The sequence below is a fragment of the Cyrtonyx montezumae genome, unplaced genomic scaffold (assembly GCF_038088225.1).
Source record: "Cyrtonyx montezumae isolate F1298 unplaced genomic scaffold, pur_monq_1.0 scaffold_16, whole genome shotgun sequence".
NCBI lineage: Eukaryota > Metazoa > Chordata > Aves > Galliformes > Odontophoridae > Cyrtonyx > Cyrtonyx montezumae.
This window is the reverse complement of record NW_027071892.1, coordinates 15146702-15398947: the sequence shown is the minus strand read 5'-3', so window position 1 is coordinate 15398947 and position 252246 is coordinate 15146702. Positions and strand designations below refer to the sequence as shown.

The 252246-nt window shown below is 38.5% G+C and overlaps 8 protein-coding genes across 16 annotated transcripts; 2 read left to right on the top strand and 6 right to left on the bottom strand.

The window, feature by feature from the left end:
• Positions 1-27230: 27230 nt before the first annotated feature.
• On the top strand, positions 27231-53588 carry PDXDC1 (pyridoxal dependent decarboxylase domain containing 1). 5 transcript variants are annotated; one of them, XM_065732986.1, is made up of 23 exons: positions 27231-27380; positions 31258-31331; positions 31913-31978; positions 32713-32796; positions 33700-33846; positions 34932-35121; positions 38145-38213; positions 38676-38754; positions 39483-39567; positions 41353-41401; positions 41508-41609; positions 41735-41860; positions 43390-43440; positions 44644-44707; positions 45693-45781; positions 46513-46618; positions 48173-48344; positions 48972-49090; positions 49937-50058; positions 50969-51061; positions 51146-51242; positions 51997-52101; positions 53001-53588. In XM_065732986.1, the coding sequence occupies exons 1-23, from the start codon at positions 27360-27362 to the stop codon at positions 53261-53263; spliced, it is 2373 nt and encodes a 790-aa protein (XP_065589058.1). In that variant the 5' UTR covers positions 27231-27359; the 3' UTR covers positions 53264-53588. The 5 variants fall into 5 exon arrangements, 4 of the variants coding, with proteins under 4 accessions (XP_065589058.1, XP_065589057.1, XP_065589059.1 ...); XM_065732985.1 differs by having other exon boundaries at positions 33679-33846; XM_065732987.1 differs by lacking the exon at positions 43390-43440 and having other exon boundaries at positions 33679-33846.
• On the bottom strand, positions 52992-62340 carry NTAN1 (N-terminal asparagine amidase). 4 transcript variants are annotated; one of them, XM_065732990.1, is made up of 10 exons: positions 62205-62335; positions 60777-60879; positions 60628-60693; positions 59903-60011; positions 58710-58783; positions 57358-57411; positions 56571-56624; positions 56202-56299; positions 55555-55668; positions 52992-53077 (listed from the first exon to the last, which is right to left on the bottom strand). In XM_065732990.1, exons 1-10 carry the CDS (start codon positions 62283-62285, stop codon positions 53057-53059), a joined length of 774 nt encoding a protein of 257 aa, XP_065589062.1. In that variant the 5' UTR covers positions 62286-62335; the 3' UTR covers positions 52992-53056. The 4 variants fall into 4 exon arrangements, with proteins under 4 accessions (XP_065589062.1, XP_065589064.1, XP_065589061.1 ...); XM_065732992.1 differs by lacking the exon at positions 52992-53077 and adding an exon at positions 55122-55431 and having other exon boundaries at positions 62205-62340; XM_065732989.1 differs by lacking the exons at positions 52992-53077; positions 55555-55668 and adding an exon at positions 55122-55431.
• A 1165-nt stretch (positions 62341-63505) lies between these two features.
• RRN3 (RRN3 homolog, RNA polymerase I transcription factor) lies at positions 63506-76919 on the bottom strand. 2 transcript variants are annotated; one of them, XM_065732982.1, is made up of 17 exons: positions 76774-76919; positions 76316-76372; positions 75181-75270; positions 74966-75095; positions 74430-74489; positions 73050-73113; positions 72539-72608; positions 70987-71085; positions 70498-70593; positions 69955-70090; positions 68870-69000; positions 67726-67856; positions 67062-67246; positions 66408-66516; positions 65808-65960; positions 65285-65372; positions 63506-64678 (listed from the first exon to the last, which is right to left on the bottom strand). In XM_065732982.1, exons 1-17 carry the CDS (start codon positions 76864-76866, stop codon positions 64520-64522), a joined length of 1851 nt encoding a protein of 616 aa, XP_065589054.1. In that variant the 5' UTR covers positions 76867-76919; the 3' UTR covers positions 63506-64519. The 2 variants fall into 2 exon arrangements, with proteins under 2 accessions (XP_065589054.1, XP_065589056.1); XM_065732984.1 differs by lacking the exons at positions 63506-64678; positions 65285-65372 and adding an exon at positions 66067-66150 and having other exon boundaries at positions 65877-65960.
• A 1614-nt stretch (positions 76920-78533) lies between these two features.
• On the bottom strand, positions 78534-84124 carry LOC136046486 (transmembrane protein 238-like). The gene is made up of 2 exons (XM_065733076.1): positions 83633-84124; positions 78534-80331 (listed from the first exon to the last, which is right to left on the bottom strand). Exons 1-2 carry the CDS (start codon positions 84022-84024, stop codon positions 80322-80324), a joined length of 402 nt encoding a protein of 133 aa, XP_065589148.1. The 5' UTR covers positions 84025-84124; the 3' UTR covers positions 78534-80321.
• Positions 84125-86761: 2637 nt separating this feature from the next.
• RSL1D1 (ribosomal L1 domain containing 1) lies at positions 86762-91629 on the bottom strand. Its single transcript, XM_065732981.1, has 9 exons — positions 91558-91629; positions 91346-91485; positions 90991-91129; positions 90300-90448; positions 90052-90153; positions 89371-89464; positions 89154-89282; positions 88349-88555; positions 86762-87199 (listed from the first exon to the last, which is right to left on the bottom strand). Exons 1-9 carry the CDS (start codon positions 91591-91593, stop codon positions 86855-86857), a joined length of 1341 nt encoding a protein of 446 aa, XP_065589053.1. The 5' UTR covers positions 91594-91629; the 3' UTR covers positions 86762-86854.
• A 5916-nt stretch (positions 91630-97545) lies between these two features.
• On the bottom strand, positions 97546-119754 carry GSPT1 (G1 to S phase transition 1). Its single transcript, XM_065732980.1, has 15 exons — positions 119319-119754; positions 110527-110574; positions 110117-110158; positions 109203-109430; positions 108153-108186; positions 106677-106754; positions 104394-104574; positions 103887-104041; positions 102522-102662; positions 101671-101764; positions 101274-101354; positions 99551-99724; positions 99023-99112; positions 98657-98825; positions 97546-98029 (listed from the first exon to the last, which is right to left on the bottom strand). The coding sequence occupies exons 1-15, from the start codon at positions 119611-119613 to the stop codon at positions 97977-97979; spliced, it is 1863 nt and encodes a 620-aa protein (XP_065589052.1). The 5' UTR covers positions 119614-119754; the 3' UTR covers positions 97546-97976.
• Positions 119755-125792: 6038 nt separating this feature from the next.
• On the top strand, positions 125793-179312 carry SNX29 (sorting nexin 29). Its single transcript, XM_065732979.1, has 21 exons — positions 125793-125866; positions 129547-129611; positions 130374-130426; positions 131582-131706; positions 134569-134749; positions 136510-136580; positions 137429-137677; positions 139027-139390; positions 140478-140596; positions 143173-143254; positions 143664-143746; positions 145064-145127; positions 146356-146484; positions 149501-149583; positions 150717-150823; positions 152813-152929; positions 154030-154085; positions 155450-155531; positions 156901-157041; positions 168981-169120; positions 178586-179312. The coding sequence occupies exons 1-21, from the start codon at positions 125860-125862 to the stop codon at positions 178713-178715; spliced, it is 2448 nt and encodes an 815-aa protein (XP_065589051.1). The 5' UTR covers positions 125793-125859; the 3' UTR covers positions 178716-179312.
• A 32361-nt stretch (positions 179313-211673) lies between these two features.
• Positions 211674-248881, bottom strand: CPPED1 (calcineurin like phosphoesterase domain containing 1). Its single transcript, XM_065732966.1, has 4 exons — positions 248794-248881; positions 241565-241783; positions 225603-226025; positions 211674-212296 (listed from the first exon to the last, which is right to left on the bottom strand). Exons 1-4 carry the CDS (start codon positions 248864-248866, stop codon positions 212064-212066), a joined length of 948 nt encoding a protein of 315 aa, XP_065589038.1. The 5' UTR covers positions 248867-248881; the 3' UTR covers positions 211674-212063.
• Between the last annotated feature and the right edge of the window lie 3365 nt (positions 248882-252246).

The window sequence follows — 252246 nt, the reverse complement described above, 5'->3', positions numbered from 1 at the left end:
AACCCTAACCCTAACCCTAACCCTAACCCTAACCCTAACCCTAACCCTAACCCTAACCCTAACCCTAACCCTAACCCTAACCCTAACCCTAACCCTAACCCTAACCCTAACCCTAACCCTAACCCTAACCCTAACCCTAACCCTAACCCTAACCCTAACCCTAACCCTAACCCTAACCCTAACCCTAACCCTAACCCTAACCCTAACCCTAACCCTAACCCTAACCCTAACCCTAACCCTAACCCTAACCCTAACCCTAACCCTAACCCTAACCCTAACCCTAACCCTAACCCTAACCCTAACCCTAACCCTAACCCTAACCCTAACCCTAACCCTAACCCTAACCCTAACCCTAACCCTAACCCTAACCCTAACCCTAACCCTAACCCTAACCCTAACCCTAACCCTAACCCTAACCCTAACCCTAACCCTAACCCTAACCCTAACCCTAACCCTAACCCTAACCCTAACCCTAACCCTAACCCTAACCCTAACCCTAACCCTAACCCTAACCCTAACCCTAACCCTAACCCTAACCCTAACCCTAACCCTAACCCTAACCCTAACCCTAACCCTAACCCTAACCCTAACCCTAACCCTAACCCTAACCCTAACCCTAACCCTAACCCTAACCCTAACCCTAACCCTAACCCTAACCCTAACCCTAACCCTAACCCTAACCCTAACCCTAACCCTAACCCTAACCCTAACCCTAACCCTAACCCTAACCCTAACCCTAACCCTAACCCTAACCCTAACCCTAACCCTAACCCTAACCCTAACCCTAACCCTAACCCTAACCCTAACCCTAACCCTAACCCTAACCCTAACCCTAACCCTAACCCTAACCCTAACCCTAACCCTAACCCTAACCCTAACCCTAACCCTAACCCTAACCCTAACCCTAACCCTAACCCTAACCCTAACCCTAACCCTAACCCTAACCCTAACCCTAACCCTAACCCTAACCCTAACCCTAACCCTAACCCTAACCCTAACCCTAACCCTAACCCTAACCCTAACCCTAACCCTAACCCTAACCCTAACCCTAACCCTAACCCTAACCCTAACCCTAACCCTAACCCTAACCCTAACCCTAACCCTAACCCTAACCCTAACCCTAACCCTAACCCTAACCCTAACCCTAACCCTAACCCTAACCCTAACCCTAACCCTAACCCTAACCCTAACCCTAACCCTAACCCTAACCCTAACCCTAACCCTAACCCTAACCCTAACCCTAACCCTAACCCTAACCCATAACCCTAACCCTAACCCTAACCCTAACCCTAACCCTAACCCTAACCCTAACCCTAACCCTAACCCTAACCCTAACCCTAACCCTAACCCTAACCCTAACCCTAACCCTAACCCTAACCCTAACCCTAACCCTAACCCTAACCCTAACCCTAACCCTAACCCTAACCCTAACCCTAACCCTAACCCTAACCCTAACCCTAACCCTAACCCTAACCCTAACCCTAACCCTAACCCTAACCCTAACCCTAACCCTAACCCTAACCCTAACCCTAACCCTAACCCTAACCCTAACCCTAACCCTAACCCTAACCCTAACCCTAACCCTAACCCTAACCCTAACCCTAACCCTAACCCTAACCCTAACCCTAACCCTAACCCTAACCCTAACCCTAACCCTAACCCTAACCCTAACCCTAACCCTAACCCTAACCCTAACCCTAACCCTAACCCTAACCCTAACCCTAACCCTAACCCTAACCCTAACCCTAACCCTAACCCTAACCCTAACCCTAACCCTAACCCTAACCCTAACCCTAACCCTAACCCTAACCCTAACCCTAACCCTAACCCTAACCCTAACCCTAACCCTAACCCTAACCCTAACCCTAACCCTAACCCTAACCCTAACCCTAACCCTAACCCTAACCCTAACCCTAACCCTAACCCTAACCCTAACCCTAACCCTAACCCTAACCCTAACCCTAACCCTAACCCTAACCCTAACCCTAACCCTAACCCTAACCCTAACCCTAACCCTAACCCTAACCCTAACCCTAACCCTAACCCTAACCCTAACCCTAACCCTAACCCTAACCCTAACCCTAACCCTAACCCTAACCCTAACCCTAACCCTAACCCTAACCCTAACCCTAACCCTAACCCTAACCCTAACCCTAACCCTAACCCTAACCCTAACCCTAACCCTAACCCTAACCCTAACCCTAACCCTAACCCTAACCCTAACCCTAACCCTAACCCTAACCCTAACCCTAACCCTAACCCTAACCCTAACCCTAACCCTAACCCTAACCCTAACCCTAACCCTAACCCTAACCCTAACCCTAACCCTAACCCTAACCCTAACCCTAACCCTAACCCTAACCCTAACCCTAACCCTAACCCTAACCCTAACCCTAACCCTAACCCTAACCCTAACCCTAACCCTAACCCTAACCCTAACCCTAACCCTAACCCTAACCCTAACCCTAACCCTAACCCTAACCCTAACCCTAACCCTAACCCTAACCCTAACCCTAACCCTAACCCTAACCCTAACCCTAACCCTAACCCTAACCCTAACCCTAACCCTAACCCTAACCCTAACCCTAACCCTAACCCTAACCCTAACCCTAACCCTAACCCTAACCCTAACCCTAACCCTAACCCTAACCCTAACCCTAACCCTAACCCTAACCCTAACCCTAACCCTAACCCTAACCCTAACCCTAACCCTAACCCTAACCCTAACCCTAACCCTAACCCTAACCCTAACCCTAACCCTAACCCTAACCCTAACCCTAACCCTAACCCTAACCCTAACCCTAACCCTAACCCTAACCCTAACCCTAACCCTAACCCTAACCCTAACCCTAACCCTAACCCTAACCCTAACCCTAACCCTAACCCTAACCCTAACCCTAACCCTAACCCTAACCCTAACCCTAACCCTAACCCTAACCCTAACCCTAACCCTAACCCTAACCCTAACCCTAACCCTAACCCTAACCCTAACCCTAACCCTAACCCTAACCCTAACCCTAACCCTAACCCTAACCCTAACCCTAACCCTAACCCTAACCCTAACCCTAACCCTAACCCTAACCCTAACCCTAACCCTAACCCTAACCCTAACCCTAACCCTAACCCTAACCCTAACCCTAACCCTAACCCTAACCCTAACCCTAACCCTAACCCTAACCCTAACCCTAACCCTAACCCTAACCCTAACCCTAACCCTAACCCTAACCCTAACCCTAACCCTAACCCTAACCCTAACCCTAACCCTAACCCTAACCCTAACCCTAACCCTAACCCTAACCCTAACCCTAACCCTAACCCTAACCCTAACCCTAACCCTAACCCTAACCCTAACCCTAACCCTAACCCTAACCCTAACCCTAACCCTAACCCTAACCCTAACCCTAACCCTAACCCTAACCCTAACCCTAACCCTAACCCTAACCCTAACCCTAACCCTAACCCTAACCCTAACCCTAACCCTAACCCTAACCCTAACCCTAACCCTAACCCTAACCCTAACCCTAACCCTAACCCTAACCCTAACCCTAACCCTAACCCTAACCCTAACCCTAACCCTAACCCTAACCCTAACCCTAACCCTAACCCTAACCCTAACCCTAACCCTAACCCTAACCCTAACCCTAACCCTAACCCTAACCCTAACCCTACTAACCCTAACCCTAACCCTAACCCTAACCCTAACCCTAACCCTAACCCTAACCCTAACCCTAACCCTAACCCTAACCCTAACCCTAACCCTAACCCTAACCCTAACCCTAACCCTAACCCTAACCCTAACCCTAACCCTAACCCTAACCCTAACCCTAACCCTAACCCTAACCCTAACCCTAACCCTAACCCTAACCCTAACCCTAACCCTAACCCTAACCCTAACCCTAACCCTAACCCTAACCCTAACCCTAACCCTAACCCTAACCCTAACCCTAACCCTAACCCTAACCCTAACCCTAACCCTAACCCTAACCCTAACCCTAACCCTAACCCTAACCCTAACCCTAACCCTAACCCTAACCCTAACCCTAACCCTAACCCTAACCCTAACCCTAACCCTAACCCTAACCCTAACCCTAACCCTAACCCTAACCCTAACCCTAACCCTAACCCTAACCCTAACCCTAACCCTAACCCTAACCCTAACCCTAACCCTAACCCTAACCCTAACCCTAACCCTAACCCTAACCCTAACCCTAACCCTAACCCTAACCCTAACCCTAACCCTAACCCTAACCCTAACCCTAACCCTAACCCTAACCCTAACCCTAACCCTAACCCTAACCCTAACCCTAACCCTAACCCTAACCCTAACCCTAACCCTAACCCTAACCCTAACCCTAACCCTAACCCTAACCCTAACCCTAACCCTAACCCTAACCCTAACCCTAACCCTAACCCTAACCCTAACCCTAACCCTAACCCTAACCCTAACCCTAACCCTAACCCTAACCCTAACCCTAACCCTAACCCTAACCCTAACCCTAACCCTAACCCTAACCCTAACCCTAACCCTAACCCTAACCCTAACCCTAACCCTAACCCTAACCCTAACCCTAACCCTAACCCTAACCCTAACCCTAACCCTAACCCTAACCCTAACCCTAACCCTAACCCTAACCCTAACCCTAACCCTAACCCTAACCCTAACCCTAACCCTAACCCTAACCCTAACCCTAACCCTAACCCTAACCCTAACCCTAACCCTAACCCTAACCCTAACCCTAACCCTAACCCTAACCCTAACCCTAACCCTAACCCTAACCCTAACCCTAACCCTAACCCTAACCCTAACCCTAACCCTAACCCTAACCCTAACCCTAACCCTAACCCTAACCCTAACCCTAACCCTAACCCTAACCCTAACCCTAACCCTAACCCTAACCCTAACCCTAACCCTAACCCTAACCCTAACCCTAACCCTAACCCTAACCCTAACCCTAACCCTAACCCTAACCCTAACCCTAACCCTAACCCTAACCCTAACCCTAACCCTAACCCTAACCCTAACCCTAACCCTAACCCTAACCCTAACCCTAACCCTAACCCTAACCCTAACCCTAACCCTAACCCTAACCCTAACCCTAACCCTAACCCTAACCCTAACCCTAACCCTAACCCTAACCCTAACCCTAACCCTAACCCTAACCCTAACCCTAACCCTAACCCTAACCCTAACCCTAACCCTAACCCTAACCCTAACCCTAACCCTAACCCTAACCCTAACCCTAACCCTAACCCTAACCCTAACCCTAACCCTAACCCTAACCCTAACCCTAACCCTAACCCTAACCCTAACCCTAACCCTAACCCTAACCCTAACCCTAACCCTAACCCTAACCCTAACCCTAACCCTAACCCTAACCCTAACCCTAACCCTAACCCTAACCACCTGCAACCACCTGCAACCACCGCTAAGTCCTACCGCAACCACCGCTAAGTCCTACCGCAACCACCTGCAACCACCGCAACCACCGCTAAGTCCTACCGCAACCACCGCTAAGTCCTACCGCAACCACCTGCAACCACCGCAACCACCGCTAAGTCCTACCGCAACCACCGCTAAGTCCTACCGCAACCACCTGCAACCACCGCAACCACCGCTAAGTCCTACCGCAACCACCGCTAAGTCCTACCGCAACCACCTGCAACCACCGCAACCACCGCTAAGTCCTACCGCAACCACCGCTAAGTCCTACCGCAACCACCTGCAACCACCGCAACCACCGCTAAGTCCTACCGCAACCACCGCTAAGTCCTACCGCAACCACCTGCAACCACCGCAACCACCGCTAAGTCCTACCGCAACCACCGCTAAGTCCTACCGCAACCACCTGCAACCACCGCAACCACCGCTAAGTCCTACCGCAACCACCGCTAAGTCCTACCGCAACCACCTGCAACCACCGCAACCACCGCTAAGTCCTACCACAACCACCGCTAAGTCCTACCACAACCACCGCTAAGTCCTACCACAACCACCGCAACCACCGCTAAGTCCTACCGCAACCACCTGCAACCACCGCAACCACCGCTAAGTCCTACCGCAACCACCGCTAAGTCCTACCGCAACCACCGCTAAGTCCTACCGCAACCACCGCTAAGTCCTACCGCAACCACCGCTAAGTCCTACCACAACCACCACTAAGTCCTACCGCAACCACCTGCAACCACCGCTAAGTCCTACCGCAACCACCGCTAAGTCCTACCGCAACCACCGCTAAGTCCTACCGCAACCACCGCTAAGTCCTACCGCAACCACCGCTAAGTCCTACCGCTAAGTCCTACCGCAACCACCGCTAAGTCCTACCACAACCACCGCTAAGTCCTACCGCAACCACCTGCAACCACCGCTAAGTCCTACCGCAACCACCGCTAAGTCCTACCGCAACCACCGCTAAGTCCTACCGCAACCACCGCAACCACCGCTAAGTCCTACCGCAACCACCGCAACCACCGCTAAGTCCTACCGCAACCACCGCTAAGTCCTACCACAACCACCGCTAAGTCCTACCGCAACCACCTGCAACCACCGCAACCACCGCAACCACCGCTAAGTCCTACCACAACCACCGCTAAGTCCTACCGCAACCACCTGCAACCACCGCAACCACCGCTAAGTCCTACCGCAACCACCGCTAAGTCCTACCGCAACCACCTGCAACCACCGCAACCACCGCTAAGTCCTACCGCAACCACCGCTAAGTCCTACCGCAACCACCGCTAAGTCCTACCGCAACCACCGCTAAGTCCTACCACAACCACCGCTAAGTCCTACCGCAACCACCTGCAACCACCGCAACCACCGCTAAGTCCTACCACAACCACCGCTAAGTCCTACCGCAACCACCTGCAACCACCGCAACCACCGCTAAGTCCTACCGCAACCACCGCTAAGTCCTACCGCAACCACCTGCAACCACCGCAACCACCGCTAAGTCCTACCGCAACCACCGCTAAGTCCTACCGCAACCACCGCTAAGTCCTACCGCAACCACCGCTAAGTCCTACCGCAACCACCGCTAAGTCCTACCGCAACCACCGCTAAGTCCTACCGCAACCACCGCAACCACCGCTAAGTCCTACCGCAACCACCGCAACCACCGCTAAGTCCTACCGCAACCACCGCAACCACCGCTAAGTCCTACCACAACCACCGCTAAGTCCTACCGCAACCACCGCTAAGTCCTACCGCAACCACCGCAACCACCGCTAAGTCCTACCGCAACCACCGCTAAGTCCTACCGCAACCAGCAACAACCACCGCTAAGTCCTACCGCAACCACAGCTAAGTCCTACCCCAACTAACTAGGCACAAAGTCCAACTAGAGCCTAAATCTAACCACACTAGCCCCACACTTACCTGTCACACCTACCTTGTATGGTGAGATGGTCCTGGTGCAGAAAATGCAACACAACACTCAGTTCTGTGTGACAAATATTGCTTTATTGCATAGTGAGCAATGTTTAGTGCATGCTGTGATATCACAGAGCAGTACAAACAATGCACATCAACACACAGAGCACACACATGGGCACAATACAAGGCGCAGTTTACAGGTACAGCATACACATCATCTGCATCAGTACAAGTTACAACCACAGCAAATACAAATACAGAGTGGGTTCCAGACATCATTTTGTCATACAAAGACTCAGAGCGGGTCTGAGAAACAGTTACAGCCACAGCATACACAGCATCAGGGCGGGGCCAAAAATTGTACAGAGCATCAGAGCGGGTCCCAGACATCATGGTACACAGCATCAGAGCGGGGCCCAGACAGCATCGTCATGGTACACAGCATCAGAGCGGGGCCCAGACATCATGGTACACAGCATCAGAGCGGGTCCCAGACATGTTTTACAGCCATAGTGTACACAGACAGTCCAAAACTCACTTTATATACATAATCCATATCAGACCGACTAGACAAGGGTCACGAGGCCTCAGTATCATTTGGGTACACAAACACCGCGTTCTGCACGCAATCCACATACCCGATATACAAAAAACTAAATGCTTTCCTTAATTGGGCACATGGAATCAAAGGACCGGGGCCACATCAAAACCAACACGGACCTCAGGGCGTCCGGGACAGAACTCGAGTCTCAGAGTGGCCGCAAACCGGCACGAGTCTCAAAGTGGCCGGGAAGGAGCAAAAGGTCTCCGACCAACGGCCGTGCGTTGGTTACGAGGTTGGGTTAGCCTACTCTACAAGGAAAAACTGAGCAAAGCTAACCCAACCCCGTAAGCAAGGCCTAACTCAATTCAATTTGGGAGAGGCAAAAGCCCCTGCTGCACTGAAATCAGCGCTCATCTTGGACTGGCCGCAAACCGGCACGAGTCTCAATCCAATCGGAAAGGAGTGCAAAAGGACTCTGTGAGATGGGGGTGTTGGTTATGGGATTGGGTTAGCCTGCTGGACAAGCAAACTCAGAGCAAAGTTAAACCGACCCCATAAGCAATGGCTAAAGTCAATTTGGAAGTGGCAAAAATCAGCATCCGTCTCAGTGTGGCCGCAAACCGGCACGAGTCTCAAAGTGGCCGGGAAGGAGCAAAAGGTCTCCGACCAACGGCCGTGCGTTGGTTACGAGGTTGGGTTAGCCTACTCTACAAGGAAAAACTGAGCAAAGCTAACCCAACCCCGTAAGCAAGGCCTAACTCAATTTGAAATTTAATTTGTCAATTTAGTTCAAGCCAATTACTCAAATTAAACTCAATTTGGAACAGGCAAAAATCACGGCCGGCGCTGAAATCAGCGCTCATCATGGACTGGCCGCAAACCGGCACGAGTCTCAGAGTGGCCGGGAAGGAGCAAAAGGTCTCCGACCAACGGCCGTGCGTTGGTTACGAGGTTGGGTTAGCCTACTCTACAAGGAAAAACTGAGCAAAGCTAACCCAACCCCGTAAGCAAGGCCTAACTCAATTCAATTTGGGAGAGGCAAAAGCCCCTGCTGCACTGAAATCAGCGCTCATCTTGGACTGGCCGCAAACCGGCACGAGTCTCAATCCAATCGGAAAGGAGTGCAAAAGGACTCTGTGAGATGGGGGTGTTGGTTATGGGATTGGGTTAGCCTGCTGGACAAGCAAACTCAGAGCAAAGTTAAACCGACCCCATAAGCAATGGCTAAAGTCAATTTGGAAGTGGCAAAAATCAGCATCCGTCTCAGTGTGGCCGCAAACCGGCACGAGTCTCAAAGTGGCCGGGAAGGAGCAAAAGGTCTCCGACCAACGGCCGTGCGTTGGTTACGAGGTTGGGTTAGCCTACTCTACAAGGAAAAACTGAGTAAAGCTAACCCAACCCCGTAAGCAAGGCCTAACTCAATTCAATTTGGGAGAGGCAAAAGCCTCTGCTGCGCTGAAATCAGCGCCCATCTCGAATTGGCCGCAAACCGGCACGAGTCTCAATCCAATGGGAAAAGAGTGCAAAAGGACTCCTTGCAAACTCTGGGTGTTGGTTACGGGTTTGGGTCGGCCTGCTGGACAAGCAAACTCAGAGCAAAGCTAACCCGACCCCATAAGCGAGGCAAAGTACTGGACACGATGAGCCATGGGACTCTCCAGGAGATAAGTACAGGGGGGTGCTGGGACGGGGACACTATTGGCTGTGTAAAGAACAAGTGCCATGGCCACGCCCATAGGGTGGGACTATAACCAGTGTCATGTCCCAAGTGGAATTGGGGCATGTCCAAAATCTTTATTGATGAACTGGGTGAGGGACACAGTGCACCTGCGCAAGTCTGGAGACGGCGTCGCGGTGGAAGGAAGCGTCGATCAGCCGCCGTAGAGTAGATGTGGACAGACGGACGTGGATGCGTTGGATCACCGGGCTGAGGACTATGAAACGAAGTACAATCGATGCAAGTGCTGCATCCCACACGGTGTGCTTACAACTGCAGGTGACGCTATGGGCTGGAATTGAGCAGTGCTGAAGAGGCCTCCACCTGTAACAACAAGAGACATCATTTAGAAAGAGACATTGGAAACTCTACAAACGCAGAGACGCAAGTAGAGCTCGCCGTCAGCCCGGCCCTGTAAACGGTGCAAGAGTCAGGTTAGCGTTATTACAGAGAACTTTTAGAGCTGTTTGAGATATGACTTTGAAGGTCAGAGATGGTCACAGTGCACAACTGAGGTGTAGAGCTCTGTCACTATGCCTGTACTGCTGTACGGTTCTTAGGTTACAACTACACATGCACACACACACACACACTCTACTTCTACACTACGGTGACCCAGATTGAAATCCAGGGCACAAAGTGATGCAGTACAACACAACGGAATAACCATCTTCTAGAAACACAGTAATTTATTCATAAATAACAATGGTGCGCACACGTTGTCCTTACCTCTTAAGGCAGCTGGGCAGCAAAGTGCCATTCCAGGAGTCGCATCTTACCGTTTCTCACCGAGTCTGTGAAGAACAATGGATCCCTCCGTGTGGTTTTTGCGGCGCAGTTCTCCGCTCCCACCTGTGGAACGCAACAAAGAGTGAGTGCGCTGTTCAGAAACACGGGGGCTGCACTGTGAGCGCTGCTAAAGACACCTGTGGCCAAGAGACATGGTGACACAAAGGAGTTCGGTGATCAGAGGCAATTGGGAGTGCGGGAATGTCTCCAATCAGAGACATTGGGAACTCCAATCAGAGTTATTGGAGGGTTGGGCATTACCATCACCGTTGGGTTGGATGGTTTTTCATGGGGTTAATACAGTAATCAATAGGAAATGGAGAGTTAGGGTTAGTGTTACAGCTACAGTATGCTGTAATACAATTATCTTTAGAGCTCCCATTAAACTTGGGGTTCAAATCAGCATTAAAACCAAAGCTGCCACCCAACCGAACCCAGTGAAGCGAAGGCAAGCAAGAACCCAGGGCAGGCAAAAGCAAGGTGAAATCCCAAGAAAAAAAAACAAAGAAAAGGAAAGGAGAAGAGGCAGGGCATGCAAAGTCAAGAACATCTCAGGAAAAGACAATGGGATAAAGGCAAAGGTGAGGAGAACTGTGCAGGGAATGCCGAGGGGAAAACAGGAGGAAACAGAACAGCACGAGGAGAAGGGCCACAGCAGCACCACAAGAACAGTGCCAGGAGAAGGGCGTGGACAGCATCGCAGGAAAAGCCAAGACAAAACAAAGGGCAAAGGCAGCAAAAACAACACAGAGCCAGAGCAACACGAAGAGAAAACGAGGGAGCGGTGCAAAAAGCAAGAAAGGGAAAAGGAGGGAGGGAACGGCGCAAAAACCCAAGAAGGAGAAAGGGAGGGAGGGAACGGCGCAAAAATCCGACGAGGAGAAAGGGAGGGAGGGAACGGCGCAAAAAAAGAAAGCGCTATGGGGGTCAAGAGTATGGTGCCAAAAGAAGGCCCCGAGCTGGACCAAGAGAACGGCACAAAGACAAGGCCCCAGCAAAACTAACGGCAAACACAAGAAGAACACTGCAGGGAAAGCCATGGCAAGGAAGGGGAATGATGCAGGAAATTCATCGAAGGGGCCAAGAGAACGATGCCAAGAGAAAGCCTGGAAATGGGCCAAGAAAACGGCGCATAAAGGCCCAGGCAGAGGCAAAAGCAAAGGGTGAGCAAGGGGAACGGCGCAGGGAAAGCAATGGGGGGCAGAGAACGATGCCAAGAGGAGGTCAGGGCAGAACTTAGGGCCAACACAAGGAGAACACTGCAGGGAAAGGCAAAGGGCAAGGAGAAGAAACAGGGAAAAGTGGGGTGAAAAGCAAAGGGGAAACGCAAAGAAAACACCACAGGGAAAGCTAAGGGGTAAAGACAAAGAAAACAGCCAGAAGGAAACAGGCAGGCAGCTCTAGATACCCTACAGCACTGGAACAAGCTCTGGGAGCGCTGCACGGCACGATGGGCAATCGCCCGTGGGCGTGCGCAGCCCTTACCTGGTTGGGGAAACAGTTACCAGTCAGCACAGTCCGGTTCCATAACATTCCAGGAAATGCAGCTTCCCATTCCTCGCTGCTTCCGCGTTCCGTCCCCAGAAGTGCTGCAGCTCACCATGGCCTCCTGCTGGACACAGAACAACAATGAAGGCACTGTCCCACACATACAGGACAACGTCTCTTACACAAACACGCACGGCAGTGCTCCTTTCCCAGAGCAACGTGGTTGAACCCTGTGCGCAATGCTGCTCACCAGGAGCAGTGCTGCAGCTGTAACAGAGCACAAGGAGAAGTTTCAGTGCTCAGTTTTATTGCTTCTGTCCCCTCTGATGACTGCTCATTGCACAGCCCTCAGATGCTTTGGTTTGGGATATGGGGACTGGAGAAGCGATGCCGCCCACCCCCCACAGCGAGCCGAGATCGGGTACCGAACCGCCTGGGGAACCGGAGCATCCCAAAGTCTATGGGTCCCGATGAGACGCATCCTGGAGTCCTGAGGAATGAGCCGATGGAGTCGCAGAGCTGCTCTCAATGGTGTTTGAAGTCAGAGCAATTAGGTGAAGTCCCTGGTGAGAAGAATAAAGGCAACATTACACCTCTTTGGAAAACGTAGACAAAGGATGACCCCAGGAACCACCGACCCCTCGATCTCACCTCTGTACTGGGAAAGATGGTGCAGCGGATCCTCAGAGAAGCGCCGCTGAGACACGTGGAAGGTCAGGATGCGATATGGGAGAACCGACAAGTCTGCCTGCGGACGGCTCCCAGGAAACTCACCGAGTGCTCCCGTTGGTGCTATCGCCGGGCTCTGCTGCACCTAAGCTGGAACAGCTCTGTCACAGGGTGCAGGGCTCTGAGGAATTACCTTCTGTGGGCCACCTAGTCCTGCAGCTGCACAGTTCCCTTCAAAATAGGGCCTGGGAGATGGGAGGGAGAGGGGTGGGGGCAGCAGGGATACAGAGGCTCAGTAGAGTCAGGAAGTGCAGGGTCTTGACGCTGACTGCTGTAGGCTGAGGTCCGGCTGCTGGACTCTGGCTGCAGTGCTCCAGGCAATCGGTGTTATTGGAGGATCTAGATATTGTTAAATAGGGTTAACAGAGATAAGTAGGAAAAAGACAACTAGCATTAAGTTTAGGGTTACGCTGCACATGATTACGATTACCTTTAGAGCTCCCATTAAGATTACAGTTCAGGTGATAATTAAAATCAAAGCTGCCTCCAACGCATCCCAGGGAGGCAAAGGTAAGCAGAACACCCAGGCAAGGAAAAGCCAAAGTGAAATCCCAGAGAGAGATGAAGCAAAAGAAAGGCAAGGAGAATGGTACAGGGAAAGGCAAGGGGAAGAACGAAGGAGAACAGCACAGGGAACGCCCTGGGGATGGAAAGGGAACGGCGCAAGGACTGTGCTACGGGGCCAAGAGAGCAGTGTAAAGAAAAGGGCCAAAGCTGGGCCAAGGGAAGGAGAAGAACCAGGGAAAGACACAGCAAAGACAAGGGCAAGGAGAACGGCACAACGAATGCACCAAAGCCCAGGGAACGGAATGGGAACACTGCAAGGAATGTACTACAGGAACAACAGAGCGACGCCAAATGAGGGCCCAGAGCTGGGACAAGAGAACGGCGCTAAAATGCCCAGAGAAAGGGCAAAGAACAAGGAGGAAAAACAGGGAAAGCCCGGGACATGGAAGAGGAACAGTGCAAGGAATGAACTACAGGAACTAAAGAGCGACGCCAAAAGGAACAGGAGAACGGCGCTAAAATGCCCAGGGAAAGGGCAAAGGACAAAGAGGAGAAATGGGGAAAGCACAGGGAATGGAAGGGGAACAGCGCAGGGAACGCGCTACGGGGCCAAGAGAAATACGCAAGGAGAAATACCAAGCAAAAGTAAGGAAACAGCACAAAGGGAAGAAGAATAAGACAAAGAAAGACCAGGGGAAGGGCAAGGACAACACCCAGGAGGAAAATGAAAAGGACAGGCAGCTTTTGGATACCCTAAAGCACAAGGAAAAGCTCTGGAAGAACGACATTGTGCCATGCTAGGTGATAGAAAAGCAGCAGTGATTGGGTGCTGTCCTTACCTGTGTGGGTGACCAGTTACCAGTCAGAAAAGTCCAGTTCTGCACCATTCCAGGAGATGCAGCTTTGTTTTCCTCACTGCTTTCATGGAGCACCCCTCAGTGCAGCTGCTGTATCCCCAGGAGTGCTGCAGCTCCCCATAGCCACCTGTTGGACACAGAACAGCAATGAAGGCACTGCCCCACACATACAGAGCAGCACCCCTCTTACACAAATGCGCTCCTCTGAGAAAGGAGCACTTGTAACCCCATTTCATCTCTTACCACTGCCACCAGAAAGCCTGCCTGCATACAAGTGATGCACCAACGAGGGGCTCACGGTGTTCCATTTCCTGCTCTGCAGATCCCACAATACTTACACCATCAATTAGAGGAGTCCCAGCAAGCCTTAAACACCACTGAGCTGTAAAAAGATCAGAACAAAGAAACAAAACATAATTCATTACATTATAATGAGTCACAAAATGCCTTTAAACAATACTCCGCCTGAGCTGATGTAGAGCACCATTTACTACAGTTGTAAAACAGGCTGGGATGATGCAGGAGCAAAGTTCAGGACCCCAAGGTAGAGATGAGATGAATACTGTAAAAGAAGAAACAAAGGCTTAACCATAAAAAAAAAAAGCTTTAAAAAGAAGCACAAAAAAGACTGTGAGAGTATGAGAATATTGAACCTCTTTATAGAAAAGGGCATAAGCTCCAGACATTCCCAGAGCTGCAGTGCTCTATCAGCTGAGCAGCATTACCCTGGGGCTGATTTAAGCATTCCAGAAATGAGACAGTAGTGAAAGAACGGAATAAACAGCAACTCCTCCATCACCAGTTCAGAGAAAAAGAAATAACCCCAGCACCTCCCTTACAGAAAAAAGGATAGACATAGAAAAAAGAGACAAAGAGAGCAAACACAGATCCTTTAAATGAGAATCAGATCCCCAAAATGACAAAAAGCATAAACCAGAAGCAAAACAGAAATCACTGACCTTACTCCAAGAAGCAGCACTCACCCCCACACAATACATGGAAAGCAACTCCAGGCTGAGATGCTGCCCCTGCGGCTGCCGGCCCTTAAATGAGGGCAAGGGGGGGTGGAGCCAGGAATCCCCTCCAATCCCCTCCCACGGCTCAACTGCTCCCACCTGTGCTCCCAGGGTTGGCCACGCCCCCTCACCAGGTGCTCCATCACAGCTCAGGCTGTGACTGACAGTTCCCATACAGGTGTAAGTAATGGCTGACGGTTCCCATACAGGTGTGAATAAACTAAAATAAACCAGGTCTGCCTGTCCAGCGGGGGGGGATGATCAACGGATGAGCTCCCCCATTACTGCCCCAATGTCCCCACATCCCCCACTGCTCCACGATGTCTCCCCAACATCCACAGTGTCTCCCCCAGCATCCACAGTGTCCCCGCATCCCCCTGGATCCCCACAGTGTCCCTCTCCATGTCCCCATGCCCCAGTGTCGCCACACCATCAGCTTACCCACAATGTCCCCTCAATATCTCCCCACTGTCCTCAATGTCAGTGTGTCCCCAGTGTCACCTCCAGTGTCCCCAGTGTCCCCACATCCCCCAGAGGCACATCCCCAGTGCCCATCAATTGTGGGGAGGTGGTGGTGACAGTGTTGGTGACAGCAGGGACAGAGGTGGGGACACCGCTGTGCCATGTCGGCCACCCCGTGCTGTGCACCATCGCCACAGTGAGGTCATGGTGGTACACGAGGGCACAGAGGGGACACGGAGACATGGGGGGACATGGGGGGCACGTGGTGACATAGGAGACAGGGGACACAGCGCTGGACTGTCCCCGCAGATGCTGATAAAGGTGACACCAAAGGTGACATAGAACCGCTCGTGGGGCACTGCACTGCAGTTGGGGGCCAGAGCCAGCAGGTGGGACCAGAGGGACATGGCGGAATGGGGGGGATACAGCAGGGATGGGGGGCTGGGGAGGGATGGAGGGACAGTGGGGAGACTGGGGGACGGGGGGACAGTGTTGAGTGACCCTGTTGGGGTGATGTTGGGGTGACCCTGTTGGGGTGGCACTGTAGAGGTAATGCAGTGGTGATGCTGTAGTGATGATGCTGGGGTGACGCTGTTGGGGTGATGTTGGGGTGACACTGTATTGCTGATGGTGGGCTGACGCTGGGGGTGGAGTGGAAATGCTGAGTGAGGACTTGCAGCAGTGATGGCGCAAGTAGTGGGGAGGCGGGGCCAAGCCAGGGGAGCTCAGGTGTGTGCAATGCTGCTGATTGCAGGAAGGGGAGGGACTGGGACCACCCCTTCCCTGCCCTCATTTAAGGGCAGGAAGTGGAGGTGAGCAGTTCTTCCTGGAGCTCTCTATGTACCTGAGATCTTCCAAGGTAGGGTAGTTTTTCTCTTTGGTGCTTGTGTCCACATTTGTTGTATTTGGGCACTGTTCTTATTTGATGGGAGTTGGTTGTAATGTTGCTATGCTGTGCTGTCCATCCCGTTATGGGGGGATGCTGTTATGGGAAGATGCACTGGGGCAATGCTGGGCTGACACCAGGAAAGGATGTTGGGGAAGGATGCTGGGGGCTGAGTGTTGGGGTTCCTGCAGGACAGTGATGCTTTAGGTTGATGTTGTTGGGTTGATGTGGGGCACGGATGGTGGGGGGTGAATTTAGGGCCTCACCAGGGGGGAAGACATCAGAGAGTAATGCTGGAGTAACACTTTAGGAATGAACCTGGGGGGCTGTGTTGGGCACGCAAACCAAGACTTGTTGTGCAAGCAGGAGTTCCACTTGGCCTCCGTGTCATGCGCTGGCCACGCAGATGCGGTGCAGCAATGGAACAAACCCTGCAGACCCTGGGGAGAAGCACAGCTGGAGAGAGGCAGCGGTGGGGGAGAGGCACAGTGCCCTTTGGTGCAGGGGACGCCCTGCTGGCACTGCCTGTCCCACCCACTGCTGCCGTGTTCTACTCTCTGCTTTCCAGTGCTTTGCCACCTCCTGGGGGTCATAAAGTAATGGTGCACTGTGGGACTTCTATGGGTCACATTAAGGAGAGATGCTAGAGGAGATGTGGGGTGACATACAGTAGTGACATAAGGGGTTATGTCAGAATATCTGTGGGGGCTGAAGTCAAGGAGTGACTTTGGGGTGATGCTGGAAGATGACATTGTTTGGGGGGCACATTGTTTGCTATCACTGGGGTGATGTTGAAATATCACTGGGGGTGACATCAGGGAGTCACACTGAGAGAAGATGTGGAGGTGGGGGTGACGATGGGGGTGGGAATCCAAGGGGCTGGTGTGGCGATGCTGTTGCTGGTGTTGTTGGGAGGGGCGATGCTGTTGCTGGTGTTGTTGGGTGGGAGGGGCGATGCTGTTGCTGGTGTTGTTGGGTGGGAGGGGCGATGCTGTTGCTGGTGTTGTTGGGTGGGAGGGGCGATGCTGTTGCTGGTGTTGTTGGGTGGGAGGGGCGATGCTGTTGCTGGTGTTGTTGGGTGGGAGGGGCGATGCTGTTGCTGGTGTTGTTGGGTGGGAGGGGCGATGCTGTTGCTGGTGTTGTTGGGTGGGAGGGGCGATGCTGTTGCTGGTGTTGTTGGGTGGGAGGGGCGATGCTGTTGCTGGTGTTGTTGGGTGGGAGGGGCGATGCTGTTGCTGGTGTTGTTGGGTGGGAGGGGCGATGCTGTTGCTGGTGTTGTTGGGTGGGAGGGGCGATGCTGTTGCTGGTGTTGTTGGGTGGGAGGGGCGATGCTGTTGCTGGTGTTGTTGGGTGGGAGGGGCGATGCTGTTGCTGGTGTTGTTGGGTGGGAGGGGCGATGCTGTTGCTGGTGTTGTTGGGTGGGAGGGGCGATGCTGTTGCTGGTGTTGTTGGGTGGGAGGGGCGATGCTGTTGCTGGTGTTGTTGGGTGGGAGGGGCGATGCTGTTGCTGGTGTTGTTGGGTGGGAGGGGCGAAAAAAAGCGGTGGAATCCTAAATGGGGAGGTGGGAAATATTGTTTAGATGACGGTTCAAAAACGGGATGCTCGCCGGCACCTCTAGGGAAGAGGAACGTGTGCGCATGCGCAGTATCGCTGTTTCCGCGCGGTTTTTTTTCTGCGCAGCGACTGCAGTACCGAATTCTCCCCACGGGGCGGCAGCACTGAGCACTGCTGTATTGCACGTGCGCGTGGACGGGGCAGGCTCCTGTACGTCACGTGCAGAGCTGAGCCAATCGGGCACCGGCGGCGTGCATAGGGGTGTAACCGAACGAAAATGGCTGCTTCCCGGATAGGAATCGCGATCGGCACATAAACGGCGAAAAAAGGCAGCGGATCCTAAATGGGGAGGCAGAAAGTATTGTTGTGCTGACTGACCGAAAACGGGCTTCTTGCTGGCAGCTTTGAGGTTCGCAGTAGCGAGATTTTTTATAAGGAATTTGTGCAATTGAACCGTGCGCATGAGCGGTGCTCTTTTTTTTTCCTGAGCACTGTCTGCAGTATCGAGTCCTCCCCACACGGCGGCAGCACTGAGCATGACCCTCGAGGGCGGGCTCCTCGCTGTCACATGCGGAGCCAAGCCAATCGGGTGCCGGCGGCATGCATAGGGGTTGGTGGTTGTTTTGAAGGGGTTGTTCCCGGGAAGGTTTCGGGAGCGGAAGTGCATAAAAGAAATCCTGTATATTAAAATGTTGTACGTTCCTGAACCGCCGATTGAAGAGTTTGGTGCTCTTCTTTGCTCTTTGTTTCTTCAAATTTTTGTTTCTCATAACGTCATTTGCACATGTGCATTGTTATAAATAGATTCAACGGACTAGGAATCAAAAATTCAATTATTGAATTTTATTAATCAAATTGAGCAAAGAGCAAAGAGGCAATGCAGCGCTGGGCGACAGGGGACTCTGCGTTCCACCAACTGTCGCAACAATTGAACCAATACCCGATCCTTTTATACAGTCCGTCTTCCGTATATGTGTCCTTGATCCAGTTGTTGTTAGAGGGTCTTCTTCTGCCTCCCGGTGGTCGTATGGGTTGAAGTAAGTATTCTTCCTCCATATCTTCCTCTTGACCTTGTCTGGTGGTTTTTCCTTCTCTGGTATGTTATTCATATGAACAAATCTCATTGGTTAATTGCATAATCACTAGTCCTTGAGCACTTGAGCGTGTTTAGGCTAGCTCCCGGTTTTTGTGCAAGTTTTGTGTTTTCACAAGCTAGGCTTCTTTATAGTAGTGTCTATCCTTTGTGGCAAGTGTTTTCACAAGCTAAGCTTCTTTATACGTTACATGCTAAATCACAAACTACAGTTACTTATTTACAGGTTCCTTCCCTCTTACCACGAACAAAAACATTACTTTCTCACAATTCCCTCCTTTTTCTTTTATTACTATTTTTTTGTTCGTGGTATCTCAGTACCCCTCTTTCATTAAGCTCCAGATAATCCTCTGTCCCTGTTTCGTAAAGGGACTCATATTTGGCCCTCATGAGCATCAAATGGACAGCCTCCAATCTCCCTTTCACTATAGAGATTAGTTTACTGAAAATACAGGGCCCAAAGGTTAACACTAAGATCAGTAGTATCGCAGGGGTTGCATCTAAACGAGGGACTTCCTGAGGTTATCACTGTATGAAGGACCTGATGATCTTTCCATCTTATTAATGACCATTTGAAAGGTTCATGGCTTTTCTCATGATTCTCTGCTGTTACAATAGGGGGTCCTATAAGTCCTTTAATCATACATAATGTGAGAGCTAGGAGAAGTCCACTGCTGGATTTATTTAACCTTTCGCCATTTTTTTTTTTTTTTTAATTCCCAATACTGTTCCCCATCCGGCCTTGGGTTTCCAAAGATCCCGGAGCCACCTTAGTATTTATGTTCCATGGGAGTTCCCTGTCCCCACCTTTTATCCCTCTGCCTCGCCCGCCAACCAGGTTGCTGCTGGCTGCGGGGTAGCCCATCTTCACGGCAGCAAGGATTTCAGGGGCGGGTGTCACTCCTCTCTCCCACCTTCTGGCGGTGAGGTATTACACCGGGGCTCCTTCGTTCACTCTTGGTACTTATGTTGGATGGACCTGGAGGCTCGTCGGGGTGATGATGGTAAAATTCAGAATTTATTTCTTTGAAATATATCTATCACTAAATCGGGGATCCCACTTTTAGCTTTCGAGCTGCCGCCTTCCGGTTCAGGACCGGAGCAGTCAGCTCGCGCTGCCCCTCCCAACAGGGCTGACACATACGCCTAGGAGCCCTCCCTTTTCCAGCAGTGAACTTACCACAACTCTTTACAAATTTCACAACAGGAGCAAGCAATAAGTGACAATTGCAATTTAGTCATTTACAGATCACCCCTATATCATTATGTCTTGTGTTATTTTAGTTTTCCCTATAGGGTTAACATGCAAACCCTTCTAGATATTTACTCAGTCAATCCCTACAGCTGTGCATCAGTTATATTCAGGGCAAATTTGGTAGACTGATCTCACTTAAAGTTCCATCAAACATTTGTCCTTCAAGTTTTAGGAAATGACTTTCATTCTTCTCTATACATAAACACAAATTCCTTTCCCACACTTAACGACTTTCCATAAGTAATACACAATTAATGACAAAATTAATGCTATCACAAACCCTATTAAACACTGTACAGCGAAGGGTAGGTGTTCAACCCATGCCCCAATCATTTTGCTTCTTCAGGTAGATTGAGATTTCTTCATCAAAGAGATTATATTGGTCTTCTTCGATTGTTCACAGAGGTCCCTGTGATGAAACAAATTCCCCAGATTAAGTTTTGTTTATTTCGATTTTCTGGACAACTTTATCTTCAGATCCCCTGCTGGGCTAGTGACTTCCCATTCATTGTTTTCTACTGGACCTTTAACACGACTGGCGTGTGTCCATCCTTTTTCTGCAGTTCGAACTGCCGTATTAGTGGTTAAGAGTACTAAATAGGATCCCTCCCAACGGGGTTGTAAAGTGGCTTCTTTCCATGATTTTATAAGAACCCAATCTCCTGGTTTAATCTGATGTAGTTTAATATCAAGAGGAGGTCTTTGGGTTATTTGACCTCTTTCCCACAACTCTTGTCTATATTTCATTAATTCACTGATATAGGTATTAATGGTCTTATCCAAGATATTTGGATGATCATTAGGAACTCCTGCATCATAAGGCATTCCATATAACATTTCGAAAGGAGATATTCCAATATCGGCCCTAGGTTGTGCCCTAATATTTAACAATGCTAAAGGGATACATTTTATCCATGAGAGTTTAGTTTCTAGTGTCAGTTTTGCCAATTGCTCTTTCAACTCTCCATTCATCCGTTCCACACGCCCCGAGCTTTGGGGATGCCAAGGAGTGTGTTCTTCCCACTTTATTCCCAGGGCTTCCGTCAAGTTCTTTATAATTTTAGATGTAAAGTGGGGACCTTGATCAGAGTCAATGACCTCAGTGACTCCGTATCTAGGGATTATTTGTTCTAAAAGGATCTTCGCAACAGTCTGTGCAGTCGCTCTAGAGGTAGGGAAAGCCTCAATGAAATGAGTGAGGTGGTCTATAATAACTAAAATATATTTGTAGTGTCCTACTTTGGGGAGTTCTGTAAAGTCAATTTGGACTCGAGAAAATGGTCTTACCGCTAGGGGTCTTCCACCCATAGGTACCCGTCTTTGTACAGCTCTATTGATCTTTAGGCATGTAGGGCTTCCTTGGGTAATTTTCTTTGCTAAGTCGTGGAGACCTATAGCCATATACTCGGTGGCGAAGTGGTCTACCAGACCCTGGCTTCCCCAGTGAGTTTGTTTATGTAAGTTAGTTAGGATATTAAAAGCTATCGATTTTGGTAGAACTTCTCTTCCATCTGATAGATACCATTTCCCTTCCTCGCTCTTAGTTACTTCCATTTGAGTAAGTTTCTGTTCTTCCTTAGGAGTGAACACGAAAGGTGCTATCTTTGATTCTGTATATTGTGGTTTATCTTTTGTTAGCACTAATACACGCAATGCAGCTTGTTTAGCCTCTTGGTCTGCCATGTTGTTTCCCCACGTTTTATAGTTAATTCCTTTTTGATGCCCCCTTACATGTACTACAGCTATTTTAAGCGGTCCCCTTAATGCCTGCAAAACTTCCCTTATTAGCTCCTGATGTACTAAGTCTTTTCCCTGGGAGTTAATTAATCCTCTTTCTTCCCAGATTTTTCCAAAAGTATGTACTACTCCATAGCTATATTTAGAATCGGTATATATTGTTCCTGATTTTCCCTCCAATCTTCTTAAGGCTTGCAGAACCGCATATAGCTCACAGACCTGTGCCGACCAGGAGGGGCTCAATGGTCCAGATTCCAGTACCTTTAAGGTTCTCCCGTTTATTAGTGCATATCCTGATTTCCTTTTTCCATCTATCACCCTGGAGGACCCGTCTACAAAGATCCTTTCTCCCTCATCTAATTCTTCCTCCTCTATGTCCGGTCTAATCTTCGTCTGATTCTCAATAGTTTGAAGGCAATTATGTAATAATTGTGATTCCTCGGGTCTGCCATATAAAAATTGTGCAGGATTTTGTAAATTAGTAGTTTATAGGGTTAAATTTGGTGCTTCTAGCAAAATACCCTCATATTTCAGTAAACGAGAATCTGAGATCCACTTTTCAGCTTTCTGTTGTAAAACATTCCGGATATTATGGGGGGACAACACCCTTATGTCGCTGTTAAAGGTAATTTTTCTGGCCTCTTCTACCAATAAAGCACATCCTACTATTGCCTGCAGGCAAGTGGGACATCCCCTACTCACTGGATCTAATAATTTTGAAAAGTACCCTATGGGCTTTTTCTTTCCAGCCCATTCCTGAGTCAGGACTCCATATACTGTATCATCGTCTATATTGACAAACAAATAGAAAGGTCTCTTAAGATCAGGGAAACTTAAAACCGGGGCATTGACTAGATCTTCTCGCAATGCCTGCCACTTTCCCTCGTCATCTTCACCCCAAGTTATCCTTCCCTCGAGGGTTAACTTTTGATATAAAAATTTTACTTTCTTACTATAGTTCTCAATCCGTTGCCTACAATATCCCACTAATCCTAAAATCTGCCTTATTTGTCTTTTACTCTAGGGGGGGTGGCAGGGACGATATTCCTCTTATTCTTTCTGGATCTATCTTCTTTTCCCCCTTAGCAATATAGTGACCTAAATATCTGACTTCTTCTTCTACAAACTGTAATTTTGTCTTTGAGACTTTGAGGCCTTTTGACCCTAGAAAATTAAGGAGTTTAACACTTTCTCCCCTAACCTGTTCCTCCTCTTTTCCCGCAACCAACAGATCATCAACATACTGGATAAGAGTAATTTCTGGAGCTGGTTGATATTCTTGCAAAATTTGTTCTAGGGCCTGCCCGAACAGATTTGGGGACTCGGTAAAGCCCTGTGGTAGTACTGTCCACCTCAGCTGCTGTTTTCTCCCTGTGTCCGGGTCTTCCCATTCAAATGCGAAATAATCCCGGCAAGACTCATCTAGAGGGCAAGTCCAAAATGCATCTTTCAAATCAATTACACTATACCATAGGTTTTCAGGGCTTAATTTACTCAATAAGGTATAAGGATTAGCAACTACAGAAAAGCGAGATATTGTCCTCTTATTTATTTCCCGTAAATCATGTACCAAACGATAGGTACCATTAGGTTTCTTTACTGGCAATATGGGAGTGTTGAATGGGGACATGCAAGGTTCCAATAACCCCTGCTTTATAAGTCTCTCTATTTCTGGTTTTAGGCCTCTCCTTCCCTTCAATGAAATGGGGTACTGTTTTACTTTTATAGGAATTTCAGGGTCTCTAAGTTTAACTGAAAAAGGAGGTATTTCCAAACGCCCCACACTTTCGATTGTATACCATACTTCAGGGTTAATCCTCTCTTCATCCTCCACCCTTAAAGGGCAAAGTTTAATCTTGGGGAATGGCTTCAGGAGCACGGAGGTCCTGGCAATATGTATGAGCATAGCTTGCATGGTAGCACAGACTACATATTCATGGAAAAGTACTAGATGTTGATAGGAGGTCACGATGCCCCTGGGCCAAGTGATAAACAGCTCAGGGCGGACAAGAACTGCTGCAGCTGAGCAACCCAAGCTGCCAAGACATCTATGGGAAACTTATGTGATTATGTTATTCACCCTGCTTTCAGTGAAGAAGGCTTCACAGGGTTGCTGATAATTGTAACTATAGGTATTTTTAGAATAAGCTGTCCTTGGTAGTCTAGTCTGTTTAGCTTTCCTTTGGGCACTGTGTTATGCGCTGGCCACGCTGATACGGCACTCAGGGGAAAGTACACTGTGTGAACCTAGAGAAAAGCAGAAGCAGGAGATGGTCTGTGGCGAGTGGGAGAGGAAAAGTGCACTTTGAACAGGGGACGCCCTGCCAGTACTGCCTTTCACACCCTCTGCCGATGCATTCCTGTTTGGATTTCTTAGGATTAGGATGATATCAAGAGTTACCTCCCTCAGGATGGTTTCTCACTGCTGTTAATTGTTGGGAACTGCTTAAAGTTGTTTTTTTTCTCTGAGGCTCTCAGCCAATGATTGTGTGCCATTCTCTGTACGCCCCTGTCTTAAACACTATAAGAATAAGGCTGTCCGGGTAATAAATGAAAGCTTGATCACTCATATTGAGTTTTTGTCATGCTTCCCCGCTAGAGAGCAATCAATCCGGACCCGGAATTCCGCGACATTAATCCTTATTTCCCTGTTCTTTACTTCCAAGCTTATCCCCAGTTCTATAATTAGATCTCGTCCCAACAAATTGAATTCAGCTTCTGGTACAATTAGAAAATCTCCCAATCCTATCTTAGATTCTGTTTCTATTTTTACATTTTTAACAACCCCTACCTTAAAGGGTTCTCCCTTAGCTCCTACTACTAGGGCTGTTTCTCTGGACAATTTACATCCAGAGGGTAGTTGTTGTATGGTGGATTTCTCAGCCCCCGAGTCCACTAAAAATTCTATTTCTTCTTGTTGGGGACCTATCTTTAATTTTATCAAGGGCTCATGGTGTTTCTGGGTCCCCAAAAGGTAAAGCCCCTGACCTCCCTAGTCTTCTACACAATAATAAATCATCTTGGCTTTACTCTTATTTCCTGTCCCAGGATAATACCTCCACATTTCTAACCTGAATGCTAGAGGAGAATCCTTCGGGACTGGAGGACGTTTCATGGCTACAGGAACCTTGCTTTTTCCCTGTCCCATCTTCCGGAGTGCCTTCACTCAGCCGTGTGTGCGTTCCACTCGCTTCCCCTCGTTCGTGGCTCACGCCTTCGCAGGCAATGAGAACCGCACTACTAGAGGGTCCACACTCGCTTGGGTTAGTCCGAGCTACCGGCCCCCTCTCACACACACACACCACTCGTCACACTCCGGGAAACCCGACCCCGACCGAACGGAAAACCCCTGCCAAAACGGCAGTTACTTACGCGTCCCGCGTCTTCATCCGGACTTCTGTGCACAAAATTTATGGGGTCGACCGGTCCTGTCTTGCCTTTTTGCTCATAAATTTCGGATCGTCGGTAGGAGTGAGGCAGGGAATCAAGAGTGGGGCCGCCAATTCCGGCGGGGCGCCTCCCCAACCCTCAGAACCCGGCCATTATTCCTATCCGAGTCACGGCACCAATTGTTATAAATAGATTCAACGGACTAGGAATCAAAAATTCAATTATTGAATTTTATTAATCAAATTGAGCAAAGAGCAAAGAGGCAATGCAGCGCTGGGTGACAGGGGACTCTGCGTTCCACCAACTGTCGCAACAATTGAACCAATACCCGATCCTTTTATACAGTCCGTCTTCCGTATATGTGTCCTTGATCCAGTTGTTGTTAGAGGGTCTTCTTCTGCCTCCCGGTGGTCGTATGGGTTGAAGTAAGTATTCTTCCTCCATATCTTCCTCTTGACCTTGTCTGGTGGTTTTTCCTTCTCTGGTATGTTATTCATATGAACAAATCTCATTGGTTAATTGCATAATCACTAGTCCTTGAGCACTTGAGCGTGTTTAGGCTAGCTCCCGGTTTTTGTGCAAGTTTTGTGTTTTCACAAGCTAGGCTTCTTTATAGTAGTGTCTATCCTTTGTGGCAAGTGTTTTCACAAGCTAAGCTTCTTTATACGTTACATGCTAAATCACAAACTACAGTTACTTATTTACAGGTTCCTTCCCTCTTACCACGAACAAAAACATTACTTTCTCACATGCATTACTTCCTGGAGGTGTAATAGCAATAAAGATGGGCGGAATCGCTCTACAGAGCGGTCATAATTCGGAGATGTCACTTCCGCATTGCTGCGCGCATGCGTTGTGGTCCCTGTTGCACAAAATATGGACAGCGGTAGTTCTTTGTATTGGCCACGCGGTGGCAGCAGAGACCGTAGAAAGAACTCCGATGAATCTGAAGCGGTCCGGCAGCACAGCTCCTCGCGTTCCGTTCTCTTTCTTTTGGTAACGGGAGGACGCAGTCAGAAGAAGGGTGAGAAAATGAAATAAGATGAAGAAAACCAAGGAACATTCCTCCAAACCCGGGAATCCTGCGCTAAGTGCTTATGAACATCTGTAAAAGCGGTCTAATTCATGTTGTCATGCTTTTTTTTTTCCTTAACCCCAGCGTTTACTACATTGTTTTCAAACCTTCAAGCACCAAATTCTATCTACCAAGCAAATTTAATAATAATGAAATGAGAGCATTGTTGCTACGCCAGGGGAAGCGGCGTAACACGCGCCATAGCAGCGTCCCGGCCATCGTTCGTTATCCGCCGCTGAGCGGGGTATGTGACCAGGGCCGATGCGTACGGGAGAAGGCACGGGCAGAGAGCGCGTTGCCTTCAGCCCGCGGGGGCCCTCGGCTCGTGAAAAGAAGGGTTGCTGGTAAAAGGGTGCATCGCGCAGAAGGGTTACTAGCAGGAAGCGGAGCTTTGCCGCCTGTATCTGTGACTACATCGTGACAACGCTCGGTGCTGGCGAGAAACGGCTGCGAAGCACTCGGAGAACTGCTAAACCCGCGCCGTCCTGGCAGCCAACAGACTCAGCGCTGAGCGCGGGGCTGCGATGAAACCCCCCGCGAGCTCTCCAACGCAACGCAATTCCCATCTCAGGACGCGCTCATTGCGCACGCGCCGGAACCCGTCCTCTGCCCGGACCCGCCCCGGCACTGTTCCACCAGCCGGAGAGGGGGAGAAGCGGAGGAGGACTCTGTGCTTTCCGCAGCGCGGCGCGCTCCCCGCCTCAGCTGCTCCCCACCCTGCTGCGGCAGTGGTCTGTGCCGCGCGCGGGCGGCCGGCTGCGGGGCGTGCCGGCGCCGTTCCCCAGGTGTGTGCCGCGGCCTCGTCAGCGCTGCCAGCGTGGAGCCGGCCTGGGCCGAGGCGGAAGTTTCCGGCGGGGAGGCGGCGTGCAGTTGCGACCCCGCCGGCTATGGATGCAACTCTCGAGAAGGTTTGTGGGGACGGCTGCCGAGGCGGGGCCGGGCCGGGACAACTGCGAGCGGTTGCAGGGCGGACGGCCCAAAGGGGAGAGCGGGCCGCGGCGGTCGCGTCGTGTGATGGGGCGGGAGCCGAGCGGAGGGAGCCGGTGGCTGGTGAGAGCTCGGGATTCGTTGGCGCCTGGGCAGCGGCCGTGGCCGCGCTCCGTCGGCACTTTACGCCCGGTTTGTGCTGAGCGAGTCAGAGGAACTCTAGCGGGGTCCTCCGGCGCTGCCGCTGCACGGCCGTGCTCGGCGAAACGCTTTGGGAACGCTTCTTCTTTAAAAGATGATTTTCAGGGAATGTCAGGCTACGGCGGGAGGATATTTGACTTCTCTCTTTCTTTCTTTCTTTTTTTTTTAATTGTCATTTTATCCTGGAGGTGTTTGCAGCTCCGAGTTTGCTCTCCTGTATCCAGTACTGTATGAAACAAATATTGATTCTGTTATAGCGTTACTGAAAACATTTGTTTTGTTGTAGACACTGTGAATCACTGGGAGTCAAGTGTTTACCAAGGACCTGCTGCACTTGTGCTGGCTTTTACTGCACCCACTTTGCTTCCTGTGGTTGCTCATACCTGGCTCTGTGCCAGTTACTATCTTTGAGACAGTGTCTATTTGAAATAATTTATTTTTTATGCACTTGCACTTTTTATGCGCTTGAGATGTTAGTGTATCCTTCCCCTTTATGTATTTCGCTGTACTCAGTGTGTTCAGTTCTATGCAATATTTGGAATCAGCTAGACAGGTGTGAATGGGATGCGCCATTGTAAAATGAGTAAAAAGAGAATTTGGAAAGGCTCTTCCTAATGTAGTTAGTGAGTTGGTAGAAGAATGTTCAGCTGTATTAAATGCAAATGAAAAATACAATACTTGAGACTTGGCTTTCACAGGCTTTGAAAATTTTAGACCTCTTTACTGGTGCTAGCAAAAATCACAGTGGCTGCTGCTTTTTTCAGATGGCTTAGTGAAATAACACCTGACTGAGCATAGCAGTTTGGAGTATGGTCTTCGTTGTGCTTAAGCCCAGTTAACGTTAAAGAAAAAATGTTGATACTCTGCTGCCAGAATTCTTGTAAGCTTCCTTGGGCTAGGTCATTGTAAGCAAAGAAAATGCAATGCAAGAATTAAATGCTTAAATTTCTTAATTAAGTCTATCTTTGATTACTTGAATTGTTGATGTAAGCTGTAGTTTGTAAACAATGGCAATTCAGTACTAACGTGCTTGATGGTGGTGTTGACGCACTGGAACAGGCTTCCCAGAAAGGTTGTGGGTGCCCCATCCTTGGAGGCATTTAAGGCCAGGCTGGATATGGCTCTGGGCAGCCTGGGCTAGTGGTTGGCGATTCTCCCTGTGGCAGGGGGGTTGAAACGAGATGATTTTTCAGGTCCTTTTCAACCTGGACCTTTCTGTGATTCTAGAATTCTATGATACGATTATCATATTCAGTATATGCAAGTAAATAACTATCTGTAAACAGTTGCCATTTGTTTCACTTTTTTTTTTTTATCATGGTTTTGTCCTTGGATGATAAAAACTGTGGTCCTCTATGTAATAGCACAGTCAGTTATTGTCTTTTTTACTGTCTCTTAGTACCCATTTGTGGTAGCTCTTGATCACTGTAAATCGATAGTCTGCATTTTATTTGATCTCGTGCATGTGTGTAAAAAGTGTTCTTCCTAAATCAATTCGTAATTCATCCAAGTTGGGATATGTTTATTCCCAGAGAACTTGCATCTACTTATCTTTTGCCCGTTTGAACAGTATTGAAATACATCTGGGTACCTTTTATTTGAGCCATGAATTCTTTCCTTTTTATATACTTAAAGATATAGCTTACTAGAATATCAGTGATAAGTACTTTTATGCCTTGTGTTAAAATTCATCAATAAAGAAGGCATTTTTGTAGGATCACGTAACTAGCGGGAAGGCAGGGTGACATCAAGTGACCACATGTATTAGTTTCATGCAGATTAAGTGATATAAGTAGAATATATGTTTATTGAGAATTGAAAACATTTTGTGATGGGGTTGTGAGGAAAACTTGTAGATTGACACACAGGTATGCACGCCAGTGTCTTGTAGCTTTAATTTTGCAGATGAACTCTTTAATCAGCAGACATAGGTTGGTTTTTTGTTATATTTTTTTTTCCTAGTGTGTGAACACTGTTGGCGTGAGTTTTATTTTCTTATTGAAATTCAGAAATCTTCTGAATGATGATACCTTTAACATTCTTTGGAAGCTTCTAGATGCCCTGTGATCCTTAAATGAATACTCCTGGCTATCTCTCTTGAATCAGTATGACCAGATGTCTTGGGTTAATGTTCTTAAAGGACAGTTTTTCAGAGCAAAAGCAGTTCTTCAGAAAGTAAAACTTGTTTTTGAACTTGATACCCGGTTCATGAGAAATAGGTTCAACAGTTGTGGAAGTTCTTCTGTCCCCGACAGGTGCCTTAACAAGTATCTGTTGTTACCTCTCTTCCGCATGGAGTTCATTATTTTTTTTGACCTGTTATGTGCGGCTAGAGGGCTGCAGTTGCTGGAAGAGAAGCCTTTTCTGTGGCTTTGTATTTACTTAGATAATAGCAGGTCAGTTTTAACGTGTAGTCTCTCTCTGATAAGATTAATAATTGATTTGAAGTTACTAGAAGTAGGAAAAGAAATAAGTTTACAAGACCATTTGGTTTAGCTGGTTTCCCATCTGCTTTGAAAACTACCATTCTGAAAGTTAAACAGGGAAAACCCAAATGAAGAAATGACAGGGAATGCTGGAACACTGCCATCTTATTTCTAACTTTGCTGGTGCAGTCTTAAGTTATATCTTCTTGCTTTTCATTGGTATGAGAAAAGCTGACTTTTTTGTCTTTTTTTGGTGTGGAGACCTGAGTTCTCAGGTGACGGTAAAGAATTTATAAATGAGATTTGCCACTGAAAGACTTGTATTTAAGATGCTATTACATTTTCTGTTCTCTATAGAAGAATTATGGTGTCCCTTAGCATATTTTTTTTCAGTAGGATGACGTGTGAGTTTTGTATTTAAGAGAATAATTGATGTTTTATTTGTAGGGAAGAATGGTTAAGAAAAAAATCATTCAGTTGGGCTGAAATGGCACCTATTTAGTTTTTGTTGTTGTTAAAACGTTATAGCAAGGGCTTGCTTGAACACCTTGTGTTTCTACTTTTTTTTCCCTCTGATGCTTGTTCTTTCATTCTTCATCAGAATTTAAAAGAGATATGTAGAGATTTCAGAGGATTTTGAAACAGTTCTGACTTTTTGTGGTGTTACTGTAAAGCAGTTGATCAGGAAACTCTCTCAGAAAGACTCAAACTGAATTGTTAGAAAGTAGACATTCTTTAATAACAGCCCTGGGTACCTGGGGGATACTCTATTCCTGTCATGCATAGTTTGCACAAAAAGGTCTTCAGTTTATATACATTCAGAGGTGTTCTCAGAGGTACATAAGTATTCCATACAAAGAGTCCTGGAACCTCCCTTATCTATTCCAATACAAAGTCTGGCAGAACCTCCCTTATCTGTTCAATAGGAAGACACAGACCCTTCCTGTTATCTTAACAAACTACAGGGTTGTCCATTAAGGGATTTAACAAGCTGTAAATTTTATCAGTGGAGACAAAATTTGGATCTGTTGATTATAAAATCCATATCACGACCGATTTTTGGTTTGGGCTAGTTATTTTAGGTTAGTTGTATGCTTTAATTTTGTATATTTTGAATTTAGGATATATAACATATCATTACTTCTAAGCAAATACATACTATGTGAGTTTGTAATGAGGATGTTGTGGGAACAGCAGTAAGATAAACAGTGTCCTGTCTTTTCCCTAGCAGATGGTTGACCCTACTCTAGCAGAAATGGGGAAGAATCTGAATGAAGCAATGAAGATGCTAGAAGACAGCCAAAGGTATATACAGAGAATAACAACCACAAAACAGTAGTATTTGTGCTCAGAGAATGCTAATGCTATTGTTATTAAGCAAAATGGTATTTATTTTCCTAGTATTTTAAGGTCATGCAGCAATTCTGAAGCTTACACTATATTTCTTACATAATAGGATTTTTTAAAAACCTATATGTATTTTCTGCTTGCTCTGTAATATTTAAAGCAAATCCAGACTCTGTTTTTCATGTATGGGAGATACTTTCCTGTTATTGTGCAAGTAACTTTTAATGTGTTCATGTAAGAGACTTTAACATTTTCTGTTAAAGAACTCAACAAAATTTAGTACGTCTCTAACTCAGTCTTGGCTAAACTTTGCAGTGTGGAGTCTCCTCTGGAGATATTCAAGACTCACCTCAACACTCCTGTGCAGTCCTGCTGTAGGGAACCTGCTTTAGCAGGGGCTTGATTGGATTGATGATCCACAGAGGTCCCTTCCGCTCCCTACACTTCTTTGAGTCTGTGATTCTTTTTTGGTCTCATCTGATTTATTAAACTGTTTTCAGTGAAATAAGTTGCAAACATAGGAGTGTATTTTCTCTTAGAAAAGTGGAGGAGGAAAATGAAAAGAAATATGCACGGAAGGATATTCCTGGACCCCTGCAAGGCAGGTAGGCAACAAGTTTATATACTTATTTTATTGTTTTTTATTATATTTAATTATTATATTTAATAATATACTAATGTTATTTTATGATATATCTAGAACTGTTATAATACTTATGATACATATAACACCTCTGAAGGTTTACCAGTTCAGGTTTTGGAAGAACTTTTGTGACTTTTTCCGTAGTCATAAAGGTAGAAAGATTACTTGTCCTAGGTTACTGAAATCTTGAACTTATGTAAAAAAAAAAAAAAAAAAAAAAAGGAACATTGGTGCCTATAGCTGTGATTAAGACTAAATGTATGCGTACCTGTATATAGGATAAAGACTCACTAGAACAGACAGATAGTGCATTAATAACTGAAAGTGATAAGGTAGAAAGCTTTAAAAACAAATAAAAAGATTCCATCTGGCACATCCATTTTAAAAATCATATGCAGCTTTTCTGCATATGGCGGAAAAAATAAGGGCATCTGAAAACCAAGATTTAAACTTGTACTCTTTATTCTGGAAGAGAAAATGTTTACTTCAGAAAACAATGCAAAATTGATATAAGTCTTTAATGTACATAAAGTAAATTTCTTTTGTATTGGAGTTAATGAAATAGTTTTTTCAAAGAATGAAAAGCAATTTGAAATGTCAGTATGTCTTAAATGGCTTCCTTGCTAGACAGTGGTGCTTACTTTGTTGTTGTTTTTAATGTTTGGTGTTTTTTGTTTTCCCTCACTGGCACACCAGCGGCCAGGATATGGTGAGCATACTTCAGTTAGTTCAGAACCTAATGCATGGTGAGGAGGAAGAGGAGTCTTCACAGGCCTACCGGTAAAATCAATATGAATATTTGTATGAGAAAGATACCTGGTTCTGTTTTACTCCGTGAGTATTACAAAACTCACACTTTAAAATGCTTCAGTGTGTAAAAATAGCATGCAACCGTGTGCCTTTTCTTATGGCTATTTACTTACATTCACTAGTGAAGTAGAATAATGCACTAGTCTTGGCTTTCTTAAAATTATAAAGCCTTAAATGAGTTAGGGCTCTTGTTAAACTGAATTGTGGAAAGGAATTGTTTCTGATTTGACAGCTCTTTTTGCTTTTTCCCTTCTGAAAGTTGTATCAAGTCTGAAAGTCTTTCGTATCTTTGAATATCAGCAAGCTCCACATGGAGAAGGTAGTAAAATTTTTTAAAAGAAGGTGTTCATTTTCCTGTAAAATGGAAATTATGCTAATTTATCTGTAGACGATTATTGAAAGTTAACAATTGAAATACAGTCTGGAGAAGAAAAAACAAACACAAAAAACAGAGCTAATGAAAGCTGTGCCTCTAACTCTCTTTATACTAAGTTTCCTGCATTTTCTTAGCTTAAGGACAGAAAAGTATTTGTTTAATGAACATTCAAGTCACAATGCAGATAAGGTGCTTAGTTCCAGCTGATTTTAATAAACCTTCAGTTAGTATAAGGTTTTAATTGGAATGGTTAAAAAAGAAGCTGAAGTGTTAAATGTGGCTAAGCCAAGTAAGGCACAAATGTTCTTTATACTAGCATCTTAGTGTGTTAATATGCAACAGTGGGAGGATGACTGGTATACTGTATTTCTCTCTGATAAATATTTAAAATTCCATGTCAGCAAATTCTACCACTACAGCAAAAACATACAAACATATAATTACTGTAATATTCACGATTAATATTTAATTGTCAGTTTCTCTGTTGTGGCTTGCAGACTTCAAAATGTTGGTGAGCAGGGTCACATGGCACTACTGGGACATAGTTTGGCTGCCTATATATCGGTGCTGGACAGGGAAAGACTGAGAAAGCTCACAACAAGGATCCTTTCTGATACTACTCTCTGGCTCTGCCGGCTTTTCAGGTGAGTTTCTGTGAAGAACTTACATAAGACTACACAGTAGTAATTGTTTAAAAATGTGTGATTTCAGCAAAAGAAGCCCCTGTCACACTTTCGCAAGTATTCTTTGAAAGGTCTTAAACACATCTCTTTTTTTAAAAGATGCTTAACAGCAGGTACTAGTTAGTAATATGGTTGCCATAAAAATCCTGTTATGATGGCTATATGGAAGAGTTAAGGACCAAAGTACAGTTGCAGACATGTGAGTGGTTGGTCATTTAGTTGAATTCTTGTTGCTTGAGGCGTATGTTTGCAAGGTCTGAAGTACTTCAGCCCTTTGAAATATGTATTCAGTAAACTTCTCCTTTACTCTTCTTGAGTCTAGTTCATTTTTCTTGGTGTGGCAGGTAATACTAAAGGTAAAGCTTAGAATACAGAGACACCTTTCATAAATGGTTGATTCATCATATGGCGTAAATATAACGTTCCACAAGAGAAGATTAATGGAAATAGTCTGTGTTTGGGAGGTTGTTAAAAGTAGGAAGGGACTCACTGATTAGAAGTTCCTTTTCTCTTCATGAAGCAAAATAAATCAATAAAAATCCCATTTTATCACTCAAAGAAATCTTTCAAAAAGTCTTGCTAGTATGCTGAGAAGTGTGTTACTGTTGTGTGTGTAGTGTATGCAAGATGAAATGCTTAAGAAAAAAAAGCTCATGTAAATCTGTGGACAAATGCTGCTCTTAAATTTTGTAAGACTACACATTTACTTGTTGCACCAAAAAAAGCGAAAGGAAAAATCTCATATGCGAGTTGTTTGTTAGATTTACGTATCTACTGTTTCCACTGTTGCTGTTTGCTGTTGTTCATGACGGTTGAGGGATTGTCTTCAACTGCTTGTGCCTTATCTCCTATTTTTTGCTTGTTTCTTATTAATCTCAGCCTTTCACAACAAAATTTCAGGTTCCTTCTACTGTACTTTATCGTGTTCAGTTGGTAGTTGTATTTTTTGTCCTCACGAGCTCCTTCACTGGTCAGCGCTACTTTAGTTACTAAACTGGCTGTTGTCTGGAGTTTTTTTTGTCATACTTACTCAGCTTTTCTTTCAGGTATGAAAACGGGTCAGCTTATTATCATGAAGATGATCGTGAAGGTCTGCTAAAAATCTGTCGACTTGTTATTCACACACGCTATGAAGACTACACAGTAGAAGGATTTAATGTGCTATGTACTAAGCAGCCTGTTATATACATAAGTTCTGCAGCTAGAACAGGCTTGGGCCAAGCTCTCTGCAATCAGGTAAAAGAAGTCAGCTGGGGCTTTAATGAAACTTAGCTGTCTTCACATTACCTGTTTGAAATCTAGATTTTAAAAAATATATCCAGGCTTCCTGCACGAAACTGGTGCTTTTTACTGTCAGCAGTCTTTCTGGGACCTGTGAAAGTTTCCTCTAAATCTGTGTGTCCATCTGACACATAAGAGCTTCTTCCACATTTTTCCCAATGCCACTCTGTTGAGTTGAATGTATGTTTTCCCAGGCAAGCTCAGCAGTCTCTCTGCAGTTCTCCTGTTTCTTCCATGCATTTGATAGCCATTGTCAGATCAGTATTCCTCACAAGAAGATTGCTCTTATTCTCTTCTCTGCTTTGTCTTTCTGTGAACATAATAGATTTTTGTACCTTTATGAAATTATGTTTCTGGGACTTACTGTCACAGTTTGAAGAATTAATCATGTGACACCTCTCTCTCCCTTTGGGAAAAGGAGAGGGAAAGAAGAGGAAGAAACTTGACTGAGATAGGAGGAACTAATTTATTAAAAGGAATGTGGGATAATACAGAATAATTAATAATAAAAAATAAACCAAAGGGCAGAGAGAGAGTCAGGCTGAGTCTTCATCAGCAAGCCCTCTATGGCTAGCCTTCCAGGAAAGATGAGAGAATTTCACCCTGGCCTGGAATTGGAAGATTACATCTCCCAGAGCTCTAACTTGTGTGAAATAGCTGAGTTTGCTAGAAAGCACAGCACGCAGGAAGTGTACCCAGCACCGTGCTTAAGCATGAGACAGCCTGCCATGTGCTGCCATGATGTGGAATACTGTTAAAACCAGGACACAATGATTTCTCTGCCTGTTAAAAAAAGAGAGTATGAAAGGCAACATTTTGAACAGTAAAGTCTGGGTGTCAGCGTTCAATTTTCACTTTAGGAAAAGCATAACTTAAATGATTTTATGAATTTATTTAACTTTTCCCCATGGTAAAAACAATAGCAATGTGGGAGAGAGGAGAAAGGAGTTTCAGGTAAAACTGTACTTTGATGCCAATAGAATATCTGTAAGCTAGTAATATGAGAGTATGCAGTGTTAGCATTGCTTTAGTAATTCTGCTTTTCAAAATTAGAAAACACAGGTGAAGGTCAACTTCAGTAGATGTAGCAAACTATATGTTTAATTTAAGAATATTTGTCCAAAAGAATAAACTTTCTGGCTGCGTATTCAATCTGTTAGCAGCAACAGTAGTATGAGGGAGATAATTTTTATTTTTTTTATATTTCCAGTGAAAGGATCCCTCACTGAAAAAGTGAAAAAGACTCAGGTTTTCTGAATTTTTGTGTAGTGAGTTACTGCAAAAATTGTACTGAATGTTGCCTCGTAATTTCAACAAAAACCGTTTTTTGAATGCTTTTCAGCGAGGCATGACTTGTGCGGGAAGTATCATTTGGAATATCAAGATTATCCCCCAAAAAGTACTGCTTTAAATAAATCCTTTTTTAAATTATTTTCAAAGTGGTTTTGCCAAGCATTTTCTTGCTAGAGTATTTGTAGTTTTACATAAACGGAGACTGTATGCAAATTTTCTTACTGCGTATCTACCATTCATTGCACAAGTGGTATTTCTGAACTTAACATGTACCAACACAAAAGGTTGAGTTCTTGGTAATACAGTTTTCTCAAGTATTTGGAGGAGAGTAGAGGTGCAACAAAGAAATTATTAAAAATGTTGGTTGCAGAGAAATGAAGTTGGTACCAAAGAAGGAAGTAGGCTAAAATAACTTGAGAATTAAGTGGTAAAAGTAACTGTCTTTTCAGGCAAAATGTTGCATGTAGTTCTTGATTGAAATTGATGCAAAAAATGCTGTTAAAAACTGGTATTTTGGGAGCCTTTTGCTTCTGCGTAAAGATCAGAAATTGCTAATAACACTAGTGCCTTATCTCTTGTTTGTATAGTACTGTGTCCTTATCAGGTGATCAGTGAACAAAAATGATGCTGTTTTAGCTTAGGCTTTAAGAAATAGTATATGTTGTAATGCGATGGAGAGTGCAGCAGTGACAGTAGAGCAGCAAGGTCCTAGGCTGCAGCAAATGGGGATTTGTTCAAAGGCAACAGCTGTAGGCAAAGAAATAAAGGAAAGAAGCTGTTGACCTTCAGAAGGCTTCAGGTGTGCAGGGATCTCCAGCAAGATAAACAGACCTCCCCTGCTAACCCTTAGGTGAGGTCTGGTCTTCGTGCACCTGAGCTCCCCTGGGTTGGTCCTGCCTTCCTACCAGATGCTCTATCACTGCTTCAAGCTGTGACTTAGCATTTCTGCTACAGTTGTAGAGTACACAATTGGAACTTTTATTACAATTAATTAATCAGACATTAATTCAGTTTCTGTTAAGGGAAAGTGTAAGTACAAATTTGTCTACAACTGTCATCACCTTAATTCCCTAAATCTTCTGTACAGGGTGATGAGTATGATCAACTAGATTCCTTCATTCTTTGTCTGCTTTGTTAATTACGCAAAAGTTGTCTGAAATTTACCTCCATAGCAAAGGAATAACTTAAAACTTAGTAATGTGAATTAAGCAGGGTGCTCAAAGTAAGCAGCTTGCTGTCTGCTTGGAGGTGAAGCACCAGTGAAATTCCAGTGGAACTTGGTCCATACAAAGTGCATACTTGCTTGTAGAATGTTATTAATTGCAAGGCTGGACAAGAAAGAGAGGTTTGAGGTTAGGCTGTTTTACTAAAGCATATATATCTAATTACAAATGCTGTATGCATTTCAAGTACTAAACAGAGACTGACTGTTACAGGGTTGTTTGTTTCCAATTTCCCCTATGTTTTCTTTTCTCTGTTCATAATTTAAATATAGATTTTTGATAGGAAACTTTTTCCAGAATGTAATATCCAGCTTTATATTTTTCATGTTTATTATTTTTTGTGTCACTTCATATGTATATTTCTGCAAACATTTGAAATGATTATCCTGATTATTTTGAGGTCTTGAAATGATTATCCTGAAGCATGTCTGAATTCCTTAATTTCAGTCATTTTTATTGCAGCTGGGGTTACCTCTCTCTTGCATGTGCCGTGTGCCTTGTAACACTATGTTTGGATCTCAACATCAAATGGTAAGTTTGTCTTGCCTAAAATTTTTTTTCATTAATGCACTTTTTCCAAACAACTTCATTGACATTCGCTCGATTTTTTCAGCCTCTAAGTCTGCCATAAACAAAATTTTGTAAAATGCCAGCAGCTTGTGTGTTGACCTTGTAATTTGCTGAGGGTTTTTTTTTATGATACATAGTAATACACATTTTAGTCCAGGATTTCTAAAGTATGCATAGTAGAAAATATGCTTTCAAAGTCCACTATGTATTTGTGTTTTTCACAAAGGCTTTTTTTGACCTTCTGTGTTTTTTTTAACCTTTTGAGAAGAAACTGTAAGCGTCAGAGGAAGACATTGAGACCACCTTTTGTAACTTTAGTATGCTGTCCCTTTTCAGTCATAACACACTTCCAGTTCAATAAAAACAAATTTCTGTTGTTTGATACACACACATATTTATATTTCTTCTTCTTATTGGTAACAGGATGTTGCTTTGTTGGACAGATTGATTAAAGATGACATTGAATCCGGAAAACTGCCTTTGTTGCTTGTGGCTAATGCTGGTAAGTGCTATGGCCAGGCAACAACAAAAAATAGCATACTATTTAATGAATATATGTAAAATCCAAAATAAATATACGTTGTCTTAAATAGCTTAGTGGCTGCACATCAAGAAATACCAGAAAGTATCTTAATGATGCCACGCTTATCCATCCAGAGGGAGTTTTATTTACCTAATTCAAAATTGGATTGTACTGCTACAGTTCTGTTTACATCAGATGGTTCATTAACATAACTAAAGCTCACTTTGATGAGTGCAGGTCTTATTGAAAGTTAGTTTCATGTTAATGCTTCAGAATTTTTGATGGATGCGCCATCAACTTTACTTGAAAAATCTGCCTTTTTCTCTGGTAAATTAAACAAAACTGCTCATAAGGAAGTGGCTTACTTGCTTTGGTCTTAAAAAATAAATATACATATTTAAGACATTAATCTCAGTTTCCGTTCTTCTGGTTGAAGTCATACCTTGAAAACATTAAAAAGAACTTTTCATATGGGTGACTTGGTTTTTGGATAGTTTAGTTTTTGGAGTATTTTTAACATGTGTTGGCAAACAAAGCTAGCATCTTTAATTTTATCCAGAATAGCATTTGTATCATATGTTATGATGGCACAAATATTGTGTAGTTGGCTCTTATTAAATATCTTCCTTCCTACTCTTGTCCTCTTATGTAGAATCCTAATTTGACTGCTTACCCTTTGTTGTTGCATTTTTTCCTTTTCAATAAAGGGACACCAGGTGCTGGGCACACAGATAAACTTGGGCGGCTGAAGGAACTTTGTGAACAGTATAATATGTGGCTCCATGTAGAAGGGTATGAAACTTGAGATGTATATTTATAAACTATATTCATGTAAAAGTCTGACTAATGAACAACCCATCTTGTTTAATATCTGTATTGATGACCTAGACGAGGGGATTGAGTGTACCCTCAGTAAGTTTGCAGATGACACCGAGTTGGGAGGATGTGTCAATCTGCCTGAGGGTAGGGAGGCCCTTCAGAGGGATCTCGATAGGCTGAACTGCAGGGCTGAGCTCAGTGGGATGAGGTTCAATAAAGCCAAGTGCCAGGTCCTGCACTTTGGCCACAATAACCCCATGCAATGCTATAGGCTTGGGGCAGAATGGCTTGAAGAATGTAGAGAGGAAAAGGACCTGGGGGTGTTGGTTGATGCTCGGCTTAACGTGAGCCGGCAGTGTGCCCAGGTGGCCAAGAAGGCCAACGGCATCCTGGCCTGTATTAGAAATAGTGCAGCCAGCAGGAGCAGGGAGGTGATTATCCCCCTGTACTCAGCTCTGGTACGGCCGCACCTCGAGTACTGTGTTCAGTTTTGGGCCCCTCACTACAAGAAGGACATTGAGGCCCTGGAGTGTGTTCAGAGAAGGGCAACAAAACTGGTGAGGGGTCTGGAGCACAAGTCTTATGAGGAGCGGCTGAGGGAGCTGGGATTGTTTAGTCTGGAGAAGAGGAGGCTCAGAGGAGACCTTATTGCACTCTACCACTTCCTGAAGGGGGGTTGTAGTGAGGAAGGGGTGGGCCTCTTCTCCCTGACAAATAATGACAGGACGAGAGGGAATGGCCACAAGTTGCGCCGGGGAAGATTTAGATTAGACCTGAGGAAACATTTTTTCTCGGAAAGGGTGGTCAGGCACTGGAATGGCCTGCCTAGGGAGGTGGTTGAGGCACCGTCCCTAGCGCTGTTCAAGAAGTGTTTAGATGAGGTGCTGAGGGATTTGATTTAGTAGTTTAGTGGGTAGGGATGGCAATAGGAGGATGGTTGGACTAGATGATCTTGTAGGTCCTTTCCAACCTTATGAACCTATGAACAACACATAGCTTTATGGCTAACCAGCTAATAGATGATCAGAAGACTATCTTTATTTTTTGCCATATTAAGAATTTGATGTGGTTGTAATTTTGTCATTATATGAGATTGTTATACGAGAATAATTAATTGAAGTAATTACTTCAGCATAGGCCACTGGTTACTTTTACTCAGAAGGCAGTCTTGTCTGCCCTTGCTTTGAAGAGCTTGGAATACAAACAGAGAACTTCATAAGATAGTTCAGAGGAGACATTTTACAGTGGTAATTGAGAATGAGAAAGGAGGTAGAAGCGTCATTACTTAAATGAATGTTGTCAAGAAGAGTGCTACAAGCGCAATATGCAACATAAGTGGGAGAAAGTTTAAACCGGAAGAAAAGAAATTGAAAGAACTTGGACAATGTTATTGAGCACTCCAGTGTTCTTATATTCTTTGAGCATGGAGTACAGACTCAGTTTCTCTTGGTATTTTGTGATATAGTGTCATATTTGTATGCCTCCAGTTCCAAATTGCTGCCGAATTACAGGTAGAATTTCAGATGGATGATTTCCCTAAAGGTTGGTCACATTTTTTAGGATGAAACAGATACCTGCTTTTGGGTTTACAACCCTGGAATTCCAAATAGCAACATCTACTGCACAGTCCATTAAAATTTTATTTGTGTATGAACAAAAATGACCTCCCTTTTCACATTAATGTGACATTTGAACTGAGGATTAAAACATTCCCTTAGTACACACCTAATACATACTAATACTGGTTTATTTTTCTAGTGTGAATTTGGCGACTTTGGCTTTGGGTTATGTCTCCTCTTCTGTACTGGTATGTTCTACCGTATCTAGAAAAGTTATAATGTGCTGTAGACTTTAAGGTCATGATCTAATCAAAATGTATATGGTTTATATCCTACTTATTGTATAAAATTCAGGCAGCTACAAAATGTGACAGCATGACTCTTACTCTGGGTTCCTGGCTGGGTCTGCCAGCTGTTCCTGCAGTGACACTCTACAGACATGAGGATCCCTCTTTGGTACGTTCAGCTTTTCAGTCACCATTCTCAAGACATTGAAACTTTAGTTGCAATCATAATTAATCTAGCAAAAAATGAATAATTGAAAAAATCTTAATCACAGTTTTGTTTGTTTTGCTTTTTAGTCCTTAGCAGCTGGGTTGACATCAAGTCAGCCTGTAGAAAAACTTCGTGCCCTGCCGCTGTGGCTATCCTTGCAGTACTTGGGCCATGATGGGATTGTGGAGAGGATAAAGCATGCTTCACAACTAGTAAGCAACAGCTTGTTAATATATTAATTACTGGCCATTTGGCTTATGGCCTGGAGAATGTTCTTGAGTATTTTCATGATCTGATTCATCAGTCTGAGCCTCCAAGCAGAAACAAAGTTCAGTAAGCAGTAACAGTACAAGTAATGCCCAAACTGCTATCACAGAACATTACACATTGCACTCAGGGATGTTTTAATAATATAAAATATTAATACATCCTTTTTATCATTACATTATTTTATAGAGGAATCAGATAGAAATACTGTAGTTGTTGACAGCATAGCATATGTTACTACATATCATGTTATGAATAAGTAATGACAGCAGAATAGCAGTGTTTAAGGGAGGGATATATGTTAGTTTGTGTATTTTAATTAGTTTTTTTGTGTAAAATTATTAATCTTTGTTCTTACTAAATTGTAAAACTGCATCATCATAATCATCTGTCACTGTTCTGCATTAAGCATTTTGCTTGAAAACTTCCCGGAGAAAGACTTAATTTTCTTTCTTTACTTGGCATTATACTAATTCTTTCCAGTACTTGAAGGGAGCATATAAACAGGAGGGGGAACGACTGTTCACATGGGATGATAGTGATAGGACAAGGGGGAGTGTTTTTAAACTAAGACAAGGGAGACTTAGGTGAGATACTAGGAGGAAGCTTTTCACTCAGAGGGTGGTGATGCACTGGAACAGGTTGCCCAGAGAGGTTGAATGCCTCCAGGGATGAGGCATCCACAAGGCAAGGCTGGATGTGGCTCTGAGCAGCCTGGGCTAGTGGTTGGCAACCTTGCCCATGGCAGAGTGTTGAGACTAGATGATCTTTGAGGTCCTTTTCAACCCAGGCCATTCTATATAGATATAGTCCAATGCAATATATGTCAGGAAATGCCTTGTTTATATATAAAACATTTTTGGCTTAAAAGTCTAGCACTTCTTGAACATTGAGAGAAGGGCAGAAAGGCTTTGGGAAGTGGAAAGTTGTTGTAAAGGTTGGTGAAGAAACTGTTGGTGTGAAAAACCAGTGACAAAATAATCATTAATCAATAAGCTGGTTGTTGGTTGTTTATTTGGTTTATTTTTTGGGGGGGATGGGGGGCATCTAAGAGTGATTTTAGCTTTTGTAATAGCCTATTCATAGTCTAAAACCACACTGTAAGAATGTCTTTTTCTGGTAATGAAAATAATTTAGAAGGCTATTATAAACAGTTGCTGTGGTAGCAGAACTGTTAATTTTCTCACAGCAGCACACTATGCTTCAGTTAGTTAATGGAGCTGTAATATCTCTAGAATTTGTCAACAAATATATTAAGACAACGACAGGCATTTTGTGTTAATTGTTTTACTAGAAATAGAAGATGTCTTCCTGGTACAACTTATGTTTATGAAGAAGAACTGAATGGATCTCCCACATTTAATTGACTTTTGTTCACAAGTAGAAATTATGCTGGTGACTGTCAGAATAATTTTCATATTCTAAAACTGCATTTTTGTCCTTATTTTGTTTCCCTTCTGCTGTGCTCTTGTAGAGTCAAAGGTTGCTGGAAAATGTGAAAAACCTGGATTTCATTAGAACTTCGGTACAGTCTGCATTTAAACTTTGTCTTTACCTATTAGAAGATGCAAGTAACTTTGATTAAAAAGAAACTACCTAAAAATAGTATTTAGAATGTAGTAATTACTTTGAAGATGCTTGGAATCTTTTATTATTAAGTATTCAGTGAGATTACCTAACTTGGTTATGTATGACATCTAGATAGTACTTGTTCCTTCACTGTGAACTCTTGCACTCAGTGGAGTTGATGCTCTTGGTCTAATGCTCTTGGTCTAGTGGTTAGGAGCCAGGCTGGGTTCAATTCCCAGTCAGGTATACCCTAGAGCTATCGATGATCCATGCAGGTAGAGCATTAACTCTTTAACTCCCAATACACCACATAATGTTATGATGTGGAATATCAATAATACAACAAAAATCATAAAACCATAACATATGTTTATGAAACCATTTTCCATAAACATCATAGATTCTGACTACATCTTACCCATTAGTTAATGCTGTGAAACCTGAGAAATTTCATGCAGAAGTTATCCTAGCTAACGGTCATACAACAGAATTTGGTTTGGAAATTACATCTAATGTATTAATTCCAAATTCAATTTTTGTGAGATGCTACTTTTAACACAATTGGGGTTTTTTTAGGATCACTCTGACAGTGATCCTGTTTTTTTGCAAGGGTGTTTTTTCCAAGAGTATTAGTTGCTTTGAGAGTTGGAGTTTCTGTGATGTTTGCCTATGCTGCCTGAGTAAACCTTGCATTTGTAGGATTCTCAGGTCTTAAGTTGCTTACAGAGGTTGCCTCGCGCATTTCTCCAACCCAAAAATGAGAATCAATTATTTTATTGTTATTCCTGCTGGAACTTGATGTCCCACAATGATTCTGGGGTGATTTTGAAGAAAATTTTCATTAAGCATTAATATCTGAGAATACATAAAGCTAAATAACTTTCTTTAGTAAAATATATTTGTTAGTGAATGTGCATGGTACTCTTGCTTTATGGTGATCAGTGTTTATTTGATGCCGTAAATCATGACTTATTTTCCATTGTTTACTTACATGCTTACTCGCATTCCTGAAGAGTTAACTTCTGTTTCTGAGATAGTGTGAATGTTGTTACTACAGAAAAAACAAATGATCTTCTTTGCTCAGTAGTCTAAAAAATTCTACAGTGTTAAATCTTTAAAAAATCTGTGAAAATATATTTATTATTTTATTTTTGTTAAGGTCGAAGATGAACTGAGTTCACCAGTGGTGGTTTTCAAGTTCTTCCAGAAGTATTTAAATAGAGGTATGTACTCTGTTGTAGGATTTCTTTTGTTGGTGATGATGGTGCATTTTTATTTATTTTTGTTTGTTTGTTTTTATAGATAAATCATTAGGTAAGTTATTACTTGGTAATTATATATAGTGCATTTCTCTTGTCTAACATAGCCTTAAAAAGGTATAATTTTATCTAGTGATAAAACCACACAACTTTTTTTTAGGTAGACTGCAGTGTTCTGTATTTTCATTGTGAGTCATTTCTACTATCTTGACTGAAACTTGTGTATGTTTTTGATTATGACAGCATGTTATTAATCATCTCCCATAAACCACAAGCTGTGTTTGAAGGTACTGATGAGGGAAGATCTTCAGTTGTTTTTTGTTCAGGCTTCCCTGTTTCTTTTTAAATGTTTAGTGGCTAGTTGCAAGAACCACATTTCTTCTGTTTTACTGCTGTTTTCTGGTGCAGCAGTTTTAAAAATAGCAGACTGTTCTTTGGAACAGGTCTCCAAATACTGTCATGGGTACAGTAGCCGCACCAAACATGGCTCAGGGCAGAGAACATCCTTGGATGTGTTCTCCCAGAAGAGGATTTTTGTCTTCTCTGTTACAGCAGAGGATGTTGTGCTGTTTATATATGCACACACAGAGGCTGGGAAGATACCTGTGTGAGGCAACTGACTACTAGAAAACTTTATAGTATTGCTATGCGTGTTGGTTTTTAATACAATTTTTTTTGTGTGTGTTTGATGTGGGGAAAGGTTCTTGTTTTTAATTTAATTAATGGTATTACTTATAAAAGAAACATACTCATTTTGGACCAGTAAAATGTCATGATGGATTGACTGCTTTTTACACTGATGGATTTGTTTGAACAGCTTTACCTAGGCAGAAATCAGCCGCCTGAAATATAAGGATGTAATTGTCTTTTCTCTAAACTTCAGGTTTTCTTTTTGTTTCATTAAGTAAATATAAATCTCTTTCAACGATTCTTGTATTTTTGGATTCAGATCAAACACTACATGTTGCACAGACCTCAGCTATTCAGCACCCCATAACAAGTAATGAAGGACACATTTATGACGCTTTCAATCAGTGGGTAAGAGTGGATTTTTTTTTCTCTTTCAGAAAAAAAAGTGAGAATTTAATGCTTCCCAGGGTATTCAATAGTAATAATAAAACTCTTGGTAGATGAGCTTAGTAATTATTCCTGATCTGATAACATTTGCAAAATCTGCTGGACATTTTGGGCTATAAAGAAATATTTGCTCTGAAACAGTTGCTTTCATGCTTGTGGTTTTGGTTTTTTTAATATGTTTTTCTTACTAACATTATTACTGCATCTTAAACATTCGGTAGTGTTTTCCTTGGGCTTTTGGAAAAGTGTGAAAACTTTAGAATTCTTTTCAGTTGGCAGGGTACTTCATTGGCAGTGTTTGTTCAGTTGTGAGTAGACAGACTTTTTTTCCCAGCTTTTAGTATAATTAATTCTGGAAACCTGTGCTTATTTTGCTGAGCACAGAGCTGTTCGAGAATGTTGAGTATGCCATGATTACTAAGACAACAATTTTGCAGTAAATTCAGGCTTACAGTTTATTCTGAATTTTCATGATTTTAAGTACATATCCACTTACAACTTGTTACCAGCAAGTTGAAGTTTTGTTTTGCTTTGTTGTTTTTTTTTTACCAGAGGTGATATTAACAAATACAGAAAACTGTTTAGCAAGTGCTTCTCCTTAGATGTACAAAGAATCTAACTGGAGTCGGTGACTGTGAGGCCACATCTGTAAAACATCTGTAAATTGTTTCACCTGTGCCTTATCTCTTCAGTTAGGAGAGCAGCTGGCACAGCTGGTTCCTGCCTGTGGGGTTGATGTGGTAGAATTGGAAGATGAAGGCACATGTGTGCGTTTCAGCCCATTAATGACTTCTGCAGGTAACATTCTCATTACTCAGCCACTTGTAAAGACTGGAATTTGCTATAAAATTGTACTTCAGTCTCTTGGTAGAAAAGCTGATACACTTGAGAAACTACTACTTTTATTTTTAACCAATTATACTGGTTTTATCATTTCTGTTGTGTACTGGTAGTAGGTATGTTAGAGATGGCTCAGATATTCTATGTGACCTTACTACATCTGCAAAGACAGATTGGTAGCACTGAAAATGTAGTTTGTTTAGACTTAGCAGGTGTGTGGAGCAACTTAGAGAGAGGATCAGGATCAGATGATGAATGGCAACTCCTTCTAGCTTGTGTGGGGTGCTTTAGGCTATCAAAATGCATGGTGCTGATGGGAGAGGATCACAGAATCAACCCAGGCCATTCTACGAAAAGGACCGTAATGATCATCTAGTTTCAACCCCCCTGCCATGTGCAGAGCCACCAACCAGAAGACCAGGCTGCCCAGCACCACATCCAGCCTGGCCTTGAATGCCTCCAGAGATGGGGGATCCACAACCTCCCTGGGCAACCTGTTCCAGTGCACCACCACCCTCTGTGTGAAAAACTTCTTCTCTAACCTAAACCTCCCCTGTCTCAGTTTAAAACCATTCCCCCTCATCCTATCACTATCTGCCCTCGTAAACAGACGTTCCTCCTCCTGTTTATACGCTCCCTTCAAGTACTGGAAGACCGCAGTGAGGTCTCCCTGGAGCCTTCTCTAAGCTGAACAAGCCCAGTTCCCTCAACCTTTCCTCGTAGGAGAGGTGCCCTCTGATCATCTTAGTGGCCCTCCTCTGGGCCCCAAGAGTTCCACGTCCTTCCTGTACTGGGGCCCCCAGGCCTGGACTGCAGATGGGGCCTCACAAGAGCTGAGTAGAGGGGGACAATCCCCTCCCTCTCCCTTCTGGCAATCATTTTTTAATGCAGCCCAGAACACAGTTGGCCTTCTGGTTTGCAAGCGCGCACTGCTGGCTCATGTCCAGCTTCTCATCCACCAGGACCCCCAAGTTTTTCTCCAGGCTGCTGTCAGGGAGATCTTCCCCCAGTTTGGATAAATACCTGGGGTTGCCCCGACCCAAGTGCAGCACCCTGCATTTGTCCTTATTAAACCTCATTAGGATCCTGAGTGTACACGGGGAAACTAGATCTTTAGAACAAAACTTCTTGATAAAAAAACTTCTTGATAATGCTGTGATGTTTACCTTTTTAAAAGGAAAACACAGAAATTAGTTATCTTTTTAGCTATGTTAAACAGAAATTTTCTGTTGGAGGCTACTGATGTAATGGAAAAAGGTACTGTCCTTATTATTTTGTAACATCTGTAAATCTTTTCAGATTTTATTTTTGTGAAAGCCTTAGCTCTGATTGTTTCATCAGTGCACAGATAAATAAAGACAAGACTTTGGTACATATAGATCAAGGTATTTCAGGGCCGTCTATAAAGTATGCTTAACTTATGAAGTGGTTTATTTACAGATCATTTTTTTAATTTAGACATCTGTGCATATCCATTAACTTCCACTGCATGCTAATGCATAAGCTCTTTAGTTTTAGGAACCGAAATACAAGATGTTGATCAGTTAGTAAACTGCTTAAAAATGAAGTTACCGGTATTGACAAGTACACTGCAACTGAGAGAGGAGTTTGAGCAAGAAGTGAGAAGAACAGTAGGCCTGCTGTATGTTGAAGATCTCAGCTGGCCAGGATTAGGTGTTGTAAGGTATATCTTTCTTTCTTCCTTATGTGTGGATTGACAGTGCATTACTGGAATGGAATACAGGGTCTCTTTGGTAGCCGTTTGGATGTATTACTTCCTGATTATTATCTGGCCTTGCCCCCACTTGAAATTTTTGAGTGTTCTGTTTTAAATTAGACAAGTTTTTAGTTGTTTTTTTTTTAATATCGTTTACTTTAAGAAGAGGTGAATTGCTGTTTAAGCAAATGGCAGCAATATTTCTAATATGGGAGGCAGGATATTGATCTCTTAAGCAGGAATGTAGTTTGCATTGTTGCTTAATTATACTAAAGATGATACACGCTTATATCCCTCTCTTACATAGTGAATAAAGCCCTTTTAAGTGTCTATTCCGATCATCTGATAGAGTCTGCTGGGAAGGATTCTGTAAAATCAAAACAGTGGAAGTAATCAGTGTATTACCTAGAAATCTGTTGTGTTAAGTTTGCATTGGCCAATGTCCCCCTTGCTCTCAACTCCCAAGTCTGATAATCTAAAGTTGCTTTCAGCTTTTGGTTTGTAAAATATAGAATTCTGTAGAAACATGCTAGATCTGTGGGGTTTATTTATGTACTCTAAAGCGAAATTACTATCTTCTGGCTTAATTTGAAGATACAACTATCACAGTGATGGGAAGAATGATGACAATCAAGAAAAAGAATTAGAAAAAATTAACGCAGAACTTCTGAAAAAATTAAATGAACTGGAGTCGGATCTCACTTTTTCTTTGGGTAACTGCACTTTAAAAAAAATACAACTTCCATTGAAGCTGATAGTTATCTTACTGGCTGCATTACAGTCTTTGAGCAGGTTACACACACATAGTTTGTTATAATGCAAAATTACACTGCTGTATCTGAAGTTAATTTATTATCAACATCTATAACTGTTCTCCTCACTCCCTATTTCAGTTGGTCAGTGTTGAGCAGAGCTTAAGCAAGTTGCACTGTTTTCAGCAGTATATATGAAAACTGACCTATGAGCAACTAGACCTAAAAGGGTTTCTTGCCAGAAAGAACAAAAGCTGCAGGTGCTCCTCTCTGTGAACTGAACCTAGTCTAGGAGTTCTGTATCTAGTGAAACCTAGATCTTATTGGAAACAGGTCACTGTTTTCTCTAGCTACATTTGTTTCAGGTGACTTTTGTGATAATTAGCAGTATTTTCAAACACACGTAGTGCTACATAGCTGTAATAATACTAATTTGGTTGTAGTCAGCCTTTAAAAATTAAGGATCCTAGAATTTTGGAACCAAGCAATTGGTAGAGGACAGCAAGTAACCAAGTTTCAAGCGTATTCAGCACTGATATGCAATTCCCTGGCTGTATGAAATACTGCTCTTCTTGATTTTTTTTTTTTGTTGTTTTGTTGGGTGTTTGTTTGTTTTTGAGGACCCACAAATTTGAGTTTTCATTATCTGCATAATTTATACCTGTGCAGATATTGCACTTAATTACTGAAGTGGGTATGTTTGTGTGCATATATTAGGATTTCTTGATTCCTAAGCATGGGCATAGAATGCACTGTGATAACACTTCTCAGTATATTACTAACACTTGATTCTCCTAATGCTCACAGGCCCAGAATTTGGAGGACAGAAGAACTGCATTTACATTGGCATGGTAACTGAGGATCTGGATGTGTCAGAGCTAGTGGAAACTATTGCAGGAACAGGCAGAGAAATTGAAGAAAATTCAAGAGTATGTGTAAATAAATCAAAGAGCATTTCAGCATCTTTTATTTTTATTTATTACCCTCAGGGCAGTTAGGGGTTGTTGTTTTTTTTTGTTGTTTTTTTTTTTTTTGCAAACTCCCTTCTGTAACCAATACATTCCCCTCGTACACTGGGTTATTTAGCTTGCTGTGATGACTAATTCATTTTGCCTCACTGAGAAAAGAAGATTGTTTGTTTTGTTTTTATTAACATGCAGTCATGTAAACTGTTGACATATTGGAGGAAGTGCCTGTCACCAAGGGCTCTCATAATGTTATAGCTCATATTAAGTTATTCAAATTGGCATTTCTTGCTCATAACAAAACTTTGGCTTTACTTTTCCATCTTTTGGTTCCCCAGTAAACAGACCTTTGCAGTATAAAATGTGACCTGATACTGGTGTATAGGATGCCATAGGACTTGAACTGGAAGTTACAAATTTTAAAAACCCTCTGGAACCTGTGGCTGGACTAAAAAATACATATACTTGTTTAGATTAACTGTTAAGTTTGACTTAGTTCTGGGTGCTTCTAGAGACCAAAATGTACTTCCTAAGCATAAAAATTCTTTTCAGTCAGATTGAGCTTTTGAGGAGCGCTTGCATGCTGAGCAGGCATCTGAAGAATTTGGGTCACAGGTTCATCTCTATAAGTACTGTTCCTGCTTAAAATTATGTTCTGCCCTGAAGGTGTACACATACACTTTTAAAAATTCTATTGTCAGTCAGTATGTCTTTTAATTTACAGTAGTAATGAAAGAGTCCCCATAAAATGCAGATCTAAATTGGATAAAGTCTGACTATTCCATTTACATCCTCAAAGCCTGATTTAAAAATACATTTCAAGTTCAAATACATATAATGCATGTAATGATGATGTAACTTCTGTTGTTGTTAGTTGTTGGAGAACATGACTGAAGTTGTCAGAAAAGGGATAAAGGAAGCACAACTTCAGCTTCAGAAAGCAAATGAAGAACGACTTCTTGAAGAGGTAAGGCTATAAAAATCAGTTATGTGATTAACTTGTCACAGCACAGTTACCTTGCTCACCAGACAGTGTTTGTGTACTTTGCAGGGGCTGCTGCGACAAATACCTGTAGTAGGTTCTGTGCTGAACTGGTTTTCTCCATTCCAAGCATCACCAAAAGGAAGAACATTCAATTTAACAGCAGGTAGGACTCAGTGCATCTGCAGCCATGTCATGCCATGTTCTAAGTTTCAAATTTTATACTAAAATTGCAACACTTTCTTATGCTGATCTGACTGTGAGTGATGTAATGCACCTTGGACTGTAAGGGAACATGTTCTTCACTATTTCCGTAACACTTGGTAAGAAAATCTCATCCCTTGTATAGATTACATCTTCTTCTTGCATACTGAATTGCACTAAAAAAAGCTTCATTAGATACTGGCAGTAGAGAAACAATTGCTGGCTGGACGTGCTGTGGAAGTGTGCATCCTTGAAACTAATGCTGCATGTATAAGTATGTAAGCTAGTGGGGAAGACATTCTGCTGCATTTGGTATCTTAGTGCACTGTCTGGAAGGTCCTTAGTGCAGAGAATAGTGAGGCTTCTGTGGGAACGCTGATACTGTTTGTAACTAGATATCTTTTCAAAGGGCAGTGATTGATGCATTGCTGCTCAGGATGCATCAGGCCGGGAAGAAAAGGGAAAATGAAATTATGGGTATCTAGTACTGTTGTGAAGTGAGTGTGAGGGGATTGTTGATTCATCTTTGTAAGAGTCAGCACCTTGTCCCTAGGTACTCAGAAACCTCTTACAGTCAAGTGGCAACTTTATGTTAACTGAGGACATGCAGTTTCAGAAATGTGAATTAAAAACAAGATTGTTGCATGTATAGCTATAAATCCTGATGAAAAGAAAAATTGTCTGCGATCAACTTACTACTTCCTTTTAACCCGCAGGTTCTCTAGAATCCACAGAATCTACGTATGTATCAAAAGCCCAAGGTACAGGTACTACTCCACCACCAACTCCTACTTCCAGCCTCACAAAGCAGAGACATCCTGGTAAGTTTCTACTCCGTGATTTTTAAAGCTTGCTGCAACATCCTGGCCTCAGCACACATCCAACTTGTGTGACACTGGAAGACCTGCATGATTTTCCCTTCTTAGTAATATCTGGAATGAGATCTTAAGTTCTCCCTAAATAACTTAGCTTAAACGTAGCACAGAATACCACCACAGTCAGTTTTCTGAGATTTTTTTTCCTGGGAATACAAGATTTTTTTTATCCACCTGAGCATGTGTGATGTCTGGGATCTTCCTCTGGAATAGCTGGTGGCAGCCCTGCCTATTGCAGGAGGTTGGAACTAGATATCTTTAAGGTCCCTTTCAACCCAAGCTATTCTATGAATACTGAGGGTCAGTTTAAAAAACACAATTTAGGTAAACAAGCCAATAGTTGTGTTTGAAATTAAAGCATATGTAATATATAATGGTGTATCTCGGCCACTGTCTGTTACTACCTCATACTGTGTTGACAGTCGTTTTGGGGTGAAGAGCTATTAAATCAGTGGCATTTTCTGTTCAGCTATATCTTAATAATTAACGTAGATTTGACTGCTGGGGAAGCCATAGTTCTACACCCCATTTTACTTCTGGCTGGCTTCTAGCCTGTGATTTTCAGTGAAACCCTCTACCTTAGACTGACTTTGGAAAGCATGTATGCAGCCTGTTTCTCAGCTGAATTTGAACATTTTTTGTATACACAGGATAAAATTAACTGGCGCTGTTGCCTTGCAGACATATGTGTAAATGGAAGCAAGTTTTTATACAGTTCGGGTACAGGTTAGCACCAGAGTAAGATCTATTTATAATTCAGATGCTTTCTTTGAAACTTACCTTCTGTATTTTACATTTTTCATCTGATGCCATCATTAGTACTGTACTCTACAAACACTTCACAGGTCAAAAAATTTTTAAAAAGTCTCTGAGAAATTCTGATGCATTTAGCGAGACCAGTTCAGTCAGCCACTGTGATGACCTGGAAAAGATGGATCAGAGACCCCCAACTCTGTCCCCTGGCCAAGAGCAAAGACCACTGGAGACAGAAAACAAAGAGCTGCCCAAGGAGGTGCCACAGGCAACAAATAAAGATACTGAGGACGCTCAGAGCAGTGCATCACCGAATTACTGCACAAATGGAGAGGAACAAGGAAGTCAAAGATAAAAATTAAGACTCTGGATTTAAGACTGTGCAGATAATTCATGTGCCCAAGAAGGCAAGGTATTTTAATGATGCATTTAAAATGTCAACAGTGCCACACACTGGTAAATAATAACTACTGTAACTTATGTACTGAGATTTTGCACATATATAAGTTTTCCCCACACAAGATTCGTCTTATTGTATACTTATTAGTTACTTTAATCCTGTACACGTTGGTGTCACCAAAGTTGTGAAGATTTATTAACTGCTTGTAAACATTTGTCAAAATATAGGCAGTTACAGTAAGACCTTAATCTTGGCAGTAGTTGCTAACTCAGCAGCCATGTACAAGTTAAGAATTCGGTTGCACTCAGTAATTGTAAACTGGTCTTATTTTATGTGTATATTTTTAAGAAACTGATCATTTTTCATCCTTTAATATTAAAATACTCAGATTAACCTCTCCAGTAAAACAGCTTAGACACGAGTTGTATTTGCTTTGTTTTTTTTCCTTTTAACAACACTTATAAAGAGCATTGCCAAGCAGCTGTGGTGCAGTGAGTGTTAGAAATGGATGCCTGTGTGTATATATTGGAGTCACAGAATCATACTTTGTCATTATTTTTTTTTCCTGCTGTTGTACAACTTGACTTGTTCAGCTGAGGCACTGAGTACAGGAGGACTAAGTTAGTGAGATTTAAGCAGTTTAGAAAGAAATAGTGCCTCTGCATGCCTACATGGCTTCTTGCTTCTACCACGGAAAAGAATCACCAACACTTTTTCCTTTGCATGACATTTATAACACATTTATGTAGTATTAACTGGACCTTTCTTGTTGTGTATTTTTAGATAGTTACAGTAAAGCTTGAAAAAACCCACTATATTTGTGCTGATTTCAACACTTACTTATTTTTGAATAACTTCAACTTCCCTAGGGTAGGAATTGTACAGATTCAATGAAGACATATAGTTTATTTATGCTACAGCATAAGTTCATAGTGTCCAGGACTACTTAAGGCACGAGTTAAGTGAAACTTTGGATACATCAAAAGCTACAGTGTGCAGATCTTCCCTCCTGCCTTCAACTGAATTATAGTGCAGCTGCTTTGCTGCAAGCTTTCAAAGCCTTTTGTGGAAACAAGATCTTTTGGAAAGCTTGCTACCTGCAAAGCATCTGATTTCAGAGAAAAATCTTTCAATTCCTCCAGAGCTAGATGGGAGTACTATAGTTTGGTTTGTTCCTTTTTTCCAAAGGGTATCAATTTAATGGCTATAATAATGGCGGGATTAACTCTGATCTGAAAAATTAAGGGTTTTTTGAATTGTAATGTCACCTCATTTGACTTTCAGCATCTCTATCCTGAGGATAAATTTCGCTGTTGGGGTAACTTATGTAAGAGTGCAATTTTTCTAAAGTGCAAAAACAACTGAGTTGACTAGTCTTCCTAAGCAATTTCTCTGGTGCAATGGTTATGTTAATAAGAGTAATCTGTGGGGAAAAAAGTGATCACCACAATGATTGATTTTTAATGTTTTTATATTTGGAATTGTTAAACCAGTAGTTTCGGTAAATGAGCTTCAGTCTTCAGATACTATCTGACTGTTTCAATAAAGATTCTTCAAATTATTAGTCTTAAGATATATTTTTGAATTAAATTCCTGTAGAAGTTGCAGTTGACTTTAAGCACAAGCAACTTTCTTTCACTCTGCACATTAGTTGGTTTTCTCAAGTCCATATTTCTATGACTTTTACCCTCCTCTGCATCACATCACTCCCGTCTCTCTATTATAGCAATTGATCAGCACCAATAAAGCATTAAAACAAAAATAATTACTTCAAAGTAATATTTGAAGAAGGTAGTTCCTTCTTCAGTAATACAGAAGAAACATTTTACTTCTGTTGAAATACTTTATTTTGAAAAGCGTAGGAACAGTACTATCCATGACCAGCAGCATGCTTTTTCACAACTTGCTGTTCTTCTGGCACTGCTATACTTCCCTTAAAGCAGCTGGATCTTGTCAGAACAAACCAGTACCCACAACCCTTCTTCATTTTTTTTGTATATTCGAGGTTTTCTATCAGGAAACAGGGAATGAGATGGAAATGGATGTTCTTTTAAAAATGTTAATGTAGATCGAATGTGGGAAACAAAGTGGGGTGGCTCAGCCAAGGGTGATGTGGAAAGATTCTGAAAAACAAGATGACAGCAAGAGCTGCTTGATATTCAGAATAAATCTGTAGGCATAGGAGAGCTGTAGGCATAGGAGAGCTCTGACAGACCATACCCATCTGTTTGCAGCTAGAAGAGTACCTGTAAAATCTGTTGATCATCTTGCTCCAACCAGAAATCCACATGAGGGAAAGGCCTCCAGAAATAAGGTCCAATGTGTAGTTGTTCATTCTTTGCATCATAAATGTTAGTTAGCTGCAGTAACACATAAGTATTTACAGAAAGCCTTACAAATTAGACAGCACTTAAGCCATTTTTATGTTTGTTTCATATGTTTAAGCTGGAAAGCATTTGTAATACTATAATGTGATGGAAAGTATAGCAATAATAGCAGAGTGGCACAATCCTAGGCTGCAGCAAATGAGAACAAGCCCAAACGCAGTGGCCATGGATCCAGAAACAAAGGAACAAAAATGGTTACTGCTGCTTACCGCTTACCTGCAAGTAGGCAGGTATCTCCAGCAAGACAGTCTTGCCTCCACTGCCAGCCCTTACATGAGGTCTGGGAAGGGATGGATCCTGGCTCCAGCCCTTCTGGTTACTCAGGTACACTGCATGCACCTGAACTCCTCTGGGTTGGCCCTGCCTTCCCACCTTCAAGCAATAACTTAGCATTTCCACTACAGCTACCAGTCAGTTCTTTTCCCTCTACATTATTTATAACTCATTGGCCCTTCCAGCAAAAATACCTGACTTAGACATTTTACTGCCCACTTATTTTTACTCACTTTTGCTCCTGTTAAAACATGGGCTGAACGCAACTCCGCATCTGGCCCTTTTTCTGGAAAAGTTGCAGGGAAAATCTCTGCTGTTTTAACATTCACAGCTGGTGAGAAACAGAGTTTAAATTCAGAAACGATTATTCTTACAAAAACATTGCTTAAAACAACCATCTCCCTAACACTACTATTGCGGTAGGAATTTTAGAACCTGCTGAATACTATTTTTAATTCTCATTGCTCCAGACCTCATTTTCTTAAAACTTCTGTTTTCTGCTACACCTCCAACAGGCCTTATGTAGACATGAAAGGCAGCACATTTACTACCAGAATCTGAAAAAAAAAAAAAAAAAAAAAGTGAATTCTATTTTAACTCACCTATTCCATAAACAATTGGAAAATGAATGTCCTTCTCTTCTCTGTCATTTAGTTCTGTAAGAAAAAAGGTCAAATGTGTAGGGCATGAGATTTTTTTCCTCGTCAGAATTCATTTAGTTGTGACTTACCAGAGAAGAATAGGGCTAATCTGCATAAAAAGACTGGAGGAAAAACAAATGAACAAAAACAACACAGGAAGAATATGGACATGGTGATGAGGTCAAGATTAACATGTTGAGGCTGGAGGAGAACTCCCCTATCAGTAGGGCCAGCTCCAGCCACTCAGTTTTCTGTGCAAGCCATTTACCGAAAAAAAGCAAACCTACTGTGATGTTACATTTCAAAGGTGCAAGTCACCAGTAACATTTAAATGCAAATATGATATATGACTTGAATACAATACAAAGAAGATGAAATAATTCTTTATGTGACATCACGCATTATGAATTAACTGAATGAGTATATGAACAGTCTTAACAACATCAAAGGTCATTAAATTCCTTTCTCCATTGCCTCTCAAGATATTCAAAGCTATACAGAGGTGGGAAATGGCCTGATAACAATCACAGGTCTTCCTAATCTCAACTGAAAGGATCTTTGCTGAGCAGGCTGATTAACATTAACACACACTATGAATAATAAATTTAAACATACAATTCAAGTGAGAGGACTTGTACTGTTACTTAGAACAGAAAAAAAAAACATGGATGAAAAGAACTGCACTTTGATTTCAGTAGCTAAAAATTATTCAAAAATCAAACAAAACCACAAGGAGACATCCTCTTACCTGTTACACAGAAAGTCACTAAATGAACATCATCTGGTTGGAGATCAAATGCTCCTACAGCAAGAACAATAGCAGCAATACATAAGACTGGTGGCAAAGCAGGTGCTATGTATAGATGAGGGGAGATTATCAGTGCTGCGCACTGCAGAACAGATGGGTAGAAAGTACTTAATACACTGTTCTTCAGTAATGCTACAGAGCAGAGTATTTTTCAACCAACTTTTATAAAATTAAAGCCACAGCTACTAAACATACCAGTAACTTACAGAGTAGCCATTTAAGATGACAAAAACGTTAAAATTGTGCCACTTGCTCCTTTTACTGACACTGGTTTCTAGTATCTCTGGCATCACATCAACTCTGCTTCAGTTAACTGTACATTTAATAGCACATATTTAAGTGTACTTTCCTAAAATGCTATATATATAGTGAGCAAACCCAGTCTTTCATTATATGTACTTTAATTCTCCTTTTCACCATCCCACACTTCAGGAAAAAAAAAAAGTTCACTTTTTTTTTCCCTGAAGTTCTAATAGAAAAATAATGCTACTGTTTTAAATCGTAACTTGATGCATGAAAACCATAAGGTTGAAAAAAATAAACCAAAATATTCTGTGCTGAGCTCTCATCCAATACGTAACGTACATAACAAGAATTGCATCCTAACATCTGAGAGGGCAAAAGAGGCACCATCCTACAGGACCTTTACCAGACCAAATTCCTCATCCCACAGCCACCTCCCTCAATAGATGCCTCTGTCTTCTCCCAGCTCCAGCGAGGTCAAGGCCTCTCTACATTTGCAAAGTGCTTAGCACAAGCCAGGGCACTTGAAATGTTTAAGTTGGTACTTTATATTCCCAATTTGTTTGTAAAGCACCACAACCACTTCTCTATATAAATTTCATGAACAGAAATAGCATCTTTCATCAGATAATTGCAAACAAATTAAGATTCACTTCATCACATTAAGGTGAAAGAGGAATAATAACTGATCAACACACCCCCCATATACAGATTCGGACAGGTAAAGATACCTGGCCAAGATCACACATCAGCTTGCCAGCAGCAGAGCTAGGAATTACATCCTGCTGAACTGTACCTCCCATTCTACCCGCTGCAGTGCATTCCAGGAACAAATGAGACGTTCCTGTTCCTGCTCCACACCCGGACATAGATAAGCCTCAAGTCCAACCCCTCCTCCACAGTGAGTTTGCAAGTAGGAAAACACCCTCAAAAATGAATCCCCATTTCCTTCTATTAAATGGCAATGCTCAGATTACAAGCAGATTTTATCCAAATCCAGTCAGAACTATTTTTTTTTCTACACGAGAGTGGAAAAAATGTGAACTTACTAAGAAGCTGATTAGTAAGTTTTTGTGATAACTGCCTATCATCATTGAAACCTCCAACTAGGTGCACTTCCAGCCTAACAGAGATGGAATAACAGGAAACAGCAGTTAAAAAGACATCCCAAAGTAAATACCTTTACAAAATAATCTCCAGCTCAAACTACAATGCAATCATTAGAGGAGCCTTACTTGTTAATGGCTGTATGTGTAGCAAACTGTGATTGGCAATTTGATCCCTTGGCAATTTGTTCAAAATAATCCAGGAAACAGTGCAATAAAACAAACAAACAAACAAACAAACAACAAAAACACCCAGCAAGCATTACACACATGCAATTCTATCTAACCCTAAGAATCTGTGATGGTCAGCTCCACAGGTTTGGACATATCTCAGTAACCACCTATCAGTTCCTATAAAACTGAGCTAAATGTGAAGGAGTTTACTCCCACGACCTCCTGAACTATTTCCAGGCATACAGCAGTGTTCTTCTCTGAGAGGTATCTATATAAAGACAGGCCTTGATTGTGAGCCTTTTGAACAAACAAAAAGTAACAAAAACAAAACAAAAAAAAACCAACTAAGGACAAAACTGGTTTTGGGTGCAAGGTCTCAGAAGCAATGAAAAAGTGAGAGGAAGCATCAATCACCTAATATAGCCAAGATTCATCTTTCAAAACTGGGCAAGGCAGATCATGAGCTTTTAGAGACCACATCTTCCAAGTTCATGGAGTTATTTCTTATCGAACTACAGAAGCAAAAAATCTACATTCTGGAAAAAACTTGCTAGTCAAAATCTGTTTCAGAACTTTTTTTTCCCAATATGGGACCTTGAAAAATACCAGTCAGATTCTCAGATCCGAAAGGAATTCACAAGACCAACATTTCCGGTGGAAAAAGAGAACATCAACTAAAGACAGTTATTTGGAAAGTTTAGAACACCTGAAATCAAAGTTATTAGGAAACAGTAAACACCAAACCCCTCAATGGCATTTTTACAGAGCCTCTATTCAGAACAGAACCATGCTTTAAATCACTGATGGATAATACCCAAAAAAAGTTATATGTCCCCTGACAGAGGTATTTCCTGCATGGTTCCTTGTCTGAACCCATAAAATCAAATAGAAGTTCCACAATTTACAAACTGCAGATACCTTTGTGAAAAACAGTACATAACAATTAACAAAGCAAAGCTGACCTTCCAGAACCTGTGGCATTAGAGAAAGATTTTACTGAACTCATGATGAGCGGCACCTCCTCTTCTGTGTCTGATCCATCACAATGTGTCAAGCAGGTGGCTCCGCTGCCTGAGGAAAATGTGAGAAGACAATGACACTGGTGGATGTTGTTCACTACCATAATTCAGATCAACACCAGTCTGCGCTACTGCAGCAGTGAAACAACTAGTTCCCACCTACTCACTTCTGTTACTTCAGCAGCCTCCAATAGAAGCCATGGTCTGAGTGACAAGCACCTCTTACGTGCGCTCCATTATAAAAATCAGGTAAACCAATGACTTTTGCAAACAGCTTCCTACCAAGGACCAAGCAACATCCATGATATCAGAAATCCAGATGCAGAGAAGCTCTTTCCACAAATTCTACATGTGTTCTTACCAAACTGTGCTTACTCCGCTGGCTGAACTCTCTGGCATTTGCACATAGTTTGAGATGCTGCAGCCAAGGCAGCCACTAGAGCAGACCAAGTTTAGGATCTGCTCATTTAGTAACATGAACGTGGAACTGGTACTGAACAAACCAACTCTGAATTCATCACTGAGGTAACGCATCTTGTGACTTTCCAAGATGTCAGTTTCAATGAATAGAGTTGCAGTTTATTTCACTAATGCAGCATAAACCAGTGATGATCCCAGCTGCGCTACTTCAGAGGTATGGGCTCTGTGCAGAACAGCCATTAGGATACCTGTGTGTCGGAGCACAATTAAGTGGCAAGTAGTTGCGTCATCCGATCCAAGAATAGACACAGAACCTATTTTAAAGGAGAGAGACTTTGTATGAACTTTGCTGTTATAACAATTACTTCAGCAGAAGTGCTTATACATTCTTACATACCATCTTTAGGGGTGGTCACTGCATATTCTCTCTGCTGGACATACAGAAGCCCTCTGGGTTCCACAATTCGGGTAGGCTGACTTCTTAGAAGCTTTGCCTTTTCCTAAAGATAAATAATAATAAAGACTACAGAGGCTGAATTCTCAGGTGCATCCATCACTTGATAGAAACATCACCTTCAAAAAGCCAAGGGACCCAGTTAAGAGGCAAACAGTATATTCTGTATTGTGAATGACTCTGAATTTCTACTTTTTCACTTTCCTGCCACTGATCAGTTAGCTGTTAAATTCCATCATTCCACACACAGAGAATGCTCTTCCCCTGCTTTATGGAAGGTAACCGGAGGTACAAAATAAAGCAACAGGACAGGGCCAGACTGACATCAGAAAACGCCAAGCAGATCTTGGAATTTTACATAGCACAAAATCATATGCTCACTAAGGTTGGAAAAGACCAACCATCCATCTACCACCACTAATGCCCACTAAACCATGTCCCTGAGCACAACATCTACACAATTCTTGAACACCTCCAAGGATGGTACCCCCACATCTGGCCGAGCTGCCTGTCACAGTGCCCAGCTATTCTTGTGGAGAGGTCTGTCTTAATCCTCAAAAAATACCTCTCTGGTGCAACCTGAGGCCATTCCTTCTCATCCTATCACTGTTACCTCACAGAAGCCTTCCTCCTTCTCTGAAGCTTCTGAAATGCAACAATCTGATATATTTATTTAGTACTAACAAAACGTAGCTATTAATCATCACAGTTAATGGAAGATCAATCTCCTGGGCTCTGACCATATCGCAGGCTGGGCACCATGTGAACTTCTACACTAGGACTTAAAAAAAAAATTTACTAGGTTTTTATCAACGTTTTCTTTTTTTTTTTTTCCCTCTGCAAAAACTCCGTAAGCACAAATCTGCATATTCTTACGAAAAACAATTTCCCAGCCAGCTCTGTTCAGCAGTTAATAGCCGACAGGCTGCCTTCGGATCGAAACGTTTACAGACTTAAAACGAAGTTAATTACCTCTCAGTCGCCGCAATCCGATGTCCACTCGCCGGTTCGCCCCAGGGTTCTTCGAACCGAGGGCAGCAACCGCCCCCGCCCCGCGCGCCACGCTCTCGCCTCAGGGCAGTCACCGCCCCCGCCCCTACTCCGCCGTCAGCCCGCGCGTCCTGCATGGGGACGTGACGGCGCGGAGCCGCCGCTTCCCTGCGCCAGACCGGGTCCCTACGTGGGCGCCGCGCAGCCCGAAGCTCCACAGCGTTCACATCCGTCCGAACAACAAGCTGCTCTCAGGCCTCCCCCGCCCGAAGGCGGCACTCAGCGAGGGACGCGACGCCGCGCCCCGAGGTCAAGAGCGGGCAGGCCCCGCGGCGCCCGGCAGCGACCAGGCCTGTGGGGACGGCGCTGCCGCCAGCTCACCTCGAGGTGCGGGTGGGCACGGATCACGCCACCCGTGAGTCGACTCAGATCAATCCGCTCCCCGTTAATCAACAGCGGCATCGCAGGGAACGCCCGGGGCGGGAGCCGCCGCCGCCTCCTCGCTTCCTCCTCAAGGCTGCGCTGGGCCAAGTCGGGCGCCGCCGCGCGGGGAGGTGGGAAACCGCGGCGGGAGCCGCTGGGGGCGGAGCGGCGGGAAAGCGGGCGCTGTGCACACACTGCGAGCGCTCGCAATTGTACGCCTCGTAAAGCTCCCTAACCTCCTCCTTCCCCTGCGTAATTATTTGAAACTGTAACAAACATGTTTTGGAAATGCTCACTATCAAGTCCCCAGTTTACAAATAAACCACCCCCCAAACTCTATCAAGCCTTCACCCAAAACAGATCCCAAGCAGGAGAGGGCAGCCCAAGCAAAGGAGGTTAATACTCAAAGGAGACTCAGGAGAATAAACAACATGCTCTACCTTTCCACTCCCATTTTCACAAAGTTACAGAAGATACTTCCTCCAGAGATGCTTTATATTTCACAGGGGACCTCACCAGGTGAAGCAAAACTTCCACCTCTGAAGCAGCACTACTCTCAGTACCAGCAGTACTTACAGAACAGTCCATGCAGCAAAATGCAAGCACCTCCTAGCACTGCTGGTTACAGCTATACTAAGCCTAACAGATCTATAATAGAAGAGTCATAGAAACACTGAGGAGCTCCTGCCTGATTTTATCTTTTTAAACAATTCCCTTTAGCGTACTAAACTTGACTCGACCCCTCAGTACAGAGTTTAATGTCTGTACATTTTTAATGTTACCATTTGTGTCACCTATCTTCTCCACTTCCTTCCCCTCCCCACCCCATCCCCCAGTTTCAATGTGACATCAGAGTGCCTGCATCACATACCTGATATCACACTTCAATTAAGTTTTACAGAGCCTCATTTAGTAAATAACTGATTGTGCTGCTGAAGACATAAAAGTGACACAGCAGAAACAGGCAGCTTCCAGAGAGCATTTTCCTTGCCATGGTTGTGAGAAGGGTACTTCTGTGCCAGGAGAGAGACAACTATTTCAGGTGAGCATTACTGTTCAGTACATAGGAATGACAGTAAAGACAACTAAAATTAAAAAACAAAAGCTAAGTTTTAATTTATATAGTGATTAACAGATCCCACTAACAAATTTTGCAGCATCATTGCTAAAACTATTTTTCAATCTGTCAGAACTAACATCCCTGCTTTGGAGAAACTAGACTAGAGAGATCCTTAGTTAAACAAAAGCGTAGAATTGGCACTATTTGCATCAATCTTTATTGGGTCTGAATAAATGCATTGTCTTGAAAGCCTACAAGTTCAGACTTTTAAAAAGAGCAGATGAATTGAGTCCCGCATGCATTAAATTTTCAACTAAACATTACACAAATAACATTTTTTCCACTGTTTAGAGTCAAAAAAGAGAATATAACCATAAAAAAAAAGCAAAAACCTACACAGAGAAACTCTTCTCTGACACAGAGACAATACAGTAATAGCAGAGACATCATCAATTCCTTTTTACAAGGGATGTGGGGTTGGTCTGTTTTTTATATTTTCAGCATTCACATATAAACTTCAAATCCTGAAAATAAATACCTTTTCAGAGTACTTCTCAAGCACATCAAATTATCTACAAATTGTACTTTCAGCTACTCATTTTCAACACTTCCAACAATCACCACTTCAAATATCTGAACTTTCACAGCTGTAAAAGATGTGTGTCATCCACATATTTAAGCAGCAGTAACATTTACCATCAGAATATGCTCACCGCTATCTAAGGCCTTTATTAAGCGCTGTTCTCCAGACAGGAAAAGCTTAGAGATGTGTGCAGCAGAATCACTGTCAGAGTAGCTTCCCTATCGTGAGATCACATCATTATTTGAAACCAATTAAAAAAAAATCAGCAGATAACAGTTCAAATACTGGCAATGGATTTCTGGTCTCACAGAAATCACTAGGAAGAAAGATAAGAATTTCATACAAAATATAAAACCTCACAGAGAAACATCAGTAAACAGAAGTTTTTAAAAGTCAAGAAAAACTATTAAAAAAACCCTCATAAGCCATGAAAAACATTTCAATGTGAAATCTGTAAAATATCGCCCTATTTACTCTCTAGATTTTTCTATCAACATATGAATTTAGCATAATATAGCTATAGAAATCTGATGATGAAGCATTTGCCAGTTCAGAAAGTTGAGCTAAGGTCTCTTTATGAGCAAAAAATAGCACTCAATTCTGAACCTCTTCCACTTCTACTTTTTCAGGTCAGTGTGGATATTGCATGTGACAGCCTGAAGGAGAGCCAGTACTACTCACTGGGCTCCGGGTATTTGACTCATAAGAATTTGGAGCAATTTCAACCACATCCTCATTTTGAGGGGTTTCTCCTTTCAGAAAGTCATCATCTTCCTCTTCAGAAGTACCCTGCATGAGTTAAAAAGGATCAGTGAGAACAGTAATATATTCCAGGTCTCCGTTAAGATCTGACAGAACTAACAACTGCTAAGACCAAAAAGGGTATTTCTAAAATAAATTTTGAAATGTTGTAATCATCAAATATCCTATTTCTATTTTATTAGAGTAAAATCAATAAACTTACCCATTAACAAAAGGCACCTACTAATCAAAAGACACTAAAGTATTATCCCATGTTCAATACACAATTGACCAAAAAGCTGAAAAAGGGTAGACATTCTGCAAGGAAAACAGACTATATAGAAGCAGTGGAACAACTTCAGATCTACTACAATTGTCAAGACTAGTTGGGATGGTAAGAGAATTAGATGTACATTCGTGAAATAACCATCTAAAATGTGGATGGATCCCAGTGACAAGACTGTATCTATACAACGTGGATGCTCCTAATGATTGTTCTGCATGTCCACACAAATTCCTCCGTTGGGTCAATCCCTAAGGTTTCCTAACTTCAGTCACTGTTTCTCATGTTTGCTACTCTTACAGTCACTAACTAACTAAGCAAATAAAAGCAGGTGACAGAGCTGCTACTGAATTAGATTTTTAACAGATTACCCTTTTAATTGGCTTCTTCAGATTCTCTAGATCTTCAACACTCAGTTCTTCCCAAAACTGATAAAATGGATCAATGGTCTTCTTCGATCTGAAAGCGAAATTAAAAGACAGCATGAGTTATTTCATTCAGTAAAAATGGTATGAGTTTGATTTTAGCAATACAGTATAAACTGCTTGGAATTCTGATGGCCATTTTCATGATTTCACAAACAACTCTGTCCCTAAACAATCCCAAATTACTCCCACCAAAAATTATTCTGCTTCACTGATAAACATAAATTAAAATTGTTTGCTTACGGAGTTCTGATAGGATTAGGTCATCTAATCCCTAGTTAGATGTTTCTAACAGCTACACTATTTTCTCAGATTTTCTTCTATATTTTTGAAAGATAATCACAAGTTAAGATATGCAACATCAGAAGTACTAAAGCTCAGGGAAAAGATCAATTGAGTTTCTTACAAATTTCAGTTCATTATTTGCTAGAAGACAAAAAAAAATGAGCTGTTTGTTTTTAAACTATACCTTTTGAGCACGTAGGGATCAAAGGGGAAGAAACTGTCAAGCGGGTTAGTGCACATCTGCACCAGGTCACCCCCAGCGCCACTCCGAACAACTGGTATAAGCTGCCGATTGTTTCTCTCAATAATTGTGTAGCAGAACACCAGCTGATATTTCCTTAAAAAGATAATGAAGGAAAGATAAGCATTTCTAGGACAAAGACTGCAAATGTTTCAGAAGGCATTCAAATACAAAAGTTATTTTTAACTAACGTCATTTCTACCTTACATTTTGGAACTGATATTAGGTGTTTCCAAGATAGTCACCAGGGGATGTACTTTGGAGTCTACTCTCTTCCTCTGCACTCCTGCAAGTTTTATTCCAATTAGAACCATACTGGCACCAATACTTAAGCAGTGAAACAGTTTTATGGTACTGTAAGATTTAACTGAAAATGAAACAGAAACAAACTTATCCCACCTAGAACACGGGCAAAATTCTATGTGTTCTCTTGGATAGCTATCCATGCTTTGTGTTATATATCTCAAGTTCTAAATAACTGTGCTGTTATTATATGCACACATCCATAAACTGTTCTCTAGATGAAAGTGAACAAAAAGGTACCTTGTAATGGCAGCAAACAAGTTAACAACAGAGGGTATACATATCTTCAGAGGGTTTAGTTGACACATGACAATGCGCTCGAAATTTAAACTCTGCAGATATGACAGACCTTCAAAATAAGAACAATTAACAAATAATCTTACTATATAAAGGCTATACATCATATAAGCTTAACTGAATTTTTAAGAATTTCCAGACTTAACACCATGCACAAGAACACAGAAGCAAATCCTAGGTCTCTCTCTTACAGTACAGATCCAGCCCACAGCTTGTTGAGTAGAAAAGCTATTCCAATTTATGGCAGATTGCCACAGTTGAGAGACCCTTCCAAAGACACTACTTATGTGGGAACTGACAAGAACACGTAGACACTATGGACTGTTACCAACTGAAACCCACACTAGTTTGACACATAGGAGTTCAAACATGTTCAGCAACAGGGGACAGAAACCTAAGTTAGAGTTATCTGCACTGCTTTCAACACTGAAGAAAAGAAGATTATTTAGGTTGATGACTCAGGTGAGTAAGCTATCTTACTTCATTTAGAGTACAATGTAAGTCAGTCAAATACTTGACTGAATTAACCATTACAAAACAAACCAGCAGTAAATCTTGCAAATGAACCCCAACACCTTTTAAATCTATTACACTCACCTTTCCTTAAGTTTCCATCCAAGAGCTGCTTATGACGGAAAATAAGTGTATAGAATGCTGCCTGACATGCAGAATAAAATGGCCCATGGAGAGCAACATCACAATAGGCATTAGCCCCTGTATCCTGATTATCAATGTATTTATGCATCCAATTAACCAGCAGATCAAGGCATGCTTTCACTGTGCTATAATAGAGAAAAATAATGTGTAAAAATAGATTCTAATATGGCACAGAAAAGATATTAAGCGAGCATTCAGAGATCTCAGTTACAAAACAGTAATTAAGGAAATAATCACTAGAAAAAGTAGATTCTGTTAAAAGCTTTCTCCTTTTTATCAGCAGGAAACAAATCAATCTATCAGTACCAAAAATCCCAGTGAAAGTAGAAGATGCCAGAAGAAATTAATCCAAGAATGCACATTGCATGGGCACGTGCAACAAACACTATAAATTCTGGGCTATGAGCAACGTCCAACAAGTAATTCCAGTATCAAAAGTTCATCATCAAAGTCACGGAGCCCACACCTTTAACTGCATAAAAATACAGAATGTATAAATACAAAATATAAAGTCTTTCATCCATTTGCTGAAATATTTTCAACATGTTCAACTCAGCCCACAGTCAACATAACCTACCCATGCTCTTATATCAAAACAACTTACACAACTGGAATAAATTTAGCTCTTGCCAAGAAGCTGCCAATGTAACTCCCAGCAGTTTGCCTGATCACTGAAGGATTATTTGGATCTTGCAGTTTTTTCCAAAGATGATCTAAAAATGCCTCAGCCAACCCCTTAAAGAAAGAGAAACAGAAATCTGAGTTGTTATAGTAATGGCAGTAATAAGATTCTTAATATTCACTACAAACAACTTCCACAGCCAAATCATAGATATCTTCAAAAAAAATTAAGGTTAACAGGTAGCAACTGTTAACCATCCTTGGAGCAGAAGAGATAGGCATTATCCAATGAAAATATCAGGAAGCTGAACTTGGGGAAATACAAGAAATGGTTCTACATCATAAACAGTTATATTCTGGAACTTGCTGGCACAGGAAGTTCGTAACACCAAAAATCTATAACACTAAAAAAAAATTAAAAAAGCAATCAGATATCTTCCCCTTGAATTTGTCCATCATGGACTGTTCCCACAAAGGATTGTCACTTTCATTCAGGAAGTTACTGAACTATTGTTAGAGGCTAAGAGGCTATTCTGGCAAATCACAATAGTATCCTTGCTATATTCAAATATTCTTTCCAATACATCTGCTATCCACTGTCAGAGGTCAAGGACAAGGTTAACTGTATCGTTAGCTAATTGTATGCAAAAAGTATGGATGTTTTTATTTCAAAACAGTAAAGAGAAAGAACTGCATTTTGCCTAAGAGATGGGAAAATGCAGGGTTTGAACAGGAAATAGAAATTCCAAATTGAAGAGCTAACATAGTCAGAATCTTCAAGATAGTTTTCAGATGCTGAACAAATTTGCTAAAGCTCTATCCCTCAGGTTTAGAAGTCCAACTGACTTCTGTAAAAGACTTCTAGTACTAAGTTCCATCACAATGGGCTGGTTTTGAGCTGTTGCCATTTATTAACAGGATGGGGAATGCTGAAAATATAATAGGAGGCTTGAAAAAAGGAATAACAGAAAGGAGAGCAAAGATTCTAATAAATCCTGATGTATGACCTCCAGAAAAAAAAACGTACAGTAATAGTAGAACCACAGGAAAAAAAACAACTAATCTCTGTAGAAAAGCCGGAGTAAGGACTCAGAAGACACTTCATTTTAAGAACAGTTCCTACTCACCAATTTTAAGCTACAGATGTGAAATATGAAATACTGTACGTGACAAGAAGCATGGGTCGGTAAAATGAGCTTGTCAAAAACAGAAACGAGATCCCGATACAAATCCTTTGTCTTGTTGATATCAAGCTTGCCTACACAACAAAACAAAAATAAGTCATATCAGGTTTTTACTGCCCTCATGTTGCGAAACTGGCATTTCTATTTTTCTGAATCAGCAAGAAATATGTTAAAAAATAAAAAATAAAACCAAAGAAAGAAACACCACCACTGTCAAGCTAACTTGTAAGCTTACCTGGTAACAAAAATAAAATGTCTGTAGTGAGACCTTCTAGAACGTCAATTCTATTTCTTTTTACATTGGTTTATATGGATAATATCTGTGAATGTAAGCATGCACAATACCAACAGATGTGCAAAATTTGCAATAATGTGCTACTTCAAAAGAGGCAAAAGAAAAAAATAAGAAATAAAACTGCCTCACTAGTGTGATAAAGCAGTTTTCTAAATATTCTGTTTTAAGTAATTCTAACATTCAGCCATTAATAAATGCCAACATATGATTTGTATTTCTCATATATTAAAAAAAAAATTACAAAAATTCAGGTTTTTCCTTTAATACAAGTCCTTTACCAATTCCAACAAAGCAAAGAGGCTGGTTCTTCTAACCTACTTCTTGAGTTTATTATGTTAAAATAATCCATAATTCTAATACTTAAAACAGTACAGCAGAGCAAACAATACAATACTATGGTTAATTAGAAAGTATTTCTAATCCCTTAAGAAGTTTAGTAGCACAATGTAAAAAGAAATCTCTTCTTTACTCTCACATCCTGATAGGTTACATTTCAGGTACAGTGCCACATTTATACAATCAAAATGTCTCCAACTGAAGATCAGGCTGTTGATGTCATAAACGAACTTTTGCACCTTCAGTCAATAAACAGTGGTCAAAGCCAGGAATGTGTTAACAGCAGAACTCTTTAAAACTAAATGATGAAGGCTCTATACTGCAGCAGCAGAAAGCAAGAATTCCTTTGCTTTTCTTGTTTGCTAGCAAAACAATTATATTGTTCCTGTGTTCTTACCATCCACATGGCAAACATCTTTAATATAAGCAAACAGGATGGTCATCAAAATATCCAGTCGCTCTGCAAGTGGATGGGCCATTCTCTCACTACTGGTAGAGACAACTTTGTTTTTCTTTCTTTCTTCATCTTCCTCCTGGTAGATAAGTTAACAGTTACACACCCTTCAAATACACTATGTCATAAATGATAATTTAATGACAATTACATTGATAAAAACAGAACTGAACCTCTGTGTTCACACTGGTATCTAATTATACAACTCTGTCTAAGAAATTTTTGTAAACTAAGTCAATTACCATGAATTCTTTAATAAGCTTTATATATGGCTGCTTGTGTTTTTTCGTAAGGAAACTAATCTACTATTCTGGATAAACTCGGCACTTGGAGAATACATTAATCATTTGTCAACTACTCAGGCTTGAAGATCTGTTTCATTTTTCCTATTTACAGAGCAGCAACATATAACATATTATTACACTTAAGTTTCTGAGCACCTCAAAGGTGAAAATTCTACTAAACTCAGTGAACAAAACAACTAACCATGTCAAAAAGTCCCTCCTCTGTAGATTTTTCCTCGCTGTCAGAGTTATTAGCAGCTTCTTCAGCATCTTCAATATCTTGCTGGGGAGTACTAACCTACAAACAAGAAATTAAGTTTTATAAGGCCATGACAGCAATAGGAAACATTCCTGTTTAGAATCATAGAATGGTCTGGGTTGGAAAGGACCTCTAAGAACATCCAGTTCCAAGCCCCTTGCTATAGGCAGGGACACTTCCCACTAGACCAGGTTGTTTGAAGTCCCGAAGAGTTGTTTGTTTTTTTTTCCCCCTGATTCTCTCCTCCATCCCAAAAGGAGGTCACGGGGTGTGAGCAAACTGCTGTGCAGTGCTTAGCTGTCTGCCAAGTTAAATCATAATAGCCCTATACTGATGATCATGAGTACTACTGAACATGATTTCCATTAAGGTTAATGCTGAAGAGTATTTTAACATCATTCTTCCTTGAGAGATGATACAGGACAAACTTACATCCAACTTTAATAGCTTTTCAACAATGAGTTCCAGAATCTGAAGCCTTAGTGTTGGAAGGTACACCGTGACTCGTAGTAAGTTATGAACATAACATTCCTGTAACAAAAAGTTAAGAGATATCTATAAGAATGTTAACCAAAAGTCTCATTCTGTCAATAATTTTTACAAAATACATTTCCTGACTTCCCAATTAAAGAGACAGATACAGGTTAAAACTAGTTTTTCCAATTATCTTCAGATAGAACAAGTATAAATATTTTCAAATTTATCATATTCCATTACGATTTTTTTGTCTAAACTTTACCAAGAAAATGAAAAAAACAACAAGAATATTACTCAATACTTGTAGAATCAGGTCAATAAGCACTGTTAGAAGGAAGACTAACAGATCTTTATTTTTGGTTACTATAATAAACAGACAATTCTAAGTTCCACAGGTCTTTAGAGTTACAGATTAACAGACAAGTTCTGTAAGTGAACCTGCACCTCCACACGTACACATATGACAAAAATGCAATTTTATAGCGTGAAACTGTCAAGCTAATGCATACATGCAGGTGAAGAGCCACATTTAAGTCTACCACAGCCTCTTTGTGAGTATGTATAGCATACAATCAACAGTACTAGCTTACTTAATGAAAATCTATAAACTTAGAATACTCAACAATGCTTTGGCCGTATATCAATTATGCTCCATTTTAATCCTGCCCTGAAAAGGCAGTTAATTTATTCACATTATGCTTCTCACTGAACTTCTTAAAAAAATAAATAAAGCTCCTTAACATCCTTTGAGTGATATTCACCTCAATTCCAAAGCTATTTGGATTTAAGAAAAAAAAAAAAAGAAAAAGCTCTAAAAAGGTATTCAAACTTTGGTTACAAAGGTGGGAGGAGAAGAGGGGGAACTGGGAAGAAGTAGTTCTTGTTAGGCTCAAAACAGCTCAAATTGACCTTAGCAGGTAGAGCAAGCAAATGACAACGAAACAGTTGGAAAGACAGAATATAAAGACCATACAAGAGCAGTAACCTGTTGAATTTCATTTCCAACCTGCCTTCCACCACAAAAGAGCATTATACCAGAGATGTAATAAAGCAACTCAATACCCTACCATACTAGATTTCATCTATATCTCCCCATGCCTTCTGACTGCTTATCAAATTCCCTGTTCTTCTGAAGAATACTTTCCAATTTTTACAATAAATGAGACAGGTATCCTACAGTCTTCTTACTATACAACTCTCAGATTCATCATCAAAGAAGTCCATCATGTGCATTGACTAAGAAAACAATCATGAGGAAAAAGACATGCAGTTATCTCATTAAAGAGTGGCATAATGCATATGCACAAGGAACTTATGTATGTTTGAACCTTTTATTAAACAGGCACACATGGACATATGTGTTTCCATAGGTAAAGAATTACAAGACTTTTAAACAACACATTCAAAAATGCACATAAAATACCACCAAATCAGTTGTCATGCCATAGAGTGTTCTCCTATATTAAAAAGTGAATGAACAAATAAACGTAATATTCACAATTCTTACCAGAGTTCTTTCTGATTTATTAATAAAAGGAAATTTTTCCACAAGTATTGGCATAAGAAACTGTAGTGTTCTGCATTAAGGAGGGGGGAAAGAGTACAGGTTATTATCATGAGAGCAAGCCAGCACTGTAAAAACAAACTGGAATCAGTTTACTCTTATTTCACAGCTATCTTATTTTAAGGTAATTAATTATATAAAGTCTTTTTATTTACAGCACAGATAATGAGCAGTAAACTTTTACTGTATTTGATAAAAGCTACTTCAACCATGCTGCTGTAAGCATGACTCTCCTTGCTTCTTATTATCAGCTGCTGAGAATCCTGCTGACTATTGACATTTCACAATTGGATAAAACATCCTACAAGTTACTGAACGCTAGGAAAAGTCATACAAATTAAATACTGTATTTCCAATAAGGAGGAAAAAAAGAATAGACCTGTTTATGGGCCTTATATCCAAGTTTTACATCTGCAAGAAAAGGGCATATGAAATCAAGGAATTAAATACTTACGAAGGAACGTATTTTGCAACAGTCTGCAATGCTCTATGACATGTATCAAAATTTTCAGAAAGGTCTAGAGAAAGAAAAAGGTATTAGTTTTCTCCTACCAAATGGATAATAACTCAGGAATCAATTGAAACAGTTAATGTCTTATTAAACATTTTAAAGATCCCCAAGGAGACTGCATTTCCTGTGGGATTTTTTTATGCTGTTTTTGTTTTTAAGTTGAACTGCCCTACTACTAAAGTAATTGTTAAAATTAATTCCAAGTAAAATTCAAGTTATCCCAACAAAACCTGTTTGCCACCACTGCCAAAGCCAGTTATTGTTGCCACACTATTTACACCAAACACCTATCTTGAAAACCCAAAATTTATCTCAAAATACAGAAAATTAGAAAATATGTTAAAATAAAGTAAGAAACTAGGTAAAATTACATATACATATATATATATATGCCTTATTTTTTGCAAGGGTAAAAAAAAAAGACAACAAACAATTAGGCTTCTCTAACAATAATGCGGTGAGTTGCCTTTGGGAAATGGGAAGGGGTTTTAAACTGGAAGACGTAGATTTAGACTAGATATCAGGAAGAAATTCTTTACCAAGAGGGTTCTGAGACACTGGAACAGGTTGAGCAGCAAGGCTGTAGATGACCCCTCCCTGGAAGCATTAAATGCCAGGCTGGGTAGGACTTTGAGCAACCTGGTCTGGAGGGAGGTGTCCCTGCCTATAGTAGGGGGGTTGGAATTGACTGATCTTAAAGGTCCCTGGCAACCTAAACCATTATATGATTCTGTGATTTTTTTTTCCTTTAAACCCTAACAGCATCACAAGCTAACACTAGAAGAGCAGATGGGTCATCAAAAGCTGAAGTGAAATTTATTACAGCATTCAAGAAACAAAGTCACTGAATTCTTAAAAGACATTTAGTTATCTATTAGTCTAATCAATAAACACATCATTTTCATTATCTATATCAATTGTATTTGAGTTTACCACAAGCAGACAACAACAGAAAACCTCAAGAATTTTCCAAACTAGCTAGTTTTTCTGAGGTAAATAAAATGAAAACAGACAACTCTCACTTCCTTTTGCCTCTGAAATAATCTAGGACTAAGAATGTTTCCCTGAACATTCAGCCTTATTCTTAAAAATACTGCACCAGTAAATACCAGTATTTCACAAGTAACATGGACTGGATCACAGCACCATTGATTCAAGCATAAGAAAATTCCATACTTGGTAATTTAAGGATGCACTACTTCCTAAAGTTTCATATTAACTCCAGAAAAGTAATTTTGCAAAAACAGAGCAACATGGATTGCAAACTTCTTTACTCAATGTATTACAAAAACATACATAAGCCATGTTTACTTCTATACTCACTTTCTTCATCATCATCAGAATCTGAAATGTCCACATCATCTTCTCTGATGGTTATTCGAGCTACCAAAAATGATATCATTACTGAAATGCTGTACAAATTTAAGAGGTAACCAATTCCAATGCTAAATCAAAGCATGCCAGACAAGTCTTCAGTGTGACTAAAACATCAAAATTATCCACAAGACTTTCTGAAATAACAGTCAAAAATTCTGTTTCACTCAGATAACCAGATTGTTCTTAAGAACATCCAACATGATCATCATTAGAGCTTCTGGTTTTTGATAGTAACATCGCACAGTTCTTTCCCTTCCTAAACTTCTTCAATAAACAGGCTCCACTAGAGTCTAATCACCCATTAGAACAGATCTCCTGAAGTCTAGGTACAGAAAATGGTCTGTATTGCAATTCAGTCATTCAAATTAAAGTAGCCAATAGAAAACAAACAAAGAATTAGATTGTGATGCATTACACAGAATTTATCTAGAAAAGAGTCATCTTGATAAACAAGCAAGAATATTAAGAGAAAAGTAACTTACGAGGAACAAACTGGGATACAATCATGCTCAGGCATGGCCTAAGATGAACAGTTTGTGCTGACACCAGATTGCCAAGAAAACCTAGATATTCTTCCACTACCTCTTGGCTTCTTCTCAGCCAAGGCAGCTTCTGAAATTAAGTAAAGACCAAGGTGTCAAACAGATGTTTTGAGTGCTAAACTCTTAACCTCCTCATAAAATAAATAGGTATTTACCAGCAAAATGCTGACCAGTTGCTCAAAGTCCTTGGTCAGATATGTGACAGCAGATCGAAATTCATGCAGCCAGTTAATGATCTGAGCATCCTTAATATAAGCAGGAAAAAAAAACCAAAACAACTATTTTAATAAATAATATGACCAAACCCATGTTTTTTTTAGAAGAGAAAGCTCATGAAATCACAAGTCAAAGACTAAGACTGTAAAATTGAAATTATTTTCATGTAAACATAAAAGGAATTTCTTGGAAAGCTTGCACCCTCACCAATGAAAATTCTTGAAAACGAGAATGCACACTTGACAACCAAAAGCCTCCATGGGAAGTTTGAGCAACAAACTGAGCAAGATATGTAAACCTCATTCACATAGTATATATCTGTGGTACTTAGAATCCTACTTTCCTTCTATTTTTGTTCTTAGTTTAAGCAAAGGGACATTCAAGTATTGAATTAGGAAACATATGGAAGCAGTACCAATTCCACAGAGAAATTTTTACCCTGATTCTGCTCGTACTCCCCAAAAGACCTGCTAAAAAAGATGTATTTTACAGAACACTCTATTTAGAAAGAAAAGGATGATGCTGTAGCACTCTCCTCACAACTGTGTGGTTTAATTAAAAGACAAAAAAAAAAGGGGGAAAAAAGCAAAAAAAAAAAAAAAGTACAAAAACACAGTAGGCACCTACAGCTGTAAGGAACAGCCTTGAAACTACTCTTCTAACTGCTAAACACATATGAATCTTAATTCTTAATTAAATAAGTTCTTAGTGAGTGCTGAAGGAGGCAGTAACTCACAACATAAAGGCTCTGACAGTCAGCAGCTGTGGTTTTACCTACAATAAGGAATCTGTAAAGACAGGTGATATCTGGAAGGAACAATTTACCAGTCTCATTCTAAAGCAAAGTCAGTATGCATGAGACACCATTTATCAGGATTCTGCATACAAGATACGTATCTGTTCACAGACAGTTGCTACTTTCCATTAATTCTGACAGTTTCTATGAAGCAAAAAGTGATTAGATGTTATCCAATGTTTAAAGCAAAGAATTTGCTTTTAAGCACCAGAACGACTTGCATGGTGACACTCCAGCAGATGAGTGTTAAACTATCAGCCCCCATGTTAGCAACTTACCCTTATGTCAGGATCTGACAGCTGATGCTTTAACAGCTCAAAGTCAGTAGTTTCACCCTGGTACAAGGAAGAAAAATAAATGCTTGTTATTCTTCTAGAAAAAAAAAACAAAAATCCACACATATACAAACAAACGACAACAAAACATTAATGAAGCGTGGTGGATATATCTCAACAACCTAAGAGCATTTAACCACAACGCAAAGAATGCGAGTAGCAAAGTCCGAGAGGCAGCGGCAGCAGAACCCATTCCCGAGGTAGAGCCGCCCCCTCCGCAGACACTCGCCACCCAGCCGCTCCACACGAGCCCGGGCTGACTCACGGGGAAGTTTCCACTCGCACAGCAGAACCACCCGTACCAGCCCAGAGCCCTCGGCGCAGCAGAGGTCGGTCAGAACGAGCTCTCACTGAGACACATCGCTCATCCGCAGGGCCTCAGCCCTGTTGCGAGCACTCACCCGCTCGTACTTCAGCAGGATGTCCGTCAGCGTACCACCGAATCGCACTGTCTTCTTGGGCGGGGAGCTAATGAATTCGTCCCCTGCCAGCATGACCACGGCCCCGCGCGTGACGAAAACCGAAGCCACCTCAGCCCCTCCAGCCCTCGCGCCGCGCCGCGCCGCGCCTCGTCTCGCGGGCGGTGGCGGCACGCTCCGCTAGCGGCCCAAGCGTCCCTCCGCGCCACGCCGCCACATGCCGCACCCGGCAGAAAAGGGCCCGCGCCCCGCCGGAAGCGGCGACCGCTCCTCCCCTCGCACCATAGAGAGGAGAGGCGCGGGAGGACCGAGTCGGGCGCAGCGCTCCTTACTGAGGCACGGTCGCTGTTACAGTGTAGAGCTTCCTCAGAAAGCGAAGTTCCAGATTTGACCACAACGTCGCACTGGAGCAGTCAGTTTGCCGAGAGGGAGAAAACGAACACAAAAAAAACCCCAAAACAAACACAAAAAAAACCCCGCAACTGAACCTTGTGGTCCTAAAACTGGAGTCACACTGAAGTAAGGCTGAATGCCGTCTGAAAAAAACAGAATTTGACCCTGGGAAACAAGTGGGCACCTGCCAGAAAAGAGAGACAGTTAGAGCTTTCGGAATCTTCTCATCTTCTCCATCGTTCTCCAAACGCGCTCAACAAAACACCCCATCGACATTCCTGTTTCAGTGCAATGAGCACTGCATGCGTGGATGCAGCAGTCCCGTTCCTCGATGCACTCCAACCTAATATATTTATGGATATAACACGTAATTCAGAAGGAACTAAAAACATGAACGTTCAAAAACTTTCACAGAGCAACTTGGAAAAGTACAAATTGAAACATACTTTCCTGTGTAGTCAGCGTGCTCACAACTTTAATCAATTCAGCTGACAGTTCCCAAGCTCACTCAGACCAGCTGCAACATGGAAATGACTTGTCTCAGTCCTTCTCCAGTTGTAGCACCCGCTGATCCTCTGTAACAAGCAGCTCCTCCTCAACAACTTTCCTCCCGAGAAAACCCAGAAGTCCCGTCAGAGATTGTTAAAAAATTTATAAGTAATTTTTGTTTAGTTTCTCCCTGGATAAGATGTTCCTATTTGAAGGAAAGCAAGCCACGTATACAGCTCACATCCGAAGAGCCTAACAGCAAGCATTTAACCCTGCTATATGGTTATAAATTAGAGTTACATGATCCTTTAGCAGTCACAAAAGGAAATATGCTTTTGAGCTAGCATTGAGGCTTACGCAGATACAAAAGACTCATGTATAAGCAACACAAAGCCAAAACCTGACTACAGTAGACTTTGGCTGTATTTGAAGAGGACAGAGACTGTCCTTTAGGTCTGAAAGAATCTAGCTACAGATGTAAAGCTATGTTCACACAACTACATGCACTCCTACACATGTACAAGTTCTTTGTAATCAACAACATAAATGCTCCCTGCACGGACTTTGTACTGCACTGAGCTACAACTGACAAGGCCACCAGGAAACTAAGATAACACTAAATATTTGTTAATGTTTAACTGCTAACAAATGAGTTGCCAGCTGCTATTTAATATTAGTCTTTGTTATGTAGAATGCAAACAATAGACTCCATGACATAGTAACTACTTTATATTAAAAATATAAAAACAAAAAAAAACCCACATCATAGCTTATAACAGCACTGCTCAACAGCAAGTACTTTTTACCTCATTGTTTAGATATGTCATTAATAACATTATGGTACTTATAATAACATATAATCTTTATTTTTTGATGCGCCAGCTCCTATATTTAAAATTAAATTGTACATACTATTCATAATTGTAAATATTTGAATCCCATATAATTTGAGTGACATGTCAGCAGCCACATGACATTCTAATAACTAAACATCACAATCACTAAGTATCTGATACTGGATAGAAGATTCATTACATTGCAATCTACTGTAAATTTAAAGCCCTACTCAATTTACTTTGACAATTATGATTGCACCACTAAATTAGAGAAAACTGTCATCAGAGCTAGTATGCGAACAACTGCACACAAGTTTTGGCTTAATTTATAGCTGCTACTCTACTCACTAGACATTATACACCTCAAAACTCAGTTAACAATTGAAGCTACTGGGAAGTCAGGAAAAGTAACTTTTCAGAACAGATAAATGAAAAATCATCTCAAAAATGACTTGAAACCATGGTATATAGGTCTTAGAGAGGAAGATTTTGTTTGTTTTTTAATCAGACCATTGTAATAAAAACAGCGATGTCACATTGCAGTTCCTCTAAAAGAAGGATACGGCTCTAATTCCTAACATCTGCATTTAGTAAATAAATTATAGATTTCCACATCCAGTGTCTACGTGAGCTTATTGAAATACTGACAACGTTTGGAAAATATTTAAATAGAATACACATAGAAGTTAGTCCAGTAATTTTCAAGAGAATGTTGAAAGCTATTTAATGGGTTCACAAAGAAATAAGGACAGTATTCTGAGTAAACTCTCTCATTAAATCCACTAAATACAGTATTCAGTACAATAAGGTGCAGCACAAAAATAAATGGATTAAAAGTGCAAAGTCTACTGTATTTGCCAATGGTGGTTTCAAACTCTGTGGTAGTGCAGAAACAGAGGAACAAAAATTTTTGGTATGTTCATGCGTTTAGGAACACATGAATTTTAGACATCATTAACTCTAATATAAATCTTTTATACATATTTCTTATAATTCCAATTGCATCAATATGTAAGTTTGGTTGAATTTTGTAAATCAACAGAGTGCTTGTTATTCTACAGTTTTGGTTTCTTTTTAATGCTTCAGCATTAGAAAAATAGTTATTGTATCATAACTGGATTAAAAAGCCTCCCCTTAGAGAACGCATATTACATTATATGCAACTATGGAGAAAGAATTGGAATGCCAACATCACTATTTTTACTTCTGTACTTATAAAACCTGAAATTTCAAGTTATTCCTAAATAATGATTAAACTTCACAGGAGTCACTCAAAATTGTGTATTTACACTATAAACAACTTCTGTATTCATAACTTTGCATCAGTTGTTTTACACAGATATTTTAAAAGCACCCTTACAAATAAAAGTATTGCACTGGCATCATAAAAATTTAGTAAGTTTAGCTTCCAGACCCTAGGAAAACAGTGCAAAAGCTTTCCACTGTGTAAGAACTTTTTATCCAAACATTCCTGGGTTATTATGAAAGATACTTATGTATAACATGCTGCAGTTATTTTTCTGCAAATTGGATTGGTTTCCTTTTTAGTTCTCACTTCTTGGAAGATCAAATTTAAGTTTTGAAATGGTAAAACAAACAAACAAAGAAGAACAGACGTGATCCAGTTCAACACTGAAATAGGTGCATTTGGCAGAGATATAGGTCTATACATCCATTTTATATACAGCCCTCTGTGGTTGCAGAAATTATTCCATAATAAGAGAATCCTACTGCATGGAGTACGAATATTTCCTTCCATAATTAGTAGCCGTTTCACCTCTTTTAGAGGCAACAACTTCAACAGGCTTGTCTTCAGCAGATCCTGAAGATAATACATTAAGAAAAGGTTACTCCAAAGTAGTTTTAAAACAGCCATATAAAACTCTAAACCATTACTTGAAATCAGTCTTAGAAGTACTTTTCTGCATACTAAACAGCCAGTAGGAGCCCACACGTGAAAAAATAAAACAAAACAAAAAACACCACCACATCAACAGCTAATCTCCAGCAGTGACCAAGTGTGCATGTTAAAAGCATGTTAAAAGATCATAGCACGCAAGCATTATCTCTTCAAGATATTATTTCAACTTCCACTTACTACCCAAGGTATTCTCCAGATGAACATAATATCTTCATGTCATTTCTGTATTTTCTTCTAGCTTTTTGAGTCTGTAAATTATTATCTGTCACATGCAACAACTCTTTGATACCTGTTTTGTTATTGGAGAAGTAATAAATAATTGTTCCATATGCATTTTGATGGTACTTATGACTGCATATATGGACTTGAATATTTTACACTTTGCTTCTCTTTTCAGACTCAAGAACCCTACTTGTTATTCCTTCAATATAATTCACTTTATACCTTTCTGAATTCTCACCCTTCTCATTCATTTCTACTATATATTTTTCAAGAAACAAAATCAAAACTGCATACAGTATTTCACCTACCTTGAACAAGACAGAACAATAAAACTAGTAATCACAAGAACCAAGTGACAAAAAAATGCTTGAATCAAGTTCTACAAAGAACAAGCTTCCTTATTAAGGCAACAACAGTTCATTGCACTTCCCTTCAACATCCAGACTTCTTATGAGAGAAATTTCAAGTTAATTGATCAGGAAGCTCTTCTAATGGCCAGTATAGTAAGTTTAGCAAGTTTGACTTTTATTCCACTCCCTATTTTTAAGTTATTACACGTGCTTGTCTTCCTAAATAAATGCACTATGTGTATGAGCAGACCGGGAATGTTTTGAAAGCACTGACGATTCTTCAATGATGTTTGAAGCTGGATTCTGACATTGCCTTTGCAGACTCAATAGTAGCACATATCTTCAGATGATTAGGGTTCACAGTGACAAGTAGCTCAGCTATGAATTCTTTATGAGTTTTGAACTATCTGTTGTAATTCTGCCTCCAAATTACGCACCAGCTGGCATTTCACTGTTGTTTTTTTTTCTGTTGGCAGAGCAGGAGCTTCCTTCCTCACAGGCATTCTAGCAGGTAGTGCTTGATGGCTATTTGTTACCTCAAATTTCAAGTTGCTGTCAGCAGTTCAGCAGCAGACAGGAGCAGCTCAGGACTGCAGTCTTGGTATTCTACCAAGACAGATCTTGCAGGTTGATATGCCAAATTCTTCACACTTGTACATATTTGATTTTGTAGAATTGTAGAGTTCTTAGAGTTGGAAAGGGACCTTTAAATGTAATGTAGTCCAACTCTCCTGCAATGAACAGGGACATCCATAGATAGATCAAATTGCCCAGGGCCTGATCCACCCTCATCTTGAAAGTCAGAAGCATCAGTCCCATCTCTGCACAACCTGTTCCAGTGTCTCAGCATCCTCCCTGTAAAAGACTATCTTCTTGTAGCCAACATAAATTTACCCTCTTTAAGCTTCAAGCCATTTCCCCTTGTTCTATCACCACAAACCCTGCTAAAGAGTCTGTCCCCTTGTTTCCGTTATGTATTGAAAGGCCACTAACAGGTCACCTTGCAGCATTCTCTTCTCCAAACTGCACAGCCCCAGCTCTTTCAGTCTGTCCTCATAGGAGAAGTGTTCCATCCCTTTGATCATATTTGTGTCCCTTCTCTATATATGCTTCTACAGGTCTATGTTTCTCTGGTACTGAGGACCACCTTTGGTCACAATACTCCAGGTTGGGCCTCATCTGCACAGAGTAAAGGGACAGGATCACCTCCCTCAACCTGCTGGTCACACTTATTATCAAGCAGCTCAGGATAAGGTTGGCTTTCCAGGATGTGAGGACACACTGCTGGCTCATGTCCAACTTCCCATCCACTAGTACATCCAGGACTTTTTCAGCAGGGCTATGCCCAATCCTTTCATCTTCCAGCTTGTACTAGTAGTGAGGGTTCCCTTGACCCAGGTGCAAGATCTTGCATTTGGATTTGTTGAACCTTATGAGGTTCACCTGGGCCCACTGCTCATGCCTGTCTAGGCCCCTCTGAACAGTATCTTGTTGTCCCTCTGGTATGTAGACTGCACTTCACAGCTTGGTGTCATCAGCAAACTTGCTGAGGGTGCACTCAATCCCACTGTCAGTATAACTGGTGCAGATATTAGAGTATCAGTCCCAGCACTGACCCCTACAGGACACCACTCATCACTGATCTCCATTCAGACATTGAGCCATTGACCACCACTCTCTGGACTCAATCCTCAGCCAGTTCTTCATCCATTGAGTAATCCACCCATAAAATCTATACCTTGCCAATTTGTAGAGAAGGATGTTGTGGGGGACCATGTCAAAGGCCTTACTGAAGTCCAGTTAGATGACATCAGTAGTTTTTCCCTTATCCATTGATGCAGTGACACCATCGTAAAAGACCACTAGGTTTGTCTAACAGGATTTGCCCTTGGTGAAGCCATGCTGGTTCTCCTGTATCACCTCTCCGCCTTCCATGTGCCTTAGCACAGATTCCATGAGGATCTGCTCTGTGTGATCTTTCTTAGCACAGAGGAGAGACTAATAGGTTGGTAGTTCCCAGGGGCATCCTTACTACCCTACTTAAAAATGGGTGTAATGTTGCCTTTTTTCCAGTCACCAGGGACTTCACCTGATTGTCAAAACTTTTCAAATATCACAGACAGTGACTTGGCAACTACATCAGCTTATTCCCTCTGGACTTTGTGATGCATCTCGTAGGGACCCATAGATTTGTGGATGTTATTTTCACTGGTCTGTTTGATTTTGAGACATCTTAGCCTGCTGTAGGGAGATGGTTTCGCAGTGAGGGTTGGATTCAATGATCTCTAGAGGTCCCTTCCAACCACTACAATTCTGTGTAATCAATTTCAGGACACTTCGATTTCCATTATTGTTAGAAATATTTTTGCTGTTTTTGTTTTGTTTTTTGTTTTCCTAAACATACAAATGGGGAAATAACATAACAAGTTTTTGTTATTGTTGCTTTTTCTATTACTTTTTATGTTTTAAGTTGAACGTGAGATAAGAGGGTCTCCTGCGTTCCCAGACACAAATGAGTGACTTTCTCCCCACCTCAGTTTCCGCGCGCGGCTCTCCGTCCGGCCGCGGCCACACCCAGCAGAGCACGCCCCGGCGCGGCCTCCCGGCGGCCGCAGCCCCCCTCAACTCACCTGCTACCGCCGGCGGGATGGCGAGGCGGGCCGCGGTGCAGCTCCAGGTCGGCGGCGCGGCGGGAACGGGACGCGGTACCGAGAACCGAAGAGAGGCGGAGGCTGAAGCCGTGTACTAGACCCCGCAGCACGCTGTCCCCGCGGCCCTTGGGCGGTGCCAGTCCCACATCGTCGCGCAGCTCTTCCGGCGACACCTCCAGGTTGCCCGCGTACCAGAACACCCACCAGATGAGGCTGAGGAAGATGCCGATGCCGCCCGCGTAGATTAGTAGGTCAGCGAAGAACACGTCAGCGAACACCCCGGCCAGCAGCACCGCCAAACCCAGCGCGTCGAAGGCCAGTGCCAGCCAGAAGGCAACCACGCAGCGGCCCAGCCCGCCGGGGGCCGCCATGGCGGGGGAACGACAGCACCGCCGCCGCCTCGGGCCGCCCGCACCTGAGGGGGAGGCCGCGGCCGCGCCCCCTCCGGCCGCACCTGTGCTCTCTGGGCCACGCCCCCCGCTGATCTACCCGCTCCGCGCCCCGCCGCCGCCCTCAGGAGCCGAGCCCTTCTCCCCGGGTATGGAGCAGCTCAGCGCGGCGCTACCCCGCGTTTGCCGGGATAGGGCTTCCGTCCTCTGCCCCTCACCCCAAGGCCCTTCCGTTGCTAGGTCCCTCGAGCATCGCTTCACCTATTGACAGAATAGCTGGGGCAGGCGTTGGAGAACATAGCCCGTGGCAGCTGCCGCATCTTGGAGTTGAGGCATCCCTTGCTGATTTCTGCCGTTTTGTGGGACAGGTGAGTATGAGTCACTGCTGTGGGTACTCCTAGCTGGGCAGCACCTAGTGTGACCTGACATCATTTTTTGCCTTGGTTATCCAAACGTGTGGACACCTCTCCCCAGAAGGGAGGCACTTTGAAGGAGGACAGTGGGAGGTGGATGTGCCCTTCCAGAGAGCCCTGCATGCACGATTAGGCAGCCTGCAGGAAATAGGATATTCACAAGACAAGTATAAAACGTGCGTCTCACAGTCACAGAGTACACAACTGGCTTTGAAGGAGCTGTCAGAACACAGCTTCAGGCTAACAAGAAGGCAGCAAGTAGGAAGTGCAAGTATAGGGATGAAACTGGTTTGTAAAGGTGCAATATGTGGTGTAATTCACCTGGTGAGAGCAAAGAACTTGGTACACATCTTTCCACCTTCTAACACTCAAGCACAAGAACTACAAGCATAGGCTTTCCTGCACGTGCTCTCAGGAGGCTTTTCTAACATTTGCTTAATAGTATGCAGCCACCAGTAAGCACCAATACCAAACCCGAGGAAAGATGAACACGCTTAGGAACATGCTCAGCTTCTATATCTTTACTGCAGTGATGCCACTGAGGATAACAGTGACCGTGAGTGCAATTGGGTTACTGTAATAAGACCACAGACTCTCAATTTCAATCATAGCACCTAGTTCACTCATCACTGCTCATCGGAGCCTGCCTGTGTTACTAACAGTGTTCCACAAAAGGTGTCTGGTGAAAGAGAAGCTGAAACGAAAAGGGAATAGAAAAAGATTAAACCAGTTATTTTGCATTCTAAGACTCAGTAATAGATTAGTGTTATTTCTTGTGACATCATACAAAATACAGAGTATTCAAGTAAAATCCAAAGTAAATAAGTAAAACACAAAACATGTAATTGCAATAGTTACTGAAATTCTAGAAAAATATATACATTTATAGTGAATGAGTTCTAAAACACATACCTCTTTGTTTAGGTGAAAGCACTTACCTGTTAACAAGTACAATATATTGCTACCAATATACCACCTTTAATTCCTTTTAGAAAGTGAAAAATGTATACAAAATTTGTACTACAAAGAACAAACTGAATGGACTCTCTCTGCCCTTGGAATTTAATGTATTTTTAAGTGTAATTGATTATTAAAGTCTGGCACTTTCAATGGATATTTATATTTTGTCATTCTCCCTGGGAAAAATAACATTTTCTTAAGAATGGTTGACTAAGGAAGAAACTAGAAAAGATAATATATATGGTAAAGAACCCTATGTTGTGTCCCAGCCTACAAACACTGGTCTGATACAGAATGCATGGTATTTCCCTAAACAGGGGTTCAATTTCAGTCTAACATTCTACAAGCTAACTTACTGATCCATTTAATGGCTAGGAAATAGATACTGTATAGGAAATAGATACTGTATAAACTGAAAAGGCTAGGAACTGAAGTTAACATATATAGACACAATTATGGAAACATTAAATGCAAATACCCTTGCAATATGCTTTATAGATACATATTCCAATAATGTACAAAACATATTTAAAATGGAAAAGAATGAAACAGTTTTCTTTCACCACAGTGGCATCTAGAAACTTATCACTGACCACAGCTCTGTTCCCCTTCACATGCAAATACACTAGTAATAATCTCAGTGATTTTAAGTTTTGTAAAGTGAATCTACGCAACACAAAGAAATACAGTACAGACAGAAATGATTATCTTTCAAGTAACGTCAGGCTTATCTTTGTTGTATGGGGTTTAAGGAAAATAAAGTTTTGTCTTCTTAAATGTAAAAAATAGCACAGAAGAAACCCAAGTTGAACAGAACACTACAGTATACAGGAATTACTAAGAAAGATTGTAAATTGTTAGGAAAGTAAAAGGACACGTCAGAGGGTTTAAAGATGTAGTAATTTAAGAAATTCATGTTTGTAGTTTAACAGGTAGGACTGTAGTAATGAAAAAAAACCTACTAGAAGTGTTGCTATCTACTACACAAACCGAAAGTTCAGTGAACTAGGAAATCCCTGTGCTCTAAAAAGTCTAAAAAAGGTACTGAGAATGTGGAAATCAGGCAGGAGGAAAAAAGCTAATGTCAACTGTGGCTGTGCAACAAGAATATAATTTTGAGCCGTTTTGCAGCCGAACTTAAGCATAGAGCTACACACCCTTCAAAAATAATATTGCCCAAATGCAACAAGCTTTAGAAATCAGAATAATTAAATTAAAAGCTACAGCTGCATCTTTTTTAAAGATTGAACAGATTTAACAAATACAGATAACTAAAAATACTGTGTTTATTTGTTCTTCCATTAGAATAATCAATTTGTGTTTCCTTAAGTCAGCGAAAAAAAGCTTCTAGGGTCAGCTTTTCTTAAAAAGGTATGTTTACTTATATTCATGAAAAGACTGCATTGAATAACTACGTAAGATGTTACGGTAGACAAGATTCATGATGACTGTGGCCTGCACACTTTCTTGGATGTTTGCTTTGATGTTTTGGAAGATGTCTTGGATGACTGTACCAGTTTGCCAGCTTTGTGTGTAGCAAAAGACTTTGCTTCAGGCTTTTTAGGAGTCTTTTCCAGCTCTTTTATTGCTTCTTTTGCCATGCTGAGCTGCATGATTTTTTTCCGTTTTGGTGACATCTGCAAGTCTGCCTGCTCTTCTATAAACTTCTGTTTTGTTTTTGACGTTTCTGGAGCAAGAAATTGTTTCTTCCTCTTACCAAGGGCTGCTTTTCTTTTACTGCCCAGATTGTCATCTTTTTCTAGACTTTGACTTTGTTCCACTTTCTGTAATAAAGACATGGAAAAAAAAGCCTTACCCTTTCAAATAACAAACCATTTTTACAGTTTTTGAAGAGGAGAAATTAAAACAAACCTACATTATAAATGACAAATGCTTTCTATCGATTCCTTAGGGATGTTCACCCTCTTGGTTAACCAAGTCACTGAACTACTTTGCTGGCAAAACTGAAATCACAATACGGTTGGTATGTACCTGAGCACATTAGATTTGACAGACACAGCTCTTATTCCAAATCCAGCTATACACACACAGACTCGCCGTATTTTGTGTGCACTAGGCATAGTATTCCCAAACGACTCTCATGAAAGAGCTGCTATCAGAACAATTCATCCAACTCAACTCTAGCTGTAACCATCCCAGTGCTCTGGCAATCGTATCACATGAACTGACATAGGCCAGCTGCATGACAGCAGCTTGAAGCAAACTGTAAAATTTTTTGTTGGGCTGTACATAATCATAGTAGTACATACATTCATTCATCATCCCTGAATCTATTAAGGCTATGCTCCAATCATAAATGTAATTTAACTGAATTGAATTTAGAAGCCTTGCAGTTTTATTCATCCATTTTCTTTCCAATAGGTATTTCTTACTCACAAGCACTGTGAGTTTGGTTGTTCTGCAGGCATGTTAGTGATACATTCCTTCTTACCTCCAATATTCACAACAGTAAATACGTACACTATTTCACTGCAAGATGCCCCCAGTGTATACTATATGATTGTTAATGTTGCACTTCACAATTCTAGAGAAGGTGTTATTTGTTTTTCAAGTTCTTCACTACAGGTTGATAATACAATAAAAGAAATTAAGCAAGATATTTTGAATTACTTAAGTAAATTAATGATTTAAGTTCTTAAAGGATCAAGCTCATCTTCAATCATTTTTAACCTTTCTTCTGACTTCAGACCTGCTAGATAAGCTAAACAAAATACCTGCTATTCAGGAAGAGATAGAAAAAGACAAACACTAGCTTTCTTTGTAAGAAGAAATAAAAGCAAACATTTTTTAAGAAAATACATTTCATTTGAAGTGTGTTAGAACATACCGTTCCTTTGTGCCATAATTTACACAGTTTAAGATATTTCTTTTTTAACTGAAGCATTTAATAATATCGAGAAACTCACTATTACCTTTAGCTCAGCTAGGCTGGTTATTTGCATAGGCACCAGTTGTGGAATTTCTTCATCATCAGCATGTTCCTCTAGCTCTTGGACTACTTTTTCCTTTATCAGAAGCTCTTGGGTAACAGCAGCAGCAACCTTATTTTGAGTTGTGACAGTATTTTCACTTGAATTTGCCTTTTTAGCTGCCTTCTTTGGTTTCTTTTTCTTTTCCTTCTAGAATTAATTTGGAATACAACTCAGACCGATCCCCATAACATTTCTAAACATATAACTATTGTTTAAATTTGTTTAAAAGTAAGACAGTCTAACTAGAAATTGAAATGTTCAATAGACATAGTCTGGTCAACCGTAAGTAAAATATGAAAACAGTGTGTTACTTTCAGCAGAGGGGAAGGCTCGTAATGTAATAGGCAGAACTCAGTACAAAGGAATAACTTTTTTTTTCCTCCCCTAAATGTACATGAAGCCCTCCCTACCCACCCTCTGGAAAATATGATAAAATACCTAAGAGTGGGAATTATTCACATGCCACAACGGTCACGCAGTCTAAATCCATATTTATGTTAACGAATGTAGTTTCAGTAGGCAAATATACATATGAACAAACAAATATGAATTCACCAAGAGTTCTGAAAAACAATCTCAGTTAAGTTTACAGTTCAAGACTAGAAACCATTTGTAGCCATACTTGCCTCTAATCCACTCTTCAGATTTGTAAACCCAACACATTAGATCTATACTGCATGAAAAGAAACCAAAGAACTAGCGGCTCCAATGTAGTTTTATGGAAAGTTGGACTTTTAATTGTTACCTCTCCTTCCTTTTTATTGACACTTGGCTCTTTGTCAAGCTCATTTAAGTTGGAGATACGTGCAGTAAAAATTGGAAGTGCAACTGATTTAAGGGTCTTGAGGTGAAGAACTTTCACATTTTTCCAATTCTGCAAAAATAAAACAACGTCTATTATGTAATAACTATCGTGGCTTCAGCTACATTGTTCATAATTCGATGCAATGAATCACCAGTACCTTTGGTAACTTCTTAGCGATCACCTCAGCTGCTGCAATGATATTATCTAGTATCTCATCAGCTTTCATTCCAGTGTGGCCTATACGTGTAGTACTGGAAGTAGAAAAGTGTAACATTTATAGATGAGCAAGTAAAAACGCTAAATTAGTTGTTCTCAGGTATACCCAAAAATGAAAAAAGCACACTTACCTGCAACTATCTTAGTCTTTACACAAGATGGTTGACTGCTACACAAGTCTTTTGTAGCAACAGTCACAACAGTTACACGTATTACGTCTTTTACATTATGAAATGCAATTCCTGCCTTATATTGCTGAAGTAGATTTAGGGTTAGATCATTTTAGATGTACGATAAATGAAAAAAATCTTGTACAATGTTTTGGGAGTTTTCAGCTAATCATATAGTAATTATTATTTTTTAAGATTGTGCATGCTATTTGTCAGTGATAGTGGCCTAGAAACTCCTTAGCTGTACAAAAAAAAACCAAACCAGCTTTACAGTACAGCTTCTTAGTAAGCAGAATTACTATTCTCTTTATACAATTTAAGGTTCAAAATGTCCCATAACTAGAACACTAACGCTTCACATATTAATCAAGTTAATGGAATAAACAACTCTGAATTCCTATCGTTAAGACATAATAGTTCTGCATGCACAGCATTAAGCTGCTCATACTTACTAACAGCACCCTTTGTTGGTAACTGGTAGTATAGTACCCTGAATATGCTTTTGTAGCTCCTTAGCAAGATTTTTGGCTTTCAAGTTTACAGATAAAGGCGCCCTACAAAGAAAAAGTGGAGAGAAAAAAAAAATTAAAAAGAAACAACAACAGAAAAAAAATCAAGCAAACTAGCAAACTTTCAGTAGAATAATCAAAACTTTAAAATATAATAATTAAAAATGGATGTACAGAATTTTAGGACTAACTTTTTCTTTTCATAGAAGTGTTTTCCTAGATGAGAGGGCAAGAGCCTTCTGATTCGGTCATCAGACAGAAAGAGATCAAATCTGTTCAGGAGGCGACGCTTTGCTTCGTAGGGCTTATACTCTTTTTTGAGAGTTTTGTAGGAGATGACCTGCAACAAAAATAACAGCTTAGTCCCCACTGCTGAAAACAAAGTATTGAATACTTCTTATAACTGCACACAATTAACTTGCATAGCTGTGATGTCTTATATGATGTGATGTCTTAGAGTGTTGAAGACAATCAACAGAAAATGGACACTGACTTTCATTTTTTAAGAATCAGACAACACAGATCCCTTGCACAGTATCATCAAACAGAACACAGCAACATTTAAATTAAGATAAACACAGTGACAGAAAATATTTCCCTGCTTCATTGCGAGTTGCATAAGTGATCCAATCCAGCAGCAAAGGGGTTGAATATTCTTGAGCATTGTAAGTAAAACTGAGAAAGTTCAAATCAAACATTGAGCATTTATCTAATAATTACACCTGCGTGCTACAGATATGAGTTATTCTAAATAAACTCTGTAGTTTGGAAAATGAACAGTTTGAATAGTCAGAAAAATATTCTGTGAGATTGTTAACTTGGGACCACTGAGACTAGAATATTAAATAGCAGAAAAAAAGCAATATCTTTTTCTCCTCATACCTGGCTAACACTCGTGATCCCATTCTGGGTTAGAAGTTTCCTGTAAAGACTCTCTGTCTGTTCAGCAGACAGATCTGGTTCGTCCTTTGTGAACAGGCACACTTCAGCTGTTTCTGCTCGAATGCCGTGGGGCAGCGGTCTACAATAAGAACACGAGACGTAAAGGAGGCAGAAGCGCTTTGCAGAACTAGGTCCGCACTGCCGCGTGCAGGCAGCGCTTGGACCCGGCCCGGAAAGCGTCGGGATGAGGCCGCGGCGCTCAGATCCGCCAAGCCCACCGTCTGCGCAGCGCCCCTTCCCGAGTCAAAGGATACGAGCACTGCCGCAACCTTCGGGACAAAGGCCGGCTCCTTACATTTTGATTACTTGTGCCACGCGCGGGATCTTCCAGACCGTCACCAGGAGGTGCACGCTCTCGTTCTCGTTGAGGAGCAGCGCGTCTCCCTTAGCTTTGCTTCTCGCGAAAGCCAGAAGGGCCTCCACCGCCTTCCTCACCTGCAACGACAGCAACAGCCGCAGTAAAGCAGAGCGGAGCCGAACCCAGCCCGGCCCGTCACCCCTCAGCACCTGCTCACGCGCCAATTTCGGCGACCCCTTCGCCATGGCTCCCCCGGCACATGTGCGACCGCCGCGCCTGCGCACTGCCGCCTTCCGGGCACGACGGCGGCCTGCCCGCCCCTTCCGCAGGCAGCGGCCTTCCGTCGCGCGGGGGCGGGATGGGCGCGGGCGTGGTTTGGTTCGCTGCTGTTTGTTAGCGGCCTTCAGACGGAGTACGACTCGGTAGCTCTACTTCAGACCCCGTTGCTATGTTACTCCCAGACTGCCTTCTTGGGGTCTCTTTGAAGGTGGGTGGAACACTCGCTGCTCTCCAGTCCTTGCAACCTTCCCGTTTCCTTTTGCAGCGTTAGAAGCTGCTGACCTTGATGGCACTGATAGCTTCAACTCTAGGTGAGCTTTTCTCCCGTGGCAGTGCCTACGTGCCTGAGTAACGTTTCTAGGTTCCTTCTTTGCAGCCTGTCCTAGGTTTTACCTCCTGTGTTACTGACGTTTTGCACTGGAGTGCTGCCATAAGTTCCCTGCTTAGCCAACCCAATATCTTGATAGATTTGCTTGTTTTCCAGTGTCAGCAGGTGCCTCCATTATAATTTGAAGATGCTGTTTTCATAGATCAGCAACCTTTCAGAGCTGCCTCCAATGGGACCCCACCTCCTGGTTCCCTCCTGAAGTCCAGGGATGGTTCTCTGCTATTCGCGTTCCCTGCACCTCTCAGCATCTCAAGTTCCACTATTTCCTGGTCGCTGCAGTTGAAGTCGACATTGATTATCACACACAAAACCACTTATTCCTTATTTGTGAACAGTGCATCTCTGTTCCAGTTCAGAAATGTGTGGACTGACTACATGGAAACAGCTTAGCTGTGGAATGCTTATGCTACCTAGTTCCACCCTTCATTAAACACATGGCATTTACATCAAATCTACCTTGGAGCTGTTTTCACCTTCTCAGGGTGCTGTGTGTGCCCTGGCAGCTTTGGCTTCTGAATTCATTGCACAAGTAAGCAGCCTCTATCTGGTTAATGTGTAACAACTGTTTAAACATAAATGAAATAAGGAGCCTTAGTCAGTGTCAGTCACTGCTCTCTAGATTTTTGCTTGCTATTTGCCTTTCTAGTTTTGACTTTATTCCTTCATGTATCTTCCAAAATAATTTTCTACATGTTCAGTGTGCTGAACCACAAAGACGAGCTCCTTTATGTAATGTTTTCACTCTGCTGGTAGCATTCACGGAGAAATACTGGAACAGTCAGTGCCTTCAAGGCTCCTCCAACCTTGGGGATGACCTTTGGTAGCAGCTTCAGCATTGCTTAGTTGCATCTTCGTGGTTTATAATGTCACAGGCACACAGAGAGTAGAAGATGGCACACTATTTGACTTAATGTAAGTTGCTATAGATAAGTCATATACTGATTGATATCAGTGGGAAAAAAGTCTGGGAAATTGAAGTTTTAACTTTCTACTGTGTGATTTTTAGATAAGTAACACAAATGGTCAGGAAAAACAAAATCCCACCTTTGTTGCTTTGTAGTTGTTGTAAGAAGTACTGATTAGAGAAGTTACTGAAAGGCCTGGACCACGCAGAGTACATAATCAGGGAGATGCATTAAAATCTTCGCAGCATTGCTAGGGTTTATGTATGTTATGATGCTAGCAGTGGTGTTTTATAATCTGATATTACCCTTCCTCCTATTTCTGCACAGGCCTTGCAAGTTTTATAGCTGATGTTAAAACATCAACATATTTTTGTGTGATGTCAAAATAAAACAGAAAAGATGACTTGGAAATCTTTTTGAAAATAAGCTAGACTAGTGTTCTCTAAGAGGTGAATGAAGTGTGTTTGAAGCCTGACTGCGCTGGGCCAACATAGCATTACTAAGAAAAACTAAAGGGACTATTATTAGTCACTGTTATTTTGAGTTACGGTTATTAATGACTCAAATTAAAATTAGTCACATACCAGTCTCATCCAAACACATTTTTCCACAACTTTTTAAGTCTGATATGACTAAATTTCAGAAGATAGGGTGTGTAACCAACTCAGTAGGATCATTTTCTCTTGAAAGGTGTTTAATATAGTTAAAAGAGCTGTCACAGAAAAAATAAATTAATCCCTGGATAAGAATAATTTCAGCTTAGCACATGAGTTGTACGCAATGGGTATAAACTATAAAGGGTATGCTTTTAGTTTGATAAGTCCACAAATAGTTACTTATTTTCTAAAGATAATGAAGTATTACTTTTGTATATGTTATAATCCTTTGCATATGAGTTCTACAAGCTTAAAAAATGACAAGAACTCAATAGATTCTTTTCACCCAACAGTCTATCATCTTTTCTCTTATTCATAAATATGTAGCCGTTTTTAGGCATCTGTGTCGTTAACTGAAGTGAGGTGTAGAAATATCCAACCTACATTGGAAGTTGAGACTTTCTGGGACAGAAAGCTGATGAAAGCCTATGTGTTGTTAGAAGTTAAATACATGCACAGCAGATTTCATCTTTGTTAGCCTAAATTTCCATTTTATATTAAGACTTGACTCCTTTCTAGAATTTCTTCAGAGAAAAAGATACTTGGTTACAGTTATAGAGCATTAAAAAAATGTAAGGAAATAAACAGGTCCACAATATAAAATCTTCAGTAGTAACTCCAGTTTTGTTGGTATATTTTTCTTTAGCAAATCCTCTGTAGAGTATACAAAAACAGCAGAATAAGTAAGAGCCTTTAAGCATCAGTTCAGGAAGAAGACAGTCTTTTCTGGAGTACATTTCATCTGCTTTAACATCATCATTTAAACACTCTGCATTAAGAACAAAAAGGCCAGAGTAATACAGAATCAAATACTTGGGACAATGGAAACAATCCTTTTTTCTTAAGTAATATTCATTAATAAACACTTATAAAAAAAGCACATTTCTATGGACTGGTACCATAATTATTCTGAAACGGAAGTTCTTCATGGAGCAATCTTTGCTGGGCATTTATGCCATGAAAAACCTTTGTGTAGGGGCGTAAAATTTATGATCAGCAAATATCCCCGTGAATAAACCTCTTTAGAGCAGCCATTTTTCTTACAGCATTACTATATCATCATCAATAGCTTATTGTTTAAGAGTACAGTTTACTACCAGAACAAGTGTCTCAGGAATCCAGTACCATCATATGTTTGTATATTATTTCCCAGTCGTCTGCAAAGATGACTAAGGTAATGATGACCATTGATTTCAGGTAGATAAGTGATGGTTATGCTAGTCAACTGATTGCTGTGCTCATCGCTCCATTCAGCATCCTTCACTTCTCACAAGTTGTAGAAACAAGTAATTTTCTTGTTGCAAATTAATTAGTACTGCTGCACATTATGACATTTAATAATTATTATATATATCAAGGCTTTCATTTAAATGACATACATGGTCTTAAATTTAAATTGTTACTGTTTTTCTCTTACATCATGGCTGTACACTGAAGCCTTATCTGCACTATAAACTTTGCCAACCATCAGGGAAAATTAGCCGCAATCCCAATTAGAACTGCACCGCATACAAAGGTGCTACTGTAAATGCAGTTATACTAGGGGAAAAATCCAAATCCATCCTTACTGCAGATACAGCTTCACAGTTTTGCTGGTATAAGTTACAGCCCAGGACCCAGGAATACTCCACTGATATCATAGATAATAGCACAGCTACAGTGGTGGTAGTCCTAGTGTTCCTGTAGCTTCAATCCAACTTCCTTTGTTTGCTTATTTTTAGTATTGTGCACGCAGTTCTTATTTTTTTCCTCCATCTTCAAAGCAGCATACAGCACACTGCTTTTTGATAAAAGGAAGTGTTCAAAATGGTAATTAAAAAAACACCCACATCAGGAAATCAGCAGCTAGCATTTCTTTCTAACAGATCTGCACTTCATTTCCTTCCCTTTCCTAGATCAGGCTGAACTCAATAATTGTAAAAATGAATCTATAAAATGTAGAACGAAGATGTAATGAGAAAATCCGAATCTGTAATTATTCAAATATAATGCACTTTTAGATCCTCTGTTTAAAATGCAGCCAATTTTCATAGATTCATACATTTTCATAACAGTATGTTATAGAATGTAAGTATTTTATACTCAAATATAAACCTAACACAGCTTAGTAATACCTAATTGCAAACTGTAGATTCTGTTGATGAACTTAAAATAATTTGATTTCCCTTTCCAGGTGTGGTGATCTTAACTCCATTTATGGAAGTGGTAATAAATGCACTGGAGTTATGGAAATGCTATCTACTGGCATTTCAACCCACCAGATAATATTTATTATTGAAATGAAAAATTAAGTCCAGCCTCAAAATAGTGAAGCTTTAAAAATCCTCATTAAGTTTACAGTAAAGAGAAAAATTCCGGTGGAGCATTGTGCACTCTTAAAATGCATTTCAGTTCTTGAACAAGAACAATAAATTTAAAGAGTTCCAGCAATTTTAGGAATCTACATGTTCTCCAGCAGTGGTAACAAATTTTAAATTCACAAGCTTGCTTCAAGAAAGGAATACAAGACTTCTATAAATCTTAAATTAATCCAGAATATAAACAAAACATTCATTTTTCTTGGCTTTTAATTTCTTCATTAATATAAGAGATAGGGAATTATGGTTTTTGTTAACTTCGTAGGGGAAGAAAAAAAAGTACTTTAAAATTCAGATCTACAAAAAAAAAAAAAAGCCCAGAGATTTGCAGACATAATAAAATTTATTTCAATTCCATGCATTACTGTAGCTACAAGTGTACTCATATGAAACTGAAGGACAATAACTTCTGTCCATACAGTGTAGCTGTAAGTGAAATGAATGGGAGTTCCACAGTTACAAAGAAACAAACAAAAGAAAAAAACCTCAAAAAAAAAATCTCAAGGGAAAAAAAACAACAACAGAAAACAAACAAACAAAACTCCAACCCAAAAAGGCTAAATCTGTTTCAGTTTTGAGTTCTGTAAATTCATATACAGTCACTTGACTGTGAAGTTTTGGGAGAAGAGGTGGGCTCGCCACAATTATACAACTGAGTGTTCAAGGCATTCTGAAGAAGCTCTGAATGCACCTTTCACTACTTTCTACTAATACTCTGGATAATTAAAAAAAACCCCATAATAATCAGCCTTCATCCTGATCATCAGAATCAGGATGGCAGCTGTAGACAGTCCACTTCAAAAGTGCAGCTAAATAGGGTTTAATTCTGCAGCTCCTTCAAGTTGTACTGAGAGTAAGGTTTATGTTGAACCAGTTTCACTTTTAATTTCTCAAGAAAAAAAGTCACTCATCTTCATAAGCTCACATTGCTTTTTGATATGCAAAAATTTACAGACTATGCCTGATTCTGACCCTCCCATATTTCAGTATGTGCAAACTCTTGGGGATTTAAAAAGTCTTTCTCCCTCAGACAGAACTTGAAACAGCAAGGATTATCCAGCCCTGTAAATTAAAGACAGGACAAACTGAGTAACTTACATAACTGGTACATTTGAATTGACCCAATTCTCCCACAAAATGCAGCTCTTAAGTATTAGTAGGCACTTTTGCCACCAATTCTTATTTTTGAAATTTCACTGATTAACTGGCTGTTGGAATCTTCTGCAGTTAAGAATTTTAAAATGCTGAATTTTTATCAAGATGATACATAGTTCTAGTCTACAAAATTGACTCTGTCCTGTAGTGCTGTTAAGTCAACCTAAGTTTGCTGACAATATCAATAAATGTAAAACTAATGAAGGTGCCACATTAGCACAAATGTTTTTAATTTTAAGGATGCACTCAGCAAAGGAAAGGGGCAAATCGAATTCTTTAGTTACAAACTCGGTTGAGTGCCTAATTGCCTCATTTAAAACTGTGCACGTGGGGATGCTGAGAAGTTTAGAAAAATCCAAGTAACCACATATCTAGGTTACTGGACAGTTAAAAAGCTAATGCAACTGTGCTACATCTGGATAAAAAACATTATTCAAAAGCAATTCAAATACCGAAAAAGATTTCAAATTGAATAGTTTTTATTAACATGGTAGTCATCTTTGTAACATGTGCACACACACTCGCACACTCTGAATTATCTGCCTGGAAAAAAAAAGTCTTTATATGTCAGGGGAAATTAAACATTAAAAATCTGTTAGAATTTTGTAATTATAGGCAATTATGTCCACATGACTACAAAGCTATTGCCAAATCTTTCCAAGGAAGCAGAATTTGGGGGAAAAAAAATTTGGGGGGAAAATTCAGTGGCATAGCAGAGCTCTCAATATGAGAAAGCTGACATAATGTGGACCTTTGCTGTGAAATTTGTCTTTGCAAAATATGGGGAGAAGTTTTATCAATGGGCAGAAAATAAGAAGGCGGTGTGAAGTAGGCTTTTGCAGAGTTGATTTTCCTCACAGTATTATGCGGGGTCATTGAGAAAAATGCTTAGTCCTTCTCCGGAACGAGTTTCAGAACTTTTCCAATTGCAATGGTCTTACCTAAACCAAGGAGACAAACACCACAGTTATATACGGTGTAGAAAAACATCCACAGTCTCTTAAGAACACAAACGCTTTCCCCAGAAATACAGGCTGTCCAGTGTACTAGAAATAATACAGGTAATTGCTGTACTGTATGATGAAAGCACCAGCATATTTTAAAAGCACAATAAAAATCTCAAATGGCAAAACTGCTATTTTCACATTAGAAAACAGATTACAGATTGTGGAAAGTGTGCTCTGTATTCAGTTAAGCAGAACACAAAGCTGAATCCTTTTGCCAGATATGTTTATTGCTTTTAAAGATAACACTTGTATCTTTTCTATCTCTCAGTAGAGATACTGTTATTTGTACATTGTATAGACATTCCAGAATGGATCAGGAAAACAGTGCTCATAATTTTTCAAACTCAGCCTTTTGTCTCATAGTGCACCTTTCTGTATGTTATTCCCCTAGTGTGAAACATACTACTTGATTCTAGCAAGAACTTCAACCATCAACAATAATTTTTAGTTTCCTTTCTGCCATTACACAGATACAGTAATTTCAGCTAGATGTCAGCACTGTAATGCTTCATTAGCATGCACAATCTATTTCAAATAACTGTATTTTTGCAGCACTCTTACCCTCATCTCTTAAGGTAAAGCGACCCATCTGAGGGAAATCTTTGAATGTCTCAAGGCAGATAGTTCCTGCTGTCCTTAAACGGGCAATGCATACTTGATCTTGTTTCACAAAGCGGGGCCGTGTCTTACTTTTTTCTCCTGTTTTTTTGTCCACCAAGCAGATTAAGGCCTGTAAAACAAGACATATTTATTAATAGCCTTGTTATTTCTTTTAAGACTTAGTGCATCAAATAATCATTACTGACCACACTTTTCAGAAGATCTATGCTAACAGCAACAGCCATTTTTGGAACACTGATTTATTAGCTGCTCTACAGAACTCTTCACCCCAGCAAGTACTTTGACTACATTCATATCACAACTTACTGTTATCTCAACTTCTTCAATACAGGTGTGGATGTGCAGCACAGCATTGTAACCCGGGCAGATAATGGATTTGTGCTCAATTATAACTATCTGTAAGGAAAAAAAAAGTTAATTTCTGCTCTCTTATGAGTTGAAGAAAAGGAGAGAACAACTAAATAAAGAACTATATTAAAACATTATTCAAAATGCAAGCATAACGTCTTTGTTAGATAAATATATAGAGATGACAAAGCTCTTTCTAATATGAAAGTGTAAAACTGAAAAATTGTTTTGACAAGATCTTGCTTTCTAGACTACAGGTGTATAAAACTTAACTAAGACGTTACATTCAAAAGAAATGACATTTTTTAAACTCAAGACTGATGATGTCAGAATAGGAATTATGATATTGTCAGTTTAGAGATATGATAAGAAATCAGAAGTCTCAACTGAAACTTAAAACTGCTAAAAATTAGGTTTGGTGAAACAGACAAAAATATTTTGATGCTGTTTACCCACTTAATGGCAATCAAATGTAAATTATTCTACCTGGGCATCAAATGTGCGTCCAGAATGACAAAGGTTGTTGGAATCACAGAGAATAAATCCTGGCAGGATCTCTTCCTCTTCAATTCCTTTCAGTCTGATCTTTAGATTTTCACCTGGGGCTACTGAATCAGTTTCTACATCATCAGAAAGGATTCCAAGAACTTCCACGTTGTGCTTTAGGCAAAAATGCAGTTTTCTATTATGAATATTCTAGTCTCATACAAAATCACTTTAATACAACAGAACTTCAATACATAAATTCATTATTGTTTAAATCCATTATATTCAGTTCTTTAAGCTTCAGAAAACAGAATATGAGTGATGAGTTACTAGAATTCAAAGCAGAGTATTTATTCAAAAAGATCATATAGAATTATATGAATTAAGGTACGCTCAATAGAAAGAATGTGATTTTCCAAAATTAAAAAATACCCACTATGTTTCAAAGTGAAATTAGTTTAAAATTTTCTAAGAGATGAGAGGGACCACAGATGCATACTACCAACTAATGAGAATGCAATCTACATTGTTTGTACAGAGTCATTACATTCCAAATGAAATAGTTTGAATACTAATGTGATCCATGAAATCCTTCAATCTCAGAATTCTCCAAGATTTTTTTTGCAGAAGATGGTAAAGAAAATAGATGAATGAACAATCTAAGAAGAAATCAAAATATTTTCTTGATCTTTCTATACACTGTAATGTCTCTTCTGAGTATCTTTACATTTTATGTTAGCTAGTAATACATAGGTGTTTTCTTTTTTCAGAAAAAGTTCCAGAACCCTTGGTTAAATCCTCATAAACTGCCAAAGGAATTAATAAAAAAATGTTATTAAAAACACTGGATATTTGGTGAATAAAAATTCTGTAATAGTTTGGTTGAATGCATTTATAGTTTCTTATTTTCTCCTACTCAACCCCAAAATAACAAGCAGCAGTTTTATAAAAAGCTGTTGTTTGTTATGTGACCTTAAAACCTGAAAAACAATCTCAAGCATCTAGAATTAGTTTTAACTTCAGGCAGCTTTTCAAAGAAATGATACGGAAGCTGACATATTTTGATTAAGAAATACCAGCTTTCACTTAGATATAAACGTATCGTACATTTTTTGCATTAAGACATTTACTAGCAGACTACCTCAGTGTACAGCACTAGAAGTGTCAGGTTAAACCAAGATGACAAATAGTTAAGAGCAAAATTTCCAATTTTTTTTTTGGTTGGTTTTGTAAGAAGCCAAGGGAAAGAAGCACATTAGCTACCACGCTATACTTGCCTTCTTTATGTCCCAAAAATATTTTCAAATTCTTCATTTTTACATACTCTTCAGGGCAACACAATAATTCTAAATAGCGATTATACATTAAGTAACGCAGCCTACCTGCACAACCAACATACTCTTAACTAGACCCATCTGTAGGTCTGCTGTGGGCTGTCTAACAAATGCAAAATAAAACAGTTCAAATAAACTATGTTCGTTTGTAGTGCAGTGATTTACTTTGCAAAGAAGATATCAAGTTGAGTTCTTAGTGCTAGGGAAAAACATTACAAGCAGATACACACACGTATACATACACGTAGGAACACAGGTTGTTACTTAAGCGCTTCGTTCTTCTCAACTGAATAGAGAATGTTCTCATTTAAAGTAATAAGTAAGTGTTGTTAAGAATCAAGCTGTTTTCAGAGTAGAAGCATTTTCTAAATATCTAAATGCTACCATACCTTGTTTGGCATCATCACAAGCTGTTGTCCTTTGCAAATTGAGCCTGATTCCAGCTTTCCAAGGACCACAGTGCCCATATCCTTCATGAAAATAAATTACATAAAAATTAAAAACACTTTTTCCTCAAGAGTCTGCTTTACCATACTTAGAAAAGTATGAATACTTAACTGTATGACGTTTTAAAGAACGATACTTGATGTTTTGGAAACTGTTCTCATGAAACCTTATGGATTAAGAGTCTTAATGTCAGTGATTTACTTCTCCTCTATCATTATTTCACAGTTGGAAACCAAAATGTACCAAAGACAAAACAATACCCTCTAGACAAAATAGTCAATTTACTGCTTTCTGTAAATAAGTCACTTATCTTTTCCATACTATCATTTTAATTTGTACCTTATATTTATCCACGATTGGCAGCCTGATTGGTCCATCAGCTGAACGGTTGAAGTTTGGTAAATTATCCAGATATGGAATAAATGGTAATCCGCTAAAAGCAGAAGGCATTTGTTTTAATTATACAAGCACCCATCTATTTAAAAAATACTCAGACTGAATAAATGCAGTTTCACAAAGGAAAATATTTTCATTGTTATCATTAATCACTGGGACCTCTAATAGAGAACTGTAGCCATCATAACATCCCATTATTAGTGTTCACATTACCCAAGCTAACACATTAGCACCTTGGAAGTGCTTGCTGTTATGTCCTAGAAATATTTTACACTTAATCATCGTCCCCCTGACAATCTTGCTAGATCCACTTAGAATGTTTTGAATATTCAAAACCATCAGCTACTTCCAAATATGATTTTTGTTAATATGTTTTAATTGCTATGAACAATACTGGAAAATATGACATCCAGTACGGAACGTGGACTGTTACTAATTATGATACAGTTTCAAGCAGAATGTTCACGTCAAAACAATTACCAATCTTAACAGTGCAATCAATGCAGCATCACTGATAAACTGGAATGGTAGTAAGGCACTTAATTCCACAAAGCCAAAATTTAATAAATACTAACACTTCTACAGAATCTGTTAACTTAAACCTTCTATGGCTTTTACATTCACTTAATTACATAGGCTCTGTGTTCTTGCTACCATGATCCCATTTCCTCCAGTACTTCAGTCAATAATTCTTGACTACAGCTGTAGGATGCCAGGCTACACTTTCAACTGTCATTGTAGCAACTGTATTGAAATGTAACTAATATGCAAGCCATTGAATTTAAGATACATACATATACCAAGGACAGAATTCAGACTGTTCTTTAAGGTTTGCTCCAGTCAGTCCTGAGCAGGGCATGAAATGAATATCTTTTTTGGGATTAAAGCCAACTTTCTTCAAAAAGGGAACCAGTTTCTCTTTACATTCCTCGTATCTATTGAAATGATAAGCAGATCAAGACAAACTTGAATTTTTCCCAACGTGACATGATACCATGCTTAAAAACAACAACAAAGTCAGCCTTATTCTCAGCAGATACTTAGCAAGTAGCAAAACTAATAAAGCTAACTGGCCTAATTGTATTTTCTCCCCAATCTTGCAGTACAAACTAGTGTTACTTCCCTCATTTCTCTGTTCCATAAAACATAATTAGCTTTCTGTCACTGACCAATTATTGGACTGGATAAACAAAATATATCCTAGATAGGCTGTTAAGCAAGAGGTACAGGCCAAGATACCAGGGCAGACAAAGCAGACAGCTACTGAGGTCATTCTGCAGGCTTTCACCCTACTCATGGCTTCATTACTTCCCATATTCTGTATCACTTTGCAAGACCGTGCTATTTCTCTCTATTACACTTGTTCCCTTTGGTTTCTGATGAATTCACTAATATAAAAAAAATCAGGGAGGGTTTGGGCATGACCAAGACATAATAACTGGCCATGCCTTATTCATTTAGTACACCAAGCTAATGTTGTAAGGTTGCATAATACCTCCTAGCTTTCCTCAAAAGCTTTCATGACTCTTGAGAACTTGATCAAGTTCTCTGACAGCTCTTCTTATTGCAGGAAGTACTGTAACCCATCACTACACAAGTATCTCTAGGAAAGAACTACATTTTGCATTTTAGCAACCAGCTTAAAGAAACAAGAGAGAAGCCTTAAAAAGACCTAAGTTTTGACACTCAGGAAAACCAAAGCTCTTTAGCAACATTTGAGCATTAAGACAGAACAGAACTCAATCCTTATTACCACAGTAATTTAAGTATCAACTATCTTGTTATGTTTACCCAGTCTGTATCATTGCAAGACTCTCTCCCTCCTTTTCAGACTCCAGTCATGAATCACTTAACACATTATTTGCTTATTCAGATTAGCTTATAAAACAGGAAGTCCAGAGACTACAGGGTAGATCAATAGAAGGTGAACAAGATAATGCTGTTCTTGCCAAACCTAGACTAGAAGCTCAACAGACACATGGCCAAGCAATCAAGCACTTTCAAATTAAACCACAGAAAGGTAAATAACTTCCTTTCAGATTCAGCATAAAGTTTCAAAGTTTCCAGAAAGAGCAGGACATAAAATTACTTAAGTTATAAATTAGTTTACTTCAATTCTTTTAATGAAATTTTAATTTTTGCTTTAATATTAAACTTACCTTTCATTACTCCAGTTTACAGTTGGATCATCCATTTTATTAATGAGAACTATTAAATGTTTTACACCTGCTGTTTTTGCTAACATGGCATGTTCTCTTGTTTGTCCACCTTTTTCAAATCCAGTTTCAAACTCTCCTTTTCTTGCAGAAATAACCTAATTAAGAGTACATATTTTAATAAGTTCTACAATTCTCTCAGTAGAACAGACAATGGTTGATATTACTTTAATCCAAAATAACTTTGGGTAGTCAAAATCGATAAAAGCTTGGAAAATATACTGGTATAACCTTAATACTATCCACCAGTTTCTGCACTAATTTATATATATATATTTAAAAAAATCACACAGCAATTGTGAACTATTTTAGAAAGCTCTTCACTTACTCCGAAAGATACTTAAGATTTTTAAGTTTTGCCTACTTTAGCCAACCAAATGAGTAAACAAAGTCCATCAAAAGCTTAATTCCACAATACATCCAAAATAGAAGAATCTAATTTGCCCTTACCAGTACTGCAAGATCAGCTTGAGAAGCCCCGCCAATCATATTTGGAACAAAGCTCTTATGCCCAGGAGCATCTAGAATAGTGAAGTGTTTCTTCTCAGTTTCAAAATAGGCACGACCTACTTCTACTGTTTTACCTTTGTCGCGTTCTTCTTGGTTTGTATCTAAGGCCCATGAGAGGTACCTAAAAAATAAACAGATTTTATACTCATTTTTTTACTAAATTTAAGTATCATCATTTGGTTATCATAAAATTTCTTTTTTTTCTCCTTAGCAATTTTTAATCATATAAACACTACCAAACTAAAGCATTTTCAACACCAGTAAGTTTTGTTGAATGTTGAGTTTTACTGCCCAGTGCTGGCTGTCTTGCACATAAACCTGTGCAATTCTGAACAACAGTTTTCAATTTAAGTTCTCCAGATATGATCTAACTTCAAAAACTACAGCACTGAACGTTGCTTAGGTTTGAAAAACACTTCTGGATCAATCGCAACACAATTCCCCTTTTTGAACATAATTAACTGTTCTGATTTGCAGGGTTTTTTTTTCCTCAAACTTCAACACAAGTTGGCTGAAATAAATGTTGGATTTAAGGTCAGACAAATGAACTGAAGAATAAACTTTCAAAAAGCAATTTATTTATTTCAGGTTTGGTGAAAATTGAGAAGAAAAGAGAGAATCAAAGTAATACTCAATAAGCAGTAATAACTGAACTGGCTTATAAACACCACATTTCTGAGCGTTAACTGCAGCTTACAAAGATCTGTAGTTTGACTTTTTTTTTACTGTGTGGATAATTTCTGAAGAGACAGTGCTAACTCAGTCGAGCAGTCATCAAGGGAAGGAACATCAGGGTCTATAACTCAAAGACATCATATCCAGCTCAAAAAACTCTGAAGTCAGAGGATGCACTAAAATATTGGGAATTACAGTTATACAATCACTCTCTTCCTCAGGTAGATGATGCTTGTTACTCACTGTAGTCTAGATAGTGAGCTAGACAGCTTTAGGCGTGTATTATGCATTGTAATCATACTGTTGTAAGCCACGGCCTGTGTTTCTGGAAGATTTCAGCCAAGCTACAGGTGAAGTTTTTCCTCAGCTTACAGAAGTCAAACAGGCAACAAATGCAAGGTAGCTGGATGAAGAAGCTTCTTTTGCACTTTTGTTTTTAAGAAAGGAAATCATGTCTCTGAAATTTGAACTGCATTAAAGTATATTTATTTTTAAATCAAAGTAAAATTGTTCAAATTTCAAGACTCTCTACATAAAAAATAAGATCTTTGATAACAACAGATATACAATATTTTCTGTTGACTATCAGGATGTGTTTTAAAGAATAAAAATAGTGTTCAAGGAGGCACTTCTTGCTACTCTCTCAAAAACTGGGAAAAATCTGTGTCTAAGTTGTCTATCATTTTTTAGGAATGTTCCAAAATTCATTAGCCAACTTCCAACAGAGGAAATTATGCTCATCTGATAAGAATAACACGTCACCTCTTCTACCCCCTACCTCTCACATATACAGTTAGTTCAGATCAATGCTCACTCCTGGTGTGTTTCATTGCTGCTCTCTTGCTAAGTGTTCCAACTCTCTATTTCCCCTATGGCAGCCAAAAATGAAAAGCTTTCAGAAGGAAAAAAATCAACTTTCCAGGAGCTGTTAGACAGAGAACACAGGCTGCCATGTGTGCTGTGTGGGTGTACAATAAACAAGTGAAGAAAAACACACCACAAACAAGATCCCAAAATCTATACATGACAGCATCTTCTTGCCTGGTGGAAACTTAAGAACTTTAGACCTCATGTGCTCTCAGTTTTCATACAAGCAAATGTTAATGCCAAAACTATCCACTTGCTCTCTTCTCATGTCTCCTACACTGACAGCTTTGATCTCTGTCTTTTAGATGTCTCTCTGCTGTTTATAGGTGAAAGACACATAGATTGAATAATCCCAAAAGCTGCTTGAGAAAAGTGTCTGCTTTGTATTCCTTTTACCAGACATCTAGGCACTGTTCTAAGATTAAAAGAACAAATGAAAAAAGGTAAAAAGCAGCAAAACCTGTTTCAATGTGAACTGCACTGTTCAATATAGCCCTAGATAAAGTAGTACCAGTGGAAAACAAGCGGTTTTCCTCCCCTCCCAATCCAAACCTATCCCAGCAAAAAGCAAGTCTCATAGGGACAGAGATTAAAAAAATAAAAAAAACAAAACCATTATTTCTCTTTTTCATCACAGTGCAAGGAAGAAAAGCATGCTAATATCTTCAGTAAGTTTCATACCATGTTTCTCTGTTTTTTTCTTTTGCTTCTCTTTCATATTTTTCAAGTGTTCTTTTATCAACCATTCCTGTCAAATACCTAAGAAGGGGGGAAAATAAAGTAATTTTACACAAATAGGAATGTAGCTCCAAATAAGTATAGTTTTTCTATATTTAAGTATATATATAAAGCGTTCCTACAGATTGTTCCAATTCTTCAAAACTGGATGTGAATAGCGGTAGATTTTTTTTCTCCACAGGAGGCCACACAATTCTAGGAAGTACACCATCACTGCTTTATGGCAGGTAAATATCTTCTGTAATCCTACTTGTAAAATGTACTGCAGTGACAAGTTTTGAAAAGGAGCTACACCTGTTATTTACATACTGGAGAAGTGAGAAAAACATCTCTAAAACTTAAAGAAAATCTTTTTTTGCCTCATTCTTTCTATGCATAGCAAGTAATCTAGTATTTTAACAGAAATCTTTCAGTTACCAAAACAGATCATGAGCAGTGTACATTCTTAAAACATCACAACATTCTGTTTTTTCACTTGTATATTTCCAACTTCTAATAACAGTAATCTGCTTAGTTTACATGCAAAAAAATCAACAACAATATAGCGTTAATGATGATGTTGGTACGGGCCCTCTTCCTTCCCAGCCCCCTACAGCAAAGTGATATTTTGCAAAAATGAAAGACTGCAGTAAAATTCCTACAAGAAAAAAGAAATCCAACCAACTCTTCAGGAACCTAATGCTTTGGTAGGAGCATTAAGAACAGAAATTACCTCGTACAAAGAGAACATGACAGTTTCAACATTCCAACTTTGTCAAAACAAAACAAGATGAAAATGGCAAGACAAAGACCTCACACTTTTGCGAAGGATGTTATTTTAAAATCCTAAGAAAAATGTTATCCTGCTGATGCAAAGTAATTTCTTCACATACCACGCTCCACTTCTTGTTCTTGACCAACCGTAAGATCAAGGTCCGCTTATTTACTTATCTCTAAGAGTTCTGCATTTTCTAGGTACTATTTCTATAGAAGACTTTTTAAATTACCATTTTAATTTAACATTTTAAATCCAGTTAAATCTGATTTAAATCAAATTAAATAAAATTAAGCCTGCCAATATTAACACCAGGGAATAAGCACTTTTTTTTCTTCAATTCTCACGAAAGGAACAAAGTTTAACAAGCACAAATAATTTAAAAAGCATAATGAAAAACAGTCATGTACTACAAAAAAAAAAATCAACTGAAGGTCTTTTTCCCCATTTAATAAAGCATTAGTTTCAGTTCATTGAAACAACTACAATATAAGATTAGAGCTGCTGAAATTAAAAAACCTTCAAAGATGATAAACGGCATGACATTTTATCATAAAAATATCAGTCTGATGATTAAATTCAAAAAGAATTACTTATGTAGCTTAATGCATTTTAATTCACAAAACAGAACAGTAAATCTAAAAATTTCATTTGCGTTTTCTTACATTATTTGTCCTCCAATAGTAGACTTGCCAGCATCTTAAACAAAAGAAACAAACACAAAAATGTTAAGTCACTCACAATTTAAAATAAAATATTAGGAAAAAATAAAAGGATTTATGAACAGTCATCTAATTTGCTTGCAGAGACAATTCCTAGATCTAATCCAGCTGATTTCAGTTTCCCTTTTTTCCCATGTGTTAACTGCCAACTCATTCTCATTAAATTAAAAAAAAAAAAAGCTTTAATACACATCAACATAACATCATCTGTAACCAAAATAAACCTAACAAGTTGGGATCCAATGAAAGTGTGGGTTAAACTTGTGCATGAAGCTCTTGCAAAACCACTTTCCTTGGTATCTTTCTCCATTTTACTAACTTCTAGAGACTCTCTTTAATATAGTGATGTACCTCTGACCACGACCTCTATTTTGTGCAACTGTTCTTAATTTACCCAAGGACTAAATTACAACACTCACCACTTTTAAAGTGGTAAGAGATTCTACATGTACAAATATATAACCCATGATTCAACAGGCCTTGTGTACTTCCAGATTTTTCTGGAGCTTCTTCAAACTATTTAATTGGCAAGTTAATACAAGCCTAAAACCTGTTGCATAAGTTAATCTATTGTTTATAGTTAGAAATTTTTAATCTTCTGAACAATAATATAGAAACTATTAACAATTATTAACTGTAAGAACCTACTGAAAATATTTATAAGGAAAAGAAAATAAGCAGTGTTTTCTGATTCTGTCCTTTAGATCACTATCATGGATTCATAACTTCAGCACTCAGAAGAGGAAGTACTTGAAATATTGTTAACACAGATGCTACTGTGCCCAAGAGAACACAGTCCATCCTTGTCATTTTGCCCCTGAAAGGCTTGCTTTAAGTTACTATTTTCTAAAACTTCTTCATTGGGATGAATGTTCCTGTCAACCTCAAGGAAAAATGAATACATGCATCCCAAGAAAAAGCAGGATTCATTTCTAATCTTTCCAGGTAATACACAATACAAAGACCTCATTACTTCCTATTCTTACAACTTACCGACATGCCCAATGAATACTACATTTACATGCTCTTTTTTAGGAGCACCTGGTGGTGCTACCACAGATTTCGGTTTTGGTATTTCCTCCTCCTCTTCCATCATTTCCTGAGTGCCTTCTTCTGAAGGTCCTGCATCCGCTACTGGACCACTTCCTAGTTCTGCTTCACTTGTTTCTTCTTTGTGTTCCCATGACTCTTCTGGGGACATTTCTGTCTCTCCGTTTTCCACTAAAAATTAACCAAATAGATACACTCAAGAAACTAAAAGGAATAACTACAGCCCCTATCCTCAAGATGCAATCAAAAGATACCGATTATTGAGTCTGTTAATGTCTTTATGTTGAAAAGGCAGATGCTTGTTTCTGAAATTGTTCAAAAGCTCCTAGTAATAACTATCTTGTATGCTGACATCAGAGAACTGTTCCACGGGGATTAAGAGATTTCAGTTTTAACAAAGCAAAAATGTTATGGGAGAAAAAGTTATCATGAAATCAACATGGATATTCAAGCTGGTCTGAATCCATAGATAGATACGTTTATCCCTCCTTTTTTCTTTCTAGTGCTTCAAGCTTTCGCAAATGCCATACAAATAAAAGGAGAAAGATTCACGTTCTGATTATTCATGTTACTAATATTTTTCATTAATTGCCATTCCATGTTAGTATTGCTATTTTGTAACACAAAATGACTTCTGAAAAAAAATGTTGCTGCTTTTTCAGTGTAATCCAACTGCATCTGTCAATGCATTCCAGTGGTCAGTTATCTCTCTGCTATTCTGAGCATAAAGACTTGACGAAAATGAGTAAGGACCACGACACAAAGGCTCAATAACACCCTCTTCAACATATCAGCAAAAAAACAACTGTGGATTTTTGTAAGCCTATTACAGTGAAATGGAACATGTTTCATCTTACCAACAGGTTCCGAAATTTCCATGTGAACAGAAGCATTTGAACCTGGGGGAAAAAAGGAATCATTAAGTATATATAGTTATCTCAACAATATCAAGAACTTAGAATAATAAAGTAAACTAATAAATGTGTAGTTCAGATGCTTGGGCACTTCCCTATACTATATAACAGATTCCTATTCAGTTTTAAAAATTCTGCTTCATGCAACCTTTATGGCCTTTAACAAATCAGTTGGTCATTACATGTGTTATACAACCTGCTCCAACACAGTAAATCATCACTGATAACAGTGAGATGATGACAAAGAATTGAATTTTTAGGAAAAGATTATACATCTTCTCAAAAATTTGATTCCTTACGTTAAGTTGCATTTAATGGAGCTACACTATGTGTTGTCAAAACATGAAGATTACCTTCATAAGAGGCTGTATGCTCTGCTGGAGAAGTCTCTACAGGTAAACCTGCATAGAAAAAAAAGCTTATTAAAGTACACTGTTGTAACCAATTTCCACACTTACATATAAAAGACCATTTTTTCAAGAAGTATATTTAAAGACCACTTCCCCCATGCTACACAGCAGCACTAAACATAGTCTCCAGTCACACATACTTCCAAAGACTGCTCCTTCTAAGTAGTAAAAATACACCAGTTCAGGAAATAATTCCTGATCCCTCAAAGATATACTGAATTCAAATTTTATTTTAAAGGAAGCAATTTCTGTATTCACAGTATTACACCCCATCCATCTTTTTTCAGCACACTTGCTGTTTTAACTGTTTGTACCTAACTGATGTTTAGAAACATGAAAACCAGTTTGACTGTAACCACCAAAATGACACGTTAGCAGTGCCACAGCGTAGAGAAAGGTTCTGTCAGCTTCACCTTATAGACATACCTACAATACTGTCTTGCCTAAATCTCACAGAAGCACTGAGTACAAGACTGAAACAACCTAAGGAGAATAAATTATTAACATCTTCTGTAGAGTCATTAGATTATACATTCATATGCCTGCTAAGTTTGCCAGTCTTCTTAAACACTCCAATATATCACATTACCTGGAGGGACTTCTCAGCAGTTGTATGTATCAAAGCCATAGGTATGTTTTCTGGATAGACCATTCAACCTTTTCATGCACTCAACCATGTCACTAAACCATATGCTGAGGTACAGCTAACTACTAAACCTACTAAGAGCAATATCCTCCTGCTAACAATGTTACCACCTGATGTTTTGAGACATCATTCCACACCATCATGAAGTATTGTATAACTATCTCTAAATCCTTAATTATTTAATTTTCTTCTGGTACAAATTCAAAATTCTCTGAAGGAAAAAAATTATCTATTTTTTACTTCAGCCATATGCCAAATACCAAATTCATACCCACTATTTACCTGTACCCATCAGCTTTCTTTCAGTTCCCCTATAAAAGTACAGCTCTCATGGCATTACTCATCTATATGCATAATGGGACCTAAAAAGAAAAAAAATCCCCTTAAAAGAAAAAAAACATGCAGAAAAGGACCTGATTCTAAGCCTCTTTGCTTTAGCACTGCTTGTGCATTTGCTGCAGACTTCTATAAACTGGAGAAATGCTGAAAAAGCTGGAAGAGATCCAGATGACAAAGCTTACAGGGAGGGTGAATGTGGGTCAGAGCATAAGACTCAGTGATCATCAGCAGCAGAAAGGGCACAGCAACACAGAAGAAACCGTTAAGAGCAAGTTTACCTACACTCCTGGGTCATATCATATATGATTTGCATGCCAGAGTCCCAGTGCCACAGGATCAAAGCTTTAAAGGAATGACTTTGCACAGTAAGTAAAAGCAGAAGTGTAAACTATCTTGAGATTCCTTACAAGAATTATTCCCATTTGAGAACTGATAAAGATCCAAATTGTCCCACTTGAGCATGGTAAGCAGGTGGCACAGAATTTAAGTACGAATGGAAGGCCTATGTTTTGCAACACTTTAAAAGATCATTGGCCAATTTCACACATGCAGAACTACTTTCATTACTAGGTCATTTCAGCAAGCTCCTGATCTTACTTCCTAAGTTTCTCCACAGTAGAAAACTTGTTACATGACAGTACTTGCACACTTGTTCTCAAAGAAAAGTTCTACAAGTAGTTAGTTTCATTCTTTTGGAGTATAGCATCAGTCAGAAGCATTCATAAAAACTTCAGTTCTTACTTTCTGTTTTGTAATCCATCAGGCATTCAGACTAGAGGAGGAACATTTGTTCTTAAGTAACAGAGAGAAAATAAGAAATAGTTAACCTAAAAAAGGATGGAAGCTGTGTTTACTCTTGAGGACTAGCACTCCTGAAAGCATGTCCATCTGTTATATTTAATAATCAAAGCAAGCTAAAAAAAAGTTGTTTGTGTACAGATCCCATACAGTACTAACACCACACACAATCTAGGGACAAAACCCGTTCTTTATTGCCATAGCCACCGATTAAACTCTGGTTGGTCTGATACACAAAGCAGCAGACGTTTTACAAGAGGACTCAGACTTGCATAAAACATACACTGCTCCTTCAAAGTAAGAAAGGAACAGACTGCTCTCAAAGAGTACACTGTAAAGAAACCAAGTAAAATAGGACTAATCAATTTCAAAAAGATCAGGCATTAAGTGATGAAAAGAAACACACTTCAGTATTTTCTTTCTTCTGCTAAACAATTTCAGGGGAAGGCAGGTTATTCTAGGCACTGATACAAAACAAACAAGTTTAAAAAAGAAAAATCTGAGTTAAAAGTGCCAGATTTGTCACTTACTCCCTATGGAAATGACCAAATGCCCTGAAGTATGCTTTAAGACAAATCACCCTCTAAAGAAGGATGCAGATCTACTACTTCTTAAACAACTGAGTTGCCACACTGCACTCTTTATCTTTGCATCAGCCCTACTGCACATGTAACTGATAAGGCAAATAAAAAGCTGGTCTGACCAAAAAACCTGTACTAGCCCAGACCCACTAGCTATGGGTACTCTATCTAAGCCAGGAAGTTAACATCATTGAGAATTTCTGCTTCCTATTAGCCAGAACACAAAGATTAATTAATTGATCTGGAAGAATATGTGACACTAAAGGACATGGTTTAGAGATGGGATGTGGTAGGTCCAGTTGATGAAGGGGCTTATGTTAAAGATCTTTTCCAACAGAGACAATCCTATGATTCTAACTGCAGTTCCAACAGTCTTATAGGTAAATTTATGTGCTAAGCAGTAATGACAGATCCATCTTTATCTGAACTGGAGCATTTACCGAAGCACAGAATAAGCAAATAACTATATGCACATCAGCAGATACTGTTCAGTGGTAACTGGTAACTCCTCAGAAGCAGTTACCCAAGCCACAGTGCTAACACCTTCATAGAATCTGCTATCATGGATTGAAGAGAAGCTGTAATTTGCATTTATGCATATCAGAACTTAGCTCTCAAAGTTCTCTGTTGCCGGAGAGTTAAGAATCCAGGCTGGTACCTCCAGTACAGTTAATTGCTACTACAATAGAACATAGGGGAAAAAAACAAAACAAATTCAATTTGAAAGAAGCCTTATCTACAAGCCTGAGACTAAATACCAATTTTGTTGTTGCTCCAATGTAGGCAGTAAGATCCTTCCCAGGAACTCCTGGAAGGCAAGAGAGAAGAAATGCACCTGTCTTATAAATCCCATCACCTTTTGTACTTGTGATTTGAATACCTGAGTTCAGTATGTATTTACAAAACAGTCATATCATCAGAATAACTTTCATGAACCACATTACAGATGTCTGTTCCCCAATTAAAAAAAAAGGAAAGGATATTACATCACAGTAAAAGTTAAAGGTCCAAATCAAACCTACAAAATAGAAGAATCAGAATGAAAGAAATTTTCAGGTTATTAAAAAAACCCAAAAGATATTCAAAGCTCAAGTTTTAAAGCTAAGTGAAAATATTTAATATGAAATACTTAAGACATAATGAAAAAAGATTTTTCAGGAGTTTACTGTAAGTAACTCATGCAGTTGTTTTCTAAGCTTATTTACACCCAAAACTATTTCTTATTTTCTCTGACTTGCCTTCATACAGTAAAACCCAGTTTGAGCATGAGACAGAAGAGTTTTGTCTAGCATTTAAAACAAGCAATATCAGAGCAGTTTTAATAGTTTTAACAAGATTTAGTAACATTCATTTAAAAATACCACTTGCTTTGTATTCATAGGATTTTATTATGTACTAGCTTAGTGAAAGGCCCTCTTCTTTTCCTTCCACAGTGAGGATGTACACCTTATGATTATCTAACACAAAACTAACATGCTTCTTCACAACTGAGTCAAAGAAGGGCGATAGTGACTTTCAAGAAATACAGTGAAAAAAAGTCTCCTTACAGGCAAATATATGTGCTGATCTGACATACTGATTTCTCAGACAGATAGTCAGAAAAAATCAAGCTCTTAAACTACTTAACATTCCTATCCCATGGATTTTTAGCAAATTGAACTCAGGTCTTAAGATTGATGCATACAAGTTGAACATTTCAGTACTGAGTCACCTTCCTAAGCTAACTTTTGTACTGAAGTTACATCACCTTCACTTTCATACAAGCTTCTTTGTAACATCATACATTGTCAGTTTTACTCCTTCATAACAAAAATCACCTTTCTGTCTTAGCTTCAGATAACTACCTGCATCTCTTGCTTATATATGTTGCATCAAAGCTGGAGTAAAACCACAAGATCTAGTAAAAACTGAACTTCTACTAGAATGCAAACACTATTCCAAATTATTTCTGTGTGCACTTTGATAAAACAGCCAAGTTTTATGATAACATGATGCTTTTCAATGTTAAATCAGTAAGCTAGCTCAGGGTGCCACAGGCATGGTCAGCAGACCACATGAAGCCTCCACAACAGTTCATCTAATCCACAGACTGGCTCCTAGCAGCTTGCCTTTTACTGGAGTCATGCAAAGGCCACAAACCTGATGAGTTATTCTGACGGGAACAATGCAGTGCTGGCTACCTGCCTGAGAACAACACCAGCGTGGCACCCTGACTGCACTGCATATGTACACTGTACCTGGTAATCTCACAAGTGCCAAGGCATACAGCCTTTCTCTGTGCTGGCCACTGTGGAAGAGGCTATGCAGGTCAGCCATCAAGAGAAGCTGATAAAGAATACCACTGCTCTAAATAGTCAAGTGGTGATGTAACAATACTTTTTTTTTTTTTAATAATAGAATTTATACCATGTATTGGTATTCACATGATAGCAGAAAATTTAATTCATATAACAGAAACAGAAGATACTGCAAGTCCTTTGTTTCTGGTATAAAAAAAAGAAAATAATATGCATATGTATAATACATATGCATATTAACTAAGAAAAAAATAAAAAATAAGAAAGAAAAAGTATGAGTCTAGCTACAAAGTAAAGAAAAATGGAAGCAGAGAAAACCAAAAAGATAAATGCTACCACATATACACAGGCTGAGGACACCCATCTGCTTGAACATAATGCTACCAAAAGGCTCAATGTTATCTTCCCCTACACCAGCTACTACATTAAATACCTTTTTGATTCCCTTACTGTTTTATTACTGACACTTTTTCCTTACTATAAGCACAGCATACTTAAAAGTGTTGAACAACTTAGGTTGGAAGGGACCCTGGGAGATCCTCTAATTCAGCCTTCTGGTTCAAGCAAAGTCATTAGCAAAGAAAAGAAAAATGACATAAAAACTAACGCAGTAAATAGCTTCCTTGCATGGGCTCTACAATTGACTTTACGAAAAATCCCATTTACATTCAAGCGCTATGGTAAAAATGTAACCACAGTACTGAATGCTGATGCTGTTATTTCCAGAGATTTTTCATTTGGATAAATTTTGTTTGGATTTCAGGTAGGAGAAAATGAAAGTGTTAATAATTTGAGTGAGGAAAAAAAAGAAAGTGTTCAAACTGTTCCCCTGTGCCTTAATACAGAAACAAAACAAATCTTGCATTGAATCACAACGTTAATAAATTACACTAAAAATAAGCCACAGAACAGCGAAGCTGCAAGGTGCAACTGTGATAAGGAATGTTTAGAGGCACTAGCATAATCTGTCATTTTGTTAACTATCACACCTTGGCTTAATTTAGTTGAGTTTGCACGTCCAGCAAAAGCTATCCTAACATAAGCTTTCCTAGAAGCATATTTTGCCCAAGATGTTCCTGATATGACTCACTGGAAGGCACTCTGTACTTTGATGCCAAAAAAATCTGGAAGCCTTTATTTCACAATTCTGGTGGAACCCCAAGATGATTTTAACTAAATGAGTTTTAACACAATTTGTTAAAAGCAGGTTTTCACAAATACAATATTTGGAACATATTCTTTAAAGATGCTTAAATTTCTGAATGTAAGGAATAATATACTTTTTCTTATAATCAAACAATAATTTACTTCTAAACTGATTCTGAAACCATCTGCAAGCAGAAGCTACATTAGCAGTAAGAACTGGTCAGATTTTCTCCTTACCACACAATTCACTACCAAAAGAAAGCACACCCAAGACATTTCCTGAATGGTTTCTCTGAACATTATTTCAACACTCTAAACGTAAGTATTTTCAGATAATTACTAAAAATATGAAGTTACAGTGTGTAAGAGGAAACACTTTGACATATGACAACCAGATAAGTGAGATCATTCTGTGGAATTTTTCCATATCCAATGCTATTACTGCACATTTATCTTGACATACAACATCCTTTGAACCACAAAAGAATCACAACTCAAAAATCTCAGCAAGAGAAAGTTCTAAGGAGAAAAATGTTACTAAAGATTAGGTTCAGGCCACCTAAGCTGACAGTTTTTTAGATTCTTAAGAGTTCAGATACAGGTTTGTCTTAATTAAAAGAAGTATTTCTACAGTCCTCAGTGCAAGTAATAAATATTTATTTCCCCAGAAGGTAACACAGAATGTATGTCATGGAATATCCAATTGCCTACAGAAGCAAAACCAAACAGGACTGCTGAAAAGTGTCTGATTCAGCAACACTGTCTAATCATATGTTGTTCTGACTTACTCCCAGAGCCAGCTCCACCTAGTTATAGCCAGGAAAGTAATTGTCACTTTGTACAAACACCTGTCCAGGCAAGACTATCAACTACTTTAACTGAGTACATCAAACCTGAAAAATATACATAGCAAATACAGTATTCCAGTTAAGAAAACCGGAAAAACTCTTATTAATGAGTATGGAAGAACAGCAGATTTTTGTCTCCTTAGCTTCCGGGGCACTTAAGTCTAATTATAGAAAATAATCATTCTAAACCTCAAAGAAGATACAGAAGCAAGTTGAATTCAAATCAGGTAGATTACAACACTATATAGGAAACGTATTCTTCAATAAGATGAAAAGCAAATCTATCTTGATCACTCCAGATGACCAACAAGCTTTCAGTAAAGTCATCCTTAGTCTCTGGAAAGACAGAAACTTGCCATAAGCCTTTTAAGTAGCAAAAGAGTGGAGAAAATGTATGAAGAAATAAATACAATGAATAGGTGAGGAAAAGTAGATCAAATCCTATGAAAATGCTGGAAGTCTTAGAGAAAAAAAAAAAGCTTTACGGAGTGGCTGAAGGAAAAAAAGATATCCTGACATTCAAAACTCCAAAAAATGTTTCCAGTCAAAGCACTGATTACAAAGTTAAAACGTCTTAGGTGCAAGACTGGCTAAAAAACACACTAGAACATTACTTAAAGCTGCATCATGCATTTAGAACAGCCTCAAACTTCCTGTTCTACCTTTACAGTGAACCTTACACACCAGTGAAACTTAACACACACATTTATTCTCAACAGGATCCAAAAGACTGTCCGTGGCTTCTTCAAAGCATATTTTAATGCACTTGCATATTGTCTACCCACATAGAACATAATTCACATTTCCCAATAAACATCAGTAATGCTTAACAGCTGCAAAAAAAAGTCTAATCTCTTCTCTAAAGAGAAAAGAGGTTAACATAAATTTTAAAGGATCATACGTGAAAGATGCAGATTTCAGCTAGAAATATCAGCTGAGTGTAGATCCCAGTAAGAGCCAGACTAACTCACGTACTAAATCAGCATGCAATAAATGACAGGCCATGATTAACACAAAATCATAACAAATATAGTGCAACAAGTAGTAGTTTCAGCAAGATTAAACTACTGCAATCAATATCTGAAATATGAGCTTATTTCACACAGCATCAGGTAGGATACGGAAATATTCTAGAAAAAGTTAAACTGACATATTCAACCAGGTCACAAACTCCTTAGCTGCAAGTGTGACACTGAAATATTGCCACAAGGCCAACCAGCATGCCTGATTCTGGAAGGACCTTCAGCTTGGAGCTGGAAACTGAAAAGAAGCTCTCCTTAAGTTTCTCATATGCAAAATAAACCTAGTATTAATGCTAACTGTGTATTCCTTCAAAATTAAAAGCTGGGCAAATTACAAGTCCTTCTACTGGCAGAGGCCAGCTGGACAAACCTTCATTCCTTCCTAGTCATTTATCAGCTTCACATCTCAGTAAACTACTTGATGTAATCTTCAGAAAGACATTTAAAATATGCCTGGAACACTGGTGGCATAAGCAGTGCCATTCTCCCAGGGACACTACATATATTACCACCAAAATCATCAATCACTTTTCCAGATGTTGAGAACGAGCTCACAAGTGAAGGCAGGCATGACAAGCCCCAGGGACCCGCGTACAGAGCACAGCACCTGCGCCAGGGCTCGGCCTCCCGCAAGGTCTCCTCTACTGTACCGCCGCGCCCTGCGGAGCCCTCCTCCAGGCCACACAGACTCTGGGGACGGGCGAGAGGCCGCCACCAGCCCCTTTACAGGGCACTGTCGCCCCTCCGACCAGACCCAGCCGCGTGACGTCCCTCGCCAAGCCCCTCTTCGGCTCCAGGCTCTCTCACGGATAAGACTTTCCCATCCTTAGGGCACCCCAGGCCCAGCGCTGCCTTCTGACCCCCGCCGGGCTTGCAAGCCGCCTCCCAGGCCAGCCCAGCCTCGCGCAGCCCGGCTCCCTCGCACTCCGGAGGCCCCGAGCCACACTCCGGTCCCTCCCCTCCTTCCCCCGCACCGGGCACGGCAGCCGTCGCCCCACGCTCTTCCAACGTGGCCCCCAACATCGCTCCGCTCTCGACGCCCACCCTGTCCCGCTCACCGTGGGGCGGCGGCAGGCCGGGCGGGGGCGAGGGTGGTGGCAGGCCGGGCGCCGGCGCCCCTCTCAGGAAGGACGGCACGAACTCGGCGGCGTGGACGTTGGGCACGAAGGGCTTAGCGTTGACGTTCAGCTGCCGGCTGAAGGCCGCCCCGAGCAGCTCCTGCTGGGCCTCGGCCTCCGCAGCCGGCGGGGCGGAACCTGGGCTGACGCCGCTGCCCGGCTCGATGTCTGCCTGATCCCAGCAGTCAGGAGCCGAGTCGCTGCTGCTCCCGCTGCCGCTCCCGTTCGCCTCCATTTTGTGGCTGCCCCACAAGCCTCTGCGGCCCTGAAGCGTCTCCCAGCGTCCGGGGTAAGAGGGAAGCCGGCGGCGGCGGCGGCACCGACTCAGCACTCGCTCCGCCGATTCCGCGTGTACTCCACCGCCCCGACGCGCAGCTTAGTATGGCCTCCCGGCGTTTCCGTACCCCCTTCTTCCGCCCTCCCCTGCCGCCATTTTAGTAGTTTTTAGCTGCCTGTGGCTTCGTCCCACAGCATGGCCCAGGAGGTCTGCGGGAACTACAACGTCCGTCGTGCATTGCGCCAGCCCCACCTTCTCGGTATTTCTGGGAAGTGTAGTTACCTGCGCCTTCTACGTACTCAGAAACCATGCTGCCCGTCAGCCCTTGCGGTCGCCTTTCGTTTCTGCAGTCTCCACCTCCAGTTCTGGGGAGATGGGATGTGTAGTTGCCGTGAAGGCCGCAGCGTGACAGGAGCTGCGTACGTGCCCCAGCAGCCCTGGCGCCAGAGTTCTCCCAGAAGGTGCTTGTGGCTGCTCTGTGGAACTCTGGGAAAGGCAGTTCGGAAACGGTGTGGGTTGCAGCGTGCTGCTCTGCCTCCGCTTGTGCCGTGGGACGGGCGGTGAGAAACGGTGCTGGCAAAAGTCGCGCAGGGCGCTGCGTTGTAGAGAAGAACGCGTACTGGGCACCCGCCAGGACTTCTGGGGCAGATGAATGCACACGCAGCGACAGGGTGCATAAAAAGTTGTGAATCTGACACTGCTACGAGAGACTGACTCGGTTATCTGTCATAAGAAAACTTCAGTTAAGCTGGATTACCTGGGACACGCCAGGTACTGAGACCTGTGACTGATAAGGGCGAGAACTGCTCTTACGCAGATCAAGGAGAAAATCCAAACAACAAAAAAAGACACCCTAGAAGGAAGTGTTTTTGACAGCAAAGGAAAGTTACAGGGGCAAGCTACAGGCTTCAAGAACGCTGAGGCTTAAAACTGAAAAGTGGGGATTTCAGCTCAGTGTAAAATCCATTCCAGTTTTGGTTGCAGAATGGCACAAATGCTCTTGAGCGTCGTTTACATAACTCAATCCTGACCAGTGTGCTGATTTCTGGCTGTACGGCAGCAGCATGCATACCCAAGAGAAGAAAGCATTCTGACCCACAGATAATGTAGCTATTAACTCATAGCCATACTTCTGAAGAGACTTACCCAGGAACTATGCTGTGTGTAGGGCAGCACTTTGAAAAGCTAAAAAGTCCCCAATCAGTAGTGCAGATAATTCACTTTAAAATAAATAAACAAATAACCTCATTCACAATTAGAAACCTTTGCTCAGTAGAAGTCTTCAAGAACCACCAGCATACCATAACCAGGACTAAAAACCCTGTGGAAAGGTAGCCTGATTATTCCCTAGTGCAGACTTCACTTGCAGTTTCAGGTACACATTGCTGGGCTCTAGTGTAATTAGGAAGATTCTAAATAGTACTGCAGTAACACAGGTGAGAGATTCAATAAAACTACAAGCAAGTTTCTCAGATATCATTTTGGAAGGGTTCAGATCAGGGAAGAGTCATGACAGTATCTGGTAAAGGATTTTTTTAAGACTTTTCCAGACTCAATGACAATACCTCAATAATTAAAAAATTTTAATTCATTGGAAGGTATATGAATTGAGTTTATGTTTGTTTGATTTCTTTCTTTCTTTTTAGAGAACAACATGCAGCACTACCAAGGGCAGGATGAGAAGCAGGAATGGTATCATTTTCTCAGGAGACTGGAAGAAGCAGTTAATAGGAAAACTAGAGGAGTAAGAAATAACATTCTACAATTTTATTTTATTTCTTTCCTGGCTGCAAGGTTTTTATTAACTTTTGAAAGCACTGTCCAGCTTTAGTAAATTTCATAGGAGATGAAAATTAACAATGTTACTTCAGTTTTTGTGGAAAGAAACAGCTGGACAAAGGAACAAGGTTTACATTTATAATTTCATTGAAGCTGAAATAGAAATAAAATCCTTTTCCGTAGCAGTAATGTTTGTAGCAAAACAAAACAAACAAACAAACAAACAAAGAAGCTTATTGGTTACCTCCGCTGAATAAGAGAGAAAAATCCAGTGGAAACCAAGCTGCATGACTTCTGCTGACGCAGTGGCTTCTTACTGTATACTTTTCCTATTGTTGTATTTAATATGTCAAATTTGTAGCGACTACAGTGCTGCACTGCAAGCTTGAGTTTTCTATTTGAGCCTTGATAAAGCCTTCAAGTCAAGCAAAGCTTAACTGGAGGCAGGTACTACATTTTCAGAGTAATTAAGATTACTTGCACATGGAATGTGTAGGCAGCAATTCTTATGAACACTTTGGCATTTGTTAAGAAGACTTTCTGACTGACAGCTCCCAAAGTATCAAGTGCTACTCCTTCTCCTCTTCCCTTAGTATCTTTAGTGGGCTTTAGTCATTTTAGTCAGAGGCATGGATGTATGTATTACCACTGGTTTCGGGGGAAAATAATTACTTGTGGTATCCAACATGCATTCCTTGTCAGATGCTTATTCCCTAGGTACTTGCTCGGATATGAGCAGTTTGTGTACAGAGTTTCAGAAGACATCAAACGTCCTTTAGAGTGTACAAACCTGTTTTGCAGGCTGTGTCACTCATAGGGACTGTGTAAACTCAAACACTACATTTTTAACAGAGCTAGTAGTTTGTTTTTCCACTTAGGAAATATGTGCATTAGTTATGCATGTAAATGTGCAGCCTGCTACCTAGAATTGCTTTGAAGTCATCTTGAATCTTTAAAAATAAAGCCAAAAGAACAAGTTACTTACTCAAGAGGAAGAAAAGACAAAATTTGCAAGCTAAATTACTAATATTAAAAGAAGAACATAAGACACAGTGTTTGGCTATGAATTTTTTCTTGATTTTGCACCATGTTTGAACAAAGTTAAACTGTATTGTGCCTAAAAATAGCATTGTTCTTTGCTGAATGTAAAAATTAATTCTTATTAACAGGGTTAATTTTTATTAACAGGGTAAATTTCTATTAACAGTATGTACCCAATTCCTAAACAGTTTATTTGCTTTCAGCCATAGAGTTAAAGCATGCAATTAACAGAATGAGGATTTCTACAAATAACTGTTTCAGATAATTTTAATGCTTTTTTAGAAGATAATTGCTGTAAGACTGCTGTTCTTCGAAGTTCAGTAATTTTTGTGAAGAAAAACTGGTGTTTTGTTTTGTTTTTTAATTCATTTCACAGATCTTCAGGACTGTTGTACTGATTGTTGTACTGAGGCCATTTACAAAGGACATTTTTCTTTGGACCTTTTCAGCAAATAGCTGAATTTTATTTCATATTCCTCTCTATAATGATGTGAGCTTCATTATACCAGCTTATTTTGTCTGAGTTTTACTGTTCTTTGAGGATATCTTGGGGAGTTTTTGAACTTGTTACATTAATGTATCTGTAGGAGTACTTCCTTGGCAGTGCTCTGTGAATTTACAGGTAAATGACTGACTATTATAAAGTGTAGGTTATTCGTTATGGTTTTTGTTGTTTTTTGTAGTAGTTGGGTTTTTTTTTATTTGGTTGGTTTTGTTTTAAAAAGGTAGTGGGAAATGCAGGTAATATTTTAGATAACTTACAGAATGTTCCTATAGCTCTTCATTCATTATTAGAAGAACGTGGTCTTATTAAATTAATCATATAAGCATGGTTACAAGATGAAAAAATCCCTATCAAACAAACAAACAAACCAAGAAGAAGCACCTAGCCAGCTAAAAACCTAAAAGTGAAACAATCAAAAACAAAAACAAAAACAAAAGACAATCCATCCCAAACCTAATGGGCTAGATAAATGAGAGTAAAATTTGGAATTTAGGAGCAATATGCCTGAAACTGAATATCCTGATATCTGTCCATTCTAGATGAAGGTCTTATATGTGTTTAGTACAACGCAGTAACAAAATTGAACTTGTACTTTAAAGTATCTCATTTAAAATCATAAAAAAAAAAAAGTTACAAAAAGTAATTCCCTCATCATCTATGTATTATAAATATCATTGTTTATACGGGGAAGCAGATACAAAGGAAGTTGTCTAAAGTTGCAGAATGACTCGGTGAAAGGCTTATAAGCTGAATTTGTCATATCTTGTTACTGCTGTGCTTTCTGACTCTATTTTTTCATCCAGTTCCCCTTGTTTTGATACAGAAGAACAAAAAGTAAATGTCTAATAGTTTGCAAATTACAGAAAAACATAATTACAGCAGCTTATCACCTTGGAAGAAAAACATAATATTATTTAGAATATCAAATTATTAGTTTGAAGTTCTGTTTGGAGATCATCTTGCTTTTCAACAGTTTGTAATGTTTAGCACCTGCTCAAAAAATGTCTTCTATAATTGTGCATTTTCTGTTTCAGACAGAAGTTACATTGAAAATTATGCATCTGTTCAGCTTTTCTACAATCACGAATTGCCAAAAAATGAACAGTAATTCCTTGTGGGCTGCAGAGTTAAATCCTTTTTATTTAACATGATACTATGTAGTAGAACTAGGATCAGTGTCAGTTGTTTGTAGCTGCTCATAGAATCAAAGAATCACAGTGTCAGGGATTGGAAGGGACCTTGAAAGATCATCTCATCTCCTCCCCCTGCCGGAGCAGGAACACCCACAATAGCTCACACAGGAACGTGTCCAGATGGGTTTTCAATGTCTCCAGAGAAGGAGATCCCACAACCTCCCTGGGCAGCCCGTTCCAGTATTCCATTACCCTCACCATGAAGAAGTTTTTTCTAATATTTATGTGGATCCTCCTATGTCCCAGCTTGCACCTGTTGCCCTTTGTCCTATAATTGGATGTCACTGAGAAGAGCCTGGCTCCATCCTCCTGATGCTCACTTTTACATATTTATAAACATTAATGAGGTCATCCCTCTGAACTGATTAAGACTTAGAATTGAAAAGTGTTTTCTGGGTGGTCCTCACTCTTTTACCATTTCTGTGAGTTTTCTGTTCCGCAATTACTGACCCTGACACTACTGACACTACACCCAGAATGAATATTTTACTAGATTGCTGCTCTCTTGTGAGCATCGTCACCTCTGATGTTCTGGTATACCACTGCCTTTCTGTGAAAACGACCATGATAAGAGTAAGTAGTATTTCTGCAATACTTTGTGGATATGGTGGGGATTTTTCATGCTGTATTTTACATAGATTCATAAACAGAAAAAAAAGGAGCTACTGTTCTAGTTACTGCAAAATCTTAGGATTACTGGAATTATATTCTGGGTGCTAGGTGTCTATGAGAGTAGTACATTTTTACTGCATAAGTCAGTTATTCCAATATAGCTATTCATATTAATACTTAAAAGTCAGCGAGGAAGGCTGGTACATCCTCCTGTTATACTCTTGCCTTGAACTTTAATTACAGTATTATATATAATAATTCTAGTGTGTGACACTAATTCTAGTGTGTCTTCGGTCAAGCATTTCTATTTTATTCAGAAATACTAATCCATTTTTGGAATTTTTAATTTCTGGAACTCTCTGTGTAGAATGGCTCTGCCAGCATCTTGAGATTCTATCTACTTATGCGAGATATATAAATAAATCTGAAATTACATGTTTCATGAAAAAAATCTGGTATTATGCTGAAAATGACTTGAGGCAGGCATGAAGATCTGCACAGTGTCCCTAGTCTTGTAAAAGTGCAGTTTCAAATAAACCTGTGATGCCTGAAATAAGAATGCTCTGATGGTGTATGCCTTTGCACACACAGCCAACAGCTCTAAAATAGGCCTGCAGTACTATTACAGTTTTTATTATTATTGTACCTAGGAGCTCTTGACAAAAAGGCTACGATCTGCGACGTGGTAAATGCACAGCATTGTGTTAGCAAGCTAGTGCCCAGAAATGAACGCACAAAATTTACAAAAAAATGAGTGAATTACTTCGATAGTTCCTTTGTGCGCAGGCTGTGTCATTCCTGTACAGTTCTTCAAACACGAGCCTCTCAGCGGGGACCGCACGCCGCAACACTCGCACTCAGCGCACTCCTCGCTCCCGCGCCTTCCAACTCCAAAGGCTGCGCCGCCACAGAGGAGGGCGTGAACAGAGCGGCCTTCCGGAGGCGGAGCTTGCAGGCGTGGAGCGGTATTTACCTTCCGGGGCGGCTTTCCGGGGCGGTGCGCGGGCAGGGTTGGGGCTTCGCGGGCTGCGGGAGCGCGTCGGGCGGAGGGACGCTGTGAGCCCGGCGGCCGCCATGAGTGGTGAGTGGGGGGCTCCCTGCAGCCGCCGGGTCTGCGGCGCGCTGTGCGAGCTGGTGTGGTTGCCAGGACCCGGCGAGGCGTGGACCTGAAACGAGGGCCGTGGCGCCTTTCCCTACCGTGCCTCCGTGCGCTAGGGCTGGGGGCTGCCAGGCCGCGCAGAGCGAGGTGCGGTTCCCCCAGAGGTGGTGGTGTGCCGCACTGTAACCCGCCCGGCCCGCCCGCGGCAAGCTCACAGCGCAAGTGATGCTGGTCTCATAGGTGTCCATTGCCTTGGCTATGCAAGGCCACAGGAAATAAATACTGAGAGCAAGTAAATGGACAAGAATAAATTAAACAAACGAATGAAAAACTTATTCGTGTGCAATTAATGAGACAGGTGAGAAACGTGACAGGCAGAAAAATTGGTTCCTTACTGTATTTAAGGTGTATCTGCATCTTGAGTATGGTGTTTAGTCTGGGCTCCTCACTACGAGAAAGACATGAAGGCCCTGGAGTGTGTCCAGAGAAGGGCAGTGGGGCTGTGAAGGGCCACGAACACAAGTCTGATGGAGAGTGGCTGAGGTAGCTGGGATTGCTCAGTCTGGAGAAGAGGAGACTCAGGAGACCTTATAGCTCTGTGCAACTCCCTGAAAGGAGGTTTTAGTCAGGTGGGGGTCAACCTCTTCTCCCGGATAGAAGTGAGTGGACAACAGGCAATGGACTTCATTAAGTTACACTGTGAAGGTTCAGGTTGGATATTAGGTAAAGTTTCTTCTCAGAAGGAGTAGTAATGCACTGGACCAGACAGAAGATGGGAAGATGGTAGAATCACTGCCCCTGGAGGTGTTCCCAGAAAGGGAAGGTGTGGCACTGAGTGATGTGGTTTAGTGGTCATGGTGGTGATGGGTAGATGGTTCGACTAGATGATCTTAGTGTTTTTTTCCAACCATATTGATTCTGTTATGTCTGTTTGCCAAACTCAGCTGTGACAAGGAGGCCTTGGTTGTGGGGGTGTTCACGTATAGCCCAGTGGCTGCATCTACTTGTAGCATGTATTTTTTAGCTGTAGGATTTTTCTAGTGGATGTGAAAGCAAATTCCTGTTGATTTTAACATTACTTAATATTGCTAATACTTCCTGCTAATTACTTACCACTTTTTTTAGTGGAGACTATTGAAAAAGCTATACTTCAAATGGAAATAACACGAGGATGCTAGATTTATGTACTTGTCAAAAATTAGGGGTTTTCTTTGTCAGTTTTCTGACAGTTTCAAAAGATGCGAAAATAAGGCTTATTCAAGATGAGGCAGCAGAATCTTAGTAGTGTAGTACTACAAGGTCTTGTGCAAATCGGGTCTGAGTTGTATCCTCTGAACCTGTACTAGAGCAAGCAAAAGCCATTACAGGCTGAGGTTTTATGTACAGGACTTCAAGAGGTGTGTAAGAGCATGCTGAGTTTTTGATTATTAATCTGTAATCTTTAAATGATGAAGAAAACAATACTTGCAAATAATTTGCTGGAAATCCTACTTTCATTACTTGCATAATGATCTTCGGCCATATTACAGAATGGAGAGAAGTTTATTTTGAAACCAAGAAAATGTGACTGAAGAACAAAAAATAGCATAAATCACAGAGGCAGATGCAGTACCTGAGGCTATTTTGAACTTTTTTACTGATAATAGTTGGAAATGGGAGGAGACATTTTGTTTTTGTTACTTTATACTTACGTTTTCACTTTTTTTTCTGGAGTTATATAAGAACTTTTTTCTGCAGTAGTCTAAATGTCTTTCCAAGTAATGTTTTTTTTTTTTTTTCCTTATGTTTTGTATTTGTATGTGTTTTACTGGAGTTCTTTTTTTGTTCTTCTTTAATTTATAGAAGGGTATTTTGGTCAATTTGTAATAACTTATTATTTAAACAATATAGAACTGATCACATTTGTTTATTCTGAATATATACATGGTTGTTCAAAGACTTTAGTTTAGAAAACTGATAAGATTGGAAGAGAGCAGTCTTTAACGGTGTTGGTAGAGACTTGTTTTTACCTTCCGCGTACATTGAGACAAAAACTATTTCTAAAAATTTCAAGAAATTGTTGGAGTACTACATTTTCTAGGCTTATTACAGAGAATAAGATTCTATGCTTTCCTTGGGAAAAAAAGACAATTTCTTAATTTCTAAAAAAAAATTAGACTGAGTATTATTGTTGTCTCCTAATGAACTTGGTATGTTAAAGACAGCAATAATTGAGTTGCATAGACTTACACTGAGCAGAAACCTCAGCTGCCCTCAGAATGGATGTTAATAGTAAAGGTGACCTGAACTGGCTAATGGAAATTATTGGTCATAATAATGAGCTGTCATAATTGTTAGTACAAATTTAAGTACAGTAAAGGTAAAAATGGGCATTACACTGCTCTGAATCTGTGTAAACATAAGGCTTTTTAATTCTTTTGGAACATTAATTAACATTCTGTAGGTTTTCTTTATTCTATGCTCAGATTCTGGCATCTAGTTGCAAACTGTTTTTCTGTTATCAAATAGACACAAAAGGTGTCAGAAGAAACATAAATTTAAAAACCAGTGTGGATTGCAGTTGGAAGACAAACTTAACCCACATATTTAGTATTTTGTTCAAAAAGTCTTTTGTAGAAATTGTAGAAAATTCTGGGCTTGGCACCTTGCAGTGCTGGACAGCGAGAGGAAGAGTCCAATGTCTTTGATACTCTTTCTTACTGGAGGGCTTAGCATGTTGTGATTGGAGAAGTTCACTCATGCAGAATTTTAATAATTAGCTTTCAGTCTATGCATGCATTAATTGAATGCTCTTTGGGAGAAAAAGGAAAAAAGAAACCACAACAGACAGGTCAGAGGTGGTTTGCAAGGTTTTTTGTGCCAAAGCTCAAAATGAAGAAATATTAAAGGTGATGTACGTTAATTAAACCACAAATTTTGCATATATTTATGTGAGTTTATAAAGCATGTTTAGACAAGCAAAATAGTATGCTATTTGATGTTGAAATGGTGAAGAAGTTGAAGGTTGTATTGTTTCTTGTTTAGTTGCAAACTGAGTTTTATAGGTATTAATCAGGGAGAAGCCTACACTGGCAACTGAATGCATTTTTGTAACAACTGCTCTCCTTTCATTTAACTCTTTCTATAGTGAGGCTATTTGACAGTAACAAGATAGTTCTGCTGTCATTTCCTGTTTTACCTTCTTTTCTGGTGCTCTAATGATATACTATACTGGTTGTTGTCCCCATATGAGAATTTATGGGATTACAGTGTGAACTGCATTATATCCCTAATAAAATGACAACTGCAAAATCTTATTTCATCGCTTGCACTATGGCCCCACAATTAGCTGTGCTCAGACTCCAGGAGCTAGATGTGCTGCGTGTATGCTGTTACGTTGTACTTGGTAGTGTTACAGTATGCCCTGTATCATGCAACCACTCTTATTAAAATAAGGATTTAGATTATTTTTCAAACAGTACTCATTTGTATTAGAGAGATTATCTGAAACATCAAAATATAGGCTTATTCTACATCATTTTACTTAGAAAAAAATTAGTCTATAAATGTAATGGAATAACTGGCACATTAAGAACGTTTTTCAGGGCACTAGTGTTGACCACGATATACTTACCTTAAAATTTCATTTATTTTTAAATAATATAATTTTGTTGAATTTTCAGGTTCACAAAACAATGACACAAAAAGACAGTTTCTTCTAGAACGGTTATTGGATGCAGTTAAGCAGGTGAGAAATGCAGTCAGTATTTCTAAAATATTCTGTGTTGTCAGTACTACTGGGTTCTGTCATTGCCTTTATTTTTTTTTTACCTAACAAAAAAGAAACCTTGTCCTTTGTACAGTACTGCTGAATTTTTGTCTGCTAGCAAACAGGTGTTATTAAGAGCTTCTTTAAATTTCTTGGGTAGATAGGTTATATTTGTAGTACATATAATGTGTCTGGGGTAAATTGTGTACTGTAAAGGCTAAATCAGATAGCATTATAAAGAAACTATTTCTTCACACTAGGGTTTTAGAGAAGGGTAGAAATTGGACTGATTGATTAATTTTTTTAACATAAAGTTCAGCATATAGAATATAATAGATCTGATTCATCTTTATTGAGCATGGAAGGTAAAAGAATGCCTTGAAAGTAAGCTAACCATGTATTTTATGGAGAATAGTTTTTCTATAATTGTAGCACTGAACCAAATAGGAACATTTTTTTAGTTTCTATTGTTATATATTAAAAATTCAAATGTAATAATTTTTACTTAACTTTTTTCTTCAAGTAATGAAGGAGATGTGGTGTTGTGGCTACAAGAATGGTCTGTTAGTGAAATATGGTGCTAAAAAGCAATTTTTGGTTGCAGGATGTATTTTCTAATACTCCATCTTCCACTACTTTTGTTTGTTTGTTTTTCATGAGTTTTTGTTTCTTAAAGGGAAATATTTCAGCATATTGTATGTCTTAGTGTAACTGAACATTCTTAAAATCTCTGTATTGCAGTGTCAAATACGATTTGGAGGAAGAAAAGAAATTGCTTCAGATTCTGATAGCAGGTGAAGTAGTCAAAAATTCTTAATATATTAAATAATGCATCATAATGACCTAAAATATAAAGTCCAAAATACTTGACACATTCAAGCTCCACTCCCCAAAACAAACAACAAAAAAAGTCAAACCAAAACAACAATATAAATAACTACTGAAAAAAAGCCAAACCAACTGACAAATAAACACCTACCCTCTACCAGAATGGAGTACAGGTATGCTGTTTCACATTAAGAAGGAAGTGGAAGTGTCATTAGTAGATACGTGTATCTGTAATGTTACAATGTTTGGATTATGACTGAGATATCTTGTTGTTTGTGAGATAACTTTGAAAATGAAGGTAGTACGAGAATTTAGATAAAAATCCAGTAAAATACACAGTTTTTAACATTTTCTTATAACCTTTTGCCTTCTGAAGTTTTAATTTGTTTGAGTTCTTTGCCTGGAAGTGGAGAGTTCTCCGTGTTTTTCTGTATCTATTTCACACACCCATATCCCACTATTTAGTAAATACTCTAGATGTATGTGCCTGTGAACGTGTATATTGGGCTTTGCAGAATACGTGATTTTTTTTTTTTATTTCATTCTACTAGTGGCTAAATTCTGTTAAAATGCTGCATGGTTTTCTTGCTTTTGTTCTCAGTGCATGTAGACTTTTAAATTTGAAAGAATTTAAAAGAAATGCTCTTTCACAGGATCTCATTTCTGCTCTGCTTTTTCAGAATTGAAAAGTAAAGCAAGTTGTTTTTTTTTGTCACATCTGCTGGAATTTCCAATTTCTACAGTGCTAGTTATGTTTAGCAAAAATCAATCAAAACTACTCAAAAATCTTCTTGAGGATTGTTTAAATCTTGTTCTACTTTATTAGTATTGCAATGTCAAGTTTTCTTAACATAGATGTACTGTAAAGCAATGCAAGTAACTTTTCATATTGCTAATTCTCCCAAATTTGTGCTCCAGCTTTGAATAGCCATGATGAGACTGTGGGCATGGCTATGTTGTACTGTTTGCGAATAAAGATCCTTTGCATGCATTATTCTTATTCACTTATGTAAAATGAAGCTTCTCCTTTACATTCTCTGCTTAGAGATTTGGAGTAAACATACTCTAGAGAAATGTAGTTGATCTTTTCACATGATTTGTGAAAAAATTTTTTTTTGCAGAGTCACTTGTTTGTGTGCTCAGTTTGAAGCCGTGTTACAGCATGGTCTGAGGAGGAGCAGAGGACTAGCGTTAACAGCAGCAGCAATCAAACAGGCAGCAGGTTTCTCTAGTAAAACTGAAACAGGTAATTCATTAATCATAACTATTCTATTTAAAAAAAATAGTCGGTGCAAGGAAGCAGTGTGATTTGAAATAGAATTTTTGAGCAGTGAACCAAGCTGCAGACTGTAGAATAATTGAAATCTCATTAAAGGGTGAAAGTGGTTATTGCTTTCTTAATCTAGTGTTTAACTTTCATACTAAGTTTCTGTATGAGTTTTGGAATCTGAAAATGTGCTCTCATCTTTTTCAGCAAGTGTGTCATGGGAAGACTTAGGGTACATAATGCCTCTACTTAATTTCCACTGAATAGATTTTGATTAAAAACTGATTGTTAAAGTTCTACATGTTTGTAAATAAACAGAATGCAAGGAAACACTGAGTTTTACTCTTTGTGCAAGAGGTAACCTGCTTATTTTCTCTGTTCCTGTGATAATTTTACTTCCTTTTACATTGTTTTGACTTTTAGCAAGACAGAAAAACAAACTCTATTGTTTATATGGGGAAAAAAAACAAAATTATTAAATCAATATTCACTTGAAACAAATCCAACTTTTTATGTTCTACTTTATTTTTTGTGTATACATGTATTTGATTTTTGAAATGCAGATCAAATAAGTTGTAGTTAAAGGGATAGGACATAGTGTTTTAAATGCTCTAATATCTCCGTAGTCCACAGAATACATTCAAGACCCACCTGGTCTAGGGAGCTGCTTTGGCAGGGGGCTTGGACTTAGATGATCGCTAGAGGTCCCTTCCAACCCCTACAGTTCTGTGACTTCCTCATTGTTTTTACATGTTAATCTGTCTGTAAGGTTCTAGTTGAGCCAAGTATACCCACAGTTCGAGTCTCGCATGATCCTGGGCAACCTTCTTTAGGTGACACTGCTTAAGCAGGGTTTTGGGCCAGCTGACATCCAGAAGCCTCTTCCAAACTCAGTGTTTTGTGATTGGTGGTTCCATGTTTCCTGAATTTCACATTGTTCATGTTATCTCATTTAGAACAGTTCTGGATTATTCTTGCATAGATGTCAAATCTTATTATCAAAATTTCTATTAAATGAGTCTAACCTGTTTGTTGAGATTTCTAAAATTATGGCATAAACTTTACTAATCCAGTGGGCTTTAGTAGAGGTTAAATGAAATTGTACCCCCAAATGAGCATATTTTACTGGAACCTGTAGTAAAAATCTCTTTAAAACCTGGCTGCATGTTCCTTATTTAGTAAAAGGGAAACATAATGGATAACCTTTTCATGAAACTGCAGTTACATTAAAATGATTTAGAAATGTGATTAGGAGTGACAGAATCTGTCCATTTTTTCTCTTGCTGAAAAATAATTCATATGTGTGACTGAGGAAATTTTTCACCTTTGCTTAAATGTCAGCTTTATGCTGTCTACAGTGAGATTGTGATCAGAAGTCAGCATATTTGAGATGATAGTGTGCAATTCACTCCTACATTAGAATTTTTCCTTTTCTTTTAAGTTAACAGAAAAGAAGTTGAGCAGAGGCATTAGTTAAACTGTCAAAAGGAACACATGCTTATCTTCCTCGACAGATCGATGTTTTGAACTTTGTAAGGAATTCCTGGCTTTCTCAGATTTTTTTTTTTCTTAAAGGCCTGTCTACCCTAAATTGAGTTTCTTATATGTTACTGACAGTATAAATTATCAACTGCCAAGTACTTCAACTTATGCAACTGCAAGTTTTATCAGTGTTTGGGCCAGCGCAATGAAAGTATTTTTGTGGGAAGGGGTATTGTTTCCTTTTACATTTAACACTTGACATTGTCCTTTGCATGTCTGCAAATTATGGATCTACCCATTCCTTTCTGTATTTTATCATTTCACAGAGAACAATAAAATAGAGTTCTGGAAGCATTTTTTTCTTTGTGTAGTATATTCCCAGATGTGAACCTGTTTCTTGAGTGAAATACTATTTTAGGTACACTTTGCAACTTGAATATAATCACTTTAAAATGTTGAATGGAATCCTTCAGTGTGTTTGGAATCTTCATTGAAGTGAGAAGTTCTAAGTGCTTAATTAGCCTAAGTTTTGTAGAAATAGATAACATACTTAACTGGAGAGTTTTAGGTCGTTGGTAAATGGTTCACCTTATTTCAAGTTATAAAACAATCACAAAACAGTATATAGAATTGCATGACAAATTTATTCTTCCGTTGGGAATATTGGAGAAAATGTATCATGTGAATCAGTCTTGGTTTTGAAATAATGTATAACGAAACTTGCAAAATTAGCTTTCATAGAAGAAAGTAAAATATGTGGGTTGCTCATATAGTAATGCTTCCTTTGATTTGATATTTGCTTAAGGCATTAGATACGGATGTTGGTGGGATGGAATTAGAGGCTGAACCTGCCAACATTCTACTACGTTTTGTTGCTGTGTGATAGATGACAGCAGAGGGCCAGTCTGACAAAATGGCATCCCTCATGGAGGTGTGTATAGAGGAGGGGTGTGTAATTGAATACCTCCACGAGGGGACAAAGTTGCACCCACTGATACTCATGGGTGCTTGTGCATATTTATGTAAACCATACAGTGGGTGTGAACACAGTGAAGCAGTGGGTGATGTGTTTCAGCAGCAGAGATGGTGACAGGAAAGAAAAGCAATGTTCCAGACAGCCATATACAGCTGCCACATCATGAAATGAAAAGCAACTTTATTTGCTTATCTGTGTGAATCAGCTAATGGTGACTATGTTGGAAAATAGTGATTTGGGGATTTTCTCTATCATACAGTGTTACTGTGCTCTTTGTATCTACTTTAGTTTCCATTGAAATAAATAGGAGGCATTACTTTTGGAGTGAGCTTTGTAGATAAAACAAAAGCTTAGTGTTGTGCTTTTGTTTTGTTTTTCTGCAGAACCAGTGTTTTGGTACTATGTGAAAGAAGTTCTGAGTAAACACGAACTGCAGCGCTTTTATTCCCTGAAGACAATTACTACAGATACTGGCAGAGGCCGTGCTTGGTTGCGCTGTGCATTGAATGAACATTCCCTAGAAAGATATGTTCATATGCTACTTGCAGACAAGAATCGGCTTAGGTACTGTTTTTGATGTCATTGTAATGCAGAAAATGTGTATGTACTGACAAATGAAATCTTGAGATTAAAATGTCAACAAAATTCCAATGGGGAAGCCCCACAAGAAATACAACTGTAATAATAAATTGTACTAATTTTTATTCCAGTGATTCCACTTAATCTCACGTTTTTATTTTACTCATTTTTGAAATTGAGTCACTGAGATAGTGGTGTGTTCCCGAATCAGTGTGTGACCTGAAACAGGCTTCATTCTTACGTGTGAGAATATACATTTCTATCCTCATATTCATTTTCATCTACTTTCCTGACTCGCTTCCTTAATTTTTCAACAGTTGTCCTCTCTGATACCTTAATACACTAATGAAAGAGACTTTGAGTGCCTCTCTCACACTGATAAAATCACATAGTATTTCAGCCTTGATTTTATTCAGTAGTAGTTGCCTGTAGCCTGTTTGGGGATCTTTACACTGTAGTTTAAAAGCTCTGCCAGTCAAGCAATAGGTAGCTACTTCTACAGATTTCTTGGAAATGTTTTATAACTGTTACAGAATCACTACATGAATAATTTATCTTGTATTGTGAAAACCTAAGATGCTTTGGATGTGCAAAATACACCTACATTCCTTCTTGCCTGAGTCTTACCTTTTTTGTTACACATAGTATGGTTCTTTTCTTTTTGGAAATCTGTTATTTATTATTCTAATTTTTGAGCTAGAGCTGGTCAGTGTATTCAGCAGAAAGGCTCTATTTCCATTTGCATCAACTAATGGGTATACTTTCAGAACTGATCTCTTCAGTACCTTTCAGTCTGCTCCAGCCTTCTATAGCTTTCTTGCAAGTCAGATTTTGAAATGAAGTCAAATAGAGACAAAACAAGATCAGCAGCAAAAAACTGAATACTGTTGTAAGAGAATTTTGTGATTTGGATTACTAGGTCACGTAGTCCTGTCATGCTTGTACCAGTATATGTGCTGTAACAAGGTTGTCCGCACTGAGCATTGTATGTGAACCCTTGTTTCCAAAAAGGCTTATTGTGGAATATTTAAGATGTTATCTGAATTCAAGTGGAATTTATAGAATCAGTTTATATCCTGAACTCTTACCTGTTTTGAAAACTTAAATGAATCTGTTGTGTTTAATGTAGATTGAGGTCTTTCTTACTGTTTTTATGGGTTTTTTTTTAATCTGAATGCTGACAGCTAAAATACAGCATCCTGCTACTAAAAAGAACTGGATTTAGAATAACTAACTTTTTGTTCACTATGAAGTTTATTTTCCTTGTATCCAAATTCCTATTTGACCCTAACTATTAAAAATAACCGATGTGGTTTTGGATGTTGAAACAGCTTGTCAAATTGATTAGATATTTAGGTTGTGTTCATGCATCCTAATGCTTTGTGAAGGCCTGATGACTGTAAAATCAGCTGTAATAAAAACTTATATATGTGGAATAGTAGCAATAGGCATTGACAGACAATTGTGACTACTATTTTAGCATGAACCTCCTTGCCCAAAGTGGGTTTTTTTTTGTTCCCAATAAAAAAGATGTATTTTACCTGTGGTTAAATAAATAAATAAATGCATGTTTATTTACTGTTTTAGGGTGTCTCACGTGATTGTTTAGACAGTCTAAATATTCTACAACTTCAGGGAGTTACTGTGATGTTTGATTTGTTGGTAAACTCATTATAGATTTTTAAAAGTGGAATGTATGCGAGTATTCAACAGAATAGTATTTGCTTTTTCTTTTCAAATCATAGTGTCTTCTATGAAGACTCATCTTTTATGATGGATGAAGAACGTTCTAGTATGATCCCTACAATGGCAGCTGGTAACATCTTCTTTTATATGCATCTATTCTGGGAGAACTATTTCATTTTGAGGTGTTATTTCTGTTTCAATTGTGAAGTTTTTCTCTTAACTTTTGGCTTCTGCAGAGAATGTGCCTCAGATGCACATTCAGAGTAAGCAGTAAAAGTATTATGCCAGTTTGTTATGAATTGTCAGAATACTGGATCTAGCTTTTCTACAGTTCTAAAAGTGTTTCAGATTTTTTCTGTCCCTTTGTTAGTAAGGATAGCTATTTTTCTTCCCCTAAGACTATCTTGATTTGAAGAAAAAATGGGTTGCTCTTGACCTGAAGAGAATAATAGTGGTAGGCTTTTTTTAGTCTGACCTGGAATGCAGATAAATACACTGGAAGAAAGAATAAGACCTGGCAACATATAGCTTGATTTTTCTGAGTTAGGTCACAGAATTGTTGTATTGCTACTGTGTACGTCCTTTTTCTGGGATACATTATGACATGACTCCCGATGCAACGTAGAATTCACAGGTTTTTATTTGTGGAGTATAGGATCCAACAAATATTAAAGCTGCAGTGAAAAAGATTTAAAGGACTATAAATAAACTAGTTCAGCTGCATATTATGTATTCAAAAAGTACTGTAAACTGTACTAAGTAAAGAGAAATTCAGAACTGATTGACAAGGCTTGATTAGTATCTTAGAGTGAATTTTATGTGGAAGAGAGAGAATTCATGTGCAGAGAACTGCAGGAAAATTTTGGGGAAAAATGTTTTATCTGTCAGCTTTGTTATATACCTAGGTTCTATTTCTGTCACTTTTGTGTGAGGTGGGGGGTTTTGATCTTATATTTTTTTCCCTTCTCTTATCTGAAGGTCTGAACTCCATTCTCTTTGCAATCAACATTGATAATAGAGATTTAAATGGACAAAGCAAATGCACACCCACAGTGTCTGATCTGTTAAAGGAATCAACGCAAAATGTAACCTCATTATTGAAAGAATCCACTCAGGGAGTTAGCAGTCTTCTTAGAGAGATAACTGCATCCTCTGCTGTCTCCATTCTAGTAAAACCTGATCAAGACACTGACCCACTTCCAGTTCTCTCAAAGAATGTAAATGCTGGTAAGCATTTCTGCAATTTTGATGTCATTCAAAAAATTAATGTGTATTTAAATGACTTCTTTTCCAACTCAGTTTAATATACTGTTAAGAAAAAAAGATCTAGAAAACGTATGCTGTGCATACAAAACAGTTCAATGTGAACTGCCAAGTATGGTTGGCTTTTTTTTTTCTTTTTTGAAATTACTGATGTGGGTAATGGGAAGTTAAAAGGAAGCTAAAATAAACATTATCAGTGCAAGAGGCAAGCTACACTATCTTGTTGCTTTAACTGTGACTTGAGTTTCAACTTATTCATAAGATTATGCCCTGGAATGTCTGATGTAATGATTTTTCATTTTTAAGATGGTTACTTTTGACACTTCATTAGCCATCTAAACTGTTATATACCATATGAAGAATACAAGCTAAATTTTTTAAGGAGCACCTGAGTTTATAGTCTAAGCTCCTTTATGAAACAGGTAATTACTGGAAATAGAAAATTACTCATACCACATCTTGGCCTTTGAATGTGTTACTGTTGTAACCACTTTGTGGGGTATCATCACTGACAAGGACCCATTATTTTAATCCCTTGTGATTTAAAATTAATCAATTAAAATGTTATATTTATTATACATTAGACTCTTCAGCAGGGTCTTTGGTGATAGAACAATGGAAAATGGCTTGGAGCTTAAAGAGAGGATATTTAGATTGGATGTAAGGAAACTTTTACAGGGAGGCTGGTGAAGCACTGGAATAAGGTGCCCAGAGATGTGGTTGTTGCCTTGTCCCTGGAGACTTGTAAGGTGAGGCTGGATCAAATCCTGGGCAGCCTGATTTAGCTGTGCGTATCCCTGTTCACTGTGGGGGAGTTGGTCTTGATGACCTCTAAAGGTCCCCTCCAAATCTAAGGAGACTATGATTCTATGATTTGTCAGTTCGAAAAGTAACTAAGGAATATTTTACTGTCTTTATCATCATTATTTCCCAGAAATATTTCTTGTTTTTTTTTCCTTGTTGTGTAGACATACTCTGACATATGCACTTAGCCTAATCCATAGGAGATGGTGCTTGAAAGGGTTTTTGTCTTAAATTGCATTTTGTTGTTTGCTGAACTTTTTTTTTCCACTTCCAAATGAATACTATATACTATATAAATGCACCTCAAAAATAGTTTTTGAAATTTGAGTTACTTAAAGTATCTAAAGCTGAATTGATAAATTTAAAAACTAATGTGTATGGTAAGGTAATGAAATGCCTCATTAAATTGATTATTTTTTCTTTATTAAACTCATTTAGTACATGAGCTCTGTTAATACATCCTTTTCTTCTTCTTTTTTGAAATATGAAAACTTTAATGTTGCTACTAGAATTGAAATATAAGAAAGATCGAAAAAAGAAGAAGAGGGTGACAAATATAATCTCATTTGATGAAGAAAATGAAAATGTGGGGGATACCACAACGACCCCTATTATGGCTCAGAGTTCAGAGGAGAATTCAGATAGATCTTCAGTTTTTATATTACCCTTATCTGAAACTACTCATGGGAAAAATTTGAATGGTAATGAAAGTAACCACTTGTGGAAAGATAATTCCGTGTTCACGAACGGAGAGTATGAATACCAGAAACTAGATGTAAAGAGTATTGATGATGAAGATGCATATGAAGATGAACTATGTGGAAAAACATTAGGAAATAAAGGCACAGAAGATAAAACTAAGTCTTCTGAAAAGTAAGTAATTTTAGTGAAGAAACTAGTGGCAAATTTTTCTCCTTTCATGTGCACTGGCAAATTTGTGTAACTGACAAAAATCCTGGTAGACTTTTTTTTATTATTTGTTCTTTGTTTAAACTTTGGAATAGTTTGGAAATATTTTGCATCTGTGTTGCACCTAAAATCAGAATCTTGAGATGTTGGACTTGTTCTCCATGAGGTTCTCAGTTGCCAAAATTTCTTCAAAGCTGTAATTCTGACTTCTTTAACATTTACTTATTCTTAGTGTGATACCAGCTTTAGCTTGACTTCACAGAAATCCCATATATTTTAAGCAGAGCATGGTAGTATCAGAGTAATTTTAACCAAGACAAAATCATAAAACTGATAGTTTGGAATGGTCTGATCTTCAAATCATAAAATTAGAGTAGTTTGGGTTGGAAGGGACCTTAAAGATCATGGAGCTACACCCCCTTGCCATGTAGATGAGCACCTTCTGCTAGACCACCTGTTGCAGTGCCTCATCATCATAATGGAAAAGACTTTCTTAGATTCATAGAAGCACTAGGTTGGAAAGGACCTACAAGATCGTCTAGCCCAACCATCCTCCTATCACCATCCCTACCCACTAAACTACTAAATCATATCCCTTAGCACCTCATCTAGATGCTTCTTGAACAGCTCTAGGGACGGTGACTCCACCACCTCCCTAGGCAGGCCATACCAGCATCTGACCACTCTTTCAAAGAAAAAGATTTTCCTCATATCCAGTCTAAATCTTCCCTGGTGCAACTTGCAGCCATTGCCTCTTGACCTGTTCCTCATGTCTAATAAAAAACTACTCTCTTTCAAATTAAAAATTGTTAACCCTGTGTTCTGTCACTACTCCCTGATTAAGAATCCCTTTCCATCTTTCCTGTAAGCCCACTTTTAAATATTGGAAGGCTTGCTGTAAGGAATTTATTAATGTCATCTGTGAATTTATGTACTTCTGAACCAAGAAATTGGCAGGGAGATTACAATAAAGGTTTCACATGCAGTGATATCTGAAAAAAATATGAGCGTTGTGGAAATCTGACTATATACTTCTTATTTTTCTGTATAGGCCTCATGAAATAGTTACTTGCAATTCTCAGATATGCAGTTGGGCTCCTCTCCAAGTCCTGAATTATGACTCAGACGTTCTGTTTCCTGTCAGTGCTGTTGACTCTTACTCTCAAACTGGTAAATATTTTAATTGTATGTAATGCCAACAAGCTTTGTAATGAAATTTCTAGCATGGAACAGCAGTAAAGAAGCATGGCACTATACAAACATAGGAGATATTATACAACCAGGACAGGATCTTCATATATTTTTTCTTCTAGATAGGAGTCAAAGTTGATCATTTCAGTACTTGTATTTTCTTGTATTTAGCTCAGTCTTAGCTGGTTAGTTGAAGAGGATTTATCCACATGAAAATAGAGCAGAGATATATTGTGATTAAGCTGTAGTATTGTATGTGTTTGTTGGTTTTTTTTTGCAAATTTGAATGGTTGAATAAAAAGTATCCTTATCCAATTTCTAATGACACTTAGCTGGAAGAAGCTAAAAGTTTGAACATTTTAATTTTACCTTGAAGATCAGAGGAAATACTAAATGCTGAATGTAATTCAGTAGAAGTTATCTCTATTTTAATGGGAAAATATTGAATATTTTTGGATGTGCAGCATTTGTCCTGAGAGTTTAAAGAGACCATTACATATGAAAAAGTGTAATTCTCTTCTGTAAGAGAGATAAAAATAACATGATTCATAAAATAATGCTATACTGCCCTCTGCTGTATTCTAGTATTTCTACCTCTTAAGAAATGCCAGTGGTTCAGAAAAAAAGAAACTTTTTTTTCTAGTTTTCCCTCATTTTCAGTTTATGAAGGAGTGAACTTAGAAAACATGAGGTTTGTGCCTTGCTTATGACCCCATTATCTTAAATAACTTTTTACTGAAACTTAGAATCCAAGTCCATAGGTTCATAAGTGTTCTCTGAATGGAAAAGCTTGAAATCTGGAATATGAGTCAGTATTTTTTCTTGTAGTGGGGGGAGCATGGGGAATTGGGATCCTGCAGTTGAACTGCAGAAGTTAGTAGTAGACAGCTGGGTTTCACAATACAAGCAAGGAAACAGAAAGTTAAGGATATATGTAGCTGAAATCAGAGTTGAGAAACCTGATCTTTTGAAAGATAACACTGCCCTAGCAGGGGAGTTAGACAAGATGATCTTTAAAGTTCCCTTTCAACCCCAGCCATTCTAGGATTCTATGATCAGGAATGATCCATTTGACTGTTACAATTCATTAACATTACTTCCTCTTAGAACTGTTTTGAAGACAGTGCTTCAGTACTACTTTAAACAGATCTTTTTAGTTCTAGTTCTCCTTCTTCCTTCTTTGTATTGCTGATAAACTCTATGATCCAGTACACAAGCCATAACAATGTGGCATTGAGCTGGTGGAAGAAATAATCTTCATCTGCTACAGTAAGCGGCATCACAGATTTTTCTATCTAGTTTCCTAGTTTCATCTTCCCGTGATGCCAGTGGGCACTGGAATGCTGGAGCATTTGTGTCTTCACTACAGGGTCCATCATACAAATGTATTTAGTGAGCTTCTGTAATACATATAGTTTAAACCATTATTTCAGTTCACAGGTCTTACACAGGTGAATAATGAGATTTTATCTATTTCGAATACATATATAACATAGTGTTATTTGTTCATATGAGTTGTCAGTTTCAGTCTGCTGCTATGCTTCATGAGTGCGTCAGGACATGTCACATCTCCACATGCTTAGAGATAGGAGAACCTGAATCAAAAATCAGTTTCCTGGAATTAAAATGGAATATATAATTAAGAACTGAACTTCAGTAAACTACAGCTTAAAAAAAATGAGCTTCCTTCTCTATGGTCATCCTGACATAAATCTTATTTCCCATCATTTTTTTTTTTGTTTCCAGACTTCCTGCTTTTTAAATTCTGTGCTGACATTTTTAGCTCCCAATTTCAGGATTATTTTATTATTTATTATTCATCTTTGTAACCCTTAACATTTTCTGCATCTCAGTGTAGTGGGTTTTATTTTTTTTTCTTAATGCATTCCCAGGAGGGAGGATGGTATTGCTTGTTTCCTTCCAACTGACCTACCATCATGGCAGGCCCAGTGATGTCTCAGTTTTGATACTGAAAGTTGTGGATCTATTTTGTCTATGCTTTTCTGAGATGTATGTGATTTCTGATATTTGGTTCATGGGTGTGTATGCCAAATGTCAAAAAAAAGAAAAAAAGTAAAAGAAAAGCCACGATGCTCTGTTGTGAGTCTGTTCAGGAATAGCACCTTTGCAAGGCTTCAGATAGTGGGGACTAACTACAAATTCCATTCCTGCAAGTCAAAAAGATTTGTAATGGGTATTGGATGTCAGATGTTAATTAAACACCTGGGACTTGTAAAAACAACTTTAATTAAAAAATTCCTTAATATCTTTACAACATTGTTATCAGTGTTAAATGTCAACACTGATAAATATCTATGCTATAATGAGTAGTTTTGCTATAGGTAAGATTTTCTAAACTAATGGTTGTGTTACAATCCTACCTGCATTTGTGGTGAATGTGCAGAAGCCAGATTTGGAAAAGGCTTTTAAGCACTTAAAATTCTTTAGTAAAGGCAAGTGTATCTAGATAAAGTGTAACTATTTTATCTCTTTTTTAATTTTTTTTATTTAAGTACTGTTAATTTAAGAAAGTTTATGTATGCATTCTATTTTAGATAAACTGGAGAATGGAGAGGAGCATAAAAATGTTGTTCATGCAGCAGAACTGTTTCCAAGAAGATCTGATCTTTCTTACAGGTACATGTCAAATATGTCTTGTTAGGGGAAAAAAACAAACAAAAAAAAGCAACCAGAATACCTTCAACCTATAGCTGCCAGTTTACTATAGTAACCATTCAGCTTTGGAAAACAAACTGCTTATCAGGCAATTCTTGGAAATTTTTGGAAGGACAAAATAGGCTTTATGTTGTTCTGTTTTTTTTAAACATACATTTGTGACTGGTTGATTTGAGCCTTTTTTGCTTGTACTCTTAAATCAGACAAAAGAGGTGTCTTGAAGGATAGTTGAACATAAGTGGTTGAATATGTGTTGTTTTCTGTGCGTGATTGTGTTTTGAATAGTTAATGAGAACTCTAGTTCTGTTTTTAAGTTTTGAATTCAGGATTTTATTTACATTTATTGATGAGGTTCTTTTTTTATAACTAGAGTGGAAGTCAGTCCTTCAGCTCAAGTGAATGCTTTAAGCAATATGTTGCCTTCAGCCACTGTGCCAGAATCTATGACAATTAGTAAGTACTTCCTTGATGGATATAAATTCAACTTTTAAAATCCTTTAATTCTTCGCTTATGTTTTTATTTTAGTAACATCTGTTTATAGGGGGTTCATTTCTTATATGCTGGTCACAAAGACTGCTCTAAAATGGTTTTGAATTGGCAATACCAGGTTCTTTGCAGATGCATATGTTAGCCTATCTTTCCATAGAACTGCTGTAAATAACCTTCTACTAGTTGTGGGTTGTTAAAAGAACAGTAATAATTTGGTTAATATCTTTAAATTTCTGCAAGTTACAAAAGTGCCAATGGTTGTTTCTGATATTATTTGGTGTGCTTTTTGTACAGCCTAATAGGGCAAAAAAGTAAATCCAGAACTCTTTGTACACTCAGAATATGGTTTTGATATGGAAAATATATACACAAAATATTAATATATTATTAATAATAATAATAATTATTATTATTATTAATAACTATTGTGTTAATAATAACTAATACTAGCAGCAAGATTCCAAGTACATGGCTTTGAGTCAACACTTTACAGTACAGAAAAGCTGCTCTGGTATCAACGTTAAACATAACTCTAAAAAATGCAAGTGAAATACTGATGTGTGTGCAGAAAGATGATCCTTAAGTTATCCCCATACTGACACAGTTCTCCCCTGAAATGGTAGTGCAGCTGAAGATGGTACTTCTTACAAGTCAAAGAAATTGTCTAATTTTTTTGTCTTGATATTAGGAAAGAAATTATTTTTGAAGTTATTCATAGGAAATAAGGTTTCTTTAGTAGGAAATAAGATTCAGAAATTGTCATCTTTAAAACAGTACACTGAGCTTGAGAAGAAATGTCACGAGAAGGCAATGATATCATCTCTACTTTGGTCTCATTGTAATACTTATATGCCTGTATCAGATTTTACAGAAAAAAGAGCAAGCAATTTGAAGATGGTAAACAAGTAACAATGTGTTTCACTAATACAGTAGTGAAAAGGTGCTGTATTATGTCCTGAGATGCCTCATATGGCTGTGATTAAAACAGCCTCAACTATAGAAAAACTTGTGTTTGTATTAAAACCAAATAGAGACTACTTTGATTTTATTGGTACTTCTGATACTGTTTGAATAATAGAGTTTTCAAAAGATTGCTCAAATTAGTGATGAGATCAAGAGAATTGTTAGATGCTTTGTTGAATAGCAAATGATCTTGATGTTGTCCTAAGTGTGCTGTTGAAATAACACCACCACATACATGACTGTTAGATTGTAAATGAGCAACAACAAATTCATCCCCCCTCCCCATTCCCCTTTCCCATTCTATTTTTCATTTTTAGGTGAACTTCGTCAAGCTATTGTGGCCATGATGAATAGAAAGAATGAACTGGAAGAACAGAATAGGTAATTTTTCAGGTCAAGAGTAGCTCTATAATTTCAAAAACCTGTTGTCATTCAGCTTCTCTAATGTAAGATGTCCTTCATGTACAGCTGTGTGTAATCTGCCATCTTTTTCATGTAAATGTTATTTTTATTTGAAAGGTAAGCTTAGTACTTCAACATTCAACTGTGGATTCATTATTTTTTCTTTGAATTTAAATCACATATAGATGTCTTTGGGAGGTTTTGCCAGTTGTAGGTTTTTGAAATCAAAACTTAGAGCCAAAAGAGTCTTATGATTTCTTAATATGGCTTTCTGAGTGAATTAAAGTTTATGCAAATATTCAATGTTTTTTTTATTTTTACCTCTTCAAGCGCAGAAATGATATGGGACCACTAACAATGTTACATTGAAAGTGGCTTTCATACAGATATGTTCACTTGGGGCAAAATAAAGATATAAATGCAAAAATAGTACGTTGTTGATTCAATATGCTCACAAACCTAATTTATTTAATATATTGAAACTCTTGGTTAAACAAATGAAAATAAAAATATATTGGAGATGTACTGTTGCTCTATAATTGGATTTTGGCAGTAACATGTTTTTAATACATATTTTAATGTTGCTTTTAAGGTTGAGACTACTGATAGATAATGTTTTGCTTCCTCTTCTCCCACTCAGTCTCGTAATTGCAAGCTACTGCTCCATTTAACTCAGTGTGTTTCATCTGAAGGACCAGGATGCTTTTGGTTTTACATCATTTTGACCCTTGTTAGCTCATCAAGATTTTCACGCAGAGGCATGTATGACAGTGCAGTCAGTAGAGCCAAGAGTTGTACCAGTCTCCTGCTGTGGCTAATAAACAAATTTCTTGTAGATTATTCCTGGAAAGTAGTAGCTTGCACTGGAGTGCAGAAACCAGATAATAAGCCACTTTCTATTTATAGTAAATATTCATGTGTGTGGTAGTATGGTAGATATTGTTATAGATTGTGCATGTTGATGAGATTAATAGAAATGTAATAATAAGCACTTACAACTGGTTTTGATTGGATACTTTTTCCTTGCAGCTTTCCATCTCTTTCTATAATCAAACTGGTTTGTTTATTTATTTACTTATTTTACATTGAATAATGAAATTCTAGGGTGATGTTAATGGTATCATTCAAACAACCTGCTGTGTGATTTGTAGAGTATTCTTTCATTACTGTTTACAGTTTTCTAACAGATGCTGCTGCCTTCTTCCAGGTCCCTTAGAAATCTGCTGGATGGTGAGATGGAGCATTCTGCTGCACTGAGGCAGGAAGTTGAGAATTGCAGAAGGAAAGTAGCAGAACAGGAAGAGCGACATGCCACAAAAGTCCAAGCCTTGGTGAGGTGAGAAACATAACAGTCATAAAAGTAACAGTAACAATTAGGAAGTAATGTTAGTATAGGAATTAAACTAATAGTAAGAAATAAAAAAAGGCACAAAAATAGTGGCTGGGTTGGGTAGTTGGGTAATGAGTATAGGCAGTGCTGCTAAGGGATCTTGGAAGACAAGAGGAAATAAAGAATCTGTGGTGTGTAATTGTGAGGCAAGAAGTATGCAAGTCCTCCGTAGAATTTTTATATTCCAGATAATTTCTACCTTGTTTGGGCATAATTTAAGAAATACCAAAAAAGAGTAATAATACCAAATAAAACCTCCTAAAGACATGTATAATTTAATCCAATCCATTGTTTTTCAGCATTAACAAAATAAATCAGCAAAAAATAGTCATTATTTTAAAAGATTAAATCGTATATTTTTCATTTGTTTTTGTCCTATTTGCAAATTGATGTCATACATGTAGTCAGATGAATCTTGTTATCTTCACAATTTACTATTTTCCTGTGATGCTTAATTTTGAAATCAGATGTGAAAAAGTCATAATTCTTTATGTCGATTTTATGGCAAAAATCATGACTTCATCTGACATTTTTTAACATCACAGTGTAATTTCTTAGGATGCTAATTATACATATATGCTGCTATTATAAATCAATTATTTACCTTTTCAGAATTAGGACAACAGAAAGTCTTTTTTTCTCCCTATGTCTATATTGATTGCTTACTGTAATCTAATATATGCTAGTTATTTTGGGGATTTGTTATATTGGCTTGTGAGCACTGCTGTGAATAAGTGTTAACATTTTTCAACCTTAATTGGCTTTGAAATTAAATCAGCTATTGGTGGAAAACCTGGAATTGTGGAAATAATGAAACATGGAAGCATATATTGAGCAAAGCATATAAGTTATTACACTTGATCTTCTTTAGACTGAGCTGTATATCTTCACCATAAAAGGGAGTACTTTAGCCCTTGAAAAATCAATAAATGCAGAATAAATAAGGGACTATGAACTACAGGGTGTTTTGCTATAAGTGCTTGTACTGATATTGGAGAAACCGTGGTTTAAAATTTGAAGCAGAAAGCGATTGCAGATATGTGAGGAAATGAGCATGAGCCTTATGTTTTGTCTTTTCCAAAAAAATGGAAAAGATCCATTGTACTGCCACATCCATCTTTTAGAATGTAAATGTCTTTGAGTATGTCTCCCCATTCCTTTCTCTCCATGTCTCACCAGGAACACCGTGTTAAAAAGCACGTTGCTTGTCAAGTATCCAAGTGTAATATAACTTAATTCTTTGCTAAGAGAAAATAATAGAGGCAGAAGCAGAGTTTTATGTGACACAGACTACCTAAATTGTGTGACACACTAACTTAAGGCTTTTTTTTCATCTTAATGTTTGGTTTTCCTAAGTATTTCCTAGGACTTGAAATATTTCTTTTTTTTTTTTTTTTAGCTTGGTGACCTTTGTTGGTCCCTTCTAACTGAACTGCTCTATTTTAGGTCTGGTGGTTGCTAAACCTATTGTTTAGCATAATTGTTAAACTGAAACAGGGCCTAATCTCAGTTTGGTTGAGGTTCATCTTGTCCAAGCTTCCTGCTCAATTTAATGGATTTAATTTTAAATTAGAATTAGACAAGAATTCCTGCAAATCTGACCCTGTACAGGAGTTTCTCTTCCTTAACAATACTTGCTGTGAAACCTTTGTAGCCCCTCTGTTATTTATGCAATAGCTGTTTAAATTACTGCAGCTAAAAACTGATGTCACTTCAACTAAAACAATTTTTTCCTGTTTTCTTGTTCTTTTATTAGACTGTACTAAAATTCTTTGAAACTATACTTAAAACAAACAAACAAAAAACCATTTCATACTCTCTTCTAATCTTGACTAGTTCCAAAAGATACATTGAATAGTTCGCTTTCAAACTTCTACCTACTACAATACATAGATTATCTTGCGAGTGACTGCATTCTATTTGAGCAATTTGGAAGAGCTCAATTTCTTTGAGGCCAGAAAGACAATCTGGAATGATCTTCAATACTTGGAATTTACAAGGTGGTTTGCTGCTGATGACAACCAGTTTTGGTTACATTTTCTGTGTACTTTGAACTGAAGTGTTAATGCATGTTTGAGTCAAAATATTTTACTAGTGCTGCAGCCAAATTTGGAAGCCCATAAAGCACTGCACTTTGTGTTTTTACTAGCCATATTTAATATTGTTGAAATTTTTACACAGAAACTTATCAATGTCTAAGGGTCTAAGGTGTTTGAATTAGGAATTGTTAGTTGGATGATGTCTTAGGTGAGCTGAGTTTCATAGAATTGCAGGATTGCAGCGGTTGGAAGGGTCCTCAAAAGATCATTGAACCCAAACCCCATGCTAAAGCAGGTTCTCAGCAGTAGAGCACAGAGGTTGTTGTCCAGATTGGTCTTTGAATATCTCCATAGAAGGGGACCTCACAACCTCTCTGAGTGACCTGTTCTAGTGTTCCATCACCCTGACATTAAATAAGTTCTTCCGCATGCATTTATGGAACTTTACAGCTTCCTAGTTGTGACTGATAATATAAGCTGTTTGCTCGCTGTTTTTGGAAGTTGTTAAAAATGACATAATCTGGAAAGCAGTGTCACATTTAATTTTATTTTGGATTGTGAATCTTAATTATATTGCACTCAACAGCAACTTTATATATATAAATAAGGACCAGCAAATGTATTTGCATATGCTTCTGAAGAGTTCTTTCTTAACTAAATTCCCATAAATGCACACCTTTGCATGTAAACTGTTTTCAGCTTTCTGTAGGCTTCTCTAGATTTTCATGGTTACTTACAGGTATCTGGAAAACAAATTTGCCTGGCACTATGCTGTTCATATATTATTTAATGTGTAAATGTTTTGTTTTTTAGCTTGATGACAAGCTAAGTGAAGCCCATTATTGCAGCTGGAATGTTTGTTTCCTCTGAAATGTTGTTCTAATTTGAGAACTTTTTTCTTATGCTGTTCTTTTTATCAACAGAGAAAATGAAGTGCTAAAAGTGCAGCTTAAGAAGTATGTAGGAGCTGTCCAGATGCTCAGAAGAGAAGGTCAAGCCGTGGAAGGTAAGGATAAAAAACAAAAAAATTCCATTCACAGGATTCTGCCACAGAGGCAGTTTGTTATTAGGAGCAGAGTATAAAAGGATAAACCTCAATCATCTACTTCAGTAATAGCACAGGGATTTGGATTTCTGCCAAATGTCTGTAAGAGTTTAGTTTTCCTTCTGGAGGTAGATCATTCCACTTCAGGCTTTTCAGGCTGAGATCATGAATCATAGAATTGTAGGGGTTGGAAGAGACCTAGGGGGATCATCAAGTTCAACTACGCTGCTAGATCGGGTTTCCCTACAGTGGGTTGCACAGGAAGGCGTCCAGGCTGGTTTAGAATATGTAGATAAAGCAATAAAATAATTCCATTAACTCTGGACAAATTTTGTTTTTAGTTACGTTAGTAAGCCTAAAAGTAGCTATGATAAATTATGATATGCAATTGCTGTCGTCTCCTGTAGTTTTTTCAAGTGAGACATAAAAATATGAAGGGAATATTGACCAGCTGGTCTTCAAGTATGGAAGTGGTAGCTAGGAACTGGATAGAATAAACAAGTTTTCATTCACTGAGGCTAAGAAGAGAAGTAATGGGCTTAAATGGCAGGTGAAGCAAGTTTGATATCAAGAAAACCTTTTCTGAAAAGAATACTTTCATTTAAATAAATTATGCACAGAAGCATGAAATCTCCTTTATTGAATGCTTCTAAAATAAATTAACTGTGAGGAATAAAATAAATACGGCTGATTCTGCTGTATGAAAAAGGACAAAATGTTAGGTAAAGCTTGACATGTCAGTTCTCAGCCCTATTTGTAATTCTATGATGTGTGAATAGTTCTCTGCAAGTAATATGAAATGTTGTTTTGAAAGAGTAAGAAAAAAAAACACAAGATCACAAGCTTAGTTTTCAAAGGGTATTTGTAGGAGTTGGAGTCAGTATCTATGTAGCTGTAGTCACAAAACAGCCAGATTCTTTAGCTTTTATTGTTTACTGCAGCATTTCATTGTAGTACTTGTAATATTGTTTAATATTAAATCCTACTTTGATACTTCTAAGAACTATTTCTTTTAGAACTTCTACTCTGAAACAGGTTGTCTTCAATGTTTATGTAGTTTAATGTTTTTAATTTGAGGTATCTCTTTGTTTTAGTTTTGCCAAACATTTGGAGCACTGATGGTGAACTTAGTATTCCGGAACAAAAGCAAGTAGAAAACAATGAGGAGCTAGCCAGCTCATATGAAAGAAAACTGATTGAGGTAAAGTACACTTAACTTTTGAGGGGTTGCAGTAGTAACATTGCATTTGAAACTGTATATTTTCTTTCCCTAGCTGTATTTTTTCCCCATTAGTCTAAAACAAATTTCTCATTTTTGCTTTAAAAATAAATAGTTTAATTTTCAGGCTTCTGTTGTTAAAATGCAGGTTTATTCATTCAACTTCAAAGCCAGTTTAAAACAGTTCACATGATTGAAATGCTTAAAGATACACACTCATGTTTTATGTTAAAATTGATTGGTATAAAAATGCCACATTGCTTACAATAAAAAAGTACCATACTTGTTAAATTATATGTTCTCTTTCAGCCTAACGGTGATTTCGTGTGTCAATTTTGAACCGATTTGTTTTACTACATTAAGAAATACCACTTTGATGAAGGTTTTTAATGATCACGTTCCTTAAGGTTATTATTGATGAAGGTGAAATGGACAGACAAGAGGTTTCTGGCATTGTATAAGTTACAGTATGCAATTATCAAGCTTTGTTGTTTTATGAATTGAACTTTAAAGATTCCTGAGGACAAACTTAAGTCTGTCTTTTTTTGTAATTTTGTACAGTTTTTCTGATTAGATTTTTTCTGATTGTGTTTAATTTTGGTAAAGCTTTGTAAAGTAGCTTATGGAGTACTGTAATATGGAAATGCTTGACAGAAACTACCAGATCAGATGATGTGATCATGTCAGAAAAAGTTCCTAATACAGGACTCTCTTTTTCAAAGTAACATAAAATTCATTTATTACTGAAAAAAGTAGCAATAAAAGAAGGAAGACTATGGATTAATCCAAGTTTAAATAAAAATTATACCCAGATTAAAGTTATGGAATTTAAAACCTATATGTCCTATTAAATATTAAACAGACATTTTTGTAGAAATAAATCATAGAATCATAGGATGGATTGGGTTGGAAGGAACCTTTAAGGTCATCCATTTCCAACCCCCTGCTATAGGCAGGGACACCTCCCTCCAGAGCAGGTTGTTCCAAGTCCTATTCAGCCTGACCTTGAATGCCTCCAGGGCAAGGGCATCCACAGCCTTGCTGCTCAACCTGTTCCAGTGTCTCACCACCCTCACAGTAAAGAATTTTAAAACCCTAGACTAAATCTACATACTTCCAATTTAAAACAATTTCCCCTCATCCTGTTGCTACCTGCCCTTCTAAAACATCCCTCCCAGGTTTCCTGTAGGCCCCTTTTGGCTACTGAAGGAAGGCTGCTTTAAAGTCTCTTCAGATCCTTCTCTTCTCCAGGCTGAAAAGCTCCAACTCTCTCAACATGTTCTCAGGGAGGAGTTACTCCATCCCTCTGATCATTTTTGTGGCCCTCCTCTGGACTTTCTCCAGCAGATCCACGTCCTTCGTGTGTTGGGGCCCCAGAACTGGATGCAGTACTCCAGGCTGTGTCTCACGACAGCAAAGTAGAGGGGCAGAACCAACTCCCTCGACCTGCTGGTCACACTTTTCTTGATGTAACCCAGGATACGGTTGGCTTTCTGGTCTGCAAGCTCACACTGCCAGCTTGTGTTGAATCTCTCATCAACTGGCAGTCCCGAATCCTTCTCCCCAGGGCTGCTCTCAAGCCATTCTCTGCCCAACCTGTACCTATCCTTGAGATTGCTTATCTGGCACTCCATTTATGTGGCCCACATCAACATTCCTTTTTTATTTTTTTTGGGTTAGAAATAGAAATAATTGGAAACTTCTAACAGTAGGATTTTCTGAACGGAGTCTTTTTTTCTGTCTTGAAAGTAATTCTACAAATTCCTTTTGGCTCATATTTCTTTTCTGCCAGGCTTACAAGCACCATTGTCCATTCAAGACAAAATCCCTTGCCAGGTGTATCAGGTATTGATAGATACCTCTCAGAATTGAAGCTTTCATTCAACTTCATAGTTTAGTGACTCTGATAGGAGTAATTTTCTTCAATTTAGGACAGATAGGACAGATTTATCTCTGGGCTATGTTTTTCAGGTGGCTGAAATGCATGGGGAATTGATTGAGTTTAATGAGAGGCTGCATCGTTCTCTAATGGCTAAAGAAGCTCTTGTGTCCCAGATGAGGCAAGAGCTAATTGATTTGAGAGGACCGGTAAGTCTTTGTTTATTAAATGGAGGAATATCTTTCTTTACTAAGCTCAAAACCATTAGTCTTGTAGAATTAAGGTCTATATTTGCTTATAAGAAATAGCAGCTGATAAAACATCAACCAAGAACACCTTATTTGGTATTTTTGATACTTTCATTCTCTTCAGCAGTATTGAATATAAAACAGATACATTCAGACAATAAAATTGTTTGAAGTATTCAAAATATAGGGGTTTTAGTTTTTTTTAACTGAGCTTTCTTTGAAAGGTTGAACAGCATTACATAATTGGAAGGTTTCCAAATATGAGGTCAGTTGTATCCATGAATCTAAAGGTAACAGCAACTGCTGTTCTAAATTTTTGTGATGCACCTAGAGGCACTGAAATTTTCAGTGTTATACTCAGTTGATTTTAAAAATGCTATGAAAATATATTTATATTCTGTTTTTTTAGTTATTATACTCACCTTCTTTCCCTCCCTTTAATTTTATCTCCCTATTTGTGTCATGAGCTCAAATCCCTTATATGAGGGCTGATCAGAAAGTAATGCCTATTTTAGTATGTTGGCCCACAACATCAGAGGCAGATGTTGATGAGATGGCAGTAGTGGTTGAACCTTCCTATTTGCTGACTGCTTTTCATATCAAAGTTTCTTAGAAACTACGTTTTAAGATAAAGATATTAATTGTGAAGTTTCAATTAACTAGACAAGGGATAGAGCTGCTAATTTTAAGATTTTTCATCTAATGTATTTTTCAGAAGGCACTGGTTATAATACCCTCTTAACATCTGACTTCAATTTACATGCTGAAAAAGGGTATTGCTCTCAATCTATTATATTAGTCTTTAAGTATGTATAAAAATATATTCAAAATGCCTTCCTTTTATAAAGCCAGATTTGTTCATTCACAAAGCAATTACAGCACGAAGACCTTGCAAGTGTGTTATGTTGTAACTACTGTTGCACAATTGCTAATTTTTTATTGTTTCTCAGTAGTAGTTTTCAAGCTGTAAAATGCCAATAAATGTTGAATTTTAATTTTCTTAGAAGATTATACATAAAAATTATGATAACCAGCATGTGGTTTCTGTTATGTAAATATAGGTCCCTGGAGATTTGAGTCAAACATCTGATGATCAGAGTCTGTCAGACTTCGAAATGTAAGTTTCTAATATGCATGTCTGCTGCATTTATGTGAAAGGAGAATAAGCAAGGAGATTGGTTTATCTCCTTTCCTACATTATTTCTTAAAGCTGAATTCTCAGATGTGGTGTTTCATTGCCAAAAAGTGTGGAGAGTTGTACTGTCCTCACCCTGGTTGTAGTGTTAAATAAAGTTGAATGCAAGGAGTTTAGATTCAGGACAATCTTCCTGAAATGTTCATTCAGTGTTCTAGAACTTAGTATTCTAACATGGCACCAAAAGGTTACTGTTTTCTGTTGTTCTGGTTTTGGTAGATACTAGATTTATAGCACTTGATGGTCCTTTTTATCTTCTCATCTCAGTGCATACAAATAGTACTATAAAAAAAATTACAGTAAGTCATCACAGATAGAAGTGGTGTAATTTGGACAAATGAATCTAGCTTTTTGTGAATGATGGGGTAAAAACGTGGCTGGTGTCTGTTTATCATTGAAATCTGGAAATTAATCAGGAAGGGAGAGGTTGGAAATGGCTTCTCTTTAACTGTCTTCTAATGCTCTTTTGTTTTTTAATCATTTCATATATTTGTTGTTGAGTGTCACAGACCAACATTTTGAACTTGTTGAAATTAATTATCAAATGTTGTCAAATGTTCTGTTTAAAAAACAGAACAAAAACACTTGCCTCTATTTTTCTTTCCCAGTTATGTTAATTTTGGGGAACTGTCTTTGTTTCATCTAGGATGGAATTTCTGTGGTGTGGTGGTATGATGCTGGTTTTGGTTCCAGGAGAAAATCAACACTGATCACACACCAATGTTTATAGTTTCTGCTAGAGCAGTGTACATGGAGTGAAAGGCTCAAAGAGCTGAGAGGAAATGGAATTAGGACAGCTGACTTAAACTGTCCAAAGGATTATTCCTTACCATATGATATCATTTGGAAGAAGTTTTGAAGAGTGGGGAAATTCATCTTGCTCTCTGTTACTGCTTTGGGGGCTAGTTGGGCATTGGTCAGGGGGTGGTGATCAATTGCTTGTGTATAACTTCTTATATATATATATATATATATATCATATGTTATATATATTATGAGTTATATATCTCATATATATATATATGTGTGTGTGTGTGTGTGTGTATAGTCATAAATATTGTCCTTTACCTTTATTCTTTCCTAGTAAATAGTTTTATCTCAAACCTTGTGTTTACTGTTTTTTCTCTATTCTCCACCCTAGCCTACTGGGAAGTGGGGAGAATGAACAAAATGACTGTGTGGTACTGAGCCGTTTGAGGGCTTAAACTACAACAGGAACTTTGTTTTAATACATAAACATGATTCTCTCTTTTCCCTGTTTTAAGTTTTTTCTCTTATCTACTCAGATCAAATCGAGCTCTTATTAATGTTTGGATTCCCTCAGTCTTTCTGCGTGGAAAAGCTGCTAATGCATTCCATGTTTATCAAGTAAGTAATACTTTTTAACACAGATTATATAGTAAAGTTTCTGATTGAAATGGATCTCAGTGTAATTTTATTAGAGATGGACCAAATTACTTTTAGAAAATCTTTGTTTATATTTCACACAATATAAATAAGTGAACGTCTTTAATAATATTCTGCTTCATTAAAACATAGGGAATATTTGCTACTATTTTGCTTAAATGTTTGAAAAAATTCATTCTTACTGTTAAATTCTCATGAAACTGAGAACGTCATTACAATAAGCAATGCTTCCTCTTTATTTCAGTGGGAGCTACAACAGATCCAAATAGCACAATAACACTATTTGGTAGAGCAAGTTCTTAGCTACATAAGACTATTTTTTTAACATAGTCACCAGTGTTGACTGTGCATTTTTTGCTGGGGATGATGAACAAGAGGCTGCATGCTGATCTTATCTAAATCTGTTGTTGTCACCCCTGCTGAAAGGTACTACCCACTGCCTCACTGTGCTAACATCCACTGGTCTCCATAAACATTTATTCAGAAGCCATCAATGAATATCACTGGAAGCTATTTTTCTTTTGTGGAGGAATTCTGTTCTACAACTTTGCTCCATATGCATTTCCATGTCAGATGCCATTTTATCAGACTACTCCTCTGCTGTTTTCTGTTGCATGTAATGGAATATTGGTGGGAAGATCCAACCTCTACTGCTGTCCCACTAACATCTGCTTCTGATATTGTGAGACAATGTAATACATTAGGAGGCATTACTTTTGGAGCAGCCCTTGTAGTTAGATTTTTTGACAGAACTTGACTTACCTTATTATAAAAAGAACTCATGATAGCCCAGAGATTGTGTGAAATTCATGTGTACTGCTGTTGTTGTATTGCTTATCAATAGGAGCTTCCCTAAGATTATTACCAATAAACAGTCTTCTAATTTTTAAATTCCTCTACAGCTCAGCAGACTTACTGTTTAATACTGACTGACTTATATCTTTCCTTATATTTATTATGTTATGTACTTTAAGTGGTCTTTCTGAAGTGGGGGGTTCACAGTACCTGAATACTCCTGTTCAAGCAGGGAAAAAACTTCCTTGGAAATGCAGCCCAAAAGTGGAGAAGAGCAGTATCCAAAATTAGGAGTCTTTGTGGGTAAGAGGTGATGCAATGAATGTGCAGTTTGGGATATGCTCTTCCGGCCAGGTGTGACTATTGACCTTTAGTGCATAAGTGAGCTGGCACGGTGTTTTATAGTGTTGGCATAGTACTTCATTGAAGACAGAAACCTTAACAAGAGAAGGAAATGGATCGAAAGTTAAAATAGTTGAAAAATAGTCTTAGAATTAGGAAAAAAATAATTTTCTTTCATGTCTGTATTTTGCAGGTTTATATAAGAATAAAGGACGATGAATGGAATGTTTATCGAAGATATGCAGAGTTCAGAAGCTTGCATCATAAATTACAGAATAAATATCAGCAAGTGAGGACTTTTAACTTTCCACCAAAAAAAGCTATTGGAAATAAGGTAATTAAATGAATTCATAGTATCAGTAAGAGTTCAGAAAGTAAACTTTCCGTTACACACACAAAAAAGAGGTGACTATCATTTTCCTTAATTGCACATTGACTATGGGCCAGTGTTGTGGTGACCCCAGGAGGATGAACCACAGCCATGTGGGAACGATCTTCTTAAGATGCTGATGCAAGGACTCAGAGAGACATCAATATGATTATACAGCTGAGCCCACTTTGTTGTGCAGGTTACTTACTTTTATACCCCCGAACACATGCTATTTTTAGAACAATTGCTAAGCAGTGGTTCTTGCTCTATCCTTGAGAGATAAGCAGTGTCCAATTAGTCGCTCCTTTCCCACACATACCAGGGCCATCTGGTTCCACCACAAACTGACTCCCTCACCATTGCCTGGTCAGCAATGCACCACTTCTCGAATGCTGTGATCTGAACGTGCTGTTTTGTTCGCAGTGCTCCAAAGATAAGCACACGTGACCTCCTTCTCTAAGCCAGTCCTCTGCACCAGAGGATTTCTGAACAATTTTTTAAACTTTACATTATTTTTATGGACAGCATAAGTAGTGGAGCTATATTTTTTTAATTTTTTTAAAGGGAGAGAGGAAGGGTGGAGAGAGAATTTTATGATTCTGTAACTTGTCAATATGTATTAGTTAAGAAGCCAGGATATCAGTGCATGATTATATGTTTTAATGCTAATTCAACAGCATTCTGTTAACCTGAAAAGGATAAAAAGAATTTCTGAATAAGAAAAAGTAGATGCAAATATTCTGAAGGCAAAATGTTGCTTAAAAGCTTGGGCCATTTATCTGTTGTAGCTACAGTGAGATTACATACAGTAAATCTGTTCATCCTTTGAAGGTCTATTAAATGTGAGAAGGTTTATCCAAAGTACATTATTCAGTTTCTGATCATCAGAACTCTAAAATATTGAATAGCTTAATTAAAAGGCAAAAATCTTCAGTATACATCCTGAAACCAGTAAGGACTGATCAAAGTAATCCATCTTTACAGTGAATAAAATATCTGAAATCTAATAACTATCCCAAATAAAATAATGAGGGATGTAAATTGTGCTTATAACTTTGAAATTTCTTTGCTAAACCACTGGGTGCTTAAATCATCATTCCTCATATTAACAAACTTTGTTTCATTTTGTATAAGGTTTTATACTTTTACCTTGTTTTTTGGCATTGTGTCAGTGAGTTCTTATATCAGATATCTGAGACGAACCAACCATAACAAACCATTCAATCTTCAAAGGAAAGCTGAGATAATGATTGAAATACTGTTAGATCTTCATTCCATATTTGGCTTACAACCATTTTAATACTTGTGCTGCTAAAATGCCAGAATCGTTCTAATTTTATGTTGCAACTTTTTCTATGGAAGAAAAATCACTGTTACTTCACATGAAAAAAAATCATATTTAAAAAATATTTCAAAAGGAAACAGGGAAAAAAGTTTGCAGATTCCTTAGTAGTATTCAGACTTCACTGATTGTGGATTGTATTTAAAGATAGTAACTGTGATCTGAGTTCAAATGAATTCCCAAGTGTTTGTCTACTAATTTTTATGGTACTTGGCACATTTTATTAAATAAGTAGTAGTGCACATGAACATGGAGTTTACCAATAGAGTTGTAGTTTCTGTATGTGGCATAAATGAAGTCCAAAGTGCATGTTGTTTGGCTACTAACCTAGTGAATCAAAGTACTTACAAGAGCTTTTCTGCTTTTAATGTATTACTGAAGACCAAGTATTTTTCATTTCTAGTGGAGTTTTGTAATAGAGAATCAGTTAAGTAAAACTTTTCTTTTTTTTTTGTGATTGCATATTGGACACTTCAATAAATAAGGGAAGACTTCTTTTAAGCTCTCTTGTTAGTCTTTCATCCTAATTTCTTTATATGCTAATTGAATAATAACTTCAGTTACACAATTGGTAGTTACAGATGTAACAGTTGAACAAGTCATTAAAGTTTTTGCATCGCTTTCTCTTTTAGTGCATTAGCTTTAGACTGAAATTTCCTCTTAATCATTTATAAACCCACGATCACTTTCTTTTATGAGAGGTCTCAGAAAAAGTAACTATTGGTTGGGTGCCATCCATTGCACTCCTGGAAGAGTACTGTGCTGAGATACTAACCAGCTGTGTAATTGGCTTTGATTAGTGATTACACTTCTCGCTACTTGCTGTAAATAGCATGGAAGTCACAAAGTGATGCATTTACATAATTTCCCCTCAGTTTATCAAGCTAATTTCCACAGCACATTGTTTAGGCTATTTTTTGTTGTAGCAGTAGACATTTGTGTACCATGTTGTAGTAGATACTGCATTTAGGAATAATACAGGGGTTTATGCACTACAATGGATTGTGTATCTGTAACAGTGATCAAATAGATCCAGCAGAAATAGAAGTATTTGGAACGTATTATGCTCTGATATTGTGTGATGTCCTTGAGATGGCCCTCCTTTCCATGGAAAAGCAAGTTGAAGTAACTGGAATGTGTCAAGTTCCAGTGTAAAGTGACTCTATTCACTTGGGAATGTCTGTCAGTCTTGGAATTATGTAGAACTTCCACTATGGGGTGGGATACAGGCTCTTGCACATTGCTTATTTCCAAATATTTCATTACAAGAGAAGCTGCCGCTACTAGCTTTTTTTCTGAGCTACTTTCACAAAAAATTTCATGGTCTTTTTGATATGCAGCTAAATTTCAGTTAAAGTATTTTTTCTCTCTCCTGTGTTTGCTAAACTATTTTTAATAGGATGGTAGTTGGCTTCCTTTATCTAGATTAATCAATATGATCTTAAATTAGTACCCAAAGAGCGATTTTGTAGCCAGATTTGACTAACAAAAGCATCTCTGCAATTTAGGTCGGTCTATGACTTTTGCGTCCTTTGCAAGTCCTCAGTATTATTAGGTGCCAAAAGAGCATATTGATAAAATAGTCCTCCATTTGTAAATACATAAAAATGGCTGTTTCCTAAGTTTCAGAAAATGATATTGTGTGCTCTTACAACAATCCAGCCTGTACTTGAATAATGTTATTCACTGCATATCTTCAAAATACTTGGCTTGGTACCGTGAGGCTAGTGGAGGTGATGTACCATAAATCAGCGGCACTGAAAGAGGCGTTTGCTAAAATGGATGCCTCCCTTGATACCTGCATTGTCTGGTGTTTCAGTATATGCCTCAGATTTAGGGAACCTCCAGGACCACAAGAGGACACTGTCCTATGCAATGATCTAGAGCTAGTACTGCAGAGTTGCAAAATATTGGAGCACTGGTGAGAAAACTTGGCAGAGGATAGTCATATGGAAAAGACTAGAGAACTATAGGTTTTAATTCTTATTTTTTTGCTTATTGCAGTATACGGAATTGCAGTTTTTGGCAGAGAAAATGTGAAAAGGAAAATTTTGGCTAAAAGAACTTTAAAAAAAAAAAAGAGAGAAAATGAAGTAGTTGTTAATAGTTGTCACCAAGTAGAAAGGAAACCTGAAAATAATCAATGGTAAAACAATAATATATCTAGCATTCTTATTAATTATTTATAATAGTGTTTAATATATTTGTGCCTTTCACTTATTTACCTTAAGATAAAATAGTTTATCCTACAGTTCATTTCCATAATCTTTTAAGAAATAGCATATAAGATTAGAAAGTAGCTTTAATGCTTGAGGAAACACTGTGTGAGCTATTTGCCTCATCAAGAAAGACTTGCTTGCCATTATCCAGTTGCATTTAGAACCCAAAACATTAGTTTAAAATTCAGTATTTATTGTCCTACACTCCCTGCATTGTTACCATAGAGTACTATGATCTGGTACGAGTGACTGTTGATTTGCAGGTGAGCACTGACAGAAGAAGCATGGAATGAGAGCAGATTGGAGTTCTGCTGTGTTTGAAACTTTCTGCAGCTCTTCCAGATCTAGAAAAGGATCTGTGAATTTTCCAACTTCACTACTAGTCTAATGAATATTCTGGACCATCATGTTAATAAAAGCACTATCTGTAATCCTGAACTGACATAAAAAATCATTTTTAATGCTTTAAAGGAATTCAGGAATTGGGTGTATACTTGCAATTTTTTATTCCCACAATAGCAACCTGTTTAACTTGCACATAGACAATAAAAGAAGAAATACAGATAGCTTGAAAAAGAATGATTCAAAAAGAATATTGTACAGGAAAGTACTAGGGAAGGAAGCCACTTTAGGATTGAATGTTTTTGCGTTCTGATTCAGCAAAGCACGTCTGGACATCCTAAAATTTAAATACGTTTGTCTTGAATTGAAATCAGAAGTATGGATATTTACGCTTTTGTACTTTATGAGATTTAGTAGGCCACAGAAACTATCTTTCATCAAAGTAATTTGTCAAAGGCATGCTATTATAAGAGAAAAGAGGTTTTTTGTTGTTTTTTTTGTTTATTTATTTATTTATTATTTTTAAAAGTAAAATTTCTAGCTAATGCCTTTGGGCTAGTAGACCAAATAATGCTTATTAGAAGAAAGCTTTGATGTCCTGTGAATAGAATTAGTAGGAAATTATGACTCTCTGATGTTTCATAATTAGAACACATTTAAAAAAGTGAGAAAGCTTTGGGAATATAAATCCTTAATTATAAGTTAATAATTTGAAGTTGAGGATTGCTTTCACTAATGCTTGCTTAATTTGCTTTTGGACAACATAATATATGCCTGAATGCTACATTGTACTTGATTTTCAAAGTGAATAGATCTTAATTTTCAGTCTTCTAAGTGAGCTCAACTAGTATAGAGAGTTATTTTCATATACTGTCTTGCTGTGAATTTTGGAAAAATTATGAGTAAATTTGACAGACATGCTATCTAAATGAAATTTCCTATTTTGAAATGAGGTGGAGATGCATTTTAACTAATATTTGTGTTAATTATTGCTGCAATGTAGGCTAGTTAAAAATGGATCTCAATTTCATGAAATGTTTCGATAGCTTCTAGAAGCTCCTGAATGAAAGTGTAGACTGATATGTACTTATTCTAAGCAAAAAATAGAAATAATATTTCCCTGCTCGACAGGTGAGCAAAGTCATAAGCCCTGGGGGGGGGTAATGCTGTCAGCTACAGTTTTCTGTGTATGTTTTTTAATGATTAGTTGATTCCTAACCAGTTGATGAATAGATAGGTAGTGAGCATTTATGCCTTTAAATAATATTTAGATGAGCCTGGATTTTGTTAGCATAACGCTACCAATTGAATGTTTATAGCATTGGAATTAAGTGCAGCACTTAAAAGAGATTAGTTTTGGTTTTGTTCTTCAGCTTTCTCTTTTCTGCTGATACATTTTTTTCACGTTAAATGCTTTTTCTCAGTGTGGGTTTTAAGAAGGCTTATCCTTTTGGCTGGATGATGCTGCTTCCTTGAGAATGCTAAGTAGCTTATGATTAAGGTTCCACTGACTTACACTGGAAAAGAATTTATTCTAGCTGTCTTTATGGGGCTGGGGGAGTTCCCATTGTTGAAGCACTCTTCTTCATAACGTGCTTGTGATTAGGGAAGGTCTAATCAGTCAAGACCATAGTATAGCCAGTTAGGTTTTATGCAGTGGTATATGAACTACTCTCTTGCTCGATATAGGAGGTAAGAGTTCTTTCAAAAATTACCATTTCAGGGAAAAAAAACTTACATTTTTGTGAGGTATAGTTAGAGCTTGCATCTCTTCTGGTGACAAAGCAGTCATCTCCTTGTAGGCCAGCTGAGCTTTACGGAGCAGCTCTGTATGGTATGGCAAGAGATATCTTGAGTATCAAGCAATTAGCTATGGTAATGAAAATGCTGGAGTTCTCCAGGTCAGTTTGGGCTAGGCTGAGGGCATTAGGAAAGACTACAGCTTACCCTCAGCATGTCTGCTGATGCACTGAACTGAAGTGGGTTTGCAGCAGTGTCTTTTCAAGCTACTTGGCTAAAAGGATTGCTTTCTTTCTGGGATCAGTAAAATGAGGCCACTGATAGAGCTGGAAATGAGTCAACTATTTCGTAATCATTACCCTGTATTAGTCTTGCCAATGATGTAGAAAAATTTTATTTAATGAAAGAGATTCCTAAAGTGACAGTTTCTTAATTTCTTATCTGTATCTTATGCCCTTGAATTCCTGTTTGTTCCACTGAGCAAGAAATGTACAAAAAAATCACAGTGGGTTAGTCACCTCTGGCAATTTCATGCATTCCATGCTTGTGTATTGTTGGGTAATGGTAGTCTTTTTCTGCTATACAGAAATTGGTATTACAAGTAGGATGGGAGTGCTAAGTTCATGTAACTTCAGTAATTTGAAGATGATTTATTTTGGTATAATAATCATAAAGTGATGAGAGTAGATCAGCAATTGGTTATTTAGCTCCCATTCTAGCTCTGATTTCCAGCTTCATTTAGAGGTGTAAAAGTTGTCTGGTAAACAAAATGTTATATAACTTTTAAAGGGCTGATTGATCAAAGTAGTGAAAAATACTAGGCTACATGAAAATAAACTGAGTTTATTTCTGCATTTACAGGTTCTTCTATGAACAGCACTGGTGTTAGCTTTATTTAGGAAAGGATTCAAGATGTGATGTCACAGAGGCTGGATATAGCTCTTATTAGAGTCCTAAACTGTATTTATTTTTATTTTAATTGAGTTGAACCTTGGGCTGATTGTTATTTTTTTCCCCTTCTGCTAACAATAGTTTACTTAAATGATATCTGGTGTTTAGAGTATCACAAACCGTGCATTTTATGGTTGTTTGCAGCAGCACCAAACCAGAATGTGTTTTATTTGTCCCTAAGTCATGGCAGGTAACCATAGCAATCATGTTGTTTTCAACAGTTCATGGAAAAGGTTTTAGTTAGCTTCCTACTAATAAAGAATATCAGTGTTTTGCCATCTGTTACAAATAGCAGTATATTGAAAGACCAGCAGTTGTGTTGAAGCAATTTAAGCTGCAAGCTGAAGTAAACTTGGCCTGTAATTGAAGTATTGCAAAACAGAGTAACTTTAAATGTGGTATGTCAGGCTATGCTTCTTGGTTTTATAGCTTAATGCTTTTTTAACACCTTTCGGAGTCTGTAAGATTTCTATTATATATATTCCTGTTCTTAGAAATTTGTACTTTGGTACCAGTATTTTGTGGGCAGAAACTTGGCAAATTCTCAGTCAAAAACAATTTCATAAAACTGTGTGACATATAAATTCCAAATTAAACAAGAAGAATGATGTATTTTCCCAGATACGCTTTGATGCTTCTGCCATCTGAAGCAATTTTGCTTGTTAACTGAAATCTTCTGGACTGATAATAAAAAAATATATAGTCTTGAGTAGTGGGCTAGGAAATAATTTTTGAGAGTAGTTGTACAGAACCCAAAGCAGTTTTATTTTTCGTAAAATATGCCTGCAGATTGTGTGCATGCTGGTATGCTAGATCTCACTTATCAATTTATGTGTAGTATGATTTCATATAAATTGATAGTAAATGTGACCAAGATGCCTGTAGACTTATGTCAGAATCTGACCATATTTTCATGTATAAATGAGTCACTGCATGTTACTGGATGCTGTCATGGGTTGTAATTCAAACAACACTGAACATGTGGGGCTTTCTCTTCAGCCAGAATAGAGCTACCTCTCAGACTACAAGACAAACTCAGCCTCTTTACAAAGAGCAGCTGCACGTGTCCATAGGAGGACAGGTGGTTGTTAAGAGTTTGTCTGAACTGAAAAGGAATCTCAGATCTTAAAATCAGAGCTCCTGTCCGTGTTGAACATGCTTTTGTGCCATGTAGTTATGTGGGTTTAAAGATTGGGCTCATCAAGAACAGACTAGGAGATGTTTTACATGAAGTAATGAAATTTCTTCAAGATTGTAGGGAATGTGCAGTTTACCACCCATTTGGAGGAGCTGAAGAGGCCAGTTAGCCTTGCCTTCTGTTTTTACGATTAGTGAGAATGTAGCCTGTTGTTCCGAAGAAACTTCTTAAAAATGAGCCTTCCCAAAGTGATTCTGTTAGGATCCGTTATGTTCTACATTGAAATGGGGACAGCTTATAATAGAATAATCCTTTTTTTTTTTTTTGTAATAATTTCAAGTTGATATGTAATTTCTGTTCTATAAACAGTTTTTGAAAGTATAGGGTCTAAATATGTATAAAGATGGTTCTAGTGCCATTCTGGGGAAAAAAATGAATTTTGCAATTACTCAAGTATTTATAGTCTCTCTTTGACTTCTGTTAGTGATGTCTGTTCTAAAAAATAAGCAACGTATGTGGCAGGGGCAGGTAAAATTCATACAACTTTCCTGCAAGTGAAGAGACTTCTGAGGCACTTATGAGACAAAAGACTTTTCAAAATGTAACTCGTTAAATGGCTAGCTTGGTGATTCAAGAAGTTCTTTTACTTGTTAATGACAAGACCTATTATTTATTCATCATACCAATTCAATTTCTTCTATATATTTCTCTTGAATTTCAGGAAATACTTCTGATGTTTTTAGTAGTAACCGTACATGTTCCTGAGAGCAGCTTTCCTTTTTAACCATGTTAGTAACCACTGTCAGTGAGGCAGTGCCTTCCTTTGTTTAGTACTGGTACTTCTTGTGCATGTGCTTTCTAAAAAAAAATTGAACTATATAATAAAATGCTAGAGATTTTAGCAAAGGTGAATGTGGTTGTAATTTCAAAAAAATTTCTTTGTCTCTAGCTTACAGGTAGATTGGGCATGCACAGCTCTGTATATTGAATATTGAGAAAGATCTTTGATGTTTCTTGTGTAAATAGATATGCGTGTTTTGACAGATAAAATTGCATACAGTCACCAAAGTTACAGACAAAAAGTGTTTTTCCTTCACTGAAACAGAATCTTTCCCTTTAACTATTGCTTGTAAAAACATCCTTTGTTAGTTGGAATACAAAATACTAACATGTCAATTGTAAATAATTTGGTCCAATGGGTTTTATTTACCAAATGCATTATTTACTGGTTTGTGACAGAACTCTTTATTGCTGTTAAACCTGGCAGTAACAAAATTATTTCTGAGTAGTAATCTGCTGCTTTGAAACACTTGTGATGGCAAAGTACAGATACACATCTAAGTCTTTCTGACCCTCTTTTACATTGTTTCTGATTAGGAAAGTGGGCGCAGTAAAGAAAGTTGTGGTAGAGATTACTCTGTGATTATTTTAGAAATTAAATTTAAAGTCTGTTTCAAGGCTGAGTTTTAGCTCCTGTGATTTTCAGTATTTCGCTTGAAGAAATGGCAGAAAAAGCTCTGTGTTATGCTCTCTAATAAGGTCAACTGTAAATAGCAGAAATGCATTCCCCAAGCATCTTCTAGCAGTTTAAATAGAAGACTTTGTGCAGAAACTATTTGTAGTTTGAGAGTTTCTTTACATTAACATGAGCAATGAAAAGCATCTGTATTCAGCATTTTGCTTCCTCTGTTTGTAACCGAGGAAGTGATCCTGCCTGTGAAAGGGAATGTGCTTGTATATATATTTGTGCAGCAAACAGGTGGGACTAAAAGAGAGAAGATTCTGCATAAAAGCAAATTTTAACATAATTAAAATGATTTCCCTGCAAATACTGTTGCTGAGGATTTGTGACCAAAAAGCCGTAAGAATTTAAGAACTCCTAGTGATTGTGTTAATTAAAAATAAATAAATAATTTCCTGGGAGCTTGGTAAGACAACATTGAGTGAAATGATAAAAACAATCAAGAAAGTACAGTGAGGGATGAGGCTGATTCTCTGAAAAGGATCACAGCTGAGGTGGTCTCAGTGCTGGGAGCGGCCTTGCAGAGCAAAGCAGTGGCACTTATTTATGTTTCTGTACTACACAACCTACAGCAGGGGAGAAGATTACTCCATATATGACATGTTCTCTTAGGCCAAACGTCAGCAGTGTTCCTGTGGTTAAAGATAACCAAAGTTGTTCCAAAAAAGCTCTCTTCTTTGAGATTGGTGTGGGACACCTTGTGATGTGCTGTACTGTCTTCTGCCTTGCACAGCTGGAAGTAGCAAATCAGTGTCCCTGCCTCTGTGTGGTGACTGAAATCCTTTGAGTGAAGAGAAGGTTAAGTTGCTTCTTGAGCAAGTCAGAGAACTAGTAGAACAGTAGGAATGAATATCTTCGTGAAAATATGAAGCTATTGCATTGGACTTGCTTTTATTAATTCCTGTCATTCTATTTATTTCTAATATGTGTCAGCACATATAAAAATTCTTGGTTTAACATTTCCCAACAGCTTGTGTAGACTTCTGTTCTGCACTCTTGTCCAGACTTTATTCGTGCTGTGGGGCATGAGCAAGCTGTTGTTCTGTTCCAACCAAGCAGTGACTCTTCTAGGTTGCGGGTGCTGGGGTGTGACTGCAGAGTGGGATGCATGAGGTATTAACAATTCAGAACTTTTAAAAATGAAGTATGTTATCACCGTTCTGGAAGGTTGGACTGCCTTTCTCTCAGTTTCCAAGAGTTTTCAGGCTTCTTTATCACAGAATCATAGAATCAGTAAGCTGGGAAAAGACCTGCAAGATCATTCAGTCCAACCGTCCGTCTATCACCAATTGTTGTCACTAAACCATGTCTAAATATTCCTTGAACACTTCTAGGGTCAGTGACTCCACCACCTCCCTGGGCAGCCCATTCCAGCACCGGACCGCTCTTTTGGAGAAGTATTTCCTAATATCCAGTCTGAATTTTCCCTGGCGCAACTTAAAGCCGTTCCCTGTTATCCAATCACAGTTACACGAGAGAAGAGGCTGTCCCCCCACTCACTACAACCTCCCTTTAAGTAGTTATAGAGAGCAATAAGGTCTCCCCTGAGCCTTTTCTCCAGACTGAATGGTCCCTGCTCCCTCAGCTGTTCCTCACAGCCCTGTGCTCCAGACCCTTGACCAGTTTCATTGCCCTTTTCTGGACATGCTCCAGGGCCTCAATGTCTTTCTTGTAGTGAGGGGCCCAAAACTGAACACAGTGCTTGATGTGTGACCTCACCAGTGCTGAGTACAGGGGGACTATTCCTTCTCTGTTCCTGCTAGCCACACTATCTCTGAAAGAAGCCAGGATGCCATTGGCCTTCTTGGCTACCTGGGCACACTGCTGGCTCATATTCAACCGAGCGTTGACCAATAACTGCAGCTGTCTCTTTGTAATTTTACTTTGTTCCTGAAGAACGTACTCTGACATTTAAGCCAGGTGATCAGAATGCTTGCATTTCTGAGAGAGAGCTTACTACTCGTTGCACAAACCAGGCAACACCTGATGTCATTGGAAACCATTATGTTCCGATGTGAGAGGTGTATGGCTAGACTTTATATTATAGATTATTGCAAATGGATTCCTCACAGGAAGTTAAGGCTGGATGTAAATTCTGGGATGCAATGAGCTGCTAGGATGGTTTTAAAATCAGTAAGTTGCTCAGAATAATAGTATATAGAGTTGTTTTATTTATCAGGGTCAATATAGTATAAAACACTGAAATCTAAAATACTATAGAAACATCAATACAATTTTTTGAGAGTTGTGATGTGTAGTAGATTATTTCTAAAGACTATGAAAACAAAAGAATGAGTTGCTATGCTAAGATTCTAGTGCTTTTTGCAGATCTGCTATTGCAAAAAGAATTTTGGTCCACAGAGGAGACGTTCTGGCAAGGAGAGAAGTCAGCATCAGTGAATGTTAATGTGGTACAGACTGTGGCTAGGCTGAGTGATTGTCTTTAATCAAGTCCAGAGTTAAGGTGTTTTTTCCTTTTTTGAGTATTTTTACAAATTGCCCACCTATTTCTTTAAACAGAATATATCTGGATCATCCAAAGATTAAATTGAATGCTTATTAGCACAATTATTGTTGCAATAAAGTTGGAAAATAAAAGAAATAAAAGAAATATTTCCACTTCTTACATTGTTTTATTTCTATTTTTAGGATGCAAAATTTGTAGAAGAGCGCCGCAAACAGCTACAAAATTACCTAAGGAATGTCATGAACAAAGTTATTCAAAGTGTGCCAGAATTCACAGCTAATCCCAAAAAAGAGACGCTAATTCAGCTGATGCCTTTTTTTGTGTAAGTACCTGTTAAGTAACCAAGAAAATATTTAGCCTTTTTCATCACAATTTAAAATATGCTGCCAACATCTTCCAAATCTTCACAACAGTGTTGTTGTTTTTTTTTTTAATAGAAAGTATCTGCTCAAATTGTAAGTTCTTATGTTATACATAAAGGAATATATGACATATATGCTGACTTTTCTTTATAACTCATGGTTTTGAACAAAATCACTGTGTAAAGCTTTCAACATGAAGAATATGCACTGATGGAGATTTTTAAAGAGTTAGATGTTTTCAGTTTTTCCTGTTTGGGCTTCAAAATTTGTTTTACTTTTGTATGTGTGGGTTTTTTATTTTTGTGTTCGGTTTTATTTTGAGGAATGAGGGTGGAACACTGTTAGTGTACTTACCAAATTAAAAAGTCAAGCTGTTGAATTCTTTCTAGATGAACTTTGAAATCTGCTAATGTATGTTCTTACTTCACTGATGTTAACTTTGAATGTGTCCAGAAATAGTTTAACACAGTCTTATCTGTTAAGAAAGCAGACCCTTGATACACAGTCATAGTGGGATATCATCTGTTAAGTCTTCATTTTAGTATAAACATAGTTCTTTACAGTATATGTAAACGATATGTGGAGCTATTTAAAAATTGATATTGATGAAAATTTGTTTTTTCAAGTGATGATAGTTTTTTACTAATAGGTTTTCTATATGCTCTGTACCTAATCTATTTATTCATAATAGGGTATCGTAGTAATTTTGCTGTTCACAAGCCTGCACAGGCTGTAAATGATTTCTGGGCTGGTTGCATGACTAATGGAGCAGGGGAACCCATGGACCCACACCCTGGGGGAAGAGGGGAAAAGGGAAGAAAAAGGTAAAGAGATGTGCCTAGAAACAAAACAGTGGCAATGAGCTAAGAGAGAACATTAATTTACTACATACGACATTGCAACGTGAGATAACACAGTATAATACAATATATTTGGAATTGAGGCCTGTAAATCAAATAAAACGGCAGAGAGTGGCCAAAACTGAAGGCCTTTCTCTAATGCTAAAGACAGACAGCTAGGGAGCACACAGTGCAGAGATGAGCAGCAAAAGGAGAGCAGACCTGTAAACAGTTTTATCCTTCTCCTTTGAATGGAGAACTGAAACGGAACAGTGCAAGGTGCCTGGAAAAAAATCAACAATCCATAGAACTAGAGTACTAACTTTTTAACTCCTAGTGCTTTACGGGGTGTTATAATGTGGAATACTGATAACAGAAATCATACAGTCATGATACAGGCTCTGTGGTCTGGTCGGTTTTCAAAACCAAGATGCATTTAAATTGAATATGTGTCAGTAAAGGGATGCATACTTGCTCTACTACTTGAATACATCTTATACTTAGGTTTTCAAGCTTAAACTTAATTTCAAAGAAGCTGTATTTATTAAAAAAATGTATAGGTTAATGGAAGAATGCTAAGTTTTATTTTGGAGCATTCATATTTTTTTCATTCTGGATTTGAAAAAGTTAAAATCAATTTTAGGAGATGCAGAATCACAGAACTGTAGGGTTTGGAAGGGACCTCCAGAGACCATTGAGTCCAACCCCCTGCCAAAGAGCTCCCTAGCCCAGGTTGCACCAGTAGGGATCCAGGTGGAGAAGGAGACTCTTCCTGTCCAGAGAAGGAGACTCCACCACCTTTCTGGGCAGCCTGTTCCAGTGATCCATCACTGCACTGTGAAGTTCCCATGCACATTTTTGTGGAACTTCCTGTGCATCAGTTTGTGGCCGTTTCCCTTAGCCCTATCAACAGGACCTTGGGGTTGTTGTCATAAATGGCAAAATGATGTCTGTAGAGTCAAATATCTCATCTTCTTAAGGAACTTGTGTTGGTAGAATCAAACTGAAGGCTATAAAGATGGAAGTGATTTTGAGTGATTCTAGTTGAGGGACCCATCAATACGTTTTTGTTCAGTCATTGTAATGTTGTTTTTCATGCTGTACTTTATTTTGCTTTTAAACAAGAGGGAGGTAAATTTGAAATACATTTGCAGTTTATTTTTCTACTCATTTTTTCCCATCCTGTCCTATTGTATTTCATTTTAAGATGGTTCTATACAGTTCTGTGATGTACTGAACTGATAATTCCTCATCAACTTCATTTCATAACTTGCTGTTTTACATGTGCAGCAGGAAAATAAATTGATTGATTTCTGAATAGAAGTTTAACAAGTATTATTTCTGTTACTGTATGATCTTTCGTTCATTCCACGCAAACAAACAGTAATGGAGAGCAACAGTATGTTAGTCAAGGATTTTCCTCATCAACTTGTTGAATTTCAAGGTGCAAGGTTTGTAATAAATGATGGTTTTGGGTTCAAATGTACGCTGAGTTACTCTAGTAGGTATTACTAGCTTGGCATTTCAGGGGTTCATAAAGATATTAACAAAATGAGTATTAAAGTAAGACAAAAGCGAACTGTAATTTAAACCAGAGGCTATTAGGTTAGGAAACACAATGGCTACTCCTGTTAGAAATGCTAATTTGAAGCTTTGGCTTGAATAGATGAAAAACATATTCGTAGTAGCAGTTCATTACTTGGACTGTGATGGATCATTTACATACTTCAACGAAAATGATGTTTTCTGTGAGATTAGGTAATACAGTACTGATGTAAACTCAGTAATGCTAATCTCATTTTTAAAAATAAAAATTACTCTTCTTAGAGATTATTTTATTGCTGTATCTTTTTATTTTGCTTCGAAAGGTGATACTTTAAGAACAGTGTATTTACAGTCTTACCATCCAGCTAAGTTAGGAGCGGGAAGGGAAAAAAGATTTCCTTTTTTTCTTCAATCATAAACAAGGAACTTGCTTTCTTAGAGTTGGTGTCGGCTATTTTTACGTGTGTATAAACACCACTTAGGTCTCATTTTTTGTGTATGACAAAAAGTTCCAGGTATGGGGAACTGCACGATAAAACATTCAGAATCACGGCCTGATTTAATGGGCTCTGTCTGTGATACACAGACGAGAATGAAAGCGCTTACACTACTCAGCTGATACAAAGAAAAAAATCTTAATTTCTTGTAACAAGATGAGCATATAAGATTATTTGTCAGCAACTTGTAAATACCAGTGTAAAGTATAGCACTGATACTAAATGTCTGGATATTGCTATACCACAGGCTGTGTTCAGGGGCACTACCTTTCCTTTTAGGTTTGTTATTATTTCACTTATAAATTTCACAATTCTCAATGAAGCAATGAATTATAGCAGGTTTTTGAATATACTTTCATATCCTGACATGGCAAAAAGATACTGTTAACATGTCTGTGCATTATTTCTCTAGAGCTTTTTCTTAAATAGAAATAATAAAAAAAGAATAGCACCACTTGACTGACTTTGTTGCTTCATCAGTGTAAATGTCTGTATTCACATTTTCAGAATTACTTTCAAAATATCCTACCTATCAGTTAATATTTCATTCAGTAGCTTCTCTCCATGGTGTATAGATCATTATACAGCAGACATGTGCAGTGTTTAAGGATGACCTTAAATCTCTTTACAGAAACATTTGTGTAATATTGTTTTAAATAAGAGCTTTGAATACATAGGCATTAACATCTTTACATATAAAGATTAATAAACTGCACTATCTAACCCTGAAGCACTGCAGAACAACATCAGTGGAACATAAGAAAAAGTTAAATGCAATTTTGAATAGGTGAATTTCTGAAAAAAATGAGTTAATGATGGGATATCTGTAAAAGGTATCGCACATACATGTGGCTTCTAATAGCATAAATGACAGTATTCATCTTATAGGTCCTAAACTATTGCCAATGGGTAAACTTTCACTTGACTGCATCCTTTGAAGTAATAGCCTGTATTACCAGCTTGGCACTGAGTTCATTGTCTGATTTGCTGAAAGTACTATTCTGTGGATGTTCTACTGATAACAGAATTAAAATATTTGGAGTGGGCCATTTTTAACAGAGTTGAAGTTGTCTCACTATATTCTTGGCTTCTTCATTCCTTGCTTTTATCTTTTTCCTCTGCAAGAATTAGGATTACAAAATAGAATATATAGCATCATAATGCTTTTGTGTTTTGGCACATAGCAACATTGAAGTCATGCATCACTTGGCAAACTACAAGTGTACTGAACTTTCCTTACTTGGAGTGTTTTAAGAGGGTTTGTGAATGTTAGAGGAAAATGAAGGACAAAATACATAAAGAGGAATCTGAACAGTAATAAAGAGGCTGCACATAGAAGCAGGGAGAGGCAGAGTGCTTAATGTCTCAGGGAGAGGATGCGTAGTATGGAAGTGGTGAGAAAATGTGGTACTTAGGGAGGTTTGTAGAAGCATTTGGCTTTATGAAGCAAGCTAGTTTATCCCAACAAATGAAGTCTATTTTAACTCTCAAATCTGTTTTCTGGAATTTGATTCTAAGCCGTAAGAACTTCTAAATTAATTCTTAATAGGAGATTTAAGTTATTAGTCTTAATGCAGTTTCTGGGTAAGTCATAAATGTACTGAACCACTCTGAATGCCTGACTTCTTTTAAAGTCTTTCAGTGGAAGACTTCTAAAGACTAAGACGACAAATCCCGAAGCAGTAGCTGTTGAGAATAGCTAGGCATGACCAAAGGAAAATTAAATGGGACTGGTTTATGTTGTCAGGCAGAGTGAATATTTTGTTTTCACTTTTAGTTGTGTAGCTGAGTCAAATACATGTAAATCCTAAGGACTCCTAAAAATTCCAGCACCCACCTTTTTCAAGGTACAAGGCATCTGCAAAGAAATACTTCATGTAGAGCTGTTGTTACTGCAGTCAGGTTGATATAACACCTATCTAAGGTGTAAATAGTATTCTCATTGTATCAGCTTAGTCTGTTGCTCCTTGGTCCTGTACAGTAATATTGCAAAGGGAAACAATAGGCACATGCTATATATGATGTCTTAGAAGACTTTCCTCCTGCTGCTTGCAAACTGAAACTGCTCCAAGATAAAATTCTCCATCATCTTATTGCTTTCTGGTACTGTATACGTTCATGTGTAATATTGATATTTTTTATTTTATAATTTTTTTACATACAGTTGCTTCATTGATCCATTTCTAAACCAGAGAAGGTGCTACCTCAGCAGCACTTTTAAGTACTATTTTTACAGAGCCATAACTATTTTTACTATTTTTACAGAGTCATAACATGTCCTTTGTCAAGGTTGGTTGTCTTCCTGACACTGGTATCTTCATGTGTCTGAAAGCCATGAAGCTTGGAGAGAGGAGGAGCTTCCTGGAGAGTTCATAGGCAAAAAGTGAAAGTGACTTTCTTGTGACAATAGAAGTCGCCAGAGAAGGAAAGTCAGCTTAGCCCTTCCACCAACTACTGAGAGCTCAAGAGGAGCACAATCTATGTTAGGTAGATGCTGCTAACCCTTTAATGAGGGTGAGGAGGAGTGGATCCAGGCTCCACCCCTTCCAATCACTCAGATGCATTGTGTGCACCTAAGCTCCCTGGCTCAGCTCTGCCTTCTCACCTGGTGCTCAGCCATTGGTTCAGGCGGTGACCTGGCAGTTCTGCAGTTACCAAGTTTGAAGAGGTTGATTACAAGCAAGAATAGGTTGAATCTATGAATGTTGTATTCTTCTATACAAGTATGTATTTTAAAGTAGCTGTAAACTTATAAAATTTTTGTACAGAATCTTAGAACTGATGTTTTTAATTTCTTGGTCAATCTAGACTTAATTTTTAAGGGAGCTGTTCAGTATTATCCTGGCAGCTGTAGTTCTATCTTCCGAAATTTCAATATCAAGTTGAATGGTAGGGGGATTATTTTACCCCATATCTTTATATCTCTTCTTATAATTGCTGACTATTTAAACTTCCAAACCCAGTCTTTTGTATTAACAAATTTAGATCACTTTTTCTCATTAATAATTAAATTTCATTTCTACAAAGTTGGCAATAATGAGAAGAATGTGGCTCCAGTTTTATTTTTCCACTTCAGCAACTGGAAGAAAGAAGCATTAACCAGATTGACATCTAGACAAAATCAGTCCAATGGGATTGGTATCCAAACAAATGCAGTGCAGATCAATCAGGAATGCTTAAATGCTAAACAGTGACCTAGTGGGAAGAAAGAATTGAATCTCAGCTGATAGTTTGTTTTTTTTTTTTTTGTTTTTTTTTTACTTCAGAGTGTGACAAGGTGACACTGCAGAGAACTTGAACCTTTAGTAGTTAAGTATTCTATGGCTGAACAGGTTTATGCATGGCAAACATGTTCTGGCATGGCTGCCAGACAGCCTACAAAATTAAACCCTGTTAGGACCTCAGTGGTTAAGAAGGTAATACAACAAAATAATTGCATGCAGGTATGCTTATTTCTTCCTCCTCAATTCCAAATGCAGATTGGCAAAATTAAATTCAAAACAAGTATTTCAATTTCTTCTTCATGTGTAGTTGCCAGAAGTACTGGCAGGATCATTTTAATGTGCTCATACTTCTGCCCAAGAACTCACAGAATATCTCTCTGTTGGTTTGAAACTGTGTCTCACTTACTGATGGGGACTTATCATTCAACCTTGAGGCCAGAAAGAGATTGTTAAATCTGTAAGCATTAGAAAGAAATGGGAGAGGAGTCCTTACCTCCTAGTTTATTGCCATGGGTTTGGGGGGTGGTTATTCATTCTTTTCCCAAATTTAGTAGTTACGCCTGCTGGTGTTATTTGAAATTTAGCATTTTAATTTGAGAGAAAAAGCTAGAGCTGAAATAAGCAAGTTAGATAGAAAGTTCTTGGATCAGTTTTTGGAGTAGTGTGGAAGAGAAAGGGCTTAAAATGTACGTTTACTAATGTATGCCTTTTTTTACTTAAGACTCCAACCCTTTTTTTACCATCCAGCCTGTTTCCATGAGTGTTTAAGGCTAACAGCAGCTGAATATCATTTTAAGCTCCTGTTTGTCTTTCAATGCATCAAGATCTAACTCCTTGGATGTAAACTGACTTCTTTAAATATACAAGACATAATGATTTATCTTAGAATTTTCATTGGGATGATAAAAAAAAATGCTTATACATTTAAGACAAATCAGCTATTATAATTTTCCTTCTGATAAATCTAGTTTGGAAGTTGTATCATTTAAGTTAGCAGAATTACTTGCAATGTTTTTTTTATTTTACACATATCTTATATATTACACATCTTATATTTTTTATATGTATTTTTTTATTTTACACGTATCAGTGTCTATCCTAAGTCAATCTAATTACCTGAGATATTCCTATTAAGACAGACTGGTATAAATGAATATTTCATCCTTTTAGAGGAACTCATTTTGCACTTTTTCACTTTTAATTTTTTTTTCTTCCAGAACAGGCTGGCATTAATGTAATTTTCTGGACATGCCAGCAGGAGGAGCTTGAGTATTAAAGTGTTCATTCAGAAAACTATATCACAGAGTTATAGTAATTGTGCATAACACATAATAGCACATAACATAATTGCTTTCTTCTGCAATATAAACTACCATACAACCATAAAGTAGCTTCTGTCAGCCTGACAAAACTTAAGCACCTTCAGCAGCATCCATCCTGTTGGCAAATTAACCTAATTTAGTTTGAGGAAAGCCCAACCGGACAAGAAAAACAAATAAATCCAATTGTATACTTGATATTTTAAAAGCTGGAATATTTACATGTTACAAAAATATGTCTTTAAAAAAAAAAAAACCATCTGAAACCACTACTACCCCATGCTGTTTTACACATGCTAGTGAATAAACACACTGCATAGCAGTATTTTATAGATAATGAAAAATCGATGAATTCTGATATTCATATACTAAAAGAATGTTAATGAGCACAGCTGAAATTGAATTCACATTGGTCAGAGTTCTGTATAGCAAATTAGATGGCAGTGTTGAGTTTCAAAAATACTGTATCACAGGACCATGGGGTTGGAAGTCCTATTATCCTTGGCAACCAAAAATTAGTAATGTATGCTAAATTAATTTTTAGAGTTCTGATTTTATTGAAAAGAAAATATAGAATTAAAGATCTAGCTTGTTTGTCTTGTTATTAAAGAAGAGGAAGATGTATGCCACAGTTACTTCATGCTTTTTTTTTTTTCAAATGTAAATGATTGCATAGTTGCCTAGAAAGACTCAGTATCATGAGCATGGTGAACTCTAATTCAGAAAAATCATCTAACTTGATACTTTATCTATTACTTTAGACTGTTCTGCAAGGGATGTTAGACAAGTAAAATACACTGCCATTATAAATCCTTTATTTTCTTTTCTTGTTAATGTCCATCTAAATTGGACACGTTGTTTTCCTGTACTGAATTGTATTGTTATTATTACGAAGTAAATAACAGAAGGTGCATTCATTGTAGTTCCAAAGGTAATTGCTACCGAAGATACAGCTACTCTATCTCATGGAAGTCTTCTGCTTCCTGCAAGTGAAGCCCCTGTTAATGTCCTTTGCATTGCTAAGATATCTCCCATGAGGGTGTTCAGAGTGCTTGTGTGGAGCCTCATGTGCCTATGGCTTTCTCAGGGTTGTCTGAACTATGAGGACAGTAACTGCAAGAAAAAGGAACACAGGGTAATTTTTTTTTTTTAGTTTTGTGTTTATTTAATATGGCGAGAATTGCAGAAGAGTAGTTCCTCCCTTTATGGACTTGTTAACTCACTCTGAATACAGGTGTTTTTTCATTGTTACAGTAAGTTATAAAAGTAAACTTGACTTTGTATGCTGTGTAATTTTATAGCATAGCTGAGTTACAAAATGCAAAATTTATATATTAGCGTGTATGTAAGCAGAATAATTAAAAACCATTTGAAGTCCTCTAAGAGAATGGCAAAAGTACAATGCTATCCCTTTATACTGTAGTTTTCCGAGGAGTCTATAGCCTCTGAATATCACCTAGGTAAGCTTGAATTTTCTGTTACTGCTTGTTGTTGAACTTTAATGTACTTCTCAGAGCCTTTTCAAAAAGGCTCATTCATGTAAGACTGTAGTCTGTTGTGGGTCAGAAGAGACTGAAGACTTCCCAACGGGGATGTATTGCTAATGTACTTCATCACATAATGATACATCCATCCACAATTAGAGAATTGTTAAGCAGAGTATCATCCAAGCTTATGTCTATTGTGCTTGTACTTCTGTCACTTCAAAATGCTATTCCACCATTTCTAAAATGCAGCTCAACGCTTTATCTTGTGATTTGCAATCTTCCATAAAGTATTAGAAGTTCTACTAGTTCTCATTACTGAAAGAGCCCATTTGTAAATCAGAGTTGAGATACCTGTAGAAAGAGTGCAGTTCTACATAGCTGAAGATGTGTGCTGTACTTCGCAGTCATGTGCCAGGCTCTCATAAACATCTGCTTTTTCCATGTTCAGAATTATGACAGTATTTTGAGTATAACTCATAAAAACTAGTTACCTCTGCCTTTATTTTCTTCCTAGTGATATTCCGTCTTCTGGAGAAGGAGTAAGCAAAAGCAGTTGCTTAAGAGTGACTACACGCTTCCCAAAACTGTCTCGCAGCCATCAGAGGGAGCCACGAAGCCTGGAACCTCAAAGTGGTGATCTTTGACCCTTTTTCTAATTCTGAATACTGGCACTATATACTTTAAGTTGCTCTGTGATTCCTTCATAGCTTGTATTTATAATTTAAGCTCCTGGAGAGACTAGAGCTGCATCAACATAAATCCTGAAAAAAGACAGTCATTAATAAGGGTCTATCCTAAGTATTTTGGAGTTCAGTAATCATTTTCTCAAAAAGAATATGAGGACTCTTCACTAGGGCTCACTAAACTTATAAGCATCTTCTTTGTTTTGTGAAGCTTCCTTGCACATGTTCTCCTTTGTTCTGTTCAAACAAATTACTTGTTTGTGTAGTTGTCTTCCTTTGCACATGTTCATTTTTCTGGTATTATGTCCTGACAATTTTCCTTAAAAGAACAGCTGTGATTATCACTACTTAGTAAGTCAGAAAGATGTACTTAAAACAACCTCACTAATTTATAACCTTTTGTAAATAGGAAGACTTTTTTTTTGTAAATTATTATTGTAAACCTATGATAAAGATTTTTTTAAAAAAACTTGTCAAAGTAGATGACAAGGGAAAAATGGTACAGGTGGAAAAACAGCTTTTCTATGTTTCTAGCTAGATATTTTCAATAGCTTTCATTTCTGGAAGTAATTCTTCAAAATAAGACTATCATATTTTTTTTTAGTGAAATTTCAGTCTTTATGTAAGGCTGGGTGCAGTATTCTTAATTTCTGCAAACCATCACAAAATCAGCATGGTAGAAAATAGTGTTTTCAAGTCTTGGGTTATATTTTGTCACTAACTTGTCCCTGTTGCTGCCAAACAGTCCCTCATCATTAACTATGAGTTTGGAATTAATACTCATTTGTAGAACACTTCACATGGTGATAATTACCTGTAATGAAAGTGCCTGTTACCAATCATCTGTCACTAAACAGTAGGCTGCAGCGGTAATACTGTAAGAGTAATTTAAAAAATAAAAATAAAAAAAGACAAGAATTATTACAAGCGATGGAAGTTCTGGCACAGATTAACTGGAATCCAGTTCAGTATCCATTAGTTGCTCTGCTGTGAGCAGTCAATTGTATGTTAGCTATTTTTTTTTCTTAAGTTTAAGCAGTGTACATCCAGATTTTCTGTCAGTTATATTCTGGTTTTCCTTTGTGTAAGAACATCTTTTTTTTTTTTTTCAAATAATGTTAATTTAAATTTGTGTATCTTGTCATTTTCATATCTATTGATTTTATTCTCACATCAGTGGATACTGAAATCTAATCTTACCCTGCAGAAAAAAAAATGAAGTTGATGATTAATAACAGACTCTTTACATCAGTGCTTTATCAGACTTCTGGCAAACTGGAATTTCTGCTCTGCAGACCCGTGACTGTTTTGCATTCTTTAGTAAGGTATGGTTCTGGATGTTTTCAGTGGAACTTCTTGAATAGGAATTCATTCCAAACAGCAAGTAGTGTCTGTGGACTGGATCAAAATACAAAATCTGAAAGAACAACTTGGGAACTAGCCAGTTTGTTTGTTGTTGCTTTTTAATTAAAAGATGAATTACTGTTGGTGTCTTATGTAACAGAAATATTTACTGAAGAAGGAAGAAAAGCAATTCAGTTAAAACCTCTCCAAACTCGTCAGTGCTGTCAGAGTAATGTTGTCAGTGTGTTGTAACACACTGCTGGCAGAGTAATGTTTGCCTTCAATAGAGGGAAAAGCAGCTATAATGATGGTCCCACCTTGGAACAATTATAAATTCACTTTTCAGAAAACAGAGACTTGGTTAGTAGAAATATGACACACAGCCATTAATAATGAATTGCAAGTAAATCTGAAAGAAATCCTAGTGTGGAATCCTTTGTAATGTACTTATTTGTCATTTGAAGCTGTTTTTGTTTTCAGGAATTAATTCTCTAATTAAAGGACTTCTTATTCAGAAAGTTTCAGACAGTAAGAAATCTCATGTAGGACAATCCAAGTTGTTTTTTTTTCCTAGTTGCTAAGGAGGAATTTTTCTTGTCTCTACATTTGGATCTTAAAATTATTTCATTTAGTTCTTTTAATTTTTAATGTATTTATGTAGATTTCACAAAAATTCGAAATGTATTAACTTCACCTGAATTACATATCTGCTGCTAAGACTTACAGTCTGCAATCTTTTTGTGTTTGTGATTGAAGATAGTGTAGTGGGTGCATTACTAATCCATAGAAATTGAATTGTCTTCTGAGATTTTAGGTAAGCCACAGATGAATATTTAATTAAGCCTTTCTTCACAAGTCAGTTTTCCCACCTCACTTGGATAGTTCTGAAAAGTGGTACTTGCATGACTGCGAAGAGGTATCTGGGAACATGAATGCCCAAATTTTTAACACCTCAGAGCATTCTAAAATGCAATGGCTTTCATAGAATTACAACTTTCTGTCACAAGTCCCACTTTTTTGTTTATTCATCGTAATCAGGATTGACTGTTCACGAAGGATGACCAGCTGGCATTAAAATTCCAGTACACTGTTTATATAAAATAGCTGCAACTGTAGCAAAGATCAACTGGGTGATTGTACCAGCTTGTGTCACATAATTCCATGCATGTAGTTATCATTTTTTATGAATCTCATATATTTTCATAATATCTGAGTGCTCTTAAATCCTTAGTGGTCTGTGGCTGCTGCACAAAGTGTTTGTGGGTTCAGCCAGGTCTTTCTGACTGCTCTGAACATCTTTGTGAACACATAATGCAGGACTCAGGCCAGTCTGATCCCAGTAGTTGTTCCTGTTCTTGCAAGCATGAGGCTAATTTGAAGTATCATTTCCTTTTCATTCTCATTTTATGTTTAGACATATTAGATTACTAGGGCTGCTCATCTGCAATCCTTAGTGTCTATTCAGAATAAATTGTGAAAATAAGTGGCATTTCTTTTCAATTTTAGTGCTGATCTCCTGTCACTCACAAAAGGAACAATTTTCTAAGAAAAACAGGGCAGACAAGACTTGAATCTTTTGTAAATGTGGTTGCCTATCAGTACTAATCCCTTAAATATTGACCGTGTTTTTTCAGTATCTTATTTATTTAGGGATTTATATAGAGAATGCAGTATATTGACCTTGCTTTTCCATTAAATCAAGTTTTTCATTAATAAAACTAAATTTTCAGTGTTTAAATGAGGCAGGATATTGGCATAAAGTATTACACTGATACGTCCAATAAGTCACATATTCTTAGGAAGATTTATAATCTCAAAGCCAGTTTTTTTTGCTGATTGGTTTTTGCTTATTGTTGATGTGGTAGTTGAAATCAAATTATGCTATCTTATAGAATCTACTTCAAGTCACAAACCATCATGACTGAATTAATATGAGTACTTGGAGAAGGGGCATAACGGTATTAAAGATCATTGGCTCAAAATTGTGACCTATTTCTAAGGTGTTTTTTTTTTTTTTGGTTACAAAATGTTTTATTTTATAGAACAATGTCTATATTGGCATCTAATTCTAAAGTCTATGTTGGTGTGGTAGTTGTCAAATTAATTCAAAAGAACCTACTGAAAAATGGAGTTGAATGACTCAGAGAGGCAAGCAAATACTAAGACTCAGTGAGTCCCAGGTGAGCTAGTGATACTGTTCATCAGGGCATATTAACGATTTAGAAATATGGTATTTTGTTAACAGAATCAGTTATTAAAACTTTCAGATACTGGATGTCATTCTCTTTGCATCAAAGCAAACAAGGATCACAGTTCTGCTTTAAGTTTCGTGCTCAAAGGTTCAGCCCTCACACTGCACAACACTGCCAATGTCAAAATGTTTTTCATCAAATGTCTTGTAATTCTGAGGACAGATAATCTATACTAGTGGATAGAAATATAGTTATCTGCTTATAATTCTTAAGAGAAGTCTGTGGAGCAGTTGCTTGAAAAATTTAGAAAGAATTTTAAACCAAATTATATCCCCTTTCAAATTTTGATAACAGCGCTGTGCTCTTCCTCCTGGAACTCCTGTTAATATGAGAATAAACACGTGTAACATCAGAAAATAATTTTCTCCTTCAAAACAATAATATAGTTCTGTATTGAAGCTTATGTTACTTTTGGAAAAGTAGTTAATCAACTCAAGAAATGAAGGTTTTTTCTTCTTTTCAGTATGTGAGGATATTTCAGTCAACACGTTGTACTTTGAATATTTGATTAATATCTAGCCCTTTTAGTAGTTTCTTAGTATTATGTATTGGAAGAATCATTTTAATGTATGAAATTACATATATGAATTATAAAAATACCAGTTAACTTGCTTTCTATTTCACATATTGAATGGAAGATAAAAATGTGCTCGAACATTGTGCATTTCATTTATTTCTTACCTATATCTTACTCTGTACTAACTTATTTTTATTGTCCAATTATAGATAACATCAACTGTTTATGAAATCTCTTTTAAGAGTTAATAAGAGGATACTTCTAATTAATGATAATGGCTTACTTTTTGTTTAATAATTGCATGAATTTATACTAGAAAACACCACTGAAATGTTTAAAGAGGAATTTTCCAAATTTACAAATTGCTGCAAAAATAATCAGGACTTCAAAATATTTAAGTATATATTTGTTCCTTCTAAACAAATATATCGCACTCTCATGTAGGAGGAATCAGTTTACTTAACAAGATTTTAAAGCTGATGTTTGTTGTCATTACAGATGTTACTGTAGCAGTTGTTCTCTTGATCATAGTTTTAACGATTTAGGACACTAAAAATTATAGAAAAGCAAATTTGATTGAACATATAACTCTGAAAGGCTGCATTTTCTTTCTTCCTGAAAACTGAGGTGAATAAATATCTTGTGTATGGGACCAAACCTGCTGGAAATTGAAAGAGCTGGGTTTCTCCTTTGGTTTGAGGAGAAATCTTGATGTTCCTGTTAAACTGTAAAAAGGATTGTATTAATTCTGAAGCATATATATGTACAGCATTTACCTAAGTATTAATAAACTGTAATATTAGAGAATTTTTAAGAAAATGTGTGTATATATATAATTTTCTAAATATTTTCTTGTATTTCTTTTAATATCTTGTGGTAATTTGGTTGTAATTTGGTTTAAATATGCTGCTTTATTAAGATGAAAAATAAAAAAGATGTCTTTCTGCATTTGAGGCAGAACATGCTTACAACTCATTTGGTCCTTTCAGCTGCTTTATAAACACTTCCATGATTTATTCTTTTTTTTTTTTTTTCAGAGTCTCTAGAATTGTATACATAGACATCAGATTTTAATCCATTAAACAGTCAGAGATCTGGAATATATCACCTGATAATCATTGTGTAAATAACTCAGTTGAAAAGGGAGGAAATAACACGAAAGACAAGATTCTGTCTTGTGTAGGTATTTCAAAAGTTCTTTACTGACATTACATAGGATCTGTAGTGAATTAGATGGCATACATATTGTTTCAGTAGAACTGGTGTTTCAATACAGATCAGAAAGATTGCAATCTCTACTGTCTCCATGTCTTTTATGCCAATTTGCTCTGGAATTTAGACTGACTTTAATCTCCCTTTCTTTCAATTACTCTCTTAAAGAACTACAAAGCTGTCAGACTATTAATCTGCAGTGCACATACAAGCTGATAACCCATGTTCACTTGGAAAAAGTTCTAAGGCTAGTTTTTTTCCCCCCCTCACTTTACATTCATTACTGGAGCAGAGCAGGCGGTGCCTGTAGATGTCCCTGTTAATTGCAGGGGAGTTGGACTAGATGACCTTTAAATGTTTCTTTTAACTCAAATGATCTTGATTCTATTCCCCTGCTCTTTGTTTTACTGAGAATATGATGCATTTGGCAATTGAGAATGACATTTTCATACCCACTCATAACCAGATGCTTCCATGTCACATGAAAACAAGCTGCTGGATTTCATGGTTTCACTGTAAAGGATAGTTTTAAATTGAAATTGTGGTGTATATTTAATCTATTTCCACCTAACAAACAAAGCGGTAATTTAAAATACAAAAAAACATAGTGTTAGTCAATTTTTAAACTCACAGAATAGTTTGCTGAATAATTCAATTAAAAAAAAATCAGGACACAATTGCTATACAGAGATCTAAATTGTTGTACTGATAAAAACAAAAACAAACAAACAAACAAAAAAAAAACCAACAAAACCTCAATAGTGATATAGTGATATTTTGGCATCCACTTGTTTTAAATTCCATGGTAGTCAGGGTATGTTCGTAAGAGCCAGGAGAACAGTGCTTTAGCTGACTGTCGCATTTTCTTAATAAAATGAATTATAAAAATATTGTTATTCCTGGTGCTGTTGTGCACACAGTCAGTATTTAATGCATGTTTGTTTTTCTCAATGTCTGAGTTCCAAGTCATCAACTTAGCATGAAATTAGCTTCTTTATAGCAATTCCAACTTGCATCTACCAGAACTGTCAAATACAAGGCCTTTCATTGGGAATTATTGTTATTATAATGATTTCACTTTCATATTGTATAGATTTTTGTCAAAAACATTTACTGGTTGGGATAACTTAGCAAGAAAAGAGTTACATGGTAAAGAAAACATGGTAATACTAATTTGTATTGATATGTATAAATTGTATTTATATGAATATATTAAAAGGAAGATTTTGTATATGCATCTTGCCTGCTTTTTCTAGGAGCTAATTCATCCACGAATTAAGTCTTTGGTGTGTGTGTGAAGTTCAATGACAGTTTCAACATTTCATTTTCTAGTAGGAAACTTATTTATGAAATATTAAGGTTCCCAATTTTATGTGTTATGAGAAAATGAATTTTCAATAGTGGAGGTCCCCAGGTGCCTTCCAAAGTGGGAATGTAGTTATATGGAGAGGTAGGAAATGAAATATTGTTTAATACAGTTAAGTAACACTCCAGGTACAAGTTAGAGTAAATAATGCCTCATACGTTTTCATCAGAAATATCTATCTTTTCACCATTGATGTACTCAAGCAAGTCTATTTCTTGACTATAAAGCTACCTTATGGCATGGCTTTATGATTTTATTATTGATATTCCGCACCATGACATCACGTAGCGCATTTGGAGAGAAGGAATGTACTGCAGCTCTCAGAAAACTGACTTGTTCTGTTTCCATTTTCCAGTCGGTTGGCTTATTTTTTTTCTCTCCTCTTTCCACTTTTTGGGCCAGTGGGCATGCTGTCCTCCTTTCATGGGTACAGACAGATGTAGAGAGAGCTGTGACACCTAAAAAAAATCTGTTCTTTGTACCATACTCTCTAAACTGCTGCACTATTTAGGAGTGCTTTTCAGATCTAAGTGTTAGATACACATTAACACTATGTAGCATACAGTTTAGCAATTGACTGGGATTTATCTTGAAGCAGCTCAGATTCTCAGTAGACTTTTGATAGCATGTCGTTCTTTGTTCGTCCAGTGGTACGAGTAGTTTCAAGTAGTTGATAGGATGTGAGGAGTTTTGCATTGATACTTTAATTGCAAAAAATATATTAGATATGATTAGCAGTTATAGAAGCCATCTGGTTGATATTTTTTAAGAGTGTAAAGGGTATGAATTGGCAAGTGATGCATCAGTACCTCTGTAATTTTACTATATCAGAAAACAGAGTAATTGGATATCAGGAGAAAAAAGGAGAACAAAAGAAAGCACACTTACTGATGCCTCAAGAAGCAAAAGAAAATCAAGTCAGTAATTCAATTTAGGAATATATTAAAAAAACCACACAACAACAAACAGTACTACTTCAAACTGACACCATATGTTCCATGAGAAGATACAACAAAGTAAATAATGTATCTCTTAGGCATTCTGTCAAACCATAGGACCTGTTGAGTATGTCAATAATTAACAAATAACATCTGTTGTCAACTGCTTTACTTAATCGGCATAGGCAAAGTTTTCCTCTCTGTGTGACAGAGGTAGAATATGATACTCTGCTTTTCCTTAGTAATTGAAAATTTCTTTGACCACATAACTTCATGCAAAACCCCTGCTGATAAGTAATTAATGGAAAATCTGTACATGCAGAAACAGCAAAATACAGTGGGATCAGCAGTACAGTGCTGACGGACAGTTTTCACTTATCTTTAACTATTTTCAGGCTAACAATTTTCCTGACACATTAATGCTCTAGTGTATATAGAGTTGGCACTGTCAGTGTAGGTGAGCACTCCAGCTATGCAAAGAGACTAATGATAACCAGTATATCATTTAAAGGTGCAGAACATGTACTATACACAGTTTGTAGAAGACAGGAAAGCAAAAAATACATTAAATCAGATTTAGTGCTAAGTTGAAGTTGATTTTTTGGAAGAGAAACACGAATACAATACACCTTGAGAACCAATACTAGAATGAGGTAGATTGAAAAAGGGTAATTTAAGACCCTGAGTATGTTTTTAACAGAATCAAGCCTCAGAGCTTCTCTCAGTTGCATTAGTGGAAGTCAGTAGGTTCATAGGTTCATAAGGTTGGAAAGGACCTACAAGATCATCTAGTCCAACCATCCTCCTATCACTATCCCTACCCAAGTACTAAATCAAATCCCTTAGCACCTCATCTAAACTAAAGTAGAAGTTGATCTGTTTATCCTCCCTGTTTCTGAATCCATTCTGCCCTGAGAACATCACAAAAGACACCTTTGCTTTATACTCACTTCCATGTCAGATGCCATTCTGTTAGACTGCCCTTTTGCTACCATCTATCACACAGCAACAAAAGGTAATGAAATACTAGTGGGAAGACTTGGCCTCTACTGCCATCCCACCAATAGCGGCCTCTCATGTCATGGGCCAACATACTAAAATATGAGGCATTATTTTGGAGCAGCCCTCGAATGTTGCTTCTCTGTACCTTTCAGTTCAGTTAAGGAGTGCAGTCAAATGTCTCACTTGAACCATGATTAAGGGTAAACTTGCTGAGAATTCTCACTTCGAGCCTGTCTTTACCCATAGACTTCTCTGATGCCATTTGACCAACTGAGACTCCCTGAAACTCAGATAAATACAGTGTAAATATCATTATCTCCTATTGCTTGTTAGCTCATGAGGGAGTTGCATTTAGACTTCTGCTGCCTTGGCTGTAAGAAGGGTGCTGAAGAGCTGCAATTGTCACTGAAGCCCCCACAGATACATTTTTGGTTGCAAAATATGGGGCACATAAAAATATAGAAAATATTGACTGATCTGATAATGTAATTCTATTTAAGAATCAAAAAATGTGCTGGATAATATATGCAGACACCTCTGTCACAAAGACTCATGTGGTTTCACACCCAATTATGTGTGACCACCTTTGGTTACCATAGCAATTCTCTCCTAATTAGAAACTCACCCGCTGCTCATGGTCTGTTCGTGCTAAAGCATGAAATTCTGCTGCACAGATAGATTATTTATTTATTTATATACTGACAGTGATTTTGCCAAATCTAGTACTCCATTTATTTGACTCAAACATTGATTTCACTTTTGAAGTTCTTCAGTGTGTCCTTGACCCACTTTTGGTCTGTGTATAATGGAGAGGGCAGTGGTGCTGGAGGCATTAAGAACCAAAACACCTGTGTGACCAGAAGGGAGGAGGCAGTTTCCTCTTGTCTCACACCCATCTGTGAAACTGTTCTTCTCCTCTTTGGTGTTCATAGATTAATTCTTTGTGAAACCTTCAGCTTGCTTTCAGGTGCGAGCTGTTTTTAAAATTATTTCCAGAGAAAGACACCTTCTGCATGCTTTTGCTTATTTTACTTCTAATTTTTTTTTTTTTTTTTTGAGATGGGGCAGTAAGAGAGCATCATGGCATAGCTTACCTGTCTATCAATGTGAAACCACCACAGGGAGATAAGAACAAGTTCCCTGTAAAGCTGAAGTCAATTCTGAAAGTTGGGCATCAGATCAGTGCTTGGGATACAAATTTCAAACAGAAAATTATGGTGCTAGGCACTCATCATTTTGGGGAGAACAGTTCTTGAAGTCCAGTTCAAGAACTGCGGAACTGCGGATCTCTCTAGTTAAAGTGTAGAACCTCAAAATAAAAATGCCTCTTTCTATTGTAAAACAAAATCCCCAAATAGCATGCAAGAACACATATTTATTTTAAGAGAACAAGACTAGAATAAACACAATTCAGAAATGTACTCAGAGAGCACATTGATAAGGCATGAAGAACATGCTTAAGGTGTTAAGAACATGCTTAAAAGAATAGAAAAAAAGAAAATGGAGTCGATTCTTGGATTACAAGATCCAGAGAGATTGGTTTGAACTTTTGATTCACTTCTTCAATTTACTTTAAATATTCAAGGAGTCCAGTTCTTTTATCTGGAGTTATTGGGCTGTAAAGAAGTTCAGGATTGCCCTTTGGAAACTTCACATAAGATATGAGAGAATTGAGACAAAAAATATGAAATTTTTAGCTGAAAACAAAAGATTACCACACGTGCTATCTTCAGAGCACACAATGACAAGGGCTAACTTTAGTATTTATGTAAACTCATCAGCTAGGTTCAAGGACAATGCAATGTGGAGCAATTATCATTTACCATGCGCGACAAAGCTTATGCAAATGATAATACCATGTCTTATTAATAACTATAAGGCTAATATCATACTGGGATAACAGTAGCAAGAGCAATTGTATCTTTTACCATTCAGTATATTGCACTTTGTCTCTAGATTTTTGCTTAATATACAAAAATCCCCTTTCTTAATTTAACGCTTCTCCCTACAGTGGCTTAAACCTGATACTGAAACTCAGATACAGGATTCTGAACTGAAACAGAATTGGTACTTTGTTTGGTATATGACTGCGTTGACAGAAATGCTATTTTTAATCTAACCTATTTGAAAACATTCCTCAAACAGTTAATAAATAGCTATTAAAAAGGACAAGTGAGTGGGACAACAGCATATACCTTTAATTACATATTACTATCATACTACAATCAATAACAATTGTTCTCAAGTCAGCTTATTGCCAGGAGAAAAACAACCTATTTTAACTTACTGTCACACAGTGTAATCAAGAGCTTAGCTGCATACTAAGGAGAGCAGTTACCTGGTACACATTTAAGTTTTCTAACGTTCCCAATATAAACTTACTGAAATAGAATCAGTATGAGAGTCAAATTTTAGGGAAGAAGTCTGAAAGCTGCATAGTGTCCAATAACCTGTTATAGAGAAAAATGATTATTCAACTTCTCTGCTCTTTATTGGCTCTGAATTTCACATCAGAGTCCTCCAGCCATCAGATTTCTCCAACAGGAACTAATGTTATGGAAAATCTCATGAATAACTTAGGTCAGTCTTCAGCACCACATAGACCTTAACTCTCTCCTTTCTGATTACTCTTCTCTTATACTGAATTTGTATTTATTTATAAATGCAAAATTGTACTGCATATAACACTGTATACATAATGAAGGGGATAAAGCAGTTTTCTATTATTGCCACATTAAATTGGGACCAGATTTTGGATTATGAATAATTGCCTTATTGCACATGGTACTAAACAGGAATGTAATGTTCCATTCAGAAGGACATGAGCTGGGATGTGAATGAATTTTAAACATTTAAGCAGGGGAAGAAAAAAATGAAAGACAAAAAGGGAGCATATCAGATGTTTCTGGTTTTTTTTTTCTTTTTTTCAGGCTGTCTTCACTATAGACTTCTACTATTTCAAAGAGAATTTTGTCACTTGGAGAGGTAGAAAGCCATACAGTACTTTTTACTAGAACTGTCATAAGGGACAGTTGAAAAATCCTTAATTATGACATTCGGAAATAGAGAAATAGCAACAGTGTCCCAAAGAGAGGTCTTACACGTGAGAATCATCTGGCTGTGCAAGGGCTGACCTTATACAGATCCAGTTCAAAAGCAATATGAAGTCATGCTAAAAAAATTCGATCTTAAAGCTGAAGCTTTTATTTGACACACAGTATTTTAAAAATATGAAATAAGTTACCGTCCCAAGATGAGAAGTAACTAATACATGAATAGCTAAGGCTGTAGCTTCATAATATTTTGTTCAAGATAAGCTAGTGTGAAAAGTGCTGTTTTTTTTGTTGTTGTTGTTGTTGTTTGTTTGTTTCTTGAGTAACAGTTAATTATCTTTCCTTTCATTTGTAAAATCTTTGCCTATTTATGTTTTAACAGTTCATTGTTACATAAGCATTCCCCGTGGTCTTTGAAAATCAAGTTCACTCATGTTAAATTGTGCCTTGTGAGAGCAGAGATGTGACCCAGTATGAATGCCTCATAGGACTCCATTTGTTTTCCTCCATTCTAAGTCCTTTGGCTCTGTGTAGTCTTGCGTAGGAAGAGGACAGCAGATGTGAGGGAAAGGTCAGGGATGCTGCAAAGTCTGTGAGGTTTTCTTTTACTTCAGTGGGATTTAGATGCTTCCTTAATGCAGGTCTATAAACACATTCTACAGTGAACATTGTTTATTTTAATCAAAGTATAAACTAGAAAAGTATGTCCCAGAATTAAACAGGAGTCTATAACATAATCAAGTGTCCCTACATGGCCCAGTACAATGGCAAGAGATCGAAGTTTGATCCCTAAAGCAGTATAGGTCAGGGACATCCTGTCACAGTTATCTTGCCTTCTGTACTGAGGGTAAAGACAACATGTTCCTTCTGAATCTATGAGTTCTACTCATGTTTCATGCATTTTTGTAATTGCCAGGTTGCCTTATGAACATATTTAACACAGCAGTAGTTATTGACTGAGATTTCTAAAAATGAGCTCAATTGTTTATTTCTTATTGTATTGATGAAAACCACATGTAATGGTTTCTGCCTGAGATTCCTGTATTTTCATACACAAAAAATACTGTTTTTTGCTGTTCATATTAAGCGAAGTAACCTACTTAGTCCTGACACATGTTTTTAGCAACTATAACAGAAGCATTCAACATAAGCACAAATTCTGTTACGATTCAAGCACTTCACAAAAATGTTGAAGAAATGCTAAAAATACTAGAAAAAGTATGCTTTTTTTTAAAAAAAAAAGGCTTTTAATACATTGTGAAATGTGAATCAAATATGCATTGTCCTTTATGTAAGATTTTGTGCCATATTAGGAACTCTATCTTCACCCCAATAAAGATTTATTCTATAATTAATTTTTTGAGATGCAAAATTCTGTCTGCCAGATATTTTCTTACAGTAAATGCTTGAAGAGACAATGTCATGTAATATTTGTGTGCAAAGATACGGAGATTCCATATTTGCTGCCCAGATCTTAGGTCCCCTTGAGCTCCTAATTTTGTAGCCCATTAAGGCTTCAAGGTTCTTACCTTTGTGGTTTTATTTTCCCGCCCTCTCACACCCCCAATAGCACTCAAACTCAACCTGAAGTTTAAGTTAACATTTTCATATTTTCATCTTTTTTCCCATGCATGTTCCTCTTCTAAGCTTAGTATCATTTCAGTTTGAGATTATCTGTGTGCTGAAGTAATGTGTCTATTTCAAGACAATAAGAGAGGAGCTCACAGTGGTTCTACCCCTTTCCATCATAACCAGTTTGCTTTAACACTGAGTAAAATTTGGACTCAGGTGCAACTTTCTCTTTTACACAAAGACCAGGGCAAGGGAAGACAGATTGTAGACATTACAGTCTTTACAGTAGCCACAGTAAAGAGCAACATCTTTGCATTTTATATTTGGGTTAAACATTAGTCTCAAACCTAAAACATACCATTAAATAACTGAAAAATATCCCTAGGAGTGCTCAGGACAAGAGGAGCACTTTTGCATTATGGCTGGTCTGCATAAAAAATAGAGAAAAACAAAACTAGTAGAATTCAATCAGTCTGTTGTGTAAATTAAAATTGCCTTGAGAAAACTAGAATAACTTCCGCATTAGGGAGCTGAAGCTGTAATCTAGCACAGTTAATATTCATGTAATCCTGTCATCCTTTATAAAATGCTGAAATTAATATTGTTCAAGAAAATAAAAAGTTAATCAATATCACACCTGTGAAAATTAGTACTATTCCCATAAGCAAGATCAGCCAAAGGCAGCATGTAAATCTTTATCAGGGAACACAAAAAAGCAAGAGCTCTGGGGGCAACCTGGAGTGGTTGCCTAGGAAACAACAACAACAACAAAATCTATAAATACTGCTGTTAACAAGCAGTCAAGGTTCACGCAGGCAGTACAACTCTGCAAAGGGAAGATTCTGAGAATTTGAGTCTCTACTGAGAATTCCCACATAAACTTTTTGAAACACAACATAATTATGAACAGGTGTGATTCAACAAGCAGCAAGAATGGCAGCACTCTAGGTAAACTGAGCTAGTCATCACACCTTGCACACAGATTTTGCATTTTTATGAGTGGCTGATTTTATCACAACATCTTTCACATACACCAGTAAATAATTACCAATGAGGGTCTCACATATTTATTGTAGGTATTAAATCTACGCACAGTACATGTAAGACAATATTGGGAGCCAAGTAGTAGAGTTTCCCTGTTGTAACTGGTGAATGTGATGAGCAGCTGACAAAACATCAAAATATGCAATATTTTCCTTTTTTAAAAATAAAAGTCATACACATCTTGGCTTTCTGCAGAACAGTGACACATAATACCTTTTTATCTCAGATGTCCTTAGGTCTCGTTTAAATCAACGAATGGTTTTGCTTGTCAAAGGCAAATTGAAGGCTCATGGTCAAAAACTGAATTTGCAAACTACCTAACTAGCCTGGATCTCTGCAGTGTCCAAAAGTCAGCACTGAAATATGAACTTAACAAATTACCCAGGGAAAGTAGCAGAAAGCACAGTGCTTGTTTTTTTTCTCTCCAAGCTGCATACTGAACGGTATTATAAAATTTGATAAATCACTACTGACATCTTTCCTACCATCTTTGGCAGTTAGGTATTTGAGATCAAGGATATCAGTACCTGAAAAGAGTCTCTCCATATTTTGACACTGCAGTCAATAAGCAGTTACCTGTATAACACTACAGCTGCAGTCAGTGGTCTTTGAGCAGGCACATGTGTTATCTTTGCAGTGCAGGAGGAAAGGCCATTATGATAAGGAGCAATCAGCCACGCCAGTGCCCCAGGCACATTTTCTGTCATCTTCCTGAGTTTCATCTCCTCTTACAATACCTGTCAACTCATTGAGATGGGCATTCAAAAGAACTGAGATTTGAGCAAAGCAACAGCTGCAGAGATGTACTACCGATTCAACAGCCAGATCAAAAACACAAGCCCTCAGCAGATGTGCTGGATGAGCCCAGGCATCGTTATATTACTGTGGGAATGCACCCCAGATGGGATATAAAGCTATGTATGGGCAAACGTGTTGGGGGGCAGTGAATGGCGCTTCCTGTTGTGTGGTGTGTCCTATCCCAATGTGCTGCCACTGTCCAGGACAGATAGCTGCTCTTGGTTGTGTTTGGCTGTAGGAAATGGTACCAAATGAGATTTGACTGAGGAGCATATGTGTGAAAGGCAATACAGTCTAGTGCCTATTCTTTTGTCAGACTGCTTTACCATGCAATGAATTTCCAGTCAGACACTCTTGATTAGTGTTGCTGCAAGTGACCTAGAACTTTTATTTTTTGTTTCTGCTCCTTTCTATAATCAAGCTGGCAGAAATATTTGCTTTGATCTCTCGTCTTTCTATTTTCTTCTTCCTTTACCCCCAGGTACCAGCTTTTATCATTTCCCACAGCTCCATGCATACAAACACCATAAACAAGTAGTGAGGTGTCTGAGTCATCAGATATAGTTCCTCAGGGAGCCATGCAGAAGAGAAGTAGAACCTGATTTTCACTGCTGTTGCTGTGCTTACGTTAAGAATCCTGTGACACTGATCTGGCACTCTTTTTTAAGAAATAAATTCATATCCAGATGAAGAAGTTCAAGAAAAACAGGGCATTTGTGAAGGGTCTCACATGCAAGCTGAAAAACAGATACATATAGCAGTAAGTCTGTTGGATTTTAAGGCAAAAGTGGGAAATAACTGCTGTCATTAACAACTACTAAATTTGTTTATTTATTATATTATGCCAATTAAGAATGGGACTGTGAACAAATAATGATATAACTGACAAGGGATTTTTTTCTGGCTGCTGCCTTACATAGAATCTTACTGCTGTGACAATTGCTGGTTAGATGCTTTTCTAATGCTATATTTTCAAACAGCTTCTTCCAGGGAAGCATCCTCAAAGACTTGCCTCCAGATTTGGAGGCTCCTGTCATAAGAGAAATTATGAGTTTTGCCTCCTTTTGTACTCTTTGTATAAGAAAATGTTATCTGAAGTGAGATAATGATGGAAGATGGAAAATGTGTATAGACTATCCCTCTTAAGATCTACTATTCATGAAAATGACCTTTCAAACTTGTGATGTGTTTATATTCTAGATGTCAATTATTTTCATTGTCAAGGGAAAATTATCTAGGAGCATAAAATAAGTCAGTATCAACTTAAAGAAAGTAAAGTTATGTATATATAATAACATAATAACATAAGCATACTAATGGAGTTATAACCAGATTAAATGTCAATATCACGTGGTCATCAGGATCTGGTGTCCCTTACAGTCTTAAACCTAATGCTGAGAGTTGTTCCCTGGGGCTTCTGGTCTTAAGAAAGAGATAAGAGCCTTTAAACTGACCAAACTCCTGGCTTGTAATAATTTTGTAATAGCATTGACTTTCCATTGCCCATAGCAATGGCACTGACTGAAAGAGGTCATGTGAAGTCTAGGACAGAGGAAGAAAAGGTAATAAATACGAGATTTTCCCAATTTAATTTGAAATTTAATTATAGCAAATGGAGTACAAGCTGCAGGGATGTATTTCTACAGTTTTCAGATATTCCCAGTCTTTGTATTTATGTTGCTGGGAGAAGCCTTCCAGACGCCATGGATGCTTCGTCCTGTAACGAGTGGTGTCCCCCAGGGGTCAGTTTTGGGGCCCATCTTGTTTAATATCTTTATTGATGACCTAGATGAGGGAATTGAGTGTACCCTCAGTAAGTTTGCAGATGACACAAAGCTGGGAGGATGTGTCAAACTGCCTGAGGGTAGGGAGGCCCTTCAGAGGGATTTGGATAGGCTGAACAGCTGGGCTGAGCAAAATGGGATGAGGTTCAATAAGACCAAGTGCCGGGTCCTGCACTTTGGCCACAATAACCCCATGCAATGCTATAGGCTTGGGGCAGAATGGCTTGAAGAATGTAGAGAGGAAAAGGACCTGGGGGTGTTGGTTGATGCTCGGCTCAACATGAGCCGGCAGTGTGCCCAGGTGGCTAAGAAGGCCAACAGCATCCTGGCCTGTATTAGAAATAGTGTAGCCAGCAGGAGCAGGGAGGTGATCATCCCCCTGTACTCAGCTCTGGTGCGGCCGCACCTCGAGTACTGTGTTCAGTTTTGGGCCCCTCACTACAAGAAGGACATTGAGGCCCTGGAGCGTGTTCAGAGAAGGGCAACAAAACTGGTGAGGGGCCTGGAGCACAAGTCTTATGAGGAGCGGCTGAGGGAGCTGGGATTGTTTAGTCTGGAGAAGAGGAGGCTCAGAGGAGACCTTATAGCACTCTACCACTTCCTGAAGGGGGGTTGTGGTGAGGAGGGGGTGGGCCTCTTCTCCCTGATAAGTAATGACAGGACGAGAGGGAATGGCCACAAGTTGCGCCAGGGAAGATTTAGATTAGACCTCAGGAAGCATTTCTTTTCTGAAAGAGTGGTCAGGCACTGGAATGGCCTGCCTAGGGAGGTGGTTGAGGCACCATCCCTAGCGCTGTTCAAGAAGCGTTTAGATGAGGTGCTAAAGGACTTAATTTAGTAGTTGGGTAGAGATAGTGATAGGAGGATGGTTGGACTAGATGATCTTATAGGTCCTTTCCAACCTTATGAACTTATGAACTTATGAACTTATGAACTTATGCTTTGGTTACCCACTCACAGTGAAGAAATTTTCAAAGGCCAACACTAGTGTAACACCTCAGTCCACACTGTTAAACAGTGGTTTGCCACATCATCCATATCATGTGAGGAAAGTAAAGACTTTTCAAGGCTCATGTTCTGATAGAAATACCAATCTATTCTTATTATAGTCTTACTGTAATATTCAGATAATGACCTAATAGCAACCTGTCTTAGGGCTTGTTTAACCTGTAGGGCTGTTGTTGTCCTGTGAGAAGTAATCACTCAAGTTATTGTCTCTTGTTATAACTGATTGTTTTTTGTACTTAGTACCTCTACTAGCTCCTAGATATATGTGCTTAATCTTGCCTTCACAATAGTCTTCAGGACCATCATCCTAACATGAGACTCTTGAAAACAATGCTATCATTTACAAGAGCTTAGCGTGTCTGTGTGTGCATCCAGACAGTCAAATTTTTAGTTAGTACTGAATATTACCACATGAATTCTCCAAAACAAGTTCTCACTTGTAACTGGAAAAAAAAAATCAAAATTAATGAAATTGTGAAATATGTAATTTTCAAATAAAATGTAGGTCTCTTCCCTGTTGTTTACCAGAATTTTTTAACTTAGAGAAATAGTGTTTGTCTCATGCAGAATTAAAAAATAATAATACTTTCTGTATGTGAAACATGCAGCATTCAGTATGACTGCTAAACGCCAGAAAACCTTTGCAGTTGCAGAGAGAAATCCGTGGAATAATGTGCAGGTCTGACTTGCACTGACACTAGCAGGCTCTTACTGAATGTGAGTACTAACATATATATGCACTGTCTCTTTTCTTCTGTCCTGAGGTGAGAATATAGCTGGGAGAACATTAAGGAATATATTACCTTATGATAATGAGTAGCTTACTGATTGTTACAAGAGCTTAATGAAAATAGCAGCAAGAAGATAAGTGAGACACTAGGATTGTTCTTAAGCTTTCTCACTTGCTGTTTGCATTCCTGGTAGTAAAAGCAAATTCACTAGAATTATATAAACAGCATTGACTTAGGGATCATTGTGAAAAAAAGTAAAAAGGAAAAGACAGAACATGAAATTCAGATTTAAGTGTAACAATCTCACAGATCCTATTGAGCCACATATTTTGTCTTTATTGGGATGGTACATATGTAATACTATGAAATGGTAATACTAAGCAATGATATATTGTATTCTAGCTTAGCAAGAATAAGTTAATTTAGAACTTCATAAGTATTATGACTTGTACATCAAGTTGGTTCTGTTGTCAGTGCTATAGATTTTGTATTTATAACTTTGTGCAGCAACTAATTATCATTGAGGTTGTACTGCTATGTTAGATTTGAGTATATAGCTCAAGCTCCTTGACTTCTGAGTGCACAGATTTTAATTACAAATATTACAAAAGTGCTACATCAGAAATTAACTGATATTGATATTCAAAAAGAAATATTTTTGAAGGATATATAGTATTGCCTAATTGATTAGGAATGTGTTCCTCTTTCAGTAAAGATCTCAGGATGCTGTTTGATTAGGCAGGAGGAAATTTTGATGAATTGAAGAGCTGATAAATATCTTCCAAGAGAAAACAATTGAGAGTATAAAATCACCTTGGAAGCATCTCTGGAGTTCAGGTTTGAGTAAAACAGCTATGGAATGTTGTATTCACCATTCTGGGTTTCAGAAATAAGAAGTCGGAGGAAGTCCAAAAATACAATTAGTAGTCTCTAAAGACATATGGAATCAAGTGCAATGAAATTATCGCAGTAAAACTTTAGGTCATTGTAGAAGTTGGGTCTTCTGATATTTTTTGTAATAACTTGTTCCCATTTGCCAACAGGGCTTAAAGACCAGTAAGCATAAAGCTGCAAAATAACATGGCTACCAATTTGGTGAGTCGTTACATTTTTTCTGACAAAGTGGAACAGTCAGTGGAAATAAGATCAGAGGGTGCCAAAATAAGATTTTATTTTTTGTAAATATTTTATGCTGGGTGTCAGGGGAACAGGATGTTATGTGCATATTTCATCCTAAGTACATGCTTTCAGCAGGATTTGGACAGATGACCTCCAGATGTCCTTTTCAAAACAGAATTTTCTATGTTTTGATGTTCAATGTATGAACAAAGTGTGTCTGGTTGTACAAAACACTATGCAGAAGTGCATTAGCATTTAATATTAGGCAATCCTCTGTTGCCTCTAGAATGCTTCTGATATGTTAATAAGTGAATATCAGAACTATGTTAATGGAGGTCCAGAAAGTACACACAGCGGCCACGTTCTTTGATATAGTTCTGAACAGTTGTGTTAGATTACACTGACTTTCATTTACTTGTGAATTTAGCCATTGCAGGAATCAAAGATCTGTCATCATTTGTCCTTGGATGGTAATCTGCATCTTAGAGTCTGAAATTCTTAGGATTTTTATTGTTTCTAATGAAATTCTGCAAACCAAAATAACTGGCAAAACTTTAACTTAATGTGAGACTTGTATGTATATTTTACTTAACAGCGATACGAAGAGCAGCATAACTAGCGACCTTGTGACAGCTGGTGTAAGAGCATGAAATTATGTCAGTGAGGTAAGGTTACTTCTTTTTCTCCAGCATGTCCATAAGGACAAGTATTAGAGTGCTAATATGATTAAGTCTCCACAGGATACCAGGATTTAATGTGTTGGATAGAAAGTTTAACATATAGTGTTGCAATACTCTGGAACTGACTGCAAACATAGTGCATGTATTTGATATGTATTTTACAAAAAAAAAAAAAAGTATTTACTGAATTAAAAACGTTGTCATGAAAGAGATTACACAGTGTGGAAGACTATAGAAGCATTATTAGTCTGATGGTGATCTAGCGTAGAATGTACCATTTATTACAGTGTGTCTGAGACAAGTTTGACGTTCTTAGTCTTTGTTCATAGGTTCATAGGTTCATAAGGTTGGAATAATAATTCCTTATGAAATAATTGTTACAAGAAAGTAATCTAGCATAATATTATTGTCCAAGCAGCCAAGAAAAGTCATCATTTTTTTAAATTATAGTAGATCAAATTATAGTAGATCAAAAATTTTTTTCTGAAAGAGTGGTCAGGCACTGGAATGGCCTGCCTAGGGAGGTGGTTGAGACACCATCCCTAGCGCTGTTCAAGAAGCGTTTAGATGAGGTGCTAAAGGATTTGATTTAGTAGTTGGGTAGGGATAGTGATAGGAGGATGGTTGGACTAGATGATCTTGTAGGTCCTTTCCAACCTTATGAACCTATGAACCTACGAACCTATGAAATAAATCAATGAACCTTGATGTTAGGGTAAGCATCATTTTTCCAGAATATAAGGTAGTCAGATTTACCAGGAATTTTTAATTTAGTTGTGATCATAATCCGTGTTCAAATCAGATTAGAATTGAAGTTCCAGATTAACTGCATCCTTTGGCTTCTTTTTTTCATATTTAGATCAGATGACACTATATACTGAGAGTTCTTCTATATACAAAGGGGAAAGCTATTTGAAGGCCAGCGATTAAGTTCATCCTAATGAATGGTTTCCAAAATTACTTTTTCCTGAATTCCTGCCCTATAATTCTCAGTCGATTTAATAATACTGCAGGTGATCCTCTGTTCAAATGAAAATGAAAATGTCTGAAGAAGGGTATTTGAAAGCAGAAATGTGCAAATATTTTTTGAAACATTTAAATATTTGTGCCAGCATCTGCTGTTGAAAGTGCTATCTTTCTGACATAGATCCATTTTCTTCTCTCTCCTTGCAATGTAAAAATAACTGACTATGATAACTGACAGAGACATCTCCAGTGCATTGTGCTGGATGGAACAGCTGGAGGGGCTCTCCGTCTTAGAACAGGTTTAAGAAACAGAAGTACAAAAAGGAATTTTCCTCATGCTTTCTTCCTCCATATGCTTACTGTTACAAATCTTGATTGCTTATAGGAGGATAAAGATTATTCTATGATGTGTCAGGCAGTTCAGAATATTAAAGATGCAGTTCACACTAAACTATGAATCCTAATTTATGACCATCATGACCTACCCATTGACTTCAGCTGTGGAGCACTCTTTTTCTTTCAGTACAAATATTGTAAACTCATGAACCAAACTGACCAAGCTATAGGTTGTGCAGAGAGAAGTGATCTGTAGTGTATTTGATGTTTCAAATCAGTATTTTGATGTTTTGTTTGAGGTTTCTCTTGAATGGCTTATTCCACTATAAAAGAGAAAAACATGCTGTTGAGAATGATGTCAAAAGCATGTGATGGGTACAACTCTCACCCTTTAGTGCACCTGTTTCTTTGTTAACATACAGTGTGATTTGTACATAAAGTTCTAATAATGAATTTACTAAATATGACATTATAGGATCATTCACAGCTAATTGGAGAGTTTCAAAATTGTTCAGCAAAGACCTTTTGCAATCAAATACAATTTTAAAATGTAGCCCTTTGAAAATAGGCTTCTATATATTGTGTTTTCTGTGAACTTCTTGGATTTTGAATAATTTTGAAGGATTTTGAGGGCTGGAAACTGCTCACTAGTTTTCCTTTAGAATAAGCACAGGAACCTTAAGAAAAAGATTAATGATGAAAAGCAGTACCCAGACACAATTACGAGCAACATTATAACGTTATGATTAGCTAATGGAATGGCAGTGTTAATGTACATTTCAATTGATATTTTCCAGTATCCTCTGTTCAGATTTATATTTGTGTGTGTGTGTAAATTTATACATAAAAAACAGAAAATATAATAAAATATTATCCTTGTACAGCTGTTCTGTAACTTGCTTAAGATAGCCTTGCTGTCTTGCCAGCTGTTGTTCTCGATTCTGATGTGGCCTTTGCTTATTGTACCTATCACTGAATAGATGAAAAGCTCAGAAGTTTGCAGAGGCCGAGGAAGCAGCTTTACAATCATGGAATTGCTACTTTTTGCTTAGAACTGGAACATTCTATTCTATGACTGTCCACTGCTCATAATAAAAGCTAATTAGCCAAACAAGTATCCTGGATTTTGGCTAATGGTGGTGCCCAGTAGGCATGACTGGACATTAATAGGGTAAAGGGAGCAGTTGTGATTTCTGACAAGTTCTAGGTGAAAAAACTTGAATGAATTAGGTGATAGCTCAAAATCCACAATATGATTGAAGAATGTATTGCCCTCATTGTAAAGTGAATCAGTGTTACCCAATATTTAAGTTGCTGCAAACAACTTATCCAGTGATTTGTTCAACACTTACTATGAAATGTGTTTAGTAACATTCACATAACATTTGATAAACCTTAGCTCAGAGTAATAATGTTCTAATTTACAAATATGGCAAGAAGCTAAACCACTTCTGCATATTTTGCTTGATACTAAATATTAGATATTGAATTTTCTCAGTCCCTTCACTTCTTTTACACTGTGCTTAAGAAAATTTAATGTCCAGGAGCAGAGATGATGACAGTCACATTTCTAAATACAACTCCTCCATACACTTTGATACCAGCTCAAGTAATTAAACTGGAATATTTTGAATTATTACTAAGATTTTCTCCTTCTTTGATGTCACTTAAAAAGTGGCTAACAATTCCAGCACATCAAAATGTTTTTTAGTAATGTTTCTGAAGGCTTTTTTAGTCTTAATTTGAGTGAAACTTCGATTTACTTTGAGAAGGCTGTAAGAATATTCAAACTCATCTTTTCTTTTTTTTTTTTTTGCTAAAAAGCTTTCTTTGATAAATGGTTATTTTTATCAAGGCTTCTATGTGCATTAAATTGCATTAGTCATGTTTTCTTCAGTACTCATCACTGAAATGTTAGCTTCTCAGGGCTGAGGTGATGGTGGACCTCTTCCCCCTGATAAATAATGACAGGACGAGAGGGAATGGCCACAAGTTGCGCCGGGGAAGATTTAGATTAGACCTGAGGAAACATTTTTTCTCTAAAAGAGTGGTCAGGCACTGGAATGGCCTGCCTAGGGAGGTGGTTGAGGCACCATCCCTAGCGCTGTTCAAGAAGCGTTTAGATGAGGTGCTGAGGGATTTGATTTAGTAGTTGGGTAGGGATGGTGATAGGAGGATGGTTGGACTAGATGATCTTGTAGGTCTTTTCCAACCTAATGTACCTATGAACCTATGTGATAAAAAGGTGCAAAGTACTTGAATACTCAGTAGTATGTTACTGTCATAGTACCTATTTTCATGGAAGTTTTAGTCTGTGGAAAAAAAATTATATCTATCCTCCTTCTTTCTCTGTTATTAATCATCCAAATATGGAGACCTAGCTGCACGGTTCCACACACTGGTTTTGGAAACAGACATATTTAAAATAATGGTATTGAAACTAAGTTGATGATGTTTGTGTCTGAATCCACAAATGAGAACCTCCTGGAAACTCAAACTATACTGTTCCCTCTCTAATCCTTCAGTGTGCCTTCCTGTAAGTGTTCTTATGCACAATTGAAGGCTATTTTAAATTTCTGTAATTGGAACACTGGAGATAATATAGATTTCTGAACGCCTTAAAGAAATGAGACAAGGATGAGCATAAACATTGCAGAAAGAGGCAATTTGAGTTTCCCCAGCTGAGAAATGAATGATTCTGGGAGATGCACTATACACTTGCTGGTTTTTAATTACATTTTAAAAATGCATATTTCAGGTGTATATTCCTCTTTTACCTTGACAGTTTTTGCTAAAGGGGAGACTTCAAACTGAAGCTTCCCCATCTTGCAAACATTCATGCATTTTTTAAGAGAACACATGACTTTGTTTAGACGAAATCTTTCCTGTGGCCTTGTAGAGTATCAGGCAGTTCATATACAAGGCCAGAGAAGGCTGCCTGGTCAGTGCAGAAAAATAAAGATGCAATCTTTATTGTTAGTCATTCAATTAGTCTTAAATTATAATTACTAGTTTAATTGCAACTTGTTTCCCTAAATGAATACAGTAATTTTGACAAGTACATGCTTCACTGTTCTAATGCAGAAACTTCTTGCAATGGCATATTTATATAGCTTGCTATTAACACAGATATAAGAAGGAAAAAGAGATAAACGTATGAGAAGAAAGACATAAAACAGTGATGGAGACATCCCAGAATCAGGTGAGATCAAAATAATTTACAGCAGTATATCTTCTGCTTGCTAAAGTTATATAAAGAAGTATAAGATAAAATTACCATCTTTTCTCTTAGTACCTAATACTGTACATTCAGAAAGTTGGAAATAGACTTTATCCATAATTATTATATTAAGGAGGTTACATAGCTGAGGACACGTTCAGAACTGTGTTTTTTCTTGATAAGAAACAGTCCTAGATTTCTTCTCAATTTTTCAGGGTAAGAAGAGACACGATTCTTCTAAAGTGCATTACATAAATGATTCATCAAAATGAAAAATTGATCCTATTATTTGCCAAGTAATTCCCTTTAAATAACGTTATTTATTAATAATAAACAGCAATATTCAACAATTAGTAATGTTAGAAGTGTACTAACACTACTACTGTGAGTGAACTGTGACAGGTCATTTTTAATGTGCTATCATCAAGTATCAAGATTTGATATCTGTCTCACATTAACAGACTCTACTTAAGATGTCATTTTTTCAGGGTTAATGGGAGGAATAATTAAATATCCATTGTGTAGTGGTTGCTGAAGCAGTAAGAAGCCACCAGTGAGCTGTGTGGGAAGATCAGTCAGAGTCTGCACTGTACCTGATACAAGGAGGTAAACAGACATTTTTCAGCAAAGAAACACTTGGCTTGAATAATCAGTTTCTCCAGCTAAACGGGCAAACCAATTCCAACACTGGCTAGCTTTACTTAAAAAGGTGTGCTCAACATATATAGTTCAGACTCCAGCTGTGGTTAACTCAGATTTGATTGCAGCTCTGGACTCTGAATCTCCCTCAGATATCTGTCTTGATTATGTTCCCTGGTTTACAGCCAGCTGCAGTTTTTTTCTGCTAAGGCTCTGTCAGGCAATGTCCTACTTAGGAAACAATATCTTCACTGTGCTTAAGTCCCCAGGAGGACTGAATCTACCTCAGATTTAATTAAAATTATGATTGGTATTAAGCAGATCTTGGTGTAAAAGTGAGATTTCTAAGACCTTGACTGCAATTGGTGGCACAAAGTGAAGTAGCTTTTGCATTCCAACATTTTAGGAAACACTGAAATAATGCCCCTGGATCACGCATCCTGGAGTTTGCATTGTCAGCTCTCCTTACAACTGAATCTTTGATTGGTGGCAAGTTTGCTTAGGAGTAGCATGTCATTGAATATCATTACAGGGATTACATAGTTGAATACTACAACAGTGTCCTTTCTATCCTTGCAAAACAAAATAACAGCAAATTTTTATCCTAATGAATATATGGATAAAAAGAACCTTAAATAATTTCCTATTCTTCTTCACAATTAACTTAGACCACGTCTATTTATTGTATATGTTACCCATATTTTCACTGATGATCTGGATGAGCGGATGGGGTGCACCATCAGTAAATTTGCAGATAACATCGAACTGGGAGGAAGAGTTGATCTGCATGAGGGTAGGAAGGCTCTACAGAGGGATTTGGATAAGCTGCATTGGTGGGCTGAGGCCAGTGGTACGAAGTTCACAAAGACCAAGTGCTGGACCCTGCACTTTGGTCACAACAAAACCATGCAGTCGTACTGGCTTGGAGATGCATGGCTGGAAAACTGCACGCTGGAGAAGGATCTGGGAGTGCTAGTGAACAGCTGGCTGAACATGAGCCAGCAGTATGCTCAATGGCATCCTGGCCTGTATCAGAAACAGAGCAGCCAGCAAGAGCAGGGAGGTGTTTGTCTTCCTGTACTCAGCTCCAATGAGGCCACACCTCAAGTGCTGTACTCAGTTCTGGGATCTTCACAACATGAAAGGCATTGAGGCCCTTGAATATGTTCAAAAAAAGGCAACGAAGCTGTGAAGGGTCTTATGAGGAACGACTGAGAGAACTGGGATTGTTCTGTTTGGAGTTGAGGAGGCTCAGGGAAGACATTATTGCTCTTTGCAATTCCTTAAAAGGAGGTTGTAGCAAGGTGGGGGTCAGCCTCTTTTCCCAGGTAACTAGCAGTAGGATGAGAGATTGTGCCAGGGAAAGTTCCTGCTGGATATCAGGAAAAAATTCTTCTCAGAAAGGGTGGTAAGGTATTGGAACAGACTGTCCAGGTGGTGGTGGAGTCACTGTCCCTGGAACTGTTCAGGAAAAGGGAAGATGTGGCACTGAGAGAGATGATTTAGTTGGCATGGTGGTGATGTATTAATGGTTGGACTGGATGATCAGAGGTGTTTTCCAACCTTTATTATTCTGTGATTATAGCAGATACCTGTTTCCCTGAGGTCCTGAGACCTTCATTATTCAGATTGTTTTAACCAGGGCATATCTATTGACTTATGGCTAGTGCAACTGGATTTTCTTCCCCGAGTATGTATAATAGCAGGATAGAGAGAAGTTGAGGCATACTCAAAAGCCAGGGAGTAGTTAAATATTCCAAACCATAGCAGTTGTAACTACTTTTAGAGGACAATTCAGGGAAGAATTATTTTCTTAGATGCTTAATTAAAAAGTGAGGAAAAAATGGTGGGGTAAAGGGAAGAAGGAGAAGATGAGAAACAGTTGCAATAAATGTAAGCACATAAATTTGTGTTGCTGTAATGTTGTTTAAGAGTACAGAAATTTCATGGGTTGTATTTTAGTTATAGAGGAAGTTGTGTGTTTATATTTAACTTCTAGGAACCCAAGGGCAAAGCAAAGCAATTAAAATGTTGAAGACTTAAAAATAAATTTCAGAAACTTCAAGTAAAATACCTTTAGCTGATTAGTGGTACAATGCATCTTTAATGAGAATTAAATTAGGATTGCATTATTTCTTAGGAGGATAAGGGGAAGCATTAGATGTCTGCACTGATACTAGAGAGCTTAGAAATAATCTAACATTGTGAGCTGGAAACTATTATACTGCCTTATGCATAGGGAAGAACAGTAGTGAAACAAAGTTTTGTGAAACTCTTCAGAATAAATCTTATTGTAAGTGAATTTTTGTTGTAGTCCTATCACTGTGAATGTGTTTAGATTCTTCCCTTTAACATGTATACAAGTCTCTATTTTGTCAGTTCATCAGTTTCTCTTGAAATGTGTTTCTAATGGAAGCTAATTTATAGAAAAAGCTGTAATGAATGAGACGTGTTGAAACAACTACTTCTTGCATTTGTTCCCAGGAAACAAAATACTTTTAAAAACAAGGCTCAGAAATTCACATTAAGACCAAAAATTCAGTTAACCTTTTACAACAGTGTACCAGATGTCAAGGATATGAAAAAATCAATTGATTTGACAGATCAGTGACATTTATGTTTGTGATGGAACTGAATTTTGAATATGCATTTAATGCCTGTGTTAAATTACTATGCAGCAAAAAGGAATGCTGTTTTCTCAGTTGGTCTATTTCAGCTCTCAGACTGGGTCACAGTAACAAACAGCGTTCTTTCTTTTATCTCTTGTTCTCTTTTTCCTCACTTGAAAAATAATTGTAGCAGAAATGCAAAGTCACAGCCTGAGCACTGATGGAGCAGCTGGGGAAGGCAGGACCAGCCCAGGGCAGCTCAGCTGCATGCAATGCAATGTAGCTCAGTGACCAGAAGGGTGGAGCCAGTACACCCCCCCTTCCCAGCCCTCATGTAAGGGTGGGCAGTGGAGGCAAGGTGTCTTGCTGGAGGTTGCTGCTATTCCCGAGGCTCTCCAAAGGTAAACAACAGTTTTTCTTCCTTGGTTTCTGCGTCCACGGCTGTTGCATTTGGGCTCGTTCTCATTTGCTGTAGCCCAGGACTGTCCCGCCCCACTACTATTGCTGTACTTTCTATCGCATTTTAGTGCTATGCTAATTGAAACTAATCATTATTGTGTTGAGACAGTACATTCAGAACAAATGTATTTTTTCATGAAGGATAGCTCTGCTTCTTACCGCTGTTTCTTATGATATTGTGTTGTAAAACTTTTTGATGGAGGATTTAGAAATCTGCAGTCTGAACAAAATATCCTGAAATGTGCTGAGTACATTAATCCCTGTTGCTGAACTTAATTTTTGATAACGAACCACTTCACTTAATGAGCCATATTCTGCAGAAATATTAGCTTCATCTCGTGTATATCTGAACACAAGTCATTGGTTTCCTAGCTGCTGTGCTGTTGGCCCACTATTCAGGAGGTTCATGGACAGGGACATCGGTATATTTAGAACTGGTGATTTTGGTTTATTAGAGATACCTTTTTGTATACTTGTGCCTTCTTTTTTTATATATATATAGGATTGGGAAAGAATTGCATATGCTCAGTTAATCCCATTAACTATTAATTTAACAGGTTTTTTTTTTTTTTTTAAACAACACTATGCCTTTCTAAAAAATGTTCAAGATAGGCATATATTTAGAAGATGGATGTTTCAATTGCTGGATACCCAAAAGTGAAATAACAACACTATCATTTTAACTACGATGAGGTTTTAATGGGTCTCCTAGGGGAGAAAAGGCAGATGATTAGTAGAACTGTGCTAAGCTATCTGCATTTGACAAATGGCTAATGGAAGAAATTACTTCTAGAGAAACAAATGAAGATGTAAGTTTAAAAAAAAAATCAATAGAGCTTTTCCAGAACAAATCTACAAGTCTTTCCTTGTTCAAGACCTACTTGTTACAACTCTGCTGACTGTCCTTTAAAGATACCACTGGAACAAGCTTAAGCAGAATGGGTGTGGAAGCTGCCACGTCTTTGCTAGCCTTCTGTGTGAAGAGAGCTGTAACAACAGATGAACTAACATCTTTGTCCTTCTGTTTGTTTTCTTATAGCAGCTCACTTTTTAATAGATGTCACATCTTTTCCTAAAGAATGTGATTTACTGCAGGATGATATTTTGGCAGTGGTTCATGGTAATCTAGGCTACTGGCAGCCTAAACCACTCACCTTGATTCCCACTGCTGTTTATCAGTGATGGTAGACATTTTGTATGTCAGGCTCGAAGAGGAAAAGAAGGAAGTTCCTACACACTGCAGAATATTACTGAATGGGAAACTCCCTTTTTACAGTTTTCTAATGCAAAATGGCATTTCTACACATTAAGAATGTGTATTGTAAACATGATCTCAGGGTTTGTCAGGCAATCTTTCTGATAAGTAAGGTATATGTAAATATTTCCCATTGCTTTCAGTAATATCACTGCGTTCAAAAGACAGTTGCAAAGGATTAATGAGGGCATTACATAAAGCAGCTTATTCACAACGTTAACATTAGCTAAAACAGTGATGTGTTAGCCTTCAAAGGCTTGTACAATGACGCAGATACACAGAGGAACTGTGCATTTTTAAATGCTGAAATGCTTAGTTTTCAATGCATCTATCATAAGCAAATATACAGCACATCTCTAATTATTTCTTCAAAGCAGAATTAAAATAGCTACTTGGGATAATATTTGAAAAAACAGACACTAGAAAAGAAGTGGCAGTGTGGAGGTAAGAGCAGTCACTGAAGCAAAGTGAGCATAGGGCACTCAGTCTGCAAACTGAGATGGTAGAGGAGGCTTAACTTCTATCACTGCCCATTCCTAACATAACATAAAGTATCATTATTATTTTATGAGACATCAAGCATTTACTTCTTGAAAGATTCAGATGAAGCATTTTCTTCAGTTGCATACAAACTGGCAAACCAAGACTGATCTCAAAGGTCAGTCCTGTTCACAGGTCTCCACCTCAGATTGTACTTCATTATGGAGTATTTGATTACTTTCACAGCTCTGTTCTGATATGAATTTTCCACATTTAATGAGTCATCAGAGGTCATCTCAGCCTGTTATCTGCCTTCAAGAAACTGGAATGAATTGTGGTCACCTGATGATTATTTTTTCTTTGCCTAACCTTCTGCATCCACATAAATTAATAAGGTACTTCAGTGATCACCTTGCTTTAGAGCCAGTCATTTGCTGGCAGTTACCACTATCAGCCCTACTGCGGATACAAAGATAATGTCATCAGCATCAAAGTATGTTTTCTTAAGTGATAAATAGTGTCTCCGTGGGTAGACTGTTTCATAATTTAACACAATATGAGTTATTGTACTAAGAAAATTAATCCAACATTTTTCATTTATATAGGTTTAAAAAAGCACATTCTGAATAAAAGAAGTATTTGGGATATAAAATAATCTTTATAATTGAACTTCAGATTTGCATTTGAGCAATATTTTGACAGAATGCTATGGGATTTCTTGCAATGAAATGACACTTAAAAAGAAGTGGAAAACATCACAAATACGAATCAAAATGATGCTTATACAAACATTTCCTTTGTATATTAGCACACTGTAACCATGAAAATGAAATTACAGAGTTCTATAATACCACTACTATTAGTATTTTTATATTTGTGGAAAGACTTTATCCTGAAGTTATGCTTCTAAGAACTATCCCCAAGCTTCACGTATTCAGTTAAAATTACATCCTTTGATAAACAGGCTTATGAAAAAAGCACTTCCTCCATTCAGCTTTACAATACTGTGCCAGAGCAGAGAGTGTACGCCTTACTTGGATCGCCTCAGGTCCCTCTGCTGAACTTCTTCAGCTTTAAGATGTAAACTGAAGTACTGGAATATTTTACTCAGCAAGACTATTTTTCCCTATACAAGACATAATCTAACATCGTCTTGTTCTTGAAACCTTTAATAACCTGTGACTACTAAATAAAAGCTGTATAAGAATAAATGTTAACAGTAGTCAGTGGTTTTAAAGATATAAGTACACAGACTTTGAAAATGATTTTAAACTATTAAACTAATAAAGTAACTGCTTAATTTTCAGTGGAACTTCCTTCTGGGCGCTTAGAAAGCCTTCAGTTTTCACTTCCATTTCACAGATGTTCCCTTGAAAATGAGTCTGTGAAAACATTTAACTGGAGATTAAAAGCAAAATCATTTTCTTTCTTTTTGATTCAGACATTACCTGTGTTATCATGAGATGGAAGCTCATGTTTTGGACTGTCCACCTGCAGGTACAGCTGTTTTAATGGTAAAAGAAAACTGTTCAAAATATGACAGATATTTTTAAAATCTCATGAGCCCCACATAAGAGTTTGAACAAGCCTCTCAAATAAAATGAGACTAAAGTGTAGTGAAACTGAATCTTCAACACAGTATTTCATCTCCTGAACTGTATTTAAATCGCTCTGTGCTCAAAGGAATGATGATACATGTGATTATACATAAAAATGAGTGAATTGCTTTTTCAGCTAGTATTATTTCTGTCCTTTCATCTTCAGGTGATAAATCTGTGCTATCTGTATTTCTAGAAGACCTGGGGCTCGGGTTGTAATGTGTTCAAATAAACACCCAGAAACAGAGAGATGAGTTAATTACATGAAGATTTTTTTTTCTCTTATTAAATAGTAAACAAATCAGTCAAACTTGCTAAAAAAATTAAGCAGATTACAGCACAAAAATACATTTTTTCTTTCTTTTTTTTCAAGACATTTCAGTAAAAAAGTATATTTAAGGTTTTCAATATTCAAAGACTATAATTTTTCAACAAGTCACTTTTAAATTGCATTTAGAAATCAGAGTTCTCCACTTATCTGGGAATCAAAAAAGTGACACTACTATGCACAAGATTTTCTCTCTATCCAGTTATTTCAACTTGTCAACATACAGCAATAATCTTTGCTAATTTAATAGTGGTTGAATTTCAAAAGTAAACAATTTCTTCCATGTTTAGTTTCTCTTAGTGTCACCTATTGTAGCCTCATTTATACACTTCTCATTATGTAAGACTAGAATATAACAGAAACCTAAGCTGTGATTCTGCATATTAGAATGAGCTTCCTCTCCTATTGTTGCTTTCTCTCAAGAACTAAGAAAATGAAAGGATAGGAAATGGGAGAAAACATAACCTTTCGGTATCAAGATCTGATTCAAAGTTTGCTAAAAGTCAGCTGGAGTCTATTGATTTCACTGACTTTCTGAGATTTGTTTCTACAAAGGTTAAAAAATAGACACATTTGTATTGTCCAGAGTACAACTAAAGTGACTAAATTTATTGATATTTTTATTTTAAATGCCTTCTCACATATCAAATGAAAACAGTCTTCAGTTGGAGCATTACCTAGTGTTACTGCTCGCACTCTTGGATATACTTCCTATTTATTTCAAGTGTCTCATCCATGAGGAAAGTATAGAATTTGAAAACAGAAGTGTTTCCAGTGATATGTATTATTGTGTTATACTCTTCATAGGTCTCATTCAAGAACTTTTTTTTTTGTTTTGTTATTTAGGATGATAACAAATAGAGAGCAGTCCATGGACATGGTGCACAAGCAGAAATTTGACTTCAACTTGTGGAAACTTTCTGAAACTGTTTCTGTTTGTCTAATAAATATGTACAAAAATCACATAAATCACTTGAGTTAAAAGGGATTTGACATAGGCTAATTTTGCTTAGCAAGCATATCCACCATCTCCTTCGCCAAGCCTTGGCTGCTCAACTCATCTAAACTGTAGTATCTATGAACAATCTTTTCTTCTGTGACAAGGACCACTCGAAGCCCATGTTTATCTTCTCCCAGCTGACATCCTATTGCTGATGAAACCACCATTTCCAGTCCTCTGTAGTAGCCTCCAGCATTTCTGTGGTAATGTCCTGAAAACACAGCTTTAATGCCTGTTTAAAAAAAACAAACACATATATTTAGTTAACATTTGCAGTTCATATTTAAAATGTGTTTGTACTGAAAGGCACTGCTGAAGTTGTACTGCTCCACTTCTGGGGTTGCAGAGAAAATAGACAGTAGTAAGTATAGGTGTGATGGTTGCCTTCAGTTCTTAGTGGTTCATAAAGCATGAAACAAAAAGGAAACCATTTACCTGAACTTGCATTTTAAACAACTAATTAGTTAACAGCAATAAATTGTAACCATAATAAACAATTAGTAAAAAGAATGATGCAATGCTTCACTAGCTTTTTTCAGAGATATTCAATTCCTGCCTCTTTATGCTTGCTGCAAGGTGTTTTTCACCTTGCTACTCGTTTTGGCTAGAAAGAAGGAACACACCAGAGGAACCTGATTTAAATTAGAAAACAGGCAATAAATAACTGCCTAAAGAATTACACTATGGAAACATAAGCTGAAGGCTAAGAACTGTGGCTGCATTTGTCAATTAATATGCAAAAAATCCACTAAGGAGAACTTAAAGCTGTTTATCCAAGGCTAGTGATCTTAAAAAAAAGAATAATAAAAAACGTAGATGATTTGTAATGAAAGAAACCTCATTTGCCATTCCATGCGTAACACAAAAGATAACACACATTTAGTCCTGGCCAAGTGGTAGTCCAGAGAATGGATCATTTGAGTTATTCTAAATGCAAATGACATAAAAAATTCTAGGAACAGCTCATTTTCCCTTCAGATACAGTAAATTCTGGAAGAGACAATGTACAGGCAGAGAGTGTGACTAGGAACGGAATTATAACTTCACAAGGAAATCCTCATTTCCTCAGCCAGAATATCCTCTTTTTCTCCTGCATTAGGTTTAGACTCAGTTCACCATTGTTAAATGATAGGAAAGTAGGTGAACTTGTCTTAAGACAGTTGGCTACACCTGTCCTTTGCTTTCAGGGGAGATAGACAGTGATTTGAAGACTGATGTAAAATATATAAACTAGGATCAATCTATAGTTAAAAATTAAGCAGCTAAGAAAGCAAAATATAAATTATTCTGCTATGTGCTTGGTAAAAGCTACACAGGCTTTCATATTTCAAAATCCAAACCTCACTCAGAAAGCAAATGACTCAAGATGGAAATGCGAGAATGAAACAATCTTTACACTGAACAGTGGTATATGAAGGTCATTGCCAGGTGGAACTAGTCTGCAGTCCTACCTGTCGGTACTGATTCTTTTTTGTTCTCTGTAACACACGCCTAGCTGGTGTGACAGTTACACTTGTACGTCAGCACAATTATGTGGAGAGCTTGCTCCTGGCTGCAGGAACTAGCAAAACTTTTTCTTCCCCATGAGAGAAATTCAATAAGAATACCTTGAAAAGTGACAGTGTGACATAATGGGTTCTTTGCAGAGATTGTGTGCTTTCTGTATTGTTTTCATCTTTAGAATTACAATATAGTGATGTTTTAAAACTGACACTATAGTCAGTTTGAGAGCAAGGAGTTGTTTCTGAACTGCTCCATGTTGCAGCTTATTGCAGTGACTGTCTTAATATAACATCCCTAAGCAATTCAGGCAGAGCACCGTGTTTCCTTCTCATTTCGTACATGCAACCAAGCCTTGGGGCCACATTTGTGTCCCCTCCAGGCCCCTACATTCTTTGCTCAAGTGTGTTATGGTTTATGATTTTTGTTGTATAAAACCATAACAAAGTGTCAGGCAGCATGGGTACACCAAAAGCTGTTGTGGTGTGGTTGGGCATCCTGTCCAATACAGAAAGCAGAAGTGAACTTTGTGGGAACTTTATCTATCTATGATGTCTTGTCAGAATGTGATCTATCTTTCTTTGTGGCAGTACTTTTAAGAGCGAGCCAGCGTAGAGATAGCTGTAAAGGATCTATGGATATAGCATGTTCCTGTTCTTCAAGCACTCAACAAATAACCAGTATCTTCAGTAACACTAGACTCCACTCTCAGGCACATAACTATCATGGACTCAAGAGGATCTTGCTCTTTACCTGCAGAGTTAAGCTGTGACAGCCTCCAAAGAGAACATTTATGACCTGAAGGTTTGGCCTGCTTGCTTACTACACCAGCTAGACCTGTAAAATAGCATTACTAGTTTCTACTCAGTGACAGTGCTACTATGGTAACACAAATTCATTTTAATATTTTCCACTTTTCCTGCAGGTAAGCAATTCTACTTCAGTTGGTGAAAAAAGTTAGGAAAAAAAAAAAACATTCAAAATCATAGCAAGATGCAAATTGCATGTGACACTTTTAGTAAGAGAAAAAAGTGCTTTGTAAGGGAAATAAGTACTCTTATTTTAATGGAAGCATTAGTGTTCCTAAAGCAACATCTTTCCACCATCCACAGAATTTAACCTTTAGCACTGAAAGAAGACCTGTGTCATCACGTATGTAAACCAAACCCCAGTTTTAGTGTAATTAGAAGAATGAAGGATAAAAAGGCAATGAAACAACTTTTGTTAGACTGAAATTTTCCTTAGTTTTCTCCTGCTGTTAATATATTTGTAAAAGGGCTTCCTGTTCTCCTTTACAGCAGTAGCCAGCCTAATTTCAAGCTGGGCTTTAGCATTTCTAATTTTCTGCCTGCAGATCTTGGCCAGTTCTCTGTAGTCTCCCCAAGTAGACTTGGGGAGAAAAAAACCCACCAAAATCTCCCATCGTCTGAGGGTTCACAAGATTTCTGAGGCACCTATCTTAAGCCTTCTAGCCAAAACCAGCAGGCAAACACCAGGCAGAAAGTTCGGCCCATGAATCACACAGCTTGCTTCTTCTCAGGCAGATTCTGCAACTTCACCCCAATTGTGGTTAGCATCTGCTACCTGCCTGCACCCCAGAAGGTATTTTGGTAAAGAACTGAAATAAGAGCGATTGATAAACAGTGCAAATGTGATACCTCACCAACAGAGCACATGATTTAAGAATCGTACCTCCTGTTGGCTATGCGAGGCACATTGTCTAAGCAAGCTAGTGTTTATGGACAGTGTTCAGATTCTCTATTTTAGCAGATATTTATCATTCAGATCCTTATTCCACTGCACGGGTATTCAATGCTGAAATGCCCGTGTGGACTGAGGTGCTCTGGAGCAGCCTCTGATAGAATTAATATTTGTCTTAGGTATCTCCCAGTGAAAAGTGGCTAGACCTCAGTTATCAGGTATTCTTTACTTCCAGTGTTAGAATTTATTCTTGTTATGGTTGTGCTACAGTCTGTTACATCTTGAATGAAGAAACAAACACATCACTGCTGTGTATTAAGAGAAGACTTAACTGATACATTTTTTTTTAACTTAAATAGTACTTCTTTGTTCACTCAACTGTATTCCCCTCACTTTTGCTAGTAAGCACACGAAGGAAATCTGAATGAATCAATGCAATAATACTAAGATGACAAGCAGGCGACTTACTTTGTTCTTGGTTTTGATCTTGAACTTAAAAAGAATCATAAGATCTCTGCACTCAAATTTAGTTTATTCCTTTAAGATGTTTTTCTGAAGTACTACTGACAAGTTGCTAGCGATCTACTTTCACCCCATCACACATTACACACAAAACTCCTGTTTTTCAAACCCTGTGAGAACAGAACAGTGTTTGTCCTGGCAGGCTTCACTTCCCTTCCCAATAAACAGACAAGATACAAACAAAACACACACCAAGAAGTAGGTAGAGCAGTAATTTGCTTTTCATCCTTGACTTCTGAAATACTAGTTGGGAAAAGTTTTGATATAGATGCAGTACTATGTAAATAAATGTTCAAAAAGCTTCCCAAGCATTCATTATTTCATTTTTAGGAAATACATGTTGATTTGAATTAAAAATGAATGGAGGTCTTAAAATATCCATTAGTCAAAAGAGTACTATCCATCTTGCTGTAGCAAGACACTATTCACACCTAATAGATGATTCATTACAAGAAAATACTAAGAATAAAGTAAGTAACTGTGCAGATGGGATTTTTTTTGTTTTCTTTTTAATACTAACTGTCTGTATAAGCTCTGTGATAATCACAGCCTGATGTTAGACTGCACTACAGGTGGGAACAGACTACCAGGGCAAAAAAGGTCTGAGAAGTAATTTTTGATCAGAACAGGACTGAAAGCCAGGTCATACTCTGGATGGAAAACCTCAGTGCAGCTCACTATGCCACGCTTCATCTGTTCCAAAACCATACCTGGATCATGTACACACCAAAAGAAAAAAAGAAATAAAGAGGTTCAGGTCTGCACACAAAACAGGAGTTAGCAGAACCATTCATCTGCAAAGATATTAATTTCTCTGTTAAAAAAAAAATAAAAAAAGATTTGAAATTCTGAAATTGATTCTGACCATTGTACAGCACCTCTGTCCCCATGCAACATAGAGCAAAACATTAGTCTGAAGGGAATAGAGTCCTACCTGAAATATTCTCCACCTACTGGTACTAAAACATTCAATAAATTTTGAAGGAGAACAAGTTATGCCAGTGCTGTTAGCATGCTGTCAATTTTACTTCCAACAAGAGTCAGATGGGAAAACAGTTCATTATGTGAAAGGAAACTACATGCTGGACATTGTGCAGAAGGCAGTTTGTTTGCAGGAGAACCTCAGGTTAATTTAAAGGATTTTGCAAGTGCAGCATCTTCTTTCCACAAATTATCACTCTGAGAAATCCTCTCAAGAAACAACTCAGCAACACTAGGGAGAAGAGGTCAGCATGATTTTGACGTAACTGCACTGCCAAAAGAACAAAGGCATTAGCTGTGTGTCATATAATTCCTAGGAGAGTGAACATGTCCTGGTTACAGTTTATTGTCAAACTGCAGCACAACAGTTGCGGACTTCCCTCCCTTCCTTGGTACTGAACTGCTTCTGTATTCTGTGGTGTAGACAAACGCTAGGAGGTGGAAGGCTGGGCATCATTCCAGCTCCATTTTTGTGCTGGAAGGGATCAGGACCACGGCTATCCTTTTAAGAGCACAACAGACAACCTTGTCTTTTGTGGTAGCTCCTTTGACCAACTTTTCAGTTCAAGGAATAGTTATTGCATTTTATCAGACATACGCTGGATGGCCCTCTCCTTCCCTGTTAAAGCAGGAGTGAGAGGAGAGCACTACTGGAGTACAGGACAGTCATGTTCTGACCCAGGGGCTTCGTGCATAAGTGAGGGAGCTGCCATGTGGGCCTCTCTGCAGGACAATTTGGGATAACAGGGCACTACAGCCCAGCAAAGTGGCAGTCAGTATGTGCAGGATGCACATGCTTTCAAAAGTCCTAGTTTAAAAAAATAAGTGAATAAAATCTAGTGTCATCTTAGAAAGATCTCACATAAAGCTTACACTGTGTTGTCACAAGCATCAAGCATCTTCCCACAGAGTGGTATTTCAGTAACAATGACTTGCTTTTTACTGGCAAAATTTCAGGTACCAATTCAAGTCTCCAGCTTCTGGTAGTCTGAGCTCTTAGAGTGGCGGAGTTCAACAGCTTATAAGGAATAAACAAAGTAGAACATCGTCCATAGCAGTATTAATGAGATCTGAGGTGACAGCACGTGCTTGCTATATGAAAGTCTGGGTAACAAAGAGGAAAAAAAGTCTCCAGTATACCATTAGGATTCTGAGAAGTGCATCTCTTTTCCTGAAAAACTGGATGGTTGTTAGTTTAACTTAATTCAAGAAATACAGGTTGAGTCCCAGTTTCAAAGGAAATCTAGATGCATTGATTGGTCCAAATGGGCTAAAACAAGATAGAAAACAATGCTCATATTTACCTTGAAATAATAAAAACAATTTCATGAAGATATATGCACCAAGAAAACATTTTTTTCTTACAAAACCTGGATATTGGGCTAGAATTCCGTCTTGAAATAGTTAAAATCCCAGGGGTATTTGAACCTAACTTCTGTAACACATTCCTACAGCTTGCTTCCAGAAAGCCCCCTAGTTCAGAAGTTGTTTTCCAATTCTTTTTCCTAACATACAAAGGCTATTTTGAAGCAGGTTTCTATATCAAAGTGCAACTGGCCCAGTCTCAGTTGGAAGCTGAACTGCTCAACCCAGCACTTCGGACAGCGTGAAAATATAGGAAGAAAATTACCAATATAAAAATAAACCAAAGAAAAGAAAGCACATTTTCCAAATTAGGAAGAGAAAGCCTTGAGTAATCAGCATAGGCAATCAGTAGCATACTTTATTTAGACTGAGCCTTCAATTAAATAAATGCTTTTCTCAGCAAAAGCAAATGAGACTGTAAGAGGAGGCTAAATTAGTGGAATATGAATGACATAATAAATACACAGTGAGTTCAGTACAGACCTTCATTCTCCTGCAATGCACTCTGTAGAGATTTTGGGAAAACAAAGTATTTCTGACTGGACAGATGGCTCAGATTATTACCCTTTAAGTGCAGGCTAATGAACAGTTTTTAAAAATAGCTCCAGACACAAACCAACATTCACTGCATTTCACTTACAGATTTATGGCTTCGGTACAGACTGCAGGTAAAGTTCATAGCAAACAAAAGGAGGTATTTCTTCACATAGCACCAGCTGTGAAAGGGAATCTTCTTCCCACAGATTGCTGTAAAAGCTGAGTTGTCAAAAAGAAACTGAACAAATACAATAAAACCCACAAAATAGCACTATATTGATAATATGGTTTAATAAGTCTCTGAAAGTAAAATCATTGGAGATTGGATAAGTACACAGAAGAAACGTTATGCACTTCCCTGTCCTGTGCTCTGCCTAAGGACCAGAGAAGGAGAAGCACAGCAGTGGGCGACAGGGACCATCATTCTCATCTAATTACTCTGCTTTTATGTTCGCTATTTAATGAGTTATGAGAGCAAAATCAGTTTAAAGCAGAATTATACCTATTTAAAAATCACTAGCCTCCCTGGTCAAACCAGTCATGGGTTGAAGAAAGAATATATATTAAGAGAAACTGAACCCATATGAATTTATCCTCAAACTGCAGGAGCCAGATAAGAGGAGCAGTAGAGTCAAAATGACAGCAAAAAGATGGAGAAGCAGTTCTGTAAGGAAATGAAACCATACTCAGTGAAAAACGTGACAGTTATCAACACTCTTTGGTACCCTTCCAGATTCTTCTTTGTTCGTTGTGTTTATTGTTTCTTTTTTACAAACGAGAACAAATCCAAGCTAAGAGCTGCTCTATCCAAAGCTTCTGTGAGAGACTCAGTGTGTGTGCATATATCCACATGCTTCTATGTGTAGATATATATTTTTTAAAAGGCAATGTTTCTGGCAAATAAACCATTTAAGTCACAAGAATAAATTGATCTTGAGCACTTCCCCTGGAGCATCAGGCACAAATGAACTTTTCTTTATCCCTTTCCCTGGTAGCACATAGCAGCTCTTTAGACTGCTGAACAGTGTGGTTGGTTCAACAGTAATATCTGTCCTCAGAACAGTTCTGCACTCCCAAATGATGTTCTTTCAGCTTCCCTACAAGAGAACATATTAACCATAAGCACTTTTTGCTGTACCTCTTTTCTCTCCCTGGGGTAAGTGGTGTATATAATTTTTTTCAAGCCTCCAATGCTACAAAGCAAATGATAATGTTTAGTAGTCTTTGTAAGCAAAATCTCTCCTGTGAAATTAAATTGACTTTTATCTCATTGCCATGTGAGAAGTGCTCATGTCACCCCATCTGCCACACAGGTAATACAGCAGCAAGCAAGATGTGAAGCACCAGTTACAGCTCTGTTAAGAGGACTGTTCGGTGCTCGGGCAGTTCTGAGACACCGCTCTACAAATACCTCAGTCCCACCAACAGAACTCTATGAGAAGGAAATATTCCACCTGGTAGGTGTCAGGGGATAAACAGCCTTTGTTTTGTAACCTCTGCAGCGTTAAACAGCAACATTATGGAATTATTTTATGCAGCCTTTTGGAAGCACTCTACTAGAATAACAGCTCACAGCACCATAAGAACCTTAACAGAAAACACCACATTGTTAGCAGTTGTGTCCCTAGAAAATTGCAGGAAAACTTCCTTAAATTTACTTTATCAACAAGCAATAAACTGGTGGAAGTGGGAGAGAAACTTACCAACCACAGAATATCCTGGGCTGGAAGGAATCCACCAGGGTCATCAAATCCAGCCCCTGGCTCCACACAGAACCACCCAAAAGCAAACCCATCTAGTTGTCCAAATGCTCCTCAAACTCCAGCAATGTGGAGCCAGGAGCATTGCCCGGGGGAGGCTGTTCCATGCCTGATCACCTTCTGGTGAAAAGCTTTTCCCTAGTAGCCAGGAATGTATTTACTGCTTTTGCTATTTTTTGAATTTGAAAGTTGAGCTTTCTAAGAGATCCGATACAAAGCCCAGACTATCCTGGCCTGCTGTGTGCTCTTAAAGGCTGAATAAAAGTTCTTATCAACCAAAACTACAGCCAACAGGAGAAAAACAACTTCAAACGCTCATTTATCTAAGAACAAATGTTATTTATTCTCATTATGGATTATACTAAATAAAGCATTTTCTGCAATATTTTCTTGCTGAATTAAAAACAAAAAACAAACAAACAAAAAAATAAAAGCCAACAACCAAACAAGTCTGTTTCTGTGTTTTATATTCTCATACCTAGGGCACAGTCTTAAAAAACAACATTCTTGTGAAGATAAATAAAAGACATCAAATTTGGTCACTTTACCTGCTCCATGAACACATAATTTCAAGGTTGAAAGAGTTTGATCTAAACACTGAAATTGAGAATACTTAAATCTACATTATCTTAAATACTGACAAAGCGACATAGAAACAAGCACTAAGATTACTCACTTGCTGTATAAGCTTTACCAAAATCAAGGTCTCAGTGGCAAGAAGAAAATATTACCCCCTTGTCAGTTTTGATTACACAACAAAGAAAATAATGAAACTCAGCATGTGTTGTCTGGTAAGTTTTAGAAAAACAGCTTTCAATGCTCCTTGCTTTAATTTGGTATTCAAATATATTTCAGCTGAGGATGTTCAGAAAGCTGCTTCTCCCTATAATATCACTCTTCTATAAAAAATTTCTAAAAGGAGCACGTACCTATTATGCTCTCTTAATGAGTAAAGGTGTTAGAAGTTACAGCAGCAAATATAATGAAAAAAGACTCAATAAAGTTGGTTTGTTACTTTTTCCTGTAGGCATCGTCCCTAGCGCTGTTCAAGAAGTGTTTAGATGAGGTGCTGAGGGATTTGATTTAGTGGTTTAGTGGGTAGGGATGGTGTTAGGAGGATGGTTGGACTAGATGATCTTGTAGGTCCTTTCCAACCTAATGTACCTATGAACCTAAGGATTTTCAGTGTGTCAGTGATGAGTCTGAGGCAACAACTCTTTAAAATATCGTCTGTAGGTCAGCAAAAACACCCCTATCTTTCTGGTCATAGAAAATGCCTGTAAAAGGCTAAGTAAACTATACTTGAAACTATACTTGGATGAGATATATTAGAAAGAGTATGCCTTCTACTGCAGAAAATTTAAATTTAAACACCAATGTGTTGTATTCATCAAAGAAACATGGCACATAGATCAGATTTTCAGCTAGACCAGTACCTGCATTGCCTTTTTTCCCCTACAAAGCTATAAGCACACTTATTTGTAACATCACTATTAAAATTCTTAATAACTAAATATGAATTTCACATGGCAGAGCAGACCTCACTGCCACTCTAAAAATTGTTCACTTTTTTCCCTGTACTTCTGTACAGAAAAAAGGAGACAAACCTTTGACAACTGAGGCTAAACATTTAGTAGTTACACAAATACATTTTCATAGATGTATTCTCAAATGACAAACTATGCTCTCAACAGAGTAGATTTTCACTACTGCTGACACTGCTATTTTGAGGACAATACTTGTAATAATGCATTTAAAGAAAATTGAGATTTGTAGAATTACTTAGATGTGCTGATTACAAATATGGTTGAACCTCGTAGTAATACATATTTACAAGTGCCAGATTTTCAATTTATAAATATTTATCATAAGGACATTAATTTATCTTTAATTAGCTCAACTGTTAAGGACACTTCTAAGTGAGAATGTAATTCAGTACTCTGTACCAGATGTAGCCTCTACAGAGAGTCTTTTATCTCTACTTGCACTGAGGGGATACTTAAACCAAAAACATTCTGTAATATGTAAGTGGATAGAAAAGAATAACTACACCAGATTTGTGCTCAGGATTTAAAACAGTTGTTCTCTGAAGTTGCATACCTCCGAAGCTTCTGTGTAACACCACCATACTTTAAGTATTTGTTATTTCCTAAAAAAAACCCCAAACATTTGGCTTTGTTTGTTTATGGACAGACCAAAATCCTTAGATCGTCCTTCCTTTCCCATCTGTCTGTCTCTCTCCCTCTCTGTGTAATGGCTCCATGTTGGATACCATAAACTTAAAAGGGTCAACATGAAAATGTGATAACTGGGGTAGCTCCAGCTCCAATACTGAGTTATTAACAATGGAAATACAATGCACACCTACTAAGACTGCTTTTCCAAAGCCAACAAGCAGTAAAATATGCACATTACATTGAGGATATTGAAATGTTTCGTAACTACACAATGGTATGCCAAAGTGGTTGGAAGCACTGCAAGGCAGCATCATGAGAGCACAGGGAGAGGTGCAGAGTGTGAGAACAGAAGGAAGAAAGGGTGGGTGACGGGACAGGGGAAGGAGAACTCTGAGGGACTCATTAGAAAGGCAGACTTACTTGCTTTTGGCAGAATAAAAAGTTATACCATATTTGTGAATTATGTTCTATAAACAAACTTTTTAAATGGCAAGTGATGAAACAAATAAAAACACAAAATCCCCAACGAACTGGCAGGGGTTTCATTACTCGTATTCTGCTTTAATCCTACACAAATGTGAAGAGAACTGGTGTCAGCTGCCTATCTGTGCATCTGTCCTTCCCATGCTCACTGACTGCTTGCAACCTGCTGATAACATTCTGTGGTCTTATACAGACTATTCTTCAAACAAGTAATAAAATGGAAACCAAATGCATTCGTTACTAAGGAAACTCTAAGGCAACTTTTGATGCAACTGATTTTTCTCAGCACTGTGTTAAACTGAGCTGCTTGCTCTCTGTGTTCATTTAATTAACAATACATGTGACTACTGGATTGCCAGTGCTAGTTATTGCGTCAACACTGCCTAAAACAGCAAGTAAAAGATGTTTTAACATATTGTTGAAGGAACTGAACACCATGTCAGGATTTCAGAGTAGGAGCAAGGGGCACAGAGGAAAATGATGGAGTAGGGAAAGTACACATGGGATGCTAATGCAAGGAGTTCAGATTTATTTATTTAATTGTTTTTAAAGAGTTATCATGGATTTCTTGCTTCCTATTCATGATTCTCTACTCCTTGAAGCCTGCTTGAGTTGTCTGATAAAGTTCTGACTTTTGATTAAGCCCCTGTACACACCTTAAGAGAAAGAGTCTGAAATTGCCATCTAAGAGTCACAGTGATGTAACAGTGATAAACGTTAGAGTGATAGCATTTTGCACAGTGTTATCCCACTCCTGATTAATTATACTCACAGTGCTGAGCTGCCAAATTTCAGCAGACTTTGACAGAAAACTTTTAACAGGCCTGCTGTAGTAACCACATTAATGCTCCTTTACTGGGATATACCTCTACGGCCCTGTCCTTCTGCTAACAAACTCTCAAATGGATTAGGATGTGTTTTTAGCCAAAAGTGTGTAAGGAATCAACTGTCCAACTTCCCACTATATTAACACTAGCACAGAATTTAACAAACAGATCATAATCAGGTAGGTGCATTTTTCTTTATCCTTGGAAAAGTTGAAGACAGAAAAAAGCAAAAATATTTCACGTTAAATATTATGCCCATACCTGTCAAGCAAATCTTGCCTAAACAAAAATGATAAAAAAACACACAAATCTCTACCTTTTCTTTCTTAAACTTCTAATGAAAGTACAATAATTAAATGAACAACTATCATAGAGTGATTATTTTCTTACTGAATGACATCCTTCTATTTGTCATTCTGCAAGATTTGAGAGCCACTGCCTTGAGCACTTACATCACAACTAAACCCCACAGAAAAACCCAATGGTGCACAGTGCAGCAGGAAAAACTGGTAAAAGGTACAGGGTCACAGTTCAAGATGAAAATAACAAATGCTGCTTATGAACATACACTGTGCTGCTTTTCCTGAAATAAAGACAACAATACATCCCTTTTTTGAAGCAAAACCAAAATCCTTAACCAAAATACTCATGTCCAAAAATGATATCTTTACATTTTGTATTATGATATTATAAGGTACACTCAGCACATCTCCTTATGGGAAAAAAAGCAGTCTTGTAAATCTTGAATCTTAAAATATGTCAGTCCCCTGAAGACCCCTCAGATATTTATGAATTTTGGCCCTACAGGGAGATTCATAGCTTGGAAATTAGACTGGTTTTGGATGAGTTCTGGGTTAACAATTACATGTTAAATCAGGAACAATATCATAAGCAATTTCCATTGTTCAGTAATCCAAATAACATGTTCTTTTATAGATACAGAGAAAATGACACTGATGCAGTAATGGCTGGCTGGCAGGAAACTAGCACACTCCAGAAACTGGAGTGAAAGCAATTAGCAGGAAACAATGGGAACAGCATGGAGAAGTAGCTGCACGCTGTTCTTGTCTCCATGGCATTCAAATTTCATCACACAAAGCTAAGGCATTCGGTACAATTTCCTTGTTCAAAGCATGTTCTACCTTTCTTTCATCCCAGAAGTGACCTCTTCTAGGAATGGACAGACAAAGGGTGGATCTTAGCAGAGCAAGACTATCTTTAACGCCAAATAACTCTGGAACACATTAAACTGGTGGTATAAAAATGTCTCAGTGTGGGAGAAAACAAGCTCCAAGGTAATTGTGAATTCTGCTTCTGTTTTCGGGAAAACAATTTCTGTATTTTTTTTCAAGTGGCAATACCTGATCTTCCACTCCTTAAGCAGGAAAAAAATAAAAACCTGGTTGTCTTATATCTGTCATTACTTGCAAAATGAAATCTTTGCTTCTTATTTTAGAAGTTTTTAACTCATTTTTCTTACTTTTTATTCAGAGCTTTAAACTTCTTTGGGTTCTTTTGACAAATGTTTGGATTTGGTTTATAATTTTGACTTAAGAGGAACAACGAGTCTAATAAGCAGTACTCCAAGTCCTTTTAAACAGTACTATGCCAAGTTCATTTTTTCTGGTACTGTAGCCACTAACAATTTGAAGCAAAAATTCAGAGAGGAAAATTCAAGAAATTACCTGCTTTATGGAACTTTTCCATTATCTCTTGACGAACTGATTTTTCCAAGTTGAAATAATCATGGTCTTCATCAGGCTTTCTCAGAAACAGAGGGATGTGCTGAAACACTATTATATGCTTGCATTTATGTTTTTCAGCAGCAGCCAGCTGCCCATTAAGCCACGCATCCTGGGCTTGCTTTAACTCTGGGCATTTGGAAGAGTCAAAGTACAACTGAGAATTAAGCACAAGAAAGAAAACACCTCCAACCCAAAAGCTAAAGTAATCATCTCCCCAGCTCTTGCAATAATTATCTATTGTTTCTCTTGTTGGAGTATTGCCAACATCGTGATTTCCACTGACAAATACCAATGGGATGTCCTGGTCAGTGTTTTTCAGGACGTTCTTTAAATCTTGCTCTTGGTCCTTTCTCCACTGAGTTCCTATAGGAAAAAAAAACAAAAACAAACAAAAAAACACCACAAGAGCACATTTTACTCTTCATGCTATCTTCTCCTACCTTCAGTGTTTGTTTTTGCTTATGGAAATACCATATACAGTAAAAAAATATTCAGTATTAGATTTGTAATGATATAGAATATGGAATACATCTTCACTTCGTCTGTCTGCCCAGCCCCTCCCCTCCTGCTTTTTTCCCCCATCCCTTATCAATTACTCAGCCATTCTCTGAAATCTTCATTAAGTAACAGCCTGGAGAGGAACCAACAGTAGATGATCTAATGTTCAACATTTTGCACAGTTTTGGAGTGCCAATTCTTGTCATCTGTAGACTGTCAATTTGGTGAAAAAATGCAGTTGTGTCTTATGGTGACTCGTAAGAGGAACTTCAGAAGAAATCTGACCTCAGAATTACACATTTGCAAACAAGTCTATGTTCTAGTTTTGTAACTACAAGTATGTATTATACACTAAAACGTACTACAGGGGCTCCTGTCCAAAAAAGTATCAGATAAAATATATTTTTATCCATATTTCTTCAAAATTCTTATGATTAATGGTGAGAAACATTTACCCTTGGTAACTGTTTTTAGTAAAGACTTAATTCCTTTTCTATTCCCAAAAGATACACCTTATTGCTATTAACAGAATTTGACACTTAAAAAAATACTGAAAAATAACACATCCATCTAAATGTAAAGACAGGTGTGGGATTTAATATGTAGTGCATTATTTCAAAGGAAGGAACTCCACAGTGCTCATCTTTCACTTATGAACAGAGTAGAAAGGTTTTGGAGCAAAGTCAGTGTGATTAGAAATGCTGGTTATATGGCAATTAGGTGTGTCCTGGAACTAGAGGAAAACAGATGGGTTTTGTAGGGTCTGTTAACATATAAGGTGCATGGTGAGTTTGGGCCATCCTTTAAAAAAAACCTTATTAGTTCTGGAAAAAAACATAACAGGGCAAGTAACATCCTGAGTTACTCAGAGGAGCTGGATTTAAAAAAACAACAGAAAATTAAATAAATCTGGTATTCTTTGTTGATCGTGGGTCAGGGAGCTTGGTGAGAAAGCAGCCTGCCCTTCTTCTCCCCACCTTACTATGTAAAGAAGTGTAAATTTCAAGCTATAAATATAAATATATATAATATACAAAATGGACTCTGCATGGGAGGGAGGCGGGGAAAGATGAGTAAACAGATTACACCATGCTCATCTACATGCTATCGCTTTGGGAAATTTAGATAACAGTTTCAGAGTATAAGACATTTATGCATAAGCTGCAGAAATAATTTGTAGAATTATGTATACATCTTCCCAGTGGTGAAATTCAAGCTCCAGAGACTAACACTTTGATTTGTTGACAGCAGGGCACTGGTTCCCTCATTTAATGCAATACTATTTCTATAGCAACAGGGAGACACATTCAGTGTTTTATTTCAGAAAACAGATTGCTCAAAATGGGAAACAAGGTCTCTGTCCAAAGAGCCTATGAAATCTATGTAAAGATTATTTTAGGACAATTATATTCCAGCTTGACCTTTCCTTGGTAGAAGGTGAAAACAACTGCAAAATAAGAGATACCTACAGCGATTAAGGTAGGAAGAGCACTGTCTCTGTAGTCTTTGGGACAGGGCTAACTGTAATATTTAGTTACTCCAATGATTATGAAGAACATTTTTATTTGCCAATGTATATTTCTTAAGAGGGTTGGAAGGAGGCAAATAAGAAGGAAGTAGTGTCAAGAAGCAGAGTAAAAATGTAATTTGGGAAGTGTCAGGTTTGATGGAACTAAGATTCATTTCTGTTCTGTTTATCCTGGCATTATGCGCAGTGACATTTTTAAATCCCAAGCAACACTGTTCTGTCTTCATGTTAGGTTCTGTAAATACAGTCTTGCCCTAAGATAAATATCTTAATAAATTAATAGCTCATAAAGGCCAGTTTGGCTCTTAGGAAAAACAAAAAAGTGAGAACGGGTATCATTGCCTACCGTTTTACACAGCTTTCTGCCCTATTGTTTTTGAAAACTGTGTGATGTGAACAGGAGCAAAAAGGTGTAATGTCAATTCTGCAACAGCACATCTTCCTCTTGTAGGTTATACCATTATTGCCTCAATACTTCGAGTACTCCATCTTGTGTTGCTTAAAGGAGTAAAGGCAACCTCCCTTCATTCACCTGAAGAGCCGACTTCGAGAAAGAAAGCACTTTTAAAGCATTTTTGCTGAAGCTGGCATTAGTCAGCATCAGCAGAATTCATGGATTATTCTGCCAAAGAAATAAACCTGTTGCTGTTAATCCACACTGCAGTTTACTTTGGTATTCTGGAGAGTGCCTCTACAACAAAGAGTTGGATTTAGATTATTTTTTTAATGACCTAGCTATAAAAAAAATTTGAAAGTTTGCCCCCAAAGCATAGCACTGCGATGTGTGCTGTCTGCAGCTGCAAGAGACAACCCTTCACTCACACTGACCTCCACTGCCTTCAGCAGTTTTTCCTTGAAGTAGTCTGAAGTATTCAATCAATTAATAATAGCACCCATTTATCTACTGATCTGAATTAGGAGAGGCGAAGTTATACTGCCATTAGAAGGTGGCACCCCAGGTCGTGTCTTGGGTCAGCACAAGGAAGGGAAGCCAAAGTACTTTCCCCCACCAAGAGGCTCTCAGCCCTTGCCAGACAAACACGTGTGGCTGGAACTGCTGCTACATTAGTCCAGGTTCCAATTCTGTGATATTCTCCAAGAGATGGAAATTCCATTGAGGTAAATGGATTTTTTTTTTTAAATCAAAGCTGCCACCATGAATTCACAGAGAAGATGACTGCCAGCCTGACACAAGGACGCTGCATTCCAGAGAACTTTCTTTCCAGTCATTTACTGAGAAGCTCCTCTCAGTCATGTGCGAGGCACAAGCATAGGGTGGAAGTGCTGCAGCCCAGCAAGTGGTGCTAATGTGGTTGCTGGCTCTAAACCTCCTTTTTGGTCTGTATTTTTCTCAGTACTATTTGCCTACCACTTTTGCAAATCCTGGCATAGACATTACTGTATCATGGTTTGCTACCAGAAAAACAAACGTGGGTGAACGTAACCAAATGTCTAGCATCAAGTTTAACCTAACATGACTTTTAAGTCTGGCAAACAGGATTCCCTACTACGACCGAGTACACATTCACATCCCCACTAACTGTCTGCCCTGATGTAGGAGCTCTCTGCCTCTGAAGGCCTTGCTCAGCTAACAGCCAGAGCAGGCACTGTTAGGGTAAAGTTACCCAAACTGACTTAAGAGAATTTACCAACCCCTTGATTATGTAATGTGAAAATTCCAGCTTCTGTCAAAGAACCCTCACCTGCTGGCCTCGTCCCATGCTCAGACTTGGTGAATTCCTTTGAGAACTGATCAAATTGCCAACCAGTCTGGCAGAGAATCTTCCCCCAAAGAAGTGGTGCATCACCTGAATCTACCTTTGATATCGGTGAGCCAGAGATGCCTCCAATGGGGAGAAGGGATGTAGGGTAGGGCAAGAAACTAATGGAGAACAGCAAGTGGAGAGTAATAATTTACAGATTTTGTCGTAAGTATACAGAGGGAATAACAGAAATGAAATATATCAGATCAGCCATCAGAAAAGCCTCAACTTTCCTCTATTTTTTAGAAGGGGAAAATTATTCTCTAAATTACAAGGAAGTGTAAAAAATGTAAAAAAAAATGTAGCATAAATATATCCTGGATTTTTAAATTACTCAGTTGTCATTAGTTTCATGATAAGCAAAAAACACTTAATACAAATATGAAAATAATGTAAATATGACTATATTCACTACTGGACAAACTGCCTGTTCAATCTAACTTAAGAACCCCATCTTGTAACTGCCCACAGAAAAGCAGGACTGAAATACCCATTTGTCTACAGCTGTAAGCAACTGATTTTTTTAAATCATTAGAAACAAGCAGTGTGTTCTTAGCCAAAAGAAGGGATCACAATAAAGAATTTCCCTGCATGAAAACACAAGCTTATTTTATAACTTCTGGCATTAAAACAGGAAGGAAATTTAACTCCAGTTTTAGCTAATAATTAAGAATTATTACATTAAAGCAGTGGTAACCCCTCCCCCCTCCTCACGCGAATGAGGCAGTCTGTTAAGGCCTCAACTACCCTTTGGGTTTCAATTAACAACATTCAATGCAATGACTGCAAATGCTGATATTTTTCTGAGTTTTAGCCATGCAGATGTCCAACAGGCTAATTTGTGGAGTTTACTGTTCTGCCTTCTGCTGTGAAAATAACTATCATGCTTCATTTAAGCCCAGCTCTGCTCTTCTGTCCTCTCTCATCTTAGTTCTTTGGAGCTGTCCCATTGGGCATAGACCACTACTGCCTTTAGGTTTGCTGTGACAAAATCATAAGCAGGGAATAATACTTCAATATTACAGAAGCTGTAAGAACAAATGTAATAAAAACAAGCAAAAGGTACAAACTGTTCTTTTCAATAATTCTTCATTCTTAAGAGCCAAAGCAAGATTTTAATCTTTCACACTTTCCAGTGTAAGAATGATGATCATAATATTTAGAGTTTCATATTGAATAGATGCCAGCATGACTAACAACTCTCTGAAGTGCTAGCCACTGAAATTGTCCAATGAAATTGTCCTGTTAAACTCAGAAATGCTTTCAATAAGTGGGTACAATTACATAAAAAGAAATGTGCTTTTCCTAATGTCTAAGGCATTATCTAGCCTTACAGACATCTTTGCTAACAGAGCAAGTGAATAATGAAGAGGCAGTTAATATCAGCCAGGCTCAATAGCTTAAATCATTTGTTCCTTAGAATATGCTCTCTTCACCCAACACTTTGCCATTTTTGTGACTTTATTCCACATCCATGCTGACTACAGAATGTTCAGACAAGAGCTTACAACAGAAGCAGGCAATGTGCCATGGGCAGATCAGCCACAGATGGAAACTGGATGCTTTGCTCCAATTCCTACTGATTAAAACCACATTTCTTTCACTATGGATGAATTGGCAGTTTGGAAATAACAGCGTTGTTCAGCTTGAGTCAAAATGATTTGGGAAGATCTTCTGTCACTGACTTCCAAGAAAGAAGCAAAACGTCTTTTGCAATTCAAGGGAATGGAAGAGCCTGGAAACGTGCTTTATAAAAAGCAATCATGTTGAAAATAAAAAGCCAGCTGTGATCACCCTGTCTGACAATACCTGGATAACTCAAAGCACTGACATCATACAAATTAATCCATATGTATAGCATGTGCAATTCCAAGGAAATAAAGGAGGCAACAAAGATTCAAACACAAAGATACAAATACTGTACAACAGGTCGAATAACTCCCTGTGGATGTCCACTCCATGCATGTATTTTCACAGGTTCATAAGCTAAATCAAAACTTTCTGGGCTGAGAAAGAAGGAAAAGGAACTACAACTGGAGAAATGATAGCTTTGTTGTTTTTTTTTACCGTAACAGAAGAAAAAGAAATATGTTTTCACATATATATAATGTATGTAATCAATCTAGTACAATGGAAAAGTGAATGATTTAAGACAGTTGTGTAATTAACTACATTTCAAAGATTTTCATTCAGAGCGTTGTGGCCAGCAAGATTCCTTATGTCAGCTGTGGATTTAACTATAGGCTATAAAATATATAAATACTAATATATATATACATATATACTTGCTGAAGGTAAACATTTTCTTATGACAGCTCTATGGTATGCTTGCAACATGAAACGACAACACACTGTCAAGCAGATATTCTCCATGCATAGAGAGCATCTCATGCTTTCCTGCTCTTTGGCTGATCACAGCAAATTAAATTTCACACTGAGCAGCTTGGAGGCTTTGAATGCTCCATTGGGTTTAGCTAGAATCAGATAATTACTATAAATGTTTATTTATGCAACCACAGTGATATTTTATGAAACTGATATTATTAAATGTTTGACAAATACTGTGCTATCCACCCAGTTTCCTAGACGTAAGTAAGAGTAGCACACAGGTTTGGAGAAGAAAACAGCCAGGAATCCTTCTGGTTTGGCTCCATCACACCCAGCATATCAACACTAATAGAGATGGATGCAGTGAGTTAACTTAGTTTATGTTACCTTACTGTCAGGATATATCAAACTTTAACACTGCACATGATATTTTAGGTGACAGTGAAGGAAAAGGAATACAGTGACCACCGACACATGTATATAAAATTTACTTAGCATTCAACAAATACAATTTTTACCTATACCCAATTCAGTATAAACATTTCAACTCCACTGTTTCTACCTACCACTTCATCCGTGCCTTTTCTACTTTGTGCTCCGTTATAAATCTCCACTGACAAGGACTCAGGAATTGGGATTTCACTGACAATTTTGCTGAAGCCCCATGTGCAGAGCTGGATGCAGCTGCCTCCTCCCCAGCTGTGCCAGGCTGATGAGAGCATAAGAACAACTTCCATTTGTTATTAAACCCAGCAGCCAGTTAAAAAAAAAGGGGGGGGGGGGGAGGCAAATATGGCAAAGGTGACAAGCTTGCTGTCATTGTTTTAAAACTGGAACCATACTTTAAGCCTTATTTCTGTCAATTACCTTTCTAAAAAAAAAATCCGTTTGCCTTTATGCATGTTACATGAACAAATCAAACATCATTCATACTCTTCTAATGAGGAAGGGATTTTTATTTTCTTTTTTACAAAAAAGAATTACTGTTTTCTTAGATAAAATTAAAACTTTTAAAGTTATCTTTTTATATACGTGCTTTCCTCTTGGACAGGAAACTTACTGTTCCTTTGTTTTAACAAAGCAGGTTATTTAACAGTAGTTTAAAAGCAATAATAAAAGCAGTTCACAGCTAAATTTACTGCTGTAAAATCACTTTTTGAGAAACTTACTGAGCATTAACCAGCCATTTTTTCCTTCATAGGATGTCTTGCTAATTAATTCTAGTTTCGAGTGCTGCTCCTTAAGTAATGTCTCTTACTTTCTTAATAAATTTATTTATTATTAGCCAACGATGTGAGAGGCGGCTGTTGGTGGGATGGCAGCAGAGGGGCACGCTGACACAATGGTGCCTGACATGGAAGTGTGGATGGAGCAAAGGCGCAGAACTGCATTCCTCCTTGCAGAAAAAAATGTCCCCCACGGTCATTCATTGATGCCTGTGAACATTTATGGAGACCCAACTGCCGATGGCAGTGCAGTGAGGCAGTGCGAGGTCCATTTCAGCAGTGAAATAAAGACAAGCCACACTCCAGAGAGTCATGAAGATTTTTACAAGTGCAGCATGCAGGCTCCTGTTCATCAGGAGCAAAAATGCACAGCTAATACTGGTGACTATGATGAAGAATAGCATCTTGTAGCTAAGAATTTGCTCTATGGCATAGTGTTACTGTGCTCTTTGTATCCACAGTAGCTTCCATAGTAATAAACAGGAGTCACTACTTTGGGAGAGACCTAGGTAGCTGTAATACTACAATGTGATGTATTTTATTCAGTTCTCAAACAAATATATACATAGCAGCTTGTGCATTTGCATAGATTTCAGCCTTGCATCCACATCGTTTCTGGTGTACAAAAGCTACTAGAAAGGCTCAAAATCTCCAGCAGCTCCATTACCAAAATGTGAACAAAACAGTTCATATCTGATGAAACAAAGGACAACTGCAGTGCTTTTTCCCAAGAAGGAATGTCAGGCTGAGTCAATTGTACATCAACTGATAATTGACAAGTCTGTACACTAAATGCCTTCAAAATGCTTGGTAAAGAGGTGAAAAAATATTCACATGCAAACAACTGCAGACTTTATTAAATATATGTTCTGAAAGTTAATATTTCCACAATGACATCAATGACATCTGTGATCATTTTATGTTTTAATGGATCCAAACCGAAAGACAAGTGGAGCTGCTAGGGAGGCACTAGCTTCAGCTCTTCCTGAAGCCAAATATTCACTCATCTTTCTTAGTCAAGTCCTAGACTGCTTTTGAAGTAAGAGAAGTTAAAAAATTCCCAATAGGGAGGTACCCTTACTGCTGAGAAGTAAAATGCTTTGTTAAGGGCCATTTATATGGTACGTTATTTGCTGCAGCCTATGCTTTAAAATTTATTATGTATAGAAATAAGAGCTTTGGAAGAAGCTGCATTCAGTGACTCAGTGTTTAACAGAAGCAAAAGGCAGGAATATTCTGAACTGCAGCAGTTACACACTACTGGGCCCTGGAAAGAGGCTCCAGTTAGTAATTCTCTCTGGAGAGGGAATGCTTTAAATCTTTACAGTGTTTATAACCAGAAATGAAGCCATACTGCTGTCATTACAACAGAGCCATCACCTCTGATGCTCCTCAACTCTGAAGCTACTTTGCACGTAAATAACTTAATTCTTACCAGCCCACGTGTCTGAGCTTACAAGAGGTTCTGACTATATAAAAGCCTGTATGCCCAGCTCATCTTGTGTCCTGATCATCAAACTGTCAAGCATAAATCAAATGGAGAAATGCTGATTTGAAAATCATGTCCCTTAATTGCTGCCTAAATTTGAACTCAGAATCCCAATATTTGGCACCTGCTCTTGGAAAACTTAGTGCATATCGTTGCCTCTGCTATTATACAAAAATACTGTTTGTATGGAAGACAGGATTACAGACTGAAGCACATAATTTTGAGGACACATGTAGTTGGCAGTTTCACTTGCTTTTCACATAAAGCACGTAGCATTGCCCAAAACTATAATTAGTCAAATTGAGCTGCTATGCAGTAAGGCTTTACTGGGGGGTTGGAGTGACAGAAGAAAAACGTGCAAGATCTGTGGGGAATAAACATGCACCAAAGATGCAGACAGAATCCCCACACTGCATGCAGGGGCACAGAGCTTGCTGGCTAGTGAGAAGGTTATACAAGTGCTGGGGACCCAGGAAGCAGCACGTAGAGAATGAGGTGCCAGTAACTCCAGTCCACACAGAAAGTTCCCATAACAAGCTGGTAATAAGACTATCAGGCCAAGACTGCAGCCCTCCTACGCCAGCACAAAGCACACTACCAGAAGGCTGCTGACCTGCTCGTAGCCAGGGCAGCCTCTACTCCTCTGACCATAAAGCAGCAGCCACACCTACCTATTCTACTGCATCATATCAAATGTCAAGTATTTATTCCATTAAGGATTCAAAATGCAAATCTGCATATATGTCCATGGAAGAACACGTAAAATATTCATGTTGAAATGTGAGAACAAGGACCATGTTTATACTACCAAGCAGTCAACTATTAAAAGAATATGACAAATCTGTCTGATGTTAAGGAAATGTTTTAAATAGTAGAATACAAGAAATTCAAGAGACCTTATCTTTGGCATAGATAAAAAAATCATATTGTGATTATGTTCCACTAAAATACTGTCCTTCCTCACAGACTTCTTTACTATGTTACTGCAACTACAAAGCTGAGTATCTTTGAAAAACTGGAAGGACTCCCAAAACCCTAGGACAGGATGAGAAGCCACCACGACAAAGGTCTCAGGTAGATATAAGGATTAAATGAAGTGCTTTCCATTCCGTGCAAGATCTCTGCAGGAACCAGGTGTACCAATTTCCACAACAGCACAAGGCAGCTCTAACCTGAGCAAATAAAAATAACACCTTGCAGCTTCTCTCCCTCCCCACGCTTTGCCTTGCAGTGGGGGGACATAACACAGGTAATTCAAAAGAGCCAAGACATAAAAACAAACAAACAAACAAAAAAAAAAAACAAAACTAAAAGCAGCTGAAATGAGCAACATCACTTAAATATTTTATTATCTTTAAAGTGAATAAAAGCCTGTGCAAAAAAGCCCCACAACAACAGGCCACAAAATAAGTATCCTGATATGATAAAACTAGAAAGAAAGATGGACAACTGCTTCTGAAGCTCATGAGAGAAATAGAAGTATAGGCAGATTAATTAAAAAGGAAGAAGTGTCATCATAATTAATTCAGGCATGTAAGAAGAACAGGGACAACAAAATTCTTATAATGGAATTCAGCTTATTTTAAATGCAATGGATTTGACTTCTGCAATCATTTACAAAGCTGTCTAGGTTGACTAGCTCTTAATAAAGGTATACATAAAAGGAATAAATTGATTATTCAGAGAAAAGTCCTTTGTCATACCAGATGCAAGGGATGCAGGCATTCTCACCCTCCTTCCAATGTCTCTCAGCAAAATGAACCAATTCTCAAGTAGATGTACTCCAAAGCAGAGTACAAACACACATGGCTTTTGGCTGCCAGATACTGCTTCCGCTCACATAACCAGGAGTGGAAACTTGCTTTACTGGAAACATATTTGTTTGAGAAATTTGTTATAAAGAACAGACTGGAATCCTTTAATTAAAACATTAACTAATATAAAACAAAGGTAGAGAAAAAGAAAATCTCACTACTTGGGCTTATTTGACTGAAAAGGCTGGTGTTAGATTATTTAGCATATAGAGACCTGGGCAGGAAAGGTGTATATTAGAGATTATGCCTTCACTTTCAGAATTTAGGACAAGAATTCACAATGTAGTTCAAGTATTCAAGTTCATAGTATTCAACTCTAGTGATTTGTGATTTATTATATCTTCTAATTAACATATACATACAAATGAATTCAAAAGTGCAGTCACAAACATCACTTGCTCACTGATCCATCATCACATCGCTAACAGATCTAGCTTAATCACATTTTATCAGTTTTTTTTGATAACAAATTGTTTGTTGTCTCACCTCATCTAATCTCTAAACAGATATATTTTATTAGTCAGAGCTGAGTGAACTTTGTGGAAGACTTGCTGTCTTTCTTGTTCTTTCACCCATATAAGCAGAGCAATTAATGAAAGATAATTAAACACCTGGTCTAAAATTACATCACCTGAAGGACTTTGCTGGATAGAACTGGCATCTATCAAGTCACTGAGAGCTGAAGAATCATTACAAAAATGGAGTTTAAACAAGTTCCTCCAAGGAATTCAGCCACGTAAAAACAGCGCAATGCTGCACATTAAACTGGAACAGGGAAGAGGGGTAAGAAAGATGGCAGGGAGTGTTGCCCGTACATATGATGGAGTTATTCTATAGAACGGACACCATTTGTATCATGATCAGGGGAGGTCAGCTTCTAACAGTGGAATTTTGCTAAAGACCATCCAATAGGAATGAACAAGTGAATTAAACCTTCCATAAGCAACCTGAGGAAGTCTCCAGATCACAGATCCTGGCTCTTCTGAGAGACTAATCTCCCTGATATCTGTTGCCCAAGAGTGAGCCTGGGACAACCTCTTAACACGCATACAAGATGGGCCAACCAAGTCCTGGCCACTCACAAATATAGAAGTACCAGGGAACATATTAAACCCTGAGTGAAGGAAGGATGGCAGTTGGTAAATCTGGAGCTTCAGGAGAGCAGACCTTGGCTTATTCAGAGAACTGGTAGATGGGATCATGTGGGAGGCAGCTCTGAAAGGCAAGAGTTTGAGAGAGCTGACAGGTTTTCAGAAGCAATCTCCTGCTAACAAGGATGGCCCATCCCAATACTGAGGGAAAAAAAAAAGACTAGACTTTTGAGAGAGTGATGTGGCTAAATGGGGAACTCATGTCTGAGCGCTGATGTAAAAAGAACATTAAAGAAGGCTGAAGCAAAGACAGACTTGAAACAAAGAACACTGACAAACTGCCTGGGCATGCAGGGCTCTTGTTAGGAAAAAAAAAATTCAATGAGAGCTGAAACTAGCAAGGGACTTGGTAGGCAAGATGAGTTTCTGCAACTACTTAAGCAATATAATAAACAAAAACATGTAGAACCACTCCCGAGTAAGGCAGTGATTAATGACAGGTATTCAATGCTCTTTTTGCTTCCCTCTGCTGTTTTCCAAAGCCTTTGGTTGTAGACTTAAAGAAGCAAAGAAAAAAGAGCATTCAGTTATATACCTCTTGAAAAATTTCAGCCCCAAAACATCTGTAGGGCCTGATGGGACGCATCCAAGAGTGGCTGGCTGATGTTACTGCAAAGCACTTCTTTATTATCTTAGAATGGTTGTTCCGGTATAGACGGATGGACAACTGGCTGAACTGTTTGGCTCAAAAGTATTGGTTAACAGAAGAACATAAGAAGGTCTCATAAGCCAAAACAGAAGGTTCCAACTTGATATGACAGAAAACAAAATGATTTTCCAGAGTTAGAAAAATGCAGTGAAACAAACACGTTACTCATCAATAATATTTTGCAGATTACTATTTTGCCATACTAAGCCATGGTACACAAATGTCTTTAGAAGAAAGACTTTCTTTTGTCATGGTGTTTAGGTGTAACTGAATGTTCAGAGAAATCATTATTAGTAACAAGGTTGCAGCATAAGGTATTGTTTAAAATTCTTGATTATCTACCAGAATATTAGCATTACCAGGAATAGCTATCCTATTCTTGATTATGTAATCAAGATTATGTAGTCAAGAAAAACTTTTGAAAATAATATACAGAATACAAACTACTTTTAATCAGCAGTGAAATACCAAGATACTGGCACTGATTATTTCACTGCTCTAATGACATCTGAAATGGATTCCAAGTGTTGTGCTTGATTGCTTCCCAGCTGATCAGGATTCTGTTCATCACTTCTAGCTGCTGGAATTCTGAGATTTCTTGGAGTTCCTTTGCAAAGGCTTCAGACTTGCTTCAGATGGAAAGCTGCAGTGCATGCTTTAAAACAGTCATTACAAACATACTGAGCTCTCCACGATAAAACATATTAGTAAAGCTGACTGTAGCTTTCTTTAATAAAATGCTGCAATAGTAACTATGATACACTGCCATTAACCCTGATTTTAATATAGTTTTAATATAACTGACACACACAAGTGAATTAGAAGGTAATTTGAGATACTGAATAAAATACATATAAGCAAAATCTACAGTTGTTAAAATTAAACAAAAGCCTTATGTAATTTTTAATTTTTCCTATTAAAAAAAAAGATTTTTAATCCTTCCTTTTATTGAACTAACATGATAAAGGAATTATTTTTAGAGAGACTCCTCTGTGGAATAGCATGGAATGACTGAAGTACCATACAACTGAAAACGTGCAGTATGGAGGTCCAAATATCACTCACTAGAGTGGTGAAGCTGTATTTGAGGGGTAATGTGTTTGAGAAATAAGACATCTCATCAAGCACAGTTTTAGTACCAGAATTAGACTTTGTGCTATTTGATAATGGAATATGAGAACTCTTTTGGCTCTCTTCTTTTTTTTTTTTTTATCTGAGCTATAACTGCTGAACACAACACTACAGTTTCAAACATGCCCCCTAAGAGAACTCATTTAGAAACTCATTCCTCCCTGAGTAGAAAGTCACACCGATTCCTAGAGCTTAGTATGTAATGTGACAAGTATTTTCTAAGTATTTCAGAAGCCATCCCTACAAAGAACTCAGAAAGGTTTCATTTTTAACATGAGGGGATTTCCATTTGATACAAAACAAACAAAAAATCACCAAAAGCAAAACCAACAAAAACAAGCAGCAAGTAAGTTCTTACAAAGCCAACAACTTGGCTTCTTATTGCCAATGTCTTACAATGTTGTTGCAAAAGAACTGCCAGGTCACAGCCTGAACCAGCAAAAGCACCCGAGTGACTGAAGCAGGAGCGCAGATCCGTGCATCCTCTCTGCCCCTCTGAGTGGTGCTTCTGGATGTGTTTCTGGGAGTGTACATGCACTCACAGCCTGTGTGGTCTGTCTCCCCCTTTCTTTTTCTGTAGCACCAGATTTTGAACCAGAGAAGGCAGCATTTCTGAGCTCACCCTTTTTTTCCAAACTGTTGCTGGGAGGGGCAAGTTCCTCTTCCTTTAACATCTTGCTCTATAGTGGCTGAATTTCAAATAAGGGCTCTGTCATGCCTTTGTTTGCTGTACAGTTCTACAAAGTAACAGCCATTAATAAGCCACACCAAAGACACTGTCAGTATGTGCTTAAAATAGATGTTGTTAAAACATGGTGTGGGCTGTCTCACTCTGAAATATATTTTCTCAGATTTTTTATTTAACCTTTTTTGGGTTTTGAAAGAGTTTCTATTCCAGAGACAGAGAAAAAAAAAAAAAAAAGGTAGGAGAAAATGCTCTGAGAAGCCTATTATTTCACTTCAACTATTGTTTCAAATTATTTTAAACATACAGATTCAGATTTACCTTCCTTCTGACTCAGCATTTCTGTCACTCTTGCTGTATCACATTATAACTCTCTGCCCCTTGGGCAAATAACGAGAGAGCACTAACCCCCAGATATCTCTGTGAAACCTAACAATTCACTTCTATCTCAGGCTCTCATCAGTTTGGACAGAAAGACAAAAGGCTGACTGTAAAGTTGTGTTTATATGTTTACTAGCATAAGACACAACAAATCATTCGCACAAAACCAGTAATGAAATAGGACTAAGTATCACTGGTTCAATTGTTCCAGATGAACATTCTAAAATTCCTTTTAGCAGTATATATTTTGTCTTGTCAAGCAGCTAAGGTTTTAAAATCTACTTTGCAGGACAGCAAATGAATTCGTGAAAGATGTCTAATACACTCAAACCTTGCTGCACAATTAAGGCCAGGAAGCATCATCTCAGGTAAAGCAAAGTATGAAGGACTAAATTTTAGCATCCTCTCATGTTGGATCACTGCATTGTCAACTGCATAGCTAAGGCTGTCTGCAGCTCTGCTTGTTACTGGGACTAAGAGATTGAAGATGCTCTGCATAGATCCGCTTTTGAGACCACTTGTCAATCTGCAAGATTATCTTTCTGTTCAGTTTCAGTAAAAGTATTCATCTTCTTAAAATGGAAAATTTTATGAGTCTGTTTTAAAGTTACAACTGCCAAATTTTGGAACCCACCTTTCTAGGTCCTCTATCATTCTTCCTACGGCTATACACACTGAGACGCTGATCTCTGCTTCCTGCAGCAACAGGACATAATGCTACAGCTTGAATTTGCTGACTTTTAGCATTTTTAGAATTTAAATACTGAAGCTGCTTAACTTATTAAGCATTAGAAACAGCTTCACTAACTTTGGGTACTCTAAGAGTTATAACTACCTTTTTTTTCTTTCGCGTTGTTTTTCTCAATGGCTAGAATAATCGTTTAGCTTATCAAAGAAATTTGTTTAGAAGAAAGAGTTTCAGCATGTTCTCTCAAGATGTTTATTTCAAAGTGCATTTCCTCAGGCCCAATGGAAAAACAAAGAAACAAAAAAACAGCTAACAGAAATGCACCCCTGAAATCAGTGACACATAAAATGAACAAATGAGAATACATCTCAATAATAATAACAAAAAAACCTCTATTTTTTCCAGACACCAAAATTGTAGGATACCAAATGCTATGAAAGCATATTGTGAAGTCGAGGCCTTGTTGTGTTATGGCCAACAATACAACAAAAATCACAAAACCATAACATGTTGCCTCTCTGAAATAAAAAGAAAATGGATTGACCCCAGTCCACATTTTTGATCGCCTTACCTGGCATTCCATGGATAAGATCTCCACACAACACGAAGAACCTGGGTTTAGGGTTTAGTTTGTTAATGGCCTGCACTGCTTGCTCTGTTAATTTTATTTCTTCTCCCCATTCATCATCTCCACTTCCTGTATTGCCGACTGCCCAAGCTTTTATAAGTCCAAACTGAGGATCTGCTCCTTGGATGAAGTAGAAAGGTCCCTTCCATTGGTACTCATCACCTAAAAATATTGAAAAAAAATTAAAAACTGCAGATAAACACATATGAAGAAGTAGAGAAAATTATGAGAATGAAAGTTTCCATGCCCCATTAAATTAATTTTTCTTCACCTACATAAGTTGAGGCCATGTTAATGCAAGTATAGAATTCTGTATTCATTGACAGAGGATAAATCTAAAGGCAGAAGTGCAAAATTTTCTTCTATTGGGTAGCTGCAATAAATGAAAGTATATTAATCTAATTATACCATGGTAATTGCAGACTAATAAGAGGAAAACTGTGTGAAGAACTCAATGAATACTGTTGGAAATTGCAAGAGTACAACACAGCAGTTTGTAACATTACATTTCACTTGATTCTTTTAAGACTCCAATTATTCCTCCTTTAATTAACAAGTTTAAACATACACAACATATTTTACATTTTACCACCTCAGTAGGCTTACATTATTGAGTTAAATGCTTTTTTTAACACATTCTCTAGAGTTAAGAGATAAAGGCCACTGAATACAACTGCAGTCAGCAAATGCAAACCCCAGCAACACTGAATTAGCAGCAACAACGGAAAGAAATCGTAATTTAAGCTGCCAGACAGCTCCCAAGAACTATTAGGGAGAAAAAAATCGATTGGTAGAGTCAGTGAAGGTGAAGGATACAATGGAATTTGTTCTACAGTTTTCTTGAATACTTCTTTCTTCAGTACTACAACACCAAGTAATTCAAAAGTGTGATATGTAAGACTGGCTGCTAGCAGCTATAAACCAGAAGGGTTCCCCGTTCCCTAAATTACGTATCAACTCTTAATTCAAGTATAAACCAGCACCCTGCGGTAGCTGTCTAAACACACTCATCCGCAACCTGAATAATTCAGATCGGACAACTGGATCTGTTTTTCCTACTTTTTACTCTTCTGAGCATGTTTAATTCATACACTGGTTAAAACATTTAGTTAGATTGTTTTTTTTCAGTATTTCAACCATCAGGAAGTCACTGACTACATCAATTTGTAGCTGAATCTAAAAAAAAAAAAAACACAGCAAATAATTTCAAGTTATAATATGTGAATATATTTACGTATAATGTCAGTCTGATCTGAAGCAGCTTGAGACAAAACTAGGTTTATCCTCCACTAACGGTGCATAAGCAAGTAGCAGGCCTACCACACACATTTACGTATGGTTTTCTTTTAAGTGGCCTAGAACTGGGCCTTTTTATGCTGTAGGAAGAGGGGTAAGTTTTATTCACTGAAGGTAAGAAGGCAGGGGTCAGAATTCAGCTGCACTGTGGATATGGATGGGTGGGGGTGGAGGAGAAGGAACGTGGACAACTCCTTGCAGTGCTGCTGCCTGTTGCTATGGCATCGGATCACTGCCAGTGCACGCTTCTACATTTTAGTTAATGTAATGTTTAAGTATCAAAATTACTTATCTGATAAAACTGTTTGCTAATTCATACTAACATTCCTTGTTATACATCATAATCTGTTTTATAAATAGAACTTTCAGATTTTAATTCTGAAATGAACTTTTCTTCTACATATTCAGAAATGAGATGATCTATCTACCCATGAGTTTTTAATAGCAGCCTCATGGACCTGCTCAAATAGCACAAAGCAGTTTAGGTTTTTATTCTGTGGGCCTTGCATGAAAAAATGAATAATATGTCTGTCATAAAAATGAGCTTGTGTGCTCCATCAAAGGCAGTATTTGCATGGAGAAGTTACCTTACAGGTTATAAAGACACAACTTAAGAAAGCTGGCATGAGAAATCCTTTATGACCTATACATAGTGAAGGCTGAAAAGAGAAAGTCTGTCGTAAGACCTTGTTGTGGAGAAGGAAGTGCTACAACCTCAGATTCATCAAATAGATGCTCAGAGAAAAAAAAGATGAGATCTCTGAACAAAGTGACTCTTAACATCTATCCCTTTGAGACAATAACTTGGGATCTAGTATTAATTATGAATGTTAAGCAAAAACTACTTATTTCACACTGATTAATCTGCAGCCAATAGTTTTTACAACAGTAAAAATCTAGAGACATTTATCTACTTATTTTTACAGGAACCACTCAGAAAATAAAAGTAATATTTGTTCTGAAGGACAAAAGGTTTCCCTTTTGGATGTATTTTCTCTCTCCCCTCCTGAGTCTCTGAGATGGCACAGGCAGCTGATGCAGCTGCAGCAGCCCAGGGATCACACTTGGACTAATGAAGAGTTGCACCCATAGCATTTGAGCAGAGAAACGATGTAAGGCAGACTGCTTTCAGGGAGCCTGCAGAGATGGAACAAAAGAAGCTGCAAGGCCAGGGCAGGGCCAATATAAGCTTCATGGATTTTTTTCCTCCCCTGCCTTATATCTGTGCCAGTACAGTAACTCTGTAGGTTTTAAGCACCTGAATGTTTCCAAGACTGTGCACAGATGCTCTGGTTTGGGTGGGTGGGTGATGGTCATGTGAGAAAGAGAGAGACACACACATAGAAAAGATGAATTTGTAAAGAGAAGTTCAATAAACAGATGGAATCAAGAAGTGGAAGAAAAAAGGAGAAACAGAAGATGCGGGGGTGGGGGTGGAGAATTGCTGGGGAGAAAAGAAAAGACATAGGAGGTGAAAAGAGAAAAAAGTGATGCTACAATTCCCTGTGGGAAAGAAAATAAAAACGATAAACTTATGAAGCGGGGAGAACAGGAGAGATACAGGAATCAGGATGATATACATAACACTGACTTAAAGAATTAGTTAAATTAACTGGTCTTTGTCAAATAATTTAGTCAAAAGCTTTTTTTTTTTTTTAATAATTTATCAAATAGTTACAGAAAATAAAAGCGACACTGAATATATTTTCTGTACCATTTCCTTGTTGCTCAATCACTCCAACTAGAAATAAAAAAAAAATCCTATCAAGTATTCAAACCAAATTGAACCAGCTTATTTATTGTGTGGTATTCAGTTTAGCTTAGTACATACCGACTTTCCCACATACAAAGAGAACCCCACTAGAATTCATGCAAACAGAATATATGGACATCCACTTTTCACCTAAGAGTTTATCAGGAACATGGTTCAATTACTACAAAGTACTATGAATAAAAACAGAACGTCGTAAAGAAAATTGTGTTAATACAACAGCAGTGGTGTCAGTTAGCACATTCACCAACTCTTCAGCCCCATTCTGAATTCAGCTCTTCTGGCAAACAACTCTTACTTGCCCGCACTGTCTGCCTGCAGAGCAGTTCACATACAGTTTTCCCTCAAGTCCCCTCAAGCAGACTCGTGACAGCTCCACAGTACCGGTGGCATTTCCAGTATTTCCCTGTTGGGATTTTCAACAGCAGTGAGAGGTACCTTTTAGGTTGGTTTTGTTTTTCCTCTAGACTCTCCAACATTTCACAGGAATGAAGCAGTTAGGAAAAGTTATTCCTGCCTGCATCTGTAAGTGGATGCTATGATATTAGAGGAGAAGGGATGTAGGCACACACCTTGTGCTTTTTCAGTATAACAAGGGTAGTAATAAACACAAAAAAATCTCCTCATTCTGATGTTGGATTTGCCAGAGGACTTAATGTCACTTATCAGAAAGATCACTGAAGCAACTGAAATGTGGGTTTTCCTCATGTTTAAAACTTGGGTTGCTAACCAAAGATTAAATGCTTTTGTTCTGCTTTTTGCACTTCCTGAAACATTTTATTTTGGAAGATAAAGATGGGCCAAATCCCTCTTCTTTTTTTTTTAATAATCTTCTAAGTGAAGGCAGTATTTGTACATTACAAATAAATGAAATGGCAAAAAAATCTTCACTGCAATTGTTTTGCAGTTTATCTTTAAGACAGTTTGTTTTCATTCCTCTCAGTCCTGGCACAGTTTAAAAACCAATAAAGTATCTCACCAAACCCTTAATAATTTCTTGTTTACTATTAAAACATTATCAGGAGTTACAGCTTAAAAAAAACCCACCATTATTACTGCTTGGATGTCCAAACAAAATATTTCAATCTAATCAAGTGTTCACTCCTTTCAATTGGGTTTTCCAGGTGTACCTCAGAGATGACCAAAAGGTATGACAATAGAATTCTGCTAAGTGACCAAGGGGAATTACTCCCGAATAGTTCTCCTAATTTTAAAATATAAACTTTTAAAATATCAAGCTAGGAAATGTCCCCTCAAATATAAACAATTTATGGGTACTGAGGGCTATTAAATGCTAAAGCCTAGTCGTGCCCACCCCTAAATTTAACACATAAGCTTACTGCAAAACTTCTGCAGCCTAAGACTGCCGGTGTGAAGGGGGACGACTTGCAAACAAAATCTCACTCAAAAATACTGCTGTTGAAGAACTCCAGAACAGAAAACGTCACACGCAAAGATCCATCTTTCATGTGTAAGCCAGATAAAAGAAATCAACTGCAGTTGTATTCTTTTTTCATGAAGCTTTTAAAAAGAGCAAAAATCCTTAAAGGCAGCGTGGAAACTATTCAAAGATGCTGACCCAGAGGCTCAGACCATATGCACAGTATTTACTGAGGAGAACTTGAGAAGACAAAAAGAATCCAGCCTGACTAAACAATACAGTCAGCAGCCATAAGCAGAGTGCAAAGAAGAGGACAACAGTTTTTTTTTAAATAAAGTTCAAGAATCCAAAATAAGGAAAACAGGAAAGATTTTGTATACTGGAAGGTTTGTTTTTAAAGGTTTCCAGGTTTATACACTGTCAATCCGAGAAGTCGAGCTAAAAATGTGAAAAAATGTAAAGGATATCAAGCTGAGATTTAATAAAGCCCTTTTCAGAGGCATGATGAGAGGGCAGCCTGTCAGACACTCATTCAGGCTAACAAACATACAAGATGCACCCAAAGATAAAGACAACACAGAAAAACAAAGTAAGTTTTTACAGCCATGTTAATTCAGAAAACCCAAAGCCAGAATCCTCCCTTGCAGACAGACCATGTTCGACTGGAATCATACTTGACATTACTTACTGTGATTATTTCACCTCTCTTACCAGCGCTGATCTGGTCATGACATTCATTTCTGTAAACCCTACCAAGAATTTAGGCACTGAAAGATTCTGCAGGCATTAGGAGATGCTCCCTCCTGCATCATGCAGTTGCCCTACATCTCTTCTCACACATACAGGATACCTTGCAAGAAATATAAATACTATTTCCTCTACTTAAGAAGAAAAAAGTAAATAAATCAACCTGACAATGGCTGATGGCTTGGTTACTTTACAAAAGGGCTCAACATACTTCCACAGAAATTCTCTTTATGGTATGGTTTTAGCATTAGAGGTTTTGTGACAGGTAGTGGAGAAGACAGAATTTACCCACATATACACTCCTTTATACATTCAGTAAAGAATAATAAAACTAGCAGAATTCTTTAGTGCCTTTTCTGCCTTTGTGAAATTATAGAGAATGTGTTAAAAAAAGAAATCCAAAGAATACAGAGGTCTCCTTTCAACAAAGTGAAGAATTTACATGGTTCCTGCTAAGATGCTCCATCAGCTACATGGGTATCTTAGACTTCTAACTTAGAGCTTGTGGTCCACGAGTGATGTATGAAGAGCAGATCAGAGTACAACTCGTGCAAGTGGATTGAACAGATGACTATTAGGGGATGGAGTTAATCTTTGATTACGTTTGTTTTTTAAATTACTTTGTCCTTAAAAAGTTGTGTTGAACTTTAGTCTCTAAAGAACGAACTAAGTAAAACATTACCATAGTAGCATTGCACTCAAAGATGGTATTTGGACTATGACAGCTAACGCATCCTAAACACAACTAAAAGCCAACAATCATTAAGGAAAGTCTTATTATTATTTGAAGAACATCAAACAAGAACTCATCAATAGAAAGGGCACCTGGAAGACTGATACCTAAGTCACATTTTTCCATCCACGTTTAAGGGAATTTTCAAGAAATACCTGATGCAGGTTTTCTTCTGAGACTTTTACTCTTTGAACACTCAGAGGATGTAACTCGATGGCTTGTCTGCCATCTGTCCCCTCACTAAACACTGTTCCAAACCAACAAGACCACTTGCAATTATTAATAAGCTGCCAGAACGTATACTTCACATACTCAGAATTGGTGACTTCTTTTTATTTAGCAACAAGTAAAATCAAATATTTCCAAACAATAGCCAAGAAAATACCGCAAATGATTGAATAGCCTTGCCCACCTCATCACACCAATACCACATGTAATTTATAAACAACTGGATAGAAAAAGAACACCCTCTGTGTGTGACAGTACTAAAAGGCAGAGCTTTTAAGAGCCTGAGAAGTTCAGGAAAGTTCAGAATCCCCATCCTTACCCAACTCTACAAACAGACAAGAAGCATTCTGTGAGTACCCACACGCATTTGTTGACCCACCCAAAAGAGCAGCAGCAGGTGAGAGCCACTTCTGGCCTGGCTTGGCCAACATGTAACTGGCCTGGGAGGAGGTGAGTGTGCAACCACGTCCACTGCCAGCCCGAGTGGGTAACGGTGCTGCTCTGCGCCGAGCCAGCAGTCCTCCAGCCTGGAGGAGGCTGAAGCGCCGCGGAGAAACCAGAACCCAGCTGTTAAACAGGCACAGTGCAGGCATTCAAACGTACAAACATACCGGCAAACACAGAAGTACAACACAGCACGTGGGAGCACGCTGCTGGTGCCAACAAACTGCTTCCCAATCCGCAGCACTCAAGTTCAGCAGTACCGACGAGCACTTAAAGATCACCGTTCGTTTCAGACCCGGCGTCAGACGTCGTTGGCTTCGTCTCCACGGCGCAGCACAGGGCCCGGCTCCGCGCGGCACGGCGCTGCCGACAGCGCCCGCTCAGCACCCGCGGCACCGCGTGAAGGCGGCACCGCGTGAAGGCCCCTCCACGCTCCCGACGCCCCCCCCCCCCCGCGCTGAGCGCGGCCCTCCGCTCCCCGCCGCGGCCCGGCCCCCGCCCCCCACGCCCGGCTGCGCGGCAGGGAACACAGCCCGCCGGAACACGCAGCCCTCCGCCGGCGTTCCGCGTACCCTGGCGGAAGGCGGTGAGAGTCCTTCCCCGAGCTCTCCGGAACACGTCCCCCGCCGACACCACAGCGCTCATGGCCGACAGCCGCCGCCGCGCCCCGGGAGAGCGGCACCGCCTCGGTCGTTCCGGGCTCCGCCTCATTCGTTCCGGGCTCCGCCTCGGTCGGGGCGGGGCTCGGGGCGGTGCGGAGCGGAGCGGAGCGCTGCTGGGGCGCTTCGGCTGCGGCGGACCAAACGTGCCGGATTTTCTTCAGCTTTTTCCTAACCTGCAGCCTGAAGCGAACCGGATGTCATCTAAAAGCACCGGGGATTTTCCTTTGCACCTCGAAGGGATGCTTTCCAGTTGAGGTCTCCACAGTCTTTGTTTCAGTTTTGTTCTGAGAGTTACGCACGGAGCCATGGGCTCGTGCTGGTTGGACAGGCCCCGTGGGATCATTAAGTCCAACCGTCCCCTAACACTGAAAATGCTCTGCTCACCCATGTCCCGTGCCGCCTCCAGCAGCTCCCTGGGCAGCCCGTGCCCATACTCAGCCGCCTCGCGTCCTACCACTTCTCCCCTGAGACCGACAGACACAACGGTCCTTTTTTTTTTTTTTTTTTTTTTTTTTTTTAAGGTGACGTGAAAAAGCGGAGACACGGTGCCTGTCCCCTCAGCTGTGTGCTTCCTGCCAGGCGGCGGAGCCCAGCCGGCCCCGCGCTGCCCCACGGCCGCGGGAGCTGTGCCGGGAGTGCCGCGGCCGCGCTTCGCGTTGCTCGGACAGCAGCCGGCTGTGTCGGGCAGCAACTGAACCACGAGGGTAATCCTGGCCAGGCGGAGTTTTCTTACTGTTTCCCATACTGGAGTCCGGTTTAGACCTCATGCAAGAGGAGGAACTGTACGCTGCTGATTTCCTGGCAGACCAACATGGTTGGATTATTCTTCCATGGTGCTGTTATCCCTGAGTGAAGACTGTTTTGGTGCCAGTTTGATTCCGGTTTGTAAACTACTTGATGTTAACTAGATAGAAAGCACTAAAGGAGGTCTTTTTATAAAGCAGTTCGTGTCAGTTTCCCTCTTCATGAGGCAGCAATTGGTAGGTTAAGCAAATACACCAAAGTGCGTTTGTCAATCTCAGGTGGTCTACATAAATATCCCAACACCGTCACGCGGTCGTGGTCTAATGCTGGAGCAGCTCCTGCTAAGAAGCGCAATTGGGTGAATAATCCAAAGAGATTTTTTACTTTTTCTGTTTCTTTTTGATTTTCATCTTGTCTGCTAAATCGCGTTGAACAGTCATACAACAGAATATAATCTTTGAAGCTGTATGACTTCAACTAAACTCACGATAAGTTTTGCAATTGAAATGCCATTAAGATCATCCCCCAAAGTGTAGTGAGAACGGTACTATTTTATCAAGACAGCCTACAGCAGTTATGTAGCACAAGGCCATGATTTTGATTGGCACACAGAATTACCTTAACATGGATGTGTTGTGAAAGACAACTGTTTTGTTTAAATCAAGGTATGCATGTGTAAAAACAAAGTGAATCAGCCCTGGCAAAGATGTGTTACAGCCATACAGACTGTAAAAGATTCTGAATTTTAGATAAATCTCTGTAATCATACAGCTTTTTTTTTTTTTTCTATTTTTTTTCCCTGGGTATGTATAGGGAGTTCTACAGTTCTACTGTCAGTACTGTATTTGATCACTTTGCATGGTGGGTCATAGATGAGCCTCAGGATGCTCAGCTCTTTCTAGGTGATGAGTATGGTGTGTATGCAGTGTGCCTATGCTGCCTCCTCTTCAAATGGAATCCTCTGAGATTGCATCTGAGTGATTATATGAGTCTGCTGTGATAAGGATGCCATGAGAAATTTCCATTTTGTAATTTAAACAAATTGTCTTGTGATTTTGCAGTCTGAATGCAGCAGTGTTTTTATCTGTAGAAATAAAGGAGAATTTGCATATAAACATGAGGATGAAGGCTGTTTGTGAAGGAGAGATATTTCTGTTCTCTTCTGCCTCCTTTACTTCGCCAATTTTGGAGTGCACAGTTTTGAAGCTAGGATCATGGACCAACTGCTATACTCTTTTTACTATGACTAAATCATTTAAAGTTACTGCAGATCTACATTAGTTAAATTAAAGGTTTTTGTGGATGCACTCCAGACGAGGCCTGGATAAAGCAGCTGAATTTTGTCGCAGGCCTTGTTTTGTTAAATGAAGTGTCATTAAAAGATTGGCACTGAAAAATAATTTACGAAATACATACATAGCCTTATTTATATAGCATAAATTTTAGTATAGTTCTAATAATTTTTAAAAGTTAGTGTGAACATACGGAGGAGAATATGCTTTCTGGAAAAGCATACAATATGTTGAAAATAAGGAAAAAAGAGTGAAAAGGAAATGTTTGTATAAGGTTCAGCCTAGTAATGACAATGATTAGAACAGGGCAGATCTGAGGAGTCCCAATCTCCTGATACTTCCACAGTACATATTAGATCATGCTACAAAACTGAAATGTTCTTAACTTACACGTTCTGAAGCAAAGACACTTTATTTCCTGTTGCAATTTAAAGTATGATTATATGCACTTTAAGAGTCCAAAATATAGTACCTATTAAACCAGCAATTAGTTTTTATATTTACTATGTCTGATGACTAATTAATTTGAAAAGCAGAATAGTCAAAACAGTGGTTGAAAGAAGGAATCCTTTCTCTGTTCTTAGCAAGCGGTAAGAAGATTGGAAAAACTGAAGAATCCAAAAGGTGAAAAGGACAAAGTGGGATTCAGCTAGACACTGGACTTTAAATTACAAAGCACAAACAGATATGCAGATTTGAAAGTAGACCATTTTACTTTTATACGTTAAGTAGAATGACTGTGTGCCATCTGAAATGCAGGGAATCCTGTGAAGGTTGGACGTGCAAACAATACAGAGAATTATCGACACCTGTTTTCACTGCTTGCTACTATAATTTATATCAGTCATTGAGGGATAAGTTAGAGAAAATACAGGGAATTAATAAAACCTGACAATATAAAAGGTACCCATCGTTGTGTTCATTTAGAGACGATATGGACGTACACAGGCTGAATAAACAAAGCGTACAACAAATCAAGTCTGTTTTCCATTTCTGTCTTCTTCCAGCTCCCATAAATGCTGTAATAGGAGAGCATTCCTAGTAGATGTTACATCTTGTAAGGTTTGGCATATGACACCCTTCCTATTTTTCTACCTCAAACAGCTAACAACTATTTCATTTTGAAAACCTAGAGTAGTAGCTCATACTAGGTCATTCTGTTTTCATCCTAGTCCATTGCTAAGAGTAGAAGAATCTAGTATGATATGGGAGTATAAATAAATAAATAAGTACAAAGCAAAGCCTAAAATATTACAAAACATGATGAAACATGAACAAACGTAAGGTCTGTCCTTCTGATACTCTCTATGAAAAAAAAATAACTGAA

What these genes read in the sequence shown, in the direction of transcription:
- PDXDC1 (XM_065732985.1), top strand. Translation starts at nt 27,360, where the DNA reads ATGGATGCAACTCTCGAGAAG. An exon ending in TAAAGCATGCTTCACAACTA is followed by an intron (nt 41,861 to 43,389) that starts GTAAGCAACAGC and finishes GTGCTCTTGTAG; the next exon opens with AGTCAAAGGTTGCTGGAAAA. An exon ending in CCAGAAGTATTTAAATAGAG is followed by an intron (nt 44,708 to 45,692) that starts GTATGTACTCTG and finishes TTTTGGATTCAG; the next exon opens with ATCAAACACTACATGTTGCA.
- NTAN1 (XM_065732992.1), bottom strand. Translation starts at nt 62,285, where the DNA reads ATGCCGCTGTTGATTAACGGGGAGCGGATTGATCTGAGTCGACTCACG. An exon ending in GTGCCCACCCGCACCTCGAG is followed by an intron (nt 60,880 to 62,204) that starts GTGAGCTGGCGG and finishes ATTTATCTTTAG; the next exon opens with GAAAAGGCAAAGCTTCTAAG. An exon ending in AATTGTGCTCCGACACACAG is followed by an intron (nt 60,012 to 60,627) that starts GTATCCTAATGG and finishes CATTTTCCTCAG; the next exon opens with GCAGCGGAGCCACCTGCTTG.
- RRN3 (XM_065732982.1), bottom strand. Translation starts at nt 76,866, where the DNA reads ATGCTGGCAGGGGACGAATTCATTAGCTCCCCGCCCAAGAAGACAGTG. An exon ending in AACTGGTCAGCATTTTGCTG is followed by an intron (nt 75,096 to 75,180) that starts GTAAATACCTAT and finishes ACTTAATTTCAG; the next exon opens with AAGCTGCCTTGGCTGAGAAG. An exon ending in AGATGTTTGCCATGTGGATG is followed by an intron (nt 69,001 to 69,954) that starts GTAAGAACACAG and finishes TTTGTTGTGTAG; the next exon opens with GCAAGCTTGATATCAACAAG.
- LOC136046486 (XM_065733076.1), bottom strand. Translation starts at nt 84,024, where the DNA reads ATGGCGGCCCCCGGCGGGCTGGGCCGCTGCGTGGTTGCCTTCTGGCTG.
- RSL1D1 (XM_065732981.1), bottom strand. Translation starts at nt 91,593, where the DNA reads ATGGCGAAGGGGTCGCCGAAATTGGCGCGTGAGCAG. An exon ending in TCAATAAAAAGGAAGGAGAG is followed by an intron (nt 88,556 to 89,153) that starts GTAACAATTAAA and finishes AATTAATTCTAG; the next exon opens with AAGGAAAAGAAAAAGAAACC. An exon ending in CCAGCCTAGCTGAGCTAAAG is followed by an intron (nt 87,200 to 88,348) that starts GTAATAGTGAGT and finishes TCTTTATTACAG; the next exon opens with AAAGTGGAACAAAGTCAAAG.
- GSPT1 (XM_065732980.1), bottom strand. Translation starts at nt 119,613, where the DNA reads ATGGAGGCGAACGGGAGCGGCAGCGGGAGCAGCAGCGACTCGGCTCCT. An exon ending in GACGCACATTTGATGCCCAG is followed by an intron (nt 99,113 to 99,550) that starts GTAGAATAATTT and finishes TTTTCCTTACAG; the next exon opens with ATAGTTATAATTGAGCACAA. An exon ending in CTTTACCTTAAGAGATGAGG is followed by an intron (nt 98,030 to 98,656) that starts GTAAGAGTGCTG and finishes TCCTTGGTTTAG; the next exon opens with GTAAGACCATTGCAATTGGA.
- SNX29 (XM_065732979.1), top strand. An exon ending in CTCTAGTAAAACTGAAACAG is followed by an intron (nt 131,707 to 134,568) that starts GTAATTCATTAA and finishes GTTTTTCTGCAG; the next exon opens with AACCAGTGTTTTGGTACTAT. An exon ending in AGTCTGTCAGACTTCGAAAT is followed by an intron (nt 154,086 to 155,449) that starts GTAAGTTTCTAA and finishes TTATCTACTCAG; the next exon opens with ATCAAATCGAGCTCTTATTA.
- CPPED1 (XM_065732966.1), bottom strand. Translation starts at nt 248,866, where the DNA reads ATGAGCGCTGTGGTGTCGGCGGGGGACGTGTTCCGGAGAGCTCGGGGA. An exon ending in TCTCACCGCCTTCCGCCAGG is followed by an intron (nt 241,784 to 248,793) that starts GTACGCGGAACG and finishes CAATATTTTTAG; the next exon opens with GTGATGAGTACCAATGGAAG. An exon ending in GGAAAAGTTCCATAAAGCAG is followed by an intron (nt 212,297 to 225,602) that starts GTAATTTCTTGA and finishes TTTTTTAAACAG; the next exon opens with GCATTAAAGCTGTGTTTTCA.